The sequence below is a fragment of the Rhinopithecus roxellana genome, chromosome 5 (genome assembly GCF_007565055.1).
Source record: "Rhinopithecus roxellana isolate Shanxi Qingling chromosome 5, ASM756505v1, whole genome shotgun sequence".
Lineage (NCBI taxonomy): Eukaryota > Metazoa > Chordata > Mammalia > Primates > Cercopithecidae > Rhinopithecus > Rhinopithecus roxellana.
This window is the reverse complement of record NC_044553.1, coordinates 44,621,724-44,825,616: the sequence shown is the minus strand read 5'-3', so window position 1 is coordinate 44,825,616 and position 203,893 is coordinate 44,621,724. Positions and strand designations below refer to the sequence as shown.

The 203,893-nt window shown below is 44.1% G+C and overlaps 1 protein-coding gene and 3 pseudogenes across 3 annotated transcripts; 2 read left to right on the top strand and 2 right to left on the bottom strand.

The window, feature by feature from the left end:
- Nucleotides 1–20,516: 20,516 nt before the first annotated feature.
- LOC115897552 lies at nucleotides 20,517–20,961 on the top strand (annotated as a pseudogene).
- Nucleotides 20,962–25,327: 4,366 nt separating this feature from the next.
- CGNL1 (cingulin like 1) lies at nucleotides 25,328–203,107 on the bottom strand. 3 transcript variants are annotated; one of them, XM_030931447.1, is made up of 19 exons: nucleotides 203,049–203,107; nucleotides 135,932–137,548; nucleotides 135,038–135,132; nucleotides 133,028–133,133; nucleotides 123,528–123,629; nucleotides 122,838–122,986; nucleotides 121,315–121,450; nucleotides 113,193–113,405; nucleotides 57,795–58,001; nucleotides 56,278–56,382; nucleotides 50,937–51,089; nucleotides 49,842–50,012; nucleotides 45,718–45,921; nucleotides 42,860–42,949; nucleotides 32,259–32,342; nucleotides 31,444–31,568; nucleotides 30,370–30,478; nucleotides 29,835–29,998; nucleotides 25,328–28,731 (listed from the first exon to the last, which is right to left on the bottom strand). In XM_030931447.1, exons 2-19 carry the CDS (start codon nucleotides 137,531–137,533, stop codon nucleotides 28,596–28,598), a joined length of 3,951 nt encoding a protein of 1,316 aa, XP_030787307.1. In that variant the 5' UTR covers nucleotides 137,534–137,548; nucleotides 203,049–203,107; the 3' UTR covers nucleotides 25,328–28,595. The 3 variants fall into 3 exon arrangements, with proteins under 3 accessions (XP_030787307.1, XP_010372568.1, XP_030787309.1); XM_010374266.2 differs by having other exon boundaries at nucleotides 45,760–45,921; XM_030931449.1 differs by lacking the exon at nucleotides 56,278–56,382.
- On the bottom strand, nucleotides 85,574–85,982 carry LOC115897685 (annotated as a pseudogene).
- On the top strand, nucleotides 172,032–172,131 carry LOC115897827 (annotated as a pseudogene).
- Nucleotides 203,108–203,893: the final 786 nt, after the last annotated feature.

The following is a 203,893-nucleotide window of genomic DNA, read 5'->3' as shown; positions in this document are numbered from 1 at the left end:
ACATATTTGTGGATAAAACTTTTACACACACACACACACACACACACACACACACACACACAGTGATTGCCAGGCCATGGGGAGTCCGGCAGGGGAGTAAGTATCATGACCCTGTAGTGGAGCCAATCAGTCTGATTTTCTTACTTTGTCTGAGCAGTCTCAATGGTTGAGGGGGAAAAGCACGTGAAAAGAACAAATGAGTAATAACCAACAAGAGTTAACAGTTGCTGAGAGCATCTATAGACCAGGCACTATAGAAAGCTTTGCCCACATTCTCTCATTTTATGTTACATATGTCTATGTGCACATATACATATATATTCTATCACATCCTTCCAATGAGGTAGGTGCTCTCATAAAGTCAACGTTGCCTCCCCAAGCGTGGGAGCTAGAGCCAGAGGCTTGAGTGGATGAGTGATATGTTAGCACACCGGGAGGGACCCAGGCACCTGTAGTCTCAGGAAGGGTAAAGAACTGGTTCTGCGGGTGGGGCAGTGCCTTGCAGAGCTGCACATAAGCTGAGGAATTAGTGGTTGCCACTCTGACTGTGGGTTCTCAGAAATGGGAGAGTTTGAAGCATGGTGCCTGCCAAGGTGAGGAGGAAGTGGGGCCGAACAAAGAGTGTGGGATTTGGTCACAGGACTGTGACAGCCATGACAGGTTGCTCACCATCCCCAATGGCGACATGATGGAAGTCTTCCAAATCTCAAAATTCTATGAATTTCAGGGGAATGGACATGCCAAGGACACATCCCTGAAGGAAAGTTAAGGGGAACTCGGGAACTCCATCATCTACCAACCAAATGTGGAGATGGAACATGCAAGAACCAGGACACTGCCGAATACAATTGCTTCTCTCAGTGGTTCCCAAACTCTCCGTTGCCAAGGGCATCTTTCAGTCACACTCGCTAAGAATAGCACATTTGGAAAGTTTTTGTCTATCCAGTTACATTTTAATGAGTAATTAATTTGTTTTCAACATTTCTATTAATCAAGGAGGTTAACAATTGCCAATTAGAGCTTCTAATGAGCTGAGACCACCAACCTTGCCTGGCTAGGTTGCTACTGGCCCCAAGCCAAGAAGCAATGATCCCACCAGCTAAGGCAGCAGTGCTTGGGAAGTTGTATACTTTCTTTCCATCAAGCTTTTCAGAGTAGTGGAATGGCCTGCAGGTCCCCATGAGAACATCACCAGGCCCAAAGGGTGCATAGAGTCTTGTGTCAGGAATCATTGTCCTCCTCTTGTCCCCCATGGCCAGGGCCATCTTGCCAGCAGGCAGAGCAGAGGGAGGGGCAGCTGTGGGTTGGGCCAGGATTTGGGTCGCTGAAGGACAATATGATAATTCACATTAAACAGAGGCTAAGGCATTGAGATTTCATGCGCATCTTTCCCCACATTTCTAAAGTGGTGCCAAGCCTGTGTGATTTTGTTCTTTTCAATAAAGGCAATCCGTTAGGTTTAGAGTCTAGAGGTGAAAACCAGTAGAAAAAGGATGTAAGCCATTTTTGTAATTTTAATCTTTCTAATAGCCATATTTATTGACAGCAAAAGGAAACAGGTAAAATTAATTTTACTCATGTATTTTATTTAACCCAATATATTGAAATATTATTATTGAACATTAATATTAATTACGTTACTATTAAAATAGTAATGAGATGTTTTACACTTTCTTGCACTAAATCTTCAAAATTCATCGTGTATTTTACACTCACGGGTCATTTCGATTTGGACTGGCTGCAATGTGATGCTCACTAGCTGCCAGGTGGGAGTGGTTACAAAGCCAGTAAGAAGAGGAACTGGAATTGAGACCCCCAGGGGGGAACTGGGACCCTGTTCCAACCTCCAAGTCAGTTCTGTCCCTGCTGCTATACAAGACTTATTTTTGTTCCTACACAAGTAAATGACTTCTCTGAAGATTCCCTTAAAGGTCACCCAGCCCGGCCACCCACCCAAGGTGGAGGGGCCTATTGATGTGGCCTGGAGTTCACAGGAACATCATAGCACAAGATAAACTCGCTCAAGGAAGACATCAGGGCCAAGATGACAGACATCAGGGCTACTCACTCTGTCGCCCAGGCTGGAATGCAGTGGCTTAATCACGGCTCACTGCAGCCTCGACCTCCCTAGGCTCAGGTGATCATCTTGCCTCAGCCTCCCAAGTAGCTGGGACTACAGCCATATACCATCACACCTGGCTAACTTTTGTATTTTTTGCAGAGAAGGGGTTTCGCAAACTCCAACTCAATTAGATGAATTCTGGCTCCATAAGGAGCATGTGTTTCCCACTAGGGCCTCCCCTCTGACCTTCCAGAATTTGGTACTCAAACTAAGTGTATCTTATCCCTTCCCCAAGTCCCCAAGCTAGTTTGCATCTAGCTGCTCTATTCAGATGCAAACTCAGCGGCTATTTTCTACCATGCAGACTGGGATTCAGAGGAAGAACCTGACACAGGCAGGGGAAGTAGAGGAAGCAATGGGGAGAAAGAACTTGGAGGGTTCCTGCAATGTTCCCATCCCTGATTCAAATTCCCTGTTCGTGAACTCTGTGAGACATCCCTCCAACCATAGAACAAGTTCTTTCTACCACTTAATGTCATCTCAATGAGTTTTGGATGATTGCAGTCAATTGGCCCTAACAGCTGGGCCTCACTCAGAGGCCCAGGAGTGGGCTCCAGTTAAGCAGAAGCCTGCAGCCTTATCTCTGCTTCCTCTTCAAGATGGCAATAGGGCCACCCCAGTTTGTCCCCACATCTCATCAGCATTTCTGAGGATTTTGTTCAGTCGCATTACAAGTTTATTGGGGCCCTGCCATCGAGGACCTAAGGCCTGTGGGCCTCTGTCCTGTCTACTCCACATTCAGAGCCCTGGCTCTCCTTCATCTTGTCCTTCGTCCCTTCAATCAACACATTTGAGCACCTACTACTTCGTAGGCACAGGGAAGGAGATGTGTGGGAAGAAACCTGAGAAAATAAAAGGTGATTAATATTGTCCTTACCCACAACTAAGTGAGGAAGCTGGCTATCCAATCACCTTTCCAATGAGAGGGAGGACAGAAGGAAGTAGGAACTTAACAGTGAAGCCTGGGACGCCTTAAGGGGGGTGGGAATGCAGAAGGAGCATGTGTTCCAACTAGGAATCAGAGAAGACTTGATGGGCAGCTTGGGACTCACAGGAAGAGAGCCAGGGCTCTCCTTAGAGGAAGGAAAGGAAATACACTTCAGCCAGTTAGTTAAAGTATAAGATAACATCTAGTCTAATTCAATTCTAAACCAGACTGCCTGCAGCAGAACCTCACCAAGAGGAGCCAGCCAGCAAGGGAATTGCAGCCTGCATGGTGCAGTCAAAACAGCCCCGGAATGGCACCTTTTTCCGGGAAATCAAAAGGGCTTAAGCAGCGAGCTCCCATCATTCAGATCCTGAATGCTCTAAGGGGATCATACACTTCACTTCTGTATACGCACCTGTTATGGTGTTCACATCTGAGTGCAGCACAGAAACAGTCTTTTTTTTTGTTGTGTTTTTGTTTGTTTGTTTGTTTTGAGATGGGGTCTCACTCTGTCGTCCAGGCCGGAGTGCAGTGGCTCAATCACGGCTCACTGAAGCTTCGACCTCCCCAGGCTCAGGTGATCCTCCTGCCTCAGCGTCCCAAGTAGCTGGGACTACAGGCGCACATCACCACACCTGACTAATTTCTGTATGCTTTGAAGAGACAGGGTTTCACCATGTTGCCCAGGCTGGTCTCCTTTGGCCTACCAAGTGCTGGGGTTACAGGTGTGAGCCACCACACCTGGCCCAGAAACAGTCTTTAAGAGGGATGTGGATATTCAAGAATTGAAATTTAGAGACGCGGAAAATGGACTTAATGACAAATAAATGTTTTTTGAGAGCATAACTGTTTCCAGATGCTCCACTGGGCACTGGGAATACAATGGTCAGCAAAATAAGCACGGACCATACACATGCGGAGTTTGTAGATTGTTGAGTCAACTGCACACATCAGAGATTGACTCAAAAAAATTAAAATCTAAAGGCAAATAAATATTAAGCAATTATTTTGAGAGGCAAAAGTGAGATAATAGACTAAGGATTGAATTCAGACCAGAATTGGGTTCAAATGCTGATTCTGCAACATTTAATGAAGACAAAATCATACATACACGTGGTTTTAAGAGTCCAGTGGTTCTATACATTTATAATGAAAATTAGCACCCTCTTGCCCCTTGATCCCCACTGTGTAATCACAGCCACTTTTAACTCTTTTAGCTATTTCTTCTGGTATTTATCACCATATATTTCAATTACACACTTATATGGCCACATCTAGATTTTGTTTAAATTCTAGATCCTATCTGGTGACTCTGTATGTGGAAACTGAGGTTTTGGTCTCTTAAATCTCCCTCCCACATGCCCCCTCATTATTCAAATACAGCTATATCATAATTTTGTTTAAATCAATATTCACAGCTTATGCTCTATGACCACGTGATTATCAGTCACATTTAGGCCATGAAGTGGATTTTATAGTAATATTTTCTTTCTTATACAACTTTTTGTTTTTCCTGAAGCTAACAACTATCACCTTTTCTCCATTTATTTAGCTTTTTATGTATTAATACTTATTACTAACTCATCACTAGCTTTCCTTCAAAAGTGACAGTCTGTCACATGACCAAACTCATCTGGTCATGTGTCAACAGCATTCTTTTTCTAGAGACAGCCTCCGTCTCCACTTCCTGGAAGAGCTCTCTAAACTCCTGCTCCAGCCTGGACTGGTAGGGCTCCAGCCAGCCCCATGGTGTCATCCTGGGGGTCCTCTAGGCATTATCTGCTGGGATGGGTCACCTGCTTCCTCTATCTCATGCTGTCCTTTTTTTTGGATAATTCCCTCATTTTGGAGGAATATACCCAAGGGTAAACAGATATTAAGGATTTCAAGACATTGCATTTCTGAAACTGTCTTGATTGATAGTTTGGACATGTATAGGATTCTAGGGATAGAGAAGTAATTCTCTCTCAGAATTTGGAAGGCATTGCTGCATTGATTTTTAGCATCTAATGTTGCTTTTCTTGAGACGTCTGATGCCATCCTGATTCCTGATCTCGCCTTGCCTCTCCCTAGGGATTTTAGGGCATTTTCTTTGTCTCTAATGGTCTGAAGTTTCACAATTACAGTAGTCCCTCCTTATCCACAGTTTCTGTCACTTGTGGTCAACCAGAGCTCAAAAAATATTAAGTGAAAAATTCCAGAAATAAGCAACTCATAATTTTTAAATTGCATGCCATTGTCAGTAGCGTGATGAAATCTCACTCTGTCCTATGTCATCCAGCCCAGGACATGAATCATGCCTTGGTCCAGCTCTATATGCTACCTGCTCGTTAGTCACCTAGTAGCCATCTCCATTATCAATTTGACTATTGCAATATCTCAGTGCTAGTGTTCAAGGAACCCTTATTTTACTTAGCCACGGTCCCAAAGCACAAGAGTAGTGATCCTGACGTACTGTTATAATTGTCCCACTTTATTATTGTTGTTGATCTCTTACTGTGTCTGATTTATAAATTAAACTTCATCATAGGTTTGTATGTATAGGATAAAAATGTTGTATATATAGGGTTTGGTACTCTCTTGGTCCATTTTGTGTTGCCATAATGTAATACCTGAGGTTGGTTCATTTATAAATAAAATAGACTTGTTTGACTCACGGTTCTGTAGCCTGTACAAGAATGACACCAGCATTTGCTTCTGGTGAGGGCCTCAGGCTGCTTCCACTCATGACAGAAGGTGAAGAGGAGCCGGCATATGCAGAGACCACACAGCGGAAGAGGAAGCAAGAGAGACAAGTGGGGGGGTGCCAGACTCTTTTTCACAACCAGATCTATTAGGAAGTAATAGAGTAAGAACTCACTCACCCCCAAGGAAGGACTTTAATCTATACATGGGTAATCTGTCCCCATGACCCAAACATCTCCCATAGACCCCACCTCCAGCATTGGGGATCAAATGTCAACAGGTTTGGCGGGGTCAAACCTCCAAACTACAGCAGGTACTATCCGAGGTTTCAGGCCACCACTGGGGGTCTTGGGACAGATTTCCCAGGGATAAGTGGGGGCTGTGCACACCCATTGTTGTGGATGTTTTTCATGCATTGTGCTTGGCACTCTGTGGATCTTTCACATCTATACATTCATGTCTTTCAGAAATGGAGAAATCGCTTGAATTGCGTCCTTCTCCCCTCCATATTCTCTGTTCCCTGTCTATGGAACTCCTTGGACAGACTCTCTAATTTTATTATGTTTTCTCTCCTGTTTTTCACCTCATTTATGTTATTACTCAACTTTCTGGATAATTACTTTAATTAACCTCATTTTCTAACTATTAAATTTAATTTTTCTTTCTGCTCTCAACTTTGAAGTTCCGAGGATCATTTTGGTTCTCTGCTGTGCTAACCTCTTGTGTATGTAATCTCTGAAGATTAATCAATCATAGGACTTTGCTGTTCTTGCTATGGGAAAGGTTTCTTTCTGCTGCCTAGATTGCTTGTTTCTTCCCAAGTTCCTTTTGTTTGTTTGTTTGTTTGTTTGTTTTTGTTTTTGTCTATGTCTTTGATATCAGAGACTTCTCTCAAATGCCTGATGACCCTTGACTGTTCACTCATATTTCAGAGTGAGGCATTCAATAGCTGATGGGCTGCCTTTTGTGTGGGGGTGACATTCGTCAACTATGGAATTCACCAGAGGGTAAACCACTGGGCAGTTTCACCAGGGTACTCCCAACCTTCAACATCTTTTCAATTCTATGCCTGAGCTGCCGGACATCTTCCCTAGAAAGCAATCCTCGAGGTTCCTGCTTGGAAGAGATCAACCTGGCTGCCAGTGCTCTTGGAGCTGGGCTAGGGGAGGAGGCCAGTGGTGTCACCATTCAGCACATATACTCACTCAATCCCCCATGTGGCATGGTACCCTGTCCCCAGCTATGCTGCTGCCCAAAGCTGGCAGCTCCAGAGAAGAAATATCTAGCCTTCTCCTAGGAGGAGGGAGAGGATCTAGGGACATTGAAATGTTTCATATACAAACTTTCAACAAATCCTATTTTTAGCTCCACCTGTGCCCATTTTCAGAGGACTCCGCCTACTTCAAGCTTCACCCCCAACTACGTAGGTTGTGCCATTTTCCGGTCTGTTAAATTGACACTTCCCCCTCTCCTTCCAGCTTCCCAGATGTCATTGCTCTTGCTTACTCTTCTCTTCTCTTTTATCATCGGTGCTTTATCAATTTAAAAAATCCCTTCAGTGTCATTTTCATGGGGTTTCAGGACTAACCAAGCATGTCAACCTGCCCTGTTTAATCCAAAGTCTAACTATGCCATCTCGTTGAGCCAATTCATGTCTCAAGGCCTTTTCTTCCTTATCTGGAAAAGGCTGACAAAAATACATACCTTATAGGACGTTTTGAGAATAAAATAAAGCAATGCTTGTAAAGCACTATGTACGGTTTCTGGCACATAATATGCACTCAATACATAATGGCTATTATTCTCAGTTACCAGATCCACTCTGGCATGCAGAGCGGAATTTTTTTTTTCTGCATTGCATGCAAAATGACAGATAACGCAGCAAAAATATTCAGATTATAATGAAGTAGAATTTCCAAAATTCATAAAAATTAGATACTGTAAGTAATTATTAGTCAAAGATGTTATCTTTCTATAGCTATAAAATTTTAAGACTCTAATGAACAGTCACAGTTTGGGTTAGTTTAGATATAGTCCTCCCTGGGACTAGATGAGATGACCTCGAAATCACAAAGAAGCAATTCATCTCTGATGAATAAATATCACAGGGAAATGGAGCAATGGTAATAAGGAAGCCCATCATCCCCAGGTATTTGAATTGCTTTATTTTCCAGGCTGGTTGCTCATTGGACTATTAGAATTTTCTATGAGTGATATAACATAGGACAGGAAACAGGCAGATGGACTGTACCAGAAAGTGGTGTAGGATAGTATTGCCAGGGTATATTTGCACTGGAGCTGGGAAATAAATTTGAATTTAAACAAGAAATAGCTAGCCCTTAGACCACAAGCCTTCATGAACCAGGATTCTGAGCTGCTCAGGCTTAGAAAGCACACAGCTCCCCTGGGAGTTGTTTTGAAGGGGGTTCATGCATATAATCTAGTATCTTTTTTTTGTTTTTTCAGGATGAGCTGACACACAGTAAAATGTTGACAGAGAATGCTAGGGAATTGATCAACTTTGGTGAGGAGGAGAGGTAGAAACATGGTTTCTCTAAGGAGCAGTCATGCTTGATATTTTCAGAGGAAACTGGCATACACATTGATGCTAATGTTAGGGGAAACAGTTGTGTGTGATTTATAGATGATGAAAACATTTGACAAGAGTCTTTTGCAAAGGCTATCCTTTTTAAGGAGTTATGGCTGTAAGGAATATTCTCTCAGGCGTAGAGAATGGGTTTACAGACAAGAAAGAACACTCATAAACAGCAACTGCCTTGTGGAAGAACCGTAACCCCAGAGCCTTCTAACTCCTGGGTCTACCATCCATTTTTTGCTTCTTTTAAAAACTTAGCAATTCCATGTTCACTGTTTAGGAAAACAAACTAGCATAAACAAAAAGAAAAATTTCTTGAAAACCTGCCATCAATCTTAGCTTTTTCACAAACGATCTTTGTATAAGAAGAAAGATGTAGAAAAATCTTCTGGCTTGGGCCAGGCACAGTGGCTCACGCCTGTAATCCCAGGACTTTGAGAGGCCGAGGCTGGTGAATCACAAGGTCAGAAGATCGAGACCATTCTGGCTAACACAGTGAAACCCCGTCTCTACTAAAAAAAAAAAAAAAAAATTAGCCGGGTGTGGTGACAGACACCTGCAGTCCCAGCTACTCAGAAGGCTGAGGCAGGAGAATGGTGTGAACCTGGGAGGCAGAGCTTGCAGTGAGCCGAGATCGCACCACTGCACTCCAGCCTGGGCAACAGTGCGAGACTGCATCTCAAAAAGAAAAATATTTTGGCTTTGAAACAGTACTAAGTTCCTACAACAATGCCAGGCTTATGGCCTGCACACAGTGTGGGAGTCTTTTAAGTCTAGATTTGAGGGAGCCTCAAAAGTCATTTTGCTCTATGGCAGCATCTGACATCTTCATCACTACTGATACATTTATACTAGGGAAATATTAGGACTCAGCGAGTCTCTTGAGGAAAAGCCAAAATCTTATTGGCCATTACACACCTTAGCAGTGGTTACATTGCTATACTAAGGCCAACACCTTGGAAAGCAGAGCATAAGGCTCTGGGGAAAAGAGAAGTAACACAGTGCTTTGCAAACTGCAAAGACCTGTACAAACGGAATGTTGTTATTATTGGTCCAAAGCAATGGGATTAAGGGTAAAAGTGTGATAGAGGCTCCGCACCAAAGACATCAGATTCATAGGTCAGCAATGCCAATAAAACTCGGATATCATTAGGAAAACTGTGGGTCACCAAACAGAGACCATTGTGTAAACAACATGTGCAGTCACAAGACATGCAGGCCTGGTATCCCTGCCAAGAGGGTCAGAGTTGTGCTGAAAACTTCCTCTGCACTCTGGAATTGTGCACTGTGGCTGTGAGGGCCTGGCTTTTAGAGACTTCATAGTAACTGCAATTAAAAATGCAAGAAACCCTCATACATGACAGGTGGCATTGCAAAGTTACACAGTCCCTTTGGAAAACAATTGGACAGTTCCTCAAAAGGTTAAACATCAAGTTACCTTATCACCCACCAATTCTATGCCTGCAATACACCTAGGAGTATTGAAAACATATGTTCAAACAAAAACCTGTAGACAAATGATCACAGCGGCATTCTTCATAATAGTTAAGATGTGGAAACAACACAAATATCCATCAATTGACAGACGAAGAAACAAAATTTATATTTTGTTTGTGTTCTATTTATACAACGGAATACTATTCAGCCTTAAAAAATAATTAAGCACTGATCCATGCTACAATATAGATGAACCTTGAAAACGTCATGCTAAGTGAAAGAAGTCAGACATAAAAGGCCACGTATGATTCCATTCACATGAAATGTCCGTAATAGGCAAATTCATAGAGATAGAAAGCAGATTGGTGGTGGCCAGGAGCTGGGGGGTTCGGGTGGGGGGAATGAGAGGCGACAATGGGGATGGGGTTTCTCTTTGGGGTAATGAAAATGTTCTGAAATTAAACAGTGGTGATGGTCACACAACTCTGTGAATGTATTCAAAGCCCATGCATTCTACACTTTAAAAGAGTGAATAATATGGTATGTAAATTATATCTTCATAAAAGTTTTTTGTTGTTGTTGAGATGCATGGAGTCTTGCTTTCACCAGCCTGGAGTGCAACGGGGTGATCTCAGCTCACTGCAACCTCTCCCTCCCGGGTTCAAGCAATATTCCTGCCTCAGCCTCCTGAGTAGCTGGGATTACAGACGCGTGCCACCACGCCCGGCTAATTTTTGTATTTTTAGAAGAAACAGGGTTTTGCCATGTTGGTCAGACTGGTCTCAAACTCCTGACCTCAAGTGATCCGCCTGCCTAGGCCTCCCAAAGTGCTGGGATTACAGGCATGAGCCACCCTGCCTGGTTGGAAGCTATTATTAAAAGAAAATACCTGGCCGGGCGCGGTGGCTCAAGCCTGTAATCCCAGCACTTTGGGAGGCTGAGACAGGCGGATCACGAGGTCAGGAGATCGAGACCATCCTGGCTAACACGGTGAAACCCCGTCTCTACTAAAAAAAAATACAAAAAAACTAGCCGGGCGAGGTGGTGGGCGCCTGTAGTCCCAGCTACTCGGGAGGCTGAGGCAGGAGAATAGCGTGAACCCGGGAGGCGGAGCTTGCAGTGAGCTGAGATCCGGCCACTGCACTCCAGCCTGGGTGACAGCGAGACTCCGTCTCAAAAAAAAAAAAAAAAAAAAAAAGAAAAGAAAAGAAAAGAAAATACCTGAAAACTCAAAGACTTTTTATTCTTTCCTACCTACTGCCCAGAGATCTCTTAGCCTTCCCTCAGTATACTAAAAGTACATGAGTAAATAGCCTGCAAGAAAGGGTGGAATAACCTGGGGACTATTACACCATACGGTAGCCAATTCTATTTTTCTTTAATTACTGGCAATGAACATTCCTAGGCATTTTCATTATTCGTGAAAACTCTGCTTAGAACACAGAACAAAACCAGAGGTACAGGACCAGCCTCCGAAGTTATGCCTCTGGCTTTGGTTGTCTGATTCAGGAAGGAAGAAGGTCAACTCCACAGGCCACACCCTGGCAGGTGTGCGGAGCAGGAGGGGGCCTTCCTGAGAGAGCAAGGAAGTGGGGCGGGAGATATCACTGCTGACGGAAGAGACAAAACCACATCCAGCCAGGTGCTGCTGTTGCAGTATGGAGTTCCCCTCCGTGATGTGAGCAAACAGAAGACAGAAAACCCCGTCTCATGCTAGGATCCTTACAAATAGGTCTCTTTCCCAGCCAAGTCGACTTTCTGCAACAGTTTCTCCCTTATATGCAAAGCTTCTAGCAAAACACCCAGCATAGGGTGGGAGCTCAATGAATATTTGTTTCATGAATAGCAACATTTCTTATGATGGCAAACAAAAAATAAATAACTAAAATGTTCTACAGTGGCCTATCGGGTCACGCATATCTAGGCAAGTCATTTAATATTTCTATGCATGATTTTTTTTTTTTTTTTTGCTAAAATAGAGTAAGAGTGCCTATCTCACAGGGTTGTTAAATTAAATGAGCTTAGGTATATAAAACAAACAGAATATTGAATAGCATATAAAAATCACAAAATAAATGTTAGCTATTAGTATTATTATTCCATGGAATACAGTGCAATTGTCAAAACTGTGTTGAAAAATACATCTTTTTGAGAAAATATATTTTTACACCTGAAAAAATTCACAATAATTTTAAAAATAGGTTATGTAATAGCGTAAACAATAAGATTACACATTTTGTGAAATAAATATCCATGTAGAGAAAAAAGTGTACACAAATATACATAAAAATATTTCTAGTAGTTATTTCTAAATAGTGAAACCAAGGGGGCATTTATTATTAATTGCTTATCTGTTTTTCAACAGTGAGTATAAATTGAGTAAGTATAAAAATTAATTAAAAATCCAATTGAATCAAAAAAGCATTCATATTATTTGACACAATAATTCCAATCTGAGGATACTATTCTTTTTTAAAAGTTCCAAATACCAAAAAAATATTGCCTATAAGAAGCAGGTAAAGTGTGATTTTTCTATAAATTATAGAATAATATATAATGAGTTTAAAAGATTGATGTTCAAAACAGGCATTAAAAAGCATTAGAGCAATGCTTGAAAATATTAGAAAATGCTATCTATATTAAGTTAACTAGGATAGAAATGACTAGTATCTGATCTCAAGCATACAACAAAAGCAATCATTGGCAGAAAGAATAGTTGACTCTCTGCCCTTTGTTGAAGTTAACTATATTTGTCACCTTTTGACCATAACAAGGTGGATTCTTTCTCAACAGTTTACAAATTAACCAGAAACCCCTAAACTTAATAGAACTTCAATTCTTCCAGGTGGAGGGGTGTCCTATGACATAAAACTAAAATCATTAAATCTATCCAGTCTAGGAAGAGAAAAGCCCTAGAGGAAATACGCTGTCCATGTATGAAATCATAAACGTTTAGGTAAATATAGCCCTGTTCATTTATCAAAATGTGAGACAAACAAAAGTTATTTTAATTCTATCAGTATTTGTCAGGCACCTGCTACAAACAAAGATGAATAATAAAACAGACTTTGTCCCGGAGAAGTTCACCACCTAATGACGTAGGAAAAAATAACTATAATCAGCTAACCACAGTCCGGAAGCACTGCAAGAGAACAAAAGACCACGGGAGCCCAGGGAAGGGAGCAGTTTGGATTTGAAGCATCACCTAGGAGGTCACCTTTATGCTAAACCTTTACACTAAAGCATGAACATGGTTTCGGTAACCGGCAGACTGAATGGTCAAATTCCAAGCAGAGATGCCGTCCTTCACTGAACCACTGATGGGCAGGGGGGTAGCTGATCACTCTTAGGGCGTGTCCCTGTGCACTTTCACAACGTGTCAGCAGCGCAAGTGGACAACTTCTTGAGAAGTTGCGGGAATGAGGTGGAAGAAGGAAAAGACCTCAACAGCCCAAATCCAAGAAGCAGATCTTTAAGGGTGATGCAGTGTTTTAAAGCCTGCTATAGAAGTACACGAGAGGGGGACCACGCTTAAGCACAGCCCATTTAAAATGTTTTAATTGCCCATCTGTGCAATAAGACTGAAGCAAATGAATATTGACAAACCCGCTAACATAATCTAGTCTTGCCTTGCATTTATAATGGCTAGGACCCAGAATTATAATGTTCTGCTTAATTCGAAATGCCTGCTGTCTGACAGGGACTATGCTGACTGCAGGGGATCCCGAGGGAGAAAGTCATGGTTGTTTCCCTCAGAGGGCTCCCACCCTGGTGTGAGAGACACACACATCATAATCTCAAAGCCTCGAGGGAGGCACGGGCCTGCCTGGGGGCAGCCAGAAGGTCCTGCTCCCACCAGCACCATTCACTATCAGAGCAAGGCAGGAAGTTACCAGGATGGACTAGACAGAGGGGGAGGGGTCAGAAGTTAACTCACAACCAATGTTAAAAATGGACTTAAAGAAGAAAAGGATGTTAGCCTGGAGAAGAAAGAATGTAGAACGGGCCTAAGAGCCTTTTTGACTATAGAGCCACAATGAGGAAAGTGGGGAGACTGGGTCAGTGCCACACATCCCCAGCAGCAGGCAGAGCAGAGACGATCACGTCTAATATCACAATCAATTCTGAAATTCTACAAAAATCTACAAAAGAGAGTACAGGAAGAAACCATAAACAAGGCCAAGAAGGATGGGATGAATTCAGGAAGATAGGAGAGCGGGGGCTGAACTTCCACTGCTGGGTAATAAGGGAAACAGAGACGTGAGGACAGACTTTCATACCTTCCCACAGAAGGCCTTGGAGCTGCTGACAAGGCATCTCCCAGATGACGGAGCAGGCGTGGCAGGATGCCATCTCGCTCAGGGTAGCACCCGGTTAATGTCAGCACTGGGTCTGGTCAGGGCTGGTCTCTGCTGAGACACAGCGGGAAGTGTGCTGTGAGATCTGGGTAGAGGATGTCAAGAGGACCCCCTTGCCACAGCCTAACCAGTGTGTTCTGGACCCCACGTTTCCCTTTCCAAACTCTAATCCATCCTATCATTGCTCGGGGCTTTTTGACTCTGCTCCTTCTTCCCCTCCCCAAACACATAGAACCTTTTATTCCAAAATCTAGCAGTACATAGTTGGTTAGTAGAAAACTCTCAGAGCCGGGCGCGGTGGCTCATGCCTGTAATCCCAGCACTTGGGGAGGCCAAGGCGGGCAGGTCACTTGAGGTCGGGAGTTTGAGACCAGCCTGACCAACATGGAGAAACCCCATCTCTACTAAAAAATATAAAATTAGGCGGGCATGGTGGCGCATGCCTCTAATCCAGCTACTGGAGAGGCCGAGACAGGAGAATCACTTGAACCTGGGAAATGGAGGTTGCGGTGAGCCGAGATCGCGCCATTGCACTTCAGTCTGGGCAACAAGAGTGAAACTCCGTCTCAAAAAAAGAAAAAAGAAGAAAAGAGAAAAGAAAATAACTCTCAGAACTTAAAAACAAAAATCAACAAACAAATCCTCCCCTCAAAAAAATTTTTTTTTAATCCTGTAATATAACCTTCCCAACTACCTAAAAACCCAAACTCAAAACGTGTTTCTTCTGTCCTTCCTTCTGGAAGGAAGTAGGTCTGCATGGGCCTCCCCATCTCCTAGAGCTTGTACACAGCTGCGAACCTGCTCTCAACAATGACTGGACACTTCCTCTTGGTTCATGGAAAAACTTGGTCGTAATTTTCCAGTTTGACTCAAGCTATCAGCTGGCGATATAGTTTCTTGCCAGCTTTACAGTCATGACATTACTCACACAGAAACCCTTTTGTAGGTAACCTTGAAAGTTATTAAAAACTATTCTCTTTTTAAAAGAGGGACTTGTTGGGGGGCCTCATAGAGGGTGTCTCGACTGGGTCTGGGGTGAGGACATCCTGGAAAAGGAATAAGATCCAAGTCATCAATCATCCTCTTATACAATGCATCCTGGAATTTTGAAGAGTTTGATATTGTGGATGGTTTGTATTGTCATTGGCAGCAAAAATGACCTACAGTGAACACACAGAAATAGCCCTCCACAGCCTCTGCCTGGGCTTTCGAGGTCTGACCTCTGGGCAGTGCCTGTGGTGCTCTCTGCTGCCACCCAGTGGATATACTGAGAAAGGTCAGGTAGGATGTTTAAACCCAGAGGTTCTCAGTGTGGTCCCCAGACCAGCAGCATCAGCATTAAATTCTTGGCAGTCCTAGAAACTCTGGGAGTGGGCCCAGCAGTCTGTTTTCACAAACCCTCAAGGTTATTCTGATGCACACTCAAGTTTGAGAAGCACTGGTGTGGACTAGGTAGTAATTTGCACCCAGGGATGTGTGAAATGGATCATGAGAGATTTCTCCATTGGGAGAAGCTGATTGTCCTTATTGATGATCAAGGATCACACCTTTTATAGTAACTAAAATTCACTAGCTATTTTTAAAAATTACTCATCTTCTCAGAAATGACAAGAAGGCATAAAACCCAACTTCTCTACTTTTTATCCGGAATCTCCTGCTTATAAGCAGCTACTGCTTCCCTGTTACTAAGAGTGGTATTCAAGGTTCTCCAAAAATATGGAACGAAACGTGTTTTTCAGTCTCACTTCCAATAATTCTCCACTTCATTAATTCAAGATTTTAATGCAACTGACTGATCCTCTGAGCCCAGCTTTCATCCCCGTGTTCCCTGTGTTTTTTCCACCAAAGATGCACCTTTCTAGGAGTTTAAAATTTCATAATAAACAGTTCTAAAATATTGCACCCATTTTAAAGCCCTTTCGAATGCCATTTCCTCTATGAATCCTGCCCTGATTGCTCCAGCTAATGACACTCCTTCCCATCATGAACCTCCGCCATACTTCATCTGTACCTCTTTTCTAGTGCTTGAAATTGCATCCCTTGTTTTTTCTGTTCTCAGTGGACATTTCTGATCCCGTTGGGTGCAGAACTGAGCCTTACTCATCTCATCATAAGCCAGTGCAAACTAGGTGTACAGTGACTGCCCTTTGAAAGGTATGCATGAATAACATAGGTCTTTCACAAAATAGCAGCTCACAATAAATGTTGGAATTCAGTTTGTTGCAATGCAAATATTGCAACAGTTCACATAAGGGTAACATAGGCGCACCAGATTACCTGGGCAACACCAGGAACGTAAAGCTTCGTTTGTCCAAAGTCCTCTTTGGGACTTCACCACTGATGAGTGGGGCCCTGGATCACAGGAGCCACTAATCTTTTCCTGTGCCACATTTGGGCCAGAAGCGGCCAACAGCTCCCCCTGCTGTCCACCTCAGCTATTACATCAGGACTGTGAAGTCTTCCGTCACCCATCAGTCTCCTCCTTAAAGAGCACACCTGAGAACCAAGAAAACTGCACTTCCGCAGTCCCTGGTTCAAAATGCTGTCCCCCACAGAGCCTGAGCCTTTGGTCCAAATCTCCTGTTGCCATCTCAGGAAGATGAGATCTACCTGGCAATATCTCCCTCCCAGGCCACTTCCTCCACTGGCTCCCATCCTCACTACCTCCCCCAGTAAGTGTTCATATGTTTAGAGATCTGACCACTGTGGACCTGTTAGGGAAGAGAGATGCACCAGGCCTGACACTGCAGCTGGGGGTAGGGTGCCCTAGAAAGAGAAGCTGAAAGGCAGTGGGAAGCCAGAGGGCAAGGGATCCAGGAGTCCCCAAGAAAAAGGTACAAGAAGCAGAAGAAACAAAATAAACTAGAAACAGTGATTGCCTCTGCGTAGAGCCTGGAGAAATGAGGGCCAAGAATGGAAAACTCACTCTTCATTGTTTTACCCTCCTGTACTATCTGCATTTCTTTTATGTGCTACTCAAAAACCACACTAGACAATAGATAAAAAATTAAAAGGACCCACAAAAGGACAATTTATAAAAGAAACTTCACTAACAATATAAAAAAAATTGCCCTGATGAAAGAAAGATTAATCTATTACTCAGGGAGAGAGGTTAATAATCAAAGTTGAGGCCGGGCGCGGTGGCTCAAGCCTGTAATCCCAGCACTTTGGGAGGCCGAGACGGGCGGATCACGAGGTCAGGAGTTCGAGACCATCCTGGCTAACACGGTGAAACCCTGTCTCTACTAAAAAATACAAAAAAAGCTAGCCGGGAGAGGTGGCTGGCACCTGTAGTCCCAGCTACTTGGGAGGCTGAGGCAGGAGAATGGCGTAAACCCGGGAGGCGGAGCTTGCAGTGAGCTGAGATCCGGCCACTGCACTCCAGCCCGGGCGACAGAGCGAGACTCCGTCTCAAAAAAAAAAAAAAAATCAAAGTTGATGGGAGAGAGAAAGGGAGAAACTGACACATATGTAATTACTTGGATCTATACAAACTAATAAACCCTTCTGACAATCAATTTGGGAACTGTATTAGTCCGTTCACACACTGCTATAAAGAACTACCTGAGACTGTGTAATTTATGAAGGAGGTTTAATCGACTCACAGTTCTGCAGGCTGTACAGGAAGCATGACTGGGAAGCCTCAGAAAACTTACAATCATGGTGGAAGGCAAAGGTGAAGGAAGCACGTATTCACATGGCAACAGGAGAGAGAAAGAGCGTGAGGGGAGAAGTGCCACGCACTTTTAACCCATCAGATCTCGTGAGAATGAACTATCACGAGAACCGCATGAAGGGAATCTGCCCGCATAATCCAGTCGCCTCCCACCAGGTGCCTCCCCCAACACTTTGAATTAAAATGCAACATAAAATTTGGATCACATAGCCAAACCATATTAGGAACTCCTATAGAGACTTAAAGATTTTTTCTTTCCTCTTCTCTTTCTGGTCATCTAGCCAAAGCAAATTATTTGAAAGATGAAAAAGCTACAGATATAACAGTATTTGATGCAGGAAGGCAGAATTCCAAATCCTAAACATCTGTTAATATAGGAATAGTATTATAACTAACTGATGACAGGATTCACTCAATGGGATGTGATTTTTAAGTGCATTTTTAAAAAGCAGTTTTAAAAAATGATCAAGATTATCTAATATTTATAATGTTAAGTGACAACAAAAACATATACAAATCATATAAACACTGTAGTTGGACCTATGCCTTAAAAACGGTGTAGAAAAAAAAACTGGAAAGAAATGAGCCAAAATGCAAATAATGGTTCCATCAGTCTGGTGGGGTTATTTTCCAATTTTTGGTAATACAGTTACCTTATTCTATATAGAAAAATAAATATGTAAAGGAAGTAATTAATCTTTTCAGTCTCCCCACCTGCCAAGCAGGAGCACACGGAAGGCCTCTTGGCAAATTGAGGTGTTACTTCATTTCAGGACCGTGCATCTAGGAAATGCATACCTAAGAACACACACCACCATGCACGCCTCTAGTTCTGAAGTGCTGGAAGAGCTACTCCCAGGATGTAAGGATTCCAGGTACTGTGTTGAACTTAAAAGTTTGCTAAGTGTAGTACACACTCCAGTCATAAAGGGTCCAAATGGAATATAGCAAAATGAACAAGGCAACTAGCCCCCAGCTAGCCCAGGGAGGTATGAGCACCCCTCTCACCCATCCAACCATCCAAGGAGGATTGCGAGCACCATACCCATAGCGACAGCAGCCAGGGAAGAACAATGGTCAATTCCACACCAGAGGTGGGCGTTTCAAGGGATGAATAAGTGTATTAATCAAGGATCCTCAGAGAATAGAACCAATGGGTGTGTGGGTGTGTGTGTTTGTGTGTGGAGAGAGAGAGAGACAGAGAGAGAGAGAGTGAGAAAGAGAGAGAGAGATTTATTATAGGAATTGGCTCGTGCAGTTAGAGGCGGAGAAGTCTCATGATTTTCCATCTGCAAGCTGTAATTCAGCGCAAGCCCAAAGGCCTGAAAATGGGGGTTTCGGGGGGACGAGTAGCAGTGATTGTGTAAGTCCCATTCAGAGTTTGAAGGCTGGAGAGCAGGGAGCGCTGATGTCTGAGAGTGGGAGAAGATGGATGTCTCAGCTTAAGTAGAGAATGAATTCTCTATTCCCCCACTGTTTTGTTCAGTTAGGGCCCTCAGCAGATTGGATAGAGCCTGCTCACCGTGCGGAGGGTCATCTGCTTTCCTCAGTCTGCCAATTCAGAGACTAATCTCTTCTGGAAACACCCTCACAGACACATCCAGGGTTCATGCTTTACCAGCTATCTTGGCATCCCTTAGCCCAGTCAAGTTGACACCTAAAATTCACCGTCACACAGAAGATGCCACCACTGTTCCACAGGGGAGAGAGCTGGTGAGACCTCGGTCTGTGTGAGCCTGAAACTAGACATGTGGCCACCCAAGGAAAGCTCAAAATGCCACCCCAAAACAGGCTGAGAATTCAGTGTTCTTTCCAATCAATATTCTTTAGTATTTCTTCTCCATACTGGAAGGACAAGGAGAAACAGTGCTCTAGGGTGAAAATGGAGAAAGAAGTTCTCTGGGGCAGTTTTTGGTGTTCCTCTTTTGCTGTTTAGGCCTGGGCAGCTCTGCTCCCAAACTTGGACATCCCAGCTCAGCCAAATCTCACCCTGACACTACCTGCCTGGGTCCACTCTCCTTACAGTGCACTTTAGTCACTGTGCCATTGGTCAAGTCAGCCCTTGGGGTCTTACTGCTCCCCGGTGCGGCTCTTAAGGTACTGACTTCCTTTAGACTATTTTTTTAAACAATGCACCCCTAATTACACTTGTGATATTTTAGAATCTTGGTAGAATTTGAGCACCCTACAATATAGCTCCTAACCTGGCCTGCCCTGGCTCTGCTCCACAGTGTCCCCCTGCCAGCCTTCCCAGTGCCTGAAGATCCCGCTGTCTGGATTCCACTACAGTTTCAAACTGAAGGAGGTGATCTTTTGTCTTAAAAAAAAACTGCAGGGCATTTGTGTGAGCACCTCTCTCACCCATTCGACCATCCAAGGAGGGTTGTGAGCACCATGACCCGTAGCAACAGCAGACGGGGAAGAACAATAGTCAATTCCACGTCAGAATGTCTTGGTTGTTCTCCCAGGTCTTCAAACAGCTGTTTTTAAGAAACTTTTATCCACCTTTTCTAGTTGTTCTCAGCGGAAGAGTTCAGTTTGATACCAGCTACCATGGCATGCCTGAAGCAGAATTCAACTCCTTTTGAAGCAGATGGCATATAAAGCAATCAGTATTTTAAAAACTCAACACTCAACACTTAATTTACCCAAAAAATTACCATAAAAAAATAAAAACAAGCTTTCACTGCCTGACTGCTACCATCAGGGGTCGCATGCATGCCCCCAGGAAGGGCCTGTCCCCGTTGGCTTTGCCCTATCACCACAGCGTCCCTACTTGGCTGAAGCTGACATCTGACGATGTGAAGGAGTAGATTTACAAACTGGCCAAGAAGAGCCTGACTCCTTCACAAATCGATGTGATCCTGAGAGATTCCCACGGTGCTGCACAAGTACGTTTTGTGACAGACAATAACATCTTAAGAATTCTTAAGTCTAAGGGACTTGCTCCTGATCTCCCTGAAGATCTCTACCATTTAATTAAGAAAGCAGTCGCTGTTCAAAAGCATCTTGAGAGGAGCAGAAAGGATAAGGATGCTAAATTCCCTCTGATTCTGAGAGAGCTGGATTCACTGTCCGGCTCGATACTATAAAACCAAGCGAATCCTCCCTCCCAGTTGGAAATATGAATCATCTACAGTCTCTGCCCTGCTTGTATAAATTTGTCTAGGTACTCAAGCAATAAAGTGATTAAAAAGGAAAACAAATGCCTAAATAATCTACATCAACATAGCCCTCAAAAAAACATAATTTTGAATGTAAAAGTCACAGAGTATTATGTACAAGATGCTAAGATGTATATGACATTTTAAAATACACAAAACATACTACATGCTGTTCATGGATGCATACATGTAAAAGTATTTAAAATTGAATAGAATACCCAGCAGATTTGAGAATAGTGGTTGCCTTTGGCAGGGAGTGAGGGACAAAAAGAGAACTTCAATGATATCTGTAATGTGTATTTAAAAATGTAAAGCAGACAGATATGAACAGCTGTTAACCACTGTTAATTCTTGGTGGTGGAAACATAAAGAAACCAAATCCCTCCATTGGAAACGCCTAGAGATCAGATGTCATGCCTTGTATCTTCGCCTGCTTCTTCCTTCCTCTCATTTGCTCCTCCCTAAATGTCCATGTTGCTGCTGTTGGTAGCAGAGTCACCGTGACTAAGTCCACAGGTGGCTTAACATCTGCCCAGCAGGCTCTGGACACAGGCTGGCACTTCTTAGAAAGCACACACTCCACATGATGACCAGCGCGGGGGCGGAGGGAGCACTATGCTTCCAGCCTGCACCCCTTTGGCTCTCACGGGAAATAACCAACCCTGGTTATCTTGGGTGCAGCTAACCTTTCCACAGGGCCTGGGAAGGCTACACAACTTTAGTAAGCCCCAAAGCATCTTGCACCTTGATTTTAGAATCCAGCAGCCATGAAAACACAGACAAAAGAAAAAATTCTGCCATGAAGGGGAGGAGGTAGTGGAGTGAGTTATTCATTCTGTTTCAGAAAATGCACTTGGTTTAGAAAACCATCTATGTGTAAGTCAGGAACAAGCACTGCTCAGGAAGGCCAGAGCTTGGGATTCTACCCAGGCTGGAGGAGGCGGCAGGTTGAAAGGAGGCCAGTTCTGTTTTCTGTTCTTCGTTACCTAAATGCCAGAAGCAGCTTCCCCAGGAAGAACAGACAGGGCCATGGGGGAGCCAGAGCCCAAGAGGGAGCTTGGGCACCCGTTTTACAAATCCCTTGCCTCGCTCTGCAGGGAGTCCTATGCCTGTCTCCAAAGAGCCTCAGTATTCATGCCCGACGATAGGCAGGGACAGACGAAAGGCGAGGCAGCCCCAGCCACAGAGAGAAGCGAGCAAACCAAGGAGCTGGACTGGCAGGCTTCCCGGCCCTTTCAAAGGCAGCAGGGCCTTTAACTGGAGGCGGCTGCCTTATCTTAATCTCCAAACCCTTTCCTGGCCATCCTGGAAGGGCCAGAGGCCCAGAGGTAGCTGGAGTCAGTGAGTCAGGCTGGCAGCACGCAGCAGGTGGCAGGGGGTTTTGCAGAAAGGAGAGGCAGGCCATCTGCCTTTCCTTAGAGCAGGCCTCAGGCTGCAAGCACAGACTTGCAATCCGGCGGCCCAGCCTTTGTGTCCAGTGTCCTCAGTTAGGGAAGCCAGCAGTGACTATTTCACAGGGGCAGCAGGGTGAGAATGGCTACGGTAAGGTACAGGCCACTGTGGGTGGTTAGAGTGGCAGACCTGGGACTTAGCCACTCTAGCTACTAGTTGGGTGACCCTGGGCAAGTTACTGATCTTTATACACATTTCCTAACTCGCCAAACCGGGTAACGCCACCTACCTCACAGGGTGCAGATTAAATCAGATAAAGTGCAAAAGATTCTTGGCCCGTAAGATTTGCCCAATTATGGCTTCTGCCCTGTTAAGGGATCTTAGGCTTTAGTAAAGAACCATTCCCACTGCCCCAATATACTACTACTATACTATACTACTATAGTATACTATAGTATACTATAGTATACTACTATACTATAAAACCAAGTGAATCCTCCCTCCCAGTTGAGTCTGTTCCCATAGTAAAGTTGTACAGTCCCTGGGTGGGGTCCAGAAGAGATGCCCTGGATCTCTACATGTGGCAGGGGCACTACCCACCACCTGCACACACAACCCTTCCCACCTCCAGCCCACCACACACTGCGTCAAAAGGCTGGGTCCTACTTCCAAAGTTGTAGCCCTGCTACTCACGGGAAAGGCAGGGGGCTGAGGCATCCCCCTCCTTCCAGATGAGCTCTGCACATGCCAGTAAGTCTCAAAGCTTGCTGTGACCCACAAGGTTTCTCCCCATCTGGACACAGGTCAGCCTCCTGCCCACTCACGGGAAGGCAGAGCCCATTCCCACTGGGACCACTCCCCTGGCTTGGCAGAGACTATGCTGCCACCTCCAGGAAGGCAGCTCACTGCTGCTGAGCCCGGGCCTCCAGCCTCCAGCCCAACACCCAGTACTCGGGTGAGAGGTCTGATTAGCAAAGCACAAGGAAAGACAGACACATTTGGCATCACATAAATATACGAAGGACTTAATATTGACAGGTCATTTCCATTTAGTTTAATAACAATTTTGTAGCCCCACTGTAAGCACGTAAGGTCCTAGACCTTGTTCACCACCAGTGCCTGGTCCACGCTGGCAGGTGCTAATTGTGGGCTGTCTACTCACTCCATGTGCGGCTGATGGCAAACTGCCCAGCTTCCCCGAGACTCAGCTTCCCTACCTCCCAAAAAACCAGTTTCCGCCTTTCTTCAAAAATTGTTTAATTGCATTTACCCAGCAAACCTCTGGAATCACACTTCCCACCCCCTAGGAGCTGTTGACAACTGTGGTGAGACCAAGTGAGATCCCACGCAGTGGAAACCTTGCAACCTTCCCCCCACACCACATTCAACTTACTGCTGAATGTCTCTGTGACCTGCACTTCTCTAGCTTTCATAACCCGGGGGGGGGGGGCACACACTCCAGCCTTTCTTTGTTGATGGAGACAGGCTGGGTCTCAGTCATGCCCGTGAAAGTCAGTGACAATCTTTAGCCCTATGTATTCGGCAGGTCTGACGGCAGGACCAAGGCATGTGGATCCCCTCTGCAAAGCCTAGAATGTCTGAATTTGGGGCTGTCACGCCCCTGAGAGGAACCTGCAGTCAAGTCATTTCTCCCCAATCATTTGAAGATTTACAACAGAAACATTTCTGGCTAACGACAGTCTTCCAACAAAGACAGGCTGCCCGTAACTACCCACAAGCTCAGAGGAGGAATGCTGAGAATGTGAAGGAAATGAACTGCCGGCCTGGGGGAACGTTTTTCCTTTGGCTCTGGGCCTTCTGAGTCACATTCTTCCCGGGGACCTGAGGGAAAGGTATCCACTCAGAATCTCATTCCCACCAAGAGGACATCGGTAGAAGGGCCAAATACAGAGGCCTAAATACAAAAGCAAATAATGCTAAAAAGGGTGACTGTTACTACAAATTAGAAAATTATGTACCTCAATATACCAATATACCTGACTTTTTACAAAAAAAAAAAAAAAGGAAACAATCTATACAAAGGCTTTGCACTTACTAAAATTAGAAAATCTCATTTACATTAGGTTACCCCTTCCAATTAGAATGAAGAGAATCAGTGCTGCCAGAGAGCTGGAGGGATAGGTCGTCTACATTGACCTAGAGGCAGAGGCGGTTGTGTACAGAGCTCTGGACAGGACACAGCAGTGAGCTGCGGTGGCTCAATGAAGGGCTGCTCTGGTGAGTGGGCAGTGTGGCAGGAACGTACCAGGGCAGGGACCGAGAGGAACAGCAAGAGAAAGCCAGACCACCCCTCCCCCCCACTTAGAACTAGAGGCTGAAGAAGTTCACCCAAGTCCCAGGGGAGCCCACCTGAAAATGCCACACGGAGCAGGGAGTGATGGAGACATACCCAGAATTCCACCTGCTCCCACTGGCTGAACCCAACCAGAGGGGCCATCAGGGAATCCAGGGCCTATACGGGTCACCCTCCGGGGGACAGGGCAAAGAATAGACAGATCTGATGACAATGATCATCGTCGGTCCCCTTCCATGGGGAAGCTGCTTTGCTTTCTGTAAAATAGAGACTGTGGTGCCTGCTATGGGCCTGGTGTGAGATCAAGAGAGATTATGTGCCAACTATGATTGCAGAAGACCTTCAATTTAGAAAAAGGGGTACACAGGGGGCTCCTGTTTATTCTGTAATTAACATTGAACATGTTCCTTCTCTTGCCATTTTCTGGAACAGGCAGTTTGGATTTCTCAGAACATCACAAGAATCCAGGACCATTAATTCCTTCCGCATTCACCACTGACCGGTCCCCACCCTTCTGTTTCAGAAACCGGTCCAGGACTGGAAGGCCTCCAAGTTCCACCTCCCTCAGTAGCTCCCAGCCACTCACCTTGGCAGTTTCTTAGAGGACACAGAGCCAAGCTCTGGAGAAAACAAATAAGTCACAATCACAGGAGAGTCAAAATTCCCATTGGGTGACAGTGTTTATTGAAAGGAAATCTCGCTTTATCCAGGAATTCACTTACATGGAGGTAGCTGCAAGGAGAATGTCTCTTTCCCATGACAACCCAAAGCAACCCAAACCATACCCCAAAGCAGAAACCCAACGGAATAAGCCACCTGGCATTGTAGAACACCACTCCAAAGCAGGAAAAACCACAAAAGATACAGGATGATTGTCTCTTCAGTATTGCATTTGGCCATGTATGTGTTTTTACATAAAATATATGTTTTCTTTTTAAGCTAGCTAAAGAAAATACTCTTGATCGGGGTTAGTTCTTGAAGCAAAACAAACAAACAAACAAAAAAAAAAAAAGAAAAAAAAGTACGTACATATAATAAAATTAAAGAACGATAGCATGTTATACCTGGAAAGGACCGTGGGCCCTAATGTTCGCTTTGTTCCAGGCAATCCATGGCTCTGAGAGTGAGCACACTGTCAAGGTCCCTGGGGTGAGATGAGCTGGGACTTGAAAACCCGTGTCTTAACTTCCAGTCTCTTAACTCTTCCCACTCCACTACACCGCATGCGTTGCCAGCTCCCTCAGAGTGTAGGATAGCACAATTGTCAAAATGCATAACGGCCTATTTTTAGGGTAATGATGCAAGTGTTTTGAAAAGTGACCTCTGTTCTCTTTGCACGGGCCGCTTTGCTTCTTGTAGCCAGCCCCATGGCTACTGGAAAGAACTGACCAGAATGAGGGGCAGCCACTTTCTCACAAACCGAAACAGACACACGCTCCCAAAGTTCTTGGGCGTGCTGACCTTCCCCAGCTCCGTCTCTAGGCATGAGTGGGATGAGGCTTCTCTAGGCAGGCTTATTCGCAGATGTCTAACGATGGCGGAAGCAGCAGGGAAATTATGAACATATCAAGGGTCAAAGTGGGCTCTAGGGAACCAGGCTTGTCGCGTCCTCAGGAGGACAGAGAGACAGAGGGCTTGAGTACAGAGGTGCTCGACCTCCATGTCGATTTGCTTGATTGTCATCTACCACCCGCTTTCCCGACACTGAGCTCCAGGAGGGAGGGAATTTGTACCTGTTTAATTCACTGCTGTATTCTCTGTGCCAAGGACTGTGCCTGACATATCATCAATGCCCAATAAATATTTGCTAAATGAGTGAATGACTAAAGGGAGGAATTGTCCACACCCCACACAAGCAAGCAGAGATGAGAATCACCCCCCGCTGTGGTGAGGATGATGGTGACCCTGTAGACGTGGAAGGGGCTTGGTTCTCTGGCTCCAGACTCCCACTCTTAAACTGGGCTGACCACTCTGAATCCTGTCGGGGGGGCTCTGACCTGGCGCAGGTGAGACCCCACGGCAACTGTCATGGAGTTCTCTGGCCCACAGGCCTCCCACCTATTGGGATGGTTGCGGACACTGCTGAAGCAGCTGAACACTACCACCTCTGTCCCATATATGTCACCAGCTCACAGGGTCCTCTCCCTGGCCACATCCTGTCCCATACTCTGACCTGTAGAAGCCCAGCTGTGATTGGGCCAGGTCTGTGCATATGCCCAGAAAGTGTCACACTGTGAAGTGACACAGGAAGGCCAGGAGGGAGTCCCCAGATATCTAGCATCCTCCCGATGCCATGCTCCCTGAAATTCCTCTCCAGCCATGTGGCCTTGCCCGCACACCTCAACAACTCCCTGCAAGCCTGCTGCTGGCAATGTCTCTTTCTCCCAGGAAACTGGAAGGAGTTCTCCAGTTTGCACAGACACACCTCTGCCTGACTTCTGTTTCTTTCCTCCCTTCCTCGACATAAACCTGAGATCCTGCTCAATCCACCTCTTGCCCACACATCCCCCAGCTTTCAAGAACTTCTCTGTCTTCCTTCTCACACTAGGCCCCACACACACACCTGCCTATCTCCTCTCTCCTCTCCCTTCCCCCATGACCTTACCGGACACCTCCCACCTCATTCTCATACCTAAGTCTATGAACCTTTCCCCCATACCCTCCTATTCCCCTGATCCCAAAAGCTCGCTGTGGGAGGAACGGGGAAAGGACCAGTAAGACATGACCACATGGCCCCATCCTTCCAAAAATGGCCTCATTTGTTTAAAGCCTTACCTACAAGTCTCCCTATCCAACCTGTGTAAAAGAAATTACCATCAGTGACTGGGAACAGGTCTCAGAACGGTTCAGAAATTATAACAGAATTCTAGATAAAATAAGCAAACAAGGCCGTAGCTGCAGTCACAGACACAAGCAACCTTCTGGCTTTCCCCTGTGCCAGTGACTTGTTTACCCAGACCATGTGAACTGCTATTCTCAGTCTTAGCTATCCGTGACCACTACAATTCTTTTTTTACAACCTTGGTTTCCAAAGTGGTCTTTATTTGACTTTCTCTCTCTCTCTCACCTCTGCTCCTCAATACATAAAATCTAATAGCTTCATATTTTAAAAAAGAATACTCAATGGCTGGGCATGGTGGCTCATGCCTGTAATCCCAGCACTTTGGGAGACTGAGGCAGGTGGATCACCTGAGGTCAGCAGTTTGAGACCAGCCTGACCAACAGGGTGAAACCCCGTCTCTACTAAATACAAAAAATTAGCCAGGAGTGGTGACGGGCACCTGTAATCCCAGCTACTTGGGAGGCTGAGGCAGGAAAATCACTTGAACCAGGGAGGAAGAGGTTGCAGTGAGCCGAGGTTGCACCATTGCACTCCAGCCTGGGCAGCAAGAGTGAAACTCCATCTCAAAAAAAAAAAAAAAATACTCAATATAGGTGTGTGAACTTTACAAACCAGCCACCCTACCAAGCCTCCATCACATTCCAAATGCAACAGCAGCAGTCCGTGAGAAGGTCTGCTTTAAAATATGTACAGGCTATACATCGTTTCCTCCCTGCACGGTGCTATTAAATAAGTCCTAGCCTTCTGGACCCTTTGTCTTGGCAGGGGGAGTTAGGACGGGGGCAGGGACAGCAATGCAAATAGTGACTGTGGAACAGGGGCCTCAGCCTACCAAAGTGTATCTCTCACAACACCCGAGGGGGTGGTGGCTCCTGTTCCTCAGGCATCCCAACATTTTAAACTGCAAAAGCTTCCTGTCAAAGACCCACTGAGAGACCCTGGCGAGGAACGTAACACTGAGGAGCTGGCACGCTGTGCAAAGAGGCGGCGATGGTCTCGGTGGCAGACGGATGCTCCCCTCCCTGCCTCCTGCTTTGGGTGGCTGCAGCTCCTGCAGGGATGACAGGCACTTCCATAGCACTCAGATCTGGCTGGCGGTGGTGCTGTCCTTGGAGAAGGTGTAGCTCAGGGGCGCCTCGTAGAGGCTTCCCCCGTCCGTGCTGAGGTCATCGTCGTCATCCATGTCATCCAGCACTTTATTTGGCAGCTTCTTCAGTCTGCTGAAACAACAAGGGGCATGTTTCCTGGCCCTGGGCCGGGGCCCGTCACTAATTTGAAGATAAAGGAAGGATTTTGGGTTGCTGTCCCTGCATCCCACTGAGTGGCACAGAAAAGAAACACATGAACTGAACAGGTGATGTTCCCTTCAGCCACAGGGAATCCACTGCCCCTATTTCAGTATGGAAAGCCCATCTTGATGGGGTGGGCCAGGCTGGGACAGGATCAGTATTGTTGATTTCCCCAGGCTGTCATTATTGATCTTGTCTCAATTTAAAATTTTGGTATCCTGTTCACCATGGATTGCATGCATTATCTTTTAAATATTGCATTAAAATGTTATCTATCTTAATTATTGAGATTTTTGGTGCCCTGTTAAATGCTGCACCTTAATGTCAACCTTGGGGCCAGTGACCTGATAGGCCCTGTTTTACAGGATTTGCAATGGGCTGGAGCCTTCTGTCCATTGATGAGAACTACCTGGGCAGCCAGCACAGAGCCCCATGTCACAGTCAGCCTCCAAGAAAAGCTCAGCTCTATGGATTAGCAAGAACCTAATCTCATGAATCTTACCTCATAGCCTGGGGAGAGACCCTGGAGCAGAAAAAGCAACCCACACAGTCCCCAACCCTCCGCTCCACGCCCCCATCCTCAGGACCACAGCAGACAAGCTTCAGAGAGCTGCTCTCTCCTGGAAACCAGGCTTAGGGAATCCTAGTCCTCATGAGGACACAAATCAGAACTTTACCTTATTTCTCCCTAAGTCATACAAAAGCCCGGGCTGACCCAGGAACTGCCCCTCCATGATGGTGTGAGCTAGTCTTACTTGCCTTAAGCCTCTGTTTCCCCTTCTGATCAACAGGGATGGTATCTGCCCAGCTGGCATCGGGGCATTGGTATAAGAATGACATGCATGAGACCCTACTGCCCGTGTAGGGTGATTGAAGTGGACAGAACCACCTCCACTTCTAGGATAAGATAACCCCAAAAGCAACAATGAGGAGCTGGCTTGAGACAACAGGAGAGAGAATGCTCTGAAGGCAGAGCCTGCTTCAACTGTGCGGAGATTATCGGGCCCTTTTTGGCCTCCACACCTGCCCACCTTAAGTCCTTCTTCATGGAGTTGAGTTGCCCCTGCAGATGCTCATTCATGTCCATCTGCTCCTCCAGCTCCCTCTGCAGCTTCTTTTTAGAACTTTCCAGTCTGTCGATTTCCTCCTCAGCCTCCTCCACCTGCCGCTTCATGGCTTTCAAACGCAAGCTCAGCTGCACCGGGACAGAGCGTGGGTTGAGCGCTGGCTGAAGGCCCAGCTCCAGCACTCAGCTCACCCCAGGTCCAGCCACCATCTCCCCAGGCAACCAGGACATGGGCAATGGGGCAGCCAGTCTCTTGGGAAACATGGAGAGCAGGCGGTAAGACAAGGTGACTCTTTCAAAGCCAAACTCAGGGTGTGGAATTTGCTGGTATCTCCTAATTACGTAGGCGAGAAGCCCCCATTCTATGATGTGACTAGGTGTGTGGAAAGGGAGGAATCAGCCCACTCACACTCCACTGCTGCTTGGGGAGGCCTCCCTTGCTCCCCCAGCCTGAGACGTGCAATCTCATCTATGAGCGAATGCACACAGAGGCTCCCTACCTGGTCCTTCTGATCGGTCAGTGACAGGTGCTCATCGTCCACCTGCATCACCAGCTCCTTCACTTTCCGCTCCAGCCGCCGGTTGCTGAGCTGAAGGTTGGCCCGATCCCTGGAAGGGAGGAAGCAGAACCAAGAACCCTTTCACTCCCATCCCTGCAGGGAGCCCAGCCCGGCTGTGGAGAAGGGGAAACTCCAAACAGGGGTACCTGGTCAGCTCAAGGCTTAGGGTCAGGGAAACACAACTGCACAGGAGAAGAAGCTGCTTGTGAGAGGGGTGAGGAAACGGGGTTCGGAGAAGGGGAGTGACTAGCCCAAGGCTGCAGAGTCAGCGAGGGGCTGAGCCGGGGCTAGGCCTGCCTGGAGTTCCTGAGCTTTACTTTGTAAGGCAAGAAGTCACAAACTGCAGATGTCTTGGGTCTACTCCAGGCTGTTCTGGCCTGACTCCCTAAAAGTCCAGCTAACACAATAGATAACGTAAAACGTCAAATGCCGGCACACCACGCTCCTTTTAGGAAGGTGAGGGGCCGGGAGTGAGAACTACAGCTGGAAGGCTGCTCAAGTTCAACCCGGTGCTGGCCCTCGGGCTGCCATTCAAGAGTTAGCTGCAGAGAATGGAGTTGTTGGAAAGGAATGTGCTCACTTGATCCCATGTCCCTCCCACCCACTGGGGACGGACCTGCCCCATCTCTGACTGGAGGCTAGTCAGCCTCTGCTTAAATACACCTGGCCTCCAGGGCAGAGTCAGCCTTCTGGCTTGTAATGTGGCTCAAACTCGGTCGTTTCTGAGGCAGTCTATACTACGGGAAAAGGGACAGCAAGTACAGTGGCACCGCCATGGACTGAGAAGTGGGGGTCCTAAGCTTTTACCCAGCTACACCAGTATCCAGCCAGGCTACCTTACTGAGTCACTTATTTTGATGGGTCTCTGTTTTCTCATCTATAAAAGTAAGGTGGTAGTTGCTCTGCCTTCCTTACAGGCTACAAGGATCGGGAGAGATCCCAAATGTGAGAGCACACTGCGATGGAACGGTCACTGCCCACTGGGGCCTCTGCACTGCAGTGGGCCCGGCTCACCTCTCCTCACTCTCCAGGCGGTCCTCCAGCTCTGCAATCCTGGCCTCCATCTGCACGACCAGTCCCTCTTTGCTGGACCTGTAGGAACCTTCCAGGTGGATAATCCGGCTCTTTAAGTCCTTGTTCTGGAAGAACATAGGGAGACCGTGAGGGGCTATGTGTCTGCCACGCTCTATGCAGAGCAGCGAAGAACACGGGGCAGAACCTGGTGTTTGGTCGCTGCCTGTGATGAGGCTGCTTTCTGCACCAGGGCCTGTGGCCTGGAGACCTGGGGAACCCAGAGTTGCTTCCAAGGAAAACCCTTGAACTCAGCTGCAGGTCAGAAGAAGAGGTTCTATCACACTCCCTCATAAGCCTGAATGAAATTTTTGCCATGTCCTAAGACTCCCGGATGTCAAACAGGCTTTGCCTTGCCCTAGAAACCTACAGGGGGACAGGAGAAATAGGCTCCTTTGCCAGTCATGTGCAGTGAAGAACATGAACAGAAATCATGTAAAAGAAATAATGACCCGATGAAGCTTTCTTAGCCACTCATGTGTTTGATGACATGGATTCTTTTTCATTCTCTTTATATTAGAATTTAGGATCTAAAAAATAATACATGCAATTCCTCCTCCCCCAGCTGCCGAACTTCATGCAGATTTCCTATGACCGGGAGAAACAACTCTGGAAAAGGACTGTTACCCTCCAGAGGTCTTGGGATGCCAAGTAAAGGAGGGACCTCCAAGGGCTTCTAGTTCAAACCAGTGCAGTGGGGGGGGGGGGGGGGGTTAGCCGATGGAGGGGGAGGCAGCTCCCAGGCCAGCTGCCCTCACCTGCCTCTCCAGGGAAATCTTGTCACACTCCAAGTCTTGCCTCGCAGCTCTCTCCTGAAGTAGCTCATTCCTCACCTGCTCCATCTACAGCAGACAGAACAAAAGCCCGGAGGTCAGAAGGACTGCGCCTGGATCTTTTGTACTGAAACGGTGGCAAGGAACTGAATGTCAACCCCCACTTTATGAAGGGGGCTGCCCTACCCAGCCCCTCGTGCCATCGGCTCTGGGGCACAGGATCTGTTTCTTAGTTCTTTCTTGGTTTCTCGATGATTGCAATCCTGGTGATACAAATAACGGTAAGAGTCAACGCTAGCCCTGCTGCTAGGGGTTGAGCTGTGTCCCCTCAAAAAGATATGTTGATGCCCTAATATCCAGTACCTCTGACGTGACCTTATTTGGAGATGGGGACTTCAGAGAAGTAATCAAGTTAAAAATTAGGTTATGAAGGTGGGCCCGAATCGAGTATGGCTGGTGTCCTTTAAAAGGGGGAAATTTGGATGCAGAGACAAACATGTACAGAGGGAAGACAGACACAGGGAGGGCGCTCTGGGGAGATGGAGGACTGGGGTGATGGGTCTACAAGCCAAGGATTGCCCAAAGATTGCCAGAAACCACCAGGAGCTAGGAGGAGGCAAGGAAGCATTTTCCTACTGGTCTCAGAGGCAGCATGGCCCTGGTAAGACTCTGATTTCAGATTTCTGGCCTCCAGGACCATGAGACAATAGATTTCTGTTGTTTAAGGCACCCAGGTTGTGTTACTTTGTTACAGCAGCCCTAGAAAACTGGCACACCTGCTTAGACTCCACAGGTAGGATGCTATGACACCCCATGAATAACCCTCAGAAGGAGGTAACAGTATCTCTGCTGAGGATACTAAAGCCTCCAAAAGTCAATCAACTTACAGGGTGACCCACTGTCTAAATTTGCCTGGACTGAGGATGTTCTCAGGCTGTTTCTATGCTAAACGGAGACAGTCCCAGGTGAACCAGGATGAGACAGTCACTCAACTTCCCCAAGAGGTACATAACCAGGAATGGGGGAGCTAGCATTCAACTGCACTCCTGACTGCTGCATTATAAGCTCAAATTTCAGAAAGGCCTTCCCAGAACCGTGAGCATATCTCAGACACTGCTAGATTTCTCCTGTTTTATGCCAGAAACAAAAGTCAGTAAGAACGCTGGGCAACTTCAGGTGACCTGAGAAAGGCTGAACACTCCTGAGGGTGTCCTCTATGCTCAGGAAAGGAAACTCGCTGCATAGCACCAGAGAAGAAATCCCATCACCTGACCATCAACATCTCTTTTCCTGATTCCCAGTGGTTTGTGCAGGAGTAAAATGAATTATCAGAGGCGGAGGCTCCACACCCTGTTGCCAGAACTGTCCAGCAGAGGGCAGCCTGAAGAAGCCAGAAGAATCAAGCTAAGACAGTAAAATAAAACCACGTTTTCCTTCTTAAGGATGAAAAACGAATTCCAGGGTCCAACACGGCTAAGAGGAGCACACACAGCCCCCGGACACCAGGGCCTGGAGAGCGTTTGACACAGGCTTACTTGGCCTGGCCTCAAGTTGAATTTCACCACCTGTACATGCACCCCAGTGAGTAAAAGATAAGCTCGCCCCTTCCTTACTGTCCCCCAAGGAGAGCAAGAACTGGGATCCCAGGAATGGCCAGAGGAGACACCCCACATTGGGCCAGGCTTGCATTTGCTCCCTGGCTCCCTTTGTCCTGACCTAGGTGTGTCACACAGCATGATGTCACTGGCCCAGAGTGGGCGACAGGGAACGGGGCGAAATGATGCTGGTGGGACAGGCAGGGTTGGGACACAAAGGCCTCCAACACCACAGGGGGAAGCTGGGCCTCTGCCCCTAGGTGAGAGGGTACCAGGTGGTCCAAAGAAAATGCTCACATTTTAAAATCCCTAACTGGCAGGCATCTAATTCATGGAGGTTCAGAATGTTCAGCAGAGGAAATTGAGGCCTACGGCGGCAGTTAGGCAAGTAACCTGAGGATCAGGGCTAGAGCCAGGCCAAGGCCCTGCACTGCCTGTTACTTCATAGCTCTGCCTCTGGACCAACTAAGTGGAAAGGTTTCCAATAGACGTAGAGTTCAAAGCAGCTGTAGCAGAAACATCCAGGCACAGAAGGGCAGTCTAGCCTCCTTAGGGTATCTTGCATGGAGAAAGGAAAAATGCCAGCAATGGCCAGGACCAGCAGGCAGGGCACGTCCACCCAACCTGGGCCCGCTCCCGCTCTGCTGGGCCCCAGGGCACTCACGAATCACACACTGCACAGAGGGCACCAGAACAACTGCTATCACTGTGACCCCAGCACCAAGTGCAAGGGGAATGAATGCGGGCTCACGGCCCTGCTTCCAAGGTGGTTTCTGAACCAGCCACCAACACCTCACACGTGGAGGTCATCAGAACAGTTGGGCCACGGGACTGAGGACGGACGTGCCTCCCAGCGGCAGCCGTTCTGTTCATGTGCCCAGGGCAGTGCCCGACACTTCACTGAGGACGTGATTAAATTTCCACTGTAATGGGAAACGATGACAAACAGCAGTGGCCCAGCTTGTCCTGCTAGCTCTGCCAGTCCCTCACCTGTGACCTTGTTGATCTAACTTCTGGGATACAGACTCCTCAGCAAGGAACTAGATTGAATGAGACAGCCTGTAAGGGTCCCCGAGCTGGCCAATGATACCATAAAAGCACAACCTGGTGCCTCCTCTACCCTTCAGGGTAGAGGAACTCTCCAAGGCAGATGTTATCACCCTGAGTTTCCAGGTGGGAGGTCCAGAAACAGCCGCTGAGTCAGAGTTAGGTGGAAGCAGCTTTGGGAGTCCAACCTAGGCTTTCTCATAAAAACTCATACACTCTTTTTTCCCCTCCCCATTGTGTCTTCGCAAACCTGTAGGACCTAGGACTCTCAATAAGGAAAAAGACCCACAAGGAGGAGAGTTCAGGCAGGGGCTTTGGAGCCCAGAAAGAGAACGTGCCTATGCTGGAGTGACGCAGAGTGCAGAGAGTGTGTGGAGGGATTCCAGGATGGCCAAGTAGTCACGCAGCCCTGGGCCCAGCCTGGGGGTTCAGGACAAATCTTGCCACGTAAAGCAGCAGCCACTGACCACAGTCTTGCACCCCCAGTGCCAGTGTCTGAAAAATCTGGATCCCACCAGGAAACAGACTTCCCTGTGCAGAGCAGCACTTAGCATGGCGGCATCCCGGAGGGTCCCCACAGGTTCAAGACCTCCCTGGAGGACCCCTGGAGAGACTGAGGATAATGGTGACTCTCAAAAAAAAAAAAAAAAGGAATTATTTATCCCCCACCACGGCCCCTTAAAAGATGGCTATTAAAATGGAAATGTAAAATAAATCAGAGTGAAGAACAGGAAGGAATAAATGTGTAGCCATAAAACTTAACAGTTACTGTGACCTGAGCAGGCAGTCCCTTTTCTCGAGTCTTTGCAAACCTGGGCTTTTGGCAAACATGATAGGCTTCCTTCAGTTCTTCAAAGGACTGCCTGACATGAAATTCTAAAGTAAATCCACCATGTGGAGCCTTATACAAGGAATACTACGTGGTGTTATGGACAATGCCCCAAGAAGGATGGGTTTCACCATAAACCCAGAAGTATCCTGTGTGTCCCTGCTGTCAGCTGTCCTCAATGCAGTGATCCCAGGACTAGGCCCCTTGACTTGGGAATATTGTAAACCAAATTGTTACCCTGAGTCCTCACTGGCACCTGCCCTGGGGTGGTGGGGAGAGGCTGGGGGAACTATGGCTTGGCTGAGCCAGCCTCCTAGACCAGAGAAGAGTAAACTCGAGGCTGGGAAAGTATTTCTTTATATAAGCTTGGTGCTTTATATGCTGTTTACCCTTCAATTACATTAAATAGCATGAACAAAAACTTTCCAGTCGAATTTAAAACAGAATAGGAGCTGAAGGCAAAAGTGGATCGCAGCTGGATTGAAAGAATGCTAAGTATCCTGAGTATTTTGATCAGAAATCACAGTATCAGATTCCAGTGGGTTTTATGTCAGAGACACCCATGACCTGAGCCAGCTCTCAGGATTCTAAGTAGCTGCCTTTCAGGTTAATGGAAAGCCAGAGCTATTTGTGATGGCTAATAACAATACTGAACCCCATCACCTGTGTTTATCATTGGGCTGTAAAGAAGTTGGTAAGCCCACACTCCTGGCTGGCGTAAAAAATAATCAAAAAGGCCGGGCACGGTGGCTCACGCCTGTAATCCCAACACTTTGGAAAGCCAAGGCGGGTGGATCACGAGGTCAGGAGATCAAGACCATCCTGGCTAACACGGTGAAATCCCGTCTCTACGAAAAATATAAAAAATTATTCAGGTGTGGTATCGGGTGCCTGTAGTCCCAGCTACTCCGGAGGCTAAGGCAGGAGAATGGCGTGAACCCGGGAGGCGGAGCTTACAGTGAGTTGAGATCACACCAGTGCACTCCAGCCTGGGCGACAGAGCGAGACTCCGTCTCAAAAAAAAATTAAAAAAAAAAAAAAGAAAAAGGAAAATTATTATTAATCAACTGTACACACTGGGTTTTTCAGCAGCTGATACAATAAGAGGCAGTTCTGAGATTAGGAGCAATTAAAAAAAAAAAAAGAAGAAAACCACCCTCTGATCTTTCACTCACAACTGCAAAGAAGACAGTCCCATTTAGCACGCGTGGCACCCCTGATGCTGACTGAGGAGCAGGTGTAAGCCAGTAAGGAGCAGTTCCAGAAAGTGACTGTAGGAGCCCACAACTCTATCACTGGGATTTAATCCTGCAGTTGCCAAAACAACAAGGCAGCCTTGCTCAGTCCCTGGAGAGACCATGAAGCCACCCAAAGCCCGAGTCGGTATTTTTCCTGCCTGCCAGCTGCCTGGGCTTGATGAATCATCTTTCCACTGGGCTGGGTCATCATGGTCTCCATGGCCAAGAGAACGCCTTCCCATGTAGGCCCAGCTCTGCTGTGAAGTGTTTGCAGCAGTACTCATCGAGCCAGCACCATAGCCTATTGGCCTTTAATTTAAAACACATGAAGCCAGACCTCTCTTTGGCTATTTGAATCCTGCACTCATAAAGAATCAGGAGAGGATCAGCTGAACTTAAATCCTCACCCATTTTAAGAAACATGACTTTTAACTTGGGAATGGAGACCCAAATGCATTTGAAGGAGTAGTCTTTAAGACCGTGACATAGTCTCATGCAGGGATGATGGGAACACGCAGGAGGCTTTGGAGTCAAACTGTGACTCCTCCTACAAACTGTGTGACCCTATATAGTCACTTCACCTTGTAAAACCTGAAAACAACAAGGAAATGAGGCACCCAGCACAGTGCCTAGCACTTAGGGAATCATTGGTAAGGATGGCAATTGTCATAATTGGAAACATGGTTTTTGGAGGATGGAAAGGAAAAAGGATTACGCTGGATTTAAACAGACCAAACACCAGTGACTTGAACTTCTTTCAACTTATAAGCCAATCAGAAACCTTTCTGTATATGGTGGGACTATACTCGGGTGAGGAAACAGATACTCGATAATTCTATTTCATAAAGAAGGTATCATTTTATCAACTCCAAATCCATCCCTTCTCCTTCATAGCAGTCAGACCTGAAAACAAAGTCCAAACATTCAAGAGGTTTGAAAAACTTTTCTCTCTCAATTAGGATTTCCTGAATCCATCACTCTGAATAAGACTGTCCTGAGCATGTAAAGGAAGCCCTTAGAAAGGCTGTGATATGGTTTGGCTGTGTCCTCACCCAAATCTCATCTTGAATTATAGCTCCTATTATCCCCATGTGTTGTGGGAGGGACCCAGTGGGAGGTAACTGAATTATGGGGGTGGGTTTTTTCCCCGTGCTGTTCTTGTAACAGTGAATAAGTCTCATGAGATCAAATGGTTTTATAAAGGGCAGTTCCCCTGCACATACTGTCTTGCTTGCCACCAGGTAAGAGGTGCCTTTGCTCCTCCTTTGCCTTCTGCCGTGATTGTGAGGCCTCCCCAGTCATTCTGAACTGAGTCCCTTAAACCTCTTTCCTCTATAAATTGCCCAGTCTCAGGTATGTCCTTATAGCAGTGTGAGAACGAACTAATACAGGCCAGGAACTTATAAATAACATAGCCAGCTTTTAGTGAGTGCCAAATGTATGCATAAGAAAGAAAGAAAGCTGGGCACGGTGGCTCAAGCCTGTAATCCCAGCACTTTGGGAGGCCGAGACGGGTGGATCACGAGATCAGGAGATCGAGACCATCCTGGCTAACACGGTGAAACCCTGTCTCTACTAAAAAAAAACACAAAAAACTAGCCGGGCGAGGTGGCGGGCGCCTGTAGTCCCAGCTACTCGGGAGGCTGAGGCAGGAGAATGGCATAAACCCGGGAGGCGGAGCTTGCAGTGAGCTGAAATCCGGCCTCTGCACTCCAGCCTGGGCGACAGAGCGAGACTCCGTCTCAAAAAAAAAAAAAAAAAAAAAAAAAGAGAAAGAACAGAGGCATAGAAAGGATCAAATACACCATCTCATGCATTCCTGTCCTCTGCCCTGGTAACAGCACAGTTGAGGCCTCCTCTCCGTCACCCCTTCTCCAGTCCTCACCCCCACCCCTGGCATGAGTCTTCTAGAACACAGTGTATGCTTCACTCTTCTGCTCAACAGCCTTCAATGGCTGCCCACTGCCTTCACGATAGAGCCATTCAAAACCTTCAGTATGCATCTTCAAACTTATCTCCTTTCATTTCCTATGGAAACTAGAAATCTGATTGAGTCACACTCATCCATTCACTGCTCCTCAAAATGCTATATAGATTCCTCCCAGTCTTTGTTCACACCATTCCTTCTATCTAGAATCCCATTCCCAATCCCCTTGGTTTATTCAAATCTTAGCCTTTCTTTAGAGCTGACCCCAGGTCCCCACCCTCTTTCTAGTAATTCTTCCACACTCACTCTTGCTGCTATGGTCTTTCCTTCATTAGTTGCTTGAATCTTTTACTTAGCATTTAGTATCCACCGTTTTTTATTGTTAGTTACCAATTTTTTAGGTCTGACCCATCTCCTCAAACAAACTGTAGCAACTCAAGGTCAGGGACCATTTCTGGTCCTCTTGGAGCTTTACCGCAATGCCATGCACACAGCAGGCATTCATCATATTTTGCAAGCATGGGTAAATAGAGCACTGCCTTGGAAATTGAAACCTAAACCCAGTTCTGCAGTCAATTGCCAGCATGACTGTAGCCAAACCACCAGGTGACTCTGGGCCTCAAATCCCGCATCCATTACAGAGAAGTGGGGAGAGTTGGACTCTGAGGTCCTTGCCAGATCTAACAGTCTATGAGAGGGGTTGGCCATTCACTAATATTGCTGGAAAATCTTTTTTCTGGCTTATTCACTTAAGTCCCATCACTAAGGCTGGTGGGAGATGTTTGGGGGAAGCAAAGATTCAGCAGAGGAGCCTGTGAGAATTCATAGTTTAAGGAGAGCTGTTAAGTTTGAACGTTTTAATTTAAAGAGAACAAGATCGCCAAACTAAAATGTCCCATGCCTTCTCTTTTCAGTGCCTAGTACCAATTTGCTAGGAAGGCAGGGCTGATGCTATTACTTGGGTTCAAGATAACATGCAACCTTTCCTGCTTTTTAGGAGCTGTCCTTGTTAAGATGTCATAAGGTCAGCATTTGATGGGGGAGAGGAAAAAGGGTCTTAAGTTTTAAAGTTTCCCTTTTCTTGCTTTGATTCCAGCAGGACAGCACAGGCACATGGCCCTAGAAGTTAATCTAGGTGGACCAGAAGAGCTCAGAATCAGGGCCCATCTGTCTATACCCAAGGCCTTCATTTCAAGAGGCAGGAAATAAGCCTTAACTCAACCTCAACTTTGAATGAGAATGAGATGCTTTCCAGGGAGGCTGGTATTTGGCCCACCCATTTCTCTGCCCTCCCTCACAAGTCAGGAGGCAGCAAAGGCCAGAAGAGAAGCTCTCAGAACACAATCAGGAGACACCACTTTATCTCAGCGTTTCTGTTTCATTGGCTTACCAATTCCTACATCCATGTGAATGTGATCCTCAATTTCTCCACTTAAAACAAACACCAGGCTTTACCCTCCCTATCTCAGATGATGCAGTGAAAAGAAAGAAAACAGAAGAGGGAAAGAGAGCTGATAGGGAAAGAGGCTGTAGACATTTGCGGAACTCATCTTTTTAGGCATATAACTCAGATACAGGGAGAGAATGGGGAAAGTAAAGGGTGAGTCAGACACTTCTGGATGTATAAAACCTTCTTGCAGTATTGCAGTGTCAGAATTCAGAAAAGCCTTCAGAGATCACCTGGATCAATCACTTCCTTTTGATAGATTTTAAAGACTGAGCTCAGAGAGGCTGGGACTCTCCCAGAGGTAAATGAGGCTAGGGCAGGAGCCAGGACTGGGACTCCCAGCCCACTGCTTTCCCCAGCAGACCAAGTGAGTTCCCTTAACTTCCTCCCGGGACTTAGTTCAAGTTCTTGGTTCCCTTAACTTCCCCTCTAACCTGACATCAAGTTCTTGGCTTAGTGGAAATATTTTTAGCCTTGACCACATCATGGACAGCAGTTCTACTGCCCATGATCCATGCGCTCAGCTGAAAGGAAAAAGAAGCGCCCAGAGCAATTCTGGGACCAGATCTCTGCATGACCAGTTCTCTCAGTGTTAGGCGGTCAGCTGAGCTAAGGGAGGCAGATATGTTCTGGTTCAGTGTCTGTGTTTTGTTTCTGATGTAAACATGGAACCGAATGTCTGTTTTCACTGCCTTGTTACTGATAGGATGACACACTTTCCCACTATTCTTCTTAGCATAAGCCACAAGAAGCGCTGGCAAAACAAATCCATGGTCACATCCTTTGTCATTGTGAATGTTTAGCGGATTCTGACATGTGGAGGGGGAACGTGGCTACTTAGCCAGGCTGGCAGGGGCTCATCACAAAACAGCTTTTATTCCAGTGAGAGAACTTAGAAAACAGTCTTCAGTAACAACCCCGGAGGGCGGTAGGGGAGATATCAAGGTTGAGCTCTCCACCTGGGCTTTTGGTTTTCAGGAAGGTCCCTCTCTAAACCTGAGCAGCTCTGGCCTGATGGACTTTCACAGCTCCAGAGGAATCACAGCCTGGGAACACGCAGACAGAATCCAGACTCCATGAGGAGGGTGGAGGGAATCAACCTGGGGCTGCAATTTCCTTCACTCTCAGGAGAAAAGCAGCACGAGTATCCCACTTGTTTGCAAAGAAATCTGTCAACAGGGACCTCACAGAATATGGAAAAGCAGCCAGTGATTCATATTCTACTTTGAGCAGGGCTGCCTGCTCAGAAGGTGCTATCCCCAAGCTCTGCAACTTCCAATTCTTGGTCACCCTGAACTGAGGAAAGGGAAATAAATCCATATGAATAAGCAGAAGAGACCAGAGGAAAGTGCCCTTTGGAACAGGGAAGATTGGAAAGAGAGGATAAAAACATAAAGCAGAAAGTGGAAGTTTCCCAAGTGGTTATGAATAACAATCTATTGGCCATAGTAGGAAAAGTGCTCTTTAGAGCTGAGGCTCTAAGGGTCATTCGTTCGACAAGCAAGTGTGTGGAATTTGGTAGCCAGCACCATGTTAGGTGCAACTAGAAAGTAGGCTCTATGATGCAGCCTTTTCCTTGACAGGTTCATTAGCAGAACACATACCTATGAAGCATTCACAATCAATAACAGTACTTTCCAAGTGAATGCTTTTTGCAGTTTTGGAAGGAGTTTCACTTACATTTAATCCTTATGACAACACTGTGAGGCAATCGGGGAGACTTATTCTCATGTTACAGATGATGGAACTCATTTCTCAAGCGACATGCAGATAATACATGCAGTATTACCCAAAGGCTTTTGACCTGTGTTTCCATTTTTTAATTAAGTGAAGGTTCAGAGGGGCTTTGAGATAGACTGGGAGTGGCAGATGAGATCTGGGGAGAGCAGTGAGATCACAAGGAAACAGCAGTACTGTTAACTAGTTTCTGTGTCGCCAGTGCATGCTCAAACCACTTGACAGATAAAATGTGGAAACACTTTGGGAAAAGGATTCAGAACACTCAGTGGCAGTTTCAAAGATAATTAGTATGTATTCACTAGTCTCAGCCCTTCATTTACAAGATACCTGTGGATACATGTAGCAACTTCTAATGACAGAATGTGCTTTTAATGACAGCTTACCCAGTTGTATGCCTAGAGCCTTGAAATGGTGCTGGACGAACTGTATATCAACATTGAGAAAGCCTTTCACTTTTTCTTGACTAGCACTGGCACTTTCTTAACTTAAAAAGATGAAAACAAAACTTAAAAACCTTGAAATGATGCTAGGTATAGATTAGGAAATTAACTGACCAAGGATTAAAATTTAAAATCTAAAATACAAGTAATCTGGTCAAAGTCTCTCCTAGAAGCTTATTATGGTGATGACTATTCAATTTTCCATCAATTTCTAGACGGCATGAATTTTTCTCTCCTGGCCTTAACTGAATCCTCAGGTTTAACCCCTCATGTTCCATTTTCACAGGGGACAATCCACACATCATTCACCTACACAACAGTACCTGTTCCCGGCTCCTACTGATCCTCTCAGATAGCAAATCCGAGTTGTTTCTCTCTTCTTCCAGTTCCATTTCCAGTTGAGACACCTTGTCCTAAGAAAGAAATCACAAACACAGTCGACTTAACTTGCAATGACCGGGATTAAGAGCAAAGACTGCCCCATAGAGAAAGAACCCTAAGGGCAAATGAGAACTGACTAGCATTAGGGTTTGGAAAAACAATGTATCTATTTCTTGCATTGCCCAAGGCAGATATTTCTTAAACTACGCGCTTTCATGACTTGTAATGTAAAATGTAACTGTGTATGTAGAAAACACATAAAAGAAGAAAAAACATTATCCCAAACCCTAATACAAACACTAAGGACATTTGAGCATGTTTCTGTCAAGTCTTTGTTTCTCCCTGTCAATCAATAACTTTAAACAGATCTACCCAAGCCAGTGTCTGTTAAAAGACAATGTGGGGAAAACACTTCATGCTCAGGACAATCTTCTGTCTGCATCCTGCTCAGGGTTTCCAAGAGCCTTGCAGGAGTAAATCTATAGCAGACGTCTAAGAAACAGCATGCATTTGCACTGTGCACTCCCAAACCTGCATTGGATTAACCAAAAGACAGTGCTAACCAATTCTGTTAAACTCATCATCACTTAAGAATAATAATTTGTGGCTTTTTTGTTGGCTCCTAATCTAACCTAATTGAGTGTTAAGAGAAAAACATTTCAAAGCAGCTTTGTATATGAAGAAAAGAGGCTTCTAACACTAACCACCCCACTTAGAACTGGGGGTTGTTGGTCTTGAGCATGTGTTTCTCCTGTCACCAGTCAATCTGTCATAAGTCTAAGTAAACTTAGAGCCACAGATGCTAAAAAGCAATTCGCATTCCAAGTTTTAAATGTGAACCTGCAGCATTTGTATATAAATATTGTCTCTGAAATTGCCAAAGTGGATTGATAAGCAATGGACACCTCTATCCTTAAATATTATTCTATTTATCACAATAAAACACCCAGGATTCATGTGAATAACTAACTGCCTGTGAATGGCCCCCAGGTAGTGATCAAAACCTATGGGGAAGCCAGAAAGCCCTCTCCCAGGAGCCAAGCATCTCAAAGGCCAACTTGGATCCAAGCTGGGCCATGCACCGAAGCCTCCTGTTTATTCAGTGGTTCCTGATGCCTCCAAGACCAGTCTCACTATAGTCAGACGGACATCACTCAGGATCCACAAGAGTTGCATTTACATCCAACAGCCACCTGAGTTTACAGAAAATGCCCATCGTTGGGAGAGCTCTTGAGTCTTGAAAATTAATTTAAGTGCTAGTGAAGGAGCAGGCAAGACGTAGTCACAGCAAGATGGTCCTGCTAGCCACCTCTTAGGGGACAAAACACTCCTCAAGTGCATCTCATGGTAGCAGGGTCTTGAGAGCCATTCATTTTGCAATTAATGGGAAAATAGCTAAATATTGCAAAGGGGCAAATGAAGCTTAGCTATGCCACTCCTTCTAGACCTAAGTCAGCCGAAGGAAATGTTCTCTTTAGTCAGGATATACTATGGATTTTAGCACCTCTTTGTAGGACTCTCTTCTTGCCTAAAATCCATACTGCACAGAACCCAGCAGGAGTGTTAGGGGTCCAGGCCAGCGCCATTACTCCAAAGGTTCTTCCTCCACTGCCTGAAGAGGCTTTAGCTTGTTTTGAGCCAGGTTGTTTAGGCTCTAGAATAATCAGTTTCTAGTTAAGTGGGTTGACCTTAGCTTGACTTAAAATTACCACCCCCAAAGAGATCAGAACCAGGACATTAGCAAAATGTACAGCAGTCCTACAAAAGAGCAATAAAACTGTAATCAGGTTATTCCAGTCTCTAAAAGAGGCCTATCTAATAAAATATTCAATGACTGAAACAACACTCCCTAGATATAAACAGCTACTAAGTCCCCTGGAGGTTTTAAAAGTTATTTCTGTTTATTTGCAAAGTTGAATCAGGAATTCCATTGATTTTGAATGTAAGCCATCTCTTCATGGCCTTGAGCACTGTCTTTTATCAAAACCTTGACAATTTTAACTTCTCTGAAAAGTCTGAGGCTATTTTTGAGTGTCTCTCTCAATTTCCACTTTTTCAGTGTCTCTCCCTCTCTCTAAATTCTACTGGGGCTTGTGTGTGTATGTGTGTGTTTCTGGGAGTTAGTTTTGTTCCTAAGAATTATTCTTTTTTAAAAGTTTAGATGGAGTGATTCTAAGGTTCTTCTTGTCAACCTCAGTGAACTGTCCATATTTAGATTCTGTTACTTCATTTACATTTTTCTAATATGTTGTGTTTTCAGCTTGTGACTAGATCACCCCCATGTGGTGACTGCATTCAGCACTTTCTGATATGCTGTCTTGGACTATGTACATACTATGTATACCACAGTAAATTGAGTCACAGTGTGCTGCGGGCTCTGGCAAAGCCAAATAACCCATAAGGGAAAATGGGCCAGAAACAGGAAGCAAGAATGGAATATGTGGTATGGCAAATGAAGGATGACGATTCCTAGGAGGCTGCTCTCTGGACATGCAGCAGTCTGGTTCCTTCTAGTTAGCTGAAAGCACTGCTCCAAAGAACAAACAGAAAAGGAAGGAACTATCAGTGCCCTTAGTCAAAATCACCTAATGTCCCTAAGAATCTGCTCCATTTCCTCTCAAGACAATGAGAATGTTAGACCAAACTAACTCTAATGTCCTGAGTCTATAAATGACTGGCCCCTTCCTTCAATCAAGAAATGACCTCACTACACCCGGCTGTGGGAGAGAATAAAAACCCCAGACTTCCCAAAGGCTGAGCTGAGAGCAAAGACGCTGCTTCTCTCGTGGCAAAGACTCACTCTCCGCAGGTCCCCCCGGCTCACACTCTGCGGCCCACAGACCTCCATCTGCTTGACCAGTCTGCTGCGGTCATCTTTGAGGTGACTCTTGGCTTCCAGCTCATACTCCAGGTCCTTCAGCGTCTGCTCCAGAAGCTGCCTTTTTGTGAGCGCTTCATCCTGAGCTCTCTGGTAGTCCCGTAACTCTTCCTCCATCAGACGCATCTAGGAGGACAGACAGCTGGAATGGTTTCCTGGGGTGCATCAAGAGCAGAGAGACCTCCACAGATAGTGCACAGGCTGACTCCACCAAAAGGAAGATCAGCTGGACCCCCCATAATAGGGGAGATCAGAAGACCCTGAACAAGTCCTACCTCCCTCTGGGCCTCAGTTTCCTTTTTGTAAAAAGAAGGGGTTTTCCAGCTACAGGCAGCAACCTATTAGGTTACAAATTCCATTTGGTAGATGTTGACCAGTATTTTTTAATTAAATAGAAGAGAAAAAATAGCAGAGTATTAGCAAATACTGATTTGCAAATCTTTTGTACTAGACATTCATATATTTGTGCAGATGCATGTATTCCTAGGTTGCAAGACATAGGTTTTGTTTTTGTTTTTGTTTTGTGAGACAGAGTCTTGCTTTGTTGCACAGGCTAGAGTGCAGTGGTACAATCTTGGCTAACTGTAGCCTCCATCTCCTGGGTTCAAACAATTCTCCTGCCTCAGCCTCCCAAGTAGGTGGGATTACAGGTGCCTACCACCACACTGAGCTAATGTTTGTATTTTTAGTAGAGATGGAGTTTCACCATGGTGACCTGGCTGGTCTCGAACTCCTGACCTCAGGTGATGCCCACCACGGTCTCCCAAAGTACTGGGATTGCAGGCATGAGCCACCATGCCTGGCTGAACGCAAAATGCAGGTTTTACTAGGTCGTGTTAAAAATTCTCGAGAGCCCCTTAACTAAATACATGTTTCCCAGGGGGTAATTTATTGTCCACCGGTATCACTGTCACCTCAAAAGAGGTTTCAAGTCAGTAAAAAAGAACACACAACTGAATTAATGACCGCAAAGCAACCTACTGGCACAAAACCTAACAATATACACGGGAACATTAGGGAAAGCCACTGCTTTGTAGAAGAAAATGATTAGCTCTTAATTTACAATGTTGACTTTTTTCCATCCACAAGGTGGCACTCAACTAATAGCTTTGAATAAAGTGCAACAGACAAAACAGCTTGATTCACAAGGGCCAGTCTGTGTCTTGAACTCTGGAAGCTCCCTGGGGAGACCAGGCAGGTCAGCACACAGTAGGTCTTCCTTAAACATCTGTGTGGGCTGATATGGTGAAGCCCTAGGCTGTCTGCTTTGTTCTAAGTGTCCTACCTTCTTGGACTTGGTACCAGTATTGAGTAGAGTTACAGTCTCAAGAATAGAATACACCAGGGGGTCTGTTTCCTTCAGAGTATATGAAAGCAAATGGCACTACAGAACTCCACTACAGAATGCCACCCTTCTGCGGTATCTGTCACAGGAGAGTTGGAAAGCTGCAGTAGTTGAGGACAGCTTCGGAAAACCCATGAGAAAACTTGAGGAAATGTGTTCTTCTCTGGGAGGCTGACAGCAGCACCGGGCATTTCTGAGAACAGCCTCGCCTTGAAGATGACATCTCCAGATGAAGACCCGCATCTAGTTTTGGTGGTTACCATGACAGAAAGTAAATGAAAGCACAGAATGAAAATCACCCCATGGATAAAGAGTGATGGGACATTCTCTGGACACAGAGGGTGTGCTATATTCCAGAGCATTTAAAAAAACAAAACCAAAACAAACAAACAAAAAAAATGCTCTATGACTCAGTTTCCTTGTTCGCAAAACTGGGATAATTATAAAACCAGCCTTCTAAAGCTATTATGAGAATCAAATGAGATGATACCAAAAAAGAACATGGGTATGAGGGTCAGAAAAAATGACAGGCAAATGTGCAGCCTGCGTTTCCTTCCTGTCCCCCTTCCCAATGCCCGGCGTGCCCTCCTCCACTGCTCAGCACAGCTCCACCTTCCACACCCAGCAGGTCCCTCCTAACAGCTGGTAAGGGCCCCGTCATACTCAGAGTCCTTGACAAGAGCCGGCAGAAGAGAATAACTAGCATGGTGTCTGTGAACAATGTATCCTGAATCATAAGTAAGCAAACAACTTTTGAACTTTCTAGTGCTACCTTTAGGTAGTTGGAATCAACCCTTTGCTAAAAAGGATTTTGAAAATAAACTGAACAATGGTAATCACTAAGTCTCAATTCTCTAAAGATCAAGCTTATCAAAAGGTAGAATGGGTGAAAAATGTCTATTTCTCTCAAAGCAAAGGCAGCAACTATTACAGCACTTAGAATGGACCCCTGTCGCTTTTGGGTTATTGTTTTTGTTTGAAACCAAGATCTTCAACTCAGCTCAATCAAAACACAAGAAGAGGGGCAGTGAACAGAGGTGAGCTTGAGTTTTTTAAGGATCCAGAGTGACCTTGGCTCGTCAATTCACTTTTGTTTTCAACAACTCCATCACTCTAGCATCTTAGTCAAGGGTGGTATCTCACTGTAGATTCCCTGCAGAATGATGAGGTGTCCACGTCTGTTGCTCGCATGGAATCTGTCTCACAGGGCTGCATCAGTGAGAAAAATCCAGGAAGGGCCATCTTTATTTTCCTTGCAAGGAATCCTTCTTTTTTGGAATGACTGCTCTTTTATAAACAACACTGGTCTCCATCTGGCCTTAACTATTCTCTCTGGACCTCAGTTTCCTTATCTAACTAGAGGATCACTACATTTCCTTCCAACCCAAGGATTCTATCATAAAAATCATTATATAAAATGCAATGGGAAGTACTTTTCAGGGGTCATTGTGACACTGTGATCTTTTGAAGTCAAATCAGACCAGGTGCTTGTTAGTGTTCTGGCAGATATCTGAATCCTTCTGCCTCCGTGCTGTAGTAATGAACGTGATTTTTTTTTTTTTTAATGCTAAAGAGAACTGTGATGTCAGTGGGCTAATTTCAGTTCTTACTTGGAGTCCTGTATCATATAACCCTGAGCCAAAAGGGATCTGTTATCAAGGTCCTTTCAAGAGTGTTCTAGAAGTCTGCAATAAATATCTATTGTTCTTTTACACAGTTTTAGCACTGACTCATGGGTGACGTTTCTTTGATCATCAAAGAAATTAAAGTTTGCTTTTAAAGAAAAAAAAAGGTTTTCCTGTGGAATCTTGGTGCTCTTGGCACTGTTCACGAAAAACAATAAGCCTTAAAATTAAAGAAAAGGAAATTAATATTTACGAAGTGCCTGAGATGTACAGACTCGCTGCTACACAGTCTCACATATTATCTCATTTAATTATTAAGTCACTAAAATGTGGTATATTTTTAAAGAGGTCGAAACATATGCTCAGAAAGCTGGGATAAGTTGCTCAAGGTGACCCAGCTGGCAAGAGATATAGCTAGAAATCAGCATAGGCTGTGATTACATTTTGAAGCCTCCAGCTTTCCATTAAAACAATCAAAAACATCCCCTTTCTTTTTCTCAGTTCTTGAGAGGCCAAGCCTGAAGGGAGCTAACATTTGGGTTTCTTTGCTCGATTCTTCTTAAATATAAAACCAATGTTTTAATCATTTCAGTACTCATAAATTCCTGAGGATTTCTTTTATTCACCATTATTGTTGTGAAACTCTTGTCTGCCACCCTCAACCCAATAAAAGTCTGTATTTTCATAAATGAATGGCCAAAAAAACAGTCAGTTACTGTAATCCCTATTCTAGGATTAAATTAAAACATGAAAGCATATAAATAAATCATCTGGACACAGCTGGGCACATCACGGCCGTTCCATAAATGGCAGCTAAACATTTTAGGCAAAAAATTGTAGATTCATCAAGAAAATGGTCAGGTTAAAGCTGTGTCCATTTAGCCTCACAGTCCATCAGTGGGTCCTTTGTGCTCCAGAATGCCATTTGCCCACAGAACCATCCAGAAGGTGAAGAATGAAGAGTCAAGCATAAAAGCTGTCTCACGAATCTACCCCCAGGTCCCTCACAGAAGAGTTTCAGGGCAAAGGATACTTTGGTAAGTGATAAAGGAAGAACTTATCTGGCCAGACATTACCTCATCCTGCATTTTCATGGCTGTCAGTCGGGACTTTTCTGCCTCCAGGGTTTTCTCCTTCAACTGTCTTTGCATTTCTGCGAGCTCCCTGCGATTTTTCTCCTTGTACTCATCCAGCTGGTTCTGGAGCTCCAGGGTCGATGTACGGGAGGCCTCAACAATGTCTGCCATCTGGAAGGAGTGACACGGGAGTGAGCCCACCCTGGGATGCTCTATCTGAGACCAGGGTCTGGGTCCCATTTCAACACACAGCACATCTCCTCTTTTCCCTTTCTTCTACGGCCCCTTCAAAGACAGCCCAGTGCCTGATCCTGAGCCAGCCAGGTGTGGGCACCTGTAACTTGGAAGCAGCATGGAGGAGTGAGCAGGTACGTCCTTTGGAGCCAGGCACACAGCCTCAGGGTCCTATGCCTGCTGTGCCACTTACCAGTACGTGACCGGGACACGTCGTTAACCTCTCTGGGCCCTGGCCGTGTCCGCACTGGAAACCTTACAGGGTTGTTGTCAGAATCAGTATCCACAGATACAGATAAAACTTTATCAGCAGATATAGGTAAAATTCTAGTTAGAAACAAAATAGTAAAGTGTCTGGTATATAGTACACGTCAGAAAACAGCAGACACTCGTGTCAGCTCCCAGAATACAGAAAGCCTGCCAGCTTTGTGCCTTTCCCCTTCTGGGCATGGTAGGGCAGAGAGGAGGAGAAAGAGCAGCAGCTACCGAGCTTTGAAGCTGCTTTCACACTCCTGGACAAGTAATAGAGATGCAAATGCAGAGAATCTGCACAGAGACATCGATTCTGATCCAGTTAACATTGGTTCCATATGCACTGACACACAGGCTACTTCTACTGACTGTTAAGAGGTGATTCTGGTGCCCAGAATCCAGAGAGTACTGGCATTCATGTTTTCTAGACCAGTTTCTCTGTATCTCTTCAACAAATCCAAAGAGCTGCCTCTGGCGATCTGCAAATCCCTGATGCTTTTGGGCCTAGACCTACTGCAGGTTTCCCAGGCTTTCACCAGACCCTCAGAGGGGACTGGGTCCAACAAAGGCATCTGGCCCTACATCCTCTTTCCTCCTCCAGCCCCTCACCTCCTTCTGCAGTTTCTCAATGGTCTTGCCCAGGTGCCACCGCTCATTCTCCATCTCATTCTTCAACCTTCTTAGCTGCTCCTTCTGCTCACTCTCCTCTTTGAGCTTCTCAGACAACTGCTCCTGCTCCTGGGTGGTCCGACTCAGATTTCTCTGCAAATGGCAGGGAAAGGACAGTGCTGTCATCTACCAACCAGGTAGCCACAGGAACGGGTATCACAGGGAACTTCACAGTCACACTGCAAAGCAATCAGATCTGTTAAATCCGTGATGAGGAAGAAGATCAAAATAAAGCCGTCACAGAGATAGAAGGACATTGTTGGTTCTGCAATTCAGGGACCAAAAAGGAAAGCTGACTTACCCAAAAACATCCACAGGAATGAAGGGGCAGACAAACAATGTGCTATAGGAATACATGGCCAAGGCTGCTGGTGGTGGGCATTCAGGATAGTGTCTGAAAACCTGAATGTTCATGCTTGAAAATCGAGGTCAAGTTGTATATTACAACAACCTAAACCTACTTGGCAATTTATGTCCTGTGACACGCAGCATCACACCTAATATTCCACTATTTACTGTGCTGTGCAGATGGTTCTTACAGTTAGAATAACTAAAAATGAATCACAAAGAGAACACTACCCCACAGAACAAAGGTCCACTTGGGTAAAGGCAGTTGTCATCAACAGAATCCACGAATTGGACTCAGACACAGGCAAAAAGGAATTTGGAAACGCACAGGTTGATGAACTTGATGAATAGAAGGTGTTAAATGGAAGAGACACTAGTCGGATAAAATACTAGTCAGGTAGGTGGTTATTTATTGAATCAGCACCAAATACTAGTGCCTACCATAAAATACAACCATCTTGAGTGCAATACTCCCCTTAGTTCCCCTGAGGCTCTCATCTCACAAAGTCACACAGACTTATGTTCTTTACGTAAACAACATGCAATTCCAAAATAAAATCCTAAAATATTATAGGAAAGTAATGGTGGTTTCTTAAAATGGCTAAGCATTAGGGCCATAGGTATCAGGATAAGAAGAAAAGGCACAGCTCGAAACAGAGCAACCTGACTCAAACAAAGACTGGATCATCTCAAAGACGTTGTCAGGCACTGAGGGCTGACTGTGGGCCACTACAGGAACAGCTCAGGGCCTACCCGGTCTTGTGTCCCTGCAGTGACTGCACAAGAACAATGGTTTATATTTGTACAGTGCTTAACAGTTTACAAGCTGCTGCCACAGGCAGTAACTCAGGATCTTGAAAACATTCCAAATCACTTCGGACTCTCCTGGTTTGCAGAGCATAGGAACAGATCTGCTCTGCCAACCACGTGACATGGGGCTAAAACACTACCTGTGGCGGCCTTCCGGTCCCTGGTCTCTGCTGGGCTGGCTGTACTTTGAGAAGCAGCCAAGAGAACCAAGATTAACAAAAGCTGTTAGGGAAAACATGGTGGCAAAAAGAAAGGTAATCAGAAGTTCAGTGTTGGGGGAATTAGCAGGAGTGGGCTCCAGCACAGCTGCCACTGGGCACCCAGCAGAAGCACAGTCAAACCTGGGGTTTCTGTTGATCGATGATTTAGCAGTGTTGGGGTAAAGGGTGAGGAGGAGTTATAGAACCAGTGAAGTATGGTATGGGACAAAACCCTCAAAACACGTGTCCCAAAAAATGTCAATTCATGAAAACAACAAATACAGAGGGCCCCCAATGGCTTCCTATAGAACCTTCAGGATCCAACTCATCCCCCTCCCCCTAGGAATCCCCCAGCCTCGCTTTCTCCTCCTTTTAGACCCCAATCCCAAGGGCTCCAGGCAGCAGACAAGCCAACCCAGCTCTACTCAGCCTCCATGTGGTTCATGCATGCATTTCTGCTCCACTCTTGGCTCAGGCAGGGCTGCCTGGCTCCTTCTCCTGAACCACGAGAGACACCACAGACTCACCACTCTGGGCCTAGGGTCCTGCCAACACCCCCACCCCAACACACACACATTGCCTAAAAGAACAGATTTGCTACATTATTTTTAAATTATTTCTTGTAGGCTTGCCTCTTGCAAGGTAGTAAACTCTATAAAGGCAAGGGAGAGATTTTCTGTCTATCTGGGTATGTTCACCATTAGGCATATGATAAACACTTAGCTGTTAAAAATGAATGCCTATCCCCAAAAGCGATCCCAAGGCTTCTTATGTTAGAATCACCAAGCAAGGATGGGATGCCCATACTTAAAATGTAGATTCTAGCTTTTTCTGATGGAATCACAATTTTTCTTAGCATGGAGTTCACAATCATTTGCATTTGAAAGCTCCCCAGATAATTCTAATATGTATTGAGGTTTAGAAACACTGTTTAGAACAACAGTCTGCCTCCTCCGTAATTCAAGAAATATGTTCCAATAAGTCACTGCTGAGAAAATGTCCCAAATTCACATGAAAAGAAGCAAACTTAGCAACTTTGCATTCCTCTGACCGTTCACGTGCACAGTGTCAGGAGTGAAATGCTCTGTAGCCACAGCGACTCTATTTCCAAGGCCAGCAATACAAGCTCATCAATGAATAATGAGATGAAAATTTAGGGAAAATATATCAGATTGGGGAATCCGAGACACAACATTGGTAGACATAGGGTGAGCGTCCTTGAGCTTGGGGACCATTATCTATAAACTGACGCAGACTTTTACCCTATGACTGAGGTCCTAATTAGCTCATATTAACAACAACCAAGTAGCAGGTAAGCCTACAGGTGTCAAGGAATGGGCAGCTTAACCAGAAGGAAGCTGGTCTTCGTGGAGTCCCTGCCACTCAGTGTCTGTGGGAAGCAACAGACAGAAGCCTTGGGCCCTTTTTCCTTCGTTGTCTCAATACTCAAAAGTCCAATGGGGTGGGAGGGAAAGCCCTAGGAATAACGTAAGCACTGTTATCCCTTCCTGAAGGAAAGAACTGTGGTTTCTCCAGCAAAGGTTTCTTTATTTCCCCATCTGCAGAAGGCACTTTTACGTAGAATCATAGATGCCTTGCCTTAAGTGCAGTTCCAGTAGCCCTAGATAGCAACACAGTCCTGAAGCAAGCGGTAGGGCACTGAGCAACCCAAGAATGGCATCTTTATGACCCTCTGCTACTTTTTAACTGAGTCATGGTAAATCAGACATAAATTTACCAGGGTCTTCAGCTACTATGTAAAGAAATCTATTTATCATACATGAAGATGCAATAGACTAATAGCACAAAGACTGAGAAAAATACCAGTTACCTTTTTCTTTCCTCAAGGGCTAAGGTCCCTTTGGGCTGCCAGCTTCAAGGACAAGAGGTACACAGAAAGAGCAACCAAACAAAAGGAGCTGACTATCTGGTTTCCAATTTTAAAGGAAACAAAGTATTTTACAGTGATGGTGCTTTTTTCATGGCATTGCTTTTAAGACCAGATAATTCAGCTAAAGACACTGCAACTGTCAGGCCCATTTTTAATTCTCGCCAGCTGCACTGCCAGTGGCTAACACAGCCACACACTGCATGAAGCACTCTCACCATCCCCACACCACTGGGAAAACAAGCCTCAACAAAAGTAACATGTCAGGGGTAATTTCCAAGGCAAGGCTACAGATCCAGAGGTGGGGTTGGGTGGGGATTACATTAACATCTTCAGGCCCCAAAGCCATCATCTGTTCTGAGCACTAAATTCACTCTGAGCGCAGTTTCCCAACTGGGGAACGACTTCCGTATGTGTGAAAAGTTCCTATTTGACCAAAGGAAAAGTTCTGAGAGACCCGTAGCTGCAGCTGGGACTTGGTGTGGACATACCATGAAGGTACAGATGTTTATCCCTATAGAGCACAAATGTGTTTCCTTTCTTCCTGCCCCCCAACCAGCCCACAGATTTAAACCCCACACTCTGGCAGCTGGGTTGGGTAACAGGAACCAACCTAAGCTTTAAACAGCAGCACAGCACAAGTGCCATCCACACAACATCAACCCCACAAGATTTTGTAATGAAGATCTAGATTTAAAGAAATAAAAAAAATCCAAAGTGAAGGCAGTCAGACATTGAACTCAGGGAAAAAATTGGGACTTTACTATAGGCAAACAGGAGTTTTGTCCCAAGAGGAGGAGAAGGCACAGACTTCTGATTGTGGGGGAGAGTCCCCAAGCTAGGCTGACCTGTGGGGATCCTTCCTCTCCTCTATACTCTAGGAGATGAAGCTGAATACTCTTCAGGAAAGCTGCAACTAGGCATTTACAAACCTGAACCTGACTCGGCTCTTAACACTTTTAATGCCCCCGCTTCACCTATCCCTGACTACAAGTGGGTCCTGCATGGAAAACTTTAACAGCCTTCCTCTTAGACAACTCTCAAAAACACTGGCTTCCACCTCCTCAGAAACCCACCTGAGAGACTTAAGCAGCATCCCGAGAGCCAATAGGAGGAGGACACACCTCCATCACCCTGAGGTCACCGTGCAAAGTCAATCAGAACTGCAGTACAGGCCTGTCTTCAGAATGTACTTCAAATGGGAAAATCTAATTTTCTAAGAACTTACTGATTTGGAATAGCGAGAGCTATCCAGTTTCAAGGAAGTGACCTCCGCCTGCCTCTCAGAATTGCCATCCTGCAGGACTGTGCTCTATAGAGCGCATTTGCCCAGAAGGGAAGGGAAATTGGCTTCTGCTGGAAAGCAGACTCCACACCGCCTCGGGGGCCAGTCCTGCCAGCCTTCTCACACAATTCATATTTTATCTTTGGAAAGCTGTCAAGCTCTTTAACGTCTAAACCGAGCTCTCTCCGCCTTGGCATTACTTTTTTTTTATTATTATTATACTTTAAGTTCTAGGGTACATGTGCATAACGTGCAGGTTTGTTACATATGTATACTTGTGCCATGTTGGTGTGCTGCACCCATCAACTCGTCATTTATATCAGGTATAACTCCCAGTGCAATCCCTTCCCCCTCCCCCCTCCCCATGATAGGCCCCGGTGTGTGATGTTCCCCTTCCTGAGTCCAAGCGCCTTGGCATTACTGACATTTGGGACCCGATCGTTCTTTGTAGTGGGTGCTGTCCTGTGCTTCGTAGGATATTTAACAGCATCCCTATCCCTGTTTTCCACCCACGAGACGCCGGTAGCATCTCCCCAGTTGTGACAACAAAACTGTCTTCAGGCATTACCAAAACCCCCTAGTTGGGAACTGCTGGTCTAGACAGATACTTCAAATGACTGAGTGGTTATTATGGGCGAAAGGGAGCTACCTGGAAAGAAAGGGCCAAGGACAGTCTCCACACGCCCCTCCGGTATTGCGTCTCTGTGCATTCTTCTTGAGGGAGTAACGACAACAGCCCTAGGTGTTTACCTGAGCAGCCTCCAGTTCATTCTCTAGGGCCCTCCTGGCTGACACAGCTTCTTTTTCTTCCCTTCTGGCATGCACAAGGGCCTCCTCTAATTGTCGTATTTCTCCCTACAATGAAACACTGGGTCAGTGTGCACTTAGATGTATGCTGTACCTATGAAACTGACTCAGTGGAATTAAATGAACACCAAAGACACCCATGACGTGGCAGTGGCTACAGTCACAACGCGCCTGTCACGGACCCAAGGCGGCACACGACAGCCGTGTTCTTGGATGTGTGTGCCTGTCTGCAGTTCCAGTTCTTAGCCAGGTATGAACATCCACATTATCTCGAGTGATTTTTTTTTTTTTTTTTTTTTTTTAGAGACAAGGTCTCACTATATTGCTCAGGCTGGTCATGAACTCCTGGGCTCAAGTGATCCCTCCCACCTCTCAGCCTCCCAAGTAGCTGGAATTACAGGCATGAGCCACCATGCCCAGCTGGGGTAATTTTTTTTTTTTTTTTAAATACAAATATCCGGTTTTATTCTTGGAGATCTGAAAACAGCAGGTATTGAATGGACCCCCCACACACAGTTTTATAAAAGGTATCCAGGTGGTCCTGACGGATGACTGCTATGGTTTGAATGCGTCCCCCAAAAAGCATATGTATATGTTGGAGGTTTAATTACCATTGTAATAGTCTGAAAAGGTAGAACCTTTACGGGGTGATGAGGCCATGAGGGCTCTGCCCTTCTGAATGGGCTCAAGCTGTCATCACACAAGTAGGTTGCCAGTCAATGGACAAGTGTAGCCCCCTTTGGCCAGTCAGTTCCCCACTCCACCTCTGCCCTTCTGCCATGTGATGCCATTCACACTGCGACACAGAAGGACAGCCCTCGCTAGAGGCTGGTATCTTAATATTAGCCTCCCCAGCTCCAGAATTGTGAGAAATCCATTTCTATTTTTCCTTAATTACCCCAATGTGGTATTCCATGACAGCAGCACAGGACAGACTAAGGCAGTGACCACGTGTATCTCCTCCTTCATTGTCAGCTGCCTCTTCCTACTGCTGAGAGTATGTCATCTCTCACTCCCAGCTTCCCACTCTAGAGCTCTGGCCAACTAGGTCACTGGCTTGTTCAAATCAGTGTCACTTCAAAAACATCAACTATGAGTTAAAAAAGAATACATAGTCTTGAGTGAGAATCAGTCTAATGGTGGTGTTAAGACAGCCTTTTCAGGTAGAGGCCTGTGCGAAGCCATGGAAGGCTGGATGTGTCTGGTATCTGGGTGCATGAGGATTCCTGTGCCTAGACCTGTGTCCCCACCTGACCTCACCCTCCCTGTTCCCAGGCCTCCCTGTCATGCCACTCCGGGGGGTAACAAAGAAATGGCTTGCAGAGAGGTTGTATTCACTAGTGTCTTGACCTTTCCAACTAAATTATGACAATAAATCCCTTCCCCACTTTTGAAATCAATTACACAGGAAAGAAGGAGCAGCAGCTGCCAAAGCTGGGCCTGGGCCCAGCGAGCCTCACCTCGTACTTCTTCAGCGTTTCCTTCGCCTTGGCTTCATCGCCTTTCAGGTCCTCGATCTGCCTTTGAAGCTGAGCAACTCTCTGCTCCAGCTCTTCGCTCCTTCCCTGCAGCTTCTCATTCTCTTCCTGCAGAAGCTTCACGCGCATTTCGGTCCCTGCCTGGTCTTGCTCTGAAGTGTTGCTCCTGCTGGCCAAGACCTCAACATTCTGTTAAAAACACAGAGCAAATGACCAAGGAGACCGGTGTCAAGGAGCTGTCCCCAAGCTGAGAGAATGGCTGGCATTTATGAAAAACCCATTGTGCCCACTCAGCCAGGCCCTGTGCTGAGCCAGGGGTCAGCAAACGGCAGCCTACAGGTCAAACCCAGCCCTCCACCTGTTTTGAAAAGTGCAGTGTTATTGGAACATAGCCACACCCATCCATTTGCACATTGTGGCTGCTTTCAAGCTACAACAGCAGGGCCAAGTGGCTGCAACCGAAACCCCAAAGCCTATGGTGTCACAAAGCCTAAAATGTTGACTCTCTGGCTCTTTTTAGAAAGAAAAAGTTTGCCAACCCTTGCCCGTGTTAGGATCCTTACATGGGATTTCAACCTTTTACCAATTCCAGAAGGTGAGTGCTATTCTTATCACCATCTTAAATATGAGGAAACTGACACTTGGATAGTTTAAGTAACTTGTCCAAGATCACTTAGGAGGAATTACATTCAGGCAGACTGAATCCAGAATCTGTCTTCATAACCCTCGCTTTCTGACATGCCCACTTCCCTGCCCCATTTGCATGGGCAGGGTCTTTTTTTCTAGACGGAGTCTCGCTCTGTCGCCCAGGCTGGAGTGCAATGGCGCGATCTCAGCCCACTGCAAGCTCCGCCTCCCGGGCACGTCATTCTCCTGCCTCAGGCTCCCAAGTAGCTGGGACTACAGGCACCCGCCACCACGCCCGGCTAATTTTTTGTATTTTTAGTAGAGACAGGGTTTCACTATGTTAATCAGGATGGTCGCGATCTCCTGACCTCATGATCCACCCGCCTCGGCCTCCCAAAGTGCTGGGATGACAGGCGTGAGCCACCGCGCCTGGCCCAGGCTTTTTAATAGAAGCTCTTGAGGAAGGGCAGCTTTGGAGTACAGGGTTTTTCATGTCCAGTAGAAAAGAGAAATTTAAATTAGCTTAAATTAGGATACAGTTCATAGTATAAGTTCTAGGTGTGCTGCACACAATTCACCACAGAAAGGAATGACAGTCTCAGGGTGGTTATTGCTGATTCCAGAGGTCACAGGGGCTTTGTATTCTTCGGTTTAGCAATTTGAAGTGATGTTAAAAAAGTGAGTTAACACTTGTTCTGTCCAGAGTTCCACCTCTGCAGGCAGATCTCTTGCCTGACCTCCATTTCTCCACTACTACAAAGATGCCAATATCAGCAAATCTTATGCCTACAACACAATGCTACAGACACCTGCAATAAAAGAAAGGCCCAGGGAGGACAAGGTTAGGCTTTGAAAGTCTGTATCACAGCCCACGTGGGAGAAGTATCTGCTAGAATTGCTCACTAGTATAGCCTTTGGATCTTTTGGAAAGATCTTTACATCTCTTAATAGTACAGTAAGCTTACTATCCTGAACCTAACCAGTTAGAGAGTTTCAGGAACCAGAGCATCGTTTCATGGCCCAAATGTTTAACTCTATACAACAGAGAAAGCCTATCAGAGCCAAGCAACTGAGTTAGAATGAAGTTAGCTGGCATTGCTAGGAGAAAACTAAGGTGTCAGACAGCTGGGATTTCTCAGGTCTATCAGGATATCATCTCCTAACGAAACCAGCAAGGGGACATGTCACAAAGATATACAGAGAAGAAATAAAGTGTGGTTGAAAACTTAAGGAAGGATCTAAAGAATCCAGTAACTGGTCAGACCAGGGAAAGAAAAAGTCTAAGTTGCCCATTTCTGCCCAAACTCTCCCATTAACATATGAGACAAAGTTACAGTTATCAAGACAGGGCAGTACTGGCATGAGGGTAGGCATAGAAATCAATGAAACAGAATTGGGAGTTCAGAGATAAACCCCTACATTTATAGCCAACTGCTTTTCAACAAGGGTGCCAAGACAATTCAATGGGGGAAAGAATAGCGTTTGACAAATGGTGCCATGACAACTGGATATCCACATGAAAAAGAATGAAGTTAGACCTCTTCCTCATACCATATGCAAAAATTAACTCAAAATGGATCATAGGCCCAAATGTAGAATCTAAAACTATAAAACTCTTTAAATACAGGAACAAATATTTGTGCCCTTGGAGGCAAAGGCTACTTAGCTACAACACCAAAAGTACAAGTGACAAAGAACGAACAGATAAATTAAGCTTCTTCAAAATTTAAAAGTTTTGTGCTGCAAATGATGCCACTAAGAAAGTCAAAAGACAACTGTCAGAATGAGAGGAAACACAAGTCTTATATCTAATAAAGGACTCATATCCAGAATATATAAATGATTCTTTAACTCAGTAATAAAAAGATTTAAAACCCCATTTTAAAAATGGAGGCCAGGCGCGGTGGGTCATGCCCATAATCTCTGCACTTCAAGAGGCCCAGGTGGGCGGATCATTTGTGGTCAGAAGTTCAAGACCAGCCTGGCCAACATGATAAAACCCCATTTCTACTAAAATACAAAAATCAGCCAGGCGTGGTGGTGCACACCTGTAATCCTAGCTATTTGGGATGCTGAGGCAAGAGAACTGCTTGAACTCCGGAGGCAGAGGTTGCAGTGAGCCGAGATGGGACCATTGCACTCCAGCTTCGGTGACAGAGCAAGACTCCATCTCATAAAAAAAAAAATAAATAATGGGGAAAGGATCTGAACAATATACAAAATCCAATAAGCATATGAAAACATATTCAACGTCATTAATCATTAGGGAAATACAAATTAAAACCATAATGCAATACCACTCCACATCCACTAGGCTAGCTACAACAAAAAAGACAGATAATAACAAGTATTGGGGAGAATTTAGAGGAATTAGACCCCTTACACATTGCTAGTAGGAATGTAAAATGGTGCAGCTACTTTAGAAAACAGTTTGCCAGTTTCTCAAAATGTTACACAGAGTTACGGTACGACCTGGCAATTTTACTCCTTGGTATATAGCTAAGAGAAATAAAAACAAAGGACCAGGCACAGTGGCTCACACCTATAATCCCAGCACTTTGGGAGGCGGACAGATTACCTGAGGTCAGGAGTTTGAGACCAGCCTGGCCAATATGGTGAAACCCTGTCTCTATCAAAAATACAAAAAAACAGCCAGGCGTGGTAGTGGGTGCCTGTAATCCCAGCTACTTGGGAGGCTGAGGCAGGAGACTCACTTGAACCCAGGAGGCAGAGGTTGCAGTGAGCCAAGATCACGCCATTGCACTCCAGCCTGGGTGACAAGAGTGAGACTCCATCTCAAAAAAAAAAAAAAAGAAAAGAAAAAGAAAAAGAAAAAAACATATATCCACATAAAAACTTGTACATGAATGTTTATAGCAGCATTATTCACAGTCTCCAATAAGTGGAAGCAATCTAAATGTCCATCAAACAGTGAATGGGTAAACAAAATGTGGCATATCCATACAATGGAATATTATTTGGCCATTCAAAGGAATGAAATACTGATACACACCACAACATGGATGAACTTTGAAAATATTATCCTAAAGAAGCCAATCACACACACACACACAAACCCATATTAACATTTATATGAAAGTCTGGAATAGTAAATCTACGGAGACAGAAAACAGATTAGTGATAGCCCAGTGCTGCTACAGGGAGGGATATGGGGGAAGGGCCAGGAGTGACTGCTAATGGGGATAGAATTTCTTCTTAGGGGTGACAAAAATGTTCTAACATTGACTGTGGTGATGGTTATACAACTGTGTGAACATACTAATACCACTGAATTGTATACTTTCAATAGCTGAAGTATATGAATTACATGCTATATGAATTATATCTTAATATAGCTATTTAAAAAAAAAAAAAGGTAAACAAAAGTTAAGGGAAACCTGGGGCTGGAGTAGGGATGGTGGAGAGAGATGATGCATTTACCCCAGTGGTCTGGAGGTTTGCTGAGATGTTAGAGAGGGGAAGAAGAGGCCCAAGACCATCTGCCCAAAGCTTTCAGTAAAGCAAAGAACACTTCCATGTGTGGTCAGCACCCTTTCATTCACCCAGAAATCTCAGGAAGAATGAGAATACTGAATAACAGACCTGGTTTAACCTGGATTGGGGCCTAACTAGCACCTTAGCATGTTAGATAAGGGAACCTGGACTGAACTGTGATGTTTAGAACTTGGCATGCAAGTTCTTCACTCAGCTTATGGCTGGCAGGGATTTATTCCAATCCTAACTTTCAGTGGCATGGCCTGAGTATGACTCTAGCAGACCTTGTGTGTATTGAGACACTTAGTCCTTTTTTATTATTATTTGTAAAGTGATACTATGTTTTTCTCTATGTCTTCACATTATGTTTACAAATAATTTAACATGAGCCTGTGTTAGCAAATCTTCCGAAAAGTCCTCTCCCATTTTCATGCTTCCGCACCCCCACACACCCAGCTCACTATATCAAGCCCACAGAAGAAACTTTCCTTTCCTGAAACCATACCTAATTCACCTGCAGTAGTCATGGAACCTAAAATAAAAATCCTATCCTTCTGTTCAAGGCAAGTACTACATGTAAGTTCTTCTCCATGACTTCCCAGTGAAGAAAAAAAACATGGCGGAGAGGACCTTCAAAGTTCTCCCAGCTCTGAAGTGCTCTGATGCTTGCATCTATGTATCATCTTTTCCAGACGAGACTTTGTGTCTCATGGATGTGGCAAAGGCAGCAGAACTGCACCAAGACAGAGCTGGTAAAGAGCAACTCAGGTCGACGGTCCCTGGGGACAAGTACTGCTGAAGTCATTGAAGTTGCTGGTGTTATGTTTCTACGATTCTCTGATCCCAAGTCCTCTATGTCATAACAATATTAGAGAGGAAGCACCATCATAAATAAAACCAAAAAGCACACAGTTTTTAATAATTCATTTGGCTATATCATATCACCTATGTGATGTCTGGTTTTAAAAGAATTATATGGATTTGCATTTCAATATTTTAACTATTATTCACTTGTACAGGTAGTCGATTCCTCTGCCACTCCAAAAAGTTGGAAACACCACATCAGATTCATCACCACGAAGGCAAAAGTAACAAAACTGTGCCATTTTCTATCATTTTTCAAGGTTGGATCATCACTAAAAATTACACCAAGATTATTTTTTCAGCTCTGAGGCAGCCACGTCAAAAGGTTTGATAACACAGTGTGTGTAATGTGAGGAAACGTGTTCTCATCGACTGTTGGTGGGGCTAGAAACTGGTATGAGGCTCCTGGACGGCAATTTGGTAGTATCTATCAAAATGACAATGTACATTTCCTTTGAACCGGAAACTTATCGTCTCTCATTTTATCCCACGTGTGTGCAAAATGACATATACATGAGATTATTCATTGCAGCAATTTAATAGCAAAAGATTGCATACTACTAAAGGCCAATTAGGTACTAGTTAAATAAATTACATCAGGTCAATGGTATCTTGTGCAGCTGGGAGAAAAAAAGAACAAGAAAGTGAGGAAAAAGCAAGAGACAGATTAGTAGACATGGCATGCTTCTGTGCGTATAAAAAAAGGTAAGGAGGGATAAAGATGTATTTACTTAGCTACACAAGAAACTGGTAACAATGACTGGCTATGAGGAAGGAAACTGGGGCTATGTGGAAAACAGCAGAAGAAAGTTTTCAATTGCAAACCCTCTGGTAATTTTTAAATTTTGAACCATGGAAATTCAACATGTATTACAATTTTTTAATATAAATATACATTTTCTTTTAAAAGACTGACCATCAATGGTCTCAGGAACTCAGAGAACAACCCACCTCCTCGGCCAAGTTCTCACCTCCTCCAGCCTCTAGAAACCCTTCCTTTGTCTTTTCATGGGTACTTCTGGGCCATGAAAGATAGCGGAGCCGGAGCCCCAGGAGCAGCTGTACAAACAGAGCATAGCGCCAACTCTCCCACGCCGGTTTACATAGTTAAGCAATTCCTTTTCACCACATATAGCTGGGAGAGTGGAAAAGGCCCAGATGGCCCAGGACTTGCAACTACACGAGTGCTTCCCCAACTTTTCCACTCCAGCAACCCTAAGGCAAAGGAGTCCAGTGTGGGGTTATGAGAGACATCCAAGGGACTGCAAAGAACCGCTTTCAAGGCTTGGATTTTTCCATTATAAATGAATCTAAATTTTGCATCCAACACCATAGCATTTTTCATTCTACTATGTCTCTTTTTACATTAAGGATACTGTGTTCTTGGTATTCCAGGAAGTGGTGTCACTTTTATCATGTGACTTTGCCAAGCACTCTCCTCCTTGCCCACCCAGCACACAGACACATGTCCCATCCTGAGTAACACAGACATAAATCGCCTCAAGAATGGAATTCTCATTTATACTTCTAAAAATGCTTCTCTATCTGTTTAGAGGAAACAGCAAAGGCTCTGAAGTCAGCCAGATCAGATCCACACCCAGGCTGTGCCTCTTGCTGGACCTTCCACAGGGCCTGGCCTCACAGAGCCTTCGTTTCCTCTCTGAAGAAGGGGGATGAATTGCCCACCTCGTACATTATTGTAAATAGCTAGTTAAATGGGATGACAGCTCTTGTGGTAGCCCTTGTGATTACTGCTAGGCCAACTGAACTCACATCTGCTTAAGGGAAGACTTCACACAGCTTACCAGCTGTGGTTCCAAATCGTCACACTTGGCTTCAGGCCACTACCTGCACATTTTTTACCAGCTGAAAAAATCAAGCCTAGACTTCTCAAAACAGAGAACTGAGGTCTTCTAATAGTCCTTCCAGGGAGACTGCACTGCACAAATAAGATGACACCCATCTGATTTCAAAGGTAAGTCGGGTTTCTTGGTTGGCTAATTTATTAAAATCTTAGCCCCATTTCCCAGTCGAGGGATGGTGTGGTAAACTGATGACATCTAAGAAAAACATTCTTCTAAAACAACCAAACAGCATGCTTCAACATGCTGAACTGCTAAATTTCCATTACTTTAAAAATAGTTGACTTTTAGCCATATGCTCCAATTACCAATTTTAAAAGAATGAAAAAAGAATTATAACAATTGTATCACACATACGCAAGAGAGTGAAATCCCAGTCTTTGCCATACCGCCATTCATTGCAAATAATCACCTGCCTGCAGGCCGGCACATTTTCCACCTTTTCATGGGTTAACACCCACATTTAGAAGTGTTCCCACTGGCCCCTGGAGCCACAGGAGATGAGCACAAAACCCCCCATGGCACCATAAATGGCCCCATCTGCATGTTCTGCCTGACTCGGGAAGCTGAGGAGTGCTCATTGTAGGAACACGGACCCGACACCTCGGATAGGCTCACTCCTGATGGACAACAAGTCACCACACAGGGCGAGGGCCTCCTGCTTGTCCTAGTGCCGACCCAATACACAGACATATCAGGTTTTACTAATTAACACCCACCCCTGCACAGCCGGCTTTTGTTTCCTTTCTGTCTCTCTTTTTTGCTGAATGAGTGAAAACAGCTGAGGCGTGGAGGCTGGGGCATCCAGAGAATGGAATGTTCGTATCAGTTCCATCTCGCTGGCCACCCCCACGCCCCAGTGTGTTGGGGCTGCAGGCTCCCAGCTGAGAGGTACTAGAAGCGTCCCCTAGGTCAGCTCATCTGCTGGGAAATGACTGTCTTCTCACCACCATGGCTGTGGATGTCTGCTTTCATTTGCACAATAAGGGCCTGGGTCACAATAATGCATCCCTTCCTCACTCGGAGAGTGTTAGGAACCAAGTTCCCCGTATTGTGTCTTCAGCTTCCCCCTCAACTGAGCAAAGGTCAACTATCCAGGTACCGAAACAGCATATATTTTAGTCTTAACTAGCATACTTCATCCCTTCTCCCAATCATTTGTTAATTTCCGTGGCATAAGGTCTCTAATCTTGGGCTTCTCAAATTTTAATGAATTACCTAGAGATCTCCTTAAAACACTCATTCTGACTCAGGAATTCTGGAGTGGGACCCAGGACTCTGCAGTTCTAACAAGCTCCCAGGTGATGCCAATGATGCTGGTCTGTGGATACCCCTTTGAGCAGTGAGGTCTAGGCTGATGGGACCCTTCTCAGTTCTCAGGACCTTCCTGCAGAGATTTGAGCTGAGCTCCTAACTGGTCAAATCCTTTATGCTTCCTGGTAGGACTCTCAGTGCCTGGGATTCGACGTCAGGTGGCTTGTGCACTACTGCAGGCTTTGCAGCCAGCTCACATTGCAACCTTCCTTCTGAAAGCTCTTGCCCCCTCTGAATTCAGTTCACATCCTTAAAGAAGGTATAATCGGTAATACCTAAACAGATCAGAAAATCAAAGAAGAAAGAGATACAAATCTTTAAAAAGTCGAAATTCTTTTAGTAATGTAAAGTGATGGGTTCCTTCCTTCCTCCTTTTTGATTTGCCTACTTACCATTTTTTGGGCAAGAGGGGGTTGAGCCATTGCAAAATATGTTTAAATCCCATGCTCCAAGAAGAACATCAGAGTTTCCAAATTTTCTCTCACTGTATTTATCAAAATTGCCAACACCAATCTCTGCCGACATAGCTACAGTTCAGAACTCAGTTGGTTATACAGTGATAAGCTCTTTTTGTTTGTGTTTGGGGGGGATGCAAATAAATAGTGCATGGGAGAGAGGGAAATAAATGTGGCAAAGGAAGTGGCAAAGAAGTAGAGGGTATTCATCACCCAGGTCCCAAATATTTCCAAGGAAGAGTTGATTCCAATGCCAAAAATCGTACGGATCAATATTCAATTTCTTTTTGTTAAAAGATGTGAATTCTAGACCAGACCCCGCTAACAATTCACGTATGATGACAACAGACAAATCATTTAACTTCCATCTGCCTTCACTTTACCCCTCTGCAACACGAAAGGGTAAGTCTATCTCGTTTCAATGTCCTGGCCAGCTCTAACAGTCTGGGATTCTAGAATGAACTTGAAGAAGTCACGCAGCATTGGAATTCAATGAGCTAAGACGACTAGAGGTTTTACTCCTACTGCCTCATGTTTACATTTTATTTTCAAATGCTGCCATTTAAACCATCTGTAACAATGTCCCTGCCACAGCATCTAGAGGTGAGGACCATTCTCTCCTTATGGTCACTAACCTGCCATACTCGTGGAGTTTACATATACCTTGCTTAATGAAGATTTTATTTACAGCCTGTGTTTTTGTTGTCCTGGTGGCAATTTTCTTGCTTACAGAACAACCTAAAAGATAATCCCTTTTAATCATATTCAATTACCCAGTTTTTCCTATAGCAACTCAGTGACTAGATAGGTTAAAAATGTCTCTGGTTTTCTTCATAATGTCCTTAGGAAATAAGTCAACATGCTTCCCTTTAAAAAACTAGTTAAGATTCCCTCTCAGAGTGGCCTGTAATGAAGATATAGGTCCAAGACAAAAGTTACGACAATAAAATCCTCACATTTGCTCACAGATGCATTTGACACACAGTAAACCTGCAGAGATACCCGAGATGAAAATTAAAATACCTGTGACCACAATACACTGCAACTAAATAGACGTGGAGCAGTTAAGTGATTTGACTTTTCCGAAACACAACATGCTCCATAGTTCAAGTCTTGTTCTGTTTATACAAAATGTCCAGAATAGGCAAATCCATACAGACAGAAAGTAGACGAGTGGTTGCCAAAGGATGAGAGAAAGGGGGAATTCAGATGAAAGGGGCTTTATTTGGGGTGATGAAGATGTTCTAGAATTAGATAGTGGTGGTGGTTACCCAAATTGTGAATATATAAAAACCACTGCAGTGCACACTGTAAAATGTTTAAAATGAATTTGTGTTATATGAATGTTATCTTCATAAAAACAAAAGAAAACAAAAAGAGTGCAGGCCTTGGAGTCAGCAGACCTGAACTGGTCCTGCTTGTTCTTGTTGAAACTTCAGTTTTCTCGTTATTCTAAAAATGAATTGAGACATTATGCAAAGCACCTAGCAATGTTTCAGACACACAGTAAGACCTCAGTCAATGACCGCAATACCTTAAGGTTAGGCAGACAAAAGTCACACACCCAGGACTTGAACCCGGTTCTGACTCCTTGCTTGTGACCTCTGCTAGTTGCGACCAGGCTCTTCCAAGTGGGGGCAGTAGCTTGAGGGAAAATGTGTTTCTCTGAAACACAGCCTTAGACCTTCCATTGTGCCTTTGCTTTATTTTTTTAACACCACTCCTTGGAAAAATTCTTACAAAATGTTCCCCAGTTTCCAGGAGATACAAAGAGCCTTACATCATATTTCTAAGACACCATTTCCCTCACCATGAGAGCCACAGTCTAAGCTAACCTTGTGACCAGCATGTAAAAGTTCTGTTTATAGAACCCAACATGCCCCTGCAGTGCCGTTCGCCTTCAAGGAGCTGCTGGCTGGAGGATGGGACTCCACCCAGACAATGCCCTGTTTCCAGGGCTCTGCGTCACTTGGAAAATATTGGGGGATGAGAGCCGGGTAAACGCAAGGGTTAGAGTCCCAGTTAGAGCGCTGTCACAGACAGACCACATGGCTTTACAAATGATTACAAATCAGCTTGCTGTCAGCACACACATGTCCAACAGGTTCAACAGGATTTTTGAAGAAAGAAGATAAACAAGCTGCCAGAGGCTCAATCTGGAAGCTCACAGGCCCTACTCCAGTCCACAGTTCTGCCCTGCACCCCTGCCCAGAAGTCTTGTTATTTGTGAAAACGGGTCCTTCAGCTTTCCCATTTTGCTGCTACCATATATCCACAAATGCTGAAAGAGTCAATCCTGAATTACAGAAATCACACCATTTTCAGAACTTAAATACAAATGCTGAGGCCAAGAACTTTCAATCCAATGACGTTTCTCATTAGTGCCTCCCTGCAGCCCCAAACAAGACCAAATTTCCATGTAGAAAGCTGTCAACTTTTCTCTTTGCCCCACACTTCCACGGCCACCGGAGCGATGCTAAGCAGGGACTGGAGAAAGAAAAGGACATGGCCTCCGTAGGCAAGAGCCTGGGCCAAGACTGCTATAAGTGTTTAGGCTGACTCTGGCACACACAGGGTTAAGACACCTGACAAGAGTGACCTTTATTATTTCCTCCTTTAAAGTAGTAGGCTGTTCCCTGAGACAGAGCTGAGTAGACCAGGCTCCTACAAAGCCCACGGTCCCCTGGTTCCTCCTTGCAGGCCAGGCTACCCGGCTCAACAGCCAGCTCTAACTGACTGGCAAGGGGAACAGGGCCAGAATAGAAACGTCCTGATCCTGGTATAGTCACCTGACCACACTGAGGTTTTTGTGCAAGTAACAACTTCTCTGAATCGCAGCTCGGCTTTCTTAAAAAGCCGTGTCCTTAATGGATCCATTCAGGGCACGGATCAAGAAAAATGAAAGATAATGGGGCCAAATGTCAAAGGAGGAGTCGCTGTATAGACAGCAAACAGTGTCCAGGAAGGAACTACCATGTACCACCCAGAAGTTACAGAGCATAAATCACAGATTTCCGTCTATACAGAGGACTTGAAGGAGGTGTGGTGACTTTTTGGCCCTCATCCTCTTAGAGCAATTGTTTCCCAGTCATGCTGTTGGCAAGACTCACTCAGTCCCTCCTTTTCTGAATGGAGAATAAAATGTCACTCCCTCCCTCAAAAAAGCTGGGACAGACAGAGGGGGAGGGATGGAGTAACCAAGTCTAATCTAAGACCTTCCCCAGGACTGCTCTAGGGCCAGCCCTCATCTGTTTTAAAAAGGAGCCATCTTGGGGTGCTGACCAAACAGGCCCCATGAATCACTGTGTGGATCATTAGTGCTGTTCACCTAATACTTCCAGTTCTTCTCTCCTCCAGGCACGTCCATCTGCTTTCCTGCCCCCTTGAAGTCAGGAGTGACCATGTGACTAGCTTTGGCCAAGGAAATGCGAGAAGTGGCATGTGTCATGTCCAGGTACAAGCTCCAAGAGCCCATTAGTAATTTACCATATCCTCCTCCTACCCCACTGCAGAGACCGCCAACACCTGGGTCCCCCAGAGACTCAGGAACAAAGCAACTAAATCCAACCCTGCCATGACTGGATGTGTAGCATGAGCAAGAAATAAGCTTTTCTTCGTGAAGCTATAGAGCTTTGGAGGCTGTTTATTATTGCAGCATCATCTAGCCTATCACATCACGTAAAGACCTACTATTATACTTGTAGATTCAACCCACCTAGTTCACATCCATTAAAAACAAAACCTGGAGTTCATCACAAGCTTCAGCCCCAAGGACAAGTGGGGCTGTAGCAAGGAAAGAGCCCGGGCTCCCAGAGTCAGACAGACTTGAGTTTAAATCCTGGCTCAGCCGCCCACCAACCATGCAACTCTGAGCCCATCAATTACCTTTTATTGAGCTGTAATCGCCTCCACTTTGAAAGGGCAATGATAGCACCTGACATACAGGGTGGCAGTGAGGATGAAATGTAACGTGTGTAAAATACATAGCATGTGGCCAGGCGTGCACTGTGCACTGAGTAAACAGGAGTGATTCTGCTAACCCTCGTCATCGTTATCATCATCATCGTCCTGCTGTTGTCAATGACCAGCAGTGAACCCAGAGGTTCTGTTTCCTGCTCTGTAAACTGGAAGAGCAATGCCATGCCACTCCCAGCATGAGAGTATCTAAGGAAGTACTCAGCGCAACGCCAGGCAGGGCACGGGGGCAGCTGCTCAATAACTGTGAATACCCCATACCACTCTGATATGATTTGGCTGTGTCCCTACCAAATCTCAACTTAAATTGTATCTCCCAGAATTCCCGAATGTTGTGGGAGGGACCCAGGGGAAGGTAATTGAATCATGGGGGCCGGTCTTTCCCGTACTAGTCTCGTGATAGTGAACTAGTCTCACAAGATCTGATGGGTTTATTAGAGGTTTCTGCTTTTGTGTCTTCCTCATTTTCTCTTGCTGCTGCCATGTAAGATGTGCCTTTTGCCTCCCACCATAATTGTGAGGCCTCCCCAGCCATGTGGAACTGTAAGTCCAACTAAACCTCCAACTAAACCTTCCCAGTCTTGGGTATGTGTTAATCAGCAGCATGACAACAGACTAATACACACCCCTTCCACTCCAAGCCTTTAGCCAGCCTGCCCTGAGCGAGCCCTGGAACACTGCAGGCTGATGAAGCTGCAACACCTGCCCCACACACATCGGGGGCCCAGCCCTCAACTGATCCACTCTGGGCTTCAGGTTGCCCTCCAGGACCTATCTAATGAGAGTCTCACTCCCTCCACCCCTAGCCAAGTCACCTGCTGTCATTTACTGGACCACAAGCACTGCATCTGCCAGGGTACTCTGACCTTGGGGACCCCAGCCTAACCCCTAAGATACCCACATCTACCCAGGTGACTCGTGATTTTGAGAAGCCCTCTTGGGTATGAGTCACAGAGACTTGGTCCATCCCTGGGGCCAGCTCATCAGGAGTAGGGGGAGGTCCCCTGCCAAGGCTCCTACTGACCTACTGTTGAGGATCTGGAGAGCCTGGCAGCCCCTGCCTGGCCCTGGCTTTGACAATTAATGGTGTTATAGCAAGGCTCTGCGGAGTAAGACTTCACATCTAGGAAAATCTGCCATGTGCCACAAAATCCCTGGTCACACACTAAAAGCATCCCACATTGTGCATCCTTAGGCGGTAGCTTAATGAAATGCTATGCCTGGTACTGACGTATCCCAACCGCACTGGGACCTCTGAAAGTGGCCTAAATAGAAGGAACACTGGAGGCTGAGCAGGAGTGGGTGTCTTGGTCCCAGGGCAGCCCCTGGGTCGGTCTGTGTGACCTGAAGCAGCCACAACTTCTCCAAGCCTCATTTCCATGACTATAAAATGTCACAGAAGAGAATCCAATTAAGCATTGAAGTACCCACCACTGATCGCCTACAGTCACTGAATGTACAAGTTGAACAAGGTACAGTGCCATTTGTAAAGAGCTTAAAGTCCTAGAGAGAGTTCAACATGTTCATAAGTGAAATCTAAGTAATCACTGCCTGAAGACAGGCGCATGAGCACACTGGTCTAAGGTCTCTAAGGTCATAGCCATCTCTGCGATTAACTGCACGGCAGATAAAGGTTATTTCCTCTCTCTGACCTACCAAAGTTTCCATTTCTCCAGATAAGTTAAAACAGGCCTGTATTTCATTCATCTTACCCATTTATAACGTCACAGAGCATCAGCATTATTTGAGACACCAACTTTCTCAGGTTGAAACCTTGATTTCAATTTCCAACACTTCCTTCTACATTCCCCCGCTATCTCTGGAAGATAAGCAGCCATTCAGTCTCTGCTCTGGGGGCTGGAAACACACTGCCTCTCAAAACAAGTCTTTCCATTTTCCCACAGCTCTCAGGCATGGAAACTTCTCCTTCACACTGAGCTGATGTTTGCATTCCTACAATATCACTGAGACCAACCAAGGATGGTTTAGTGAGACCTTCTTCCAAATGAGAGCCTTTCAAACACTTAAGCCCACCCTCATACCATCCTATCTTTCTTTTCCTCTTAGGCTAAACTGTCCAAAGTCCTTCCTCACTTACTGGCAGGTTGTACCAAGTCTTCTCTCAAAGCATGGGGGCCAAAATCAAAACAATGCTCCCTGCAAATTGCAAATTGGGCCTATCAGCATCCTGATTACCAACTGCTCTAGGCTCCTAAACAGTCTCCCAGAGAACAGAAGAGTCAGACCCTACACAGAGGCTGGAGATAAAACCTGGGGCTTGAACTAAAGACTACCAACCAAAGAAAGGCCCCACCACCTCTAGACACGCAGACACCCACGGCACCCTTCCCAGAACTTCCCCTCTGTGAGTGCCGCTGCAGGATCCATGGGGGCAGTCAGGGCACTGCTGCTGGGGTCCCACTCCTGCTCCCATCTCTTCCTTAGCTGTCAGTCCCTTTCCTCTTTCCTCCCCATCTAGGTGCCTCCAATAACCCTCTGGCTCCTGGGCAGTTCTCAGATGGCTCCTAGAGGTCACCCCTTGCCCTAACCCCATCCCCTTTGCTGGTAAGTTGTACCCTGACTTCTGGGGAAAAAATCAGACAACACCCTTTTCCTTTAGCCTCCTCCCACTCCCCACTTCTTCTCTCTCACTATGGTCAACACCCCATCTCCACCTCTCACCCCATCCCATTGCCAGGCTATGCCTGGTGAACTGGACAACAAGCCTAACTCCCCACATAGGCCTCAGGTGAGTTGCTGGTTGTATCCCCTGAGGACAGGGCTCTGGCTAGGCAGGCATCACTAGATTTACTGAGTGCTCAGTCTATGCCAGACACCGACTATGTGCTTTCCATGAGTCATCTCATTGAATTCTCGTCGGTTTCCCCCTGAGGGAGGCACTACTATTAACTACTATTACAATCCTTTGCTTCTAAGTGAGGAAACTGAGGTACTGAGAGGTAAGTCACTTGCTTAGGTGCTCATAGGCATAAGCAGCAGAGTCAGAAGCCAATGCAGGCAGCTGGACTTGAGAGCCCACAGGCTGAAAACCAGATCATGAGCCCTTCCAGGCAGGGCCCCCATCTCACTTTGTGCCCAGCCCAGCACCTGGCACACAGCACACTCACAATCCAAGGTTACTGAATTAATCAGTTTGATAGAGGTTTTTATGTGTCTAGGTATTTTTTGAATACCCAGTGATACTCCCCAAATATACACACGCATTCCCCCACCACACATGCATTCTGTATTTTATAGTTAATACACACTATTTTAATGGTGTCATGGGCTAAATCAACTATTGTTAGCTGACCTGAGAACCTAGCCTCAATTCATAACAATGTCTCTATGAGAAAATTCCTTCAACTTGCAAACACCCCACATAAAAATAAAATGTTAGCACCCTCTGTTTCTAAAATAAGCATTCAGTTAGCCGATTCATTCATTAGGATGCTGTCTACCTTTGTGTTACTAAAAAATCTGTCCTGGCTAAAGTCGGCCTCACTTTGTTACATCTTTGCCTCAGAAAACATGCCTGAATTTCAGAGGAATGTGTGAACTGAACATTCCACACTTTTTTTTTTTCCAAAGTCTCCATTCTCAGTCTAAATTTTTCACAAAATTGATAGTTCTCTGGGAGCACAGGCTCTTGCTGACCCTGATAAATGATTGCCCTAATTAACAATGTTCAGTTCCCCAAGACGGCTGGAATTCCAGCTCAGGAGGGGCCTGATGTTTGTTCTAGCCTCTCATTTTCCAGATGAGCAAACTGGGGCCTGGAGAGGTTAAGTGGCCTGTTCAAAGTCACACAGTGAAATCTCAGCCACGGCGGGAAGTTGATGGCCTTGATGCCAACTTAACCCCTTCCTCAGGCTTCATCTATTAACCTAAGTAATTCCTCTCCCACTCCCTGACAATGGCAGCGCCCTTGCCAACACGCGGCTTCTCTGCCAGTGGTGCATGGGAACCCATGGGCTCCAAGGGCGTCCTTATGCTTATCTGGCCTCAGAAAAACACAGAAAAGCCTCTCGTGTTTTCAGCTGCTGCCAGTGGCCACCCACCAAAGAAAAGGGTGTGAAAGAAAACATCTCACACTTCCTTCTCAACCCCAAAGATGCACTCTCCATTCCCACTCCCCACGCCTGGGTTCTCATCCACTCACTGCTAGAAAGCCAGGCTACCCAACTCCAATACACACCTCACCACCCAACCGATTTACCAGGCATCTTCCAGAATGACCTAGCCAAGATGGCACTTCCGCCATGACACAGCTCAGAGCCCAGAACGACTCCCGACACACAACAAAATGCATCCAAACTCCCCTCAGCCTGGCCTCCAAAACCTTCCTAAACTGAATTCAGTCTACCTATTCCGTCTGATCTGCCCAAGGCTTCAACTCAAACCCTGTGTCAAACACATTCCTCTTTGTACTGGGTCAGACCCATTTCTAATTACAGACCTTGGTATAGTATCTACAACTCTCTGTGGAAAGTACCCCAAAAAGAAGCAATTATATAATGCAGTATTTCCCCAGAAGTATGCTATGGAATAAAAGTATTGTGGAAGATTCTTTGAAAAAAAGATTTGTAGCCTGGTCATATTGTAGAAAATTCTGATGGTCAAGTCCTTTCTCAGAGAATCATAATTTACATTAACCCACATATTAAAGGCTCTGAGAAGTTACATAATAAGAAAAGCCATTTAGGCCAGGTATGGTGGCTCATGCCTGTAATCCCAGCACTTTGGGAGGCCAAGGCAGGCAGATCACTTGAGGTCAGGAGTTTGAGACCAGCCTGGCCAATACGGTGAAACCCTATCTGTACTAAAAATACAAAAATTAGCCAGGTGTGGTGGCACAGGCATGTAATCCCAGCTACTCAGGAGGCTGAGGCAGGAGAATCACTTGAACCTGGAAGCCAGAGGTTGCAGTGAGCTGAGATCACATCACTGCATTCCAGCCTGGGTGACACAGCGAGACCCTGTCTCAAAAAAAAAAAAAAAAACCACACCAAAACCAAAAAGCCATTAACTTTATTTCATGAGCTCCCAAATTTATCTCAGCTCTTCCTTCCTTTCTCCAACTCTACCACTGCCATGCAACTCCAAGCTGCCAACGTTTCCTTCCCGGGCAACAGCAAGACCCTCCAAGCTGTTCTGCTCACATCCCCTCTTCTCCTGCCCCAATCCATCCCCACACACTGGGGCAGGAGAAATTATTTTGAGTCCCAAATCAGGTCATGTCACCCTCTACCAAACGCTTCAGTGGCCTTCTTGTGCTCTTAAGGATAAAAGCAAAAATAAACAATGAACCTCCTTAATTCAGTCCCCAATGTCTATATCGTCTACCTACCCTTCCAGCCCCATCTCATGCCACACTCCTCCTCCTCACCCACCCCATCCTTCTACTGGCTTAAAAAAAAAAAAAAAAAAAAAAAAATTCCTCCTTTACCATACTTCCTCCCACCCCAGGGCCTCTGCACGTCTGCCTGAAGACTCTGCCTCCTCTCTACCAATCCTCACCTCCTCAAGGAAATGGTCCCTGACCACCCAAATGAGGTCAAATCCTAGCCCCTCTCTTCCATAGGCCTTATCATGGGTACAATTTTTATTTACTTTTATGATTTTTTTCTTACGTTTTCTTCTACTAGACTGTAAACTTTTTAGGATAGACAGCATGCATCCATTTTTGCTCATAGGCTTAATACAGTGTCTGACCACAAGTAAATACTCAAAAAAAAACAAAACAAAAAAAACACAACCAGGTCAGGCACAGGGGCTCATACCTGTAATCTCAGCACTTTGAGAGGCCAAGGTAGATGGATCACTGAAGCCCAGGGGTTTGAGACCAGACTGAGCAACATGGCAAAACCCTATCATTACAAAAAGTACAAAGAATTCGCTGGGCATGGTGGTACATGCCTATAGTCCCAGCTCCTTGGGAGGCTGAGGTGGGAGAATCACTTGAGCCCAGGAGATTGAGGCTGCAGTGAGCCATGATCAAGCTACTGCACTCTAGCCTGAGCAACAGGGTGAGACCCTGTCTCCAAAGAAAAAAAAAAGTTTCAACCATCAACGTAAGTATGAGCAACTGATGTGAAAAAAGAAAGCACAACACAAGACTATGTATTTTATAGTGGAGACAGGAACCCAGTGCTACAAAGAGGAAGTGAGAGAGCCTTAACTCTACTTGGGTGAGATGGGTAAAGCTGCAGAGTCTTGGTGCCACACACAGAGGGAAGGGAAAGGCAGTGCAGGTGGAAGAAAACAGTACATGCCACAGTGTGGAACCCCGCTAAGGCTGGCTGCTTTCTGCTCGATTCTGTTTTCTATCTAGACCATCCCCACCTCTGATCCTCAAGGGTACAGAGAATGTCTTTTACACTCTTCTTAGCACAACATTGAGGGCACCAGGAAAATGGAAGTGTCCACTAATGTGAGAAGGAAATGCCTCCCTGTACAATGGCTGGGCTTCCTCCCTGCAGGACTCCTACGGGCCGCCGCCTGTGTGTGCATGGGTGCAAGCCCGCATCTCCGCTGCACAGCATACATGCTCGGCTCCTGTGGCCTGAGGTGAGCCCACCATTTCCAGATTCTGCAGGGCCTGCCCCTCTGCCTGGCTCGCCCACACCCTCCATTCCTGTGGAATTGTTACATTTCTGGAAACCGTAGCCCTCTCTTTCACCTCATTCTGTGGTAAGCAGCTAGCTCCAATAATTTTCCTATTTATGCTAAATAAGAAGCCGAGAGTGAAGGGGTTCAGGCCACTCAAGACCCTTGTCTGCAGACTTTTACTTCGCGGGATCAAAGTTGAAGCATGAGAATGTGTCTTTATTCTTTTTCCCCTGCTGAGGCCAAGAGACGCATGCCAGATGCTTCTCCTGGAGTGTGCTGTCACAACAGGAACCCTGCCACCACCTGCCCCACCCTGCTCCCCCCACCTGCCCCCAGTTCCCACTCCAATCTAACCAGGACTGTTCTTTGTTCCACAAAACAAACAGTGAGTTCCGCCTGTCAGGGCAGACAAGGTGCACACACACAGAAGCAAACAAAGAGGCCCTCTTGCCAAAGGCCTTCTTTCCTGTTGGACCAACGCTGTTACTGGTGCCCTTTGTTTGAAGTCACCAGATGCACCAGGCACTTACAGGGACCTGCCAGAAGATCCTTGGACCTGCACCAACTGGGATATCACTCCCCAGCCATCCCCATACCACCAGACACAGTAGGATGTGGGGCCTCAGGGGTGTCAGACTCCCATTCCTGGGGTCTGCTGCTCTGTTTGGATTGCTGAAATGCTGCTTCCACAGAACAGGGATGCAACTGCCACCCTTCTCAGCGTTGCCGGACTCAGCAACCACAGACTAGTTGCTGTGCATGGCCCCTGGCCCTTCTCCCCTCTCACCTGTTGGTGGCCAGACACTGTGCTACCAAGTCTTGAATGTACGGGCTCATTTCACCCTCTCTGTGCTCTGTGTGCTGGACTATGTGATTATCCTCATTTTATTGATTAGGAAACGGGGGCTCCAACCAGTGAAGTGGCCTGACTCAAGGCACACAACCAGGATTCGATGTGAGTCTGACTCCGGGGCTCATGCTCTCATCCTCTACAATAAACCTCCTACCACCCCAACTACTAGCTAAAGGCCACCAACCTCTTTCTTGATCATTCCTTTACAAGACAGACTTGGAATGGAGTAGAGCAGCAGTCCCCGGCCTTTTTGGCACCAGAGACCAGTTTCGTGGAAGACAATTTTTCCATGGATGGGGGCGTTGAGGCAAGGGATGGTTTCAGGATTAAACCATTCCATCTCAGATCATCAGGCATTAGTTACTATAGATTCTCATAACGAGAATGCAACCTAGATCCCTGCATGCACAGTTCATAATAGGGTTCATACTCCTGGTCCCTAACAGGTCACAGACCTATACCGGTCCATGGCCTGGGGGTTGGGGACCCCTAGAGTAGAAGGCAGGGCTCGACCCAAATATCAGGTATCAAGCACAACTCCTGATCTTCTCAGTAGGTAATTCTGTTAAAAATTATCATGATTTTCTTAGAAATAGTCACGTTTTGGTTTTAAGGCCCTACAAGGAGGAACTAAGGCTGTTTGGTTTTTTTTTTTTTTTTTTTAAACGTATTTGTCGCCTTGGTAAGCCTCTCTAACTGAGCTTTAGAATAACCCTGTGAACATTTTCCCTGGAAACACACACTTCCCTCCTCCTGCCTTTCACTCATTTATCTTATCTCGGACTTCATGAGGCTCCATTCCACAGTCATTCCTGGTTATCAGTTTTGCTTTTACAAACAGCATTTATCTGGATTGCCAAGACATTCTTGGCCTTCTGGAAATATGCTGCCATTTTTCTTGTCAATTAGTTGCTTTATGTGCTTCCAAAGTTATGCTTTCATATGAAAATAGATGTCTTCCCAATTCTCTTGGCCTTCTCGTGATACTAACAAAATTTACACTGGAACTGGGACCTAATGCTTTATTAAAGTCTATCTACATCAGGGAAAATGGGGCTGGTCACACTCCAAATCATGTGAAACACCTCCCAAGACAATGTGGATTCATTTAATATCCTTCCTTGGTGCTTATAAGTGCCTCCCCAAAATTGTTCATCAGTGCTCTCATATGTAGAGCGTGAAAACAGTAGAGTGGCTATATCTTCATATTTTCCCAGATGTAGAGTCCCTAGGGCTGATTATTTACTGTCATCCTTTCTTTCTCTCCTTAATGGTGTTCCTAGGTCAAAAGGGCATACGAGGCTATTTTTGAATCATCGCAGGTATAAAACCAGAAATTCACATTTTACAAGAAGTTTGATTTTAAAGAAACAAACTGGTAGTAACCATAAGGAATACTTGACACAGAAGGGAGGCCTTCCCACAAGACAGCTCAAAGCCACCTCAAGGTCTGAGAGCTGGCAAAGGTTCCAGAGTCACTGCATCTTACAGTCCACGAGGATGCTGGTAATGAGACCAACACCAACTGGAAGGCATGGTGGTAAATGAGCTGACTGAGAAAGCAAGAAGGATACTGATGATACTACGCAAATGAGTTGCTGACAGCTGGTTTCTAAGTTACACATGAAAGCTATTTCAGAGATTTCACAGGAAATGCTTCCTGTAGAAACTACAGGAAGCATCATGGTTTAAGGACCCACAGGGTATAGCCAAGTTATATGAACTGATCCTCTACCCTATAAAGCCCCCAGAAGGCTGTAAAGAAAGATTTTTAAAAGACCTTCCTTCAAGCCATTTCCAGTAGAGGTGATGACAACAACCTTCACGGTTCCTGTCATACAAGGCATGAGTGATAAATCCCTCAGACAGGAGCGACGAGAAAGCTATTGCATGCAGAGAAGAGGAGCTACCTTTTGGCTTTCCAGTTAGAATTATACATGAAGCACATGGAGACATTTAGAGGGATGGCAAACGCGCCAGTGTCTGAGCTCATGCCTAGACACTCGAGTTTCCAGGGAACACCCTTGGCCAAAATCTGCTGGATGAGATGCCAGCTGAACACTGTGCACCATCACAAGTGGCTGGAGTTCAGGAATGAACAGAAAGCCATAATCCAGTTGTTCTGGGATGGAAAATGTAATGCACACCAGTTTGCAATTAGTCTAAAATGAAGAATCAGGACCATGTAGCCCCAAACAGAAAGAACAGACAGTTCATGGGATTGGGCCGATTCCCAAAATAAAATCCATCCCTCCTCCTGCTTTTACATTTTCTACTTCTATTTTTAATGGCCTAATCACATATGAGTAGTTTATTATAAGTTGCTCATAAATTAAGGGTGGTAAATGCTGAATCCAGGTGCAGAGGAGAAAAAACAGGAACAAAGAAAAAGGGTGGTGGCAGAGGTGGACTCTTTCACAGCCTGGATTTTAACAGAACCACAGCAAGGTCCTAGAGACACACAGAAGAGAACGAGAACTCCACCTCTGTACTTCCATCATAAACAAAGCTTTTTGGCCTCCATTTCAGAATACAGACCCTTCTCAACCTCTCCCCACTTACACACTATCCAGTTACAAATATTCATTTGATGGCTATGCCTTGAGAACAGTAAGTCACTAGATGAACCTATAAATGTAAAAAGCTTTTTAAATGGCAAGAGCGCAGGCATATAAAAATGATAAGTCTTTGGAGCCTACATCCCTTGCTTTGCAGATTCATTTTTTAAGTGATTTTCAGGTTTATACCCCCCATTAGTGTTTTCACATCTCTCTCTGAGTACTTATTGTCCATCTCATTCTTCTAGGTACTGTGGGTTACAAATGTGGTACGTGAATCCATCCCTCATCTACATGTATTTAGGAGAGACGCCTAGGTCTCTTGGGGATCTAGACTACGTCTTGCTTATCTCCTTAGCTCCAGTGCCTGGACCAAGGTCATATACACAATTGGAGCTCCATAACTACTTGTTATTTGTTGAAAACCTCTGATTGTGGAAAGTAACTGAGCACCTATAATAACCATAGCAGATGGAAAGAAGAGCATCGAATTTGAGAATATGCAATCTCACCGAATCCACTAAATGGTACTTCGGAGGTTTCTAGAACTTGATAGCATGCTTACTTATACGCATGAGTGTATCTATGCTGCTGCCAGGGAGTGGAGCTTATGATCACCCAAAAGTCCAGTAACTCAAGGGTCTTCATTCTCTAGTTAATCCCCAAAAATGAAAGCAAAAGAAACAGGAGATATCATATATCTCTTTTCAGTTTAATCAAGTTGATTTTTAATCTCTTGTTTCTGACCATTGAGATCATTGGGTATCTTGGGTCTGCATTTTGTACTTGGGCTCTCTCTGCCTGCTTTGGGTCACTGTACAACCTTGATAAGCATGATTTCTGTATCTTTATGTCATGAAAAACAAGTTAACAGGACAGGACCACGAGTTCTGTCATCCATCACTAGAAAGCTCCTTCCAAAATCTGTCTGTGGCCCCAATCTCCTTGCCTAGTAACCCTGTCAAAAGAAGAGAGCACAACGATTGGAGTGATTCTGAATGACTGCAGACTTCCATGGATCATCTTCTTTAGCTCTTACTTAAATTTTAATATTTTCAAAAGAAAGGCAAGAGTATCAGTATGATTCAACTTTACCAGCATTAACTTCACTGCAAATCTGAAATCATAAACTCACTATTTAAAGTGTTAATTCTGGTCTAATGTATTTATTGTGTTCTTTATCTTGTTAACTCCTGGTTTCAAACCAGACCTCAGAATAATACTCATATACTCATATACTCACATTTAGACTTGTCCCCTTATCCCACGTACAGAAGGACAGATGTTATCTCATACTTCACAGTAAGGAAGTAAAATCTGGAAATAAAATGCCCATACCTGAGGGCCTGTTCAAGACTCTGGGACAATGATTTGTTTCTCCCTTGGTGATGTGTGGGCCTGAGGCATGTATAGGTGACAGTGTACATGCCTGGATCTCAGCATCTACCTCCTCTCTCTGCTAATGGGGTCCCCAGGTCCCCAGGCTAGCAAGGAAACTTAGGTATAACTTCCAGAATTATATGTCAAGAGAAGCTTTAATTCCAGAGTTATATGTTAAGGGAAGCTTTAATTCCCCTGAGGAAATGTTTTGGGTTTTTTTTTTTCCTTATGGACAACAAAAATCATGAAGTTAATCGTGTTTCCTTTTTCACTTTGCCAGAAGTCTCAGGACTACACCTCTAATTCACCTTCAAGATTATTGGACTACATGGCTGGGTTCTATTTGTCCTCACTATCCCCAGAATTGAATCTATTTAAATTTATATTTTTTATGATCTTTTAGAAATATCTTTTTTATTTTATTCTATGTGCTTTTGTGAGTATTCTCAGATTCAACCTATGGAAAACGTCAATGTATAAACAAAGTTGCAGATCTATTGCTCACAAAGTTTCCTTGCAAATGAAAACCTAGCCCTCCTTAATCTGTGCCCTGCGCTATTAGGGAGGATTGGAGTGTAATCCTGAAATGCGGGTGCTGCCTTGGAGGAAACGAATCAAGTTAGGCCCACCTCATCTTTTCAACCTCAATTTCTGGGATCACTGAATCGATCAGATCCTCTAACCTCCCTTAAGAGGTGCCTCCTATAGGCAGGTCTCCAGGTTCTGCCTTCACCAGTGTGAGAAACCTAAGGCTTTAGTTGATAAATGAAGTGTATGCCTCCAGATAAGTCATCATACCGGAGGATTTCAAAAAGTAAAAGCCTTAAATGAAGAAATAAAGTCTCTGACTGGAAATATCCGGAAGTGAGTTGGTGGGGAGTGAAGGTGGAGGAGGAGGGGAGTTGGTCCTAGTACTGTTTGCATCTTTCTTGTGATAAACATATTTTTAAAGCACTTTTCTGATACATTCTCATTGCAAACCTTACGCTGTTCTCTAAAGTAGACAGAATAGGCATTCCTTTATCTTCCTAAATTATTTGGAACTCTTCTATAATGCAGATTCATCTGTTCTTCCTACATCATGGGCATCATGATCCCATTACTATCCTGCCTCTTAGCTACAATGCGAGCATCTTTGAGTTCAGGAACTCAGAGCAAAAACTGGTACATGTGGTGGATTCAGGAAATATACATTCTGGGGCTCATTCCTTCATTGTATCAGCTAACAAACATGTGAGTGCCTCCTGTGTGCCAGAAGCTGTGCATAAAGATGAATGAGGAGCTTACAGCCTTGCAGGGCAGACAAGAGCAGAAGTTAACTGCAGTGCCAGTGGCAGAACAGAGATGCAAGTGGTGCCGCGGAGAAAGCAGTGGCACTGTGGGAAGGAGGCTGCTTGAGGATGACTTCACAGAAGAGGCACCAAACTGGGTGTTAGAATATTCCCCCAGGTAGGTTTTTTTAAATGAAAAATTATCTTTATAAAAGCTTTAGATTATAGAAAAACTGCTAAAATAATACAAAATTCCCTTTCATCCCATACTCGGCTTCCCCCTGTTACTGCATCTCACACGAACATGGTATGTGTGTCATAATGAGTGAACTAATCCTGATTTATTATTATTAACCAAAGTCCATACTGTATTCAGCTTTCCTTAGTTTTTACCTAACGTCCTTTTCTGACTCTTGATCCCATTCAGGACACCACATCACATTTAGTCATCATAGCTCCTCAGGCTCCTCTTGGCTGTGACGGCTCCTCCGACTTTCCCTGGTTTTGATGACTGTTAACAGTTTAAGGAGTACTGGGCAAGGCATATTCGCAGGATGTTCCTCAATTGGAATTTGTCTGATGTTTGGGGTAGAAAGACCACAAAGGTAAAGTGTCATTATCAGCATATCCTATCAAGGGTGTATATACTATCAATGTGATTGATGCTGAAACTGATCACCTGGCTGACATAATGTTTGTCGGGTTTCTCCAGTGACTCCCCAACCCGCCAGCAAAAGTGACTCTTTTCTCCCCCGCTTCATCCTGTACGCTCTGGAAGGAATTCACTATGTGCAGCCCAACTTCAAGAGTGGGGAGTGAGCCCCTACCTACTTGAAGGCAACATATCTAAATAAATTACTTGGAACTCTTCCAGAAGGTAGATTCCTCTATTATTCCCCATTTATGTATTCAATTACTTGTTATATCAGTAAGAACCCACATGCATTTATTTTATTTGGGGGTTATAATCCAATACTACCTTATTTTGTGACTTTGGCCACTGGCAGCTTCTGTATTTGGCTCCTGTGTCCCTCTGCCATACCTCATCGATGTGAGCGTGTGTGTGTGTGTGTGTGTGTGTGTGTGTGTGTGTGTGTGTGTGTGTGTTTGGAACACTTCCTTACTTTCTGGCACTGCTAGGTAGGTTTTCATAACGTGGTTTCTAAACATCAAAGCCTGGCCATGTTAACATCATCTTCAAATGCATCAACATCACAGAACTTTAATGCCAGAGAGGGACAGAGGTCATAAATTCAGTATCCCCATTTAACATAAGATAAAACAAGGTTGGAGCAGTTGCCTGAGGTCACACAGCCACTATGAGAACTCCTGATTTTTATTGCTTATTTTCATTTTTTTCACTATTTCAAGTAACTACTGTTGTGCATGTGTAAAAGTCCAGTCTACAGTAGAGATATTGTGTCTGTCACGAAATCTCTCCAGGTAACCAAGTTACCATCAGCAAGGCTGCACACAAAGCAACGTTGAAAATATGCTTCCCCGACCTCCAGATATCCAGAGAAAACACTACTCTTTTTATTTTTCTAATAACAGCTTAATTTTCCTCACAATCTCTCTAATTTCTCTCACAACCTCTCACCTACTTACAATGGCAGTAACCCTAACTTGAACTTACTAGTTAGTAGTATCTCAGTTGCTTCTAGTCTAAACAGTCTCTCTTGAGTAGATGCTTTAATATCCAAGCTTCGGCACCAAAACTAATGTCTGAGAAACAACTTGAATGGTAGGGAGCCTGGAAATAAAACTTAAGAGGAACAGAATAGTGCTAAGACAATTCAATGATGCAAGAATCATCTCTTCAACAAACGGTGATGAGACAACTAATATTACATGCAAAACAGTAAAATAGACTCCTACCTCACACTATGTTCAAAATTTAATTCAAAATGAGTCATAGACTTAAATGTAAGAGCTAAAGCTATCAAATTCTTAGAAAAAGAGTAAATCTTAAATCTGCATGTCTATTTTCTATCCATTAGAAAAATATAATCTACATAAAGTTTTGGTCCATTTTCTATTTCTTTACCCCTACCATTCAAATTTAAATATTTTGATTTTTAAACTAGTAAAAGCAGAATTACCAGAATCACATAACCGACACAACTAAATATGTGACAACACTAAATTTATTGGAATTAGGTAGGCTCTTGATTATTTCTCAGGAACAATAACTCGTCTTTCCTACATGTTATTTCCCTGTTATTTGAGTAACTATGTAATGAGTATCTCTTCCGTACATTCAGTGACATTGGTGTGCATAAGTGTAATTTGTAACATCAGTAACTGGATTCATCATCTAATCTTCAATTCATGTTTAGTTCTATTATACAGTATTTCCATAACTTTGGATACTTTAGTCAAACTTACACTTTTCATCAATTATAAAAATCAAGATGTTAATTAAGACGTTACATCAACTGTGACAATTAAGATGTTAAAAATTCCGAACTAGACAGCACTGGGCCCACTTTTAGTCAGGCTGTTTTGAGAGGTCCTTGAACAGCTACTGCTTCAATTTCAACCCGGCCTCCTTTGGGCAAAGCAGCAACATGGTAAGCAGCTCTAGTAGAAAAACCACTCTTAAAACACTGTTTGTAGATTACACTGACAGCCCTGAAGTCATTTGTGTCAGCTAGCCAAACAGTTGTTTTTACCACATTAGTGAAGTCACAGCCTGCAGCTTTCAAAATATCACCCACGTTCTTAAGGGCCTGTTTAGCTTCTTCTGTTACCTACTCTTGGTACAAGCTGTGCACTCGAAAGGTTCATGCCTAGCTCTCCTGAAACGTAAATGATCCTGTCAACTAACACAGCTTGACTGTAGGGACCATTGTACCCTTTGGCTTTCTCAGTGCTGATCACCTTTCTAATCAAGGATGACATGGCTAAGCCTTCTCTCTTGCACCCCCTCTGGGAGAAGCAGTCCCTACACCAATTCTGCTCACTTCTCACTCGACTGCAGAAGAGAAGGTCTTCATGACCTTGGATGAGGAAATGGTTTCTTAGATATGACACAAGTACCAAAAGAAAAAAAGTAGGTAAACTGGACATCATGAAAATTAAAAATCTTTGCACTTCAAAGGATAGCATTTAAAAAGTGAAAAGACAATCCAAAGAGGGGAGAAAAATTTCGCAAATTAAATATGTACTAAGAGACTGGTATCCAGAATATATAAAGAACCATTACCCTCAATAATAAAAAGACAAACCAATTTTAAAATAGGCAGAGAATCTGAACAGATAGCTCTCCAAAGAAGACATACAAATGGCCAATAAGCACATGAAAAGATACTTGATATCATTCGTTATCAGAGAAATGCAAATCAAAACCACAATGAAATACCATTTCACACCCACAAAGATGGCTATCACAAAAAAGGCAGATAATAACAAGTGTGGGAGAGGATGTGGAGAAATGAGGACCCTCAGGCATAACTAGGGGAATGGGAAATGGTTCTGTCACTTTGGAAAACATTTTGGGAGTTCCTCAGTTATTTTATGACCCAGCAACTCTACTCCCAGGTATACAGGTCAAAGAAATGAAAACATCCGTCCATGCAAAACCTCGTACCCTCTGTATTCTCAAAAACTATATCCAGAGACTGTAGAATATTGGTGACCCTCTTTGAGAGAAGTAATCTAAAGGTTTTCTTCTCCTCACTTAGCCTATCTGGCAGCATTTGAACTTTTACAGCAACTCTGTTTTGCAGAGCTGCACATTAAGAGAAGTTAAAAACCAGTAAAGGCAATGTTCTCAGTAACAGCATAATCTGCAAAGCTAGCAACTAATCACAATTCCAATCACTTGATTCTGTATAAATATCTGCCTCAACATGGACCTTTTTAAAATGTAAAATAATCTGAACAAAAGGAAAATCTGAGTATATAGATTCATTTGGTAGCAACCAATGATACTAATATTATTACCAATATCAGAGAATGCCAACCCTTAAGAATTCCTCAAAATGCTTTTGAGAAAAATACGTATCCTAACCCAGTATATTAGTCCTGGCCAAATGTTCCCACTAAGTATCGCTTCTGCCTAGAATAACAACAATAAGCCAATCCTCCTCTTTAACTTTTTTTTGGCTCTGTATACCTGAAAATAAGTAATGTTGGCTCAAGTCAAAATAAGCTTTAAAAAAAAGTTGAATAAGCTCAAGAAAAGAAAGAAAAAGTTGTTCTCTGGAACTCATTTATCATCTTGGAAAAACACATCTCCCAAGGAGAAATACTCTTGTTCTTCATAATAATATGAATTTGCAAATACTCATCTCTTCCCTCCATCAAAATGCGCACATACAATAAAGTGTCTAATTCTAGTATTTCTAGTTGCTGGGCAATTACAGTTTAGTGTGGTTGCACTGGTAATAAAGGTATTTTAAGTTTGTCCACTTAAAAGCTTCACTTGCATCAGGAAATAGTTGAACCGGGCTGGGAAAACTAGCAGCAAAGAAGTAGATTATCTACATAATACCTCAAGCATGGCTGGTAGGGACAGGTCTACAATTATTGTGACATCTGTAAGAGGTTCTAAAACAGCACTCCCAGTGGAAATATAAAACAAAGACAGAATGCAAACAGCCTCTGCCTTAGGAGCACGCAACTATTGCAAGCACCTGTTGGGCCCAACCAAAATCAGTAGCTCCAGCCTAGCCTTTCTTTTGTGCCAGACACCCCTCTTCGGGTATCCCACAGATGCCTCAAACTCAACACGGTCAGATTCAACATGCACAGAATGGAAGTCCTCATCCCACTTACCACTCCAAGACATGGACCTCCTCTGGTCCTCCTCAATGCCTCCAATATTCACCCAGTCACCTAATGTAAAAGCTGAAGGTCCCCCTTGACAAGCTGTTCTCACTCATTCTCTCCAATCAATCCACAGCTGTGTGGTAGGACTCCAGCTAAAAGGCTAAAATATTGGGAATAAGAGAGGAAGACTGGACAGACTCATCTGAGTGACAGAATGGACCGGACTTGGTGATAAGAACAGTTTACAATTTTTGCAGAAGCGCCCAGTATCTGTCTGGCTTTCCACCCCTGTTTCTCTCTTTCTCGCTGATTTATTTGCCCCGCTCTTCCTTTCCCTCCACGACCTCTTTCCTGACTCTTTGCAGTGATATCATTCCCATTTCCACAAAGAGAAACAAAGTCATGTGGCCCTAAAATTTGGTTAATATTTTTCTGACAGGTGACCTAACACAGGAGAGGCAGGGAAGGTTGACTGGGACCCAATTCCTTGGCCACATCTATTAGCTGATCCCTGAAAGAGGTGAAGTTTCAGGCCTCAGCATAGTGAGCCTGCCCCTGCCCTGGAGCACCAGGAAGGCAGCTGATTGCACAGGTCACCACCTCAGCTCGCCTGAGTCAGCCTGGCCCTGTCCCTGACTCACCCTCACTTCTGATTCCAGACCCCTGACTCAGCTACTCACACATTCCTGACTTCCTGGCCCTTGACTGGTTTGCTGACTGACCTTGGCAGACCTTTGAATTTCTCTAGAAGGCTAATGCTAGACTATTAGGAGAGGTTACTGAGATGGGGCACCAGAAGAAAGAAATGGCAGGTGGCTAAATTCCTCTCAAATCAGCATCCAGAGGGCTGTGCTGCTGCCATCAAAGAATGGCACACAGGACATTCTAGGTACGTCTATCTGAAAAGATCCTCCAAATGTATTGCAAGAGAGGAAAAAGGTATTGTCAAAAGTATGATCCAAAATATATTTTTTCTACCCTATACTCTTATGCATTTTTCAATTTCATTTAAAACAATCTTTTTCTATCATTTCTTTTCACTAAAGCAACTACAAAATAAAAAATTCCACAAAATTACAATTTGAATGGGAAAAAAACCTCTGTGGCAAATAATATGACACTTCACATATCCTCCACTGCTTACTTTTAACATGAAAATATAATTAGATTTGTAAACCACCAAAAAGGATGTATTCCTATTTTTTGTATAACTCAGGCTGTGAGTAAAGATCACTTGTCCAACCAGTAACAATATTTCTATTGCCAAAGGGGAAAAAATCATTTATTTTTATCCTTCAGGTTGATTCATATTTACCATTTCTGAAATCTCTTTCTAGCAAAATATACAATCTTTTCAAGAATATATACCAAGATAAACTATATCCTGAGCCATAAAACAAACCTCAACAAATGTAAAAGGACTGAAATCATACAGACTAGTTTTCTAACCAAAATGGACTCGAACTAGACAACAGGAAAATACCCAAGCACTTAGAAATTAAACAACACACTTCCAAATAATCCATGGGTCAAAGAGCAAGCCTCAAGAAAATTTTTTTTTAAAACACACACTGACCTGAATGGAAATTAAAATAAAATATATGGCATTAAATGTTGATATTAGAAAAAAGGAAAAGTCTGAATTCAATATTGAAGCTCCTACCTCAAGAACCTGGAAATGGAAGAGCAATATAAACCCAAAGGAAGCAGAAGGAAGGAAATAATACAGAACAGAAATCAATGAAACTGAAAACATAAAAAAAAAAAGAAAAAAGAAAAAAAAATCAATGAAATCAAAAATTGATTCTTTTAAAAGAATGAATTCATGTCCTTTGCAGGGACATGGATGAAGCTGGAAACCATCATCCTCAGCAAACTAACACAGGAACAGAAAACCAAACACTGCATGTTCTCGCTCACAAGTGGGAGTTGAACAATGAGAACACATGGACACAGGGAGGGGAACATCACACACCGGGGCCTGTCAGTGGATTCAGAGGTAAGGGGAGGAAGCGCATTAGGACAGTAATACCTAATGCATGTGGGGCTTAAAACCTAGATGATGGGTTGATAGGTGCAGCAAACCACTGTGGCACATGTATACCTATATAACAAACCTGCACATTCAGCACATGTATCCCAGAACTTAAAGTAAAACAAAAAATAAAAAAATCAAAAGCACTAATCAAATGCTAAAAAAAAAAAAAAATCAGTAAGACTGACAAACTTCTGGTAAGACAAACAAAAAAAAGATGAAATACAAATTACCAATATCAGAAATAAAACAAGATATATTACCATAGACCCTGCAGACATCTATAAACAACTCGACACACATCTAACAACTAAGATGAAATGGACCAATTACTTAAAAAGTACAAACTACCACAACTTATGCAATATTAAATATAGTAATTAGAATAGCCTCATAACTATTAAGGAAATTGAATTCATATTTTAAAACTCCCCCAAAAGAAATGTCCAGGTCTAACTGGTTTCACTGGAGAATTCTACCTAGCATTTAAAAAAGAATAAACATCAACTCTACACAATCTTTTCCAGAAAATAGAAGAGGAAGGAATCCTTCCCAACTCATTTAATGATGTCAGTATTATTCAATACCAAAATCCAAATAGTACCCTAAAAGAAAGGAAAAAATGAAAAAAGGACTATAAGCCAATGTATCTCATTAATAAAGACACAAGAATCCTTAACAAACTACAAGCAAATAAAAGTCAGCAATGTATGAAAGAATGATACAGTAGGATCAAGTGAAGTTTATTCCAGGAATGCTAGGCTGGTTTGATATTTTAAAATCAAGAGGGAAAAATCACACTATCATATCAATAAATGCAGATAAAGCATCTGACAAAACTCATCCATGATTTAAATTTTCTTTAAACTCCAAACAAATTATGAATCGAGAGGAACATTCTCAACTAAAGAGCATTCAATTCACAAAAGATCTATAATTAACATTATATTTAACAGTAAGAAACTGAAAACCTCCCCCTAAGACTGAGACTAAGGCTAGGATACCTGCTCTCACCACTCTGATTCAACACAGTATTGGAGCTTCTAGCCTGCCTAATAAGGCAGGAAATAAGAAGCAAAAGGTATATAAATTAGAAAGGATCAGAAAGCGAGAAATAAAACTGTCCCTGTTTGCAGATGACATGACTGTCTACATAAAAAATCCCAAGGAATCTACCCGCCCCCCGCCACACACACACACAAAACTTTGTAGAATATGTGATTTCAGCAAGGTAAAGAAATAAAGGTCCAGATATAAAATAAACATAAATAAAAACATACAACTGCATTTCTGTATACTAGCAATGAACAGAAGGATACTAAAATGTAAAAATATGCCATTTATAATCACTCAAAAACATTAAACACTTAGGTATAAGTCTAGCACAACACATACAGGACTTATATGCTTGAAAATACACAATCAGCCAGGCGCGGTGGCTCAAGCTTGTAATCCCAGCACTTTGGGAGGCCGAGACGGGCGGATCATGAGGTCAGGAGATCAAGGCCATCCTGGCTAACACGGTGAAACCCCGTCTCTACTAAAAAATACAAAAAACTAGCCGGGCGAGGTGGCGGGCGCCTGTAGTCCCAGCTACTCAGGAGGCTGAGACAGGAGAATGGCGTAAACCCGGGAGGCGGAGCTTGCAGTGAGCTGAGATCCGGCCACTGCACTCCAGCCTGGGTGACAGAGTGAGACTCCATCTCAAAAAAAAAAAAAAAAAGAAAATACAAAATCATATGATGAAAGCAGTGAACATCTAAATAAATGGAGATTTACTTAGACCATGTTCATGGACCGGAATACTCAACATAGTCATACTCAACCTATCAAAATCTCAGCAAAATTTCTATATATAGACAAGGTTATTCTAACATTTATATGAAAAGGTAAGCCAGGCATGGTGGCTCACTCCTGTAATCCCAGCAGTGTGGGAGGCCAAGGTGGGCGGACCACCTGAGGTGAGGAGTTCAAGATCAGCCTGGCCAATATGGTGAAGCCCCGTCTCTATTAAAAATACAAAAAATTTAGCCATGCGAGGTGGCGGGTGCCTGTAATCCCAGCTACTTGGGAGGTTGAGGCAGGAGAATCGCTTGAACCCCGAAGACAGAGGTTGCAGTAAGCAGAGATCGTGCCATTGCGCTTCAGCCTTGGCGACTAGAGTGAAACTTCATCTCAAAAAAGAAAAAAAGAAAAAGAAAAAGAAAAAAAGAAAAGGTAAAGTAACTAGAATAGCTAAAACAATTTTGAAAAACAATAAAGTGGAACATTCAGTCTACCAGATTTTAAGACATAATACAGCCACAGTCATCAAGACTATGTGATATTGGTAGAGGGACAGACACACAGGTCAGTGAAACAGAATAGAGAACCCAGAAATTAACACAAAAATACCCAAGCCACTTTTACAGAGGTTCAAAAGCAATTATTGCAGGAAGAATAACCCTCTCAACAAATGGCGCTGGAGCAATTGGATGTTCACAGGCAAAATAAATAAACCTCAAACTAAACTTCCGTCTTACACAAAATTTAACTCAAAATGGACTGTGAACTTAAATGTAAAATGTAAAACTACAAAACCTTTAGAAAACAAAAACGCAGGAGAAAATATCTGGGCTCCAAGGTAGGAAAATAATTCTTAGACTTGACACCAAAAGCACAACCCATAGAAGAAAAAACTAAATTGGACTTCATCAAAACTAAAGACTTTTACCTTTCAAAGACCTTGTTAAAAAGGTGTTTTTTTTTTTTTTTTTTTACTAGAGATTGGAAGTATGTCTTTACAAAACACATATTTGATAAAGTGCTCATATCTAGAATACACAAAAAATTTCCAAAACTCAACAGTTTAAAACAAACAAACAAAAAACCCCCAAACAATCCAATTAGGAAATGGGCAAAACACATGAATAGATATTTCACCAAAGAGGATACACATGGCAAATGAACACATGAAAAGACATTCAACACGACTGGCCATTAGAAAACTGCATAAAACCACAATGTTATATCACATATACCTATCAGATTGGCTAAAATACAACATATTGACAATGCCAAATGCTGGGAACAATTCCTAGAAACTAGGTCACTCATACATTGCTGGTGGGAATGCAAAATGGTATAGCCATTCTGGAGAGTAGTTTTGCAGGTTCTTTAAAAGCTGAACATGTAACTACCATTCAACCTAGCAATTGCACTCCTAGATATTTATCCCAGAAAAAAATTAAAACACATTCACACTCCTAGATATTTATCCCCGAAAAAAATTAAAACATATGCACACTCCTAGGTATTTATCCCCCCAAAAAATAAAACATATTCACACAAAAAGCTGTGTTCATAGAAGCTCTATTGTAGTAGCACAAAATGAGAAACATCCTGTAAGTCCTTCGATGAGTGAATGGTTGAACAAATTGTGGTACATCTATACTATCGAATACTACTCAGCAATAAAAAGGAAAGAACCTGTTGATACATGCAGCAGCTTGGAGGAATCTCCAGAGAACAATGCTGAGTGAAAAAAGCCAATTCCAAAAGGTTACATTCTGTATGATTCCATCTATATATATCTCTTTGTTGTTGTTGTTGTTGTTGTTGTTGTTGTTGTTGTTGTTGTAGAACCAAGGTTTCATCATGTTGCCCAGGCTAGTCTTGAACTCCTGAGCTTAAGTAACCCACCTGCCTTGGCCTCCAAAAGCTCTGGGATTACAGGCATGGGCCATTGTGCCTGGCCTACTTCTATTTTTTTAATGTATTTTTATTTATTTATTATTATTTTTTTAATTTTTAATTTTTTATTTTTTATTTTTATTATACTTTAAGTTCTAGGGTACATGTGCATAACGTGCAGGTTTGTTACATATGTATACTTGTGCCATGTTGGTGTGCTGCACCCATCAACTCGTCAGCACCCATCAAGTCATCATTTATATCATGTATAACTCCCCAAGGCAATCCCTCCCCCCTCCCCCCTCCCCACCATCTATATATATCTCATCCTAGAAATGGTAAAATTTAAAAAACAGAGAAAAGCATAGTAGTTGGGTTAAGGAGGGATGTGAGGGAAAGGAAGGAAGATGGCATGGCTATAAAAGGACAACATGAAGAATGCGGGGAGTGATGTAAATGTTCTGTATCTCAGTTGTATCAATGTCAGTATCCTGGTCATGCTATTGTACTATGGTTCACAATATATTACATTTGGGGGAAACAGGATAAAGGGTATATGGGATCTAGCTCTGTTTTTTTTACAACTGCATATAAATTTATAATTATCTCAAAATAAAACATTTGATTTTTAAAAAATTCTTTTGTAAACTTCACCCATCTTAAAAAAAAAAAAAAAAACTCAGGTCTTTCCTGCATCACTGGCTTGACTAACAAACATACTCTTTATTGGTTGAGCTGATAATTTCTGGATACAAAGAGAAGGCATTTAAGGCATACTGTTCATTAAGGAATGATTTGGGGGAAATAATAGAAAATCTACAATGACATATCAAACAAAGTTGGTTTCAAGAGGAAAGGGGATGGCCTAAATCAGTTGGTAAGAGTAAGAAGGTCCCAGATCCACTGAATAATGCCCCAAGTTCACAGACTGATCACTGGAGACCAAAAGCATACCTGTCTCCTCTTTAGAAGGCTATATAAATTCTCAGCCAGAGCATACAATTTTTTTTAATGAATATTAGTTTCATTCTGAAAGATGGGATATGGGTCATTTAAATTCTTCTGATGTCTTTCCAATGATCTCTTCAAATTCCTGCCCAAAGACCACCAGAGACAGCTACAACTAACTGGACTATGATATTTTCCCCCACAGACAAATGACAGTTGTAACTTTTTAAAGCATTACATTCAATGCATATTTTCTTTCTTTTTCTGTTTTTGAGACCGAGTCTCACTCTGTTGTCCAGGCTGGAGTGCAACAGCAGGATCTCAGCTCATTGCAACCTCTGCCTCCTGGGTTCAAGAGATTCTCCTGCCTCAGCCCCCCAAATAGCTGGGATTACAAATGTGCACCACCATACCCAGAGAATTTCTCTGTATTTTAAGTAGAGACAGGGTTTCACCATGTTGGTCAGGCTGGTCTCAAACTCCTGACCTCAGGTGATCCACCCACCTTGACCTCCCAAAGTGCTAAGATTACAGGTGTGAGTTCCTGGCTTTTCATACCCATGTTCAATGCTGTGGACAGAGAGACCCTAGAAATAGGAGGTATAAAAAACACCCATCTCAGGTGACAAAAGTTTCATTTATCCTCCTCTAGAGTCTCACAGTTCACACTTTATTTCAAAAGTCACTTATTTAGTAACCACATACTGCTAATATTGCAATAAAACCAACACTGGCTGCCACAGTTCTTTGGGATAACCGTGAGCCAAAATTCCTAGAGCAGAAATCCCACCTGGCATAATATGTAGCTCACGGCTTCTCCTCTATCCTTTGCTGTCACCCTCTCATACCTTTCTTTCAGACTCATCTTTTCCCCTTTTATCCTCTAGATCTTTAGCTGAAACTCCTCTTTCACTTCTTGGTGCTACTAGCTTCCCCACTTCTTCTCCAATCTTCTGACCCTCCCTTTGCACCTTTCTCCTTCTTACCTCCCCTGTACCTCATTCCCATCATACTTCAAACTGCTCTTGTCCCTCTGCCTGTTTCATTTTGCTTTGTTTTTTTGTTTTTTGAGAAGGAGTCTCGTTCCATCACCCAGGCTGAAGTGCAGTGGCATAATCTCAGCTCATTGCAACCTCCACCTACTGGGTTTAAGCGATTCTCCTGCCTCAGCCTCCCAACTAGCTAGGATTACAAGCATGTGCCACCATGTCCAGCTAGTTTTTGTATTTTTAGTAGAGACGGGATTTCACCATGTTGGCCAGGCTGGTCTCGAACCCCTGACCTCAGGTGATCTGCCTGCCTTGGCCTCTCAAAGTGCTAGGATTATAGGCGTGAACCATCACGCCCAGCCCCTTTGCCCGTTTCTAATGCTGATTGTTTCTATTGCTGGGCACTAGTCAGTCCCCAGCCCTCTTCCTTCTAACTTCTGCCCTTCCTTTTCCATGTCCTCTTTTTCTGGCTCACTCTGTTTTTCACTCCCATCCTCCACACCCTCATCTTAGTCCAACGGCCTTCTCCAAAAGTACATGCATATTTACAGAGCGTGTATTTGTTGGGTGGATAAACGTGCCAGCCAATGTACTGGCAAAAGCAATAAACCAGGGACCCAAAAGCTGGATGTCGGAACCACCTCAAACAACTCCTTGCACCTTCCTGGAAGGCTGGGGGAAGGAGAGTGGCAAGTGGGCATCTGCAGTGCTTTGCAGCTAGCTATTGATGGAGAATTAATCAGATTCTACTTAAGAGATCAATAAACAGATAAATTTGGATACTCCCTAATAAGTTAAGAATCTGGGCCAGGAGCTGTGGCTCACACCTGCTATTCCAGCACTTTGGGATGCAGAGGTGGGAGAACCACTTGAGCCCAGGAGTTTGATACCAACATGAGCAATATGGCAAAACCCCATGTCTACAAAAAAATACAAAAAATAGCCAGAGGTGGTGGCACTCACTTGTAGCCCCAGTTACTCGGGAGGCTGAGCTGGAAGGATGACTTGAGCCGGGGAGGTCGAGGCAACACTGAGCCATGATTATGCCAGTACACTACAGCCTGGGTGACAGTGCAAGACTCTCAAAAAAAGAACCTACCTTTGGGTCACCATGTATCCTTTCACAGTCTAGGCCTATTTAGCAGCTAGTGAGAACTTTTAAACTATTAACAGCTTTCCACAACACACCACCAAACAATCATTGCTCTGGAGCAGGCTTTATTTCAGGGAAGTGAGGCAGCAATGTCTACGGTGAGAGGACCCCCTCCAGTTCAAGTGCCTTCCAGAAGGAGCTGTGCTATTGACTTTAGGATGTTTAATCAGTTGAACCTTCTCGCAGCACCAGAGGCAAAAGATTCGGAACTTCTCAAGAAACAAAAGCTGTGAATTTAAAACCAAAGAAGCATGGGGGACAGGGAGCCTCTTCACCTGCAATATCTAGCAGGCCCACACGATGTTCTGCCGCCTCTCCTACAGAGTCTTGATCACTGTGGCCTTTGGCCTTCTACCACAATGAGCAGCTCCGTGGAGAGCCAGGCCCCTGACCTGATGTGCCCTCTTTGTGAACCCCATGAACACCATGAGTCCACGGTCCTGGCTGCTGGATGCAAACCGAGCCGGATGTACTGGAATGTCAGCCGTAAACTCAGAGACAGGATTAACCGCAAAACAAGAAGTTTATTTGGGGCCATACTATCCTGTTAGTTAAATGACAGGCCAGGTTCTAACTAATTTCTACTAGTGTTTTGTCAAGGTCAACACCAGTGGCTACATAGGAGCAAAGTAAATTATTAACCCTCCTTCTCCACTGGGCCTGAATCAGCCAGAGAGTTCACCACCTGCCAGCCACGTTTTCTCTCCAGTTCAGCAGCAGGAGGGGCATGGTACACAGCACAGGCATCTGCTTCTGGCCCGAAGGGTCACTAAGACAGCTACAGGAAATGCCACTGAGTTGAGCCTGCAAGGTAAACAGTTCACAATGGGACAGGGAGAAGGAAGCACTGCACACAGGGTAGGAGCCTGGCATCCTGGTGTCTCTGAAACCAAGCAGCAAAGGAGCCATAGAAGGCTTCTTCTCACAAAAAGTTATAGGCTTAGAGACATGAAATGCCTTGACCAGGCAGAAAGAGGTCCTGTAAATCAAAGAGCACGAGGGGCCAAACATACCTTTCCTTTGGATTTGGCATATGCTGGACTCAAGTTCAGGGTCATAGTTATAAACCCAAGTGGTTCAAAATACTTCCCCAGATGGACTCTATTGGACAATCCCACTGCCTATTTTCCAAAGTTTACTAATGCCTTTGTTCTTGCTCCAAATACATGAAGAACCTAGTGTTTTCCAACAAAGTTTGCCAGCATCTAAGTCTTCGTTGTACTATCATATAGCAAACACTTTGCAGAGTAGATGTCTTTGGGCTCTTGGACAATTCAGGGATGGAAAAAACAAGATTTTAACATCCTCCTGCACCACATCTCCCTGAATGCTTTCAGATCTATCTCTAATGCCACCTTCTCTGGACTCAGTCATTTATTTGCTTGACTTCTTTGTCCCTAGTCTTATTCCAAAAAGTCTTTGAAGCACATCCAGCCTTTTATTTCTAACTGTAAGTGGACTCAGTGTTTCCCTAAACCCAAAGACTGCCAGTACTTCTTCCCACTGGACCACACACTTGAGAAACATGTGCAGAAATTTAACAAATAAAACAAAAAGAAAGAAAAAGAAGGGACGTGTTAAAAGGAGAAATATGTGTGCTTGGTCATATTCTCTCCTTCCTCTGTAAGTTCCCCAAGGATAAGGCCCATCCATGACTTTGGAATTTCCTGAGGAATGGAACAAGCCTCTCCCAGTCCCCAACTCCTACTCACTGCTGACAAAACAGCATTACTTTATTCATTACTGTGAAAACTGCTGCAGTCACCCTGGGGAACAAACACCTTGCCCTTTATTTTGTCTTTCATGAAACCAAACTAATAATGCTGGCTCAAACAAGTTCTGCTACCTAGTGATGACTCGGAGAGAGGGATTTTTCCATTGCATCTAACTTGGACTTGTTCGGGCCCACATTTCCGGAATTCTAACGTGTGGTCACCGTGAACACATGATTTACTCTGTAGCTAAAACTCACTAAACCACATCTAATCACTTCAGAGGCCACCTACTACTCTGGTGGTTTCTACTGAATTCATCTGCCACCAACTATTTGCCTAAATCCATTCACATCAGTCCACTACCTCAAGTAAATAAGCACTCAAGAATATTTGTTGAATGAATAAATACACGAACGCAAACAAAACTATTAGCTGTCTAAGGTAAAACTATAAAAGGCACACAAATGAATAAGGAAAATGGTTACCCTAAAGAGGTGTTCAAGTCTCAGAGGAGAACAAGACATGCTTTGGTTCAAGAAGTTCCAGAATGTCCTTGCCCACCCATAAGTCACCTTGCCAATTCCCCCTGCTCCCAAGACTCACCCAAGCCTCACTCCCTCTTAGGAACCGGCCCTAGCCTGCCTACACTGAGCAAAGTCACCCTTTTCCGAACTTCTGCTTTCTGTGTCGTATGCCAGCTTCTCATGCCCCACGCCGAACTGGCCGTCAGCTTTCTTGTCTGTCTCTGGCACTAGGCTGGGGCAAGAGTTGAGAGCAGAGGCCACCTTGTCCATCTCCGCACCCCAGACTTCACGCATGCTTGATGTGTTGAGTAAACAAACAAACAACTACAGGCAAAGCAAAACACAATAAATGCCACCCGAGGGACAAAAGATCCTGGGGAATTCAAAGAGAAAGAACAGCAGTTGCTGGGTGGACCCAAGAAGGAGATGTCATCTGAGCTCAGCTGTGAAGGATGGCAGGATTTTAAACGGCAGAGACCAAAGTTCGGGGGCTGGTGAAGGATGTTAGGGACAGACAGGCTAATATGAGCAAGGGGACAGAAGAAAGCAAGCAGGGAGACCACTAGGGCATACACAGAGAATCCAGTGGGAGAGCACAGGACAGCAGGTCAGAAAAGACAGTCTGAGGCTGGAATACATGCAGCCCTGGGAGGATTATTCTCCCCACTGCAAGGAGAGGATTCTTGGGGATCAGAGATGTGGTATGTCAAAAGTATTCAGTCACTCCATCTATTGCTAATCAACTAGGCTTGGGGTTGCACAGCAGTCATTTATGTAAAAAGAGAAGCAAGCGCGCGCACACACACACACACACTTGTATATACATAGATCCCAGTTTCTGAGTCATGATTGACATTTTGGGTCAGATAAGTCTCTGTTGTGAGGACTGTCCTTTCTTGGAGGTCAGGACTGCAAAGCAAAGGCCCAGAGGTGGCTAATATGGAGTGATAGAGCACACTCTTCTGTGGAGGTGACAGGGAATCCTTTAGTGTGGTTGGCACCAGGGACAACAGTGAGGGCCAGGGTTGCAAAGGCAGTTGGGAGCCAGGTCGTGGAGTGCAGGCCTTGGAGACCAGGCAGGATCCTGTGACTGGAGGGAAGCCACCAGGGACTGGTGAGGGAGGGCCTGAGCTATGGGGTGGCCAACCTGCGGCACGGGGTGCGGTAAGAAGGGGACAACCGAGTTAGGGAGATAGGGAGATGGCTGCTGATGAGGCCTGAACCAGGGCAGCAGCTATGAGAAAGGAGGTCAGAGGATGGAACTGAGCTACTGTGGATGCAGAAGCCACAGACCTGGGTAGCAGATAGAAGGTGAAGGTCAAGGCAGAGGCAGAGACCCCCAGTGACAAAAATTAAAAATACTTCACTAAACTTAGGGCTTCTTCTTGACCTGCTTTAGGAGAGACGCAGATCAATACTCTTATTTCACTGTAGGTGGAATAAATTCAAAAGATATAAAAGGTTTATACACTGTTTTTTGAAAGTTTTCCTCTTACCCCATCCCCCTACATATCCCCAAAAGTAACCACTATTGACTAGTTATCTCCCTCTTGAAATAGTCCATATGTGCACAAGCACATATGCCTATATAGCAATATATTATACATGTTTTTTATAACACAAATAGTATTCCTTTACAAGAGAGGAAATAAAAACAGAGAAAGACAAGGAGAATTCTATGAAGTCAATGACAAAGCTGGGTTTAAAACCCTGACCTGTCCTTAAACTATGCGGGTGTCCTTTATTTACCTCTACACATTCTGATTCATACATACAGCAAATACAGGGCATTCTGCAAAGTACTGACGATACAAAGGACAAGACACCCCTCCTTTAAGATGTGAACCATGACATATCACCTAAGAGATATAGTCCAACGTAATAATCAAGAGCATGGCACGATGCTGTGGGTTCTGCTAGAGCCCACTATTGGCTATCAGAAAATGCAGCTTGAAAGAGATGGTTTTGTCAAAATGTTTTATCAGTTGTCTATTGCCACATAACAAATTGCCCCAAAACTTAGCAGCCTAAAATAAAAACCATTACCTCACAAAGTTTCTGAGGATAAGGAATCAAGAAGTGACTCAAAGGCTGGGCACGGTGGCTCACGCCTATAATCCCAGAATCTTGGGAGGCCAAGGCGGGTGAATCACCTAAGGTCAAGAGTTCGAGACCAGTCTGGCCAACATGGTGAAACCCTGTCTCTACTAAAAATACAAAAATCAGCCAGGCATAGTGGCACACACCTGTAGTCCCAGCTACTCAGGAGGCTAAGGTGGGAGAATTGCTTGAACCCAGGAGGTGGATGTTGCAGTGAACCAAGATTGTGCCACTACACTCCAGCCTGGGTGGCAGAGTGAGACTCTGTCTCAAAAAAACACAAAAGGAAGGAGGAGGAGGAGGAGGAGGAGGAGAAGGAGGAGGAGGAGGAGGAGGAGGAGAAATAAGAGACTCAATCAGGCGGTTTTGGCTCAGAGTTTCTGATGAGGTTGCAGTCAAGATGTTAGTCAAGGTTGCAGTCATCTGAAGGCTTGACTGGGGCCAGGGGATCTGCTTCCAAGATGGCACACTCACATGGCTATTGACAAGTGGCCTCAGTGCCTTGCCACAGGGGGTTTTTCGTGGGCTGCTTGAGTGCCCTTACAACATGGCAGCTGGCTTCCTCCACAGCAAGAGATCCAAGAGAAAGCAAGGAAGAAGCCACATGTCTTTTATAATTAAGCAACGGAAGTCACACTCCATCATTTCCGTAATATCCTATTAGTTACACAGATCAGACCTTTTCAACATGGGACGGGACAACAATGGAGCAAAAGGACCAGAAGGCACAGGTCATTGTGGGCCAACTGGCTACTATAAATGCCTTATGCACTCTGATTAACTTTGCCACTGTAGGTACTCCTGTTTCCATACTGGCTCTTGTCTAACGAATTTAGAGTTTCTGACATTCCATTTTCTGCTTAAAGTGATCAAATAATAATGCCAAAATTTTCCACCAAGTAAAAATCTACTTAATGATCTTGGCAAGTCTTTAGAAAAATATCCATCAGGCAGAATTTAGAGGGTCAGAGAGAGTATAACATAGATTGAATAGGATTCCCAATAATAAAATTAAAGCTTTTTTCCTTTAGATGTTCAAGATTCAACTGTTTGCAATATTATGGTGGCTATGACTGTCCCAGGCTATTTACAACAGCCCCCCTCACTGCACCACCCAATTCTTGTGGCTTGACCATATCCACATCTGGAAATGCATCTGGTGTAGGGCCCTCAGTGAGTAGCCATAGCTTCTTTGTTACTCACACTTCCGGACTCTGAGCAGTGTCCATGGATGGCTCACAGATTTCAGAACATCCACTCCACATGGGGAGACAGGCAAGTACCCCACTAGTTACTTTCTCTGCTTCTATAAGCATTTAAAGGTATTTCTAGCAGTGACCCATTATAAAAGTCTTGTCAGGCAAGAAACAAATAAAAACTTTCCTCCTACAAACCTTCTCCATCAGTATACCAAGCTTCTCCCTTCAGCCATAAGCCCTATCAACTCTCATCCACCTGCCCAAAGACACATGTTATACATTCAGGAGACTGGCACTTAGCAAGGAGCAAAAACTCCTAAGGAAAATGGGGCCCTACCTAATCCTATTTCCATCCCTTTCTCCACAGGAGTCAGGAGAGACAGAGAGAGGTAATAATCCTTTTAAAAATAGAATGAAATTGTGGAAGAGACCTCAGAGATCCCGTGCCTCCATTCTAAGTGTCAGCATGAACGAACCATCCCAGGGCCTCCCATCTCACTGCTCAAGCCCAGAGCAGGCACTTTTCCATGGAAGGAATCTGCCTGTGTCAAACATTCACACTCCCCCTCAAAAACACATACACACATACCTGCTTGTCTGTCTGTCTGTCTCTAAAAATCTGTCCTTCAGATGCTCCACACAGGCTGCATGAGCTGGTCCCTATCTGCTTCTACTTCCTCTCATACCAGACTTTCAACCACCCTTCACAGCCCAGCCTCACTTGCCATGGTTTAACAGCTTGAACAAACCACACTCCCTTCTGTCGCAAGCCCCTTGCACATGCTATTTCCTCTGCTTGGACCATTCTCCGGATTTATAAAAATCTAGTTAATTCCCATTCATCCTTCAGATTTCCATCATCATTTTCCTCAAGGAAACTTTTTCTCCCTCCCTGAACTTCAAAGCATTTATCACATCTGAATTACACATGTATGTATTTTTTTCTTTTTTCTGAGATGGGGGTCTTGCTATCTTACCCAGCTGGACTCCAACTCCTGGGCTCAAGTGATCTTCCTGCTTCATGCACCCTAGTAGCTAGGACTACAGGGTGCACAACCACACCCAGAAAATCACACATTTATCCATGTGATTATCTGAATAACGTCTTTCTCACCCCTTTTGTCCACGTTATTCCTACAACCCAGCACAGTGCCTGACATAAGTAAAATGCTCCTTAGATATTTGCTTAATTAGTGACTATAGGTGAACTATTTATTGAATGGATATTCCAAAAACTGTATCAACAATCCATTCCGAACAGTTAGACACTGACTATTGAACATGAAATCTGAGTGGTTTGAGCCTATTCTCCTCGTCACTGTTCACCACAGGTGGGAAACAGGCAAGGGCCCTCCTCCCTCCATCAGTGATCAGGAGGCTCGCGGAAGGCTAGGCATAGGCAGCCTGACCACGCGACCAAGTTCCTCGGCTGTGCTTCCAGCGCATTACCGCCTTCTCTACCCAACTAAGTCTTGACACTTTCTCCGCACGCTGCTGTGAATTTGCTGTGATTTTGAGACATCAAGATGCCCTGGGTATCAGCCCTATCTTCTGGTCCTTATTGGCACTGCTGGAAAATGCCAGCCTGCTTAAACATGTTCATGAGGCATCAAGGTAGGGTCATTAAAAATTACCCAATGTCCTACCTCTCCACGTGAGGGATCTTCCTAATGGAATTTCCCATCAGTTCTTCCTGCACTGTGAGGCTAAAGCCAAAATCTTCTCTCTACAGCATAGCAGCTGCTAAATCTACTCGCCAAAAGCCCTAATGCTAGTCCTGGAAATAGAAGCCCTTTATTCTATCATCCTAGCCAGGAAAGGTAGAGGCTCTCCTCATAAATTGTTTATGAGCTCCTACCCTCTGGAAATCTGAACTGTAACTGGAAACTGATTTACTGAATAAGTGAAATATATTTTAACTCATCAGCCAAATCAATATTTTTTCTTTGTCTTCCTAGAAATTCTAATTGTTAACTCTGAGTTTCACTAAAAGGAGCTGGGTACAAAATCAGCAAGTTCAAGGTATACCAACGTCCCAAAGCTCCTGGAGAGGTTCTTCGAAGAGGAAGGCTCTTTTTCATTTCTAATTCTTAAGTATTTGGTACATAAAAGGCACTTAGTGTGTCAACTCACAGAAATGACATGCTATTTCTCACCTGAATTTTGCCACCTAAAGCAATAAACCTGTCCTGATCTCCTACTCTGCACATCCCTCAATTACTGCACCCACAACTTCGTCATTTTACTTGCACATCTTTCTGCCCACAAGACCACATAAGATCCTCAAAGTTAGAGACCACAGCTTGCTTGCCTTTATATACTTGGTGACTAGCACTGTGCTGGCACAGAAAGCACACTCAGGTATTTGATGGCAAATGAATCCGCATATCTAAAGATAAACCAGCATATCTTTGTCGTCTATGACCTAACCTATGGCAAGTGACTCTAGGCAGCTCAGGTAAAACACCAGGAGTGACTTGCAGAGATGCTCTGTTTACCCCTCATGGAGGCCCCCTAAGAGATGTGTCCATTGCCCAGCCCCCCGGAGTTTTGTCATGACAGCCACTGACTCTCAGGACATGGGAGGCAACTGGGATCAGAGCCACAGAATGGGGCACTGGGCCTGTGATGGGTTCAAAAGGAATATCCCAGGACACCACTCTAGATCTCTTATTTATATACTTTTTAATCAATACAAGATACAGAAGAGTTACACAACTATTAAAAGAGCCATTTCTGGGGTGGGCAAAAGAGAGAGAGAGAAAAATAAAAGAGATCTTTTTTTAGCCTTAAATCTTACCCATTTCACTTTTGCCTATGGAAAGTTCCATGTCACTCTAGGCATGCTTGAGTCTGTGGAAAAGAGATATTTTCCTTTTCCTGGGCACCTGATTGCAGACCCCACCACTTCTCCAGCTCTCAGTAGCTGTCATTCAGGGTAAGTTGATTATTTGAAGTTAAAATGTAGAGGAAATGAGGAGCTTCTGCTGTTTCCCTGGCTAACCTGGCTCCCTTGGAGAAGATAGAAATGAGATTTTACACTGAATGAGCCATGTCTTAAGGGAAGCAATTCCACTGATCCAGAGATTAGCGCTGGTTTTACCATTTGACCCTCTGCTGACCTTATGCTTTGGAAGAACCTGTTCAGAGATTGGCAGGAAAGAGGGAAGGGACAAAACTAGAAATGACGTGGGAACACGGCACCAAAGCATATATTCCTTTATGTAAGACTGAGTGACATTTCCAAATTGCTGAGTAAAATACACACATACATCCAAAATTGGAGGGTGGTGGTGAAGGGGGAGAAAAGTTTCAACATTATTGAATTTGAATAAAATTCTTACAAGGGTTAGAGAATATGAAATATGGGCAGAAAGAATTTACAGTATGAAGAACACACAGGACAAAAGTACAGAAACTCAGTATGGAAATGTATAATGCAAAAATAGGCTGCTTGAAGAAACTCCCCCAAGAGATTGTTAACTAAGTCAAATGAACTGCCCTTCCCCTTGCTTTCCTGTCACTGGATGTGGCTGCTTCTCTTCAGGTCTCTGTGTCTGTGTCTTCTCTTCCTCCTCAGGCCCTCGGTCCCCTTCCCTTCTTTCTCTCTCTGTCACTCACTCACACTCCCTCCAACGACTCCCAGTTGGATAGGGCAGCCCTGTTCCTCACTCACTGTTCACACAGAGGGACCCTAGGGTCTCAAGATGAACTCATGAGCCTTTCCATTCCCAGTACAGCCCCCTTCCAGGCACCCAGAGACGATGCCTGCTCAGGTCAGCTGTATATCTTCTTCCTCCTCACCCCAATCCATGCTCCCTGCGGGTTCTCCTCAGTCAGCCCCTACTTCCTGCTCATCTCTCCTCACTCTCTACTTCTAACCATTCCACCTGTAGCCTCAGATCACACCACCACCAAGTAATGTCCCTATTAGGTCCCTGTATTAGTCCGTTTTCACACTGCTGATAAAGACATACCCAAGACTGGGCAATTTACTAAAGAAAGAGGTTTAATTGAACTTACAGTTCCATGTGGCTACAGTTCCACCTCACAATCATGGTGAAAGGCAAGGAGGAGCAAGTCCCGTCTTACACGGATGGCAGCAGGCAAAGAGAGAATGAGGAAGACGCAAAAGCGGAAATCCCCGATAAACCCATCAGATTTCGTGGGAATTATTCACTACCATGAGAACAGTGTGGGGGAAACCACCCCCATGATTCAGTTATCTCCCACCAGTCCCTCCCACAACATGTGGGTATTATGGGAGTATAATTCAAGATGAGATTTGGGTGGGGACACAGCCAAACCATATCAGTCCCTAATAAAAGAAACATCATTGCTCCCTCAATGACTACCAACTAAAAAGAGTCTCCATAATCTCACCCCACTCCACCTTTCCTATTTTAACTCTTTTTGTTTGTTCTTTAACACACACACATACACACACACGCACACAAACTTTTTACCAAAGAAAACTTCAAAGCTGGGTGCAGCGGGTCACATCTATAACCCCAATATTTTGGGAGGCTGACGTGAGCAGATGGCTTGAGCTCAGGAGTTCAAACCCAGCCTGAGCAACGTGGTAAAACCCTGTCTTTACAAAACCCAGCCAGGTGTGGTGGAATGCACCTGTAGTCCTAGCTCCTTGGGAGGCTGAGGTGGGAGGATGGCTTGAACCCAGGAGGCGGAGGTTGAAGTAAGCTGAGATCATGCCACTGCACTCCAGCCTGGGTGACAGAGCCAGACTCTGTCTCGAAAAAAAGAAAAAGAAAAAGAAAAAAAAGGAAAAAAACTTCAAACGTTTGCAAAAGTGTCTCTCACCTACCCATTACCCAGCTTTAACACACATCAGTGCACGGCTGATCTTATTTCATCCATACCCCACTGACTTCCCCCAACGAAGTGGATTATTTTAAAGCAAACTTCAGACATCCTATAAAAACCTCAGTATGTTTCTTTAAAAGTCAGAGACTTGGCCGGGCATGGTAGTTCACGCCTGTAATCCCAGCACTTTGAGAGGCCGAGGAGGGTGAATTACCTGAGGTCAGGAGTTCTAGACTAGCCTGGCCAACATGGTGAAATCCCGTCTCTACTAAAACTGCAAAAATCAGCTGGTTGTGGTGGCAGGCGCCTGTAATCCCAGCTACTCAGGAGGCTGAGGTATAAGAATCACTTGAACCCAGGAGGGAGAGGTTGCAGTGAGCCAAGATCACATCACTGCACTCCAGTCTGGACAACAAGAGCAAGATTCCATCTCAAAAAAAAAGAAAAAAAAAAAAAAAAAAAAGAGAGACTCTTAACAACAGCACTATTATCACCCCTTAAAAATTGTTTAGTTTCTTTAAATATCATTAATATCGAGTGCTAAAATGTTCCCAATGATTTCAGATATTTTGTTTTTTACAGTCAGTTTGTTTCAGTTGAGATCCAAGCACGGTCCACACATTGGATCTGGGCACCCGCCCTTTAAGTGTCTGATTCTGTATTCACCTTAACTTCTCTTTCTGCACAAAGCCCAGCCCAGACCTCTCACTTTCCCACCTACAAGGTATTGCTCATGCTGTACTCAGCACCCAAAATGTCCTCAGCCCCCATGCCCAAACATCACTCAAAATCCAACTCAAATACCGTCCCCTCCATGAAATATTTCATGATTGCCACCAGTCCTCTTCCTAAACACAGCCATGGGGTCTCCTATAGGGTTTCCTATATGACTTTATCCGCACGTCCCTTGGCTCATTTACTCCTGTCTATAATCAGCTTGAGAGTTACATATCTCCCCTTCAATCTCCTAAAAGGGTAAATTCCACCTGATTTATATTTATGGTCCTCACGAACTTAGCACGATGCCCTGTACTTGGCAGTTGCTCAGTAAATCAATTTGTAAGTGCTGTATTTAAAAATAATGCAAACGGAGAAAGGAAGGATGGCAAGAGTATCTCACATGTCTTCATCCTATCTCCTCTTCTCCCTCATCCATTCCCTTGGGAGATATTTGTTGCATAACTGCTGTATGTTGGGCACTCTGAAAGTGCCTAATGGCCCAAAAGTCATATTATCTGGCACAAAAATAAAAGTGGCTTTTTTATCAGCATCAAAATACTTGCAACTCTTACATGCAAAATTACTCCTTCCAAGATTAACATTAACATCATGATAGTGCTCCTAACAAACAAGATTTGTTCATTTTCATGAGAAATAATTTGAATGTATAAATTAAAGCCAAAACAGTCTAATGGTTGGTCTTGGGATTGTTGAGGACTCTAAAGACATCTCCCTTTTGTCTACTCATTCATCTAACTCACAAACATTCACTAAACATCTATTAAGTACCAAGCACACTGGTGTTACCAAGTAGAAAATGATGATAGTACCTAGTACAGCAGGGAAGATAAAACCCAGAACAAAATTGCCAACAGTACCAGGTCTCTAGAAACTGTAAGGTCCAAAAAGCAATGAGGGAAGTTCGTGGAGGAGCTGGAATCTGAGCGGAGCCTACTTCCTGAGAAATTTTAAGAAACTATGCTGCCTGTACTTCTCTTTTGCACAAGAGTTGCAGATAGGAATGGTTAGGTTTGGAAAAAAGAAGCCAACAGCTGTGAACAAGGTTCATTTTACTCCCAGATGGCAGCCATTCACATCCCCATTGAGCTTCCATTTCCTCTAATGGGTTCCAGTCATGGCCACAAACCCAAGGAAGAAGAAGAAATTTCCTTTTCAAAACGAAAAAAAACTATAAAATGACCAGAAACAGAGAAAAAACCATGTTATGAAATAAGTTGCTTAAGTGCTTAGTCCTTTAAAAGAATGTTTGGTAGATATAATCTCCTTTCTAACAGACTACGAAGATCCATTTCTCCATAAGAAGAGAACTTAAAATAGTGTACATGATAATCCAAACCACCACCGCTCTGCCAGTGAGATGCAATTCATTCTGCTGGGTGAAGAAACCCCACACAACCTAGGCATTCCTGAATTCCATCCACTGAGCAATCAATCTGTTCTTAAAAAGATGTGGCTGATGGGTCTACAAAATACACTATTACCGAGTCATCTGTTTGGAATACCTGTACAACATTCTAAATATAATTTGACATTTTTCACCAAATGTTCTAGTAATGTAAAACTTGTAGTGCTCAAGCTAGGATGAAGTGCTTGTTACTTTACAATGATAAAATAGCACTTTAGGGGGTTTTGGCACTGGGGCAGTGGCAAGAATAAGAAAAACTGATGACAGAAGTTTGGGCTGCTTCATAAGACCTATTGAAGAAACAAACTTTTTAATGCAATAAAATTTCTTAAATGCCCGTTTTTGGGGGGAGGTTGAGACTGACGGATCACCTGAGGTCAGGGGTTTGAGACCAGCTTGGCCAACATGGTGAAACCCCCGTCCCTACTAAAAATACAAAAATTAGTCAGGCATGGTGGCGCACACCTGTAATCCCAGCTACTCGGGAAGCTGTGGCAGAAGAATCACTTGAACCCAGGAGGTGGAGGTTGCAATGAGACAAGATCATTCCACTTCACTCCAGCCTTGGCGACAGAGTGACACTCCATTTCAAAAAAAAAAAAAAGTCACTTTTTAGCCACAGTGGTGGTGGGTTCTCCCCCTGGGGCAGGAAAAATCTAAGAGTAAGAGCACATGTTTAAGAAACAGTATTTACCAGATTACACTTAATTACACTTAATTCACTCTCCTCCAAATACTTAATAATCTTAAGATTCTATTCTATAATACCAAGACATAAATAACCAAAAACAGCATCCATCTACTAAATTGATACATGTGTCCCCCATAAAATATGACTCTATCATATTTGTTAAGCAGTCACCTTGAGAAGCAAAAGCTAATATGGTGAAAAAACACAATCAGGATCCTCTTTAAGAAACTGCAAGGAAGCCAGGCACCGTGGCTCACATCTGTAATCTCAACACTTTGGGAGGCCAAGGTGGGCAGATCACTTGAGGTCAGGTGTTCGAAGCCAGCCTGGTCAACATGGCGAAAGCCCATCTCTACTAAAAATACAAAAAAATTAGCCAGGCATGGTGGCACATGCCTGTAATCCCAGCTACTTGGGAGACTGAGGCATGAGAATTGCTTGAACCTGGGAGGCGGAGGTTGCAGTGACCCAAGACCTTGCCACTGCACTCCAACCAGGGTGACAGAGCAAGACTCCATCTCAAGACAAACAAAAAACAAAAAAAAGAAGGAAAGAGAAAGAAAGAAACTGCAGAGAAATTCAAAAGCAAGGCACAGAAATTCACAGAATAATACCAGAGTTCCCTAAAAGACCTCCCACATCATCACTGAAAAAATTCAACAGGAACTACACGGCAGGGACTGAAAACCCAGTCAGAAAGGAAATTTGTCCTAAACTAACTTTCACTTGCCAAACACTGTACCAGGCACCATGTTGAGCTCAAGGGGTTAAGAGCACAGGCTCTTGACTTGCATATGGGGTGTACTGGTCTATGTCATTTTATTTATTTATTTATTTTGTAATTTGAAGATATGCTTAAAAGTTGGGAGATCTCACAGAAACATCCAGGTATCTGGCTTCTTGAAAAAAATGAAAGATCTAGCAACATGGGCCCAGCATTCCCTCACTGGCAACTCTAAGCTGGAGCAGAGAAGCCACTGAAGCCTCCAGCAAAGGACATGTCTTTCAGCCAGCTTGTCACAGTCCCCACCATACCCTCCTATCATCCCAATAACAGACGCAGTATTTTACTCATTTATGCTCCCTGTCTGGCCCCAGAGGTACTAGAGTTTGTCACTCCCTCTCAGGGAAAAAAAAAAAAAAAGGCGGAGGGACGAAAGTGCCCCCTGTGCCCAAGAAGTGCAGAGTCTAATGGAGGAGGCAGACAAGATGAGAAATTACAATAGGGTGTGATACCAACTACAGTAGAAGAATGGCCAGGGTTCCACAGAAACCCTAAGGAAGGTGAAGGAAGGTGCAACTAACTCCACCAAAGGTAGTTTAGGTATCTAGGGTGTGTTCACAAAAGAGAAGACATCTGGGGAAGGTCTTGCAGGAGAAGAAGAGCATGGTCAGATGGCAAAGTAGGAGCAAGTCACCCTACACATATGAAGAGGTGAGAGGTCTGAAAGATACAGAGTTTTCTGGGGATGGGTTAGGCAGAGAAGGAACTTCTTCCCTACGACACTAACAATTTTCAGCTGAAATCTGGGGCAACGGGGAGTCAAGCAAGTTACTTAAGCAGAGGCTGACATGATCAGATTTGTTTTTTTAAGGAATGATGCTGGCAGCAGTATAGAAAACAGCCTGGAACAAAGAGCCCTTGCTGGCCAACACCCCCACTGCGTACTAAGGCGAACCCCTTTGCGTTAGCTTCCCGGTGCTCGGAAACTGTCCATTCTCTGCCAATGATACACGTCTTGACTACTTGGCCTGTTTTGCTTTTACAGACTGATATGGGTCAATGTAGTTATTGCTCTTGAACTGGCATAATGAAAATATTCTGAGTTACTATATAATGCAGACATTTGAAAGAGTCAAAACACAGTAACGTAAGTCTCTACTGATGATCTCAATTCCATACAACAAAGATATCCTTTCACCTACCACGTGTCCTTTCCTCACTTACGTATTTCTGACAGTAGTAACCCTGGAAGCTTTCAATAAAATAGCCCCTACCCCATGTGAGGCACAAGTTTGATTTTCCTTATACTTAAATCACTACAGACATATCCCCCAACACTATTCTCAACTACCCTTAAAGGAGCCACCCAGAATACACCACATTAAGTCAAGCTTTGAGGCAAGATTTAAGGGTGATAAAGATACGGGTCCAAAGGAGAATCATTTTACTCAGTAGCCTATTGGCATGTACCTGATAAAGCAACAGCACATAAAGATCAATCGCAAGGATATCAGGCTGTTGCACAGAAATGAAATGAGATGCAAATAACAGACATGTGCCCTCAAAGCAATAAAAATTAAATCGGTTTTGCTTTTCTCCCTTAAATGCAGTCAAATCTAAAAAAAAAATAAAAAAAAATCAGATAGGGAAATCAACAAGAGGCTTTTAAAAACGGTCTCAAAGTTGTAATAACCCCAAACAGACTATTTCCCAGACTTTTTATTGTTATAACAAACAAACCCATCTTTCACTTCTTGTCATTTGCAATTACTGTGCCATAATTGAAAATCAGTGAATCACCATAGGGCTTAGGGGAGAGAGGGCCTACTAGCTCTGAGCTGTCACTGTAATCACCACAGAATAAACAATATCAAGAGCTCTTTCTTCATCATTTTTAACCTATATATTGCAGAGTCTCTGAAAATTGTATACTCTGTAATTCCCCTCTTTCCCTAAAGATGGCATGACATTTCAGACCATTTTCCCCTTCAAAATACTGTTTTTCTCTTCTTCAACAGCCAGTATGACGTCTGTCCCAAAAGACTTCAGCATCATTTTGAATCTATTTGTAGGAGCCAAGAATTCAATTACGAGAAAAATTATCTGGGAAGGGTTTGGGCAATTCAGCCAATTAACCCTCTTGTAACTGCTGAGAAAAGAACCTGAACTGTCTAACAAAAGGCTATACAAAATCAAAAGGAACAGACTAGGGCAGGGGGTGAAGGATTCCAGGAATTTGGGTCCTGTCTACACTTCTGCCCATTAACATGGTCACACAATGCCCTCGGCCTCTGACCGTTGGGAACGCCTGGGAGAGTACAGCCCTCCACTGTGCAATGGGCTGCAGAACCTCAAGTGTTCATCTGCAGCCTCTTCATCTCCCCACCTGCAATAGGATTTAACCAATGTCCCTATCAACGTTTCAGTTTATAGACTTTAAAAGGTCAATAGCAGGACCATCGAGCTTATTCTTTGTTAATAAGCTCTGTGTCCATGATCTGATGAACTGAGATTCACTCTCTAATTAAAAGGAAGGAAGGGAATTTGCAGTGGTGTGGGAGAGAGGGTCTTACCCTTTCATCTGTTCCCAAGCCAGATTCTCCTGCCCCATCCCTCACCTTGGTTGCTTCTTCCACACTCTCCCTCAGGGCCTGCAGCTCAGCATCATATTGCTCCTTCAGCTTGTCCATCTCCTGATCATGGCTGGAAACCTCTTCTTTCAGGGCTCCCTTCAGGGCAGTGAGTTCACGCTCTCGCTTTCTCAAGAGGTCTTCTTGCTCCTCTTTGGCAATCAGCAGATCTTGAAGATCCTGTTTTGCCTGTAAGAGCTCCTAGAGAGAAGAAACATGAAGGGAGGAGGTGACGATGAAACATCTTGTTGAGAGGCCCCGTATCTCCCCTCCAGTTCAGTCCCCATATGCACGGTCATCTCACCTTGCCCTGCCACTCTCTCCTTCTCATCCCACAAACCTGTTTAAACCATTTCTTCCTCTCCCCCTGCACTTCTCAGAGGCCATGATTCCCTTGGATTCCTCTGTCTTTGCTTCTTGGAGATTCGATTGAATTTGAGGGAGAAAGGGAAACTAATGTAAATTTCACTGCTTTGGTAAACACGCCTGTATTTTCCATCTCGTTTCACTTCTGTGTAGTGATCTGTTGCCCTTGCTCTTGCCCTGTGTGTGCTGTTGCTTCACAGGGACACGCCAACTTGCCTACTTTGCTTCATATCCCCTAGGACCCTGAGTGTGGTCAAACCCTTCATCCACATTCCTTGTACTCAGGACGACTTTGCCTGTTTTTCTTCTATCTCATTTGCCCATCTGAGCAGAGCACAATATTCACATTTTCCCCTTCTTAACTGCCAAGTATTAATGAGGAAGGTCACAAAGCTGGGGCAACAGGCTCCACTACAAATCACATTACCTGAGCCTAGTGTGTCCTGCCAAAGGCTCGGTGTTTCTTTTCCTCCAGCATCTTTGTTCCAGACCTTCTCAGTTTTCCAGCTCAGGACTCGCCCTCACAGACACTTTTGCCCTTCCCTCAGCCAGAGAGATGTGGGCACCTTGGCTCCCTCTCCACCTCAACCCCTCTACACTCCAGGCCTTCTTCCACCCAGTCCCTCCACAGAGAATGCACTGTCCCCTGCCAGCCTGCTCCCAGTCTTCACTCCATCAGTTATTGACATGGTTTGGCTCTGTGTCCTCACCCAAATCTCATCTCGAGTTGTAATTCCCATAATCCCCACGTGTCAAGGGAGGGACACTGTGGGAGATGACCGGATCATGGGGTAGTTTTCCCCACGTTGTTCTTGTGATAGTGAGTTCTCACGAGATATGATGGTCTTATAAGGGGCTTTTCCCCCTTCGCTCCCTCTCTCTCCTGCCGCCTTGTGAAGAAGGTGCCTACTTCTCCTTCTGCCATGATTGTAAGTTTCCTGAGGCCTCCCCAGCCATGCGGAACTGTGAGTCAATTAAACCTCCTTTGTTTATAAATTACCCAGTCTCAGGTAGTGTCTTTATAGCAGAGTGAGAACGGACTAATACAGTTGTCTTTTCTTTCTGCCATTTTGTTCCTATCCATATTCTTGAATCTTGGTTACCTGCCAAACTTCACCACCAAAATGTTTGAAAGCATAATTTCTGTTCACTGCCTCTACTTCATGACTGCCCGTTCACTCCTTAATCTCTTGCTGTATGATTTTTGTCCCTAACTCTACCAAGACAGTCCCCTCTGAGGTAACTGTGACCTTTAATCATATCCGATGGCCTTTTCCCAGTCGTCAATTTTCTTTACCCCTCTTTCATCCTCCCTTCCTGTCTCTCTAAGACGCCCTTCTTTCTTGGAATGCCAAGATAACACAGACTCCTGTTTTATTCCCTCAGGCTGCTTCTTCTGTGATAGTCTTTTCTGGCTTTTCTCTCCCTCTTCCCAAAATCTATGATGATCTCCAAGAATGCAACTTTGCATTCTTTACTCTCTTTTAGCAAGCTCATTTTTGTTTTTCCAACTATTAATTCTATGTAAATGACTCCTAAACTTTTGCCTCTTACCCTTCTCTGAGTTCAAACCTGCACTAACACATTCAAAGACCTGCTAGATGCACCCATCTGGGTGTCCTGTGACACCTCAGATTCAGTAGGATTACAGTCTCAAGAGAATTCATCATGCTTCTTCCTTCCTTCTTCCTTTGTTCTTTGCTCTTGTGAAAAGCACCACCTGCCCCCTCAGCACTCAAGCTCAGAAACTTGGCAGCAACTTTGATTTTTCTCTCGTCCTGGTCTCTCATAACCAAAAAGTTAGTTCTGCAACATCTTCGATCCTTTCCATTACCTCCCTGGGTAAAGCCCTCCTCACCTCCTGTGCAGGTGGTTTACGATAGCCACTCAGCTGCTCCCCGCATCCAGGCTCTCGCCTACAGCCTCTAAGGCAATCCATGCAGCATCTTCTGTCTGGAGTGCCCTTTTCCATTCTCAGGCCCATCTCTCCCTGCCTTTCAGAAAATCTTTGAAGACCCAGATACAGTTTGACCTCCTCCAAGAGGTCTTCCTTGAATATCCCTCTTGAATACCCATCTCACTTTAGCTGTTCTTCTAATAGTACTTAATACTTCTTATTTTATATTCTATATATTTTAATCATTTTTCTAATCTGCATTTGGCTTCCCTACTTATCCTTCTTGAAAGATGGATACAGATCTGATTTATTATAGTTTTGATGCATAGATTAATATTGGGAGCACTTATCTGTCTAAATAAACAAGTGCAGTACAGGTGTCTGGAGATGTCAGAATTCTAAACTCGTCAGTTATTTCACCTGTGGCTTCTGCATAAGAACAGGCAGGATCTGTTCTCTTGGAGCCCCTGGGGAATCAGAGGCATGGCTGCCACCTGGGGACCCAAGGCTTCAGAAATGATAAGTTACTTTCCTGATGAGGGAAGAAACATTTTATTGATTTAAGGATAACTGACAATGAGATCTCTTTCTTTTTCTCTAGGACATGCACCGTCCATTGAACCAGAGGAACCTCTACAATCCCAGAATAGGGCTGCATTGCACAGACTAAGATTTTGCCCGTCAAGAATCTAACTAGCAGGCATTGACAAGCTCAGATGAAATGTCAAGAGACCCATGCAAGTAACAAAGTAACAGAGATCTTATGAAAATATACCCTGTCCTGATATTTATCAAAGAGGACGCCCTGCTGCCGCTGCCCAGCCCCTTCTTAAGGAAGATCAGAGTCTCTCCTGAATTACTGTTGCTTCCGGCTACCCCCAGGGCTTCCTGGAACCTCCTGCCAGCATCTCTAGTGCAAGCCCTGTGATTCTGACCCCTGTTTCCTGCTTTTACTCTCACACGTTTCTCAATTGTTTGGACGATAAGACAGTTCCTCTCCCCACACTTATCTTTTCCAGCATATCTCTGTGTTTTGTGTTGCCTTTGTGTGCTGCCGCCAATGCATGTCAAGACTGAAGTTTTTATGGTCCATTCTGCACCGACATGCTGTTATCTATGGCTGGGGCTGTCGCTTAAGTGGACTGTGCAGCACAAATCCAATCAGATTACACCTCGCCATATCACTTAGTAGCACTTGAAGTTTTCCAGAGTAGAAACCAAAAGGTACATGAGGTTTCAAAAACTTCACTCCATCACCTCGGGGCTTAATTATATCAATCAAAGAAGGCAGAGAAAAATACATAAACTTCAAAATGTAAGTATACATCCATTAGAGGTCAACTTGCCTCTCTATGGACTCCAATTAAAGAAAACAAGGGAAAACTGGCTGTCTGGGAGTGGCGAGAGCTAGGAAAGTTGACTGTGTTTGGTCCTTATGTATCATAAGAACTGTGCTGAGCATTTCTAACAATCCAGAGAGATGGATATTCAAGGAGATGAAGATTACTATTCTTCATAAACGGACAAAGCTCTGAGACTCTAACATGCCTAAGATCACACGGCCTTACAAGCAGCAGAGTCAAGAATGGGACCTAGATGGGTCCTAATGCCCTTTCCCTTCACTATGGTCACTACAGACCTGACCACAAAACCACACACTCAAGAAGGCTGAGAAGCAAACAGTCACACTGGAGTTCATCCATTAGATGCTGGTATGGTTTGGCTGTGTCCCCATCCAAATCTCATCCTGAACTGTAGCTCCTATAATTCCCTCATGCTGAGGGAGGGGCCCAGTGGGAGATAATGGAATCATGGGGTGGCTTCCCCCATACTGTTCTCATGGCAGTGAGTAAATCTCAGGAGATCTGATGGTTTTATCAGGGGAAACCCCTTTCATTTGGCTCTTGCTTCACTTGTTTGCCACCATGTGAGATGTGCCTTTCACCTTCTGCCATGATTATGAGACCTCCCTGGCCACAGGGAACTGTAAGTCCATTAAACCTCTTTCTTTTGTAAGGTGCCCAGTCTCAGGTATGTATGTCTTCATCAGCAGCGTGAAAACAGCCTCGTACGGATGCCACCAAAACAGAGCACTGTGTTTGGCTGGAAGGCCCTTTAAGGAAGTCCACCTTCTTAAACTAAAGCAAAGAAACACGACCAGAGCCTGAAGAAACGGGTAGATGGAGATCTAAGAGAAAAAGGAACACACTATGGGACCAGCTGTTCAGCAGCAGCAGCAGCAGCAAGTGACCACCCCAACACCATGCGCACTGAGAAGCAGGCACCAGGATGTCCAGAATGGCAAGGTATTTACTCACAAAAAGCTTTACTTCACACACCACCTGGGCACAAGCATGACACATCAAAATGAGGAAGACACCAATCTAGACCCTCTTTTGCATAAGTGCTTCCCAGAAGTTCCACAGGGTCCCTATCTCTGGCCCATGCTCACTGAAAGCATAAATAAAAGGTTTTATAGCAACGGTAGCTGACAGAGAATTCTGTCATTTTTTTGTTCCAGAAGGATGGCCAAGGAAGCATCACACGGTTGGTGAGAATCAGGATATTTTTGGCTGCCTTTTTTATAAAAATGCGTAGAATGTTCAAAAATATCATTACAAAAGAAGTTTTAGAGACATAATTTCTGAGCACAATCTCTCCTCAGACCAACACAATTTTATAACCAGACTATTTTAATGAGACTGAAGTACCTGCATCTTGGCAAATGCCAGGAATAAAACACCACAAGACTCTGCTGGAGTGAGGCCCATCTCTCAGCACTGCAGGCTCCCATCAAAGCAGACATTTGATAATTAGAAAACCCCACCATCATGGCACTTAGCAAGCTGTCTCACGTTGACCTGTCACCTTCAGAATGGAAGGTAATGCATTCATGACAAAGAAGTGGTGGAAACCTATTCTATAATCATTCTTGTAACTTGAGCTGAAAAAAAAAAATTTCAGAATCATCTATTTAACTGAGAATAACAAAGTCAACCCATTGTTGGTCAATTTTATGGCTTACTCTAAGAAAACAAAGTATTTTCTACTATTTCTCCCTTCCTTCTTTTTTTTTTTTTTAACTGTTTTATTCTTTTTCTTTTTTTAAGTGAGAGCCAGTTTATTAGAGAAGTAAAGAAACAAAAGAATGGCTACTCCATAGACATAGCAGCCTATTCTTTCTTAATGTTACTTTACTGATTGCATACAGCGGTGTGGTGTTATTTCACAAAATGTGACATATTAAAAGACATTTCACGCAAAATCTGGTCCATTATGCAGGACTTGCAAAACTCGGGCCTTCAACCTTTTTCCAACATTCAATAGCAGAAGTGTTTAATGCTCATTGTGTTAAGAGTTAACATTCAAAAGCGTAAGTGTTTAATGCTCATTGTGTTAAGAGTTTGTTCCAAGCTAAATGCCATGGGGAACTTGGCCACAACTATACTCTGTTATCAAATTCCCCCAGGTCCCTTTTTATTCAGATATGAAGAATAAATTAAAAGTGACAAGGAGACAGGGTCTATTTTACTAGTGATACAGAAACCATAGATCATAGTTTAAGTGTTGCTGACAAGTCAAAGGAAACTGATAAAAACAGAGGGTGATTTTCTGGAGCAAGAGAAAGCCACTTTGACATAGGGAAGCTAATTATACCCTAACTCATCTTGCAGAAAGGCAGCAGTAAATGATACAGTTCCTGTTATGGGAAAGAGACAAACAACCTGTAAGCCAGCAACATCAGGAACAGGTTTAAGAAAACATGTGCTATTGCCCATTGCTGTATCTCGCATTATCAGCCTTTGCCTGAACACATCACCAAAATAGTCTCATATCGTTATCCTATTATCAATATAAATAAATCAATAAACTAATGATGTTCGGTTAACAGATATGCAGTATGGTATGTTTAAAGAGGAAAAGAAGTATGCAGTTCATTTCAGAATTATTCCCTTTTTTAAAAAATGGTGACATTTTTAAAGTAATTTAAATACGAAAAATTATTTATTCACTTGCTCTGTTGCTCGGCACCGTGCTAGACATGAAATGGGGAAAGAAGCAAAGGTGACTGCTCTTGAATTAGCTGGCTAGTAGAAGAAAGATACAAAAAATGTGCAAGGTCAATGAGCTAAAACAGAGAAACTAAAAGGACAGGGGATATCAGGCGGCAACTCACAGTGACAACTGTCAGTTATTGGGGAAAATCAGCAACTTCAGAGACTTCCCAAGAGCTAACATAACATCTTTCCCTTTTAGAACCAATAAAATGTCCACACAGGGAATCACAGAATATGACAGTGTTTTATCTTCTATTTAAATTTGTTCATGAAGCTATACTTTTACTGAAAGTCATAAATTGTTCAGTGACATCATTTCTGGAAACTTATCCTTAGAAACAATTTTTAAAGTAGTAAAAGGATAAATGTAAAAACTGTTCCCCACGACCTTTGTTTCATAATTACGAAAAAGGGAAAACAAATGTAGGAGAATGGTTAAATATATTGTGGTTTATCTTCCTAAAAATAAAATACAAAGAATATAAAGAATAAGAAGAAGGAACATTTTTGACATCTTAGGTTTTAAAAGCAGGTATCAAAACTGTAGGGATATTATGATTGTCCCTATATTATATATAGATGGGTAGATGAAACCTATCAATAGACAGGGAGGCAAACAGAAATTATATAAATAAAAATGGCTGCTTAGGTATTAGGAAAGTATGTGTACGTCCCATTTTTAAACTTTCCTTTTATGTTGTTTTAATATTATTTCAGTGATAAATACATATATCTTCTTGTCTTTGTAACTCTGAGCCCTGAGAGTAAACAGCACCATGAGAAGCAGTATAATACCAAGAATGTGGTGGTTTTTAAGGAATCATTTGATAAAAAGAGGAATCCCAGTTGGTAAGGAACAATGCTGAGGGCTTCTCAGGAGAAAAGGTCTGAATAGGGACACAGAGATGGTCATGTGCGGAGAAGAGGCAATCACCCTCCTCTGCCCGTGTGAAAAATGGATTCATGAGAACTCCTGGGCTGGGTGGCCACAGTCACTCATCTCTGAGCTCCTGCCAAGTCATCGGGTGAAGAAAGGCTAAGTTCTAAAAAGTAGGACCTAAAATTTCTCCTGGGGAATTATTTTAACACTGGAGGAGGAAAGGAGTGAGAGAACAGTAGACAACTGAGACTTAAAGAGTGTTCCAGGGACTTCAGAGTCAGAAACTTCTAGCCCCAAGGAAGGGACAGAGAAAACACCTAAGCCCAAAGAGGGAGGAAGTAGAAAATTAAATATTAACAAAGAACCTTTATGTTTTGACTCTTTTTTTTTTTTTTTTTTTTGGCTTTGCTCTAAATTGTATATCATCTCTTATTCCTACAAACCACGCTATTCCTACAAACCACGCTTATAAAGAAGTAGGTTCCAAAACTATGCTAGAATACAGGTGATGATAATGTTACCGCAAACATCAAACACCTAAATGTGTACAGAGAAAAAAGTCCTATCTTTTTCTGACCCTCAATTATACTTATTCCCTCCCCCAAAAATGTAGATATTCAAAACCAACATTCTTGCTTTCTAATAATTTCATACATGTGTATCTAATACCTCAACAAGATAATAATCTAATTTAGAGAAGAGAGAATACACAATAAAAACCCATAATAATTAGCAAATGCCAAGTGGAAAGGAGAGAGTCAAACGCATCCACTGACTCACAGATCATAAGAGCACAGGTGGAGCAGGTGTGCATATCAGACAGTGGCTGGTAGTGCACAAACCCCAGCCACTCCATCTTTCCAGGCAGGTGGGGTCTGTCTTATCACCTGACCCCACAGCCCCACTTACCTCAATCAGAGCTCCCTTCTCCCTGTCCTCTGATCGCTTTGCACTGTCCAGTTCATCATGCATTTCTGAGAGCTGGTCCTGAAGATCCCTGATTTCAGTCTGATGCTGCTCCCGTTCCATCTTCACCTGGAATAGCCTGGCAAGGAAGGAAGTCCATTAGACAGGCTCTCCTGGGCTCTGCTTATTTCCATCCAGTCTGATTTCTGATCTTCAGAGCTTTACACAAGTCTCTAAAGACCCAAGGAGCCTCCCCATTCTCTGTTCTGCACTGAGCAAGGGATCACCAACCTGAAAAGGTGCCTGAGAAGAACTTAGGCTATGGTCTAATTGCCCAACAAGAGGATAAATGAGAACTCAAACCAATGAAGTGAGTATGGTTATACGGAGACATTTTCTCCCCAGAAGGAGATGGTAGGGTACTAGAATTTGAATGTAGAAGATAAAGAAATGAAAATTAAAAAAATTTCCCACTAAAGCCACCCCACCCTTCCACGCTCTACTATCCCAGTGTTCTAGACCAGGAGAGTTGGCAAATTATGGTCTGTGGGCCAGTTCAGCCCACTGCCTGTTATTGTAAAATTTTACTGGAACATGGTCATGTTCATTCATTTATGAGTAGCCATTTCATTTCACAATACAATGGCAGAGCTGAGTGTGTACAACAGACTATATGACCCACAAATCCTAAAATAATCACCACCTGATGAAAAAAAGTTTACAAAACTCTGCTCTGAACCAAACTCGCAACTACTACACCTCTTTATGTTGTAAAGCTTTTACTATACCCTATATTTTCTGATTTTTTTCTTACTAAACTCTTTTCTGCAGTTAGCCTCTATGATTGCTTTAAAACGCAAAACACCACCATCAAAACTGCAAGGACAATCCAATGCTTTCATTACATAATGTCTTCTTTTTCTTAAACTTCACCCTAGATTTCATTCCCACTTGACTTTCCACTTAAGGCTTCTGTCGTGTCCATGGGACATCATAGCACTGTGGATTCTCAGACCTTGGTTTTCGATCCCTTTGCCACAGATTTTAATACAATACAATGGCAGTGGCATCTTGGACGTAACTTTCCTTCTCTGGAGACTCAGAGGAGGTATAAGCAGCCATCGCAAACACCAGCACCATCCAGGATAAAATGCACAGGCTGAGAGCCCACGTGACACATGCTTTCTAGAAGCTGGGCCGAGGCTCCTTGAACTCTGTCTTTCAATATCAGCACTCAGTGTGCCCTGCTTCCCACTTACCTGCTAGGAGGTGCACTTTAAGGGCTGAAACTCTGTAAGGCATACTTCAAGGTGCACAAAGAATGTTAAGAATTACTAACCTTTTTGTTTATCAGTCTACATGCGTCGCCAGCTTCACCATTTTACCAGGGTCAGAGGAAGAAAAGGAAAAGTCAGCTGCCTTTATAAATATTTGGAAGGCTGGGTAGTATTAAATGGACAGAAAGGTTCTAGCCACATGTCATAGAGAACCTGGGAAGGGCAACAGGCTCTTAGCCCAGAACTTACTCCTCCAGATTCTTCCGGAGCTCCCCTTCACTTTCTTCCAGTCGTTGCTGCAATGTGGAGTTCTCCTCCACCTTTTGGTTGTGTTGGCTTCGGAGCTCTTCTAGGTTTGCTCTCATCCTCTCTCTCTCTTCTTTGATGTTCTGTTGATTCTAACAGGAATCAGTGTGATTTTAAAGTACCTCCACTGTACATTAACATAACCCCACAGAAGCCTACTTCTCAACAAGCAGACTCCGTATCTTTGCACTTACATTATTAAACAACTTAATCAAACTATATAATTAAGTCATGGGAGTTCTTAACTAGAAAGAACATCAAATATTTATATTTAATGAACTGTAATACTTGTAAAAGAAAACATAAACACAGTCAAACCTCATTCTGCTATTTCTATGATTTAGTTCAGATGTTTTATATACATTTAGCTTCCCATTGGCCTGCCTAAATCCAACAGGGTTTCTTTTACTCTGTCTAAGCAAACAGTCTCTACAGGCTTTGGTTACATTAAAAAAAAAGAAATTATTTGGACAACAGCAGCCAAATACACAGGAATTTACTCAGTGATTAAAGGAATGTTACTTTTTGGGGGAAAAAAATTGGCTTTCACTCTGGGCATCCCATTGTATGTAAAATATTCTTCATCAACCTAGACAGAAATGGAAAAAGTAACATAAAGGAAAAACCAGATACCTTGACTTCCAGTTGAAGTTGTCTCTGAAGTTCAGCCACTTCTGTGGTCAACTTGCTTTTCTGTTCCAATAGATCTTTGACTTCAGATGTGGAATTAGAAGCCTATAATTAATTGCAAAGATATACTAATTTAAACGTTCAGGGTGCTTTATTTTAATTATCTTCCCCTTCCAAATATAATTAGTGCAGTAACAGATGAGGCATAACACTAAACATTTTAAGACCCAATTCAAACATCAACCCCCACAGGGAAACTTCCCTGAGTTGATGGGGAGAGTTAACGTTGCTGGTCCCCTTGGGACTCCAGTGAACTTTACTCTACAGCATTTACCAATCATAGGCATCATTTCATCAGGTACCTCAATACTAGTCCAATACGACTAAAACTCGCATAGGTGGCATATTTGTTAGAAGTCCGTAATGTATTCTGTAGAATGTTATAAAACAGTAATACATTAAATTCAGGATAATAAAACTTAAAAAGCCTCTCCATAATACATTCTATATTCCAGAGCATGGAAATCAATGGTTAGCAAAAAATCAGCAACGAAATCTTTTTGTAAGTAAATTGGGGAAAGACATTCATTTTTTCTATTTTAACGGCAGAACACAATTTAGTTTTAGTGTTTCTTAAGAGTGGTTTGAGAACGACTACATCAGGAGATTAAGAACTTTTGTGGGACAGGGACCAGGTTTTATGTACCTCTTTATCTACAGAACGCAATGCATCTCATAAATTTAATCAAATCTTAGTAAATGATCGTTAGAATTCTGATTTTGCCATGATAGAGTAGCAAATATCAGATTTACTGTCCCAGCAAAAACTCTGAAAGCTAGACAAAAATATATAAAAACAATTGTTGGCAGGCACTGAAAAGCAAGCAACACAGAGTTATGATCCTTACGAAGGAAAAGACAGGAGGTAGCCCCATATTCACCCTGGGTTCTCCATGACTCCATTTCCAAACCACAGCACAGTAAAATTTTATAAGCACAGACAATGTCATTAGGAAATTGCAAATTAAAACAACAATGAGGCCGGGTGGGGCGGTTCATGCAGTGATCCCAGCACCCTGGGAGGCTGAGGCAGACGGATCACCTGAGGTCAGGAGTTCGAGACCAGCCCGGCCAATGTGGTGAAACCCCGTCTCTACTAAAAATATAAAAATTATCCGGGTGTGGTGGCCCACACACCTGTAATCCCAGCTACTCAGGAGGCTGAGGCAGAAGAATCGCTTGAACCCAGGAATTGGAGGTTGCAGTGAGCCAAGATCATGCCACTGCACTCCTGACTGGGTGACAGGGTGAGACTCCGTCTCAAAAAACAATCAGACAAACCAACGAGATACCACTATATATGAATTAGAACGGCCAAAATTCAAAACACTGGCAACACCAAATGGTGGCAAGGATGTGGAATAACAGAAATTCTTATTCTTTGCTTGTGGGAATGCAACATAATACAGATAATTTAAAAAATGGTTTGGTTGTTTCCTACAAAACTAAACATGCCTTTACCATACAACCCAGCAGCTGCCCTCTGGGTGTTCACCCAAGTTAGTTGAAATCTCATGTCCACACAAAAATCTGTACGTGAATGTTTATAGCAGCTTTATTCATAACTGACAAAACTTGGAAGCAATCAAGATGCCCTTAAAAGGTGAACGAATAAATTGTGGTATATCAGACAATAGAATATTAATACTCAATCCTAAAATGAAATGAACTATCAGTTCATCAAAAGGCATGGGAAAAAATGCACATTACTAAGGGAAATGAGCCAAACTGAAAGGGTTCAAACTGAAAGGTGTGATTCCAATGATAGAACACTCCAGAAAAAATAAAACCATGGAAACAATAAAAAGATTACGGGTTGCCAGAGTTTAGGGGAGAGAAAGGAACAAACAGGCAGAACACACAGGATTTTTAGGGCAGTAAAACTCTTCTGTATGATACTAAATGATAGATACATGTCATTGTTCACTTGTCAGAAGCCAGTAGAATGTGCAACACTAAGAGTGAACACTAATGTAAACTATGGGCATCTTTGGGTGACAATGATGTGCCAGTGAAGGTTGCATGATTGTGAGAGGTGCAGCCCATGCTGCAGGATGCTAACAGTGGCGGAGGGCATATGTGGGGACAGGACAGTAAATGGGAATGTGAACCTAAAACTATCCTGAAAAATAAAGTTTGTTAATTTAAGTGAGAAAAGTGTCCAGAGTGGCAACTCACTGATGAAGGAAACAGAGATTAGAGTTTAGAGATGGTAAGCAACAGGGATTTCAACATCAGGGTATGAGAGAGGAGACAGCTCCACAGAAGAAGTTCCAAGAACCTACAATAAATACTCCCTGGATTCTTGGATGATTCCTAAGCTGTATATGAGCAGAGCAAGAGTTCAAGAGGACTGCAGAGAAGAGCTGTCAGGAGGCAAAGGACCCAACAGAAACTTCACAGGTTGCTCAATGCTAGGGAGACACTAGGGTTCCGAATCAACCAAAATAGAGAAACTTTGGTGGACATTCTGGCATTCATTTGAAATCCAAGAAAGGAACATGGGTCATGTCTTAGTAGTAAGGGCAAAAACTTAAATAGACACTCCCCAGTAACGCCTAGAACAACCAACCATATAGAATCAAGATAATCTGAAAGTAATTTAACTGTCTGTCAAAACAAAACTTAACATTCTTCAGGGGGAGATAACACATTCTAGAACGTCTATAACTATTCGTCACCCACTCGGTCTAGCATACAATTAAAAAAAAAAATCATTGGACATGCAAAGAAGTAGGAGGAACCAACCAATAACTAAATAAAATAGACAACAGACACAGAGATGGCCCAGATATTAAAGTTAACAGATAAGGACTTCAAATTAACTATAACATTTTTAAAATAGAAACAATTATGGACAAAGGGTGTTTTTTGTTTTTTTCTTTTCAGACAGAGTCTTGCTCTGTCATTCAGGCTGGAGTGCATTGTCCCAATCTTGGTTCACTGCAACCTCTATCTCCTGGGTTCAAATAATTCTCCTGCCTCAACCTCCCAAATAGCTGGGGTTACAGGTGTGCACCATCACACCTGGCTAATTTTGTATTTTTAGTAGAGACAAGGTTTCACCATGTTGGTCAGGCTGGTCTCCAACTCCTGATCTCAGGTGATCCATCTACCTTGCCCTCCCAAAGTGCTGGGATTACAGGCATGAACCACTGCGTCTGGCCCAACAAAGAGATTTTTCTAAATGAAGTTCCAGAGATAGATTCTATAAAAATATAACCAAGTAGACATTCTAAAACAGCAATACACAATATCTGAAATTTAAGAACTCATTGGATCACAGCTCACTGTAACCTCAAACTTCTAGGCTCAAATGATCCTCCTACCTCAGCCTCCTGAGCAGTTATGACTATAAGCATGAGCCACCATGCCTGGCAATTTTTATAGTTTTTGTAGAGATGGGATCTCACTATGTTGCCCAGGCTAGTCTCAAACTCCTGGCCTCAAACAATCCTCCCACCTCAGTCTCCCAAAGTGTCAGGATTACAGGCATGAACCACTGCACCCGGCCAAAGAAAAGTTCTTAAAAGAACCATCCTTTAAAAGAAGAATGAAGAAAAAGATTCTTTTAAAGACATCTTTAAAAAAAAAGTCTTAAAGTAAGATTGACATAGCCAGAAAATAAGACTAATGAATTTGAAAGGTCAATAGAAAACACTCATAATATCTGATGCCCCAAACATACATACACACACAGACACACACCCACACACACACACAAAGAGAGAGAATAGAGCACAAGGGGTAAGAGGAACACCATCAAAATTTCTAAAATACATTTAACTGGAGACTGAGAAGAGCTGGGAGAGACAGAATGTGAAAGAAGCAATATTCAAATAAATAATAGCCAAGAAATTTTCAAATCTGATGCACCTATCAAGTCGAGAGCTCAGTGAATCCCAAGAAAAATAAATAAAAGAAAAATCACTCTTAGGCACGTCATAGTGAAAATCTAACAACTGACAATAAAGATAAAATATTAAAAGCACCCAGCTGGAAAAGACACATCACTTTCAAGAGAATAACACTAAGAATGATGGCTGGCTTTCCAATGGAGCCAACTGGGGTCAAAAGACAAATAATGTCTTTAAATTCATGAAACAAAACAATACTTGCCACACTAGAGTTCCTCAAAACTGAGAGTGAATGACAGCTATTCTCAAACAATGCTCCCAAAAAGTACTACAGGATATTAAAAGAAAAAGTTCTCCAGGCTGAAGGAAACCACTCCTAGATGGAAACACGGAAGTACAGAAAGGAATGAACAGCACTGGAAAGGGACTACATCTAAATGAAAGATGTGCTGGACCTCTCCAACAAAAATGACCGAACACTTCTGAGAGATGCTGCACACATAAATAAGTGGGGAGAAAGTTCATGTTCACAAATAAGAATACCAATAACATTAAGATGTCAGTTTCACCAAATTTATCTATGCATTTGGTATAATCCCAATCAAAATTCCTGGAGGCTTTTCTTGGTGGAAATTGACAAGCTGATAAAAGTTTATATGGCAAGGCAAAAGACCCAGAGTAGCTAAGATAATCTCGGAGAAAAATAAAGCTACCAGATCTCAAGGCTTATTAAAGTTGCAATAATTAAACTGTACAGTAGTAGTGCAAGGAGAGACAAGTAGACCAAAGCAATGGAAGAGAGTCTAGGTGTTACAGAGGATATATCCACTGGCACTGGCATGCAGCGCTACCAGGAGTGTAAACTGTTTGAATCACTTTGTAAAACCATTCGGCAACATTTAAGAGTTAAACGAATGCCCAATTTACAACCCAGAAATTATACTCTTAGATATATTCCCAAGAGAAATGAGTGTGTTTACAAAAAAAAAAAAAAAAAAAGACACTAATGTTCAGTATGGCATTATACCTAACAGCCAAATACCAGAAATGACCACTAAGAGGATACACTATGTTGAGTGATAGCAACAGAAAACTACATTTCAATACAAAATAGCTACCAGTACATGCAACATTAATGAATCCTGCTGATATAATGTTGAATAAATGAAGGGGGACACACAAGAATACTTATTATAATACATACTGTAAAATTTTACTTATGTAAAATTCAAGAAAGGCAAAACTACTCTAGATGATAGAAGTCAGGATATGATTACCCCCAGAAGGAAGGAGTACAATTTTGGGGGAAGGAACACAGGAAACCTAGGAAACCAAAACTACTCTAGGTGATAGAAGTCAAGATATGATTACCCCTAGAAGGAGGGGGTACAATTTATGGGGAAGGAACACCGGAAACCCAGGAAACCTGGGTGATGGCAGTGTTCTGTATCTTGATCTAGATGGTATTTGCATGGAAGCAAACCTATGTTAAAAATTCAATGAACTGTATAGATACAATTTGTGTAATTTACTTTATATAAGTTATACCCCAATAAAACAATACAAAAACATATATTTGTTGAAGACTCATCTGTTTGCTAAGTTATACCCAAAGCCCCTGCCTCTGTGTTCCAAGACCCTTTATACATATATTTGTTACAGAAATCTGCATTACACTAGAGATTATTGCTCAATCACCGCCAGTGACATTCCGTCCCTCTCTGCATAGACTGTATGCAAGTAATAAATAAGTGTATGTTAGCTAAATTGGCTTTCTCCTTTTAGATGTTACATTTCCATAATGAAGAGGGACCTGATTGAAGAGAGTCTATTAGGAAATATTATCTCTCTGATCTGAGTATGAATATTAATGGATCTTCTTTTTTTTCTTCTTCCATGAAAGTAACACAATGATTCTCTCAAAAGGATTTGGCTAAAATCCTACAGTAAAGTGGTTAGAAAACTACAAATAGCTGAGGGGAAGAAATAAAAGCAGGAATCAAAGCTAGAAATGGCAGCATCTTGGCTGACACTCCCTGAATCCAGGTGCAAGTTGTGTGTGATAAATTTGGAATGAGGTACTTCCCCACCTACCCCTGTGAAGAGAATTAGAAACACAAACACACAACTTCCAATTTTCTTAGGCAAAATGAGAAGAATCCATTTTAGAACTCTAAATCCAATCAATGAGGGAAATTATACATTGTTCTTTCCCATACAAAATCTCTACCTGCTTTGCTGTTTTCCAATACGGTCTCCGTCCCTAAGGAAGAGGGTTTTTACATTCTCTCCTAATCACCTAACTGATACCACAAAGATAAAACTTCAAAACCTTTGCCAGCAAATAATCAGATTCCGAACGTAAGAGGGAGGGAAGAGGAGTAGGAAAATGTGGCAATTAAACAGTCATGGAGCTGTAATAGGAACCTGAAGTCTAAGAGCCTTGGTTCATTTTCTTATCATCTCTTGATTTGGCAGCTTCTTTTGTTGTTGTTTTTAAGAGACAATGTCTCATTCTGTCACCCAGGCTGGAGTACAGTGGCACAATCATAGCTTACGGCAGCCTCCACCTCCTGGTCTCAAGTGACTTCTGCCTCAACTTCCTGAGTAGCTGGGGCTACAGGCATGTGCCACCATGCCTGGCTAATTTTTTAATTTTTCTAGAGACAGGGTCCCACTACATTGCCCAGGCTGGTCTCAAACTCTTGGCCTCAAGAAACCCTCCCTCCACGGTCTCCCAAAGTGCTGGGGTTACAGGCTTGAACGACCACACCTAGACAGGCATTAGCTTTTTATGTGGTCTCTCTTCCTCTAATCTTACCTCTCTCCAAAAGCTGCAAAACGAATAAACTTTCACAAACACAATGGTATTCACGTCTGTTTAAAATCCAACAATGGCAACCCACTCCCTTCACAGTCTGAAATGGAAACTTCTCACATAACTTCCAGGTCCTTGCTACCAGGCTCTACCTCCGCCCATCCTGGCTCTGTGTTCCCACCACACTACATTCCCTCTTTAACATGGCAAACCCATGCTTCTTTATATTTGTCTGTGCTATTCACTTAACCTAGAACACCCCAGCTTCCCTTCTTCTCACAAATAATTCTATGATTTCTTGAGGCAGCATTAGTGTCATTGTCCCTAGAAGGGCTATACTCTGACTTCCCCAGTTCAGGCTAGTCACCCCTAGTCTGTGGCCCACAAGGACAATCTCAACATCAAGGCCAAAGGCCGCACTCACTCTAAGAACAAACAGGTATACTTTACGAGTTAGGCACATGCCTAACTTACCACTCAGTAATTTTACCTCTAGTTATATTCTCAAGAGAAATGAGTGAATGTGTTTATTCCCCTCCACAAAAAAGTACAATAACGTTCATAGTAGCTTTATTCCTACTGGCCCCAAACCAGAAATGTACACCAAGAATACACACTGTGTTATACAGAAACAATGGAAAACTACATTTCGATACCAAAAAAGTTACCAGTATATGCAACATTAATGAATCTTGATGATATAATAATGTTGAGGAAATGCAGCTAGACACACAAGAATACATATTGTGAAATTTTCTTTATATAAAAGTCAAGAGAGGCAAAACGACTCTAGGTGATAGAAGTCAGGATATGATTACCTCCAGAAGGATGGGGTGTAATTGATGAGGAAGAAACCCAGGAAACCTGGGTGATGGGAGTGTTCTGCACCTTGATCGGGATGACAATTGCATGGATGCAAAGCTATGTTAAAAATTCAATGTACTGGCCAGGCGCGGTGGCTCAAGTCTGTAATCCCAGCACTTTGGGAGGCCAAGACGGGCGGATCACAAGGTCAGGAGATCGAGACCATCCTGGCGAACACGGTGAAACCCCGTCTCTACTAAAAATACAAAAAATTAGCCGGGCATGGTGGCGGGCGCCTGTAGTCCCAGCTACTCAGGAGGCTGAGGCAGGAGAATGGCGTGAACCCAGGAGGCGGAGCTTACAGTGAGCCAAGATCACGCCACAGCACTCCAGCCTAGACGACAAAGCCAGACTCTGTCTCAAAAAAAAAAAAAAATTCAATGTACTGTACAGATACTATTTGGGTAATTTACTTTATATAAGTTATACCCCACTAAAATAATATAAAAAGGATATTTGTTGAAGACTCATCTGTTTGCTAAGTTATACCCTAAGCCCCTGTGTTCAAGACCCTTTATACTGCTTTATAACAGCCAGTGAGATTCCAACCCACACTCTGTGCATAGCCTGTATGCAGGTATACAAAAAAACAAGAATCGTGTTGATAATTTGGACTTCAGAGTTTTAGCAAAAAAATACTAGACTGACTTTAAGAAGTATGTCGAGCTCCTCAAGGCTATGTATACGCAAGGAGTATGGTGTAAAGATTCCCCAGTAGGAATTGTGTATGTGTGTGTATGACATTGCTCTATTTGAGGTCAGCGCAGCCGTCATGGGTTAGCTGAGTGCCGGGGGAATAACAAGTAGTAAAGATGGTAGAGTGATGCCTACAATTATCCCCTATATGTACATTTCCCAAGTTAGAAAGAAGCTATAGACAAGTTTCCTATTACCTGCCTCCAGGTATCTTCCTCTTTCCTTCCCATGCAGAATTCCCCTGGGAGGGGAAAGGAAGCTGGACAAGCAAGAAATGAGTTCCACACAAGGTGGTGTAGGACTGAGGAACAAGTGTATAGCCGTACTCTCTTAAGAGCTGCTTACTTCCAGGGCACCAGGTGTGTCTGACATACAGTAGTTGTTTATCAAACGTGAAAGGGCTCTTTCCCTAAAAAAAAATCTCTATGTCCCCACTCAAATTCAGCACAATCAATCAGACAGGCAGTTATTTAAAAACTAACTTGGCACCCACTGAGCTCTTTCCTGGCCCCTGCACCACGGCTGGTCAGTGTCACCAGTCTCTAGTCCCATTCTCTTTCACACCTGAAGCTCCAGAGCTTGGGTCCACGCCTGTTCACACTTACCTTCCGCGTTTGCCTATAACAATGCTAGTCCTCCTATTTTTATTTTCCCCTTCTAAATCTTACCATCTGTTTTTATCATCCTGTCATAGTCTATGTATTTTTAAATAAAATATCTTTAAACTTTTCTGGAAAAAAGGCTGTACGGTAAGGCCAAGCATGGTGGCTTACGCCTGTAATCCCAGCACTTTGGGATGCCAAGTTGAGTGGATTGCTTGAGCCCAGGAGTTCAAGACCAGCCTGAGCAACATGGTGAAACCCACACCCTACTAAAAACACAAAACTTATCCAGGTGTGGTGGCACACGCCTGTACCTCCAGCTGCTTGGGAGGCTGAGGTGGGAGGATAGCTTGAGCTCAGGAGGCAGAGGTTGCAGTGAGCCAAGATCACACCACTGCACTCCAGCCTGGGTGACAGACAGAGACTCTGTCTCAATAAAAAAGGTTGGGTGCAAATTAATAACATTTAAAACTTGGGGAGTACTCCTCACTACTCAGGAAATGTCCCACTTACTGCTATAAGCAAACATACAGACTGAAGAAAGAGCAAGCTGTTTACCACATTCCATGCTAAATGCACTCTACAAAATACAAAAATTCCATTTACTTGGTTATTTCCTTGTGCACTCCCAGCTGCTCGAGACTTTAAGGTCTGGATTTTCTCAAAGACCAAGTTGACTTTCCTTTTAGTAGCATCATCATTATCAGCACTTCTGAAAAAGGGACCGCGGAGAAAACAATGAGGGACACACCCATTGGTCTCAGAACAATTTACATGTCATGACACACACACACACACAACAGGCACTTTAAGGAGATAAACTGCAGGAGCTGTGAATTCATTAAAGCCTCAGACAAAATCAGTGTGAGAGCAGGATGGATGGTGTCTTTTTTTTCCAAATAAATTACGTGTTACCACTCAATTTGGGACAGGGTTCCCACTTCCAAATATGTGAGAGGGACATAAGCACATCCTCAGTAAGCTTGGAGAAGACATCCAGTGAACATCTAGTAATCTGTTGTTTGATTCAAATGGCTCATGTCCATTCCAAAAGGAATTCTCCTTTTCTTTGAAGTGGGTTTGTGTGTCTCTCTCTCACACACACAAACACACTGTACACTTAAATCTTACACTAAGAATGATCTACAATGATCTTAATTTGTTTAACCTATGTTTAAAAAAATAAAACCCCTAAGCCAAGATTGTCAACATGGCAGCCCTTTGTCTGGGCTTTCACAGCTAACACTGAGATACTAAGTTTTATTAACTTCTACCACACTCCCAGCAATTAGAAGAAAAAGATTTAATATAAACTTCCTTCAACAGGCACCTCCCACTAAAGTCTGTCTTACCGATGTCTCAATAAATCACGTGCCAAAAAATACATACATAAAAGAATTTAATGAATTTTGGCCGGGTGCAGTGGCTCATGCCTGTAATCTCAGCACTTTGGGAGGTAGATGCGGGTGGATCACTCGAGGTTAGGAGTTCGAGATCAGCCTTGCCAACATGGCAAAACCCTGTATCTACTAAAAATGCAAAAATTTGCCAGACATGATGGCGCACACCTACAATCCTAGCTACTCGGGTGGCTGAGGCAGGAGAATCTCTTGAACCTGGGAAGTGGAGATTGCAGTAAGCCAAGATCATGCCACTGCATTCCAGCCTGAATGACAGAGTGAGACTCTGTCTCAAAAAATAAAAAAAAAATAATGAATTTTAGAAGTCAAAATTTCTTCTACCTTAATCTTAACACGGTAAAGTCTTCCACAGGGAGATACTAATAACCAGTTCTTAGCTAGATTAATCTTTAGGGTTACTTTTTTTTTTCCTTTTCAAAAGATCCCCTATCTTATATTTTGAGCCTTACTATTTTGTTAACTCTAAAACTGACAAATAATTGTAAGGCACAATACAAAAACATACAGTATTTTGATACCAATGAGGATTTGCCAAGTGGCTGGTTTTCAGTCATGTAGGCTGCAAAGCTTTGTTTTTGTTTCTTTTTTTTTTTTCTTTCCTTCTTCTTAATCATATCTGATGAGAGAACTGAAACAGAAACTTCAAATCCCTTGCTCGAGTTCCAGCACAGTTGGTATCTAAGTAAGGGCCGAAACCCTGATTATTCCAACTCAACCACCAAGATAAGCATGGAAAGCACTGCTTTTAAATGACTCACACATGCTTTAAAAATAATGGAAGCAGGGGCTCTTGGCCAATGTTAACTCTGGGGAGGGGAGGTGTTCTTATTTGTAACTTCTAAAGGACTACCACATTGCGTGGAAGAACCCAAGGTGATGGCAGACTCCATTCAAACCTGAAGAGTAGACACTCTTCCTATCTTTGAATTTGCTTTTGAAATAGTAAAGAGTCATTTTTAAAATGTATTCATTTTAATTTTTAAAGTGTGGTGTACTTTCCTACACACCCCTCCCAAAACCCCCACCCTATACCACACAAGACAAATGCTGTCATGAAAACCCCAGCCATTGAGTTTTAACCCTCCAAAGGCTGGCACAGGGCAAAAAAGGAAGGTAAGCATTAAGCCCTCAGAAAAGGAAATTAAGAGTCCCACCAGAAACAATACTTTGCTCTTTCAGAGGGAAAATCACTAACCCTTCTTTGAGGTAATTGTAGAGAATCTGTTTAGCTGTCTCCTCATTGGTTTGCTGAGTGAGTTCTTGCTGGCCCTTTAAGAGATCCGGTGTGGCCTGGAACATAAAGCCTGTTGTTAGACCTTAAGGATGAAGTTCCCAGAGGCTTCCAAACACAAAACAATTCCTCCACTGAGCATCCTCCTTAGAGCCAGTTACAACATTTAGCAGCTTCATAATCTTGGGGAGGTTACTTTACTTCTCACCTCAATGTTCTCACCTGTAAAATGAGGTTAATAGGTACTACCTGCACAGCGTTGGTGCAATCCTGTAATATATAACAAACAGTGCTTAGCACTTAGCTACATTTTTTTTTTTACCATTTTTTATCAATATCATTATTTTTTATTGTTACTATCAAAACACTAAATGTACCACTTAGATTCTATCACTTGATAATTAACCTAAATGAAGATTAACCTAATTTTTCAGGCTAGAAATTAACCCAGTCACTCAATTTTATGAGGAAAATTAATATATCTACACAAACCTAACCATTCAGCCTCTGTGCAGAAACAAATTCTGCATACTTTCAGATTTCATGCATACACAAACGGAACAACTGAGCCTCTCTATAGCGTCTGCCAAGTTACTTTACAGAGAGATCTCAATGGGAATCCAGCTGAACTTCAAAGAACCCAGAAAACTATACAATTGGCAGTAGGACATCGTGAGTAGGACACAATTGGATAACGAAACAGATCAGCTGTGTGATTCCTGATACAAGATTGAGGATGTGTAATTCCTATGGCCTCATGCACCATGAGTACATCATTAGATTATTTAGAAAAAAGAGGAAATTAAAAAACAAAAACAAAAACAAAAACAAAAAAAAACAGAATTGCACTAGTGTTACCTGAGTATTCGAGGCCGAAGGAAATGTCTTCACAGAAATTTTCTTGGCACCAGAATCAGGCGAAGTTGCTGCTGCCCGGTTCTGTAACATCAGTGTGGCAGTGGCTGTTTTCACCTCCTCCTCCTTTTTACTCTGTGCAACAAGGGAGGGCGCACGGATCACTGTACCTTCCTGAGTACCTTTGGTTTCCAGAACTTTCCCATCTATATTCTGCTGGGGAGGCCTGGAGTGGGCACATGGAGCCCCGTGTGCTGCTCCCTGCAGCTTTGCAAAGGTACGGCCCACGCTCTGTTTCCCACGGCGCTCCTGAGACAGTGGCCGCTGCGGGCACACCTGGGAAGGCCGGAGGAGGTGTTCGCTTGACTTGCCCAAGTTCCTACTGAACTCAGTCAGGTACTCGGAGTTCCCTTGGAGGCCAAAAGGAAAGGCGCTATCCACGCTTCTGGATCTTTTCCTGTCATCTGGATTAATTCTGTTTCGCTTCCCAGACCTTCCTCTTCTCTGAAGCCCAGGTTTTTGATCAAATTTTTCAATTAACTGATCCACACCAGGAATTGATCCCGTATCAATATCCCGTCCAGTTCCTGGCAGGAAGGGGATATACCTTCTGTTTTCATGACGATTGACGTTGTCGGCATGGATGGCACAATCCTGATCATCCAGTAAAAACCTGTACAAAGAGTTGGCAGACGTGGGAGTTGTCGATGACGAGGAGGACCTCCGGGATCGAGCTCCATCCAGGACGGGTCCCGCTGAATCCTGTCGCCGGAAGGGAAGAACATCTGGCCTGGTTTTCTTGGTTTCGGGGTGGGCATGTGGGCTGTGGGCAGTCAGGGGTCTCCCGCTAGTGGAAAGGGCCTCCTCTCCCACCCTCTCCTTGGTGCAGCTCTGAACGTTTACACACACTGAAGTCTGCTTTTTGGGGTCCTCTATGACCACAGAGCTGCATAAACGAATAGCTGTCACACCAGATTTGGCCAGGTCTTCCAAGGAGGGACTGGTAGGCTGGGAATTGCTAGGTTTGGGAAAGCAAGTCCAAGGCTTCTTATTATTGATGCCTTCTTCTGTCAACGTTTTTAGCCAATTATTCTCAGGAGGCTGGTGATTTTGTAAGTTCAACTCATTCTTTTCAGGGTCATAGGGCTGCAAAAGCTCTGGATGCCTCTGAAAGTTCAGCACGTGAGATGGCTTCATGGACCCATCTTTGCGATCTAGAACTCCATTCTTGCCTTCATGGAGAGGGGGCTGTTTCAGGTTTCTTACTGGGCTAGGCTGGGCGTATGGGTTTTCTGGAAGCTGCAGTTCTTCACTGTTCTCCTTTAGCACAGAACCATTGCTGGAATGTAGAGGCAGGTTATTTATCACTGGAGGTGGAAAGGGTGGTCCATTTTCAGAAAACGATGTGCCTGCTAGGCACCGTTCTGTGTTATTCAGGACAATGTAGGGGTGACCATCAATTCCCTGGACCCGAATACTGACACCGTAAGAGCCTGCCTTGGAGTTCTGGGAACTCCTTGATTTTTGGGTATCATCACTTGCGAGTCTCAGATGGACCCCATATTCCTGCTGCACATGTTGATATTCACCAAAATACAGCTCCATGGTTCACTGTTCCAGCTACCAGGGAGAGATGGGGTAAAAAGAGGACATTAGGTTAGAATTACATCTGTGTAAATGAAGACTGAAATAATTAGGAAGGGGAAACTTCAAAGTTCAAAGAAAACAAGACATTTTAAACAGCAAAGACACCTCAGAACCAAGTACTGAAGGGCAGCCCTCCGGTGACTACGCAGGACTTTCTGGATGCCCTTCAGCCCATGTGGTCACTGAGTTTGTCAACACTGGGCTTGAACCCTGGCCTGAGGGCAGACAACCGGTGTAACGACCTGACACCTTTGGCATAACTTCGTTATTCTGACTTCGTTATTCTGTTTTGGGCTGTTCTGGTTGCCTTTTTCTTTTTTCTTTTTTTTTCTGTTTTTCTTTTTTTTAAGTTTAGTTGGTTTCCTGAAGCTTTATGCTGTTTATTTTTAACCAATAGGATGTTCCACTTACCAGCATTTGAGAGTTAGGTACTTTTCCATAAAAATAATTAAGAGCTAAGGAATTCTGATGCTCACCATTTTTCTTTGTTACTCTGTGGTTCATTTTCCTCTCAAAACACTTTCGGCCTTTTTTATGCACTATCTTGCTTCAAAATCTTTAATACTACTATTTGAATATCATGTTTCCAACATTTTTACCATGAGGAATCAGTTGTTTGTGAGACTGACAGTGAAATTAAATGATTATAAATCATTTTCAATCTTTTCTTCTTACCAAAAAAAGTTCAATAGCACATTGATCTGGAAAATGTTATTTAAAAAATGAAGAACACTCAGGGCTCTGTATTTTGTGATGGGTCCTGATGCCAAGAATAGTTGCCATCGCCTTTCTGGTGTGTGGCCAACCTTGTCAGATGACTACAGACAGCTCACCAAGCAGGATGGCCATCCTGCCTCACACTCCGAGGTTCCCCACCAGAAATTCACTTGTAACACTGCAAAACCACAACGGCAAAGGGACTCCAGGAAGAGCAGTAGCAACTGGTCACAAACAGCAGCTGTCTCTTTTTCTTCCCCTCCAGTTTTGAGAGACTTTTTGAGTTTTCTTTCTATTCTAGAGTCAATCTACTAGCACATTTTCTAAGAAAATCATCTATTCCATTCAATTGTCAAATTATTTGCAGAATTTGGGTAGGATAAATCATTTCATTTCCTTATTATCTAATGTTGTATTTTCTTCTTCTATTTCTTGATTACACTGGTAGAATATATCTGTGTATGTATTTTTAAAATTGTTTCCCTAAAGAACTAGCTCCTGGATTTATCAAGCTTTTCTTTAATTTTCAACTTTACTGAGTTCTAGTTTCATTTTTATTATTTCCTTCCACTTTCCTTTGTTTTATTTTGTTGTTCCATTTCTAAGTCCTTGATTTGCTTTACTTGTTTATTTTCATTCTTCAATTACATAAATGGTGATTTGTAACTAAGTCACTTAAAAATTATGTCAGCTCCTATTAACAGACTCCCACATAGCAGCTTAAGACAGGAATTTTTCCCCAGAGATAGGAAGTCCAGGGCTGAAGGAGACCCGGGATAAGGAGCACCCCTTCTATATTTCCACTCATCTTCTTCAACATATATTAGACCCCTTATGATTACAAGATAGTTGATACAGCATCACATAGGCCAAAGGCTTAGGCCAAGTGACTTAACCTTCTTTTTAAATAGCTTTCCTGGAATCCCCACCTACCAATAATCCTTTATATCTTATTAGTGAGAACTTAATCATATGGCCACCCCCAGCTGCAAGGGAGATTGGAAAATAGGGTGCTTTAGCTGGTCATCAACATGCAACAAAATCAGTGTTCTGTTAGTAAAAAGAGAGAGGAGAATGGACTTCAGAAAGGCAGCAAACAGTTTCTACCTCAGTAATGTTTCTATTGCTATTTTCTAGGTAGTTTCTGTTTGGGATTTTGATTTCTGCTTTGACCCAAGATTTGATTTTGAGAAAGTTTTTGCATATGTAGTATTTTATTTCTGTGCTGTTTTTGTTTGGAGGGTCTTTATTTGTAAATGTTGCTAATTTCTACCTGTATTGTGGTCAGAAAATGAAGTCTCTACCATTTCTTCCTTTTTAAATATATTGAGCTTCCCTTTGTGAGCAAATATACGGATAACGTTTGTCAATGCTTCACGGTTCCTAAGTGTAGTCTCCATTTTAAGGGATAACATTCAAAATCTATCCGTCTGTACAACCTTAATAATTATGTTGTTTGTCTCTAGCACATCTTTACTTGTTTTGTCTCTCTGTTCTGCCTTGGGGCTTCCTGAATATATTCAGTTTCCTACAACTAGCATAGTGTTGTCAGTTTTGCTTGGTGATAATTCTTTTCAATCTAAAACATTTTAGATACCATCATTTACCATTTTAAAGATAGGAACAACTCAGAGAGGTACATTCATCTGTAATATTTATCATTATCTCACCAATTCCAAATATTTCATTGTCAGCTTTCATTTTCAGTTATACTAGTATTTCTAAATAATTTATTTTTTAATCAAAGTAAAACAATATAAGTGAAAAACCTACATTCTTCAGCTTCCCTTCCCTGATCCTGAACACATTGCACAGGAAAAAAAAAAAAAAAAAAAACTGCAAATTTTAGCTATTTCTTCTAATACTTACCTCCCTTTTGCTAAATAATATTCCTGCCTGTGATTCCTAAACTTATTGGTTCTACGTAGCGTGGATGCTACACCATACATACAAGTCTCTCACTTGGCTAACCTACCAATAAAAAAATCAAGAGTCAACTATTTACATTATTATGACAATATAAATATTCACTAAAAAGTTATATACTATGGTCTTACCGAACTTTTCTTATAAAATTTTTACTTTTCTAGAGTTAATGATTGAAGACTGTTTTACTTGTCTTTTCCATATACCTATCCTTAAATCTTTCCCTCAACTACATTACATGTGTTAGATGCTTATCAGTATTAATTTCCAGATGATCAAAATATCAGGTAATTTGGTCATTTGGTGACCTCTTTTTTACAGTCTTCCCTCCTCCTGCCCTATATTAGGGTCTCAGTACTCTTTTCCTTTTGTGCTATATTATTTTTCGGGTTTCATGTCTTCCTCTTTGTTAGTTTACCCAATTGGTCTGATAGAACACACTTCCAGTAGTTTTCTAATAAAAAGTTCAATGAAGAAAAATATATGACTCCTTGTATTTTGAAAAATGTCTATTCTATGCTTACTGTTGATTGGTGGTCTAACTAGACATAGAAGCCAGGTTAGAAATAATTTCCATGCTATTTTTTTAAGCTTTGCAAACTTCATTATCTTCTAGGTTCCAAGGATGCTTTTAAGAATTCTGAAGCTATCGAGGCCGGGCGCGGTGGCTCAAGCCTGTAATCCCAGCACTTTGGGAGGCCGAGACGGGTGGATCACGAGGTCAGGAGATCGAGACCATCCTGGCTAACACGGTGAAACCCCGTCTCTACTAAAAAATACAAAAAACTAGCCGGGCGACATGGCGGGCGCCTGTAGTCCCAGCTACTCCGGAGGCCGAGGCAGGAGAATGGCGTGAACCTGGGAGGCGGAGCTTGCGGTGAGCTGAGATCTGGCCACTGCACTCCAGCCTGGGTGATAGCGAGACTCCTTCTCAAAAAAAAAAAAAAAAAAAAAAGAATTCTGAAGCTATCATTGTACCCTTTCCTTTGTGTGTGAACTGTTTCTGTTCCTCTTAAAGCTTTTAGGACCTTTTCTTTATCACTGGTGTTCTGAAATTTCATAATGGCATACCCAGGTGGGGGTTTTATAAAATTGGGCAAAGTGGACACTTTCATAAAACATAAGCACATAATATATATATGCTTCCAATTTGGAAATTCATGTCTTTAGTTCTATAAAATATTTTTGCAATCTTTCTGTGATAATGTTCAGATTCCTATTTTATTTTGTTCTTGGTTTCTGCATGTACTATAATAGCAATGTTGAATTTTTTAAATCAGATTTTAATTTTTCATATTTCTTTTCTCTCCTGCTTTTTAACTCCATCTTTTTTGTTCTACTTTGAGAGATACATCTTCAACAGGTTTTAAATTCTGGTATTTAATTTGTAATACTCAATAGCTCTTTCTTGTTCTCTAATTGTTCCTCTTTCATACATGTTATTATTATTTTGGATATGAAATAGCTTCTCTCTGCAAGGATAACTTTTTTCAAAAAACATGTTTGCTCTGCTTTCTGCAATGGCACCATCTTCTGCAAGGTTGCTCTTTTCCTGTTTTGGCCCCTACCTTTCATATTGAAGGCTTTGGTGATACACCTGATGAACCCTGACTGCCTGATCCTATTAAAGAACAAAGGACCAAAGCAGATTGGTGGCTCTGCACATGTGGAGAGGACTTATTAGTTGGTGAGTGTCCATTTTAATGTGAAAGAAAAAAGTATTCCACTGAAGAACCCACACATTTCAGTTATCTGGGGGCATTTTTTTCTGGAGTTGTTCAATTTCTCAAGGAAAGAGTCCTCCACTTCATTGCTGGGGCTGCACACGCCTGGTTGCTGCCATTATGGACAGAGCAGAAGAGTGACCAAGCTCCCAGCTGTCATCAGTCTTTTAGTCACCTCCACCAACACCCCAACACCATTCCAGTTCCACTTCTCCAGAGAAGAGACCTCCAGGCTGCTACCGGGGTCGGGAAGGGAGGCAGGGACAGGGTGTAGGGTCTAATTATGCTCGTTTTAATAACTCCCTAGATTTGGCCTGTCTCTCTGGCCTACTATGGTAACAATGCCTTCCCACTTCTAAGCCTCTCTGCAGTTCTGCAGACAAAGCACCTCATTTCAGCATTTCAGTGGGCACTTCAGGTGGAGGGGTCTATCCCTCGGCCAGCCCAGGGACCACCCCTGAATCGTTGCAGGAGTTGCCACCAAAGCCTCCACTGCCATTTTTTGCCTCTTGCAGGTTTAAACATTTTTTTCTCCCCTTAATATCATTTGAGTGGAATTTTGAAAAGGATAAGAACTTCTAAACTTATCTGGTTTAACAAGGCTACTAATGTCATAAAACAACTCAATACTAAGGACAAGTACAGCAAGCCTGCCTTAGACTAATGAAGTGATGCATGAGGGCTGACACCAAAATAACCAGGTATGTCTTAACTCCTTTTTCTGAGCAGCACTGGCATATTTTATTCGCATCTCTAGAAGTCTTCATATTTGTTAGTTTCTAACAATCTTTTTAAACAGAAGAAATTTTGTGTGTGTGGTATTTACTAAATGGGGTTATGTCACTTAGCAACAAGTGTCATAAGAAAAAGTCAGTTCTTAAGCTCACACTGACTTTACAATGAAATATTTCCTCTTTTATTAGCAAAATTCTTGTGTAGGATTTATGGTCCTTTAGCTACTCCTACTACAGTCAACACTAATTACATTTCAATCTTTGAATAAAGCCACCTTGGCTTAGTACAATCTTAGCTTCCTAATGGTAAATTAATCCACATATTTAAATTTCATGAAACATCCACAATTTACATTTCCTTGACAACAAACCTCAATCCAATATTTTCATGGAACAACATTTCTCAGCTGGGCACTGGTGTCTTAAGCAAATGTGGATTTCCTTCCCAATCAAAGTGTAAACACTGAATTAATTAATGAATTTAGGGACAGCTGTTCTCCACATGCAGGCACTGGGCCACGTTTACAATCCTAATGCACACCACAGACACGCTTGCGCCGTCGGGGACTAAGCCTAACCAAAGGCTTACATAATTTGGCAGTAAATGCTGATCAATTGCCAGGATGCAACATTGTGGCACTTGGCAAATAAAAGTGGTGTTTTGGAGTGGAAATAATACTTTATGAAAAGACTGCTAAATGATGATAATTGCTTTAGTTAGCGAGATCAATGAGCATGTTTGTAAGAACAAAGGGCTTAGCTCTTGGAAGAACTATGAACATATGCCAGATAGAAACATTTCCTCTCTCTGGGCCATCACATGTTATCAGCTGAGCATGGAGATTAGTCACGTAATGCTGGTCCACACATCCCCACCCCACCACTCTAATTCTCAGTGGCACCTCCAGGACCTGCATGCATATTCACCAGCCATTCCAGGGGCCCTGTGGCTACTGAGAAAATGCAGCCAGGCAATCTGAAATCTTTACCTTTATGCTGTGGCTGGCCCTTGCCTCCAAGGACAAGAGTCCCCATCAGCCAAGCCAGGCTGGCCCAAGCAATCGGCATAGTATCTAGCATGGGGCAGAGACTCTAGGTATGTTTGCTTCGAACAAGTAATTCTATTTTACCACACAAATCACTTAAAAGAGCATCTAACACAGTGGGTAGGGAGCTGATGAGTCTCAGTGCAGTCTTGAGCTTAATTCTAGGAAATAAGAATTGATCCACTAACCAAAAAGTAATTTCCCCTGAGTGGGATCCTGTGACTGCCTCACTTAGAGAGAAGATACTGCCAGTCTGATGATAAACACGAGTTAAAACCTCTAAACCTGGGGTGTCCAATCTTTTGGCTTCCCTGGGCCACGTTGGAAGAACAATTGTTTGGGCCACACATAAAATGCACTAACACTAATGACAGCTGATGAGGTTTAAAAATAAAATAAAATCACACAAAAAAATCTCGAAATGTTTTAAGAATGTTTGCAAATTTGCTTTGGGTGCATTCAAAGCCATCCTGGGCCATAGGCAGCCCACGGGCCGGGGCTTGGACAAGCTTGCTAAACAGTGGATAACACATTTACTCCTAAACGATTTGTCTGTGGAACTAGTGGGAAGACAGAATTTTGTATGGGGATATTCATATTAGAACCTCAACTAGATGAAATTGAAAGATCAGGGTATAGAAAGCCAAGATTGGCTAAACACCTATGAGTTTCAATGTATTCCCTAACATGACAGAAAGAGGCAGTCTTACCTAAACTGAGCTTTTACGTTTTCTCTCTACATGTTTTGTAATGCAAATGTAGGAAACTGACCAAACTCTTCAGATTTCAAAGGAAGTATCCTTGTATACAGTCAAACCTTCAGAACTCCCTGGGAAAACAATTTCAAAAAGAAACTTGAGGTTTGGAAATGAAAGCTGAGTTGCTGTCTGTTTTACACAGTTCAGGGTGTTTGAATCTTTTTTTTTTTTTTTTTGAGACGGAGTCTCGCTGTGTCGCCCAGGCTGGAGTGCAGTGGCGCGATCTCGGCTCACTGCAAGCTCCGCCTCCCGGGTTCCCGCCATTCTCCTGCCTCAGCCTCCGAGTAGCTGGGACTACAGGCGCCCGCCACCGCGCCCGGCTAAGTTTTTTGTATTTTTAGTAGAGACGGGGTTTCACCGTGTTAGCCAGGAGGGTCTCGATCTCCTGACCTCGTGATCCACCCGCCTCGACCTCCCAAAGTGCTGGGATTACAGGCTTGAGCCACCGCGCCCGGCCGAATCTTTCTAAATGAACCTGACAACTACAACTTTTCTATTTGGGGGGAAAAAATAAACTTTTAATATTGAGTGCTATAACTACCCCCTAAAACCACCTTGTACAAAAAGGAAGATGGCAAAAAAGAAAAGCCTGTAAAAAGGCTCCTTTTACTAGGGTTGGAGACCTAGGAGAATCAACTAGGAGTCTGAAAATCTGGAGTTGGCCGTGCGCACTGGCTCACGCCTGTAATCCCAGCACTTTGGGAGGCCGAGGCAGGCAGATCACCTGAGGTCAGGAGTTCGAGACCAGCCTGGCCAACATAGCAAAATCCCATCTCTACTAAAAATATAAAAAACTAGCCGGCCATGGTGGTAGGCACCTATAGTCCCAGCTACTTGGGAGGCTGAGGCAGGAAGAATCACTTGAACCCTGGGGGTGAAGCTTGCAGTGAGCTGAGATCATACCATTGCACTCCAACCTGGGCAACAGAGTGAGACTCTATCTCAAAAAAAAAAAAAAATCTGGAGTCACTGGGACTCAACTCATCTGATCCACGTGGCCTGGCCCTGGGAGCATGGGTACCAAGTGGCTGTCCCCCAAGAAGCCTCCACTTCCCCCTGAAAGTCTACCCCCCTCATTTCCCTATGGATGGGTCCCACTTCTCTTGCCCACTTCTCTTAACTGATTAGCACATATATCACCACTTAATTTATGGTGTTCATATGTTACCAACTTTTATTATTTTTTAATTTTTATTACTTTAATAAATCCAGTGGTTTGTATTTTATATTCTTCATGGTTACTGAAAAAAATACAGAATTCATGTCCCAAAAAAAGTGTTAGATAAGGCATTCATCCTTTACACCTCTTGAGCCTTAAAATGATTTCTGAAAGTTTCTCCCACCAGTGCAGAGCTAAGCTACAAAAGTTTACGGTTCTGAAGACAAGCAATGGCACCTGACTCCAAGATGCAGAAGCAGGAAATATTTCTGACATGTGGCTCAAGTCCAGTATTGGCTCTGGACAAGTTCTTTAATTTCTCTGTTTTCCTGTCTCTAAAGTCAGACTGTCGGTGATGACTTCATAAAGTAATTAGGAAAATCACATATTGTATGCTAAATGAAATGACGGGGGTCAGCCGGGCAGTGGCTTATGCTGGTCACCCCAGCACTTTGGGAGGCTGAGGCAGGTGGATCACTTGAGCCCAGGAGTTTGAGACAAGCCTGGGCAACACAGGGAGACCCCATCTCTACGAAAAATATAAAAATTAGCTGAGTGTGGTGGTACACGCCTGTAGTCCCAGCTACTCGAGAGGCTGAGATACGAAGATCAGCTGAGCCCAGAGAGGTCAAGGCTGCGGGGAGCCATGATCACACCATGCATTCGAGCCTGGGTGACAGACTGAGAGACCCTGTCTCAAAAAATAGTAACAGGGATCTGAAACAGAATTCGGTGTAGCATTTATGGACACAAGAAAGCTGGCTTTGTTCATAAAATGTTTTTAAACACTTATGAGGAAAAGACTAAAAACCCCACTAATTCACCAACCAGCATTAACCACCAATATCCTGAAATAATTTATTAACTAACTAAGAAGCCAGAGGGCTGAGAATCTAAAGTACAATGCTATGTCCATAGTGGAGATTTAATAAATATTTGTTGGGTGAATAAATGAACATCTTCATACTGCCATATACATAGAAAACCTCTCAGAGATAATAGATCCACACCATTTGTGCTATAGTTTCCTCTACGAAGCCTAAGTCCAAATTATATCAATAAAGGGTTATTATCGTTTTCTCTCTAAGCGCAAATCTGGCTTCAGAATCCTCCTCAACACTGCACCCTGCAGTCACTACCAATTGGTTGGTGCCATCCAAATGCACTTGCCATCCCTGACATATGATACTTACTAAACCTACACGGAAACCAAAATGTCCAAGAAATAAATTCCCCTCCAAGTCAAGTGGAGTTTTCTTAGATTTCTCAGTGTTGTCACTGGTAATTGTGTAGTCAACTCGACACTGAAAAGCTACTCAAACTCAGGGCATATCTTATGCTCAGGTTCACACTGTTGGCATTAATACCATTAGACCAGGCTACCAAGAGGAAGGGAATATTTTTGCAAGTACTCAACAAAAGAGGCTTCTGTTCTTACACTGTGCAGCCACACTGTTTGTTTGTTGTTGTTGTTGTTCACCTACTGGAGGCAGCTTCTGCCTCTTCCCTGGCATTCCAGCACAGACCAGCACCACACAGCTCAGTACAGGCTCTCCAGCCGCGGCTTCTCTGGTAGATTAGTTTTGTCCCAGCAACCACATTTTAAGCTTTTTCTACTGATTCTAAGTCAGACACACACATAATCCCCTCACAAGGCCAGCCCCGGTGCTTTCTTTGTAGCCTCTTGTCTGATGAGATCCTCACAGCACCTGTTTTCTCCACTTCAGCGATGTGAAACTCTGGCAGGGAATTTCCTCTGAGGCCTTACACCTAGGCCAGGGGCAGCACCAAGATTTAGACCCAGACTTTGTCTCTAAGACCCGCACTCTTTCTTGAGCAGAGACCACATTTTTACTTTTCTGCCTCCCACAGTTTGTATTCAGCTATGCTGACATGGTCGCTGGAGGACTGTGGACCACAGCGTGTCACTATGTCCCACGGCACCGGTGTGCCAGCAAGACAAGCTCTTATCTGTCAGAGCTCAGTGGAAGTGTCACTCCTCAGCCAGACCTTCCTCCTTGCCACATTTCTGGCATCCAGAACAGTGTTTCACATAGAAATGAATGAATGAATGATCTAATAAATCATGTTCAATGCACACGGCTCTCTGAACTTTGTTTTAAAATGTGAACAATGTCAAAGAAAAAAAAAGTCGAGGTTTTCCATAACAAATACCCATCCTTCAGGCATCTCCAGCCCGAATATTTAGAACTGTCTAAAACATGAGAACCAGATCCACAGCCTCACGGGGGCTTTCCTTCCCACCTCCAGCCTCCACGTCACAAGGTATGTATGTTCCAAAACTAGAAATTAGGCCCTGGGGTTATCAAGCATCTCTTAAGGGAGGCATGGGGCGTGTGGAATTCCAGCAATGCCAGCTCTAACGAGCCTGGTTCCCGGAACATCCTCACAGACGTGTGCAAAGTGAATTCCAAAGCTCAGTATTCTCCCTTGGAATATGTTGTACTTTCAGCAAAGCATCTCTCTCTTCTCCGTCACTCAAAACAACAGATCCAATCAGGGAAAATTAGCCATCTTTGTCCTCATCAGTGAAAGGGGTGAGGGAACATGCATCATGAGCAAATTTAGCAAAATGATTGCAAACCCAGAGCCACCGGGGAAGCATCCATGGCATGCAGCCTTCCCAGCTCCCTGAGGGTCATCAATTCACAAACCAACCCAGTTTCATAAATGCATGAGACAGTTGTTGCACGGGTCCCAAAGAGACTATGCTATAAATGACAGGCACCTGTATTTGTCCACAGAAACCTACTCCATACTGTATAGTGTGGCTATTAAAAACATGGAAGATAACACTGCATAGGCACCCAAAATATTTAAAAATAAAATAAAAAAAAACCTTCTGAAATATTTTTAGAAACCTAGCAGCTTGCTACTTGTATGAATTCAGGTTCTCTGCTGTTGTTAAAGACAGCTATTACCTGCAAAGGTGATGACACCAGGGACCTCATGCCCCAGTAAGATCGTCCTCTCCAGAATTCTCTCAGATGGACAGCAGGGGAAGGGGGACTACCCAAACCCATAAGTCACCCCAAACACGCTGTGCCTTGCTCTCACCAGCCCCTCAGGTACTTGAAGAATGGCCATTCGTTTAGACATTGTGAGCAGTGCTGTGGCCCTTAGCTCCCTCTCTCCTTCCTAAAGCACCCTCACCCCATTCCAGTTTTCATCTTCTGCCCCAGGCTCCCTGGCATCATAGATCTATGTAGATGGGTCTGTTAGTCTCAAATTATATGTGGAAATGAACTGGGTAGAAACAAACACATACACTCAAAGGAAATGTGTGAAGGAGAAGGGCCATTCATGTCTCCTTTCAAAGCATGAATGTGTCTCCTGGCCAACAGCTGCGTCTCATCCCTGTAATCCCAACACTTTGGGAGGCCGAGGCAGGCGGATCACTTTAGCCCAGGAGTTCCAGATCAGCCTGGGCAACATGGCAAAACCTTGACTCTACAAAAAATACAAAAAAAAAAAAAAAAAAAAAATGCTGAGCATGGAGACACGTGCCTGCAGTCCCAGCTATTCAGGAGGCTGAGGTGGGAGGATCACTTGAGCCTCAAAGGTTGAGGCTGCAGTGAGCCATGATTGCACTACTATACTTCAGCCTGGGCAACGGAGAGAGAACCTGTCTTAAAAAAAAGAAAAAAGAATGTGGCCTGGTGTGGTGGCTCACGCCTGTAATCCCAGCATTTTGGAATGCCTAGGCAGGCAAATCACTTGAGGTCAGGAGTTGGAGACCAGCCTGTTCAACATGGTAAAACCCTGTCTCTACTAAAAATACAAAAATTAGCCAGGCATGATGGTGTGCACCTGTAATCCCAGCTACTCAGGAGGTTGAGGCAGGAGAATCCCTTGAACCCAGGAGGCAGAGGTTGCAGTGAGCCGATATTGCACCACTGCACTCCAGCTTGGGCAACAGAGCGAGACCCTCTCTCAAGAAAAAAAAAAGAATGTGTCGGCCGGGCGCGGTGGCTCAAGTCTGTAATCCCAGCACTTTGGGAGGCCGAGACAGGCGGATCACGAGGTCGGGAGATCGAGACCATCCTGGCTAACACGGTGAAACCCCGTCTCTACTAAAAAGTACAAAAAACTAGCCGGGCGAGGTGGCAGGCGCCTGTAGTCCCAGCTACTCTGGAGGCTGAGGCAGGAGAATGGCGTGAACCCGGGAGGCAGAGCTTGCAGTGAGCTGAGATCCGGCCACTGCACTCCAGCCTGGGTGACAGAGCGAGACTCCGTCTCAAAAAAAAAAAAAAAAAAAAAAAAAGAATGTGTCTTCTTCTTCTTGGCCCCATTTCTTAAGTGCAGAATACCTTCCTCTCTGATCTCTAGGAGCCAGAGGAAAGGAGGAGGACCTGGGGCACAAGTTAGAATGGTGGGGGGGGGGGGGGGGGTTCCTGCCTACATACCTTCCTAAGCCAGGCCCTAGAATTGGTGAGTAAAAGCATCTACTCCATTATTTTTATATTTAAATATTTTATGATATATAGATGTCTCCAGCAAGGAAGTTTCACAATGTACATTTTTCAATAACCAGAAATTAGATCGGTAATCCAAAATTGAAGTTTTAATTATATAAACAAAAAAAAGTATATTTTAGCCTTTTAGGGTTTGTCAGTACAACTTTTGTATTCATATGAATGTGGAATTTTTTTTTTCTTTTTTTTTTGAGACAGACTCTTGCTCTGTCACCCAGGTGGGAGTGCAGCAGCACAGCCTCAGCTCATTGCAATCTCCATCTCCCAGGTTTAAGCACTTCTCCCACTTCAGCCTCCCAAGCAGCTGGGACTACAGGCACATGCCACCATGCCTGGCTAATTTTTGTATTTTTAGTAGAGATGGTTTCACCATGTTGGCCAGACTGATCTCGAACTCCTGACCTCAAGTGATCTGCCCGCCTCGGCCTCCCAAACTGCTGAGATTACAAGGCATGAGCCACTGCACCTGGCCTGAATGTAGATGTTTTAAAATGTCACTCTTTTGAAAGCATGCTAAAATTTAATAGCCCACTCAGGGTCTTTTTATTTTTTATATTTTTATTTTTGAGACAGGGTACTGCTCCATCACCCAGGTGGGAATGCAGTGGTGAGATCATAGCTCACTGCAACCTCGAACGCCTGGGCTCAAGGGATCCTCCTGCCTCAGCCTCCCAAGTAGCTGGAACTATAGGCACGAGCCACCACACCCAGCCTATTATTCTTATTTTGTTAAAAATAGCTTTTTACAAGCAGTTTTGGAATTTAAAACTTTTTCCTTTCCCTATCCTCAGCCACACCTTCAGTCTTGCTTAGTTCCTATTTTAGTCTTTCACGAGCTTGTATAATGTACAGATGCCTTTAAAGAAAAAACAATTCTCAATGATTCTTAGTGTTTACTTAATGTTTCTCATAAAATGTACAAATATAAAACTATTATAGTTCTCATATTACCATCAATACCAAAACATCTGCACATTAAATACAAATGCAGTTACAAAGCCAATATAATTCAAATTCACAACATTAATATACAGGGTGATAATTTTGCTGAAACTGCATCACCTTATATGGTGTGAACAGGGACTTCAATAGAGAAAGTCATGATTTCATTGCACAGATGTCACCTACCTTGTACAATGAGATGCCTCAATTTTCTACCACCATTTTTTATTCAAACAACTATGAAACCTTCATTTCTCTAGTCTGCCATAAAACTCTTGGGTCTTCATGGGGTGCAAAGGCATCGTTTATGTGTTCTGTCCATCTTGGTTCTTTCCACTGGTTCATGATACTTACAATAATGTAACCTGATACCCAAACCATTAAAAACACAGACACTGGAATGGCATGGTAGTATCAGTGGTCATCAGCTCATCTGGGACATGCTGATACTAATGCCTTATGTAATTACTAACAAGTTCTTACCAAGAGCTTATTACTATACTAGGCATCCTTCTACAGCAGTTAAATGGGGAGACAAGGTCCTTTTTCCCACAGAACCCACACTCTGGTAGGCAGAGTGAGGATGAATAAGAAACTCACATAGCATGGTAAGAAAATGAACCCGGGTAGGTGACAGCGAGGTGATGGTGGTGGAGTGAAGGTCCACTCTAGATAGACAGTTAAGGAAGCCCTCACCGGGAAGGGAACATTAGCTTTGAAAGAGAAGATGAGATCTAAGCCGTGTGAGTGTCAGGTAGAGAGAAAAGCAAGTTTAGAGCTCAGGAGGGAGAAACGTGCTAGGCAAATTGGAGAATCACCAGGAAGGCAGACTTGGCCAGAGTCCGGTGGGAGATGTGGAGGGCACAGCAGCTAAGGGCAGAGGAGTGCACAGGAGCCAAACCCACAGGGTGTTGTGGGCCTGAATGCAACTCTGGGTTTTGACCCAAGTTGGGGCAAGAAGTCACCAATAAGATTCGAGGTGTTATTTAAAGCCGGGGACTGGAGGAACTCAGCTAGGAAGTCACGTAGATGGAGAAGCGAGGATGGAGCTCCAGTGCTGAGCTGCGGTGCCTCTGTGGCCCCGCAGCAACAGCATCACCTGGGAGCATGTGAGAGACGCAGAATCATGGACTCCACTGCAGACCCACTGAATCATCACCTGCTTTTCCCACATTCAGAACGAGGATCTACGCTGTAGCACGCCAACACTAAGAAGACGGGGAAAAGAGGAGAAGCAGACACAGACAACTGAGAAGGAGCGACCCGGGGATGGGAGGAAATCTGGACAGCCTGGCATCCCAGAAACCCAGAGAAGCTGGTGCTGCAAGAAGGAAGGAGGGGTCAAGTAAGCCAAACGCTACCATTAAGCAGGCAAAGACTGGAGCATCACTGCACAAGGCGGGATGCAGATGGAAGGTGACCTTAGCAAGAACTTTGATGCCAGAGTGGAAGGCATGGAAGCTCCACTAGAATGGGCTAACAAAAGAATGGAGGAAAAACAACTCTTTCAAAGGATGTTAATCATGCAGAAATTAACATTAAAAAAAAGGCTGTCTTAGAAAACAGATGCCCACCCCATACTCTTCCCCTTTACCCCAGTATGAAATCTGCTGTATTTGCTTCCTCTCTCCAGGGATATGTTTACAGTCATGGGGGTTGGGGTTGCAAATGAAAAGATATAACCTGGTATTTATGCTCAAATATTTCTGAACAGGACCATTACCTAATTTTATGGACTATTACTTCTTTCCTTCCTCTGGCTGTTGCCTGTTGTCCGGAGTTGCAGCTGAGCCCCTAAGGGTGTGACAAGATCAACGGAAGAGGTATGGTCTGTGTTTAACAAAAACCAGTTGCAGAAGCATGTGGAAATGCCTCCTTATCCTGAGAATGCCAACAAAAACATTGATAAGAGAATCCAAACCAGATAAAAAGAGTCACTTCTTTTCCCTCTCCTCTACAGAACCTCTATAGCCATTCATGCCTACCTTCTACCCCCAAACTACTCCAGGTGGAGGGAACCTACATAGAATCACATTCTCAAGGCAAAAAGCTTTTGGGGACCATCTAACATACCCCTGCCTTCCCTGAGATGAGTCACTTTCAAACATCCTAGTTCCAAATTTGTAGGCCCAAACCTCTGCCCTGGGATCTATTTCCATGTCCCTCACCACTGGGTCCCTAACACTGGGAGTTAGGATTTTAACCTCCAATATGAATTTTGTGAGGACACATTCAGCCCATAGCAAATGAATGGGAATAAAAGCAAGGGGATGGGAAAATAGTACAACAGCATCATCCAGCAGCATGAAGCCACTACACATTCAGTACATAGAAAATGAATTGTTCACAAGCTTTTTCTAACTTAGTTCCCTAGGGCTGAGTCTTTATCTTCCTGCTTTTCTTATACCAGTAATGCAACAATAGCAATTCCAGTTTATTTTCTTCCACCTAAAGCCAATACTGACACTAGGTCCCTCACCTTCGCCTTACTATGTCACAACATACAACCTGGGAGCAATTTTTAGTTTGCAATAATAATAATAATGTAATTAACTCTTAAACACTCTTACTATGTACCAAGTACTCATCTAAGTACTTTTACATTAAACATTAACCTACCCTGCACTATGCTGTCCAAAGCCATCCTCCAGACATTAACTCAGTGTTGAACATTAACAAATGCACTTCCATTTGGGTGGTTAACTGATGACCACAGAGCAAACTGCAAAAAGAGAATAGTATTTAAATGTCTTCATTTTCTCCTAGGGGCTCAGTTTATGAAGGTTCTTGTATTAAAAACCAAAGTGCAATTTATTTTCCTGGGTAGATCTCTCCCATGGGGGCCTTCTTTGAGTCACACCATTGGAAATCATGGGGTGAAGCCCTGGACACATTTACCCTGTTCTCTGACTTCCTGAGGGTGGTAGGAAGCAGACATTCCTACCAGAACAGTGCCAGATTGTGAAATGAAACAGGTAATAAAAGGAAAAAAATCACTGCAAGGAAGGGAGAAAAAAACTGAAGAGGAAAAAGGAAGAAACATAAAAGTGAGACAATGAAAAATTACCCTCTGGCAGGGTTTAAGGGTTTCTTGTTTTTGTTTTTTAATCACTCATCTATAGATGATAGGGCCCCACATGGACTTCATTTGGTCACCTAGGCTGGTTACAGCTCCAGTGACTTCTCTGCTTGTAAAATGTGAGCAGACAGGTGTAGACAGAAGACATGATGAATCAATCTAAAGAAGCCAAGAACATTGAATCATGAAAGCGGAGACATCAAAAACCCACAATCAGCATCCCAGAGAAAAACCTGCCTCCAGAAAGCCTTTCACTTAGGCCTCGGAACAATCACTCACATCCATATGCATGATCTCAGGCAGGACCCTGCTGCCGCCCTCGTCTACACAGGAGCACATGATGCCTGACAGCTCCACATACTGAAGAGCAGGAACAGGACCCAGATCCGAGGCCACTCAAGTCACCACTCTCTACTTCCTTCTCAGGGTGCTTCCTGCTGTAAAAGTGGGCTCTCCTGCTCTAAAGCAGGCTCAGAATATTTAGGGAAAGGGGCCATTTTTTCCTTCAGGTAGGTGATTATATTCTTTCCACTGAGAAACATTTTCCCGATCCTAATGCTTGTTTTAGACTAAAGTGTCTTGCCAGACCCTTAACCTGGAGCTCTTACATCTCAATGCACCACCAAGAACATTACCTAAGCCCAGGTGTGGAGGAAAGAGGGGTCCTTTTGGTGTTTAAGGGTAGAAAGGGAATTAGGAAATTTGGTTTACGAGCCTCTTGACAGCACAGGGATGCCTATACTCTTTCTATATATAATGGTGTATTAGTCAGCTTGGGCTGCTATGACAAAATATCACAGACCAAGTGGCTTAAACAACAGAAATATATTTCTTACAGTTATTCACAGGTAAGAAGTCCGAGACCAAGGTATCAGCCAATTCAGTTCCTGGTGAGGGCTCTCTTCTTGGCTTGCAGACAGCTGTCTTCTTGCTATGTTCTCACATGGCCTTTCCTTGGTGAGAGCACACAGATTCTCTCTCACTCTTTCTCTTCTTATAAAGCCAATAATCTCATTATAAGGGCCTCATCTTCATGACCTAATCTAACCCGAATTACCTCCCAAAGATCCCAACTTCAAATACCAAAACACTGGGAGTTAGGATTTTAACCTCCAATACGAATTTTGTGAGGACACATTCAGCCCATAGCAAATGGATGGGAATAAAAGCAAGGGGATGGGAAAATAGCACAATAGCATCACCCAGCAGCATGAAGCCACCACACATTCAGTACATAGAAAATGAATTGTTCACAAGCTTTTTCCAACTTAGTTCCCTAATGGCCGAGTCTTTATCTTCCTGCTCATTTATCTCTTTTCAAGAGCTGTCAGACTAAAAAGAATCTAACTGCATTAAAAATTATATGAAACAACTTCACTCAAGGAGGTGATAGAAAAACGTGCTGACCGAAATAACTCCAGAAATGAGTGGAATCTGTAAGACCAAAGGCAAAGGTACTATACATAAGTATTTCACTATAGTTGATAAAGTTGTTTCCCGTAGAGGAATGCATTAACGAATCCGAAACCACTATATGTGTATACTGGAATTGAACAATTAAGTAAATAGATGCCAGGTGGTGGGAGCCTCCTTACTGCTGGAGAAGTTATAGACATGCAAGGGGAGGAGGTTAGAATGACCCATGTGGTAATTGATTCAAGTGGAGACATCAGTATGAACTCATGTTTCATCTGATATGTAGATGGTTACATACAGGAATATTTATAAATATGTCTATATACACAGGCTAGTGTACACATCTATGTTTTCTTGCTTTCTCAGCTAAGAGCACCTAGAAGCAACAGTACTCCAGTATGAATGAGTACTTAGCACCCAAATCTTAGTCTCTAATACCAATAAGTTCTGCAATAAAAGGAAGCAGGGTTCTTTGAATAAATGGCTTATTATTCTAAGACTAGGGCAGGAAATATACAAGATGAGCCTGGAGTATCCTATAGTGCCAGAAATTAAACAAGTACTTAAAAAAGGAACCAAAATTACCCACAATGATTAAGGTACACAGGAGTCAACTAAAAGATCTCCCAATGGCCCAAAAAATAAAGTAGTATTGGATAACTCAAAGTATAAAATATCCATGAATCCACATTTATGACTAAATAAATACATACATGGAGAAGAGCAGACAACTTGCCCATGCAGAATTCCAAATAATTTATTTAGATAACCTGCCCCAGAGGACAGAGAACATAACTCCTTACTTCTTATGTGTGGGCTGCACATAATGACTTCCTCCCAGAAGCTACAGGATAGAAAGGGGGGAAAAGAATAATTTCACAGTGGAGAAACCTGGCAGACACTAACTGAGCCAGGCACAAGCTTTATTAAGATCAATATCAGTAGTGATAAGTCATGTTGATATGTCCTTTGATGAGAAGGGCACTTTATCTCTGTGGTCTTCTTCCGAATGCCCCTAATCCTAGTCTAATCATGAGAAAAATATCGGACAAATTCCAATCCTAGCAAATACCCAACCTTCAAAACCATCAAGGTCATCAAAAACAAGGAACATCTCAAACCATCACAGCCAAGACATGATAACTAAATGTAGTATCCTGGATGGGATCAGGGAACAGAAAAAGGACATTAAATAAAACTAAGAAAATCAGGATAGTGTGGACTCTAGCTAATAATAACTTATCAAAAATGTTTCATTAATTATGGCAAACCAAATGTTTGATATTGATAATAGGGGAAACTGGGTGTAGTTTCTGTACGATCTTTGCAATTTCCTTATCAATCTAAAGCTATTCTAAAATTAAAGGGTCTTTTTTTAAGCAATGTCAAGAAAAGGAAGGCACCAGGCAGTGAAACCCACTGATGTAGTCAGTGTGGTCACTCCAGTGCTGCACAGGCAACTCCTGACTCACCTGCCACCTCTGGCATGTCGGGCGGCCAGCACAGAGAAACACATCATTCAGTAGGTCATTGGGCACAGATGCTGGTCAGGTCTCAGAACACTGCTCTCAGATTATACCTCTGCCAGGAAGAACAGGGCAAACATCTCCCTGGGCCAGTGAACACAGAGCTTCACATGACAGGTACATAAAGAGAAGCCCAGCAAGTCTCCAAGCTCAAGGGACTAGACAAGGTAGGGTATGAATATGAGCTATGTGGTGATAATTTATGAGCTGTGGACAGCTTCCCACAAACCAATGAGTAGACCTAGAGGACTAAAAAACCGCAAACTGCCATCTTATGGAAGGAAGAAGGAGCAAGCAGAGAGCTGGGCAACCATGGTAGACTGACCTTCCCCAGAAAACATGCTTCTCCAAGACAGACATGATAATTGGATGGAAAACAGAAGAACTGATGTTAGTCACAGAGCAGAATGGGAGAAACCAAATAGGAGAAAAAAAAGGAGAAACAGAAAGGGATTGAGAGCAAGAAATGAGTACCAAAAAATGAGATATGAGACGGAGGCAATTACATGGAACAAGATATTCATTACACTTGTTTAGCCATAGGAAGCCACAGTGGCAGGAAACACAGACTGGGGTGTTATTGTGGCTGAAAATAAGGGGTAGCCAAGTTAAAACGCTCTTAATAAGCACCACCTGAGAACCCAGCATCCCTGGCCCACAGGCAAGAAGCCTCCTCTCCTCCCCAGCAATACCTCTTCCCAGCTTCTCCTCTCTTGCAAATGCTTCCTCCTTAACCAGCCACCTAGGTGTCTCTGATGGTGTCCCCAACATCTCAGACAACTTGGTCAGACAACTTGGACTGCTGCTTCTACTACGAACCGCCAAAGGCTCAAGCCACCTCCGCCCCTGTTCGTATGTAAAGCCAGTGCTGTCAAAGCTCTGAGCCACTTAGCTGAAGACAGTGTCTGCCACCCAGTGACAAAGAACCAATCCAGAGACCCACCAAATACCCAGGAAACACCTCCCTAGACCCCTTCCCATCACCCCTCCTTCACAGCAGCTGCATTTTCACATTTAGATGATTTTTGTTTTAATTAATATTTGTCTCCGTTATCCATTTGTAAGATCCATGAGAACACAGGCTATATTGGCTTTTGTTCACCTTTCCCCCCCCCCATATATCTGGCATAATGCAATTGTTTATGAATTGAATGAATAAATGAATGAGAGAGACTCCTTTTCACCAGCAATCTGGAATCCCCAGAAGGAAAAAAAAAAAAAAAAAAAAAAAAGCAGCACTATTTCAATTCTGAGTGACTAATGTAGAGTTTGACGTTGGAGTCAGTTTACCCATAGAAATGGCAGTATAGGCTGGGTGCAGTGGCTAATGCCTATAATCCCAGCATTTTAGGAGGCCAAGGCAGGTGGATCACCTGAGGCCAGGAGTTCAAGACCAGCCTGGCCAACATGGCAAACCTCATCTCTACTAAAAATACAAAAGTGAGCTGGGTGTGGTGGCGCACGCCTGTCATCCCAGCTACTGAGGAGGCTGAGGCATGAGAATTGCTTGAACCCAGGAGATGGAGGCTGCAGTGAGCTGAGATCCCACCACTGCACTCCAGCCTGGGTAAGAACAAAAAAGAAGAAAGAAAAAAGAGGAGAGGAGAGGGCTGGGCACGGTGGCTCAAGCCTGTAATCCCAGCACTTTGGGAGGCCGAGACGGGCGGATCACGAGGTCAGGAGATCGAGACCATCCTGGCTAATACGGTGAAACCCCGTCTCTACTAAAAAATACAAAAAACTAGCCGGGCGAGGTGGCAGGCGCCTGTAGTCCCAGCTACTTGGGAGGCTGAGGCAGGAGAATAGCGTGAACCCGGCGGGGGAGCTTGCAGTGAGCTGAGATCCGGCCACTGCACTCCAGCCTGGGCGACACAGCGAGACTCCGTCTCAAAAAAAAAAAAAAAAAAAGAAAGAGGAGAGGAGAGGAGGGGAAGGGAAGGGAGGGGAAGGGAGGGGAGGGGAAGGGAAGGGAAGGGAGGGGAAGGGAGGGGAAGGGAAGGGAAGGGAGGGGAGGGGAAGGGAGGGGAGGGGAAGGGAGGGGAGGGGAGGGGAGGGGAGGGGAGGGGAAGGGAGGGGAGGGGAGGGGAGGGAGAAAGGGCAGTATAAACAATGATTAGGTATTTGGTGCTATTAAACAAACTAGATATGTAATGGTGTAGTAATAAATAATACTGAGCATTCATTGTGCATTTACCAAGTGCTAAGTACTATGTTAAACACCTTATATGCACTATTCAGCAACCCTGCCAGGTAAGTATTAATTATCACCATTTTGCAGGTGAAGCAACTGAGGCTCAGTGGTTAAATCATTTGCCCAAGGTCACCAGATAGAGCAGAACCAGAAGTCATCAAGGCCTGACTGAGTCCAAAGACCATTCTCTTCATGACTCCAGAGTTCAGCTATACAACAGCTACTATTGTAGCTGAACTCTGGAATAGATGTTGGTTGGGGGCTTGGAACCTAACCACCATTTATGACACTGAATCCTCAGGAAGATGCATCCTAACTCCAAACAATCAATTAACTGCAAAATAAGCTTTTAGAACTCATCTGGTTTGTAGGTTGGGGACCACCTGCAGAGGATTATGAAGAGAAAGGAGGTTGAGGATGTGGTTTCCAGGTAACCAATCCTCCAGCATTGACTGAGCATCTGTGTGTGAATCCCAGCGGTAGAGACAAGTTCGCAGGACACTGTGATACCAAGTGCCTTCTGAGAGCAGCACGCCAGTCTGTAGGCTTTCCTGGAACACAGAAGCAAAACGACTGCAGGCAGCTGTAGGCCCAGACACCAAGAAGGCTATCTTAACAGCAGGGATAGAGGGGTCATGAGAGGATGCTGGCTTCAGTAGAAGGAAGAGCAGGATGCAAAGGTCTAGCCAGGGCTCTTAGAGGAAAATGCGAGTGTTCCTGATGACTTTGAAGAGGTGGTGAGCTGGGGTTCCAACAGCACTGGGAACAGAAACATCTTCTGCCTAAACAAGCAGTGAGAGCAAGTTACCATCCCGCAACTCTGAACAAAAAAAAAGAGAATGATCGGTTTCCAACTTCACATGTAAAGAGCTTGGAAGTTGTTACTCTCATCCTTACAATTAAAAAAGAAAAAAAGCTGAGCAAATCGAAGAGGGGGTGGCTGCTTCAAGGGGCTAACACAGGGACTAAAAGAGATCAGGAATGTGTAAGTACATTTTCAATTGCAGTACACTCAAGAACTAGAAGGCATCAAAACCATATTTCTGTGGGTTTTTTCAATCTAATCTCTGATATGTGAGGACTACAGAGACAACAGTAGCTCAGTCTCAGAGAGCAGGTGCACTCACAGCACAGAGGCCCCAGAGCAGGGATCCCACAGCCGGCGAAGGGACACTCAGGGAAGCAGCCACCATCACTAATCCCACTGGATGTTCACTGGGAGAAAATCAGAAGAGACTATCCTTGTTCCGTTTTCTGGCAGGGCTACTACAGAAGAAGCCCAGAGAACCGTAATCATGCAGCTGGATTTCTGAAAGGCATCATCAGCTTTCCCTTGGGGGCTTTGGTTCCACGGACATTTACCAAGAGCACGCTCTACACTGGGCCCATGCCAGGCACTGAGGGAGACAAGAGTGATGGAGAATGCATGAAGGCAGGAACAACCCTGCCTCCAAATGGGGCTCAGAGATAGCTGGGGAACTCATTACTGCAAGAGGGTGGGTAGAATCTGGAAGGCTTTAAGGGAAGGAATCTTTATGCAATTTAATGGCTTAAAATGATACAAATAATCAAGGGGCAACAGGGCTGCATTCCTCATTTTAGGGAGACTCTGTCTCCTTGCCTCTTCCTGCTTCTAGAGGCCACCTGCATTTCTCAGCTCTTGGTCCCTTCCTCCATCTTCAACGCCAGCAGCGTAGCATCTTCTCTGGCTTTGCTTCTGTTATCACATCTCCTTCTTGGATTCCAACTTCCGTGCCTCCCTCTCTGCCGTATAAGGACTCTTGTGATTATCCTAAATAATCCAGGATTATCTCCCCAGCTCAAGGTCCTTAAATTAAGCATATCCTTTTTGCTGCGCAAGATGGCATAGTCACAGATTCCAGGATTAGGATGTGGGCATCTTTGGAGATACACTGTTCTGCCTGTCATGTAGATGGAAGAGTCAGCCTCCAGGAAAGAAAGAAAAAGGACTTAAACGTTCAGATGGAAGCTGGGATGAGATAAAGAGATGTATTTGTTTTCAGCTTTCCCAGTTCTAACTTCCCAAGGCTGCTGCCTCCTGCCATGAGTTCCATAAGACACCATTCATCTGCTCCGTCAAACGCCCCAGAAGATTCTTCACTGTGCCTTTACCCAAAACCACACAACCACTTAATGGTGGAATGGGATTTATGCCCATTCTCTCTCACCCCCAAAGCCTGTGTCCTTAACCACTAGAACTTCGGCAACATAGACAATGCAATATATGAGAGTTTAGGAATCAAACAGATGCGTAGGCTGGAATCATGGATCAAGTCTAAGAAAAATGAAGTTTAATAAGGAGAATCTAAAGCCCCTCACCCTAACCTGGGCCTAAGAAACAATCATTTGATTGTAGGGTGGATGAGACGTGAAAGCAAATCTTGGTTTTGGTGGGTTGTTTTTGTTGATTTGTTGTTTGTTGTCATTGTTGTTTTGGTTTTAAAAAGGTGTGAGATGATTGGCAAATACCACAGTGACCTCTGGAAACAATATATCGAGTTTCAACAGGGCAGGGCAGTTAACTACACTGCAGACTCCCCTTGAGCCCAGAACAACTCCACGCACCTGTCTCAGAAGCCTGTCTCTTCACCTAAGTACTGTTCCTCACCGCACTCACCTCTATGCTTATCTTTGGTGTGATTATCTCGATTTTTCTCTGTATACATAAAGGGATGACTGAGGTTACTGAGTAAATATGAGATGGGATCCTCGACTCTCGGATTTGCAAGAAACCTGCCCTTATTGCGGGGCTGACATTAGATTCCCTTTTCAAATCTGCCTGTGATGGATGGCCAGTCTTGTTTGCCTTCCTCAGAGCCTCCGAGGAACATGCAGGGAGCCCGAAGGATGAAGGGGCCACCGGCCCAGCAGCCCCCTTAGCAAAGGGAACCTGCTGGTGCTGCTGTCAGCTCCCTGCCCAGCTGACATAGGCAGCCCCCTCTGCTTGAGGCTGATCAGCAAGAGTCTGGTATACAAAAAACAGCAGCCAGATTGTATTACATCCAGATCACTTTAGTAAACCTTCTCTTCACATAGTGCCTTCAAGTCACTTGAGGCTTTTTTAAGACTTTCCGTTTCTGCTAGAATATTACAAGTGACTTCATGAGATCCACAGCCCTGAGTACTACAACACAGCTCATGTGACTGCAAATGGGGCACTGGAGGCATCTCCTTGAAAGAGCCACAGAAAGTTCCCTGTAAAACTGATGCCAATGCTCGGGGGTGAAAAGGCCAAGCAGGTGCCCTGTGGCGGCCAAGCAGGCCCGATGGTAGAGAACCCCCACAAAAATCTACCCAGCAATACGGTCGTCAAAAAGGTCACGAGGGATCAGAAAGTGTTTGATCTACTTTTTATCACTGAATGAGGGTATGGGAAGAAACCTAGTTAGCTATGCGTATCCTCTAAGTAAAATTTCTGTTAATTTTTTAAAAGAAAAGAGAGAAAAGAAAGAGTGGCCAGGAAAGAGTGGTTTCCACACTGAGATGCTGGCCGGTGTACGTACAGTGGCTCATGCCTGTAATCTCAACACTTTGGGAGGCCGAGACAGATGGATCGCCTGAGCCCAAGGTTTCAGACTAGCCTGGGCAACCCCTGGGAGCAACCCCTGGGCAAAACCCCGTCTCTACAAAAAATACAAACATTAGCCAGGGATGGTGTTGCACACCTTGTAGTCTCATCTCCTCAGGAGGCTGAGCTGGGAGGATGGCTTGAGCCCAGGAGGTCGTGGCTGCAGTGAGTCATGATTGACCATGCCACTGTACTCCAGCCTAGACCACAGAGCAAGAAACTGTCTCAAAAAAAAAAAAAAAAAGGAAAGAAAGAAAAAGAAAAAGAAGAAGGTCAGGTGTGGTGGCTCACGCCCTAATTCCAGCACTTTGGGAGGCCAAGGTAGGCAGATCACAGGGCCAGGAGTTCAAGACCAGCCTGGTCAACATGGTGAAACCCCATCTCTACGAAAACTACAAAAATTAGCTGGGCGTGGTGGCGCACACCTGTAATCCCAGCTACTCAGGAGGCTGCAGCAGGAGAATCGCTTGAACCTGGGAGGCGGAGGTTGCAGTGAGCCGAGATCACACCACTGCACTCCAGCCTGGGCGACAGAGTGAGAGTCCATCTCAAAAAGAAAAAAAAAGAAACTGAGATACGAAGAGATGGCACTGGGTACAGAAGGAGGGGAGCAGAGCTGGAAACACGATGAACTCTCATCACACATGAATACCAGAATGGTTGTCATGTAAAAAGGAGATTAAACTTGGTCTGTGTGACTCCAAAGGTTAGAACAATGAACACAGAGTAGACGTGCCAGGGACACAAACTCCACTTCAATCGAAAGGGGGAAATCAGCTTTCTCACAGAGATGCGTCAAGACAAACCAGGCTGTTTCAGGAGACAATGAGATCCCCCATGAGTTGGAGGAAGGCAAACAGGGCCTGGCTATCCATTCACAGGCAGGTTTGAGAAAGGAGTCCCGCATCAGCCAGGTTCCTGGGAGATGTGAGAATCAAAGATGCCATCTCATATTTACTCAGTCAACAATCATCCCTTAACAGATACAGAGAACATCAAGATAATCACACCAAAGAGGCCAGAGGGGAGCACAGTGAGGAACAGCATTTAAGAGAAAAGAGGACACACAGCCACCACAGAACAAAGGATTTTCTCCAGATCTTATCCATGTTTTATCTGTACAGAAAAGGTCTTGAGGATAAAAGGTTCCCTGATGGAGTGAAGCTGCCTCCATCTGCAGCTAGGATGAGGGTAGTTCGGGCCACCCACTAACATCCACAGCCTATGAAACTCCAGCCTGGGCCAGAAATAAACGAGAATCTCAGGAGTGACTTTCAGGCACATCACCAACACCCGTCTGATGCCAATACAAACTCTCCAAACTGTCATCAGCTGGTTGCCCTCTTGGCAGAGGAAGGAAGTCAACCCAAACCTGCCCCAAAAGGAAACCTGGGAATGTCACACAACAGGAGGCTCTGAACGTTAGCAGGGCTTTGAATGCTAGATAATCGACAGCAAACACAGAAAATATGAGCGCTGATGGAATTTTCCAAGAAGTATTTGATGCTCTTGTTTAAAATAAGTAACCTTCCAGGACCAGGAAAGGGGTGGAAGACAGCACCAAGGCTCTCAGCGAAGTTTTGTAAGATATTAAGAAGCTCTATACAGCAGCTGAGCCAAAGGTCAATGGAATTCTCCACATCAAAAGAGAACGAAAAAAAAAAACTAGTGAGATCTCGGCCAGGTATGGTGGCTCACGCCTGTAATCCCAGCACTTTGGGAGGCCGAGGTGGGTGGATCACCTGAAGTCAAGAGTTCGAGACCAGACTGGCCAAAATGGTGAAACCCCATCTCTACTAAAAATACAAAAAAACTAGCCTGGCATGGGGGCGGGCACCTGTAATCCCAGATACTTGGGAGGCTGAAGCATGAGAATTGCCTGAACCTGGTAGGTGGAGGTTGCAGTGAGCTGAGACTGCACCATTGCACTCCAGCCTCAGTGACACAGCAAGGCTCTGTCTCAGAAGAAGAAGGAGGAGGAAGAGGAGGGGGAAGAGGAGGAGGGGGAGGAGGAGAAGGGGGAGGAGGAGAAGGGGGAGGAGGAGGAAGGGGAGGAGGAGGAGGGGGAGGAGGAGGAGGGGGAGGAGGAGGGGAAGGAGGAGGAGGGGGAGGAGGAGGGGGAGGAGGAGGAGGGGGAGGTAGAGGAAGAGAAGAAGAATAAGGAGGAGGAGGGGGGAGGAGGAGGAGAGGGGGAGGGGGAGAAGAAGAATAAGGAGGAGGAGGAGGGGGAGGAGGAGGAGGAGGAAGAAGAAGAGGAGGAGGAGGAGGAAGAAGAGGAAGAAGAAAACTAGCGGGATCTGGACAGTGTATGACACAAATATCAGAAGAGCTAAACTGCAAGTTCCCTTAGGACAAGAACAACCAGATCTGGTTTTGACTCCCCAGAGAGAGCACGGCTGGTATACGAGAGAACGTCCAAGTGAACAAATATCAAGCCAGCAGTGAATCCAAGAAAGGTGGAACAGGAAGGCTCTAGACAGCTGTGATGATTCCAGAGAAAATAAGCTTGTATTCTAAAAGGGAAAACTCTGAGACTGGCTCATGTCAGGGAAGTCTCTGTGTCTATAGATGGAGTCCAACATATGACACTCTTTAGTCATATTCTGATATTAAGAAAACATGGCCAATATCACCATCCAACATGGTATAAATGTAATAAATTTTAGTAAGATCCTTCAAAAGTTCTTTTTTTAAAAATGTGGTCTTTGTGGTACAGGAACAATTATGTTCTCTAAGCTGTTACAGCTTATCTTCAGATTCTTGTATGAAAACACCAACACCACATATTTATCATCTTATTTTCAAGCAAATCGGACTTTTCTCCACTCAATCTGACAAGATACAAATGTGACGAACTTCAGTCTCTTATTAAGGGTTGCATTTTATGTTTCAGCAAGAGAGAAAAGAAGCTAAAGCAACACAAATCCATCTTGATTAATAGAAGATTTGAAGGGCACTCCCTATAAGCCATGAGAGAATTAAGAGGTAGAAGTTCAGCATTTTGAAAAACCAGTGAAGCCAATAATATAGCCTCAGATATTATAGACCGAATTTATTTGTTCTCTCTCTCAATTGTTGTTACTGGACCCCTTCATACTCACTCCTCCCTCCCCACTCCACACACGTACACATGTTGGGACCACACAGACAGTCAAAATGCCCGCCTAGAGAGAGGTGGTGATGGGAAGGCTTCCAGAACACTCTACCATCTGCTGACGTAGCCAGCGACATGGAGTAGAAGAGGGGAGAGAAGATGGCAATCAGTCCTAGGGATCAAGCCTCATTTAGATCAGAAGGCCAAGGGTAGGAAATAAAGCCCAACAGTGGTATAAACCATCCTCCATATCAACTAAGGAACTAGGGTTTACTGAGGAGCTATCATGAGTCAGGTACTGTTTTGTGCACTTTGCCTAGGTTCACATTTAATCTTCTTAATGACATGTAAAATGAGAAAACTGAAGGACAAGGACTTCAAGTAATTTGATTGTGAAGCTGGACAGCTGACAGACCTGGGATCCTGACGAAGTCTGTCTCACTCCACAGTCCTCTCTTGCTTCCTTTCCTAGACCAGGCTACCTCTAGCCTGGTCCTCATGCTGCAAATGATCCCCTCAACTAAGACAGGATTCCACTTCCTCAAAGAGGTGAGTTCTCACTGGTCAGGACCCCAAACCATCTCGGTTGAAGTACCTTCTGGGCTAACAGCTTGTGCCTTTAATCTTCCAGAATGGAAGGATCGTTGCCATCTGTCAGGCTCGGAAAAGGCGAGGTCCTCACACTAGGCATCAGATGAAGACACTCTGCAGAGAAATTCCTGTTCATCATTCCCTTCCCACTTGACTTTTCAAACCAAGCAGCAGTTTCATTGGACTTATTTCTCTACTTTTTGCTTGTAAGAACTCCTCTCTGGTTAGACTCAACTTAGAACTTCTACTCTTGTTTTAGCACCTTCCAAATGTCTAAAAGTCCTAACAGTCCCAGGCCCACTTGACTCTTCCTAAGAGCTCCTGACTTACATGGTACATGGAATCAGAGTCAACTCCATGCCCTCTCAGGACTTGCAAGCATCCTACCTTCTCCCTCTGCCTTTCACATCACATCAGTTAGTGAATGCTTCCTGTTGATCCTGCCTCCTGAAACCTCTCAGCCATACTTCTCCACCCCACACCATGGCCCTAATTACAGCAATATGCATATCTCGACTGGATTACAGCCTTGGCTTTCTAAGTTGACCCTCAGCCTTCAGGCTTGTTTTCCTCCAACCCATTCTCCCCATGGCCACTGTGATCTTTTCAAATTTGTACTTCAGCCTAAAAAGTACTCAGTGGTTTCTTTCTTCTTTTGCTTTCAGGATAAAAACACAAGCTCCTCAGCATGGAATTCAAGACCAGGCCCCGGACGTCTCCAGCCCGTGTGCCTCCCCTGTGCATGCTCTGCACCTACTCACATGTCTCCAAATGCACAGAGCCCCTCTGCTTCCTGAGCTTGCCAGCCCACTTTCCTCAGGCCTTACCTTGCTGACTCTCCCCTGGACCAGATTTCAGACCTTTTGTTCCCTCAGCACAAACAAACACACACACACACACACCCCTAGTGCTGGCCTCAGCCCAACCAAACACCAAGATTGTCCCTTAACTTATCAACTTGCCCACTGCAGATGGCGAGCTCCTGGAAGGCTGAGCTGCAGCCTTAATCTCCGCGGTGGTTAGTTCCTAATGTCCTCAATGAATGCACACATGCCTGAGGGTAGGAAGTCAAAAGGTTGTGTGTGTGTGTGTGTGTGTGTGTGTGTGTGTGTGTGAGAGAGAGAGAGAGAGAGAGAGAGAGAGAGAGAGAGAGAGAGAGAGAGAGAGAGAGAGAGAGAGAGTGTGTCTCACTGTTTCGCCCAGGCTGGAGTGCAGTGGCACCATCTTGGCTCACTGCAACCTCCACCTCCCAAGTTCAAGCAATTATCCTGCCTCAGCGTCCCAAGTAGCTGGGATTACAGGCACGCACCACCACACCCAGCTAATTTTTTTGTATTTTTAGTAGAGACAGGTTTCACCATGTTGGCCAGGCTGGTCATTAACTCCTGACCTCAAGTCATCCATCCACCTGCCTCAGCCTCCCAAAGTGCTGGGATTACAGGCGTGAACCACTGGGTCTGGCCTAAAGGCAATTTCAAGAGCATACCTCTTTATAAAGAGGGTGTCTATGAACCCCTGCACTGATTGATAAAAAAAAAAAAAAAAAACACTAATGAACTGGGTGCATGTGCAGGCCTGTAGTCCCAGCTACTCGGGAGGCCAAGGTGGGAAGACTGCTTGAGGCCAGGAGTTTAAGAACAGCCTGGGCAACATAGGGAGACCTCATCTCTAAAAAAACTAAACTAAAATTACATTAAATTATGTTATCCCAGAAAAGTGCACTAATATTCAGAGGTTTGGCTCTGGGAAAACTGTCCAAACTTTGCTTTGGGGCTTAAAAGTCGCATTCTTGAATAATCGATTCTTCGATTCCAAAAGGCTTACCTGGGCAGTGCACATGTGTGGAAAGATTCATCTCTGAGTGAGGCATTCAAGATAAGGATGTCTATCAAAGGAAGTGACTTCTGTGTATGAATGTGTGTGTTCATCATCCTTGAGGTCTGGAGCCCCTGAGAAACCTAACTCTGTTTTCCCGTTACCAAAATAAACACAACAGTGTGCTCTGCTTTCGGCTGTTTATGGGAAATGGCTTCGTGGGATAGACGATTTTCTTCCTAAGCATCCTACTTTCTGCAAGATTTCAGCAGGACACAGATATTTAGTCAGGTCACTTAACTCCTAACTTCCATTGCACCCTCTCACCTCCACATATTTTGAAATTACCAAAGAGAGTAATTTTTTCTGCTGGGCATGGCTGAGGTGGGTGGTTCACCTGAGGTCAGGAGTTTGAGACCAGCCTGGCCAACATGGTGAAACCTCGTCTCTACTAAAAATACAAAGATTAGCTGGGCGTGGTGTGGGCACCTGTAATCCCAGCTACTCAGGAGGTGGAGGCAAGAGAATCACTTGAACCTAAAAGGTGGAGGTTGCAGTGAACCAAGATCATGCCACTATACTCCAGCCTGGGCAACACGAGTGAAACTCTATCTCAAAAAAAAAAAAAATTTTTAGAGTAATTTTTTCTAATACTTTCAGATATGGAACAAATTGTCAAGCCCCACCACCCTGCCTTTTTTCTGAGACAGGGTCTCACTCTGTCGCCCAGGCCGAAATAGTATGGTGGCACAATCACAGTTCACTGCAGCCTCAATTTCCCAAGGTCAAGTGACCCTCCTGCCTCAGCCTCCCAAGTAGCTGAGACTACAAGCGTGCATCCCACACCTGGCTATTTTTAATTTTTTGTTGTCGTTGAGACAGGGTGTCACTATGTTGCCTAGGCTGGTCTCAAACTCCTGGTCTCAAGCAGTCCTCCCCTCTCATCCTCCCAAACTGCAGGAATTTCAAGCACAAGCCACTGTGCCTGGCAAAACCTATTTTTTCACAATTATTTCTTTAAACATTTTTTTGAGTAAGAATAGAAGTAATTCACAAAACAAGACAGATGAGGAGTCTTTTTTCTCAGCATATTTACTAAAAACAAAGAAAGGAGGCCGGGCGCGGTGGCTCACGCCTGTAATCCCAGCACTTTGGGAGGCTGAGGTGGGCGGATCACGAGGTCAGGAGATCGAGACCATCCTGGCTAACACGGTGAAAACCATCTTTACTAAAAATACAAAAAAATTAGCCAGGCGTGGTGGCGGGTGCCTGTAGTCCCAGCTACTGGGGAGGCTGAGGCAGGAGAATAGCGTGAACCCAGGAGGCAGAGCTTGCAGTGAGCCAAGATCGTGCCATTGCACTCCAGCCTGGGCGACAGAGCAAAACTCCGTCTCAAAAAAAAAAAGAAAAGAAAAGAAAGAAAGGAAAAGGTGTCCAAACATCAGGTTGCTGTAAGTTATAGCAAGTCAGCCAAGACCTCTTGTAAACGCTAAAACTTAGCTCTGACCACCTTAACGGAAGGTCTTGAAATTCTTCATGTATACAGAAAGCCATTCAGGAAGCCCACCTCCTAACAGCAGGGGCTAGTGACAGGACTCCTGTCTGCAATAATCAGATGATTCAACAGTTACCAATTCTACCCCATCAGAGGGAAAACTCATGCCAAAAGAACAGATGGCCCAACCTTCCAAGTGACCTGTGAATAGATCAGGAATAAGACAATAGTCATAAATTTAAGTTAGCTTACTTAACTTAAACTGATTGTACAGGTCAACTAGTACAGTAAGCACTAGTATTTGGTAAGCACTCAGTATTTTGATAAATACATTCAGGAAAAAATTTTTTATTTCAGATTGCATTCAGAGCCCAGCACTAGTGATCATTGGCAATTAATTCAGTACACTCGCTAAAAATTTTTTGGATTTGTACAGTACTTATGTAAGTTTGATTACCATGCTCTCATGTGTTTGCCATTTTTAAACACAGTTTTGAGATGAGGACCCTCTAGGCCATGCCGGCGTCTGGTTTCCTGAGACACTCACTCCAGGCTTTTATTCCCATCTCAGAACCCAGTCACTACCACTTACCCTACTCTTTCTTCCACGTTACCATGCCACTGCCACTTCACAGGATTGCAGAATAAATTCCACAGAAAGTTCTAGGCCACTTCACTAGGCTCCTAGCTGAGCCACTCACCTCCACCCTTCTCAGAACCCTTAATTGGCTTCTACCTCCCATCAGAAGAAAACTCTTAGGCCGGCCTGCAAAGTCCAGCATGCTTTGCCCTCCTCTTAGAACCGCCATCCTCATTCCCTCCTCTAGCTATTCTGGCTTCCTTGCTGCTACCAGAACACACAGAGCAGCCTCCTGCCCTTACGCCTTATGCCTTAAGGCCTTCAGCATCCCTGTCCTATCTTCCCCGTGCCCTTCCCCCAGGCAGCCGTGCTCTGGAGGCTCCTTCAGGTCTCAGCCTCGTGTTGCTTATCAGAGAAATCCTCCTGGACCATCTCGTAGAAAAGGCCTTGCCAACAGGTAGGATTCTCTCCGCCCCATCCGCACCTTCCAGCTCATCTGGCCACACTCTTCCTCTTAGCGCTCCTCCCCCACTGATGCGCCTCACCTATGTGTTTAGTGGGATTTTCTCTGCCTCTGCTTTGCTTCGTGCTGTATCCTTAGGGTGAAAGTAGGGCCTGGCCCACAGGGGGCACTTGGTATTAAGTGAATAAAAAGCATTCATTTGTATTAAACGTTAAGTTGTAGGCCCACTAGGTTAAAAAAAAAAAAAAAAGAAAGAAAGAAAAGGTCTATACCTTCCACGAGTGTTCCTGTCTTCTTAGAGCCCTGGGGAAAGGCTCAGAGTCTGGGCTGAGGGAGGAGGACTTTAGAAGGCACAGAAAGAGTCCTATGAATGAACTGCCTTCTCAGGGTCCACAGCCCCTCTCTGCTCCCCACTCACCAAGCTCACCACACAGCAGGAAAGAGCTGGAGATTGCAAATGACAGATCAAAGAATGTCACAGAAATTCAGGAATCTAGACAGTATTATAGCAGAAAGATTTGAAAAGAGAAAATCTGGCCGGGCACGGTGGCTCATGCCTGTAATCCCAGCTCTTTGGGAGGCTGAGGCGGGCGAATCACGAGGTCAGGAGATCAAAACCATCCTGGCTAACACGGTGACACCCGTCTGTACTAAAAATACAAAAAATTAGCCAGGCGTGGTGGCGGGCGCCTGTAGTCCCAGCTACCTGAGAGGTTGAGTTAGGAGAACGGCGTGAACCGGGAGGCGGTGAGCCGAGATTGTGCCACTGCACTCCAGCCTAGGCAACAAAGCGAGACTCTGTCTCAAAAAAAACAAAAAAAGAAAGAAAAAAAAATCTTACCCGAAGGCCGGAAAAAGCAAAGGTCACACAGAGCTCCCAAATCGGGAACAGCACCTAAGGGTAGCCCAAAGTCAACGCCAGAGTGATGGGAGGAATCAGACACCCGATTCAGAGTGTGAGACAGAAAGCAGCCCCCCTCCAGAGTAGGGAAACAATGATGTTGATGTCATCATTGACAATGGAGGCAATGGGGTGGGTGAAGTGAAAAAGGCAGTCATCATCTTAATGCCTAATCTGGACACAGCACTTTACAGTTTAGAAAGCGCCAATACAGGCTCACTTCAGCAGCACCTACACTAAAATTAAAACAACAAAGATTAGCATGTCCCTTGCACAAAGATGACATGCAAATTCATGAAGCATCTCATATTTCAAGAAAACAAACGAAAAAAGCACCAATACAAATGTGGCTTTGTTACTCCACATAAAAAGACAGTATGGTGTGCCGTACAATGATTAGCATTCCCATTTTACAGGCAAGGAAATCAAGGCTCAGAAAGGTCAAGTGATTTCTTACCCAAGATTACACAGCAAGCAAGTAGCAGAGTTGGAGCTTCAGGGGTCTTACAGCTCCAAGGACTCCCAGCCCTTGTAATCTCCCAATTCCACATGAACTTGATTCCCAAGTCCCCTCTCAACATGATTAATAGGAATTTACCCACGTTAGACTAATGACTGTTCAAAAGCAGGCTGCCCCCCTTGAGTTTCTCCAAAGATTTATTCCATGACCTCTTCACTTGGAAGAAATTTGGTGTTCTCTGAGCCTTCTTAGGGTGCGCAAAAGCTGAACTGACCAAAGAGAAGTCAAACCTAAGCCTTTTATAAAGGTTGCCTCAGGGCTCTCTGGGAACCCACAGTCAAGTAGCTGCAGAATAACTAAACAAAGCTGCCAGTGAAAGTATTTCTGTGTGAAGATGCACCCTTTGCAAAAATGTTCACTACAAGGACCCATATTTTTCAATAAGCACCTTCAACATGTCATCACCATCATTTTTCATAGAAACTTGGTTTCAGAAAACCCGTGACAGGTTCATTGAATTTATTAGAACTGCATTCTGCACTTGAAAATATCTTACATGCTATAAAACATTTTAAAAACCCCGAACGTTCATAAATCCATGAAGATGTTGTTCTGCTTTTTTCACCAGCAGGTAGACGTAAATTGAAAGAGGGGGAAAAATTTGCCCTGGTGTTTCAAGAGGTCCAAAGCTGGGCCCTTCCAAGCTCAGCAGGGAGAAGCAGGTGAGAGAAAAAAGCTACTTTCCTGGAAATACTGCCAGGCTTCCAGGTCCCTGGCTTCTGGGCTTGGTTAATAAGAACAAGCACACAGGCAGCCTTGAGAAAGGGCTGAGAAGGAAAAGACAGTTCCAGCAGTCACAATCAACACCTTGAATTGCACTGGAAGTAGATGGAAAGTCAAGTCTGACACCCAGCACTAGCCCAAGGTACTCCCTGGGCAGCAAACTCTTGGCTCTGGGCATCAGCTGGTGCTATGGGAGGCCCCTTTCCTCTGTGGAAGGCTTGGAGGGGGTCAGAGGAGGTAACTGGGCTCTGGGGCTGTGCATCTGTCCTCTAAAAGGCAGGGGCAACCCCCAGATCCAGGAAAGCAGCCAGCCCTGGGACACAGCAGGGGTGCCTCTCTAGACACGGCCATTAAAACCCACTGGACACTCCCCCGGGATGTTTCTTTCCTTCTGCACAATGTCACCTCCATCTATTTAGATTGAGTATTTTCCAGCCTGCCTCCAGCCAGCCAGATGTTGCCTTTCAAAGAGTACGTGTTTTTCTAATTATTTCCAGGAGAAGCAAATAGTCTTCAGCCACTGAGGTCTGCCATGGAATTTACTTTTCCCCACAAAGGGCTGCGGGTCAGCCTCTGCCCATTGCTCTCAGTGGGTACACAGGAGGGTAGACTCCAAATCCCTGCAGTCAATGAATCCTGTTTTGAAATAAACTCCTTGGCATCAGTAAAGAGTTAATTCGCCTCCCAGGTTTTGCATTCTGTTTTCTGGGTTTGGGAGGTGGTTTTTAACCTCATATTTCTTTGCATGGAACTTTACTGTTGTCGGGGGCGGGGAAAGCATTTTAAACACACTCCCATGCTTGCAAAAACAGTATCATTTTCTTAGCAGCAGAGTCTTGGCCCAAATGCTTCCAGGAAACCAGCACGTTGTCCTGGGCCCCAAAGAAGGGCGTTTCAACCTGGCTGATGAAGTTCAGCATGAGTCAGGGGCAGGCTGGTCTAGCCAAGACCACCATGGAGGTTGCCACTGAGCAGACAGACCCCTTTGTCAATAGCTGGCAATCAAGGCTCCTTGAAAGACTTCCCTGACATCAAGTCCTGGCAAGCACTGTGGAAAGTACAGCCTCCAAACGATAGCAAAGGATTCGATGGTGGCCTTTTCTGACATCATTTGAACCACCACCTCCAATTTCTCTAGAAGATTCAGAAAAGTGCCCACCCCTTATATTTTCATTTGAAATAATGCATGTATGCAGTTAGAATCTCCGATGTCTTCTGCCTGCTGTCTTGTCAAAATGATTCAAGCCTGTAGCCCTAAACCCCTGCACTGAGGGCTGGGAAATACCTTCCTGGGGGTGAGATGGCAAAAAACAAAAGGTCCCCAAGAGTAACTCAATCTAAGGCAGAAAAGGGCAGAGGTCAGAGCAGTTGAAGCATTTAAACTCTTTACCTCAATGCCATTGGGTACTTAACTTGTCAAACACTTACCAAGCACCTACTATGTGCAAGTCACTGCACCTTCAAGATGGTGTTGGAGACACACTGTGAAACCAACAGAGAGCAGGGGTATTCATTAGGTTAGGTTCTGCTGCATGTAATGGAAAACCCAAAATAATTTTGGCTCAACCAATAAGATAGAAGGGTGGAGGCAAGCAGTCCAGGGTTGGGATCATGGCTCTGTGGTCATTAGGGATCCAGGCTCCTTTCTTTATGCCCTACTTACTTAGAGCATGGTGTGCTAGTCCATTTGGCATTGCTGTAAAGGAATACCCGAGGCTGGGTAATTTATAAAGAAAAGAGGTTTATTTGGCTCACGGTTCTGCAGGCTGTACAAGCATGGCACCAGCATCTGCTCAGCTTCTAGTGAGGCCTCAGGAAGCTTTCACTCATGGCAGAAGGTAAAGAGGGAACAGGCATGCCACATGGCAAGAGCAGGAGCAACAGAGGTGCCAGACTCTCTTCAGCAACCAGCTGTCACATGAAATAGAACAAGAACTCACTCACTCACCATGGGGAAGGCACCAAGCCATTCATGAGGGATCTACTCCCACAACCCAAACACCTCCCACCAGGCCCCACCTCCAACATGGGGGATTACAATTCAACCTGAGATTTATAGGGGACAAAACACCCAAGCCATATCACATGGCTTCCATCTTCATGGTGACCTCATGATCCAAGATGGCTGCTGGACTTCAGCCATTGTGTCCATGTTCCAAGCAGTATGTAGAAGGACAGAGAAAAAGAAAAAGGGTACATTACCCATAGAAGTCAGTCCCTGGAACCTTTCCACAAGCCTTCGCATTTCACTTACTAGAGCTTAACTCACTAGCCCATGAACAGGAGAAGAGGAGGCTTGTAAATACTGTCTTTTGGCGTGGCACACTGTACACCCTCCAAAAAAATCAAGCTTTTGGTTACTGAAGAAGAAGAGGAGAAACAGGCACTGGATATAAAATTAGCAGTCTTTACCACAGAATGCGTAATAAGGGAATTTGAGAATGAGCCAATTTGGAGTGCTACTAAGTTCAGAAGAATTGGTAGTAGAAAAAATGATAGTTATTAAAGGATGAAGTCTCAAATGAAATTATTCTTCAAGGACAACTAAACACTTCATCAGGTTGAAGCTGTTTTGAACAATTTTCCGGAACCATCCACCTTTGAACTGAACATTCAAGGTGGTAAGGAAATGTCTTAGGCATGCTAGAACTGGGGCGCCAGCAGAGTCACTTGGGAACTTTTTAAAAATTCACATCCCTGAGACCCATTCTTGGAAATTCTGATGCATGGTTTGGAGTTGAGGCCTAAAATTCTGCATTTAGAAAAGAAAAAGGTAGCTGGGCATGGTGGCTCAATGTATACATCATCCAATTCTACTTCCAGTAATTAACTCTGACCAGAAGAATTATACACACACATCATAAGTACAAATACTTATATATGAGGTATTTATAATAGTCCAAATATCCATTAATAGAAGAGTGGCTAAATTATGACATATCTATACCAAGGAACACCAGGAAGCTATTAAAAACAACCAAAAACAATTTATATACACAGCCATAGAAAGTATCCAAATATATTGTTAAAAATACAAAAATCAGTACCAAAATAACATAGAGTAACCCCATCTCTCTAAAATAATATAAAGTTACAGAAAAATCTAAAAAAGTTTATCAAATCCTTAAAGAGTAGTTATGACTAGTGATGACAAAACAGAGTACCTTTCATTTAAATAACATTTCTGTAATGCTTCAATTTTCATTGCAAACATGCCTTTTTTTTTTTTTTAATTTGAGACAGAGTCTCACTCTGTCACCTAGGCTGGAGTACAGTGGTGCAATCCTGGCTCACTGCAACCTCTAGCTCCTAGGTTCAAGCGATTCTCCTGCCTCAGTCTCCCAAGTAGCTGGGAATACAGGCAGGCACCACCACATCTGGCTAATTTTGGTATTTTTAGTAGAGACAGGGTTTCACCAGGTTAGCAAGGCTGGTCTCCAACTCCCGACCTCAGATGATCCGCCCACTTTGGCCTCCCAAAATGCTGAGATTACAGGTGTGAGCCACCATGCCCGCACAAACATGTATTATTTTTATAATAAGACAGAAAAAAAGTGACTGGAAGCTCAAATGGGCTTTGAGCATCCAAAACTGTGTGTGCTGTGAAGCCCACCATTTTCTTTTTCGGCAACAAGCTGTCTCAAGCACAGCACCCAGCAAAAAACACAATTCAAACTCAGCTTCCTTCATACACAACTTAACACAGATGGAAGTTACAATCCTTAGTCCAAAGCCAAGTAGAAGCAACAAAAGCATGAGCTACTAACAGTATCAGTTGCAGAAAGTCACAAAAGAACCACAAAACGCAGTCATAAGAATGAGAAGAGGCTGGGTGCAATGGCTCACGCCTATAATCCCAGCACTTTGAGAGGCTGAGACGGGCCTGAGGTCAGGAGTTCAAGACCAGCCTGGCCAATTATAGCAAGACCCCCATCTCTACAAACAAAAAATTTAAAACTTGGCTAGGCATGATGGTGCACACCCGTACTCCCAACTACTCGAGGGGCTGAGGTAGGAAGATCGCTTGAGCCCAGGAGTTTGAAGCTGCAGTTAGCTATGATTATGCCACTGAACTCCCGCTTTGGTGACAGAGTGAGACCCCATAAAAAAAAAAAAAAAGGCATTAGAAATACGGCAATTTCTACAGCTATACAGTATAGGAACAAGAAGACTTACACACCTAGAGCCTCTAAGGATATCTCCAAGTAACAAACAAGATTAATAAGAATGAAAATAGTGAGTTTTATTTAGGGTCTAAGTTTTCATACAGATGGGGTCTCACCATGTTGCCCAGGCTGGTCTCAAACTCCTGGACTCAAGCAATCCTCCAGCCTCAGTGCTGGAGGCTCCCCTCCCAAAGTGCTAGGATTACAGGCATGAGCCCCTGCACTCGGCCTGCAATCCTCAATGGACAGAGTATGGATACTCCTGCTCTGAAGACAAAATTCAGAGATCTTTACTCATTGTCATGAAGATGTAAAATCAGAATTGTAACACTGTCCATTTCTTGTGTCTTTCTTGTGTTCTTTTTTTTTTCCTATTTTCTCCATACAGAATTTTGCTAGAAAAAAAAAAAAACAAAAAAAACTATAGATGACCTTGGTCTTCAGGTGATTAAGCATGGCTTCAAAAAACAAGATTCCACTTTTCAAAAACTAATCAACCAAAATTATGACCAATAATACAGAGTATTCAAATATGGACTACAGTTAGAATTTGGGGATTAAGGCCGGGCGCGGTGGCTCAAGCCTGTAATCCCAGCACTTTGGGAGGCCGAGACGGGCGGATCACGAGGTCAGGAGATCAAGACCATCCTGGCTAACACGGTGAAACCCCGTCTCTCCTAAAAAATACAAAAAATCCAGCCTGGCGAGGTGGCAGACGCCTGTAGTCCCAGCTACTGGGGAGGCTGAGGCAGGAGAACGGCATAAACCCGGGAGGCGGAGCTTGCAGTGAGCTGAGATCCCGCCACTGCACTCCAGCCTGGGCGACAGAGCGAGACTCCGTCTCAAAAAAAAAAAAAAAAGAATTTGGGGATTAAATTAAATATTAAAGAAGTAGTGGAATCATAGTTATTAGAGGCTAGGAAAGGTAGGGAAGAGGGGAGGATAGAAAGAAGTTGGTGAACAGATACAAAGTTACAGCTAGATAGGAGAAATAAGTTAATAATTTATTGCACATTTTCAAATAGCTAGAAGATAGAATTTCAAATGTTCACAATGCAAAGCACTGACAAATGTTTGAGGTGATGAATATATTAATTACCCTAAAGGACTTCCCTAAAAAGCCCACCTTCTATCTTACTACTTCTTCCACCCCTCTGAGCGCTTTATATATATCATAATTTAGCCAATCCTCTATTAATGATCATCACACACTGCATACATGTATCAAAATATCACTTTGTTATCCCATAAGTATGTACAATTATGTGCCAACTAAAAATAAAAGGAAAGAAGAATTTATGAGAGCAAAAATAAAATTTAAAGGGCGTAGATTTTCAAAATAATAAATTTTTTTAAAATATTCATGGTTAAACAACAAAAACACGGATTTAATGTATTTAGAGGAAACTTTGGGGCAATTTTTGTTAAAAATACAAGGCCTCTGCACCAAATGATAAAGTACTGTGTTCTCTATTCAAAATGCTGTTCCCACATGTTAATCTTCAAGTGGGTTAAAACAATAGAGGTATGTGTACCTTCCCAACAACCTGCCAGTTTGAGTAAACTCAGTTTACACCATGACTCCAGCCTGGTTTTCCAACATGATCAGTTATTATGTTTGAAAGACTGGTTTTTCTAACAACACGCTGCCACGAGGGTCCCACTTTCCCACGGTGCCAGCGTTTGCTTCTCTGGGAGCCGGAGCACACAGTACTTCCCAGCACTGCAGGACCAGGTGCGTGGCAGGCACACAATAAGGGCTGGCTTCCTTTCCCCTTTCCCTCTTCCTCCAAATAGAACAGGAAAATGGCGATATGATACAAACCGATAATACCACTTAGTCTTTCTTCCTGGGCTTCCATTCATCGTTTTCCTATTTCATTATATGGCCATCCAAAATCCCCATTAACAGTAACTTGCTTGCAGGAAACAACCCCAATTTGCATTCAAAGAACAAAAAAGGAAAGAAAAGCATATATATATATGTAAATAAAAGCGGAGGGGAAAGAGGAAAAATATACCCAAATATTAACATGTGTTTATCTTCATGATAGAACTGAAAAGTTTTTAATTTTCATCTTACACTTTTCTGTATTTTCCAAATGCTTTACAATAAGCATTTTTTTTTAATCATTACAATTAAAAGTTAAAAAAAAATTGAAATTTAAATGGTGCTAGGTGCGGTGGCTCACTCCTGTAATCCCCGCATTTTGGGAGTCCGAGGCAGGCAGATCTTGAGGTCAGGAGTTCAAGACCAGCCTGATCAACATGGTGAAACCCCGTCTCTACTAAAAATACAAAAATTAGCCAGGCATGGTGGCATGCACCTGTAATCCCAGCTATTCGGGAGGCTGAGACAGGAAAATGGCTTGAACCCAGGAGGCAGAGATTGCAGTGAGCCGAGACCACACCATTGTACTCCAGCCTGGGTGACAGAGCAAGACTCCATCTCAAAAAAAAAAAAAAGAAAAAGAAAAAGAGAGAAAGAAATTTAAGTAGTACAAGGTGTTCCGCTTCATATTCTACAAATAATAAAATAGAAGACTACATAATCAAGAAAAAAAGGCTCGTGACATGTCAAAGGACACGGGAATAACATAAAATAATCTATACCCCACAATTTAAACTATGGGAAAAAATTAAATAATAAAATTATCGTGGGGGGGCTTTCTCCTTTTTCTGGTTTCTGTAAAGTGATTCTATTACTTTTACAATTTAAAAGTTAGCTTATGAAGCACTATAAAAATTAATGTATAAAATGTACATCAAAAAATAAATAAGACATCTTAAGGACCCTGTCTTAGTAATTTGCAAGATGAGATACTGAGAGAGTTAGGATCGGGAGCATCCTAATTCAGGAGTCAGTAATACCATTTTCTCCAACACTGCCACTCCGCCAAATGGAGGCAGCCTCCACAAAGGCCTGCAGGTCCCCTGTGGGTCACAGGTTGATGGTGGAGGAGAACCGTTTTGACTGCTTCATAGCAACACTGGCTCTCTGCTTCAAGGCCAGCAATGGTTTACAAATGCCACAGACTCCAGGGCTTTTTGACCTCAGCCTACCATCACCTGTTCACTTCCCCCTGCAGGTACACGGGCTTCTGGTCTGTTCCTCCTCACATGCCTATGTTTTCTTCACCCCAGTCTCAGGTTCAATATCACCTTCCCAAAAAGGCCTTCCCTAAAAAGCCCACCTTCTATCTTCCTACCTCCTCTACCCCTCTGGGCACTTCTCACAGCTCTCCAAGGAGACATGATCCACAACACTAACCTTTGATCTTCTTGTGAAGATCAATGTAAATCAGTCCCCAGATCGTCTTTGGAAACCCCACTTCTCTTCTCATCGCTCTGGGCTTTGCTTATATCAAGGCCTAATCATTGTGTCTTGAAAGCTATGAGTTGGTGTACAGCCCGTTCCTACACTCAGCTCTGCCACACACTCACTACTTGACCTAAGCAAGTCTTTCAACATGCCTGGTGCCTGTTTCCTTACCTATAAAAAGGCGGGACTGGGCTCACTCATCCTGACAGCCCATCCCAGCTCTAACATTTCCACATTTCATGATTCAGAAATATCATGATAAAATATTCTCTCAAAACAATGTGCATGTAAACATATACACTTTTAAATCATAGCAAGAATAATTTATTACTTTATAGAATAGCAGTAATGTGCAACCTTTTGAGAAAAGTTTAACAAGTAGGTCACAGCCATCAATGCATTCTCTCATTTTCTTGCTAATCCAATGAAGATGTGTTCAAATGACACATTTGAATGGCAGAAATGTAAATACCAAAGAAACCATATGATAGGGAGAAGGGTACAGACTTCCTCTCCTACTGCTAGCTGGGCAGTCTCTGCTTCCCTTCCTCTTCTCCAGGTGAAGAACCATGGGTTCCTTGACCCTGTTACAGGAAGGAGCTCCAGCCATGTTTTCTCTCTCCCCCGAAGTAGGCCACACTCAAAGGCATGGTGATAGCTCCTCCCTTGTGTTCCTAGAATTCGTAAGAATATGGCTGTCTCCACCCAGGTGGACTAATGGTTAGTGCAGCCAGGCAGAGAACACTTTTGATAGCTTTATAGCAATATTGGCTCTCTGCTTCAAGGCCAGCAATGGTTTACAGAGACCACGGACTACAGGGCTCTTTGACCTCAGTCTACCATCACCTGTTCACTTCCTCCCTGTGGCTACATGGGCTTCTGATCCATTCCTCTTCCCATGCCTATATTTTCATCCCCCCTAGCCTCAGGTTAAATGTCACCTTCCCGAAGAAGCCATGTCCCAGAAGACTGACTTCTTTCTGCAAGACTTTAGGGAACCATGCCCTGAACTCACAGATTGATGTAATCTCTCCCAGTGCTCCAACAGTGCCCTATGCATGGATTCTACATTGGACTATGATTATATGATTTCTGAGTCTTTCTCTTCTCCTGGACTATAAACTCCTAGAGGGCAGAAATCAAGTTATATTCGTTATTACGTATCGGCACCACACCTTCCAGATAGCTAGAGCACTATAATTGTTAAAATTGTTATTACCAGGGTAAGTCCATAGGCAATGGAATCAGAATCCATATCAAGTTTGATACAGTGCAATTCTACCACACACCCACCAGAATGATGGAAATGAAGATGATAGGCAATACAGTGTTGACACCAGAGCCACTGGAACCCTCTGCTAGGTGAGAGTGTAGAAAACAGTTTCACAGTATAGAACACAGCTCCACACCTATTAAGACCCAGCAGTGCTGACCTAGAAATATACTCTAGGAGTCACATACATATACAAAGCATGTACAAGAACGAACACAATTAGGCATATGGCGGCTCACACCTATAATCCCAGCACTTTGGGAGGGCAAGGGAGGCAGATCACTAGAGGTAGGAGTTCAAGACCAGCCTGGTCAACATGGCGAAACCCTGTCTCAATTAAAAATAAAAAATTAGCCAGGCATGGTGCTGTGCACCTGTAGCCCCAGCTACTTGGGAGGCTGAGGCAGAAGAATCGCCTGAACCCGGGAGGCGGAAGTTTTAGTGAGCTGAGATTGCACCACTGCACTCAAGCCTGGGCAATAGAGGAGACTTTGTTTCAAAAAAAGAGAGAGAGAGAGAGAACAATTAATAACAGCCAAGAACCAAAAATAACCAAAGTCCATCAACAGTAGAATTACTCTCTGTTCATTCTTATATATGCTTTGTATATGTATGCAGCTTTTTTTTGAGACCAATTACTGAGGCATATTTGTACATTAAACTATACAATAAGAAATGTAGCAATATATTTAGCAAGGAGAAAAAACAAATTATTGCTACATGCAAATTCATGTATTTCACATCAATGGATGAATTTCACAAACATAATACTAAGTAAAACAAGCCAAATACAAAGAGTACATACTGTATGAATATGATTCTGTTTTTATGAAGTTCAAGAACAGCCAAAGCTTATCTGTGGTGATAGAAACAGAATAGTAGGCAACTTTGTTGAAAAATAACAACAAAAATAACAACAAAAAGAAAACTTCTAGAAGATTCTTTGCATTAAAATTTATGAACTTTTTACTTTAAAAAAAAATGTTTAACTCAGTTTGTACCATAGTGCTAACCACTTAGCAACTGCATGGTCCTGGGCAAATATCTTAACCTTAAGCTTCAGTTTCTACAGTTGAAAATGAGGATAAAAACAAAACCATCCCCTACTTGATGGGAACATGATGAGAATTAAATTAGGCAATGCACATAGAGTGCTTAACATAATGCCCAGCACAGGGTAGAGCCCAATATACAACAGCAAAAAGAGCAGCAGCAAAGTTCTACTGATGCCTTACTTGGTGCCAGGCACTGCTCTTAGCTTTAAGCCCTTAATCACTGTGCAATACACCTCGCCCAGCTCCTGTTCTTATTAACGAGTCAAGGCCAGACGCAAAGGCTGTGACCTGGGCATTCAGTAGCCATCTGTGCATAACACGAATCACAACATTCATTTCAAGAAGGGTGAATCACTAGTTACGCTGCTGCTGAGGTTTCAAAGGAAAGAAACTGGCAGGAGTCACACATTGGGATTATTTAGCTTCAGAAAGCATAAGCTGCTTTTTGCAGAAACAGGAAGATTTTATTCTGGTGAAATCACTCATGTTGAATTGAGGACTCATTTGGGAACTGAAGGAACTTATCTTTCTTCCCTAAGGAAACAGAAGAGACAACTAACACTCTGTTAAAATTATTCATGTTGACTAGCTAAATTTACTATCTTTTAATGCAGTTCAGAATTATAATTAAAATAATTGGGTTTTTTTGGTTTTTTTTTTTTTTTTTTTGAGACAGAGTCTCACTCTGTCACCCAGGATGGAGTGCAGTGGCATGATCTCGGCTCACCACAACCTCCACCTCCCGGGTTCAAGCAATTCTCCTACTTCAACCTCCCAAGTAGCTGGGATTACAGGCACACACCACCACACCCAGCTAATTTTTGTATTTTTTAGTAGAGACAGGGTTTTACCATATTCGCCAGGCTGGTCTTCAGTGATCTGCCCACCTCAGCCTCCAAAAGTACTGGGATTACAGGTGTGAGCCACTGCGCCTGGCCAAATAATTGTTTAAGTACATGCTTACTGTGTAGTGACTGAAAATTTTGCTCATGAAGCAAGGGGCTCAGATCATGTAAGATCTTCTCCAGTCACACCACACGGAATGCACCTGACTGTGGACACTAAGCAGAGTCAGATCTGGTTAGTACTTGGATGGGAAATTATAATAGGTCATTTGTAACACTGATACAATAGTCTCCAATTTACAAGACTAACCTGTACATTTGAGAATGGGCTCAATTCTCATGAATTGCGGCTTCAAATAAGAAAACACAAACTGCCTGGTTTTGAACCTACCCCCACCATTTACTAGTTAAGTCACCTTGGGCAAGTTACTAAATCTCTCTGTATCTCAGTTCCTTGGTAAAAATGGAATCGATAGCGTTATTTTAAGAACCAAATGAGCTGGGCGCAGTGGCTCACACCTGTAATCCCAGCACTCTGGGAGGCCGAGGTGATGGATCACCTGAGGTCGGGAGTTCGAGACCAGCCTGGCCAACATGGAGAAACCCCATCTCTACTAAAAATACAAAAAATTAGCTGGGTGTGGTGGCACGTGCCTGTAATCCCAGCTACTCAGGAGGCTGAGGCAAGAGAATCATTTTAACCCAGGAGGTGGAGGTTGCGGTGAACCGAGATCGTGCCATTGCACTCCAGCCTGGGCAACGAGAGGGAAACACTGTCTTAAAAAAAAAAAAAAAAAAAAAAAAATTAGCCTCATGTGGCGGCATAGGCCTGTGGTACCAGCTACTCTGTATGTTAAGATGGGAGGATGGCTTGAGCCTAAGAGGTTGAGGCTGCAGTGAACCATGATCGTGCCACTGCACTCCAGCCTGGGTGATAGAGTGACAAGAGGCTTTGGCTTTTTTAAAACAAACAAAAAAGTTAATACATGTTAAGTACTTAGAACAGTATCAGGCACTGTTGAGTGACATAGAAGTATTAGTATCATTAATTTTTATTAAACTTTCTGATGCAGATGCAGAATTCATGTAAAATTATACAACTTAGTCACAAAAACTGCAGATGTGGCCGGGCGCGGTGGCTGACTCCTGTAATCCCAGCACTTTGGGAGGCCGAGGCGGGCGGATCACGAGGTCAGGAGATCAAGACCATCCTGGCTAACACGGTGAAACCCCGTCTCTACTAAAAATACAAAAAACTAGCCGGGCGAGGTGGCGGGTGCCTGTAGTCTCAGCTACTCGGGAGGCTGAGGCAGGAGAATGGCGTAAACCCGGGAGGCGGAGCTTGCAGTGAGCCGAGATCGCGCCACTGCACTCCAGCCTGGGCCACAGAGCGAGACTCTGTCTCAAAAAAAAAAAAAAAAAAAAAAAAAAAAAACTGCAGATGTAATATAGACTATCTGAAAACCAGAGGAGGTTATATACTAAGATCATGTGAAGTGAGCATGACATTTGGTCTTTGTAGTAATATTTACGCACACACAGAAACACATGCGCTTTCTGTCTCTCTCTGTTTTTTCTCTGTCTCTCAAGATTTCTCTCAAGGTCTGCTCTGGAACATAATGTACCAATGATCTCAGGTTCTTTGAATCCCAAAATGATCCCAGAAAAATGATAAGTTAAATATTACTTTTCTTTAAATATTACTTTTCTATTACTTTTTTAAAAAGATTAGTTAAATATTACTTTTCTTCCAAGTATATCGAAGAACCCATTAAACACACACACGCATATACACACACACACACACACACACACACTGAAAAGGTACACTTGTTTTTTGTATTTCAAAAGCACACTGGAATCATTCCACTGCACATTAGAGGAGCAAAGTGGATGATGCTCACAGACTTCACCCTGTAGCAGAGAAGGCCTACTAAGCTTTTACATTTTCCTCCAATTGTGAACACTGAAAGCTTTTCATTTTGTTCCAAAGGAAATGATCTTACCATAGCTCAACGATACTATCATTGTCTGAATAAAGTGGGTATCCGGTGGCCATTGCAGAAGGTCTAAATGCTAAAACCCAAGGGTATAAAAGTTAAAAGTAACTCAATAGAAATGTCAGTTACAACATTCTTTCTTTTGATTTATGACAATCAAACTTAGAACCCTGGAGCAAGGGAATTAAGAAGAATATGGCACAATGTAAGGGTAGCAGTCTACATCCCCTCCTTCCACCTTTGCCATTAAAAAGGCCCATTTTATTTTTCTATATGGAAGAGAATTATACTTGAAAATACCACTACATACAATTCTTTCATCTCACCAACAGGCATATTCGCACTCTTCTACATATTCTATATTCCTGATTCACCAATACTGGCCAATCAGGTTGAAAATCCCTATCTCACAACTGTCATCTGTGGCTTATTGCTGTTATCAAAGTCACATCACTAAGATAACAATTTTTTATGTATTAGTCCAGGGTATCAAAGAACTTTATTTCTGCTTTAAAAAAATAACTGTTCATTCTATACTTAGTAGACTTTAAACATCTAGACTCCATTGAAGCCACTCACTATTAACACAGTTAACGTGAGATGGTGGTTTCTTGCCTTTGCTCTACCCTCAGTTGTAAAAACCTTACACAGCTTTATTATCCAGAACCTGGGACAGTAGGCTTCAGTAGGAGACAGATGATGAATAGAAAGTCTCATACTGACACTGATTCCTTAGCAATGAATTAGATTCTGGGAGCTCAAGGAAAAAGTAGGAAATGACAGCCATATTTCTCTGCAAGATAAATTTCCAGCAGAATGGACTCTCTTGCTGACTCGAGCTGCTTGGTTGGGTTTCAGCACCTCATAAACTTGTGTTAGGTCTTGACCTAAACATTCATTCATTCTTCAAATGTGTATTTGTCTCTACTAGGTAGAAGACACTGTGCCAGGTACCCAAAGAGATTAAAATGACCTTCTTTCACTCCTGGACTTCTCCCCCTCCCCAACCTCCCTCTAGGCCGATCACACACAGCTAAATGCACTCCTATCCTCTCACACCATGTCTCAGATAATGCCCCGTTAGGGCCTCGGTTTCCTCTCTTTAATTTCTCCCACCCCCACTAAGAAAACGCCTATCACTTTCTTTTGTATTATAAAGGTAATACATACAGTGATATTTACAAAATTCAAACAGCCAAGAAGGGCATGAAATGAAAAACAAAATTTCATGAAATGAAAACCAAACCACACCACCATCCCACAGCCCAGATATAACCATATCTCTTGGTTCCAGAAATTTATATTTGCAATAAAAAATTAAGACTTTTTTTCACCATCTTATGGTGCTGAAAAAAATAAGACTTTTATTGTAATGGTCTTAGGTGGGGGAAAAAAACAAAATTTTGAAAGTCTTTATTTTTGCAAACAAAAAAATGGGATCTCAGAATACATGCTGATTTGCATCTTTTCTGTGCTTTCCTCCTTTCCTGCCTCTGGACATCACTTAGAATAAGGATATGATGGGTGGAGCAGCAACAGCCACACTGAGATCATGAGGAAACAAGCTTGAAGGCAAACATCAAACACTCAGGCGAGGAAAGAGGAAATAAGCCTGGGTCTTTAAACTAACTCCCCCAACAGCCCAGACTTTGGACTTGTTTACATGAGGTAACAAATGTCATTTTAAAAATGTCTTACTTAAACTACTTTTTAACCACCTTTTGCTTTTTTTAGTCCTATGTAAACCACCTTCAACTGAGTTTTGTTCGCTTGCAAGTAAAAGCAGCCCCACTGCCAGACTGCTCTCTAGATAGAAGCCCAGTGAATTTATAATCCCGCACACAGCACGTGTGAGAGTGTCTGTCTCCACACACCCTTGGCTTTACAAGGTTTTGGTGCCCATCTATTCCTGGTGCATTTTCACTAGTGGCTAGAGCCTTTTCTTCCTCAAAGTCTAGCAGCTCTTCATTAAAGAAATGGCCCATTGCGGCCGGGCGCGGTGGCTCACGCCTATAATCCCAGCGCTTTGGGAGGCCGAGGCGGGTGGATCACGAGGTCAGGAGAGCCAGACTATCCTGGCTGACATGGTGAAACCCCGTGTCTACTAAAAATATAGAAAATTAGCCGGGGAGGTGGCGGGCGCCTGTAGTCCCAGCTACTCGGGAGGCTGAGGCAGGAGAATGGGGTAAACCCAGGAGGCGGAGCTTGCAGGGAGAGGAGATCGCGCCACTGCACTCCAGTCCGGGCAACAAAGCGAGACTCCATCTCAAAAAAAAAAGAAAGAAAGAAAGAAATGGTCCATTGCAAAGCAGTAACAGCAAGGCTACTTATCTTCGGCCAGTATTTCATTCATTTTGCTTCGCTTGTGTCATCCCATATGGGCACGAGGCTCACATGGCTTCTTCCAAAGCAGACTCTGTCATCACAGGGCCAGAATATACTGTAACACAGGACACCAGTCTGGACTCTGTTAGACTATGATAACCACGGGGTGTGGAAAGATAGGCACTAGACTGGGAACAGAGTGGCCTGGCTCCCATCTGCCACTTTTGAGCTGCTTGGCTGAAGACAAGTCACCTCACCTCCTGAAGCCTGTTTCTTTGGATGTAAAAGGCAGGGTCTGGAAGCTACAGCCCAGGGTCCTTATGAAGACTGGGACATGGTGCACAAAGGCACTGATGCTAACCTGTCACTGACTATTAAAGGTGGGACTTAGGCTGAGGCAAGCCCCTGGCCTCCTTCTTTGTCCTCTTTGCCCTCTCAGCTTGTCACACTCCTGCCACCACAGTTGGCAGCCTGTCAGGTCATGATGGCTGACCCAAAGAAAATCAGGCCCATCCTTCTGCTCCTCCCACAGATAGGCAGCACTCCCAAAAGCCTCATCACAGTGAATGGATATGATCAATATCCAGCCAGCTGAGAGGCAGGGCATGCCAGCTAATGTACAGGAAATGCCAAGGCCTGGGCTGGTACCTGCACCAAATGCATACGATTTTTCACCCAGCCAGCCTAGGTCTTGCAAGCTCCCAAAAGGCTAGTTTGGCCCAAACTACCCTCTTCCGTCTTATTCATTCTCTACCATTGTGAATGGAATTATTGTTCTCAGTGCCTTTCTCCTCCACATACATCTACCTTCTTTGCCATATGGCTTCAAGTTACCTCCTACTAGAACGGGCCAGGTATACTTCCTCACCCGGCTGATGTGGGGCTTGACAATGCAATCTGTGTTGGCCAAGGGAATCTTGGCAGAACTGACAATGGGCCGGTTATACACCAAAGCTCTAAGAGGCTTCCAGCATTTCTTCTTGCCTTCTTATGCCTCCGTAATCTGCCCAAGGCGAGCTGGACCTGCATTATTTGTTGCCCCTGCAGCCTGGGCTGCTGAATAAAACACATGTAGAATAGACCTCAACCCAGATGGAAGCCTGGAGTCTGGCTTGGCCAAGTCAAGCCCAGCCTGGCTCAACCAAACCACACCCAACCGACAGCTGAGTGAAGGGAAAATGAACCTTTGTGGTTGTAAAGAACTGAGATCTGGGGCCCGGTGCAGTGGCTCACACCTATAATCCCAGCACTTTGGGAGTTCAAGGAAGGTGGATTACCTGAGGTCAGGAGTTTGAGACCAGGCTGGCCCACATGGCGAAAACCCATCTCTACTAAAAATGCAAAAATTAGCTGGATGTGGTGGCGCGTGCCTGTAATCCCAGCTCCTCGGGAGGCTGAAGCAGGAGAATCTCTTGGACCCAGGAGGTGGAGGTTGCAGTGAGCCGAGATGGCACCACTGCACTCCAACCTGGGCAACAGAGTGAGACTCCATCTCAAAAAAAAAAACAAATACAAAAAAACTGAGATCTGGGATTGCTTGTTACACAGAAACATTAAACAGCAAAATCCAATACAACCATTGTAAGAGCAAATATAACTAAGTTTGCCTGGCACATAATGACACACAATGATAAAATATTTACACTTAATGTTAAGGCAATCTGAATCCATTTACCATTCAAACACATACAGAGCACTCCTATACCTGAGGCACCAGGCAAGGCCCACAGGGCCCTGAGTAAAAAGAAAAACACAAAGTTAACTAACTCCTGCAGGTGTCTTTTTGGTCAAGCGTAACTCCAAGCTTCCTAAACGCTGCTGGGGGAGAGGGAAGGGTCTGTGTTGAAAAAGTGTCTGCTCATTTCATTCATTCATTTACTATCCTGGGTTAAAACACAAAAGGCATGAAATTCAGCATCTGTGCATTTAAGTGAATTCTTACATTTGTTGATAGCAGAATCTACTTTTTCTACAAATATACTATTCACTTAAAAGACAGTTGGAAACTACAAGTTTTTTGTTTGTTTTTTATTTTTTGAGATGGAGTTTTGTTCTTGTTGCCCAGGCTGGAGGGGAACCTGAATCATTTTTAATGAACTCCTTGGTTCCACTATCTTCATTTATTTCCTGAGCACGCTGATGCCCCAGGCACGTGATTTGTAACTTTGCTAGAAAGCAGCACACACATCATTCCTAGTTCCAAACCCCGGCTGCCCAGATGCAGCCACTGATCACGAATTATTTTAAAGGAGAGTTGACATCCCCTAGTGCCCAAAATTTAAATTTAAAAAGAAAAAAAAAAAAAAAAACTCTCTATAGTTTGACTCCAAAGTCTTCATTTTTTACCTTTAGAATTTTATTTCATCTGCAAATGTGAAGATTCTTCCTCTAAAGGACAATGGAAAAGACAAGTTTCAGCCACACTCCTTCTTACATTCACCTCCTCTCAGAAAGTCATGGAAGACTCCCACATCTAATAGCCTTTGCCATGAAGTCTTTCCAACAATCTTTTGGAAGTCTAAATAAAATCTATATCCACTGGTTTGTCCTTCTTCCCACATTTATTCTCTCCCTCGGAGAACTTGAATAGATTTGCCAAAAGCATCATTTCTCCATCTGCGAGTCATGTTTTCTTTACAGTCCAGTGGCGTCACCCTGTCCCATGGATTACACAAGGCTGCCAGGTATGGAGGCAGATTAGCTCTGATAACAGGAAGCATTTCTATGATTCTAACCAGGAACTCACCAAACTGAAGAGTCAGTACAGTCATGAGAGCACACACATCGACAGCTCCCTCTGCAGACACTGCTCCGAGCACTGGACACACAAGAATTCCTAGAATAGCACCCTGGAGCCAGGATTCAGACCCGGGCAGTCCAGACCCAGAATCCAGACTGCTACCTACCCACCTCTGCAGCCTCTACAAACCCCCAGCACATGCCAGTGGCTCCGGGCTCCCCTCACCCTCACCCTCCTGTTCTCATCCAGCACAACGAGGGTCCTCAGAAAAGCAGTACAAAGCAAAGACCACCCCAGAATTTTCTTTATTTTAACTTTTCCCAGGACTCCTCTAACGACAACTCTGGAGTTTTCCCTGAAGCTAAAGCAGCCTGCTTCCTCTTCTCGGGGCCTATTGACCTCTCCAGAATCAGAGAAAAAAGTAGAGCCTCCTCCAGCTCTCAGGTCCTAAGGCCCCAGAATCTCAGGAGCCTGGCGTTGCTCTCCTAAATGCTTCAATCTCTGCCCACTGGAGCTTCCCCAACACTGCAGATGAGGTCAGAAGTGGGGCAGGATAACTGCCCTTCCCAGGTAGGGAAATGCTTCACCTCCTTCCAGTCCAGTCTCTCTCTCAGGAGCTGGTTTTACATTTCTATGTGGCTTTCAGCCTTGCTGAATCTTCTACTACTGGCAGCTGACGGGGGCAGGATAGCCAAGAATGTCCTCCACCCCCTGCCCAGCCCCCATCTCTGATCCCAGTCTGGGTCAATGACAAGCTACAAACCTGGCCCAAGCCTCCACCTGGAAATCTAAAGCAAAGGATATTATTAAAGTCACAGGTTAAGGATCACTCACTCCACAGCTCCTCATTTAGAAGCCTGCAGTGGCATCAAATGTAAACACTTCCCAAGAACAGCTTTAAAACAGGGGGAGGTTTTTATTAAACGACTTAATTGAGGGCCACTTCTCATTGTGGGAAGCTTTTAAACTGATGAATAAAAGGGGCCTGGTGGTGTTTTCCAGACACTTGTTTTTAAAACCTGTCACGCAGTCATGGGGAAATGAAGCACCACTCAGGGCCCCCATGTGTGCTCCTGCGGCTAATTCTTCCGCAGAAGTAAGATACCTAAAAAGACCTATTCCCCAGCACCAAGAACCTGGCATGAGGGCTTCATTCCATATTCATTTCAAGGGTCATCAGAAGTACTGGATGGGAAAAGTGGAAAAAATAAGGCTGGCCAAGAAGGATCAAAATCAATGAAGAAAGATACTTTAAAACTTGAAAACAGAGCATGACTTAAGAGAACCACAGGCCTGATGAAACTGAGGCTTGGGTTGCTCTGCAAAAAAGACACCAGGTAAAAAGTGGTGAAGTGCTGGTGCACGTTACAATACACAGATGACACCTTGAAAACATTATGCTAAGTGAAAGAAGCCAGATGCAAAAGGCCATCCATTGCATGAAATACATTTATACGAAATATCCAGACTAGGCAGTTCCATAGAAACAGAAAATAGACGAGTGGGCTCGTGGAGAGGGAGTGGCTGGGGGAAGGGAGGAACGTGGAGTGACTGCTCAACGGGTCCAGGATTTCCATTTAGAGGGATGAAAAAGTTTTGGAATTAGATAGTGGTGATGGTTGTGCAACATTGTGAATGTACTTAATGCCACTGCACTGTACACTTGAAATTGGTTAAAATGGAGATTTTATGCTGTATTTTACCACCAAAAACAAAATACCAAGAACCAGAAAGATCTTTTTCAGCTCCTAAATCAGGAACAATCTCTTCATCTGAGTAAAAATACACAAGCTACAAGCCAACATAAAATATTATTTTACTAACAGCAACTCATTTACTGAGTTAAGCTCGCATCTTCACGGCACACCTCACAGGACAAGTTGCTGAAGCCTCACACCCATCTTCAGCTGGGTGTTACTGTCATCACTGTCATTATCCTCATTTTACAGGTGAGGAAACTGAGGTGCAACGAGGTCCAGTAGCTAACCCAGGGTCACACAACAAGCACGGGAAAAGCCAAAGGTTGTACACAGAGCAGCCTGTGAGTGGCTGACCTCATGCTGTCAACCACCTGGGCCACACTGCTTCCCGAACCACATACCCTGCTGCAGGAACTGCTTGGGGGGCCTCATACCATGGCGGTAACACTGATATTCCTTGACTGTTGAACCCCTATCATTTTTAGTGTCCTTGACCTATGAACTGCATCCCCTGAAAAACGCCTTCAAAAGGCATACCTTAGGAATCACACTAGCACATTCGCATGCGAAGAGCTAGTTTCACACGTGCAGAGTCAGAGCAACATGATGAGATGGGAGAGTGACATGATGACCTACCTGTCCTTTAACAGGGGAGAAAAGCAAGGCTCACAGTCTGTAGCAGTGCAGGCCCCACTCCACCAAGGTCCTCCGCAGGGAATGGGTTTAACCACCCCAGAGGCTAAGCGGTTTCACTGGTTTTAGCATGGCTATTTAGATGTAAACGATGCAAGCAAGTTTCAAATGAAGTTAAGTCATGCTTAATGGAGAGAAAAGGAGGTGTTCCCACCTCAGGGGCACCTGTGGGGTAACCCAGAGGCATCAATAAAACGTTAAATTCCATTCTTTCCACCCTACTTAAGAAAGGAGGGATCTTTGTCCCTGGCCAATAGCTCCCTTAGATCAGAGATGTTAAAAAGAGCTACCATTGTTTGAGGTTCCACTTGGCCAGGGTTTCTTAGCCTTGGCTCTACTGACATTTTAAGCCAGATAATTCTTGTGGGGGACTGTCCTTTGAATCGAAGGATATTTAGCAGCATCCCTGGCCTTGGCCCATTAGATACCAGCAGCCATCACTACCCCAGTCATAACTACCAAGAATGTCTCCAGATATTGTCAAATGTACCCCCGGGTTGGGAGATGGGGGGAGGGCCCTGTTTGAGAACCACTGTACTATGTCAAAGAGATGTGGCTTGACTCTATGTAGTAGGCATTACATCTATTTTACAGATGAGGAAACGAACCTGAAATGGAAGAGGAACCAAAGAGCTATCACTCCTGGTGATCATCAAATAGAGCTTCCAATCCAAGTAAGTGAGAACTTTCTTGGTCCCACAGTGTGAAGAAGGAATGAAAATACAGGAGATGAAATGACTTTCTTTTTCTTTGTCGCCCAGGCTGGAGTACAGTGGCACGATCTCAGTTCACTGCAATCTCCGCCTACTACAGGCATGCGTCCCCATGCCCAGCGAATTTTTTATATTTGTAGCAGGGACAGGGTTTCACCATGTTGGCTAGGCTGGTCTTGAACCCCTGATCCCAATTGATCCACCTGCCTCGGACTCCCAAACTGCTAGGATTACAGGCGTGAGTCACTTCACTCAGCCCAAGGTGAAACTACTTTGTACTGGCTCATGTATTTAAATGTTAAACAGGAAAATGGATGGTGGGCTTGAATCTTACCAGGTATTTGGTCCCTCAACCGCAAAGAAAATATATTCTGCAGACCCTGATGACAAGAGCAGCCCCAAACAATGCATGGAAGTCTGAAGGGCCTCCTTTACTCACTCAATAGTCTGCAAGCTGGGTGTAGGGATGTCCTTCAAATAAGAAATGCTTTAAGCAAACAAGCAAAAAATGATTCACCATGAGAACTTGAAATGCATACAAGACAGCATGCTTTTATCAACAATTCTCTCCTGTTATTTTTGCAAAACACTCCCCACACACTCTCACTCTTAAGGTTTGTCTGTTTTTCTGTTTAGACATCACTGTGGCTGCTAGAGATAGAGGAAATACAAGGATGTCAAGTTTCACAACACTGTCTTTCTTCCTTCCTTCCACAAAGCTTTATTGAGCACCTATTTTCTACCAGACACTAGGTATACAAGGTCAGTAAAGAGGTCTCATGTCTTTAAAGGTTTGTTTGAAAGTTTATGGAAGTTAGAAAAAAAAAAAGAAAAGGAAGAAAAAAAAAGAAAGTTTATGGGAATTCAGACACACAAACAAAGAGCACTGATGTTGTTCTCATTGCTAACATAAAGGCATATACAGGCCATCAATAATTTGTTGGAGAAATGCATGAGTGGGTGAGTTCAAGGAATGAATGAAGAGCAGGTGCAGCATCCAGGCCTCTGTGTTTAGAGAGATGGTAGTTGTGAGCAGAGCTCAGAGCTGGACAGCAAGGGTTTGAACCCCAGATTTCAGCACTTTGACAAGTTACCCAATTTCCCATGGCCTTGTTTCTCTCGCCTGTAAAAGGGTTTTATGATCATACCTATCCCATAGAATTGCTATAGTAAAAGCTCTAGGACGGGGCTGGAGGCAAATACTCTGGGAGGATTTGCTATTATAAGAATTCCTGATCTTGGGCAGGTCTCCTGGAAAGTGTCTGGCAACTCTCTCCGTCTTTTGCACCCCATCCAGCTGCCTCACACCCAGAAAGTTGGACTCAGGCCTGCAGGGAGAAGCAGTCATGTCATGAGCAAGCCAGGCCTGGAGAATCAGCTAACTGGTGGGTCTTATCTCCCACCCCCTATTTCCCCTCTCCCTTCACCCTACCTTCTCCTCCCACCCCACCCCACTCTCCAAAGCTTATAGGTGGCCCCAGGCAGCACAGACTGTTAGGGCTGAGCTAGTCTGGCCACATCCAGAGCAAAGGCATTTAAGCCCCGAACCTGAAACTCACAAGTAAAAGAAATCTGAAGTTTGGGCTGGGCATGGTGGCTCATGCCTATAATCTCAGCACTTCAGGAGGCCTAGGTGGGTGGATGGCTTGAGTTCAGGAATTAGAGACCTGCCTGGGCAACATGGCAAAACCCCATTTCTACAACACACACACACATACACAAAAATTAGCCAGGCATAGTGGCCTGCCTCTGTGGTCCCAGCTCCTCGGGAGGCTGAGGTGGGAGGATCACTTGAGCCTGAGCCTGGGAGGTTGAGGCTGCCGTGAGCTGTGATCACACCACTGCAGTCCAGCCTAGCCAATAGAGTGAGACTATCTCGAAAAAAGAAAAAGGTCAGGTGGGGTGGCTCACGCCTGTAATCGCAGCACTTTGGGAGGCTGAGGCAGCCCATCCTGGCTACACGGTGAAACCTCGTCTCAACTAAAAATACAAAAAATTAGCCAGGCGTGGTGGGGGGCGCCTGTAGTCCCAGCTACTCAAGAGGCTAAGGCAGGAGAATGGTTTGAACCCAGGAGGCAGAGGCCTGGGGAGCTGAGATCGTGCCACTGCACTCCAGCCTGGGCAACATGAGCAAAACTGTCTCAAAAACAAAAACAAAAACAAAAGAAAGAAAAAAAAAATCTTAAGTTTGTTAAACTCCGCCCTGCAATCCCTTTGCAAGCTATTTTCTCTCTCTTATCTCTCCATTCTTTATCAGGTCCTCTCCAGCACCTAAAGCTTTCACAGTAATCACCACTTTAAGTGAACGGTCCAGGGTTTTGACACTTGATTAGGGCAAGGAGAGGCTAATCAACTTTTCAGCTGCTGCTGTGTAATTCTGAGTAAGTCATTGTTTATAGAAAGGAAGATAAAAACCACACAGGCAAAAAAGGTGGGGAATCAAACCTTTTTTTAATACTATCAGCTACAAAAAAGTTCAAGGATAGATATTAGTTCATAGGATATACTAGAACTTCTTCATGACTTTGAAAACTGGGCCATTTCTTTTTCTTTTGTAATCAAGTCAAAAGAGCCCCATTGTTGAGAATCTGACAGTCCTAATTGGAATCCCCAGACTCCCAGCCTTACAGAGGAAGGGTCCTCACTTGGAAAACAGGACTAACAACACTCCCATCACAGGACTCCTGGATAGTCCTGGTCACAGTCGTTCCTCTTCCCTATGTGGACTATAAATTTGCAAGGGAAAACAGAGGGCCTGTATTGAATGCAATGAAACACAAAGATATAAAACTAAGGGAAGAGGCCAAAAACAAGAAAATTCTTGAGGCCAAAACTAGAGGTCATCTTACCTCAATCTTCCAGCAAAGAGATAAGTAACAGGAAAAGATTATTAACAATCAAGGAGCTATACAGACCTAACACACGACAAAGCAATGACCTGAACCATTACGTACTCTACCAAAGCAAAGCAGAAATCCCTGTGATTGGGCAGCAGGGAAGAAACTCTGCCCTGTAAACAAAGAGGCCTCTGGCCAGGCTGGCAGAAATATTGCATGTTCATAACAAATGCTCTGTGCACTAATCCCAAACACTCTAATTCCATGACGACCCTCCACTAACTCCCTGGAAATGTTCCCTGGAGCTGATCCTTCTTGGGTTGAAATAGTCAGCTAGTGCCCATGGTAGTAATGAACATTTATTCACTAGCCCTGTTTTATACTCATCTCTAATTATAACTCCATATGGCCTCTAAGCCCTTACTACCTGTAATTTTAAGAGCTTGAGGTAATTACTATGCAGCCAAGTTTTGTTTTTGTCGCAAGTACCACATAAACAGGAATTGGATGTGCACAGCTTCGTTTTACTCTAGAATGCCCAACACTGAATTTTGTTTTTAATCTCTTGCCCAACAACCAATTATCTACAGAATCTCAGAGGTTTGCAGAATTTGAAGAAAGGTGGAAATCATGTCTCTGTAACCTAGGATGTGGGACCTGTTCAGAGCCTTCCTGGACAGCCTAATCTACCCTCTTCTTTAAGACACCTAGAAAAGCAGCAGTCCATAAAATTTCCCTTTGATCACAAGGTTGCAATGGTCTTTAGTGGAATACCTTCTCTTTAGGTCTGAACTGATTTACTATTTTCCTCTACCTCATCTAGTAAAGACTGTGATGTTAAAAAGAAGTTGTAAGAACACAATTTCTTTCTTTTTTTTTTTTTTTTTGAGACGGAGTCTCGCTCTGTCGTCCAGGCTGGAGTGCAGTGGCACGATCTCGGCTCACTGCAAGCTCCACCTCCCAGGTTCACGCCATTCTCCTGCCTCAGCCTCCTGAGTAGCTGGGATTACAGGCGCCCACCACCGCGCCCGGCTAATTTTTTGTATTTTCGGTAGAGACGGGGTTTCACCCTGTTAGCCAGGATGGTCTCGATCTCCTGACCTCGTGATCCGCCCACCTCGGCCTCCCAAAGTGCTGGGATTACAGGCATGAGACACCACGCCCGGCCGAGAACACAATTTCTTAATCAGCTCGGCTTAGAGAAGCAAGAAACAGTAGAGAGAACTTAGCTTTGTATTCAGACAGACCAGAGTACTCTCGAACTTCAACTCTGCCATTTTCTTTTTGTTGTTTGTTTCTAAGACAGGGTTTCACTCTGTGACCCAGGCTGGAGTGCAGTGGCATGATCATGGTTCACTACAGCCTCAACCTCCTAGGCTCAAGCCATCCTCCCATCTCAACATACAGAGTAGCTGGGACCACAGGCACGCACCACCACACCAGGCTAAGTTCTGTATTTTTTGTAGAGGCAGCATTTCACCATGTTGTCCAGGCTGGTGTTGACCTCCCGGGCTCAAGGGATCCACCTGCCTCGGCCTCCCAAAGTGCTGCGATTACAGGCATGAGAACTTTGCCACTGTCAAGTACTATGCACCTTTGCAGGATTCAGCATCCTCCTTGGACCTCAGTTTCCTCATCTGTAAAATGAGGTCACTGCCACCTGCCTCTCAGGAATGTAAAGGGTTTACAGTAATGAAAGAAATGTGCTGAGCGTGATACCTGGCACTTGAAAGACAGTCAATAAACAAATAGTAACTACTATAACCATGAGGTTATTAGCCCTACGGGTCAGCTATTTGGAAACCACCTACCCAAGGGAAAAACAGTGTGAAGTCCAGTTTTCAGCCTGCCCAAGGATGCCTGAGCTAAAGCGACCATGGTATGATGAGAAACCAATGTCTGCCCATTGGCAGGAGCCATAACCACAAACCGAACCACTTGCTCCAAAAAGTGTGCAGCTGCGGCTTTCACACTGCACTTTGTATTCTCCTTCCAGCTCTGTTGCAGAGGTAGCCACTACTAAGCTTACTTTACCAGTTACTAATGTGCCAAAAATGAATCCAGCCACATTCTCCATGAGCTTCCCACCCACACCAAGTACCCCTGTTCAGCAGACTCCAGAAGCAAAAGACATCTGCCACAATCTGCTCTCTTCCTCCACCTCCCACCTCCCCTTTGCATGATGGATACCTGCGCCCTTCCCGCTCCTGGAGTCAGACATATCCAAAATCAGTCATTTGATGTACGGGCCTAATAGAATAAGCCTTAATGTAAACCCAAGTAAAGCATGTCTTATGCCTCCTGTGCCAATGAACTGAGGAGGCATCTACCCAGGCGAAGCTAGCCAGGTGCCCCATAGTACCCCACAGGCTACTGTGTTCCTCTTGATTAGAAAAGTTCCTAACTTATTGCAACCCACGGTTTCCATCCCCACCTGACTCAGGCTCCTTAAGGCAGGAACCTTATCCTGTTTACCAACAACTCTGGGTAATACATAGCTTTTGCTAGTAATAGGGGCGTCATAAAAATGTGTTTGGCCAGGCGGGCACAGTGGCTCATGCCTGTAATCCCAGCACTTTGGGAGGCTGAGGCAAGCGGATCACCTGAGGCCAGGAGTTCAAGAACAGCTTGGCCAACATGGCGAAATCCCATCTCTACTAAAAATACAAAAATAAGCCGGGTGTGGTGGCGCATGTCTGTAACCCCAGTTACTCAGGAGGCTGAGGCAGGGAGGATTGCTTGAACCCAAGAGGCGGAGGTTGCAGTGAGCCCGAGATCACATCACTGCACTCCAGCCTGGGTGACAGAGCAATCATCTCAAAAACCAAAACCAAACAAACAAACAAAAGACACCTTAGTGTGAATTTAAGATGAAGCACTATCTCCCCCAAGGATATTGGCTTGAGGGATGGAGGAGGGTACATGAAGAGAGAAGTAAAGGTAAAGGGGGTTGCAACTCGGACACCGGGCTGAAAACAGTAAGCCTTCCCTCCGCGGTAAAGGTCAGTCAACCCTGGTACTATTTCCATCCCCTACCCCGTTCCCTTTTTTATTATTTTATTTTTTCCTTTTCCATTTTCAGGGTTTTCATGTCATAACTGTTTCTTGATAACAGCAATGTCACATGCCTGAAAAAAGTAAGCACTTGGTCATCTAGAGAAAATTACCCAATTTTCAGTTTCCCTTAAACTTTGTTTTCCTGTTCTGATGCCAACCTCCCAGTCATGCCACCGCCCTTTAGGGCCGAGATCAGAAGACGAAAAGAAAGGAAAAGCATACAATCAGTTGGATATTTTTAAAAGGTCAATGGCATCTCTTAGATAAATGGGTTTCATGGGGAAAGAGAGTTAGGAGGCCATTAAATTTCTTTAACTCTCCTTCACCCACCAGCACAAGCAAATTAAACAAGGGGAAAAAAAGGAAGCCAACAGGGCAGTCAATTCTTAAGACAAACCAAAGGCCTTTTCTAGCTGCGGTATCCCCGTTCCCTAAATGGAAAAGTCTCTCACTAACTCTTTCTTCATATTTTTCTTCGCTTACTTTATTCTAATTACTTTAGGATATTAGAGCTGCTACTCCAAAGTGAGAAATTGCAATAAATGTGCTTAGGCCCACATTGACATAAACTTTTTTTTTCGGCAGGGAGGTGGGGGGAGGTCGAGTGTATTATTATACTCACGGTGTAACTATCACTGTTCAGGTGTAACTTTTCAGACACCATGAGTTCAACAGCATCCTCGAATAAGCATTTTTCTTTTCCCAATTGAGACAAGATTTGCAAGTTAACAAACCATTTAATAATATGGCTTCATTTTGTTGTCATGGTCTCACACACAGACACACACACACACACACACACACACAAAACAGTAGGAAAACACTTTCCATACGGTCTTGCTCCCCAAAGGCTGATGATGCAGGTCAGGGACACCCTGTAAGACCATGCGCTCCACGTAACCTCCATTTCAAGCCAGAGCCAAGACAATGAAGACGGCTCCCACAGGGTGCACACCTCCAGCAAGTGAATACAGTAATAGCAGCAGAGCATGGTCGTGGAAGTTGGAGAAAAGAGAGAAAACCAAGTGGGCAAAATTATGTCGTGTTTGTATTTTTCAAAAGGAATGTTCTTTGGACGTATATGAGGAGCTAGAAATGAACATAAACAGTCTTTCACTTTGGCAAGGCATTCTTGAAAGGATGTCATCCCACTGCTAATAAAAATATAATATAGGCCGGGCACGGTGGCTCATGCCTATAATCCCAGCACTTTGAGAGGCCGAGGTGGGCAGATCACCTGAGGTCAGGAGTTTGAGAACAGCCTGGCCAACGTGATGAAACCCTGTCTCTACCAAAAATACAAAAAAGTAGCCGGGCATGGTAGTGGGTGCCTGTAATCCCAGCTACTTGGGAGGCTGAGGCAGGAGAATCACTCGAACCAGGGAGGCGGAGGTTGCTGTGAGCCGAGATTGCACCATTGCACTCAAGCCTGGGTGACAAGAGTAAAACTCCATCTCAAAAAAAAAAAAAAAACATAGAGGGCCACCCCCTAAGAAAAACTTAAAACCACTGATTTGTGGTCAGGTAGCAACATCAGGGTGGAAATCTAATACAAACATCATACTTGGAGTACAAAAGTAAATTAACCAAGATCCCAGAGACTATCCCATTACTAACAAGGACAGTGAAAACACATTTTCTTAATAAAATATATGACCTAATTCAGCCACTATAAGCATGGTTACATTTTCCTTAGTCCTACTTCTCTATCATTTTTAAGATCATGTGACAGGTGTCTCAGGTGTCATCTCAGATGTGCCATGTTATACACTGTGTTCTGTCTGCAGGGCTTCATCATGTTTCCAGAATAAGTTTAATCTACAAAAATGCACATATGTTAACACAAATATCAACCACAAAACGTTAAGGATGTTGTTAGCGCTGGCTTCTTGAAGGAAAATTCCCCACATTTACGCAACTCCATTATCTATGTGGGGGAGTCTCAGGAGGGTCTCCAAGAGCTGACCAAACCCTAAAGCATTTTTTCTGCTTTTAATCTGAAATTATTTCTGAATATGACAAGTCAAATTATCACTTGGTTTTCCCTGAATAGGACAACCCTGTATTATAACCTTGACCCTGACAAGGACTCCTTGGTTCTAATGCCTACACTCCCACCTCCTTGGCAGAAAGGGCCCTGGCAGTATTGACTGTAAACAGAGAGGTAGAAACAAAGGGAACTTCAGTAAAGTCACCATCTACTGTCTAAAGTTGGAATGCACCAACCAACAGGTTCTTCAAGTGGAGAGGTGGATTAAGGAAGAGTTAAAGAGGGCCTGAGATGAGTTCTAGATCAGGACTGATCCTTAGCCGTCCGAAGAGTGGCTGGTGGGAGCAACCCGCAAAGCAGAGGTTTTCAAACTCGTCTGCACATTAGAATCACCTGGGGCGTCTTAAAAACGCCATTGTCCATGCTGCGACCCAGGGAAGCCGAATCCAGATCTCTGGGAGTGGGACACAGGCACCACTATTTTTTAAGACTCTACAGATGTGCAGCCAAGTTTGAGAACCAATGCCCACAAAAGCATTCCCAGCGAGCCTTGAGCAACGTTTTGAGCGGCATAAGCAGAGTTGGGAGGGCAGCGGCCTTAGGGTGAAGGGGAACACACAAAGCAAATATACAAAGTTTCAAAAATCTTGTGTAACTAACTCCAACATGACAGCCAAGTACCTGTCTAGAGGCCAAACAGTGATGCAACTTGGAAAAGTCCCGGGGAGAGCCAGAATGTGTGCTCCAAGTGAGGCGGGGGCTCTCGGGGATGACCTGCCTGGGCGGTGCAGTGGTCGGGAGGATCCGGGAAGAGAGAGGCCACACGCCCCTTTTTGTTCCAGGGGATGGTCTGGCCGAGCACGCCGAGGACTTAGGTACGACAGGATAGGGACTGCTTCGCGTGGGTCTCTCCCGGCTGTCACTAGAGCCGGAGGGTCCAGGCAGGGGTGGGAAGGCACAGAGCCCCTCTTCACTAAAGGGAGGTCCTGCAGGGCCTCCTCCCTCCCACCCCGGCGCGAGGCGGGTTCCCCAGGGATCGCCCGCATCTGTTCTGCGCCTGCCCTCGGCTGGGCGCTGCGCGGGAGTCCGGGTGGCACCTTCCAGCCCCAAGACCCGCGCGAAGCGGGGCACCGAGAGCGGACGCCCGGACTGAGCACAGCGCACCTGGCTGAGCCCGAACCCCTGGGGTCCTGCCGCCCTGGGCGGCCCCTAGCACCCCGGAGTCCGGCTCCCGGCGCACACCCGCCCCGCTCCCGCCCGGAGCTCACTCACCGCCGCCGCAGCCTCCCGCGTCCAGCTCCCGCCGCAGCCAGCAGAGCCCGGCCGGAGTGGAGGGGCCGCTGCGCCGCCAGGAGGCCAAGCGAGCCCGCGCCCCGCCCCGCAGCCGCCGCCCGCCCTCCCGGGAGGAGGAGCAGGGGCCGGCCGGGGGCCTAGACCCGCCGGGGCTGCCCCGGGCCCAGCCCTCCCTTCGATCCGCCCGCGGCCGGTCGGGACGAACTTCCCCAGGCACCCTCGCACGACCCGCCCTCTGCTCCGCTCGGCTCCGGGCTGCGCTTAGACCTCACCCTTCCCCGGAGCCGCTCGTCCTTCCACCTCCCCTCCGCCTTCACCGTGTATATTTCTTCTCCCAGCCTCGGCCTCTCCAAATTCCTGGCCTCCAGGAAGCCCTCCCTATTTCGCGCTCCCAACTGCGCCGAGCTCAGTTTACCCCTTTCCCTTCCTTTCCCTGCTCAGCCTTTTTCCCCCTCACTGTCAGAAACTTAAGGGACAGCGCTCTTCCGCCACAGCAAACCCACACCTATTTATTGAGCACCTACTATATCTAGACACTGGTGGGGAGGTAATCCCACTTGCGCGGTAACAACAAATGTCTATTTCTGTTGAAGAGACAGGAAGGTGGGGCGCCTCGTAAGGTGACACAGCTGGTGTAGTAGGGCCGGGATTCCAATACAGTTTTTAGGTACTTGTTTCGACCCACCCCACGGTAAACTGCGGCATGCCTCTCGCTAGCTGTGAGAACTTGGGCAAAATGTTATCAGTTTTAAACCCCCGTTTACTCATCTGTAGAATGAAGAGCTGGATACTCCACCATCAGCTATAAAGATTCTCTGAGAAAA

What these genes read in the sequence shown, in the direction of transcription:
- CGNL1 (XM_030931447.1), bottom strand. Translation starts at nt 137,533, where the DNA reads ATGGAGCTGTATTTTGGTGAATATCAACATGTGCAGCAGGAATATGGG. An exon ending in CGCCTGGAGAGTGAGGAGAG is followed by an intron (nt 30,479 to 31,443) that starts GTGAGCCGGGCC and finishes CCTCCCTTCCAG; the next exon opens with GGATCGGGCCAACCTTCAGC. An exon ending in TGACCGATCAGAAGGACCAG is followed by an intron (nt 29,999 to 30,369) that starts GTAGGGAGCCTC and finishes GTCCCGGTGCAG; the next exon opens with CTGAGCTTGCGTTTGAAAGC.